General features: G+C 42.7%; 5 protein-coding genes across 6 annotated transcripts; 2 read left to right on the forward strand and 3 right to left on the reverse strand.

Moving 5' to 3' along the window:
- Window positions 1–2952: 2952 nt before the first annotated feature.
- fzd10 (frizzled class receptor 10) lies at window positions 2953–6049 on the reverse strand. The gene has a single exon (XM_071927809.2). It carries the CDS (start codon window positions 5401–5403, stop codon window positions 3652–3654), a length of 1752 nt encoding a protein of 583 aa, XP_071783910.1. The 5' UTR covers window positions 5404–6049; the 3' UTR covers window positions 2953–3651.
- Window positions 6050–36898: 30849 nt separating this feature from the next.
- Window positions 36899–64125, forward strand: LOC139933682 (transmembrane protein 132D). Its single transcript, XM_071927860.2, has 9 exons — window positions 36899–37001; window positions 41800–42679; window positions 50548–50685; window positions 55393–55585; window positions 57863–58006; window positions 61067–61272; window positions 61561–61825; window positions 62415–62606; window positions 62749–64125. The coding sequence occupies exons 1-9, from the start codon at window positions 36929–36931 to the stop codon at window positions 64123–64125; spliced, it is 3468 nt and encodes a 1155-aa protein (XP_071783961.2). The 5' UTR covers window positions 36899–36928.
- A 1749-nt stretch (window positions 64126–65874) lies between these two features.
- glt1d1 (glycosyltransferase 1 domain containing 1) lies at window positions 65875–84260 on the reverse strand. Of its 2 annotated transcripts, none has more exons than XM_071927853.2 (12): window positions 83805–84255; window positions 83158–83309; window positions 82868–82973; window positions 81580–81631; window positions 80618–80654; window positions 79839–79895; window positions 73240–73338; window positions 72317–72366; window positions 69754–69797; window positions 69145–69265; window positions 68406–68504; window positions 65875–66423 (listed from the first exon to the last, which is right to left on the reverse strand). In XM_071927853.2, exons 1-12 carry the CDS (start codon window positions 83870–83872, stop codon window positions 66277–66279), a joined length of 1032 nt encoding a protein of 343 aa, XP_071783954.1. In that variant the 5' UTR covers window positions 83873–84255; the 3' UTR covers window positions 65875–66276. The 2 variants fall into 2 exon arrangements, with proteins under 2 accessions (XP_071783954.1, XP_078141344.1); XM_078285218.1 differs by having other exon boundaries at window positions 66287–66423; window positions 69145–69260; window positions 83805–84260.
- Window positions 84261–84510: 250 nt separating this feature from the next.
- Window positions 84511–111113, forward strand: slc15a4 (solute carrier family 15 member 4). Its single transcript, XM_071927848.2, has 9 exons — window positions 84511–84644; window positions 84857–85489; window positions 88053–88348; window positions 89072–89213; window positions 89540–89620; window positions 91863–92043; window positions 95773–95931; window positions 101973–102131; window positions 108975–111113. Exons 2-9 carry the CDS (start codon window positions 84914–84916, stop codon window positions 109124–109126), a joined length of 1746 nt encoding a protein of 581 aa, XP_071783949.1. The 5' UTR covers window positions 84511–84644; window positions 84857–84913; the 3' UTR covers window positions 109127–111113.
- Window positions 111114–117240: 6127 nt separating this feature from the next.
- Window positions 117241–204541, reverse strand: LOC139933657 (transmembrane protein 132C). Its single transcript, XM_071927807.2, has 9 exons — window positions 204469–204541; window positions 201076–201985; window positions 171025–171168; window positions 149532–149718; window positions 134192–134335; window positions 127778–127986; window positions 122155–122428; window positions 120260–120451; window positions 117241–118554 (listed from the first exon to the last, which is right to left on the reverse strand). The coding sequence occupies exons 1-9, from the start codon at window positions 204539–204541 to the stop codon at window positions 117385–117387; spliced, it is 3303 nt and encodes a 1100-aa protein (XP_071783908.2). The 3' UTR covers window positions 117241–117384.
- Between the last annotated feature and the right edge of the window lie 29943 nt (window positions 204542–234484).

A 234484-nucleotide genomic window follows, 5' to 3' on the forward strand; every position in this document is an offset into this window, starting at 1 on the left:
AAACCAGTCAGATTAAATTAAATCAAGTAATTATCAAAGGTTTGAAGCCGTTTCAACAAAGCTGATCACAAGCAGAAGCTCCTTTTTTGTCAACACATCATAAGCCCCCTCCAATGAGGAACTGCTATCAAAAAAAAAAAAAATGATGTGCGGTGTGGAGCTGTTTTGAGAGGGGAGTGCCATGGTTAGGTGCTGAGAGAATGAGAGTTAGAAAGTGGCTGAGTGCATGAGCGGGGGGTGGGGGGTAGTTCATCCTGACAGGGGCCATAGTGCAGCTTGGAGATATGTGGACCTAAGATGCCTCAGCCTCAGTCACATGGTTGCTGTGGGATTCCCCACTCGGACAAACAAAACACGCCAAGGCCAGGACCATCTACAAGGCTCTCTGACACACACAGACATCATCTAATGACTCACTTGACTGATTCAACACAACTAAGACATTACACAGTACTACGGAACAATCTTGCGGGCATCTGCAGGTTTGATCATCTGCGATCTGATAAAAAAAAAAAAGATCTATACTTTTCAAAAATCTAAATCCACCTATACATACAGTTGAGTGTGATTTCCAAAAACCCCCCCCAAAAAAACCTTTCTTGCCAGCAGTACTTTGCCCTTGCTCTGAGCAGGATTTTTCCCTTTGAAGAGAAGAAGAGAAGTGAAGCCTGCTTGGCTGAAGAAGCCCTGAGGGGGGTGGTAACTGTCATTTATATTTACAGCCTTCCCAGACACCTTGGGGGCTGTTATCCAGGTGGCCTCTGTTGAAGCTCTCAGAAGCACTCACCTTTTTCGCAACACAGAGTATCAATAGACACTGCCTGACTTTGATTCAGCCACATAGAGGCTGTGAGTCATGTGCTTTTGACTGTTAAAACGGGTTGGGTTGACGCTGGAACTTGAATGCCCTCGGGGTTAGCGCATTACTACACTCCTGCAACTTTATTAGACCAGAGAGTACTGTCTGCCAATAGATAGAAACTCTCAAACATGATTTGAAAGTGCGGGCAGATAAAGGTGCAGAAAGTCTTGCGCTCGCAAAATGCAACTTTTTGCAAGGATTGGGAAAACCGTGAACTCACGCTACACTGGTTAACATTTGATGATGTGTCAATATTCCTGCATATGGATTTGTGTTTGTAAATGGTACCAAATGCCATACAAAATGACTGACACTATGTGTAATTTGTGCCTTTAAGTATCCACATCTTGTTGCTCTGGCAGCACAGTCAGGACAAAAGTCAGAGCGGAGCACAAATTGGTGTGGCTTACACTCAAGACTAGACTTGTGGTTCTGAGACGATGTACCTTCAAAATTGTTTACAGTGTGAGGATCATTTAACACCAAACAAGTCAGAGTACCAGACAATGCATTCAGTTTGTCCATGCTTTAGAAAACGGCTTCAGTCAATATGTAACTTACTTCAAATCCAGGCCAGATGTGTCTATAGAAATGTCACTATGCCTTGCTGATAAGAAGAGAGGAGATGACAGATATTCTGTATTTTGGTTCGCAGCTATCCTCTTCTCAAAGCCAGACCCTTCAAACAGTCTAATCCTGTCCTGAATGAGTGCTGGATTATTGTATAACCCCATCACTGATACGCACCGACACATGCAAGAGAGAGAGAGAGAGAGAGAGAGAGAGCTGGAGCATTTCATTATTCTACTGAAACTAGTACTGAAACTAAGTCTTATATTCACTCCTGTTCAGGTGAAGAGCTACATAAACACATGGTAGAACTGCAATGAAAAATTTAAATACATCATTAACAGGTTTCAAAAATCCACCGTAAAATAGAAGTCACATCAAACAGCTGAGTAAAGATTTGTCAACATGAACAACTCTCTCCTAAAACTACAGACAAAAGTCATGACTCTTACTTTCCAGCTCCAGGTTGTGTCTCTTTTTGATGACATCACCGATTACGGTCTTGGTTCACAAATTTGAACGATCGATTGAACTGACCTGTATCAGGAACGATCGTGAGCGCTGTTTTAGGGTGGATTTTCCAGCCAAACACTGATTATCTTCATTGCAGAATTAAAGCCACTGAGCCGAACTTGGTATGCGGTAATTATGACTTCTTAGAGGTGGTCTGTTTTTGTTTTTATGAATCAAAGCTACTAAAATCAAAGGCTTTACATCAAAACCGACCCGATTTGATGTTGTTAAAAATATACTGGAAAACCTTAAATCATGAACAAAAGTGACTTTGTTGCCTTATTGTTATAAATAGAACATAGAACTGAATAGATACATTTTAAAAGGCTCTTTTATGTCATCAAACCGTTTTGCTGTTAGTCATCTTTAATGCGGCTGCGGCAGGGCAGGCTACAGATTTCCCATTCTTGCCTTTTAACAATTAAAAACAAGAATAGAGATGCACTATTTATGCTTTCCATGCTCTATTCCATGTTCTATTACCATTCATCTTCTTTGAGATGAAAAGGTGCAGTTTTCCATAGTAAGAGATACAGTATGTGCCACGTGAACGCCCATATGCTCATATGAACCCAATTCAACTGCTCATAGTGCAAATGAATTATAACTACAATTGTATGTGACAGAAGTTAGTGGTGTAAATTGTTGAGTTCTCTGTGTCTGGTAAAATGTGTCACTTTTTCTCACCTTTTCTTCATGTAGAGGATATATTCTCGCTCAAATATTCTTCGGAATGCCAAACATATTCTTAAAACTCAGCACTGACATACCATCACATTAATGTGCACAAAGTAAGGTTCATGACGTGTTCCATTTTTATAATATATTCAAAAATACTAATACAAACTGTCAGGGAATAAGAGCAATTGTGAAAAGCACAAATGCTGCAATAGAAAACACAAGCTTTATGCTGTCGTATGAAGATGGGAACTCACTCACTCAGAGGGAATAAAAACACAGTTGCAGTACACAATTCCAGTTTTACAAACATTTAAAACTAGAACGTTTTATTAATTTTCTATAAAATATGAACTTTTAGAAATATATACAAATGTTCCCTTGTGCTATAAAACAGCAAGAAAAAAATGGAAAACTCAACTGTGTGTACAAATAACTTTTCAATAACGAGTGCTTGATTAATTTATGGCATGAATTTGCCTCACAATGGGCAGTTCATAAGGTCTTAAGCACTTTTCAACAGCTGCTCTCACTCCAGTTCAAACATACTGTATATGACACTGCCTCGATTTCCATTAAAAAGCTTCCAAACGCAACACTCATCTCTCAGACCATTTGCTTCCATTGTCTGTGGGGTCCTTTCATTGTCTGTAATCTGTCACTAACAGTACAAGTGTCTTTTTTGCCAGTCAGGAAAACATCTATTGCACATTATTCAAGAAACCCCATGCCACATCCAAATGGTTTATTCCACTCTTTTTGTCTTGGGAACAATGCGATTTTTTTCTCTACTAAGTTCCTCAATGGGATAAGTGATTCCAGGAGTAGCAGATTTTTTTTTCTCAAACAAAGGCAGCTCTTGTTGCATGAGATGGTTCAAGATACAAAAAACTCACGTTGCATTATCTTCAATGCAGTTTGCATAAATAAAACATGAACCTTGTTTCTTTTGATGGCACTCTGATTACAAAGTCTCGTTTAGGTAAGGGCTTTACAAGTATTTTTGGGTTTACGCAAAGAGAGCCAGCTCATACACATGTGGGAGGGGGCCGTGTGGGCTCATACTTAGTACTGTGCCCTTTGAGAGATGGGTGAGGTTTGATGTAAGGCCCGCTGCTGGTGAACACACTGGCAGCCTTCCTCCTTGTCCTCTTCTTCAGCTTCCGGCTGAACACGTTCTGCCATGACTGCAGGGTCTTTGAGGTCCAGATCCACATGCCGCTGGTGATGCCCACCACCAACAGCATGAAGATCTTCACCATGAAGATCTCAACGGCGGGGATAGAAGTCTTAATAACACACTCTTCTGACTCGGGCCCGCTGCTGTCGACACACTTCTGCTCCCCTGCCAGGATGTGCCAGTAGTCCATGTTGAGCCGCTCATAGAAATAGCAGGCAATGACGCAGGTGGCCGGGACAGTGTAGAGCACGGAGAAAACCCCGATGCGAACCATCAGCTTCTCCAGCTTGTCTGTGTTCTCCCCCTCTGTCTTCATGATCTTGCGGATGTGGAAGAGGGCCACGAAGCCGGACAGCAGGAAAGAAGTGCCGATAATAAGGTAGCAGGAGAGAGGAATGAGCACAAAGCCAGTGAGAGCTTTGACGTCCATGCTGCCCACATAGCAGACGCCCGTCAGCTCGTCCCCTGCCACCTTCCTCATGACCAGGATCATGATGGTCTTCACAGCGGGGATGGCCCAGGCCGCCAGGTGGAAGTAGCTGCTGTTGGCCTCAATGGCCTCGTGGCCCCACTTCTTGCCTGCAGCCAGGAACCATGTGAGGGTCAGGATGACCCACCAAAGGGAGCTGGCCATGCCAAAGTAGTAGAGGATGAGGAACACGATGGTGCAGCCCGTGCTCTCCAGACCCTCCTGGATAATATACTGGACCCCACTGTCCCTGTCACAGGCGATTCTGTCCGCTCCCACAAAAAGCCGGATGAGGTAGCCCACAGAGTAAACACAGTAGGACATTGAGAGGAAGATGATGGGCCTCTCGGGGTATTTGAAGCGTTGCGGATCTATGAGGAAGGTGAGTACGGTGAAAGAGCTGGAGACGAAGCAGAGGATGGACCAGATGGCCATCCACACCAGGGAGAACTGCTTGTCTCCCTGACTCCAGTATACATCCACTTTGGGGTAGCATTTGGGGGCGCAGGACTCGCTCTTCTCTACGTAGTGGAACTTGCCGGGGTTGCTGCACGTCTCCTTGCTGCTGCTGTCCTTCAGGTGCAGGTCCTGCCCGCTCAGAGGCCGCTGTGGCCTGAAGTCCGGAGGCTGGGTGTGGGAGACTTTGGGAGGCTCGTCCGAGCCGTTGTTGGGGGCCTCCATGCAGAGGTTGTTGGGGTCATTTTTGGTTGGCAGCCGGGAGCAGTCCAGAGAGTCGGGCCAGGGGAAGTTAAACTGCTCCAAGATGGGTGAGCACTTCAGCTTGACCTGCTCACACATCACTCTACAGGCTGGGATGGGGTTGGACACCTGCTCCGTGCACATGGGAGCATACAGTGAGCACAGAAAAAATTTAAGATGACTGTGGCATCCAAACTCTATCAGCGGAGCAAACTCATGCAGCTTAATGGCTGCCTCTTTTTGGTCCTCATGGCCCATCAGATTTGGCATGCGAGTCATGTTGTAGCCAATGTCTTTACACAGGGGGATGTTGATGTGTTGACATCCCCCCTCTCCGGACCGGTCGGGGTCTATAGAGCTAATGGCCAAACCCCCATCACTCCACAAGACTAGCAGCACATAGATGAGGCTCGGTTTAGCAGTTGAACACATTCTCGCCTCTTCAATCCGTCTCGTAATAAAGAAAGATTAAATGTTCACCACGCACAAGTTGCTTTCATTAAAAGGCAGGCTGCGATAAAACCTACTTGATGTTTGTGTGCCAGATCAGTGTGTGGAAAAACTTACAGAACTGCCTGCTGTAAGACCATCGCTCCCTCTTTTTTGTTTTAATGATTTAGTAAAAAGATAATTCCAGTGAAGGGTCCGAAAACGTTATCTCGTTGAAAACAGTGTGCGCTCAGGTCCATGCTTTCAAAGCTTTCAGTTTGTCGCTGAATTGTTGGAGCTACTAGTTCAGTCTCTTGCTCCGTCCATCTCAGTCTACTACTTGTAACTGGGAATGGTTATGTGTTCCGATCCGTTCCCAACTTGTTTCCAAAAGGCGCACTTGAGGACCGTCTTCAGTTTTCATGACACTTTCCGGGGTGTCTGACTATCTAGCAATACGATTTCAGACCGTGTGCCGCACAACTTGGAAAAACAACAAAAATAATTGTCCTCCAATGTTTTGCGCCGGAGCTGATTAAGTTCGCAAGGCACTCAGCTAATCAGTCAGCAAAATAACCCAAATAAATATCCACGATGATAAATGTGCCCCAGATATTCAGGATTATCCTCCTCCCGTAGACAGGCAGTTCATGCGTTTGGTGGCAGCGCTCGTCTGAGCTGGTCGGAGCCTCCGTCCCGGTCTAACCTGCCAAAAGATCCGCCTTCAAAGACAGCTACTTTGCATAAGAAAGATGACACTGACACGCTGATTATTTTCAAATCGTGCGGAACAGCTTGTTGGCCAATCATTACAGCATTTTTAAAGGTTTACAGCAAACTTCCCGTCCTCCGTTTGTTTGTGCTCGACCAAAAACTTCCAGCACAACAACATGACACATTTTAATACATTTTGCGCCGGTCCAAAATGTTGCGCAATGGCTCGAAGGCGCACACTGGTTTAGAGGCGCACCAAAACCAGTCCCTTGGTCACAACTGACAATTTTCACGGTCTATATATGTGAGAGAGCAGAATGAGTGCGGGCCGAGTTTTTTCTTCCCCCTCCCTTTTCCTTCGCTTTCTCTTGTGAATTAAGTTTTATACAGACCCCACGGAGACAATCCGACAAGTCGACCTTCATTTGCACCACTCCATTCAAATAGTGGTAAAATCAGTATAACCTTAAACAGTTTTTGTTACTAGAATTTCAGTAATGCTTGATGATTTTTTGTGCAACTGCTGCATATTTTGGACCAGTGTACCCTCTGATTTAGTAATAAAGGTTTAATATAGAAGTCCTCATCAATATTTTTACTGAAGAATGTGTCATAAATATTATGGGGAACATCCACGCAAAAGCTAATTTCACATTATCCCAATAACATTGCACAGTTCAGTTATGATTTCACATGGTCAAGATAAACAGAGCTGCTGTTGCTCTCCAGAGACAGTCCTGCTGCAGCTCCATTGACAGCTTATGGGAGGCGGACTGGATACAGTAACAGTGTCCAGGTCCAGTAATTTTACGGGGATACTGGCGCATTTTTTGGTTCATAACAGTTAGACTCTACAATAACATGAGGCTCATAGGGATGACGAAAACGCCAAACTCTCTTCTACTCTTCTACTTCTCTCTGCTACTGGTGGCTCTTCATATTTGTTCATGTTAACAAATATTGATCAATTTAAGATGAAAAGAATAACATAAATGAATTCTGTTTCAGGGTGGGTTTTTCCCTTTAGGTAATATATTTGTTTGTGTCTACACAACTATGTACGTGAAAGAGATGAACATACAGTATACTGCATTGTTAAAGAAGGTAATACAGTGGGGGTTTCCCTGCCTGTCCTAATACTCCTCACTCAGCTGCTGATTCACTTTAAATGGAAAAAACACCCTTAAATAGAATTCATATGATTTATTCTGATTATCCTGGACAGTTCAATAAATATTTGTCAACATGAACTACTCTCTCCCTAATCTTTGATGTCATTAAGGGCTGTTCCAAGAGGAATGTGAAGCTTTGGATATATTGCAAGGTTGTTTCAGCTTTTACATCCTAACGTGCTTCATTTAATTTTAGAGCTAATAGGAATAGTGGATTCTATTTTAGGTCTAAAAGTTTATGGGGTTGAACTGCAGAAACCCCGTCTGTGAAGATGTGAAGATTTGACACCTTGTCTGAGCTACACAGTTAAATATTCTCACATATCAGTAATAAAACAAACATTTCTACATAAGAGCTATGACAAAAACCATTTGTGTGTGACTACATTACAGTAAATCATTATAGCCAAGACAGTTGCTGCTGGTGGCATGCACAGGCAACAGGCAGCTCTGACCAGCTGCATTTATTGAAGAGAATGGGGTTGATAACGATTATTCTCTTCAAAGTAGAGTTTTTCTTCTTAAATATTTCTGTATAATTGTTTTATTACTCTCTGAAAGCGATGCAATTCCTTGAGACAAGGACGACATTAAACACAGCACTAACAAAGTAAGTAAGCAAGTAAAATTAAAGGAACAAAACCTATCAACACATAAGCAGCTATAATAAAAGATAAAAATGAACCCTGTTGAAGCCATTACAGTGAGTAAGTACTCCATCGTGGCTTTATGGCCTGAGACAAGAGCAGGTTATGAGGCCTTCTGCCCTGTGTGTGTGTGTGTGTGTGTGTGTGTGTGTGTGTGTGTGTGTGTGTGTGATACCAGATCCCCCAGCTAACTCACATTACCTTGTAAAAGTTTGTGGCTGTAAGATTTATACTCCGGCCCGGCCCTGGTCTTCATCAAGGGTGAAATCCCGATCACAAGTAAACAGGGGTGCTTTTAGTGCATTTTTACAAGAGTCACCAAAGTGCTTTTAGAAGTATTTCAGAAATGTGTTCGGGCAAGATGAGAAACCTGGCACCAGCGTGCCTAAATGGTTTAGCACAGCATATCTTGGTGGTGGCATTTCAGCTGTTGGTGCTCACTGTGTGGAGCAGGAGCATAAATATAGGGTATGAATGAATACGCTAATGAACATACGCCACTGCACAATACTCTCCCTCCTATGCTGCCCATATGCTGCTCAGATTTCACTTATGCAGCCGTTATGTTAAACTGAAACTTTAGGAAAAAATACCTGGTGTTCAATCTAAAAATCATTACTGTATATCTGCTAATGTGTTCCTGGTTTGTAAGCAATGCTTTTTTAGACAGCTAACAATGCAGAAATCCTTTTGTAAATAAGTATAACTAAGCATTCTGTAATTAAGTTGGTGTGAAATTTTTAACATGGTGGATATCGTTTTAGTGGGAAATGCTGAATGATATGGGCAAAGCATTTTCCTTTGTCAAACGCATTTCATTATATATTCTGACCCCTCACAAAGACAAGGACAACAGCTGACATGCCTGCTCTGTCCCGCCCTCTCCACCAGACTTTTATTGTGGAACTGATGTGTAGAAGAGGAACAAAAAAAAAAGATGACAGCTTTAATGTGGGGAAGACTAATGTAATATCAATGTGTTCCCCGGGCCGCGGCAGCTCTGCTCTCCATTTACTGATCATCTGGCTTTCAGGAAACCCTGTCTGGCATATTTTAAAGCAAATATCCGCCCTTATTATCTCTGTCTTTGGTGTAATGAAACCGACAAGATAATATTGTCACATAGTCTAATAAGAAGACACGGCCCACTGGTTTGTTGTAATTCATCGCCTTTGTTCCGGCTCTGTCCTGTCTTTCCTTCTCTTTCACTCTCTTTCATGATTGTTTTGCTGGTCATGATGATATCTCTTTGAAAATGAGAAGAAAAAGGGGAGGAATCGGGCCTGTTCAGTCTTCAGCATCTGTAGCCTCAGCAGCTACTACTATCTCTTTTATGATTTTTTTTTTCTGTCTACCACCCCCCCTTTTTCACATATGCAACCCCCCCTATAGCTCATTCCTACTGAACACACACACACACACACACACACACACACACACGCACACACGCACGCACACACACACACACACACACACACACACACACACACACACACACACGCACGCACACACAGCAACTTTATCTCATCTTTGCAACCACAACAGTGCGATGAAGCAAGCAATGCAGCTCCATCTCTGAGAAATCAGCAACTGTGAGATAATTCTGTAACTAATAAAGTGAAAGGGGGGCCCTTTGATGGCTGAAGCTGAAAAGATATTTTATTTTTTTGTGTGTGGGATTTGAGATGTGTGATTCTATGGAGCGAGCTCGCTCCCCTGCTGCTAGGCTCTGGCTGGAAGCTGGCCCCCCTCTGGCTAATGTTATGGAGAATCGGAGGAATTTTATGGCTGTCTTTTCCCTCAGCCCCCTTTTTTCTTTTGTTCCCCTTTGAAGAATGACTTTAGACATTTTATTTACATATTTAACCATGGATGAAAGAAATGAAGGGTGAGGAAGCAAAGCTCCTTGGGTTCTTTAGGGAATTTTGATCAGTTAAAATGAGTTGGAGCTAATACATTTCTGTTTGTGGAGTCTGAAATTAGACGAGCATCAAGAGTGCCGGCGTGATAGTGACATTTCTGAAACTGACACCATCATTCGTCTGAAGGGAAACAAAATCTACTCATACCGACTTGTATCAGACTAAGAGTAACCATAGTATTTCCCTTAATTACTGTGGTTAGATTACTCGCATGCTGTTCCAACATGTGAGGTATGCCATGGGAGAGATGGGGGACGTTTTAGACATGTTTGGCATTGTTGCCGGCGTTGAAAGGGCATGTTGATTAAACGTACGGGTGGGGTAGGGCTATAATCTTCTTAACCAAGGCCCTCCTCTTCTCTTTCAGAGGGCACAATGAGAAGAAACAACACACTCTGTTGGAGGTGAGACTATTTGTCCACATGCCCCGCACATTGTCCGAGGATCCTGTTCTCCCTCCTGATCGCATGCATTCAGCGTTTAGCTCAGGATGATCCTATTTATCGATATAATCTGTTACTTTTACTCTCATTGCCACTCAGCAATTTGTGAAGTGGCTGTTGCCAAAAAAATAAAAAAGTCATGATAGTTTTGCAGCTTTTGGAATCTAAAAATGGGGTGTAGACAAACTAGCCCGAGTCACATGAGATGTATGTTGAAAGAATGTAAAGAAACTGTGGAAGATGCTTGAGTTATAAAGCAGGAATCCAGACATATCCCAGTTGAGAAGATTTTTTTTTAAACTGCTGGCAAGGATAATCCTATTTTATATTATAGACGGTATTTTTCTGTCCCTTTTGAAATGCCGGCGCTTTAATAAGAGCATCAGTTTTCGTAAAGGGTCAGACGTTTTGAGGAAATGCATATGAATCAAGCAATTAATTATTGAGGAGCCCTGTCAACATCAAAGCCCCCAGTATTCTTTGCTCATATGGTTTAAATAGTTCAATAAACTAACTTATTAATGAGCGCTAATTTGTCCCACTCTTCTTTTTCTCGTGGTGCCATGAAAGTCTGCTTTATTTCCGTCGTGTAATGTTGCTGTTGTTATGGGTATAGTCCCATCAGTTGATGTTTAACCCTCTGACCTCATTCACTGTGTATTGTGGTTGATAAGAGGAAGTCATTGAGCTATTGTAACCTTTTAAGTGTTTATAGAGTAGATGAGTATGATTATAAGGATGGCGGACCTTTATAGGAGCGGGAAAAACCGTCCAGCCACGCCGCAATAAACGCTGTCGTAATGAATTTTGCTTGTTACGCACAAAATCCAATAACATCTGGGCTGAGGCTGCTTTGAAACAGCAATATTAGTCTAGTAGTGTGTTCTTACATCATACTCCTTTCATGTGGTGGTCGCTTAACGGCAAAGAGAAGAGGAGGGGAAGGAGGGTGGGAGGATGGGGGATGGGGTGGTGGTGGTGGGGGGGGGGGGTGTCCTCTCAGAGCGGGTTCACCAGCTCGAGACGAAGCAATGAACCACAACAGTTACAGTCAACTGCCTTGCAAAACGCATTTTTGTTTTGGAAAGTCACGTCAGACCCGGGTGGAAATGTTTGTTAAGACTCGGCCGGCGTTTCAACAAAGTTCCTGCGAACATGAGAGCGATTAACGGACGTTACAGTCGAGGCCGCGGGGCCGAAGGAGGAGGGAAGAAGTCAGAAAAAAGGGGGTAAACATTTTATTGCATGCGTCGGTGAAGTACATTGATGGCAATATTATTACCCGAGGTCCTTGTGGGGGCACTTGAGTGTGAATTGCTAATCAGGAAGGCCTTCTCTGGTCTAATCCCTCTTTGAGTGGCCGGCCTGGAATCAGCGCGTCTGGGGAGACTCCCCACTGCTTCTGGCTCTGGAGGCTCCATTCAACAGCACAACCCTCCTGTCCCATTCCCACAGTCCCCTCACACTGTGCAGCACAGCCATGCATGTACACACACACACACACACACACACACACACACTCACGCACGCACACACACACACACACACACACACACACACACACACACACACATCCTCCTCCAACCAAATTAGATTAGACCCTTCCCTTTCTCCACTGCAAGGCGCTGGTCTTTTCTCTGCCTGGACCTTTATCCTTCCCTTTTGTCTCTGCTTTAAAAAAGAGAAACAAATTCCCAAACAACTCCTCTCCTAAGAAGCACTGGTTTGGAAAAGGGTGAGGGAAGGGCAGACATCTTTAACAGACCTTAGGTGATTCTATAATATCACCACCCCTTTGGTGTGTCTGCTCTAATGATGTGTGGATGCGGGGGAGGAGGGCGGTGTGCTTGGCAGAGCGGTGAGAACAGCGCCAGCTGTGCTGCATGTCAACCTGTTACCCCACAACAACACTGAACCGTTTCTGTCAGCAACACTAAGGATCTCTTTATTCTGGCCCCTCGCTAACATTGTCCAACATTTGCTCTGCTTGGTCATAAATCCTCCCTGACTAGAATAGATAAAGTGCAGTTGGCCAACTGTCTGAGTGTGATGTGCACTAATGTGTCCAAATCCTGTTGTATTAGTTGTTTTGATTCCTTGATGTGTCTTTATTCCTTGTAAACCAGTAATGGACACTGACGCATATAGGCAAAATAAAGGCCTCAGTTGAAAGGGTCTTTTGTAGGAAAGCCCTGGTGGAAGCTTATTCCTCCTGGTTCAGTGTGCAGCCAAGCTATCCCAAAAGCAGCAAATTGAGATCAAAGCAAAATTAAAGCTGACTCGTTCAAAGCAAGATAAAAATGTGTGAGCCTGCAGCGATATTTTCTCTATTGATTTCCTCCTTTGCTTGCACTCCGTGGGACTGTGCTGGCTGTGCTGTGCTCAGCGCCAGCATCGGAGACTCCAAGGCTGCTGCGGGGAGAAAGGAAATGACTATCGATAGAGACAAAAAACACTGTCATAATGATCGGGGATAAACGGATTTCACAGAGTGGTTGAGATCTGAGCGATCGGGTAACTTCTCGTGGCGTGCTTCAGTCACCGCCGTGTAACACTGACGTCCAAATCTGTTTTCACTTTGCATTAAGATGCAGGACCGAATAATGAGAACGACGACCGGCGAGCACGAACGCTGAAACAGCTTTATCTTGTGCCGTTATTAGTTGTGATTCTCTGGATAGAAGTAGGCGTACAGAGCCATGTTCTGCCATTGTCTCCTCATCCGGTGCATGGCTCTCTCTTTTAAGGAACCACATGTGGAGCCTATCTCTCTGAACTTGATTTACATTTGCAAGAACACTGAAGAGTGCCTTTCACAGACATTTCTTTGGCAGTTTCTATTTGCCTATACTGTGCTGTGGTAGTACAAAGAATCGGGCTCAAATGAAGTTTTCCCAGCGCTGCACAGCAGATAACTTCACACTGGAAAGATGTCAGCTTTAATTAGAGCGAGTTAGCTTGAACGTGATGTTCCAATCATAACACAACAGCAAACAAAAATGTCTTTGTTATGTTGAGCTCAAATCTGGGTAATTATAGGTAATTTACTATTGCTCTGCTTGCTCTGCAGGTTGTCGGCGAGGTGTGAAGGGATGAGTGAAGGTGCAGGTGAAGGATTCAGGGCTGCGTTTGAAGTCTTGGGAGGGATTGACAAGCCTTGCAGTGAAACCTGCACAGGTATGAAGACAAGCTGGAACAATCAGTGTCTGGACTGTTATCATCATCAACAGAGAACACCGCAGACCAAGACTGACTGTTTCTCTTTCTGATGTAATTCTCAAGTTGGCTCTTTACACAGTCTTGCACATCAGCCTTTATCTACGGTGGAACAACGTATCAAAGATGTCGGAAAACTGATAAGAAATCTAAAATGTCTTTCAGTCGATACCGGAGGCTTGAACAACTGACAAGAATAAGCTCTCTTTGTTTCTGTGTCTCTCAAACACATGCAAGAATGCATTTGCACATCTCTCTCACTCCCTGCACCTCTCTGTTGTTAGGTGTAACACCTGGGCAAGCTGAAAGCAGCGTGAATCAAGCTGAGGAAAATGTCTTTTAATCTGTTTCAGATATTGTTTCATAGCTGTAAGCAGTCTTACCTCATCTGTGAAGCTTCCTCCTCAGACAGAGGGATTACTGTATCTGTAGGCATTCCTCAGGCTCAAATATCAAAACAGCACTAAATAACCTGTCATTCTCCCTCCCCAGAACACAAAAGTCGGTGCGTGATCAAGCTTGCGGTCCGTTTTTGAGGGAAAAATTACCCTGCGACGGTATATAACCTCAAGAGGCAAAAGCATTTAAACAATTTCCGAAAACTGAGCTGTAACACAACCTGGAAAAAGGAGTTTGTTATGAAGTAAACTTTATATCTGTGTTCTGAAGTGTAGTGTAATACTTCAGAAATGTATTGAATGATGGCAGCAGTGAAAAATATCGTGTTTTCACAAATTTTAACCCTTGTCAAAAAGACAGCTGTTGGTAACCCAGTTATGGAATGTGCCCCTGGGCTTTGTGTTTTTTTTTTTTTTTTCTACTACACTCTCTGAACAAGTGCCATGGCTGCTTGACTTTTATGCTGGTGGTGTTCAGGCGGTGTCTCAGACCCGGATCTAAAAGTTAATAGCAAGTGATTTATATTTCGCGACAGTGCCTCAGTGCCTCCTGACTGGTAGAAAGGAGAACCTGTGACATATAACAGTGTCAGAAGACTTGCTATATGACACTTAGTCAAAAGTCCTCCTGTTCTGAGCTGCTTGACATGCATGTTTCATACATCCTGTTTGATATGCCTCAGTTTTATCTCCACAGTATGGGGATGGTATCTTTGGGGAACGTCTGTTTTCCCTCTGATTAAACGACATATGAAACAATATGCATTCATCTTTCTGTCTCTCTCTCTCTCTCTCTCTCTCTCTCTCTCTCTCTCCATACTCTTGCTCAGACTCTCCTTGCTCTGCTTCAGGGACTGTTGCTGCCTCTTCTCATGAGAGTTAGAGGATGTTGATATAGAGGCTTTTGTTGAGGGATTTGAAAGCAATTTTAATCACGGTGGCTCTCATATGAAGTCAGTGACTAAAGCACAGAAAGTGTGTGTGCATTGAATGTTCAAAGATCGCTGTCTTTGTTGTCTTTGTGACTTACAATAGATTTGGCGCAGATTTGGTGTGACAGACCAAGCTAGGTTTGAGCTCTTGAGCTCCTTTACTAAAGCGTTCATATCTTATAGCTTAGAGTAGTTATTTGTCTGCCTTTTAAAATGATTATTGTTTCTTTAACAACTATGTGTCTCGTTAGTGCATATTACAAACGTTCTGGGAAACCAAGTCAAGAACATTTATCTGAGTTTTTTTTGCATGACCTGAATTGTTGCATTGTAATTGTTACCTGATAATCCTGTCAGGCGACTGATTGAAACTGAGCATATATTTGGTTTATGTATGTATTTGTTTATGTCTTAAATCTGTGTTTATGTTTTTAATTACTGGAGCATAGTTTGCAATCATCTATTTGTATCTGTGCATACAGCATCTTCACGTCTCCTCACTGTAACAAGACAACTTTATTCTAACTTCTAGATTTATTATCATTTTCCAGGCAGAACTACAATTCAGATTCAGGTCTGTGTGAACCTCACAAGAAGGACAGCAGACTTTTTGCATGATTGCATCCAATTATTATTCTGTTTCATCTCTGCTACAGATGTTGGGAAGATCTATGCCTTCATTCTCCAGAGAGAGAGAGATAGAGAGACACCAAAAAGAGGGTAAACAAAACTTCTGTGTCTTAAGTGCTGTCTTAAGTGTCAAGTGCTGTTGACGGTCCAGGAAGAGACGGCCTGAGCAGACTGTTAGCTGTCTAAACAGGGCCCACTGTAGTTCAAACAGGTCAGCAGGAGTGAAAGACGACACTGGCTTGGCTGGCCCCCTGTCCTCTGGGAGCTGACACAACCTTGTTACCCCCCCCCCCTCCCCCCCCCCCCCCACACACACACACACACACACACCTTGTGACGAGTGACACCCTGGTCCCCTATCCTGCAGCCATCACCGCAAAGGACAGGACATGTTTTCACCACCATGACCCTCTGTGTCTGGACAAACAACCGCAGCCCCTCTGCCTCTCTGTGTCTATTTCTTCCCCTCTCCCTCTCCCTCTCCCTTCGCCTCACCGTCTCTCACCTCCTCTCCCTCCTCCTCCCACCGTGGTTTTGACAGGGAGGCTGGTGTTTCAGGTTCAGGACGTTTCCATTAGCACCTTTTGGTGAAGGCCTTTCATCCGGCCCTTACAGCCCTTGTGATCTGGCCACGGCCGGGCTGTTAAAGTGCCACTGTGGCAACGTCAACGCAGACGGACCTGACAGCCCCGTGCAGGAGGAAGTCCTCGGGGGAGCAAAGTCTCTCTTTGCTCTAATTGTTTGCTCCGCTGTCTGGAGGTGTTTGTTTATCTGTGTTGACATTTGGCTCGGTGCTGACATCTGATATGCGTATATCTGTTTCATGCTCCGTACGAATGTTGCGTGCCATTCCTGAGCACATAGTGCAATAGTCCATTACGAGACGTAATGTTTGACACTGTATTGTTTTATCTCAGATGCTTGATGATAACATTTCCTGTTGGCACGCTTACACAAATTTTATAGTATCATCTTACACTGCTATCATAGGCACGCAACGTATGTAGTCCATCTAGTCACCATTGGTTGTGGTGGAGGTACAGTATAAATGGGTTAGCTGTCTATAGTTATGAATAAGCCTGGCCTCTGAGGACTAGTGTGGGTTTCAACCAGTGATTTGTTCAGCGCCAGACAATTCATCTCCCTTCACTGGCATCCAATGAGTCAAACCGTTAAAACGATTAATTGAGCTCTCATTGAATACCCAGGGACATACTTCAATTGATGGGGCAAACAATTAATGGCATCCTGTTTATTTGAAGTGATTATACTGGGTTTGTTCCCCATCCATCTCGCGGGAGGAAATGCCGTCCCTGGTGCAGATGCTGTTTGTCAGAAGTCAGGAACGGTGAAGCGGAGAGCCAACACACAACAGAGGAGATTCGCGCAAACTGAAATAGAACAATGACTCTCCCAAGCCTGCATCCTATTTCATAGGGAACAATGCTTAATTTGTGGCACTTTTCCATACACATGAAAGACATGGCATGCTTCTATAGAGTTACACACTTCACACATTTTTGTGATATTTTGGTTCCATTTCCTTTGAAGTGTGTTAGGGGAAACTCACAAGCCCCTAGCGCAAAGCATCAAATATTTCTCATACTAAAGAAATGGTGATGTGGACAAAAAGATGATATAATCATTTAGTTCCAGATGATGTTTTAGTGGGAAATACCCAGACTTATGATAAGCTGCTACATCTCAGGCTTCTATCCCATAGGCACAGGTCAGTTTGAGGAGCAGGTACAATAAATGCTGGGGTGTATGATTTTAGTTGTTATCCCACCGCTGAATGCTGTTTTGCAGTTTGCACCCAAAGCCAAAGCTATTTTTGTCTAAAATATGTGAATTATAAGTTATATGGGTTATGAATAAATTCAAGACACACAAAGGAACTAGCACCCGCAGCCAGATAGATTAGTGACTGCTTTTTCTGAGTTAATGCAAGGACCCCCCGGCCAAACTATAGCTGAGGGGGACTCCTCCTATTTATTGTCTAATGGCATGATTGTTTGTTTTCATTGTGGTATTGTTTTCACTGTCACGTTTTGATCTTGGTTGGTTTATGGCCCCAGATGTTGGCAGAGTGATGCTATCCCACAGAAAAGCCATCTCAGTGCCGTCTCTGATGTTCTCTGTGGTGCAGTGCTCCTAAAACAGCAAACATGGACCGCAAACATAGACCATTCCTCCCAAAACAATAAGCAATACAGGAGAGAGAAATGCGGCCTGAGCCTGTGGCAACTTGCTTTGTTGACTGCACGATTAGTTGAATAGAGCAAAACAACTTAATAGGTTTTATTGTTTTGCAATGGCAAACTGTCTACTCTGATTCTCTGATTCTGACTCCCAGGCATAGTAGATTAATATACAACAACAACAACAACAACAACAATACTATTACTACTACTACTTCTGCTACTACTATTATTACTACTACTAGTAATACTACTATTGCTACTATTACTACCATTACTATTACTACAACTACTATTATGCTGCTACTACTACTACTACTACTGCTACTACTACTGCTACTACTACTGCTACTAGTACTACTACTACCATTATTACTACTATTACTACTACTACTACTACTACTACTACTACTGCTACTACTACTACTACTACTACTACTACTACTACTGCTACTAGTACTACTACTACCATTATTACTACTATTACTACTACTACTACTACTACTACTACTACTGCTACTACTACTACTGCTACTACTACTACTACTACCATTATTACTACTATTACTACTACTACTAGTACTACTACTACCATTATTACTACTATTACTACTACTACTACTAGTACTACTACTACCATTATTACTACTATTACTACTACTACTACTAGTACTACTACTACCATTATTACTACTATTACTACTACTACTAGCCTACTACTACTACTAATACCTTTTCTGTACAGTACGTTTTGAGGACTGTTTTTTGACTGTTGTTTCCTCCATTGGGCCCTATGAATGCTGGGGATCCTGCACCCATTTCCTCTCTGTAAGTGCCGCCCACCTCCACTGCTCCGGTTGCTGTCTGATGGTGTGAGGAGGCCACCCTGGTCTTTTCTAGTCCTGTAAAGGTTAGAGGATGTGAATGAATCCGTTCTGTGTGTGCCCAGGGGAGGAGACAGCACAAAAGCCTGTTGTGGGGGGTGAGATGGCCCCAGCATAGCTTCTTACCACCAATCAGCAGTGATAAAAAAAAAAAAAGAGGAGAGGGAGCCAGAGGCAGCAAGGGGAGTAGAGCTCCTCTGTAATTACAACATGGTCTTAAAAAGCAAATACCAAGCCCTAGCAACCTCAGCCGGGAGACAGAGAGAAAAAGGGGGAAAGAGGGGAGGGGGGAAGAGGGGTAGAAAAAAACATAGGCGAGGGGAGTTAAGAAGCGCCACAGAGAGCGACCCCGCAATGACCTCGGCTCTCCAACAATCGTCCCCTGCCAGCTGGAGCCAGGGTTAGGGGGCGAGAGCGAGGGGCCGGGCAGGATCCCCTCCGATTTATGACTGACTATAAGGCCTCTGAAAGAAACCCAATCACCCAGGATTCCTGCGCAGCATGGCTCTGGCTGGAGAGAATAGATAGCCGAGGAGAGTGTGGGACCGGGTCTTTGGGCGGCAGCGCCAGCGGCTCATACACAGGCGCTGACACAGAGGGCCACTTTACCGAGGGGAGGGCCAGTGGGCACCGGCTCTATTATCTGCAGCTCTCCGCATTGTGCATGATATCATTACACTATGCCGACTCGAACCTCAGACGCGTTCAGCGACTGCCCGTGCTCTTCCTCTGCGCTCTCTTTGTCCGACATATTTCACAAGCTAGATTTACATGCACCCGGCTAATTGCTCTGTCTGTCTAATTAGTAGAAATTAAATGGTTATTAAATTTCAACCTGCTATCAATGTAGAGTGGGAACGGGAGAGGCAGGCTGAGAGTAGGGCATGAAAAGAAAGGGAGAAGGCAGCTGTCTTTTAAAGCGGGGTAAGCCGCGCTTGGAGCTACCCCGCTGATCCATTAGCATATCTGAATGATCCTGTTCCTGCGCAGCCACCACCACGCTGCAAGGTGGCACATCTGAAGAACGCGCCCTTTGAATGCGCTTGCAAGCTGGGGAAACTCTTATTTTTCAGCCCGTTTGAAAATCCGGAGACAACTTGATGTTTGAGAAGCCAACAAAAATAAAAGAGGGAGAGAAAAGGGGAGAGATAAAGAAAAAAGTTTCAGATTTTGAGGAGGACAGAGTTTTACAAGCTTTTTGAAGCTGGATACTTAATAATTCACTTGATGCTACAAGCAGTAGTCAGGCAGTATGGAAACACACTCATGCATGACAACAGTTTTCATGGCCTATACACTGTTAAAAGAAAGTGTGTCACAACCTCTGGTTCAGGTTGAGACAATGGAAATGTTGCCTTTTGTGGTTGAAAACTGGTGTTTCGAGGATTCTCAAAATCAAACCTGTGTTAGATTTAAAAAAAATAAAAAAACCAGAATAGATTTCATTAATTTTGTTTATAGATATATGACATATGTCTTAAAATTTAAAGCATTTTGAAAGTCAAAATTTTTTTCATTGCCTTTTCACATAGAGCTTTAGAAAACCAAATTACCAAAATGAGTCTCCGATTGGTGGTTGAAGCTACATGATCAAAGCACAATTATGGTGCACCGACACTGTGAACTGTGTAGTGCCTGCCTCACACTGCTATAGAATTTGCAACATATAAATAATCATTATCAAATTATTAAAAAGGCTTGACTGGATGCATCCCTTTTGTAAAACACACCCAATATCTGGTGCAGTAATAAAGCTACTACTAGCGATTCAGAATTTTTGAATATATTTGTAGATCCTGATCCTGATCTGATTTGGTAAATGTGTCAGAGCTTAGCATTTTTTTTTTTTTTTTTAGATCAGCCTTGAAGTTGGTCTCCCTTCAGCCACAAAGCGGGCTTCTATTGACTGGTTCCAGGGAGCGTATTGATGGTTCCATAATTTGGGCACAGGAACACAAAAAGGCTGACCCCCGCTGGGCTCAGCACGACAGCCCAGTCAGCAGGGAGGCTTGCATTTATTAGCCTGGGAGAGGAGCTCCTGCAGAATTAAAGCACATTCACCCACCCATTGATCTCTGTCATGAAAACAATACCCGCCTCCCTCTCTGGCAGCGAGCTAGGCACCGCGCACTCTGAGGTAATTCGGCCGCCATTGAAAACAGGATGGCTCGCACCCTCGGGCTCCGAGTAAACTATTTGAAAAGTGAGAGGAATAGGATAAAAAAAAAAACTAAGCCATATTAGATTATCAATCCACCTGTCCAATTGTATTATGCCATGAATCGGGATGAATGGAGGATGAATATGAATGCAGCTGTTGTGTGTGTGCTTCCAGGGAGCAGAAACCAGTCTTTGTTTTTTTGGCTGTGTTGTGACATGTTGAATGCTACTTTATGTGCCTCCGGAGGATTCGGAGCCCAGGTTTCCTCTCCATTTGTGTGAGAAGCTGTCTGCGGATTGGATCATGGCTAGGCCTCTTGCATCTTGCTGAACTTTCCTTTTGCTTTTGGCTCAGGCGTTACGGTCATATGAGAGGCACAGCGCGTGGTTGCATAGCTTCCGTCTCTCCGAGGGATCTTATCTGCTGGCCGGTGGACAAGGGCGATACATGGGATACAGGCGAGGGGGAATTAGGGCAGTATGTTCCAACGCTGTGGGCCCCCACCATCTTAGTTTCTGCTAATCCACTGATAATGGCCTTCATCACCTCCAAAAATACCAGAGAGTCAGTCACAAGGCAGGAGCATGCCTTCCAGTGTCTCCTATCTGAGAGAGGCGCAAGAAATATAGACCTAAAACCACTTCACAGGTAGCCTGCACAGCCTCCCCAGAAGGCCTCATGAAAAATGAATGAGTTATCAGCTGATGTTTTGGTCTGCAGGCCTTCCTCAAGACACGCAGAAAAACAAGCTTCTGACAAGACGAAACAATCTTTTTCGTCTTGAGGAAGGTCCGCGCCAAAACTACTCTCTTTTTCCATTCTGGCAGAGGCGTGTGTGTACACGGCCCCGACTGTTGACCTGAGGAAGTCGCTGGGCTTTGATGCTGCCCCGAGTGGCTAGTGTCCAAGGAGCGGGGGGCTGTCTGGATCGTCCGGTCAGCTCCAGACACAGGCCACAGAGTGTCAACACAAGACACAAGAAGAGAGAGAATGTCACACTCCACACACAGTTGAAAGGAGCAGTGCGTCTCATTATGCCACCTAGAGCTGCTTTTGTCAGCTGGGGTTTGATGTGCGGAGGGGAAGGGCTCAGGGAGACGCCATGGCCTGGTATGGGGGCTGCTGCTGCCACGTTTGAAGTCACTGTCGGGACAAGGCCTTTCATATTTACAGAAAAGAGAGGAAAACTCAGGGGATGGCCTTGATTGGCACACTGTTTTGTTAGCGCAGTAAATGGCGTGAGCTAATCACCATTTGCAACCGCCCTGTTCGTCAACCCAGTTGCTGCCCCAGGAGTTTTAAAAGCACTGCTTTGCAGGCACTTTTTTGGCTCCTCAAACATGAAACTTCCTTTAATCTATTCTTACTCAAAAAGCCATTCAAACATCTTACATAAATTATGCTCTTAGCATTAAAATCAAAGGGGTGCGCCATCTCTCCTTCTGCCGTCTATGAACTTTTTGATGGACAGATATAGTCAGGCTTGCTTTATGGGTAGCATATGCCATAAATGTTACTCATCGTATTGTAATTCAAAAAGTGACTTTGAAACTCAACCATGTCCCTCAGTTACCAGCGAGGACGAGCTCCTAAACCACCATAACAGCTTTACTTTATTTATCTGAGAATGCTGTTAAAAACATTACATGAGAAAAATTAGAGCAATGATGCCATGTTAGCTGCACCATCATTACTTCCTTTTTCAGTTATTATATATCTGTAGGTGATATTTGTATGTTATCTGAAACATTACTCAACTCCAAAAATTGAAAAAGTGTCATCCTCGCTAACTACTGGACTACTGGACATTATGCCACCCAGGACAAATTACTTCTAATACACACACACACACACACACACACACACACACACATGCAGACATGATTGCACACACTATGGTTTTCTAAGCCTGTGCTGAATGAACAACCAAACCTAGCATATGTTGAAATCCAAACCAAACTGGCCTTCCATTTATAATGAAGCCAGAAAACACCATGGCAGTTTCAGGCTCTGTTAGCAATGGTACGCAATGTGTATAGTCAAAAACACACACACTCACACACACACACACACACACACACACACAAGCAGACATGCACGTAGGCACACATATACATGTACAGTACACGCACACTCACACATGCACAGACCCAAAATCACACAAAAGCAACATGAACTACTGACTATCAATGCACCTTGCATTCACCTACAGCTACTTATCAGTTCAGTTGTAATCATTACAGATTACAGTTACTGTAATCATATTATATATTATTTATTATTACTACAAGACATACTGATACAGTAATATCTGTGAATAGGCTATCTACTGAACGCTTATCACAGTCTACTCTTATCACTCTCCGTTGTATGTTATATTGCACTGAAAACAATGTTTTTGTCTTGTTTATGTTTATGTTTATACATCTTATAATCTGTGAATTAATGTCCTAATTGTTCCTCCTGTTCCAATATTTCTTGTAGTGTAGATGTGACTCTGTCCAGTTAATTTATCTTATTTGAAGTCTGTGTATAATGTTTAATGTGAAGCGCATGTATATGCCCCACTAAATATGCTTTGTACCTGTCAAATAAAGTTCATTCTGATACTTAATGTCCTTCCTCTATGTTACAAATGAAAGAAGAGGAGACTTCAAAACCATCTTACTGGTGTTGACTAGCGCACCTCAAACCGCCGTGGAAGGTCATGGTTAGGGCCTTTCTTTGTAATATATACAAGGCTTCTTTCATAAACAAAGGGGAAACAGAGAGAGGGGGAGGGGTGGGGGGGTGGGGGGGTATAGATAGACCCTGTTCTTATCTCTGTTCAAATAGTGTGGAAAGGGAAAGCCAGGAAACACACAAAAGGTAGAAAGGAGTGTGGAAACAAAGCCAGGTACAAGATAATGACAAGGTCAAGTGTGTGCTCAATGCCTCAATTCAGTTGGAGGGAGATAAGGTCCTACCTGCTGACAAGGTGTGTGCAGCAGAGGGGAATGGGAGGTCAGGTAGAGCAGTTGGGATAGGCCTCCCCTCGACACACACACACACACACACACACACACACACACACACACACACACTCTCTCGGTCTCCCAACTTCATTTGACTGTCTGCCTGTGGGAGCACCAGCTCTCCAGCATCACCTGCTGGAGGAACAAGCGAACTGACAGTCTATCAGCACACATTCTGCTATCAATTTCAAACGCAGACAATAGCGAAGACGGAATTCCAGTCTCACAGTGTATTACAGTATATCATCAGGAAGATTAGTCTGTGGAATGGTTCATAAGGACGCTACAGAGAGAGAGAGAGAGATATGAGAAACTTTCATTTTCTTCATTACAACCTCACATATATCATGCCCTCCTCTCTGGGAGTCCAGTGTTGTATAATGACATGAGTGTGGGAAGCTTTAGGAATTACCCAACCAAAAACAATGCAGGCGTGAAGGGCACGTTGCCAATGCATTCATCAAGTTTTTCCTGGAGCAACTCCAACAAAAACCAACAGTTTGATTGGAAGCATTCTCAAATCGCTTTGATGTTTTAGTTCCTCCTGGTTCTGAGGGGCATAGCTCCGACGGACTCAAATTCAGAGAGTCACAGAGCTCCGATCTGACGCTGAGCACGACATTAAGCATGATTTAAAACGACAACAAATAAACTGTGGAAGGGCTACAGGCTCGCAACTTACTTTCACAGGGCATAAAGGAAAGGATTAGTTGAAGGCTATCTCTGATGTGTCACTCATCTCCAGGAGAGAGGAGAAGGAGAACACACGATAAAACTTCTTTTGGTGGACCAGAGAAAAGGAGATGGAGAGATATGCTTCAATAGATGTGTGATACAGCTGATCCTAATACTGACCCTAATCCTGATCTGGAATTCTGATCTCACGCCTGGATAAAGGGATAAAAACCCTTTTGGGAGGGGGGGGGGGTTGAGGCGAAAGGAAAGGCCTTGGACAGATACTTGGAGGTGGGCTGGGTCAGTGGGATATCAGGCAGCACTTTGACCGCACCGAGCCTTGAAGATGTGAAGGGCCGAGGGCCTGCTTGGCCTCATCCAGCACAGCCGGACTCAGGGTGAGCGCTGGGAGAAAGCACCGGGAGAAAGGGATTGAAGCAGACTGCAGGGAGCGGGCTGGCTTCACTGTTGTGACTGATAGTGGAGCGAGTCAACAGCGCTCGGCTCTCCTTCAGTCGCCTGCCTGCTCTCGAGACTGTGGGTGTGGTCTTGTGGCAGTGGGTTGCAAAGTGGATACAAAGGGCTGTTTTGCTTTTGTTTGACAAAGAACAAATGAGTCTCGACCGTTCCCTATTTCTGTTAGAGTGCAATTTCAATTTCTATCCCCAAAAAAGGACAGTGAGTGCATAAAATATTAGGGACACCTGCTCTTTTTGAGAAATAGACTGACCAGGTGAAGCCAGATGGAAGTTAAGCTCCCTCAGTGCTTCCACTTACTAAACCCACTTTAGTCATGAAGTTGAGATTGAGATGAAGGGAAGGAAAAAGATTAAAGATGGATTTTTAAGCCTTGAAAGAACTGAGACAGTTTTGCAGAAGCGAGTGCACCTCAATATTAGGGAGGTGTTCCATATATTTTGTACACGGTCTTTTGGTCTTGTACTCTTTCATGCCATCCCAATTTACTCAATTCCCCACAGGGATTATTAATATCATAAAGAAAGATCAATCTAATCTATTCTAATCTAACTGCCATCAATTCTTTTATATGATATTGCCATCTAGTGGTGATGTCAATGTATTTTAAGAGTAATTTCATTTTCCTGGAAACAGCAGCAGTTGATGAAGGGCTATAGATCTTTTCTTCAAGTTTTTTTTCTTTGAAATATTTATGTTTATCTTTACTGAAATTATGTTATATATATATGTTATATATATAGATATAAGATATAATTATCTTTAAGAAACCAAGAAGATGCATTCATGCCAAAAAGTGCAATCTTGTGACTGACTAGGCATGAGTGAGCACGGTTCCTCTCCAGCAGGAGACGCTCCTTTGGCAGAGATAGAGACTCCCATCCTGGGCTCACTGAGGAGGAGTCTGGAGTCTGCTCCTTGGCGAACACCACACACACACACACACACACACACACACACACACACACACACACAAACACAATCCCCGCCAGAGCCTCTGCTCTGTGTACTGAGAATTAATCGGCCATATCAGGGGCCCTGATGGAGGGGGAGCCAAGCGTAGAGAACATGGTTGGCCCCCAGACTCTATCAATCAGACGCCTCTTCTCCTACCAAACCAAATTGACCTGCCCATGCACCGTCCACGTCCAAGCTCTGTGTGGAAATAAATCACATTGAATCAGAAGTAGGTACCTGTCAGCTGCAGTGAATGCACCATCCCTCCTCCTCCTCTCCCTAGATGGAAAGATGTGTCTGTCTGTACGGCTCGCTACCTCACACACACACAGCAGATTCATCAGTTGATTGAACCGCTCAGCTTTTTTGTTGTTAAACTGATTTATACATGCAAACAATTATGGACAGAGCTTGTTTTCTTTGGGCGACGGGCTTGGCTGGATCATGCGACTCAGACTTAGGATAAAGGAGGTATTTCCATTTTGCAAAGAAATCACTCCACTATTTCGGATGATCATGCATTGGCTCAAGTATAGCTCTAATGACCTAGAAGAGGTTAAAGATAAGGGTAAAGTGGAAGTTTTGTAATAAAACTAGCTCTGAAACCTCTTCTCCTTGAATGAGAATAAATGTACAGAGATTTGTCTTAGTTGCATTGGTGCAGAGTTGTCGATATGTCCTTGCACCAGTGCTGACAAGACAAATTCCTTCACATTATTTGTACTTGGCGAATAAAGTGATTTGGAGTCTCATCCTTATTAGAAGTACAATCACAATGGTATGTTCCCGATAGCGTAGCTTCCCCACCCCCATCCTTCAACTGCTCCTTTATTCCATGGTTGTAAAGTCTGTTCCAGTGGCTCTTAGCTCCAGGAAGTTTCACAACATGAGCAATGGTGTGAGGGGAGATAATGTGAGGAGGGGGGCTTTAAATCTCTGTCCTGCTCATCTCCTCTTATCCTCTGGTTCACCTAGGCGGCTGGCTGACAGATGACACAGTGTGCGGCCCGGGCTGCATCTCTGTTCCTGGGTCATTCATTGCTCCCGGAGTGATAAGTGACTCTGTCCTGGCGTGGCTCATCCCGCTGCATACGCAGTCAATCACAGGACACAGCCACAGGACAACGGGAGCGTGTGGAGGACAGCGCAGCCATAACAAAACTTGAGGTGATGTCTGTATCGCTTGAAGTGAAAAAGGAATTTTCCACTGTAGGACCAATAAAGTGCTACTACTGCTACTTGTGCTACTGCTACCACTGACGACATAGCTGTTAAAGGAATAGACCAAGTTTTTGAGAGATTGGCCTGTTGGTCAACTTACCTATTAAGTGATGAGAACATACAGTAGACACCAATAGCATCCATATGGTAGATTATTTGCTCAGGTGCTCCATGCAAACTCTTCAGCATACACTATGTTGAGTGATAGTAGGCAGCTAGCTTTATCCAAAGTAAGAAGACTGCAGTAGGCTACCATTTAGTAATAAAAAGTTGTTGTTAACATATGTGTTTTTTAAGTGTTTTTAATATATTTATATATTTTCTTTAATTAATTATAATTAACTCACTGTACATCACTGCTGCTGTAACAGGCTTATTTTTGGAACTATTGATTTTTAGCTGTACACAGTTTTCCATCACCCACCACATGTAGTAGTCCCTATTGTTCAAAACAGAATGTTATTTTTGTATCATATTTTGTGTAAATTCTACCAATCTCTCACACAACACTGCCAGACTTGGCCACATATCACTTCCGATTACTTACCATTTAGCTTTAGAGCTGCTACAAATTCTCATTTTCCCAGTTTTGAGATAGTGCTAGTGACCTGCTATCACTCAACATAATCCTATGATAAAGAGTTAGCATGGAGCTATGGGGACACATGGATGATTTTGGTGTCTGTGTTCTTCATCACTTAACAGGTAATTTGACCAATGGGCCAAACCCTTGGTGTATTCCTTTCAGAGTCAAAACATCAGGGTCACACACAGTAGACACAGTCACAACACCATGCACACAGCCACACACTGTGAAGTTAAATGGATAGAGCATGGCAATAACACTGCTGGGGTTATGGCTTTGATTCCTACTGGGATTACCCATACTAGAAATGTATGCACTCCTGGCACTGTAAGGTGCTCTGAATAAAAATGTCTGCCAAATGACACATGCAACAGTGGCACACACACGCACACACACACACACACACACACACACACACACACACACACACACACACTCTCGCTTGCACACATAGACACAAATGCACGCTTCACTGGAAAAAAATGAAAAGAAAATGAATGCAGTCCCGAATTGAATTCATTTTTCTATCCCTCTGCAAGCTCAACAAGCAGTCAGACGCACTTCTATGGCACTAGATGGCAGCACAGCTGCATTGATGTAGCACTGATGGATTATTTAGACATTCAAATGTTTCAACTGATCATTTGTATGACATGATATGATTACATATGATGTTATATCTGTCCATTAACCAGTTGTTAGATTGACATGTTGCCTGTCCTAACTCCACTCATGTGCACACCAACATCACCCACAGCGAGGGAAAAAAATCTAATAACATGGCTGACTAACTGCTCAGCCTGCATGTCATGCTGTTGTGAGCTTGCATGAGAGAAATATACATAAATTAAGTTTGAGCTCTGACATCCACTCATTGGCCTTTGCTAAACCAGCCTCTGGAGATGGAAAAATGTCTGATTTTTGGAGGAGAACATTCCTGTTAATCCTTGGGACCTGATCATGGTTTGCCAGGTAATTCCAGGAACTTGGCTTTCTGTATCAGCGAAAGGGAAATTGGGCTTACGATGTGAAACCCCTCTGGTCCTGCAGAGTGTCTCTAAGAATGCTGCAGGGGAAGACTTGGAAGTTTGGTGTTTGCAATCTGTGCCACTCACTTGTATACAATACCACTTAGGCTGCTGGTTCTGGCACCTCATGTCAGCCTTTTAATCTGAACTAAGACACATCCATGTTTCAGTTTTAATCCCGAAATATTGCTCTGTTAATGATGACAGACAACAAGAGGGTATCCATATTATACATAGCCATGGCATGCATAGCCTGGCTTGATCTTCTCTTGAGGAATCCCCCGCGAATCCTGGATTCTAGGAATGCAGCGACCATGTCCAAATAGAGATCATGTGTCATCCATATTCTGGTTGTGGATGCGTGATGTAGTGTTGGTGTATACATACTAATCTGTCTCTGGAACGCCAGCCTGTCATGACTCATTCCATCATGGCTGACTGTGTTCCCCAGAGCGTGAGGGAAAAGCTTATCATCTGTCTCCTCGTTTCATGCCCTGTAGCAGGCAGTCTACAGCAATGTTGCAAACTCCGGCTGCAGCCATCACTTGCATACCTTCACTGCTACACAGGAGCCATTAGGGGAGCAGCAGGCACCTATCAAATCATCATATTCAAACGGGGTTTCACACGTAGTATTCTTACAAACAATCTAACCATTCCTCTGTACCTTTTTAGGATAAGGTGAGCTCCAACCATGTGCTGTAAGCCAAGATAACCTATCCAATATCAGTGGCTAATGAGGCAGAGAGAGAAGCGAGCTGGGGCAGGCAGACTCTATCATTTCAGCTCCATACGTTTTCTTGTACAAGATAAGCTTTGTCAGAGGTCAGATACTGTGTGATAGTTTGGCCAATTTCCAGCACTATTTCTGGCAACGGCTGTCGATTTGATGGCAGCCTGGATTGCCGGCCGTGGTGAATGAGCAGCTGCGATGCTCTTGGCTCACAGGGGAAATCTGTTTGGGCTGCCTGGAGTTGAACTGCCAAGCACTTTTACTCCTGGTGAGAAGATTGCTCTCATGTTTTATTGAACGTTGCCCCCAGCACCTCTCATCCTTGACAATCTGATTCTACCGAGGCCCACCCCATGACCTTAATGTTCAACCAATGGGGTGTTGCAATTCATTCATAGTGACCCCTCCATCACCTCATCACCTTCACAGGTCCTTTGGGTAGCATTTATGGGCCGCTCTCAAAGCAGTGGATTAATATCTTTGCCGCCTGCCTGCATTGTACTTAACTGTCCCTGCACTGAAATAACCTGTCATTTTTGCCCTTTAGTTCGTTCGTCAGATTACAGACAAGGCCAGACATCACTTTATCATCTATTGCTGGCTCCCTTTTACTGTTCAGGTGGAAAGCTGCACAGGCAACAACCTCCTCATGTTGGGTAGGCACATGTCCACTCAGCAAACATATTAAATTTGGGTCTAGGCCTATTAGCGTGCCAACATCCGAAATAACAGAGTGTGTTTAGTCTCCTTGTCTGACCTCGAGAAGCGTTCGCCCAAACTGTATTGTGGTGGAGATTTAATTCACTGTAGTTGTCATGGAGCCAATGATGCTTACATAAAAACAAACCCAGTCCTCAATCATCCATTTTACCACTTACCCACTGCAGTTTCCACAAAAGAATGAACACAGAGGACATATTTGTTATTCATGGAGATATTCTCTAAATCTCAGGAGAGATGGGAAATATCTCATTTACAGTTCATCGTTTGAGCAGAAAAAATGCTAAATACATGCTAAATAAATGAAATAAATGAGAAGATACTAATGAGTCTTCTGTGAGACAACTATGCTTTATTGGGGACCGCATACTGCATTACTGATGTTGTAATTGTTTCTTCTACAACCTCCTTAAGATTAATAAATGGAAATGAATGAGAGGATAAATAAAATATGAGGATTTTGTGAAACAAATGATCTTTGCTGGAAACAACTGTTTGATAATTGCCCTGAAATGTATTCTTTTCCTTTTATAGCACCTAAGGAGGTTTAAAAAGACACAAATCATTAGATGTTGAGATCTCATTATTGTATTATGTCACTATTGTTGTCGTATTTCTTAGATAATTGTGAGATGGTAGCCTCCAGCTAGAGCTATTTGTCTCACAGAAACATCAAAGCTTCCTCATTAGGCAAGACCAACATATGAAAAGTAAGACATGTTTGAGGTAGAGTGTCTACATCCTGGAGTTATAGGCTGCTTTTACCCAGGAACCACACATCTCACCTCCATCTCGTTTCTCCTGCTTTAGACAGCTGTGAGAAGACACAAAGAGCTGAAATCTGATTTTCTGATCTATCTCTGAGATCCTCCGTTAAACTCACCCACACATAACTGGAGATACAGAGGGGGAGAATTGAATGAGACCTATTTCAGAGAGTTTGGTGATCTCCCATTTTTGCTGTGAGTGAGAAAAACATGAGTGGTTATTTCCCCTGTGCAGAAGTTCAGAAGGAGAAAACAGATTTGAGTCTTGCCTTTGTGTTTAACAGATATGATTTATATGCTAAAATAAATAAATGTGATATACGTGAGATCTCAACTTGGACTTTGCGTTTCTCTGGGGAGGAGGCTAGGAGAGAATACGGTCATGTCATCCAGCTCAGAGGATGATACAGATGCAGCAAATCTCAATAACAGATGTCCCAGGTTGGATGCTCATATGTGAATTCTTTACCTGAGAAAACTACTCACTTTCACTCAAAATGCAAACCAATCCTTCTCAGTTTACTTCATGCATTTTTGCTATTTGTAGATAATGTAAACATCAACACTACCGTCAAGCATGAAAGCCAATTTTTATGTAAAGTTGCTGTTGTCACTCTGTTTCTGTGTGTGTGTGTGTGTGTGTGTGTGTGTGTGTGTGTGTTGGGTGTGCAGAGAGCCATGGCGCGCTGTCCTGCCTGCCTTGGTGTGGCTGATTTCTCTGTAGTGGCGGTGGGATTACTCTGGGGATTAGCAGGATACTGGCAGCACCCATCGATGGGACAGAGATGACAGTTCCCATCATGTAGTCCCCGCTTCAACCCCTCGCTACGCCCGGACTTAAAGCGGAGCAAACAGCAGATTACATGAGTATGACAGCAGGGGAAGAAGTCACACATCACACAGTGGAGATTAGGCTGAACAAACTCTTCTTCAGCTGCCTGGGGGTATTCAACCCAAACATGGAGAGCTGTCTCTCATGGCCCAGTTTGGGCTGGATTAGGAAGCTGCAGACAGCAATTCTCCCCGCAAGAGTATGAAAAAAACAAAAAACTTGTAGGCTCTTCAAATAAAGGAGTGAACTAATAAATAATTCCTCAGCTGTAAACATGACTGTTTCAGCTCTTGCTTGTGAAGAGTGCTCGCTGGACTTCTGGGGAATCTGATTCATTGAATGCTCAAAGCCTGAATGGTGAGCCTGTGGTTTCATTTGCCTGGTTATCAAAAAGACTAAAGACTAAAGACTAAAGACTGTATATGACAGCCTGTAATCAAAATCAGAGGCACTTAGGTCAATAAATGTATATATTGGGCTACGTTCACATTACAGGCCTTAATGCTCAATTCCAATTTTTTGCTCAGATCTGTTATTTATTTTATTTATTTTTTCTTAACTGTTCTCATTCATGTTTGATAAGTTTCCCATATCCAACATCAGTATGAACAGAGCTCTATGAAACGACCAACAAACAAATTACATCATATTTGCGAAGGAGTACATCATGGAAACTGGTGAAATTGCAGTCCAAGCTAAGTTAAATTTAAGGAATATTTGCCTTTTGACTTGGATGGCAAATGGATTTGGGCCACCTCCACCTGTAGTGTGAACGTAGTCTTGGTGACACTGGTGCAGATCCAACGGATATGCCTCTAGGACCCTGGAGAAGAAAGGCAGCTCATGCTCGTGGGGTGTCTGAGCTTGCGTTTGGTCAGGTTTATGCTTTGTAGCTTTCAAGTTTTACAGACTTGCCATTAATGTTTGGGGAGCAGCTTGCGTGGGAGTGCAGTGGATGCTGTGCAGGCGCGTAATAAGGACACACAAGCCATTTTCCCTGTCATCTAAAAAGAAGAAGCACCCTGTGTATCAAAGATTTGCCCATTACTGTTTTATCCACTGTAGAATAACATATGTGGCTTAGTGCTGTAAGTAGATGGCTTGATATTTACTGTAGTTTGAGCAATATGTGATATTTGTATGGTACCCCTAGAGTCCCCAACTGTAATTGTGTGAAGTTATTGATATGGTTTTGAAAACACTCAGTGTGAGATGCAGCTTTTACATTTGAATGGGTGTATTTTGACTCATCACATTGTTTTGATACAGCAGCCTCTGGCCCTGTTTATTCTGGACACTCACCTGTGGGGTAATATGGCCTTAAGTAGTTGATGGCCCGGAGTCTCTATACAGCAAAAGCATCAGTGTTAAGAATCAACACTGTGTTTATATGAGTCCACACCCATCAGAGTCAATTAAACACTTTTGATAGTTTTGAACAGCTGCCCAAGAGCCATATCAGCTCTATGAGTGGACAAACAACTCTCCAATCAACACTTGTCAACTCAAAATAACTGACACTGAAAAATCAACACTTGTAAACACTTGGAATTTAGCCGTGTACACGACTTTCAGGCTGATTTTCAGACTCATTGATTTTCAAGATCGGACTGAATCCATGCTACACAGCAAACACTGGCATAGTGTTGATTTTTAGCACTTAATTAACACTGACAATTTTGTTGTGCGAATGCAAGGGTGGCATGGCTGATGGTCTCCTCACAGTGATAATCCTATCAGGGGTGTCAAAGTCTCTGAGACATATAAGAGTTTTACAGCAGATACTGATACACATGGTAGGACGATAGGAACTCATATAGACTGCACAGAGCCAGTGCAAGACATAAACAAGAGTATGCAAATCACACATATACATGCATACATACTCTACATACTCAACAGCCAATATTCAGTAACTATGTTATTGTAAAGATATGCTAATTTTAGTGCACCTTCTTTCTGAGTTTGGAATGAAAATGAGGACGTGGACATTAGAGCGTCGTGTGCGGGTAAATACACCTCAACAGAAGCTACCTCTATCTGTCAAACAGAAGGATGATGTGCATTGAAAACACATTCCCTTCCTTGTGGCACTCACATCTATCACCAGTTTATGGCCACTCTTCCCACTCCGGCACATCTCCGCTGTGACATCCATCTATGTCAGCATCCTAACTTGCATATCCGGAGGCCTGTGTTGTTTTTCTGTCCTATAAGTGTTCATAACAGATTCCTGACAGGTTTCAGCATATGTTTTCTCTACCTCCACAGAATATTCTGGCTCTGCCTCATACGAGTCGCTTGAGAAAGATCACAAAATCCAGATTTGAACACAAGTTAATGTCAAGTCGTGTTAAATGAATCGTGGATGTGTGACACCTTTCTGAAGTGATTCGCCTTTTGTGTTACCTCGGGGCGAGTTAAAAGACTATCTCCTTACAAGAGCGTGCCTCAGCTGTTTTACTGAAAACTGTTGAGAGATTACTTAAAGGTTCAACTGTCAATTCCTCAGGTCAAAACTGTCCAATTTACATAGCGGAAAAATCTGCGGTTCTGTCTACTTTGAGTTATTAAGTCCTGCTGAATCTCGGAAAATGTTTGTGCTGGTATGACTACTATTTATGTCCTCTTTGTATTTTCTGCATGTCTCTTTGTGGTTGTGTGTGTGTGTGTGCAGGCATGCATGTGCGTGTTTGTGAGCACGTGTGAATGAGCATGCATATGTCTGTGTGTACAGTAACTGGTCTATGGGTGCATGTGTACTGATAGAACAACTTCAGCACAGTCTTCCCTAATGTTTAGTGTAGCTGGTGTTCTCCCTGTGTGAGAAGCAGGTAAATAGCAGAGGATCTAAATGATCCTACGGCAGCACTACAGCATACTGGAGCAGCCCCAACACACAGCTGCTGCTGCTGCTGCTTATCACAGTGCTGCAGTGCTAGGGAGGAGCTCAGACAAGCTCACAGCACTAGCTTGTGGCAACTTCCTCCTGTCTCCAGATACTGTGAACTTTGGTGGCACACTCTGTTGGTTGATCCTCTTTATTAGTCAATAAAGCGCCATTAAATTTACCACCCCGAGTCTTCAAATAACGACTAACTTTTGTTGGAATGAAGTAAGTCAACGTCTACCAGCGAGGTGTCAACATATCAGGTTCTGTTTCTGCTGAAGTGTTAATCTTGTGACAAAGGGATGATAGGCAGCGATAATTAGCTGTTTATCCTACCAAAAATATACTCCCAGTTTCCTAAATGTGCAAGAATAGAGATGCGATCCAAAGTGGAAAATGTCAGCATCACTTTGACAGATTGAATTTCATGCAGCACCTGTACAGAAAAGTGTCATGCAGTGCACGGATGCTCTTGTATGAATTTGAATTTAAATTCCACTCTTTACTCGTCAGATTTTCTATTAACAAAATGACCCAAAATGAGTTCAAAAACATATAATTTCTGATGTAACTGTCTGCAAGGGACTTTCACTCACCTTTCTGTTTTGCTTAAAAACCCCTCATAACCATCAGAGGGCACTAAAAATCAACCTGATGGTCTCCACCATTAAGACCATTAAAAACCAAACATCACTCTTATTAAATAGATGTATTGTTTTTAATGGGGAATGCATTAAACATTGAGTAACTTGTCCAGTTTGGTTCATTTGAGAAGGAAATTCCCCTAAAATCAATCTCTAAATGTTGGATGAGCAGGATTACTAAGTAAGTGTGATGAAATCATGTCCTAATTAACCAGATTTGCATTGGTTGAATTTAATTGAGCTTGAACTGCTTGAATAACTCAAAATCCAGAGGATCAGGGTGAATATTTCCTGCATTCTAGCAGTCAACGTCTGACACTGTTACCATATCCTGGCTCTCTGTGTAGAATATGATCCATAAATTCAGTGGGAGGATAATCGTATTTAGCAATGAAAGAACATGGAGTCAAATGGTGCTATGTAGAGATTAATGGAAATTCAGGTGAAGCTGAAAATATATGTATAAGTGACTTTCTAAATGGGTTTGACAATGCACTGCATGTAAAGTTACTAGGGAGAATTGCAGCTTCCTTCATCCACCTGACATCATTGATAATCCAACATAATTTTGCTGATACTGATTAGAAGGTACTATTACCATAAAATTATCCCCCAAATCAGTTGTTGTTTATGAGTTATACTTATACTATCAGTTATAAAGTATTAATTTCTATGTTTTCCCTTAAAAAAGACGCAATCCTCATACTATTTGCATCAGTTTGATGCTACTTTATTATCTACCCTCACAATTTCACACCATAAAAATGTGTCAGCCTAAAACAAAAAAAAAACAAAAAAAAAAAGTCGAAACAAAAAAAGAGGGGGTATAAACTCTATGTTCCCCAAATAAAAAGGTGGGTAAACGGAGTTGAGGTACATTTGCCCTCCACTACATTCTGATTGCAATTTACTTTAACAGATCTAGCTTAACATTTATCCATCACCAGATGTAGGTTGTAGACCAATGAGTTGGCCTCACTGTACGTTCACTCTAGTTCAGCAGTCCTACAGCAATAGGTGTGTTCAGAAACAAAGACGCCAATCTAATGGTGAAAACACCAAAACACTGATAATGTATCCTCACATCACGTTCAAAGCGACGCAGGGTTAAATCCTACCAGCAGCGCACTGGACGCGGCTTCATGAGCGGATGAACAGTGACAGATGATGAGTTTAGTGCCCTGGGGATTGCGCACAAGACAGTCAGTGATCTGCTAACAGCCGTTTAACATCGCAGTCCCAGCGCGGTGGGAGACTGGAGGACTGACTCAATCTGGAGCAACTTGGTGAGATAATGCGTTTAGGTAGGGGGGTAAAATAGATCGAGATTTTAAAATTCTTCCCAACGCCGTTTCACTTCAAGCTCCCCACATCCACTGACCGGACACGAAGTCTTCAGGCGAGCCATCTCCAGGCTCGTTACGCACAACTTTTACGCGCAACCGGGGACCTGCCGATGGATGGATAGGCGAGATCTCGATGCGCCGTTCATGTCACCTGCAGCACGGACTACACGACAAGTTATACTCCCACAGGTGTGATCTTTGTCAGGTGTGTGAGCCGCAGAAATGGAAGAAGCGATCAGCTCCGTACTCTGCTGAAACAAGACCAAACCGCGGAGACTGGGAACTTGCCTGGAACAGCGAGCCTCGCCGGGTGCCAAAATGAACCTTTACTGCCATAGCTGGAGGATCTTACACATATTCTTTGCAACAATTATAACAGTTCTCACGCAAGGTACGTGACCTGGAATTCATTAATTGGGTGTTTTGAATTATTTGAATCTAAAATGCCTGTCAGAGAGGAGTAAAACGACCAGCTGATTCAATAGTAACAATATTTAACCTGGTGCCCCTTGGAAGTGCCACTGTTAAAGCATGTAAACCATGTGTCTACGTTGTATTTGATGGCAGCAGTTGAAAACAAACGACCCATTAAAATTAATGGTCATGCATGGTCATTGTGGGTGGGGGTGGGGAACTGAGAGGGGGCTTCAAAAGGGCCTTCTCTCACACAGGATAAGGTCCATGCCAGCAATAAGACAGCTTTTCTCTAAAACTCTGAATAATGGATAAAAAAAAATCTTATTTTTGATCTGGTGATACAGTATTCCAATAAGCCTAACATGAGCTTATGTGTCTTGCTGCAAAGAGGTGTAACAGCAGTGAGTGGGTTATTAAACATTTAGGATGGAATCTCAGTGAGGAGTAAAAGACTTGATGGTTTTATGTTATGACTTGAGTCACGCCTTATTGCTTTGTGCTTCCCTTCTCTCTGGGATGGGATTACTTTCCCTCATGGATGTCTGCTGCTAGAAAACTGGGGTACAGCGTTTCCATGCACATTGGTCAGATGTGAGACAAACAAGGAGCAGATAATAATCTAAATGTCCAACTCTGATAATGAAAAAGAAAGAATAAAACTCATCACAAAGGCATTTACTGTAAAGCCTATAACTGCCTCAAAGAGGGCTATTTCCAGGGAATGCAGGCTGGCTGATTTATATGGATAAAGGGATGATAAAAATGGGGAAATCGTGATAAAACAGATTTTTAAAAGCAGCTTTAAGAGTCTCATTGGACATTGCAATCCCTACCAATCGCTGCACAGGCTTAAGCCTCTCTCTCTCTCTCTCTCTCTCTCTCTCTGTCATCTCCCTCCACCCTTTTTATTTATTCCTCTCAAAGTCCCTCAGAGCTATACATACTGTATGATCAGTGCTACATCTTGTTTGTATGTTTGTGTACAGCAAGTGCCTATAGCATCAAAGATGGCATAATGCTCTCAAGAGTACTTCAGCTACACTAACCAGAGAGATTTGTCTAAGAGGCACCTCAGTCATGTTACAGCCTAACTTTTATCTTGGAAAGAGCTTATACCCACTTCCCAGGCCTGTTAGCAGTTGTACTGTTGCCAACACTTGGTGAATTCACTGTCATGCCATACATGGCACAACCACAAACCAGAAACAACAGTCTGACTACACAGCATATGTGAATGTCCGTGGCCACGTGCAGGCAGCATGAAATGGCATTTAGAGATGTTTTGAGCCATAAACAGGTCGGTTCGTCTCTCAACTACAGTTTAAAAGGTAGACATCCGTTGTAAGCCTCTGTGATGCTATTTGAAGTCAACTCACTTCTGCAAGCTGTTTGGCACATATGGCAAAAGTCATTACTGCACATTAGAATTCACCGCGGTTGCTCTGGCTTTGTGCATCTTAATAGAATAATACAAAGATTAATTACATGTGCGATAATGGTAAAAGAAAAGCATACAAAAAGGAAGTTAGTTGACTTGCCTATGACAAAAATCCCGTAAAACAAATTGTAGGGCAGAATCTGCTCTGTAGCTCATCAGGCACACAATAATTTCTGTATTAAAACATGCCATGAGGAAGATTATATTGGTAATAAAATGAATGCTTTGCTCCCACCATCAACCAACCTATTACTGTAATCAGAAACATCACAACATCACAATTGTTTGCACATACCACAAAACAATGACTAACAAATCCTTGGTAGTATTAAACCTTTCAAGGTTAAGTACCATGATTATTTTCCATTTCCATTTCTAAAACATGTCAGCAAAATTGTTGTTGCATTATACTAGCTTAATACAAGTGGTCGCATATTCTCTCCACTACACAGCACCACTGAGAAAAGCTATTATACACACGAAAAGTTCAATTCCAAAATGCCGCATATCCATTTTAGAAAGAAAATCACCACATGAAGTTCATTTTGTGCTATCAGTCATGTGTTACTTCCAAATAGTGGATATCTTAAAAATGAAACCCTCTTAAATCTACCTTGATACAGAACGTATTTTCATTTGGAAACAGAAAGGGATAAACCATTTCAATCCATTTGAATAATAGATTTGATTAACAGCATATGATTTTAAGCCTGGCATATGGATTTAAGGGGGGATCTCTCTCCTGTTTGTGTTTTTTTTTCTCTTGGGGGGAAGCACTTAACCTACATAGTGTAGAGAAAACAAACAAAATAAATAAATAATTAAAGCAACAATGAAACCATACTTAAACTTGAAGTGTCGCAGTGTCTGCATGGCAGCACTGATGCTTTCTGACTTAGCCAAGGAGGAAGAGAAGTTCAGGGTCCCCAAGATGAGCGATTTGAGAGGCTGGGACAGCTGGTGCAGCGGATTTGCTTTCTTGTTTATCAGCTGAGGGCAAACTCTCATCATATTGGGAGGACAGTAGAAGTAGAGTTTTACTTGGGTTGCCTGCTTGTTAGATATTAGAAGTAACGGCACTGGATAAGGGTGCTTCTCTTAACATTGCCGGCATGTATCTGAAAAAGCAGTGCCGGCAAAGACTGCTACCCACGCACACTTTCAAACTTTGTGTGTTCTCTGCGCTCATTGCAAACGCTCTCCTTGTGGATTTCTTGTAATGACGAGACTTTTGAAATAACAAGTAGAGCGCAGATGACCCGTCAAACTCAACTGTAAAGGGATGAGCTTGTATGGAAACTTTGTTGCTACACTGGCGATGCATTCTCCCTCCTGGAGACGGCGAGCCAGTTTTTATTCACTGCAGTCGGAGCTGCTGCCAGCTCTGGTATTAAACAGCACATCTGTCACTGTGGCCACTGGTAGGCTAAGCTGGGACAGCACCATTCCCAGCTCCGGGCTCTGCCTCGGTCTCTCGCCTCAGCGAACATGATTGAGCCTCATGTCTGCGTTTGCGAGAGGAAAAAGATGCTGTCGTGTCCCCCCGAGGGCCGGTGTGTTGACATGATCGTGACACATATACACTCATTGCTGCGAGAACTGTGTGACCACACTACGGGCTCTTTACTACGGTGGATGCTTGAGGACAAAACCAGGAGAGGCTTGATAGAGAGACCTGTCACATGCCACCAGCCATGAGGGATATGAGGAGTGATGTTGACTTAGAAAAGCTCCTCATTGGAAAAATAACCATCAATGATTCAGTGACACGCCGCCTGGCATCTTTAATTTGACAAATGCATCTTAAACACGTGTCACACTGTGACTACAGATAGCTGAATACAAAGAAACCCAGTTTGCATGCATTATCCCATTTGAACAATATTATTGTTTGCTTCCATATACTTATTAAAACAGTCTAATCATGATGATGAGGTTGGTTTGTTGTTGTTTGCTTTTGAGCTGTTGCTAAAGCTGTTCTTTTTACCACCCAATACCAAGTTTTGTACAGCTTCATCCATTTTGAGATAATCTACAGTAAACACCAGTGTGTTTTTTTGTTGTCCCTAATTCACCAAGTAGGGCAATTAGCCACCAGATAAACAGTGCACACTCAGGTCAGCTGCCATAATCTGTGTAATCTATCAAAATGGATGCTTAATGAGGACGCATGATGGCCTGCTGACCCTCGCCTCTGCTCATTTCCATAGAGGCAGACACCCACCCCCAAGCTTTTAGACGGATCAGAGGATATTTATGCTGTTGGTGGGTTTTTGCTCACTTTGATCTCATAGAAAAAGATTATTCTATGTGCCGTGTGATCGGTATTTAACAGTCTGCCTCTAAACATTTGTAATAATATCACAGCACTGGTAAACTGGTGCATGAATGCACATGTTATTGCATAATTTCCGTTTTAATAGGTAGAATTCTATTTCAGTTATCTTGGAATTCTCATTATAATGTACAGTTTGTTTATCTTATACTTTAGTGCTCTTATTTTTCATGGAGGCAGGGACTCTGCCAGGTATTCACAGCCCCCTGACAATGTGAAAAGCCATTTTAATCCTGACTTTTGGTGGCTGATTTCAGCTTTGTGCCAACTGCATCGGTCCCACCTGTCCTCCCCATATGGAGGAAGCTGAGCTGAAGCAGAGAGTGGAGGGTCTGGGGTAGTGGAAGCAAGAAGTGTATCCGTGAATATAATCACACGAGAAACCTTTGCTAAATATATCATCTCTCTTTTAACACTCATGCTTCAACACTGCCAGGCATTGTTTTAAAAACTAATTTTAAAAACACTTAGTCTGCCATAATTTTTTCCCATTGGAAACGAGCTTAAAATTAAATAGTCTACAAGGATTGCTGTGGCAATTTAGCTGCATGATATCTCTCTGTGACATGATTAGCTGTGTGGATGATATTTAGTAAAGGCAGAGAGCTAAACTGCAGCTCCATCCCAGCAGTTGGTGCTGCTGCCTCAGAAACTATAATACTCCTAAGCTTCTCTTGTTGTAATTTGCAATATTTTCCCTACGTGCCCGGCTATGGGAATTTTAAGATTAACTTTTAAGGTCAGTAGCCTTTTAGTGTAATAATTTGATGCCCCACTCAGTTGATCAGTTGGCCTGAGCTGACTTGCATTTAAGTATTAGTTCCTGGGAAGTTGCTGGTATGTTTCATGTTATTTTATTCCCCAGTATACAGGAAAGCTGAATTCCTCAGTTCAGTTTTAAACAGATTCTAATTATTCAAACCTGTGGTACCATGACATTTGCCTATAATGTTGTGGCTGTAAACAAGCCTAGTGTAATCTCCTATTTTTACCCTACAGACTTGAGCAGTCAAGAGTTGACAGACAGCAGTAAGAGCCCAGTGCCTTTCCCTGTCTTCCTGCCAGTCAACTACGAGGTGCGGGATGCCGACTACTTCTTCCTGAAGGAGGCTGGGCAGGACTTCATGAGGAACTCCAGCATGCAGAGTCACACACAGCCCTTTGTCATCTTGAGAGCCAGCCGCCAGCCCGCCATCAATGCCAGCTACGGTCCTCTGTCCACAGAGCAGCCCGTGCCTCTAGACCTCGTCCAGACTGTGCGGCTCTTCAACGCTCCGGGGGTCTTTACCTACAACTGGAAAATCCAGTCCTTTGTGCTGACCCCTCGGGTGTTCTCCTCCAAGCCCAAAGTGCGGGTGCTCTTCTATGTGGCGGGGAGGGACTGGGGCCGGGGGGAAGGGGTTGCGGACGAGCTCCCGTGCGTGACAGTGTATGCCTTCTGGCAAACCCAGGAGGTGAGGGGATCCTGTGCCATGGGAGGCGAGCGGGGAACCTGCATGGCCGAGCTGGCTCCTGTGCCCGGCTGGTTCGCTCCGGGGGCAGAGAGCACCAGCAGGGAGAGGCAGGACCCGTCCGCCGGGAACCCCGTGGAGCTGTACTACCAGGCTCAGCCCAAAGTCAATGGGAAGTGCAATTCTGCGGACGGAGGGCGTTGGGGCAGCTCAGAGCAGCAGGCCGAGTACGTTCCCGTCACCCCCATGCAGAGGATCGGCAGCGTGCGTCTCCTGCAGGTGCCCAAAGGAATGGCAACCCTTTCTCGACTCAAGCTGGGCAACGCCATCGTGATACGGACCTCCTCCAAACCACTGAAGAAGACTGACATCGCCACCTTCTACATACTCATGGCCAGCTCTGCCCAGCTGGCCAACTTCACTCTCCGGTAAGCCTTTGCCTTCTGCTTGCAGTGCTCAACCTTGATGTGACTGGTTGCACATTGTTGTCCATTGTAAACATGAACGATTAGAAATGTCGACAATAATACATTGGACAAGATAAGATTACATTGCCATGAAATGAAATATTTTCAACACTTCAGAGGGCTCTGTCATTTCAATGGATTTTTAATTAATTGGTCAATCAGAATTCAATGAGTAATTGTTCACTAACAGTATTAGTCCTCTTCCCTAATGTGCTTCTGCTTCCACAAATCCTGTGCCGTCAAAGTAAGGGAATATTGGAGGAAATGGGATTTAGCATGGATTATGGCGTTTCTCTGAAAATATGATAGAGGTTAGGCCTAACTGTCTTTCTGAGAAGTGCGGTAGATTATTCATGTTACACGGGAAAAATACACGTTTGAGTGAGCACCATCTGATGACATTCACAGCCATTTCAACTTTTAGTCATCAAGCTTGATGTGGATCAAACGAAATCACGTGTAGCTTGTGAGTCATTATCTCTCTGCATTAAAAGGGTGTGCTCGGGCTCTGTGTTTATATCAATGCGGTGCAATTGAATGTATGAAGATCACAGGGATTAACGACAAAGCTCAATTTAATTTAAGGCTGTGTTCTCATTTTGCAATATTGAATGTTCCAGTTTGATTGGAGTTGAGAGCACTTGTAGTACAGTCATAAAGCAATACAATTATCCCCCAGAGGTCTCTGTGACATCCAGGATAATGGAGGCTAATTTTATACGAGCATTATTCCGTTCTATATTTTTCCCAAGAATTAATGACTCGACCATATCTGAAGTACACTCACCTTTAGGCTTGATCTTTGACTCCAGAGTGCGAATTATCTGTTGAGAACTATTATCCCCCGGAGGAAAGAGAGACGCATAAAAGAAAGAAAGACAAAAATAACAAAAAAAAAAAAGAAGCCCTTTTCAATCTGTTCTCACATCTTTCTCTCCAGTTGTCAGCTTGTTAGGGCTACAGCCCCTCTTCACAGCAAGGTGAAATGATGCAACATGAGAGATTGCCACCTGAACACCGGGTTTGAATTAGAATGCTTCCATCTTGCTCTCATCGTTTCATTGATAGTTTTTATGGTCATTCACAACATAAAACCGTATATTATCAGCCTCCAGACAGAGATCAAAGAGAACTGGATTTCAACACATCTAGATTTGTCAAGCCCAGCTGTCAAAGCAGACAAGTAGAGATTAATGCTAACTTGATTAGAGATAGATTTATTCTATTATTGCAGACACTATCTACTTTACTCAGCCAGTGAAAAATGGCCTGTCAGGAGGCCTGGAATGCATTTTCTTGATACGTCTCTATTTATTTGGTTTGAGTGTTCAGCATATGATATTTGGGATAAAGCGTGTCATAAATCCTCACTTCAAACTTGGCTTGGTTTCACATCATGTAATAAATGGTAAACTAAGGTCCAGAAATGAGTGTAGGTGTCCTTGAAGGCAACAATCCAAAAGTTTGTTGGTTCCTGGTCAAGAGAGGCCACAGTTTTCTATTTCCTTGGACTGAAAAAATGGAGAAACGGTGGAATATACAATCAATACCTTGAATAATTTCTTACTTGCTTCCACCTTGAATTGCTCATAGGTACTGAGCAGTTCGGAAGGGGACAGTCAGCAGAGATGTTCATATATTATTAATTCCTTTTCCACCTGGACCGACATTCATCCACTTATGCAGTCACTTACTCAGTCAAATAGTGGATGCTGAAATAGGTAAACTGAGCAGGCAGCTGTACATGGCTGCACTTGACCTCCTGTCCAGATTTCAGAGTAAAGCCTCCAGGTTAAGGCAGAAATTGAGAGTATATCTCCAGGCTGTAGTAGGTTCTCAAAATTTCCCTTGGGTGCACAGTGCTTTTCTGAGCTGCCCAAAAGTAATGAAGGAACATGAAACTCAATGTGCTTCATCCTACATTTTACAGGGAATCTGGATTACTACTACTACTCCTCACCAAGTTTATCTCAGAAACATTAAATTGTATCATAGTCGTCCTTTTCCATCAGTACAAGTGTAATTCATAGGGTTGGAGCATGTGTTTGAACGAGGCAGTACCCCTTCACTCCTTTCCCACTCTTGTAGACGCGAATTCTACTTTTGCTGAAGCAGTGAAGCCAAAAGAAATATTTTCTCTGGACTTTCCTCCTTTATACATAGTGCTTTTTAATCATTGCTGCTTTAATTCCATACTGTCACATTTTACTCAGTCGCAGATAGTGGAAATGTCTCCTCTCCTCTCCTCTCATCTCGTCTCCTCTCCTCTCCTCTCCTCTCCTCTCCTCTCCTCTCCTCTCCTCTCCCACAGCTCCTGTCACTTGGGTGGGAAATTGGAAAGTTGGTAAGGGAGGCTACTTAGTTGTGGAACACTTGCTGGTTCGATCGGCAGTGCTGACAGTGCCCAATTCTGCCAAAGAGCCCATCAGCAAAGGACATCTAAGTTCCATGTATATGTACTAACATGCTGTAAGGGCAGGTGTTGGAAACTAGGTCATGTTTTCTAAATACTATTCAACGCAATGGGCAGTTGCTTACAATATGTCATTGTGGTTAAATCTTAAAACACATCTTAAGACAGTCACATGCACTTTTTTTTGCCTGCCATAAACAAGAGATAATTCATTTACTGTTCTCCTATCTCACGTAACAAATAACACAGTGCTACCCTCCCCCAGCTTGTCAGGCCATTAACAAGCCCTCTGCGTCTGGTCCTTAACAGCTGTCTGTGTGCTTTATCACTGTCTGAATGTCCCATTAAGCTATGCTTAATACTCTCTCATCAGCATGATAAACCTGTTATTGATGTCTATAGTAGGAGTCAAGGGACATACAAATGTGAGGTCGATTGAGAAAACGTCAAGCCACACCTGTCCGTTCCACCAAAATGAACCTGCCATTCTCAATGACAGCTTGATAAAGGTCAAAGTGAGAATATTGTGCCACCATCATCACACCATTCAAGTGAAGGGCAATTAGATTGCCTAAAACCCATTTAGTGTGTGATCGGTAAGTTGGGTGGCATACAGGATGATCTGACAATCCTTGTTTTTTTAGCAACCATTAAAAGTCAGTAATATCTGATGGGACGCTATTAATAGTTTGTCTTGTTACATGAGTTTTATTTAAAGGCAGCATTATGGAAATAAATAAACATGAGGTTTTGTATTAACGGGACACTGTACAGTGAGCTCTTCAACCAGGGAGCCTAATCATTCATCTTTGTGACAAATAGGACTTTTACATCCGGTTTCAGTGCCGTGGACCCAGCCATCTGGCAGGAATGTTGGCATGAACATCTCCCCAACTCCCTAAACTGCTCCATAAGTACGATAAGCACGTTACTGATAGCTGGCCATCAGACTGGCTAAACGATGGACATTTGCTTGCATAATTAACGATTGCATCTGTTTCTGATTGCATTGGGGTTCACCAGTGGCACTATGGCCCAGCAGTGATGCATTCACAAAGCCAAAGATGGGAACACAAATTCTATCAGCGGGGTAATTACAAACCCTATGCAGCACCTCTATAGCAGTCTTGGTGATGGAGGGCATCTGGCCCACGCTGTCTGGCTTACACAGAACATACCTTCTATCTTGGCACAGAGCGTAGGGCATAGATCAGTCTCAAAACCTCCTGCATGTTGTTTGAATTGTCTCAGTGTTTTCCTTTCCTAACTAAAGTTTAAGGAAAACTGCACTCCACAAACAAATAAGGGAAGGGGAAAGACTGAAAAGGGCCAAGGGCTGCTTTGAGTGTGTTTGACAGAGGTGAGAGAGGCCATGTGTGTGTGTGTGCGCGTGTTTGTGCACCAGTGTGTGTGAATATGTGAGTAGCGCGCGTGTGTGTTTGTGTACAGCTGTGCATGCCCATATGTGTGTTTGAGTGAGCGAGTGAAGAGTATGTAAAAGGCGAAGCCATTGTGCCACTCATGCCTCGCCTGGTCAGAAGTGAGATGGATGGCAGGTGCAGCACCTGAGAGCTGCTTTTCTCACACACTGTCAGCTTCAGTCTCCACAGCCATCCATCTTCCCTGCCCCGGTGCCTCCCCCTGCCCACTGCCTCCTCAGCGCCTACTAACCCAAGCCACGGACATCGGGTTCCCTGCTCCCAACCGCTCACAAGAAAAACTCCTCTTCCTCCACAATCACAGGGGATTTTTTTTTTTTCCTCGGAGGGGGAGGGGGCGCTGAAGGAGAAAAGGCTCCAGATAAGTCCTCTTGTTACTGTCACTTTTTATTAGTTAAACCCTGCTCCACTCAGCTCAATACACAGAGGTGTTTCATCACGAGAGGGCGTGTTATTCAGAAGCCATTACTAGATTAACAGCGCTCCTAGGTTTTCCCATTAATACGCAGAGCATGCCATCATGCTTACGCCATTGATTACGCCGGATTAAAGTTTTTCCCCATAAAAGGAAAATGATCATAATGCACTTATAATTCCTGTGTTCACTGAGTCTCTACAGTCAGAATCAGTAGTGCAATTAAACACCAAAAATATGAAATGCAATGTTAGTTAAATTGAAGGTCCTGGGATAGGAAGCATGACATTGAAAAAAAATCATATTGCAATTTTTATTTATTTTTTTGCTGAATATTGCATTTGCAATATGAAATGCATTGCATGTGGATGATCTTTTCTGCTTAACTTCTTTTTTCAGCATTTAAATGTTCAAACAAACTGGAAGGGGAGGGGGAAGAAAATGAGATGCTACAGATTTGCTAAGATTGGATAAAATATATTCTCTCACACGCAACTTGGTTTGTAGGCTGGGGATTTTGCACAGCATCAAGACTAGGCCTTGTACGTTTTGGTAAAACATCTTTCCGTCTATTAAAGAATTGCAGCATCTTGCATTTTGGAAATTGCAGTGGGCAGGACCGTGAATTTAATATATTTTTTTTAATTAACTGTGCAACGCTGTCCTCGGCTATCTGTGTGAAGGAGCGTGTACATCGATCTTACATCTGAGCAGTCAAAGTGATTGTTGAAGCTGAAATAATGCATGTTTCTATTGCCTCCAGTGTATTGCCATTAACAGAGGTAACAGGGTGCAGTCGCCTCCCCTCTGGTTCCCACCTCATCTTTCATCCTGGTCACAGAGCGGTTGGCCCCTTAGATCAAAGACTCCCGGACTCCTCTCCACTCCTTCAGCCCAGTGTGTGCTTGTCCCCTGTGCTGTTGGTACCGCCGCCTCCTGGGAACACTCCGACCGCTAACAATAGACCGGCTACCCCTTTCTGTTCTCTACTGTCATTCACTCTAATGGACAGTACACAGAGAAGCTGGTCACCTTCATTTATTATACTAACACAGAGAACACACAACACCAACTTTCCCTTTGTGCTGATTTTAACGAGCGGCCCAGAGCCAAAGGTGATTTAACAGTCAGAGGGGATTGCAGAGCCAAATTTTCAGAGTGTGAATTCAGTGTGTTTTTCTTTGTAGCAGCCTTTGAGTTAAACGTGGCAGCGGGGGCTGGTGTTTAGAGAGACTGAGAGGGCACACGTGAGATTCCCACAACAAGCATTGGTAACACTTTACAATGGCCTTATTCCAGTGTATTAACCTGTGTGTTAACCTACGGAAAAGTGTTGTAAGTACACAATATTACTGTGTAGGTACTTGATGCTTCAATAAAACAGTTTTGTTACACCATTCTAAGTACATTATGTATTAGGGAGTATTAGGCACAGTAATGTTGTGTACTTACAATACTTTTCCATAGGTTAATACACAGGTTAATACACTGGAATAAGGCCATTGTAAAGTAAAGTGTTGTTACCCAAGCATTGTGTCCTTTTCCATGGAAGTGCCCTTGGGCAAGAGACTGAATCCCTACCTGCGTGTTTTATACCTCTGATGAAAGGCAACTGCCTAATTACACGGTGTGTAATATGGCGATTGAAGTTTCCGCTGACTCTAAAACACTGGTTTTCAATCATGTGCCATTGTGACCCGAGAGTCTGCAGGTTTTCATTCCAACCAATCACTACACCAACTGAATGAAAGCATGCAGACGCGTGGGTCTCGGTGGCACATGATTGAAATCCACTACTCTAAAAGAAACCCGTAATCTCTTTTTAATTGTGCCCTTTTTTGCCTGTGAGCTCTTTGTCTGATTGAACTTTTAACAGTGTGACACATGCCACAAGATGAGCCAAATCCATTGATTCTGAGAGAGAGAGAGAGAGAGAGAGAGAGAGAGAGAGAGAGAAACCCCTTTTTATCTTGCACTCTTTCACTGAAGGCATTGGGTCATGTCACACAGTGCCATGTGGCTCTACTGCAGAAACTTCCATGCCAAGATTAGTGGTCCCTTGAGCCCTCCCTTCCAGATTACATCTTGGAAAAGCTGAATGTGCAGATGTTCTCACAAACAAGGGTTCACACACACGCACACAAACACACATGCACGCATAAACTTACACATGCACACAACCCATCACAAGTCCATCAAGAGGTTATCTTAAATATTTCAATTAGGAGATAATGTGTTTTGGTGGAGTGTCTTTGTTTTGTTGTGCTGTAGTCTGAAATGGGAGCGACGTCTCCTCTCCTTTTGCTTGACTTTGAAAGTCCAACCCCCCCCACCCCTCCCCAACACACACACACACACACACACACACACACACACACACACATATACACTCGGGCAAGCAAGAGTGCTCAGCGTCAGATTGCTGTTGCTTCTATCATAGATTACACCTCCTCAGAGACTCATAATGCGCTCAACATTTTTACAGCCACAATGTTTATCTTAAAGATTCAGAGATAAACCACGCGGCTTTGCATGCAGATGAGATCCAAAGAATTACATTGGCGATGTTGTTCTGGACTATTAGAAACAACTTGACTGAGCTTTTTTTTTCAAATTATTTAGGATTAGTCTTATCAGAGCTTTGAGTACATACAAGGAGGGATAGTTTTTGACAGTAGCTGAGCATATGGATTAAAAGTACCTGTAGAGCTCTAGACTGATTTTTTTTTTTTTTTTACATGTGATTCCCCTGGCCTTACTTGATCGCAAGTCTTGTACTTATAGGAGGATATCTCATTAGCATTCGACCTCCTGCACGCTACTTATACTGGGAAAGTCCACTGGGAACGTTTACATGTTCAGCCGCATACTGCTTACCATTTACAAATGAGAGGCCAATAAGACTAATGAGCCATTAGTCCAGCATGAATAACTGGGAAATCGTACAGGGAAGGAAAGATGCTATTCTCTGGTCTTCAAATGCATGTTTTCCTTCCTGTAATGAAAGGAGTTGTGGGAGGGAGGGGTCAGACTGAGGGGTAGCACCGCAAGCAGATCTCTGAGTTTTACATAAAATTCGATTGACTGCTCCACTAAGTCTAATAAATATGCATAATTCCTATCCCTCTTTTTCTCTCAGGTTTCTTGAGATTGTCTATTTGACTTTTTTATTATTGTTCTGTGTGTAATTTAAAATGGAGCTGCTGTCTTGTTAAGGAGAACCTGGATCTAAATGGGGCTAACCTGGATAAGTAGAGCTTAAATAAATGAATAGATAAAAGACACACTGTATGAGGCAATTGGATTTTCCACATGGAAGGAATTTATCATACATCGGGGATTTGAACTCTTTGAACATTTATCTATAACAAGCACATTCAAAAAGGCATAAAGGGAGGCAAATCAGAAAAATGATATAAATATATTTGGTTAATCATTCACATTATGCACCACTTAAACTATGGAAACATAATTATTCATTGCTGTGAAATCCACTGGCTGTTAACATAGGACATTTTACATTTACCATATTCTTGACCTTTTCTTTTTTGACTTTTCCCAGAGCGACAGTAAAGAAAGGTGTGACCTTTCGCACAGCGACACCCAGTAACTCTTTACTATGGGACATCACCCTGGATATGGGGGCGGATGGGGCCATCGCTGTGATTTGTCAGAGGAAGGCTCCCATACCTGGAAAAAGGCAAGTCTGGTCTCTTCGCATCACTGTAGCCAATGTGTGCTATATGTATGTTTTGTCAGGGCTGGGAAATTCATCATATCTTTATAAGCTTAACCAACCAATGTTTGGATGGACAAATAGCATTCCAACATTCCTGAAGGGATTTTGTCATGTTGTTGGATGCCAAGGTATATTTAGTGCTTCCAGTTGTTAAAAGTGGCACTGTGGTAATGTATGTCCTGATAATACCAGTATCCGTATCTGTGCCTGTGAGACAAAAGACAAACCACCCGCATGGTGTAAGTCTGACAAGGGCTTACAGAGGAGGACATCTCGTGCTGCGTCCTGGGAGGAGATCTCTTATGCTCTCTAAGCACAGGTTGGCTTATTGGAAAAGCTCCTGTAAAGCTGCCCCTTGTAAAAGACTATTGCTTTTTCCCTTCATTGCCCACTCCTCCTTTGTACTTTATACATTTCTAAACATTTACCAGCGGTGCATGCCTGTACATTCCTAGCATGCAGTAAAACATAATTATTTATCCAGTGGCTTAAAAGCTGCAAACTCATTTGTCTGCAACACTTATGGAACAATGTATTATTAACCTATTTTAAGAACATTGCAAGTCAAGCTATACCGAAACTGTTGGATATAGACCAATATAAGAAGCGTTTTTGAAAATCTAACCCTAAAATCATATGCAAAACATAAATTGGACTGTTAAAACTCAGCCAATTTTACCAGTGCTTCTATTTATCCGGAAGAAGAGAGAGAACCTACAAAATAACCTTTAAAAGGGGCTAACAGCCCCTCCATGACTAGTAGCTTATCTGAAATGTCCTTTCAAGTTCAGTTGAGTCGGGCTGTATTTAATTGAGTTGAGTTCATTTATGTGTCAAATCACAAGCAAGGCCCATCCCCCATGAGATTACAGGACACCTTCATATAAAACGGCATAAATAACACAAAGTAGAACGGCTTGTGCTCTGTGTCCTTTCAAGCCTTCTGCTTCTTGCATAATTGCTTCCTGCATCGTGGGAGCAACAAGTAAGAGAAGCAGGCTTGTTACCAGATGGCAGGGGCGGTCCTACCATTAGGCAAAGGTAGGCGACTGCCTTGGGCCCCACAGCCAGAGGGCCCCACAAAAGACAAGAATAGAACTAATGTAAACTTATTTTTAATCAATTTACACCCCTTTTTTTGTTACAATATTATTTCAATCTTGAGTCTTGGTCACCCCCCTACTCAGTCAGGCTATAGTGGGCTTGTGAGATTTTGCCACTTGACTTTAAGCTCATTTTCCTTGCCACTGCATCAGTAGCTGAGAGAGAAGTCAAAAAAATAAAACAAGCAAAAGCTACTCAAGTTTATATACAGAAAGGACACATTAAAAAGCGAGAGAATTGGGATTCAGGGGGGATCCAGGGGGTCCTATGCTTGCCTTTGCCTAGGGCCCCCAAATCACTAAGTCCGTCCCTGCCAGATGGCCACTGGTTTGAATCCTCAGACAGGCTGGGAAAGTGTGGGTGGGGAAAGTAAATGAATAACGATCCCCTCTCCCTCAACAACTGTTGTTGAGGTGCTCTTGAGCAAGGTCCTTATCCCCAACTTCTCCAGTGGAGCCGCTCAGTGGCCAACAGTAGAAGACTGTGGTTGTGTTGTGCAGCTCCCTGGTGTGAATGGCAGACTGAAGTTTAACATAAACATTTCTCAGAGGCAGTAAGTAGGCCTAATGTTAGATTGTCGTCCAGTGAAAAAGGCAAGAGGTAAGAGAAGAGGTAGCAAATATTATGAAGCCTAGCAGTCTTGCTAGTACCTGAAAAAAATGCAGTCTAGCTGTACTAAATTTTCTAGGTTAGCTAGTTAGCCTAGCTTCCAAGTCAAACTAACCATACTAGCCTAAGCTAGTTAGCTATAGCCTGCTGACCCACCAAAATCATGAATATACAATGGTCATGAATGAATTAAGTAAAGAAGGCATTGCCATATTTGTATTGTGTATTCTTCTAAGTTATTTCCTAGCTATTCAAGCTTGCCAATTACACTAGCTAACTTGCGCTCATAGAAACTGTGGTTCTTTGGCTCTGCCCATTGAGGTTTAACTCAACCAGTAAGATTATTTCTGCTTCCAGAGCTGCTCTGACTGAAATATTTGTATAACTAAAACTCAAATCCGCTTGTCAATGTATGGAACTGTATGAATATTAAACATGGCGTTGATGGAAAAGAGTGTATGCAGTCAACTTCCCCCGAATGAATAAAGGTTAAAAAGTAAATATAATTTGTTCCATTATAGGGAGGAATTCAAACTCATGAACAGTTGGGTTTGTCTAACATTGACGCTTCAGAGGTCATACAACAATGGGAACAAGCAAAGAGACATTTAACTTGCTTCAAACAGCGGCAGAACACTGACCTTATCTGTGCTCGTCATTATTGGTTTGACCTCATTAAGTTGTTTTCCCCATTTGCCGTGGATTAGGACATTGTTTATCACAACTACTTTTTGGGTTAACATATTTTTTCACTCAGAGTCAGTTAGGCTAATCCGCTCTAAAATGTCATGGAACTTACAGAACCCCTGCAGAGGCCGTCTACTGTCACACCACTATAGGGATTTCATGGACTTTTTTGTCTCTCAGCTTCCTAGCTTTAGTAAGTACTGAGAGTGTTTGCTGTATCTGTACATTAAAGCTTTTTTATCCTCTGTCACAACGGCTTTGTTTGGATCTTCAGACTAAATACGGCCACTTACAGAGAGTGCTGCTGGCCATAAACAGGTTATTGAAGCCTCATTCCCCTGCTTGCATCACAAGAATGACATAGGGCTTAAATAGCATAGCAGCATGCCCCATCTTACAAATATCTGTGTTAATGCATACTTAAGGGCTAGACACAGGCATGCTTATGTGAATCAAGCATATCTTGTTTTGATACTTGACCAGAATACCGTTATCTTTTAATCTTAGTCTTTCTGAGCAATATGCTAAGATTATTCAATTACACTAAATCTCTGTCTTGCCCTTATGATGCTAGATGAGACACTGCACAGTAGGAACTTTGCATGCTTCGTTGTTATACTTAATGGAGGATTAACAAAATATGATACATTCTACAACTGTTAGTGCTTTAATGTGGAAAAAGGAAGCATATGCACCCCCGTAGGAACAATGGGTCATTCTCATGCAGTAGGAATGACCTATATCTGCACAGCTGTTATACAGATATTTACATAACATGCACACGGAGATGCAGTGGGTTGATTGTGCCTATTTGGGTTTGTGCATGCTTTTTGTTTCCTAAGATATCCTCGCTACGGTTCATGATACAGCCAAGAAACAAAGCCCAGAATGCTCAGTTGGGCCATGGGAGAAAATTGAATCCATAGCTAGGACACTCTGTTCTGGCAAGCATCACTGAGAGGCCATTATAAGTTACAAAGGCTTATACTTTGTTGTGAATGCAGGATGCTGCTATCCTCTGACTACCTTTTTTTCCCCCCTCTGTTCGCAATGTACAGTCCCAGCAACTACAGCGCAATTCAGCTCTATTCTTTTTTGATTTGGGGTTCAGTAGTGTGAAAATGCCTAGAGATGCAAAGTGTTCTACAAAGACACAAAGGGGGATTGGGTTCTTGCTGCAGCCACTAGGATCACATTCCTCTTCAACAAAATCTCTGCACTCTCCATCCGCAGGGCCAGCTGCATACCATCCCACTACAGAGGAATCTTTTTGGTTAGAAATCATAGTAGAAATGATATCTTACCACATTCCCCTCTTCAACTCAGCAATCTAGTCTCAGTCATTGCGACCCATCCACTTCTTTTTGACAGCCCTTACATTTTCTCAGCTCATGTTTAGTGCTCAGCTATTCCACTTTAAATGCTTTGGATGGATCCTTGAGATTAGTACAGATCTAAATTCTGATATTAGACATTAAGAGTTGTGTTGAATGTATATATTAACAGTGACATGTATAGCCTACTGTTCATATATTGCGCTGTGTCTGTGCACCGTACATTAGATCCTATTGATCTATTGTCAGTGTGTACAGTGAAACTCTTAGTTGTCAATATGCCTCTGCACCAAGGTCACCGCAGCAAATTACTATACCTCTATTTTACTCGGTGATTAACGTGATTCTGATACTGATTCTGACTGGACTCTCACTTTTAGGCTTATTAAAGTGCAGCTCTGGCTATGGCTGATACTGTGTCCATCGCATTAATCTCCTGTCTCACACATGGTCAAATACCTCCTGCTCATTTACTATTCTCAGCTAGTCATACCTTTCGTGTACATCAATTACACGATTATCTCTACAGGAATTCAATGTGTGGAATGAGAATTGGAAGACCCCTATGGGGAAATAATCATAGTACAGTGACTGTGCTGGAAAAGATTATTTTTTCCCCTGCTGTTAATTACACAACAAAGGTGTTAAAAGAATTAGATGCCTCCCAAAATAACAACAACATCAAGCTGAAAAAAACATTAGAGCACCGCCTGCGCTAAGTGATTATAACATAGTATGACACTGGACTGCTGCAGTAAGATTATTATTACGTCCTGGTTTGCCATCTTGCCTTGTTTACCATGGTTGTTTTTTGTTCTGATCCCTATGTTTTTTTGGTACATGGTTGATTATTTTCCACAAACCTTTCAGAAAACCAGGAGATTTTGTATCTGTATTTATATGCAAGTGACCCAGTTCTGTGCCTCTCATCCAGGCTTGAAAGCAGTCTCCTGGAGGTGCTTCAGATGGACTTTGAGGTGGAGGAGCTGAGCAGTCCTCTAGACAGTCAGGTGATCATATGGAAACTGGAACTACCGCCTGGCTCCAAGGATGCAGCCAAGACAGAAGGAGCCATGAGGATCTATACCACTCAGAGAGACTTTGTCGGCCTGGCCCCTCTTGTAATGGTGAGCAAACTGACAGCTTGCAGCCCACAGCGGTGTCACACCCAATTATTATTAAATTCCGCAGTGATGTTACTGACAACAGTGTTTCCAATAATGCCAACACTCGCATTGCATCCTTTGAGCTTTCGTGCATGAAAATATCATAAAATGCACTTTGTTGTGATCCATTCCTGTCTGGTTTGCATACGCAGAAGGCTGAATATGCCTTCGGTTTGTTTAGTAAATGGGTTCTATTTTGGGCAGAGAGTGACCTTGCGTTGTTGACTGTCAGCTAGCTGATGCCTCTCTTCTGTTTTGTTCTGCTCTGTTCTGGCGTGCAATATGTGGTCATCCTCTCCTCCTAACAGCTGCCTCATGTGTTTCTATTTCAGTGCTATCCTTCCTTATCATACAACCTCCATAATTAATCCATGATATAATCTGCGCTACTAAATACAGAACATTACACAAGCTATTACAGCACTTTGCATTACAATATCGAATGTGCTTTCTGTGGTATCCGGTATCTGGGCCAGTGACCTCTTAATACACCGTTGTCTGCGAGAATAACACATTGAACCTTTCACATTATCATATCCTGTTTGTGCATCTCTGAAAGTGACTTTTAAAAGATTTTACATGTTTCTTTCATTCTGGAGGAAGCACAAATTCATTGAACAATATCACAGCATTTGTTTGATCCCATATTATTGATGCAAATTGATGCAAATGCAAATTATTGATGTAAATTATACACTTTATAGTTTACAGTAAGCTATACTCTTGGCCAGTAGGTTACTGATGTTTTGCAGCGCTATCAGCAGCATTTCCATTATAATGCAGGTGGAATGTTTGAACTTATGAGGACATGCTATCCTGATTTGTGATGGAAATTTGACATGGTTCATCTCTCTTGTGGATTAGAAGCTGACCTCAGGCTGAAGGCCAAACATGAGGGGATTTGATGGTTGGCCAGGGGGGACATTAGCTCTGACGGATCACTCTTAGCCTTGCTGTATGAACTCCCGCTACAGCTGCTGCTCAATAGTCCTCTATAATGGTCAATGGCTGGTTTCAGAGGTCGCTTTTTACTATGCCATAAGCCTGGTTGTAATGACAATTAAAAACAATGATGATGTTCAGTTATTTCAGCTTTATTTAAAATAGTGTGTTTTTACAGAGGAGGGGAATGTACCCATCTGGTTAATTTTCATACCTTTGAGTCACTGCGATTTCAAGCCAAGTGTCTCCTTCAATTTTGTCTTAACTGATCACTCACAGAAATGTGCTCCACTGCTCTCCATGCACACACATATGCACACATAAACACATAAACACACACACACACACACACACACACATGCACTGAGCGAGATAGAGACAGACAGAAAGAGAGAGTACACTGTTTGTAACTCTACCTGATAAAAGCAAACATCTTAATCATCGAATATCGTGTTTCAAAAGTAGATATACGGTTTTTAATAATGATAATGAAAAACAAAGCTGTATATTTTTAATCATATTAACTTATTTAGTCATTTTAACAAAATAATTCAACATTCAATTAGGATAAGTGTACCTGGAAACTGGAAAAATACAGTGAGAATTAATAATGTACTGTATTAAAATGCATACCTACTTTTGAAACAGGCTGTATATGAGTAGGTATATTATTCTTTGTAAAAGACCATGGCTCTAATTATTTAACCAAGTTTAAAGTGATTGCTATTTGCCATTTGCTCTTGCCTGAGCAGAAAATTCAAGATTAGCTCTCCCTTCTAAGTGGTGACCTAGCCATCACCCGGCCTCGTCTCCTTTCCCTCCAGCTTCCCAAAGGGAGAATGACCTTCCTACCCCATCAGGACTGCTGAGTCACTCACACTTCATGGTCCCGCTCTCCGCTACCTTCCTGCGCCTCCTACTTGCACCTCATCTTTCTCCTGTCCCAAAAAACTCCTTTTTTCTGTCTAGCTGCTGTTACTACTCTATTATGCATGAATTTCCTCGCGAGGCAGGAATATTTGCTACATCTGTTGTCTGGCCACCATGGATGTGACCCTTGCACTTGTTATTATTGGTCGCTTGTAATGTTTGCGATCTAGGAATTTAAGCTTATTCTACTGTTGTACCCAGTGTAAGTCCCTCTGGATAAGAGCATCAGCTAAATGTGTATAATGGAAAATTGAAACATGTCAGATTACTGTAAGTGATTTTCATTGACGGTGGTTGCAAGTGATTTTCATTTCGTGGTTGTAAGTAATATTTATTGACCGTTGTTTTTTTTGGCCTCTCCTGCAGGACACAGAGATCCTGAACACAGCCGTGCTGACTGGTAAGAAGGTGGTGATGCCGGTGAGGACAGTGGCTGTGGAGGAAGACGGAGTAGTCACCGATGTGTCTGACTACACAGACTGTAGCTCCAGTGATGAAGATGTCCTCAAGGTAGGATTTAGTGTAGGTCCTCGGACCTTTACATACAGACTACGGGGAACGACATCCTTCTGATACTTCTTTCTTAGTTAATATACACACACATTCCAAGTGCAGTGGTTTTCACCGTGGCGATAATGGCACCTATTCCATAATGGGGACAGTCAAGAGGTGAGAGCGCATTGCTCTTAAACTTTGAATTTTCAAACACAGCTCCTTTTAACACCTATACAGTATCTGTAATTTAACCGTAACCGCTTTCGCTGCAAACTTCTTTGATGTCACAGTCAGCGTAGTTCACAGAACTGTGGTGTGAGCAAACGCAATCACTTAAACGTGGTAAGTGGTTACTTGAGGACAAAATGGGTTTAGCAGCAATAAACGGGGGAATGTTAGATGTTTGTGTCCTGCTGCCCTAAGGCAAAGGGACAGGAGGGCAATTTGGAGTGGCTGCAACAAAAGGCTCCGGAGGGGGAAGGTTGGTTTTATGTGTGATAGGGAGGACTGCTACGGGCATATAAGTTGTACCAAAGTCACCTCTGCTCTCCGTCTCTTTTCCACATGGTAAAACAAACTATGAGTTTGGCCCCAACAACATCACTCATCAACCGCGCCAACAATGAACAGCCGCTGAGCTAAATTGCTCACCAGAAATGACCTCGATATCAGCAGTCCGCCACTTCTCCCTGTTATCCTGTGAACCTGAGAACAGCTGACTGCCAAAAGCCGGCTTTGTTTACTGATGAAATTGAAAGTGCTGAAAAGTCAGGCCCCCGAGGTCAGAGGGTTTGAATGTATTTACTCAAGGTTAGAGTGGCGTTGTAAACAAAGGATAAAGACATGGCCTCAGTGGACCCCGGCCCTCTTGATACGTCACTATTCAATATTTATGATATGTGCAAAAATAGGTTTCGCAAACAACGCGCGATAAGTAAATGTAGTATTCTGTTCAGATTACTGATTCGTTGCTTCACAAACACATACTGTACATGTGTGAGTGTATTAAGCGAGGATGGGTGTCAGTTGCGGGAGAAGCAGGATTATGTCAAGAGGTAGAATGTCGACTAAATCGTTCGTTTTACCCTGTAATGTAGCAGCCTTTTCTGTTGTTCTAAGCTTAGCTCTTAGTGCGTTTGCTGACCAGATATCAGCTTCAGTCACAAATATTCCCTGTAATCTTCTTAGTCTAACAGCTTGACTCAGATATCTTTTCTCTTCTGGTGTGACTGGAGAGTATCAAATCTGCTAGTGATAGATTGGAAGGATTTATCTAGAATGGCCAATTTATGTGACAAAACATAGCAAAACAAAGTTTAATCTGCAATGATGGAAAGGCTTTTCAAATGTGCATAAATTATGGAAATGGATTTGCAAATGTGCATAGGCATTGTCTTTGTCAGTCCAGCTTGAAGGACAGACACTTGAACACTTGAACAAAGCACATATTGAACATAGAGAACTACTTGGTTGATTAATCAGGACTTTCTCTGGTGAAAAAGTGGTGGCATAGCAACTTAATTAACCGTCAACTTGTATCAGTCCTGAACTCATTGTAACCTTTGAACTTAATTTGTCTCTTTGCCATAGATATTACATCTTGCATACCCAGTAACACAGTGAACTTACCTTCTAAGCTCCTTTTATTTAACAGATTTTCACCTTCTCAGGAAACTAGTCGCACGTCTGTGAGTGTAGCTCAAATGTTGTTTACTTAGAAAAGTTTTTTAATTTCTACCTGTCTTTAATATTGTGCACAGTGATGAAAGTCAAATCCCTTTTTAAATAAAAGATAAAAACATTGAGGGACATCCCAGGCCACAGACTGAGATTATGAGCAGACTGAGCTAGACGGGTGGATGGCACATCAAAATGCCATGCCTTTTGAAGTGACTCTTCTCAGACTGCTATTTGATTATGGCTCTATGTAAGCTGGATAGGGCTCTTGGAGGAAAGTTCTCTGAACCAAGTGGAGATGAGCAGAGGGTCTCAGATTATGGATGACTGGTTGACTGCATCCACTCTGAGTCAAAATATGAGAATATGAGATGACTTCACTGGAAATAGATGAGCCTTTGTCTATTATTATTCCATGCTTGAATAAGCAATTTTCCTCTGCATAACAACCATTTTTGCATGGCTTCAATGCCACATATTGCAAATCTGCTCTGTTTGGATGTAAATCAAGGATGGGATTATTCACAGGGAAGAGGCCAGGGCAGTGCAGTTAGCAGCAGCGATGACACACAGTGATGTGGTCATCCAAAAGCTTAAGCTCTTGTCACAAGTGCAGGATGACTGACTCTCAAATGCTAGGATGACACAAGATCCTCTCACAAATAGCATGTTACTGAGGCAGCACATCCCAGCTAACTGCTGGGAGATGGGAACGAGAGTGGGAATCTATTTGCTATTTGCATTCCTCCTTGGGCTGTCTGTCAAAGTCACAGTTATTTTTCTCCACTCCCCCGTGCACTTTCAGGGGCTGGTGACTGAATTTCAATGCTGCGTAAATTATCCAATTTATTAAAGCAGTGGCTTTTGATAGGACCAAGGAAAACCTCTGGGCTCATGTCTTCCAGGGTCCCCAAAAGTCCATGAGATCTTTCAGCAGTCACTGAAACTCGCCAAGGTCACTTTTGAAATTATGGTGTAATGAATGCACTTGGTTGTGAAGGATTGATGTTCAACATTCCAGCGCATGATATTTCGATTAACATAAAATTGCAATGCTGCCTCTTCCTAAAGCTTCGGACTGGTGATCATCACAGTAGTTTATTACAGCCAGCTGACATTACTGTAGTAACACATGCAGTGCAAAACTGCTGCAAGGCAATTTGTTGTTCTAAGGATGGCCTATTTGTTAAAAATAGTGACTTTTATGAGAATATTTGATTATTTTTTGTCATTGGTGAGATGACTAACATCTCTTTCATTGACAACAATCTAATTTTGAGTTTGATATAGATTGTTTACACAAGCGTGCTTACAGAAAGATTAAGTTTGGTATTATCTGGGAAATCATGATGACAGGATATTCAAGTTCTGATGGACTGTTTTTCTCCTCCCATCCAGGTATCAGACAGGTGCGACTATGTTTTTGTGAATGGCAAGGAGATGAAGGGCAAGGTGAAGATGATGGTGAACTTCACTTACAGCTACCTGAGCGCTCAGCTGGAGCTCAACGTGTGGATCCCTCGACTCCCGCTCCAGATTGAGGTGTCAGACACCGAGCTGAGCCAGATCAAGAGCTGGAGGGTGCCCATACTAACCTCCAAGAGGTAGGACACACAAACAATCCATTTGTTTAACACAGAAACTCTTATTTGGATTCCAGATGAGATTTGTATTAGCGTCCCTTAGCCCATACAGGGAATAAACAATTTTCAATCCAAATCATATCTCTGCAAGGGTTTAGGGTTTTAATACCATTACAAAATGTATTACAATAACCAAATGTGATCCAATCAAGCAAAGAGACAGTGTTCAGTGATTGGAGTGTAGCAGGTCAAAGTGTGTGCTGAGTGACAGGTGTGACCTGTATGTGTGTTTTTGTGTTCACATCCCAGGCCTGGTTGGAACAGCGAGGAGGAGGACAGGAAGGGGAAGGGCTGCATGCTGCAGTTTCAGCACGCCCTGGTGCGGGTGCTCACACACTTCATGGCCGAGCAGGCGGACCCTCGGGATCCGAAGGCCTACTTCCTGGGCTCTGATTGGCAGGTGGATGTCACGAGGCTAGTGCGCTACTTCCTGAAGGTGGAGGACCCCCGCGTGGCCAGGCTGCAGGCAGGAAGGGTGCTGTCAGGACGAGACCTTGGGACCACCTCCATCCAGGTACTCAGACTGAACAACTGTCTGCATTAGCCTTAAACCCAACACCCTCAAGATGTTGCTGTCATTCACTTGCATTTACTTGCATCTTGATTTTGGACGTGGCCCATTCAAAACCTTTGGGGAGGAAATCTTCACGGGTGGTTGAAGACTGAATCTGATGGGATGGCTTCCTCTTAGAGTATATAAGGAACAGATATATCTGACACTAAATGGACACTCAAAAAGTTTGATTTTGAATAGAAAACTCCATGACCAACTCCACCATTTGCCGTAGTGTGCAAGTGTCATCTTCTGTGTCCATGTAGCCAAACCAAATTTAAAAATAAGCGTGATACGCAGATCAAAAAACCAAACAAACCCAATGAACAGCCTTGTATGGCACAGCATTGTGGCCTATTTGGATTTGCGTGTTTGATCTGCGCATCATTCTTACGTTGGCAGCGCTGGCATGGCAGCGTTGGCATGCACCACACGGACATGGAGAACAGCGATTGAGGTCCTTTGGGCTACATTACCCTGGGTCTGACGAAGAGATATGACATGCTCTAGCTAATGTATCTAATGCTGTTTCTATGGTGTTCTGTGATAGGTGTTTTCTCCGCTTTCTGACACAATATTGGCAAAGAAGACTATCAAGGTAGTGGATGACAAAGTGACCATCACAGAGTTGGGGGTCCAGCTGGTCACGGGCCTCTCCATGTCCCTGCAGCTCAGTCCAGGGAGCAACAGGGCCATCCTGGCTACCACAACCACACAGGAGGTCCTGCAGAGTCCCAAACAGGTAGCATTCCCAATCTATAAATGTATCACATTACTGCTACAAGTCAAAGATGAACTGTACATTAAAAGCACAATTACAAATACAAAAAAACATGGAAAAAAAAACACCTTTCTCTGAACACTGCTATTTTCTGTTCTTTCAGGAAGCTTTGGTCAGTGCTTGGGTGCAGTTCAGTGATGGTTCCCAGACGCCTCTCGACATTTATGATCCCGCCTTCTACCGTGTGGCGGTGACATCTCTAGATGAGGGGGTGGTGTCAGTGCAGGGCTCGCCTCCAGTTGTGGTGGCAGAGGGTGAGGGAGAGGGAGTCCTAGTCAGAGTGGAGATGTCCATCTGTGAGGCCTGCCAGAAGTCCAAACGCAAAAGCACTGTGGCTGTGGGCAATGGCAGCCTCAAGGTCAAGTTTCAGGTAAACAGCCGGCGCCCATACAGCAACACCAGCAGCATCGACAGCAGCACTGTCAGCAGCAACGGCAGCAGTGATGGTGGCGGAGGAGGGGGCAGCAGTGGAGGCAATAAGGACAGCAGCAGTGATTATGGGAATGACGGGGAAGAGGTGGACAGCGAGAAGAAGCAGCGGCAGGCTTCCAGGCATCCCCCACCCAGCAGCTCAGACTCAGAGAGAGAGGAGAGTGCCATGCAGAAGGTCACAACCACCACCATCAAATCTACAGAGCGCACCATCATAACCAGCGGCAGCCTGGGAGGAGTGGGTAAGACCAGCAATTCAGGAAACCCCAGCAGCCCTACCAGCGCGGTCATCAGAATGATGAGTAGCCCCAGTGACAGCAGTAGGGCATATGGCTCAGACAACATGATAGTGGAAGATATGGGCAGTGTTGGCTTTAGCAGCACTGTGAAGGCCCCTGGGAACCTGGTCAACTACAACAACTTCCCCACCAAGGTGGAGGTGCCTGGGCAGGAGCCAGTGGAGATAGACATTGGTGGTGAAGAAATGCTGCCCAACAGGCCTCTCACAGACTTGGAGATTGGCATGTACGCCCTGTTGGGAGTCTTCTGCCTGGCCATCCTGGTGTTTCTGGTTAACTGTATCTCATATGTGGTGAAGTTCAGGCACAAGAAGCCTCCCTCTCATGGGCAGGAGCCAACGGGGCACAGGCACGACTGGGTGTGGCTAGGCACAGATGCTGAGCTGGTGATGAGTGTACCGGGCAGTCCTCTCCAGCAGGACAACCAGACTGCCACCACGGTGATAGACATCGGGCCCGATAAGACTGCCTCTCTGTCCAGAAGGCCCAGTTGCCTGGCCTCCGTCACAGACTCTCCCCTTGGCTGTGTGGGCTCCCTCAGGAGCAAACCCATGCACACCGAGTCCGTCCACTCACCCACCAGCAAGAGAAAGAGGGTCCAGTTCACCACCTTCTCCACACTGGAACGCCAGCACTCACCACATCTCTCCCCCAGGGAGAATGGCCACGGCATCCACTGGGTTGGGAAAGAGGACAGTTGTGAGGAGGAACCCCAAGTGCCCATCACAGAGCCTGAGGACCAGTTATAATACAGAACTCGATCAGACCTCTCATGTGGATGTGGCTTTGATCACCTCAATGCCTTTGTTTAGTCCAACCTGTTGTAAGAAAAATCTGTGATTTTGCAATGAACCTCCTCCACATTTCATTACCTATCAAGGCCTTTTACTGTACTGTACATGTAAATTATTGTTAATATTGGAGAGTGGGTGTGTGTAGAGATGTTTCAGATGGTTGGCCAGGTGGACTCTCTTCTTTACACAATGCTTAAAGCCACCAAATGTTTATGCTGCATGTGGAAAAGCTACTTCTCTAAATTTTTGCACTCACATGCTGGTATTTCAGTATACACAGACACTTAAAAAGCAAAGTATCCACAATTATGAATATAATTATAATGTAGAGTACCAGTTATAATACAGAACTCAATCAGACCTCTCTTGTGGATATGGAATTGATCAAACAATATGGCTTTGATCAAATAAAAACCCAAATGGGTGTTTTTCTATTATGCAATATTTAAGTCTTTTCTTTGTATATTTTAGTTGATCTGATTTTTGACCTGATTTAATTTTTTTTCATTAAAAACAATATGATCTTGAATATTTCCTTGCACTTGTAACATATGTAACATATACCATAACATGTTTTTAGAGAAGACATATGATCTCTGCTAGTAGTTTGTAAAGGGGCTGCAAAATTAATTGAAAAAATATTGAAATCGCAACAATGATTACTGCAATTTCCAATGTCTAAGAGCTTACAGTATTTCTCACAGGGAAAAGTGTTTCCCGCAGCTTCTAATCGAGATATTCTGGTGCTGTGCACAAGCCCTGGCTGACAAATCACATTGCTTGTCATAAAAAATGTTTTATTTAAACTGCCCAAAACCTAAGCATAAACATCACATTTTTATCTCCCCCACACATTTTTGAACGGTTTATAGGTATATAAAAACAAGTTTTCTTGAAAAAGCTGTACTCAAATGTATCACAATTAATATCACAACACCAATACTCAAAAAAACCCCAACAAAAACAAATGCAGCATGATATTTTTGGTAATGTCATGCTGCCCTTGTTAGCACTAGTCTGTAATTCTTACCAATTCTCAAGTTATTCTAGAAAAGCTCGACATAAATGAGCTATTCAGTATTTAGTCCCCTCAAATTAGAGTCTCACATTTCTAAGAAACATTTTAGAAACCACCTTACAAAATATTAAACATGAGGCTGTAAATTCAGCAGCAGAGGTCACTGAGTGTCTTTATTTTGTGTTAAAAGTTCTATTTTGAAGTTGTCACACAAAATGTAGCATGGTGCAAACTTTTCAGACCACAACATGCTTTCACCTTTTCCCATGCCCTGGTGTGTTGCAAAAATCAACCTTTGTGACAACAAATTACATCAACCTTTTGTGACCCCGTACCCTTTAAACAAAATTGTGTTTTTGCTGGGCCTTTGAATGTGTGTGACTCAACTGTTGTACTTTATGAAAAATGAATGTGGTAGATATAGAGACTGAAGGAATGGAATGGAACATTTTTTTGGTAGCAAGATTGGATTATCTGAACCTGCATTGCATTTTTGGGGAGAGCAGGAGATAATGGCACATCCAGAACTTTACAAAATATGACAACCATAGTTGTCTCAATACTGATGAATTATTCAATATATGATCATTTTGAAATACAAACATCATAGAATTTCAAATCACATTTAAAAATAACCAGTGGAGTTATGTAACACAAAAACATTTTATTGTCAATCAACTCTTTTATTGAGCAGAATAAAGAAACAGCAAAAAACTATTTTTCTTAGATTTATGCTGAAACATAAATAACAGTACAAGATGTCTTCCTGAATTTTAAATAGGTAAAATATATAAACATCACAGCAATTGCACAACACAAAGGTTATCATTTTATTGCACCCTAATCACCTCTAGCTCTTTGGTTGAAAGTGCTCTGCAGCATAATTGAAATCTGGCAGCTCAGATAAGACTGTGTTGTGGATTGTTCTGCTCAGACATGGTTTATAGCCTGATATTTTGAAAGACTTGAAATAAAGACACCAGTGATATTTACACCCATGCTAGGCAAATGGGTGTAATGCCTTATTCTCAGCCCCTAAAGTTCCTGAGACAGTATACAGAGTGGGGTTGAGTGGCATTACTCTAGGCTCAGTAGAGAGTCTCCAGCAGCCTCTGGTAGGTCTCTTCCTCCTGTTTCAGGCCGTGGTTCTCCTCCACATAGAGTTTCCCATTCCTCACCACTCTCTCCCTCAGCTCGCGATCTGACAACAGCCTCTGAGATTGGTGCACAAATTCCTGGCATGGACAAAAGCACAGTGAGTCATATACTGCCAAATGCCACTTGAAGCTTGCCATTAAACTTGCTTGAATATATATCTTTTAAAGCGTATGAAAGATATTCTAAGGCGTAAGCACAGAACTAAAAAGCCAGTACACTGATTAGTTAATACTCTTTAAAAAACGTCTGTACATTGCTGATGAATGGAGACGTATTATGTGACTCCACTTCCAAACATGTCTGTCCAACAGCTCTTTTCAGTCTATCCTGATAGCTGCCACCTCTCATTTGCTTATGAAGGGAGGAGAACACAAACAAAGTGACTGCTACTATTAAACAACGCTGCCACACCAGCTGTCATGGGGACATGGGGAAGATGAGGAGAAATACGAAGCAATTAAAAAGTGAATGATGAGGGCGCCCCGGTGGCTCACTGAGTAGAGCGCGTAACATATAAGGCTCAGTCCTTCCCTCAGCGACCCGGGTTCCAGCCCACGGTCATTTGCTGCATGTCCTCCCCTCTCTCTCTCCTATACCTTCCTGCCTCTCTCTCTCACTATCTCTGTCAAATAAAGCATAAAATGCCTAAAATAAATCTTAAAAAAAAAAAAGTGAGTGATGATGCCATCCCTGTGCGCTGATAGAGATGTGGCCGGCCCACAAGGCCTTTTGAATTCTGGTGGCTCATTTGCAGGCCGAGCATGCCGAGAGAAGACTCCAACAGAACCAAGTGAAAGAGCCTTGTAGCGTACGCTGCAGTATGGCAGCCAACATCTTCTACACCAGAGAGCCAGTGGCCAGTGGGCACGCAGAGCTTTGGCCACTTAAAGACCAGCAGGCCACTTCAAGTGATGCGATCATGTTTTGAGAGGCTCTTGGTTGGAAATGGCTCCACTGTAGGGCCATATGAGAGCACCAACAGGATTAAAGCTCAACTTATGAGCAGCATGTCTATAATCACTTCACTCTCACAGCATATTGTAAAGCCAGACTGGAAATGCCATTTTCTCTTTAAAGCACTTCAAGTACTTCAGTGTTTGTTTCCTTTGACACATTTCTTAACACGTACACTCCTCATGTAATTATGTTGAGGACTTGAGGAGCCAGAAGCATTGTCAATTCAAGGAAAGGATTGCAGAGTGTGCAAGAGAGCATGTGTGTATGTGTGTGATCCCCTGGAAGAAAGTTCTGGCTGAGACACTAGCATTTGATGCCCATCAATACTTTCAGACAGAGGTCGTGTTTTATCCGACCCTGGTTGCTGCGGCCATCTGTGAGAGGTTCCTCCTGGCGGGGATTTCTCTAAAGCTCAGCTGATCACATGTGACCTCCCCTGGAGCGGACTTATCTCCTGTCATGACAGCGACATCATGCTAGAGCATGGCGCCTTCATGCCACCATGCTGTAGCCCTCTGCCAACTGGCCTTCACCTATAGTATCCTCTTTTCGCTTCAAACCTCGTTAAACATCAGGTGCAAGAGTTCTCATGGGAGCTCTCCATTTTGCACTTGCCTGCTTGCTGCTATGTGTTGCATCACTATGTGGTTCAGCGAATACCTTTAGTCTGTCCCTGAAGTCTGCGCTTTCTGATTCAAATCTAATCCCAGAAGAAACATCACTTTCTTTTGTTATATTTTAACTGCTCAGATTGGACTAATGATAAGAATTTAAAGTACAAAGTTCTGTAAAAAAAAAAAGGTGTAAAGTTGGGAGTTTTCCTAGTTTGAAAAGGTGCCACATTGTAAGACTCAACAAGAGAAATCTATGCCAAGGAGGGGACACACACATCTGAAGTAGTCCTGACACATGGTGGTGGTCCGTTCTCTCTTCCTCAAACACTTTATTAGCAGTAAGTAGTTTCCAGGTCGGCTAAGGTGAGATGAGTGTTTGGAGCTGGATACGGTGTACATCTCCTCTCTAGGCCATTAACATAGTCGGCGCTGAAGCTTAACAGGGCTTAACGCATGTGGCGACCTGGTCAGTGTTTGTCACTATATACCTGAGGAGATGAGTACAGCAGGCCGGTCACCTCATGCTGCACCACGGCTGCATTCCCTGGAATGTCCCTGGCCACCACAGGTACCCCAAGATCCATGGCCTGCCAAGAGGAGAGAGCACGAGAGCATGTGACTCACAAAGTCACAGATTCACAAAGTCACAGCAAGAATGAGTCACTCACTCACAGACTCACTCCAACTGTCCTTATTAGCACTAAGAGCACCTGATTACGGCTCAAAAAATCGTACAGTGACGCTCTTCAGCCCTTCAGTGCCTTAGCTCACTCTTAAGGAATTATTAGTCTGTATCAGTTAATACCTCTCCAGCAGGTTGTTGAAGGAAAATGTTAACATTCTAATCAGACTTTAAGCCTTGTGTGGATTGTCTTAATCGACAGTGTTTAAAAGAGATTAAGTGGATTATAGTTTTGCTCACTCAGGAACGGGGAAGATCGCAGTCAAGCAATTAATTTGGGTAATTGCCCCTGTAGTGGTCAGATACTGTAACAAAGTAGCTGAGCAAGACAGTGAGATAAAGACACCTGTAAATATTTGCATGCTTTAAAAATCTAAAGAGCTTTGGGTGGCACATTCCAGTGATAAACTTTGATAAATCAAATCTTCATATCAAAATATTATCTTGCTCTACAATCTGTGAGCTATAAAAAGATAAAATCAACTGCTTTGTCATAGTCAAGTCATGCTGTCATCCAATTACCCATGAGCCCTGAGGATGTTTACCTCCAAGATGGCTGCGGACATGCCCTCCGAGACGGAGCTGTTGACCACGGCGAAGCACCTCTTCATGGCAGCATGAAGCTCCTGCTGGCTCCTCTCCTGGGCCAGGAAGACCCCCGCTGTTCTGCAGAGGCAGTGACACAGCTCAGTACTGCGTGACTCAGGGCTCACAGAGGCGTGAATGACACTGAACAGCAGTGACAAGCTCGGGGCAGGAAACACGGCTGCACTATGTGTGACATGCGCCGAGAGTCCAGGTAAAGTCCTAACCAGAGAGGGCAGCTTCCTGCCTCAAACGCCGTAGTTGCGGTGAAGGCCCTTGGCGAGAGACCGAGAGATCAGCCAGGACTCCAGAGTAGGAAGAATAAAAGAGGATCTCGGCACTTTCCTCAGATTGGCATTCTGTTCGCATTACGCTATGGCAGATGTAAGCAAAGTTTGCTTACACACTTTCTTACGCCACATGGGATAAATAGAGGGATAAGCATATAAGTCTTTGAATTTCTCACAGGAGCTAAGGCTTGGCAATCAGTTTGCCAGATCTCAAGTTTCCTTTTATGAGCTGTGTGACTGATAAAGAGAAGAAAAACAAAACAAAACAGAAGACTTTACCTTTTAGCAACAGCTTCGACTTCCACAGTAAACACAGGATCAATCTGAGAAAAAGAGAGGACGCTTAAAAGACAAGTGAAATCCCTCTTCTCACTGTCAAAGCTCTATTTTTGTCAAGGATGCCAGCAATGACTTAATCAGGAGTATAAGATAAACAATGACACAATAATTTCTATCATGAGCAAATCATTCTCTGAAAATCTGTGTGTAATGTATTTTCAGAGATTGGGGTCAGGGTGGGGTGGGTGGCCAATCTGATTAATTGCGATGTGGGATTTGCGTGCATTAGCCTGCCCACAGAAAAGTCAAAGCATAGCAATTCAGGTCAAAGATGATGCCAAGCAAGCTGCTACTATTTTCTCTTTTATTTTATAGCTCATGGCATTTCTGAACTGAAATCTGCTATAAGGCACGTGTGCATTAAAATCAAAGAATCTAAACTGGCAACATTTTTTGTGTCCTGGTGTAATCTGGGATTAAAGAGACACTGTAAACTCAGCAGGAGATAGATCATGGCCCATGATATAGGCTATATTTACAAATATATAATCTATTATTTAAGCATAGATTCTGTACAGTCCCACGGTATATAGACAGAAATGGAGGGGAAGGATGTGACCAGTAAGAAGGGGAAGGCAGACGCCACATTAAGGAGACTCTGTATCAACACCAATGCTAAAATTCACATTTCTGTTTCTTCCCTCTGAAGCCATCCTTACCTTTTCCTGCATTATGACAATAAACAGTGGATCTCTGGCTTGTCCTCTGTCACACATTTTGTTGTTTTTGAACAACAAATACACAACCATTGAAATCCACTTGTCTTAAACCATATCTTAAAAATGCCCCTATCCTTCCCCTTGTTTCCGGGTTGTCATTCTGTGGCGATGACATAATAGTTCTTAGAATGTGGGAGGTGAAACATCTGTAGCCAAGCTGTCAAGATTCATATCTATCATTACATTTTCACAATAATGCAAGTTTTATTTCATTTTAATGATTACACAATAAAGAACGTGCTGTACATTGTGATGTTTGATAAAGCTCAGATATAGAGGAGTGAAGTGTCTCACCCCTGACTGACCTGAATTTTCCTCTTGATGACCGAGGCGCTGTAGCAAGAACACTGTGGTGCCTGAATCAAGTAGCCAGTGTTTTATAGGAGATCATAACAGCCTGAGCACTGCAGGCCTTATTCTAACATGTAAGTAAAGGGAATGGCACTGAGTTTGTATTATTTATAATATTTTACTTTTACTTCAATATGGCTGTATTAACATTTGTATCTCATGTTTGACTGACTGTTATTACTGCACCAAGTACACAATTCACAAAATTAATAGGGGGAAATTAGTAGTCTGGTGTTCAAATACTGTAAATATCATATGCTATGTGGTTTGTTCATTTCATTTCTCAGAAAAAACAAAAAAAACAAACATGCATTCATAGAACAACACAGTGATTCATGTGCGCCTACATGAATCACACGTCTCTGCTTCCACTGAACCCTCTTATCAAACAGAGACACAAAGCATAGCAGAGCAAGAAGCAGCAGTAAACCATCAGTGAAGACTGGCGTGCCTCTGGCCAACTCTAATCAAGGTGTTTTTGAACAAAGCAAAACCAGAACATACCTTTAGTCTGACACCGCTGTTTGAAAGAAAGAAAAGATGCTAAAATACATCGATGTCATATCAAAGCAAGTCAGGGGGAAGAGAGGATAGAGAGAAACGTATAAGAGAAATCAATGTAAGGGGGACTGGAAATGAAACAGGAGAAAAGAACAGAGCTACTGTAAGACCACTGAGGCCAGGGTATGACTTCTCACTGCAGCCCCCCTAAGCAGATGGAAATTCAAGCACCTAACATAAAAGTTCAATCAGTTCAGCTGGAAAAAAACAAAAAAGTTTTATTAAGCTTTAAGCGTGTGAAAAACCCCTCCTCCGATTTGACAGTCTGGATGGTTGGTTGATTTATTTATAGCGTTTCATAGTCTGGCTAGCTATATATAATTCCAATTTTATTATCCCAATTAATTCACTTGCTTGACATAAGGACACATAGCCTATGTGTGTAATTAATGACTTTTGGAGTGATCCCACTCAGGTTGTGCGTGGGACAGAAGCATGATGGTGTGTGACTTTCCCCTGATAGGACTACAGCTTCCTTGGCTGCAATCTACACCAGCAGATGTCCTGATGCGGGCCCACAGGACTGCACCAAACTGAGGCGGCTCAATACAGCTCGCTAGTCAGCCAAGTGATCAACTGAAGTAGGCAATCCGCCACTCTGTCAAGCAGTCAGCCAGGTATAGGCACAAAAGGAAACAGGGCCACTACTACTGCTGACCCTCTCCCTGTTTGCAGAAGATTGCCATTCCATCTCAATGCTGGCCATAATTCCAGCTAGCTAACAGCAGCTGGTAACTCTGCTACATCCAATTAGAGGCCCCCTGGATTCCCAGGGGAGGTTGCTAGGTAACTTCAATGGCACAGAGCGACACAGTATAGCAGGAGACAGACGACAGGTGTGCAGGAAGACCAACCCTATCATAACTACTTACCTTTGGACCAATAATGACCAACACATTCAGGGGATCCTCACAATGCCACTCTGAAAGACACCAAACATTGACAGCAATGCAATCAACACCACAAGAGTTTGTGAAAAACACATAAGAACAGCAGCAGCCTCTTTCAAGACCTGGGTCAAGCAGTATATGCATATAATTGTTAACATTTAACCTGCTTGGGGTATCATATGGTTGGATTTTACAGCATCAGGATAGTTCAGGCTAAACTGAATTTCAAATACTGTCCTGTGATTGTCTAAACTGGCTCTGACTGTATTGTTCAATGTGGCAAACTCCACTTAACTGGTACTCCCAGCAATTTTTTGAAAATACTATTTGACCCAGGTCTATCGCCCTCTAGTGCTATCATATTATCACAATTGTGTGTTGTGGCACTATTTAGGAAAGTCAAATGAAATGAAACAGGAATTAATAAAGACCCCACTGATGTTGCTAATCAGTGACACATAAAGCGTCTTCGTAGGGTGTTGGGGCAACATGAGTTGAGCTGAAACTCAACAGTGGAGATCCAACACCATTCTGTCATTTGATGTTTTTATGATGTTTCATGCACCACACTAGAATATCCTATTCATATTCAGCTGGATTGAGATCTAGTGACTGAGACAGCCATGGCATACGGTTTAAATTGTTTTGCTCATTAAACCAGTTAGCAATTGTGGCCAGTGGATGAAGGCAATGGCATTCACTTCCAAAGACTACTCCAGGACAGGAATACAGTCAGAATGGCTTTGTACTTTGGGGGTTTACCTCTTCCTCTTTGGGGTGTTTCCTTTCTATTGTTTGTTACCTATACATATAAGAAATGGATGGTATACCTGAAAAGACCATGAATACAAGATAGAGTCCGCACACTAGATATTGCTCCAGTGGTGTTTATTACCACCACATACCTGAAAAGACCTCCACCAGATAGAGGGGGTCCTTGACTCTTCTCAGGCCACAGATCAACAGGAAGACATGCAGCTCATCCACATCCTCGCTCCTCACACCTGGAGAGAGGCCAGACACACAGACAGACAGACAGCGCCACAGTATCAAAACACTGTATAATGAACATCCAAACTACACCGGCAGATAATGAAAGCAATACATCACCCAAGGTCATGAGGAAAATAAGACAGCAGTGACTAATGTGCTCACATAATTCTCTGATCAGAGTTGTAATATTCAGCAGGGAAATAGTCTGCCGAAAACACCGGAAGGTTGTAGCTTAATCAGTGTGTAATACCGGCATCATAACTACAGAGCCTGTGCAAAGGGATGACAATTTGCTCACCGAAGAAGCCCTAGATTAAAATTAGCCAACTCTACATCACACTAACAACATCAAATGTTGGGAAACCAGGCTTTAATTGAGAGGCAGACAAAAATAAATCGGCTCTTTTTGCAGATCATCCACCTTTCATGTTCAATCCTGAGATTAGTGGGGAACTGGCAGGCACACGGTGATGCACTATGCCAGCAACTACTGTAGCTGCACCTGACCTCCCAACACCATCAGATAAAAGTCCTGACCCTAATAACTCAGCCATGCACTAATACTACAGCAACACGCTCAACCAGCCTGTCAGGGGCAGATTTCTCTTCTGTATTTCTTATACGGCAGACATTGTACCTTGTACAGATAATACATTTTTACATTTCCATAGGATTGAATATATAAGGGAGGTGACATAGACCAGTCACACCTTTGCAACTGTGTTATGGCTCTTTGTTACTGAGAAACAGATGGGCAGTGGGTTGTGTAGGGAGGCTACCTAGAGGCTGAAGGGTTGCTAGTTGGGGACTGACAGTACCCAATACTTCCCAAGTGCCCCTGAGCAAGGACAGCTGACCCCGATGTAAATGTGCATCAATATACTCCAAAAATGATTTGAAAACTAGTGAATACTAGTTATGTGCTGAGATAACTTGGGTGCTGAGATCAAATGGGTGTTGCTTTGCCATTGTGACCGTCCCTGTAGAAATAAGCAATACATAAATCCTATATCCTATATACAAACACGCACACTAAGTCAAACTTACACACCTCAGCACCTGGATTTGAGTATAAGCCGACTTAACATTTTCTACCTCATGTTCCGTGTGAAGAGTACATTTGGGGATTTTAAAGTCATTATGCCCAGTTCCTCACAATGTCTGAGTAAAGAGTCTTGGTTCCATAGATTTACAGTAAGTTCAGTATGAAGACAACATTTAAGGGTCAAGGTCTGTTGGCTCAATATAAGAACACTACTTTAAAGCAACACAAGCAGATCTATAACAGCTTGAAACAACAGAGGGTTAACCCAAGTGTCAGCAAATCCATTTTTGATCCCTGACCTTCTCTGCTTGACACTGACCCGAATGGATGGATCATAAAATAGTTGAGAGAATGAAACTCAATGGTTATGTTGGCAAAGCAATGGTGCGCCAAAATGTATACCAAAAAAGCCCAGAATAAAATGTATTTTCTAAGTGTCTGTGACAAACTGAGGCACACAGCATTTGGAGAATAATAGCATAGACAGACACAAACACGTGCTTAAAGCACAGTGACAGTCTTAGTGTGCGTTGAGTGAAATCCCCTGCTGCCAGATAAGTCCAGATCAGGAGGCTGAGGCAGCTCTTTTAATGCTATTAAACAGCATCTTAAAATGACAGCGTGGAGTCTGGGTATTGACCCTGATCCTAGGAGCCGATTGTCAGAAAAGCTCCTGATCTGCGGGATGTATCGAATTTCCTTGCAGTGATTCGTAGGATGAGAAAGTGCATCAGCTAAGGTAAACACCCTTGTCACTACCTCAGAACAAGTTGCAGAAAAGAATGGAGGATGTCTGGAAAGCATACCAGAGCACAGACCTGTCAAAATGAGCAAGAAATTCAAGCTCAAAGAAATAAAAAAATCCTTTAGAACTAAGAAACAATTCATCTTTCCACAGGGGAAAAAAAAACAAATTGCACAAATCATCTGTTGTGCCAGCAGCAATCTTTTCTCTCTCTCTCTTTTTTTGCTCTTCTGTGCGTTGTATGCAAAACACATTTTTGTTCATCTGCCTCTGATTTTAGAAGGGCATTCTGCGTAGCCCCCTAACGCTTATCAGTAAGTGTGCGTGGGCACACACATCTGTTTGAATGCTTTTAGTGGTTCCTGCCAGTTTATCTGCCGGGTGCCACTGGGTGACACACACAGAGCAGAGGCTGCAGGGAGTGGACAAAATGATGGAATCACAGCATGAAAAAGGACTTAAGCTTTGAACTAAATAAATCACAATTACAAAGGCAGCTACACAGGTGAGTCATATCAAGTTGAATGCCAATTAGCAGCGAGTCAGTTTTAAAAGAGGTTTCATAATCAACACTTTTATATGTGAGTTTTCAAAGCAAAATGAGGCAGCTCACAAAGTTCCAAAGAGGACAAATAGCTGGTGCCTTAATTACAGGTGCATCGGTCACAAAAACTGAAAAATGATTTTATGTGGCAAGAGAAACAGTCTGAAATCTCAGGACACATCAGACAAACTGCAAAGAAGACTGTGGTCACAAATGCAAGCTCACCAACAGGGATAGACGGACACTACAGGATAGTTGCTAACTATTGCTGAACCCCTGAGCAACGGAGAAAGTAATAGTGTCTGATGAGTTGCCTTTCACCTTTTTCACCACATCCAGACAGGTTTACGTTTGGAAAGCCAAAGGATGCCTCCAAACCCCAATGTGTTTTGTCAACTGTTAAACATGGTGGCACAGCGTAATGCTATGGGCAGCCATCATGTGGGAGTCGTTACATCCGATAATTGCTCTGCATGGTCGTATAACAGCCAAGGAATATGAGGCCATTTTACAGGATCAGATGCCCCCTGTGGTGCCAGTACTGTTCCCTGATGATATTCCCATACTACAAGATGATAATGACCGCGCACACTGCAAAACAATTTCAAGAGTGTTTTTTTCATGAACACCAGGATAAAGTCAAACGCCTCCATGGCCTCCCCAATCACCACTAAACATGAACTGAACCTTTATGGAACTGAACCTTAGATTTCAACATCTTTCATCCCTAAAAGAACTGGAGGCTTTTCTTCTTGAAGAATGGTCCAATACCCCAGTACACACAGTTCAGGACTTGCATGGCAGCACTTCCAAGGAGGATTGAAGCTGTTCTGGAGGCAAAGCGTGGCCCTCCTCCTTATTAGGTACTTAATCTTCATAGATTGTTAGGCGTTTCCATATTTGATCCTCCCCTTGTGCAGAACAACATCTAAAACACATAAAAGGTTCCGAACACCTTAACAGAATTTAGGGACAAACTAAAGCCAGTTACACTTGGAACCCAAATCTCCAGTTAGATTATTCTTTAATGAAAGCAGTGGAATCTGATGCCTTTCATCGTGGCTTTCCTTCACTCATCCATAGAAAACAAAAGAAGATTCCTGCACACAAAATTCACCTCTGCTGCGTTCCCTGTGTAGTTTTATGAGTAATCATAGTGCTCCTTGAGGATGAAGTCACCTACAGTGCGACTGCTCTGTCTTAGCGGACCCCTGCTCTTTACCCCCTCACTCCTCAGTGATCCACAGCGCTGCACCTCACTCCACACTGCTGTTCTTCCCAGCCCAGTGCTCGTCTATCCCTTTAACCCCGCTCCACAAGACGCACAGCAGGGACCGCACACAACACACACTGCGCGTCTTTCATGGGCCGACAGCTTCTGGATCCCACCGCTGTCGCCTGTGCCTTTGGGGGTTACATGACACCCAAAGGATTGCACACACGCTCACACACACGCAGTCAAGTATCTTCAATCAGGCAGCAGGGTTGCTCTGCCTCTGTCATGTTCTGTGGTGGAGGTCTTTGGGGGCGCCACTGCACCGTCGGGCCACTTCAGAATAACTTGAGTCCCTACACTCAAAGCTGCACACACCTTCAATACGCCTGAGCTAGCCTACATACAATAGAGATTTCATTATTAGTAATGATACATGCCATACCGGATGGGGGAATGAAAGACTTTTACTAAATCAATATGCTCCAATTTAACGAGAAGGTAACATAAAAGAAAAACTAAAGGAAAACAAAAAAAAGCAGCTCAGATCTGAGGATGGAGAACACACACATGAGAAAGTGTCCCCTACTGTGCTGGGAGTGTGTGTGAAGACAAAAGGAGGATGAGAGTTGACAGGAAAGAATACAGGTTGGTGCAGGAGTCGACTCTGTCAGATTGTATTGTTGTGTCTGAAGAGAACTGAAACACGACTGAAGTTATGAAGACTGAATAAGAATAACAATTCTAGGAGGTGACAAAGGGTGTCATTATGGTTCAAAAGGAGGAACTGGAACACCTAATCTGGTAGGCAGCATGGAGCAAAGGCACCCACCAACAAAAAATAATAACACTGCTTGAAAATGAACTTGTTTTCTGACAAGTACAGGTTCTGTATAGTCCCACGGCACGTTTGTGGCGGACGTATAGAGCTAATTAATTATCGGTTTATTCAAATGTAATCTCAGCTCTCTGGGTCCCTAGTTGGGGCCTTAATCTCCTCATATTATATACAAACATAGAAGCACTGCTTATACAACAATGTGCTTATTATTATTAGAGAATATGTTGTCTCACAATCATAAAATAAAAATTTAGCTACATATATATATATATATATATTTGTGGGATTTGTATGACAATTGTCAGATAAGGTGTGAAGATTCATAGTTAATGGTAAAATTTCACAATAACACAAGTTTTAGTTCCTTTTATTGATTAGATATTGCTCAATAAATAACATATAATTACTAGGAAATATTTTTCTCAAGTGTTGTAAATCATATGAAGTTGGATGGCTCATAGAGGATCAAGTGTTCAATCTCTGACTGACTGACCTGAATTGTCCTCTTCATGAACATAGCGCTGAGATAACACTGTGGTAAAAACTATAAGAAGGAATACATGGGTGGAAATGTTCTTTACGTTATGAAACACATCTGACCCACATGTCCAAGGTTGCACAATTAGAATAATTGACTCATACAAATTAACACCATCAGACAGCACACACGCACAGACTCAACAATGTTTACAGTCCTAAAATAACTACAAGCCAGATTACAGTGGTTTCATCACATTTGGAGAAAAACGCAATAGTGGTGACTCCCATTCCAACTGTAACAAATGGGCAAGTGACTGTGGGCAATTAGTATTACTTGCACCAGTTGAGGATCGTGGTGACAAATGGCCCTGGTGTGGAGAGCTATTAATCAACTGGTGTGGCTCTCCCTGAGCGCTAATGTACCTGGGATGGACACCATCCTGCAATGTCCAATTTAAAGCCCAGGCCGTTTGTGGTGAAGGAGTAATGGCATATATTTACTGAGCTAGTCGAATAGGAGTTGGAAGACTGAAAATGGAAGAGAAAATGGCGGAGGAACAGGAGTGCTTCTAGAAATTCAGGCCCCCTAGACAAGATGCAACATCGGGACCCCCATCTCGATGCATCTAACTTTGTACAGCATCACCTGGCCTCTGATTGGCACCCTCCAGGTTGGGCCCCCCTGAAAGTGTTCCTTCTTATCCCCTAATAGTAGCTCCCCTGCTGAGTAGTAGAGGTTTTATATATTTTCATATTGTAAATGGTTACAGATATCTAACATATACAATTGAACATGGCTGGTCTGAACCCTTTGGCAAAGGAAGTTCAGTGTCTCCCATACAATGTATACGGGCGGTCCGCCCAGGTAAATGAACAGCCTGCCAAGAAAATTTTTGTTTTGTATTAAATTTGAGTGTGGTAATGCATGAAGCTGGCGATTGTCACTGGTGTAATTTTCAAATAATCAAGATTTAATGCTGTCAAGCGCTGAAAGTGATTTAGTTAACTACAATGACCATAATTCATTGCACCTATGATGCAGCACATTAGTGCTCCTTCGAGTTGTAGTGCGCCTCTGCCGGCACAAACTGAATGGAGAGACAGTTTGAAAAGTAGCCTAGATAATCAGATGGAAGTCTAATAGTCAGCTAATGTTGCAATGCCATAGCTTAGAGTAGATTGAGAGACTTGTGAGTTACTGTGAGTGTTAAATGTGAGTTACTGGGCTCACTAAATGAAATGTCAATAACAAGTCGTCAATAACTACCCCACCCCAACACACCCGCCCCCGCTGCAGCCGAAGTGAACCAACAGCCTATGGGAAACACTTACGTTGATGATCAAAACAGGCTAAAATCAGGCTAAAATACATTCAAATTATGAAACATGTACATTATATATGTACAATTATTTTTAAATTCCCTATACAGTCTTGTTTGCAGTTGAAATTCTTTTAAAGGCATAAGTTCTATCAATTGAGTGAAATCAAATTTGTATCCGTGTGTTTTTCTTTACGCCTGTTCAGTTAAGTGGTCAAAGCTGTAGTTTGGATACATGAGTTTCCATAATGTCTAGCCATCAATTCCCTTATTATTATCTAGGAAACAACCATTAAGGAAAAAAACAAAGCGCTGTAACAGTACCTGTGCTCTTCAAGAACTCAGTCCAGCAGAATTTCTCAGTCGCCTCCGTCTTGATGCCTTTATAACCAAGCAGCACAGATCATACAAGGCAAAGAACATGTAGCAAGTCATACTGCTCCTAGCAAAGTTCCTGTATCAGAGCTGACATCCAGCCCAGCTCATGTCTTTATGGATCATGTAATAAATCATCAAATGGCATTTTAGTTACTTAAGTAAATTAGTTATTTTAACAGATGCAGTTACAATTTTTCCAATACTGCACTTCTGTTAGTTATGTGACATCTAAAAATTGTGAAAATAAATCAAACTAGTTATGTTGAATAGATTAATATTCGATTCTTAGGTAAGTGTTTATATAATAAGTCAATATCAATTTAATATTTCCAAAAAGTATGCTCTCAGTGCAGTCTACATTAATCAACAACAATCAGCATGGCATTCTGCGAATCCCTGTGATGTCTGTGTAAAAAGCACCACATTGATTACTACCTGGTGACAGCCATACAAAAATAAGCATCCACTGGTCCAGGCTCAGCCATACAGCCGGCCGATGGCTCTCCTCTAATCTATGAAGGGACACTATTTGCCAAACAAGGCTACTGGTGGGACACAACACAGAAGGCAAGAGCAAGAGCCAATGGCAAGAGCAAATACAAACTGTGTACTGCAGAGAGTATGATAATGGGGAAAAAATGTCAAAGCTGATTAATGCAACACTGCAATGAGAGTCAAGGATGCACAGCAACAGACAAGGGGATATTTCATCCTGCAGAGCTTACCTTGGGGCTGGACATAGATTTTACTGCTCTGGGAGAGCTACGGAGATAAAGCAGTGGAAAACTCTAGTTAAAATAGTAATCAACACATAATAAATAAATTGAAATGTTATATATACTATATATATATACAAATACTTGTGGCTATTACTAGCTGGGTTTCTTTCTTGTTATGGCAGACAATGGATAAAGCCAATTAATGCTCTTGGTACTCTTCAAACTTGGCATATTTGAACAGAATCACAACCTCAAAAGCGAGTCAGGAAGGCAGTCATTCCTAAATGACGGGGATGAGCCCACAAAATAAATCAGAGTGGATGGAAAGGAAACTGATTGGATGTTATCACACTAGATCCATCCCCTATGTGTGTTTTCTGTCTCAATAAAAAGCGTGGCAATGCCTCTCAGTGTCTGTCCTCGCTGCCTGCTGTCAGCACTAAATGGCAGAGATAAAGCATGCCATTCGCCTCAATCTGCGGCCTACGGGTGGAATCTAATCTGAGAATAAAACACAGTAATATTGTTTTAATGCCACACTATTATGGGATAGGGCAGGATATTGTGTTTGCGTAGTAAAAACCATTCTGTTTTATTTATTGGAGCTGTCAGGCCCCTGCTGTCTGTTGATGTGCGGTAAAATGCAAACAAAAAAACATTTTACTCTCACTTGTTCAATGACCTAGATTTGTCTTGCTTTTTCGTGCTAGCTTTGTAATACGGGAAATAATCAGAGTGTACAAAAAGGTCAAAAGTCTGTCTACATTAAAATCCCATTTATAGTAGTTTTGTCAATCTGTTCGGGCCATCATAAACATGCTGGTGAACTAACTACTGTATTAGACTACAGAAAACCACAGACTCCACAGACTGGAATCAACATCATCCAATCTGCTGATGCTTGTTAGGGCTAAGCTACTACACTTGGTCTACATGATAGGCAAGAATAGAAAGTAGTTTAATCATACCAAAAATACCTCTGCCTCTTCTTTCAGTTTCTCAGTAAATGCAACAGCAAACCTGGTCCAAAAAAAACCCCAACATTTCATTATCACCCCTGTAAGGGTCACAAGTGTCATTGTGGTGAAACAACGGAATTCTCATGTCTGATGGTGAGTTTTACCCTTTTCCAAGCAATGACAACTTTGAAAACAACAGTAGATACAACAGTAGTAACAACAGTAAAACACATAAGTCTCCAGGCTGAGACCGAGTAGGTGAGAGTGGAAAAGCTGCCTGTGGTTTGAGGGCAAAGGATTTAAGGATGAATATACTATGAATACAAAGAAGAAAACAAAGGGAATGTTGAGCAAAAGACAGTGGGGTGATTTTTCCTGTGTGTGTGTGTGCGCGTGTGTGTGCATTATGAAATGGGCCAACGAGCTCTGGAGTGGTGAGTGAATTTCATGATCAAGGTTTGCGTGAAGAGGCATGAACAGCAGGAGGTGCGCTCATTCAGACTTCTGAAGTCATGGGACCTGGATCGCACAAGTTCTCCCTGAAGGCAATTATCCCCTTAGCTTTACTAGATGGATGTCCTAGTGTCTTTAAAATCAGAATGAATAAAGACACATGGGGTCTGACGATACAAAGCACAGGCCCTGATATTGATATGCCTGTGTGCATAACTTTTCAATATTAAGCTGGGGGAGGAGAGAACACACAACCTGCACAGCTGGGGTTGGCTTGCATAGTAGAACTGTTCAACCTCATTCTTTCATGCCAGTAATCCAGGCCGTGGAAGATCTCCTAGGAATCCAGTGCTCATTTTCCCACAGATACTGCTCTGTTTACTATAGGAAGATCTTTTGCTGGGACATGTTATACATACAAAAATCTAGGTGCAAAATAAACTGGACAGTATACACTCTAATGCAATGAAACAATTCAAGCATTAGTGGAAAATGTCTTATCTTTTTCATTTATTCTCTAAAAATGTTGTTATATTAGTGTTATAGTAATAGCTATAACAATATTATAAGGTTTAATGCTATTCCTGCGCTCGGGCCGTAATGGAGACAGCAGTCAGTCATGCAGCTCATTGTTAATATAACCTTGTTTTTTTTCTTTCATATTATACATTTATGTGTATATGCATGGATTTATTTATCATATAATTGATAAATATTTGATGCATAAGTGTTATCACCATCATCATCATCATTACTATCACTCTTTTGGCTTGTGGGTTAGTAGTGTGTGAATTTTTCCCTACCATCGCTGCTATCTTAAAATGGTAATTTGTATCAACGTCACCTGGCTTTCAGCAGCACCTGCTCCATAACCACACGCTTCTGCTCAACTTTCACATCTTCATTTATGTCTGTTCCTCCAAAGATAACGCCAAAGGGTACTTGGATGTCTGGTGTAAAGGTTAGACATAAAACAGAAAGGTCCTGACAATTGCGGGATACTTAGGTAGTATAGATGTAGGTCTACCATTTAAGTTGACAAACTAGGCTGGGCCAATATCAGTAAAAAAAAAAAAAATGACTGAAAGTATGGAGAGATGAGTATGCAGATCAGATCATAGGGAGGGGGTTCACCTAAGAGAAGCCTGCCTGCTTTGAACAGATGTATGGCCACTGCACCCTCAAATGGTGGATTTTGAGCGACTAGGTTTGCCACCTCAGCAGAAGACTGGAATTCTGAGGCATCCCTGAGCTCACAAGTGTGACCTGCAGATTCAATGTGGGACCTAAAATAAAATTAGAATTAGTTGATTCAGCATGGTGAAATACAAATACGCAATCCATTCTATAATAGAATACAGGAACATATGACTAGGCCTACTGTGTATGACTGGAAGCACAGGCAGTAAGACTAAGCTATAGTTAAACAAATTGAGAGTTGCAATAACATTATCACAAATATGAAGACAACCTTTAAACATTTAAGCTTCTATTTCACTCATGAGCTACTATCCCCAAATGTTTGGGGTTGTTATCTTGATGTCATGTTGTCGGAGTTGCTGCCAGTTAGTTTTGCCGTCCTGCCTCTGGATTTTACAGTTGATTCACTGTATCCACTGTGCTGTCAGGCAGTCAGTTTCACTTTCAACATTATTCTTAGGTAGCCATAGGTTAACCGTTAACGTTAACTACACTGACGCAAACACACAATTTCGCATAGGCTAACTAATGGCTGGCAACAGCTGCTGTAGCTAGCTACACTTCGCTATAAAACAAATTACCTTATTCTCTCAGCTGTAGTACAGTTCCCACTTTTTGGACTGAGACAGGCAAGAAAAAGTAATTTCATATCTTCACTAATGGCTAACTAGTCTACCGAGCTGACGTGTAATGCATTCGTGGACACCAAATGGATCCATACAGCTGTCACAGCCTCTGTATGCTGTTTTTGTAACTCTGGCCAACTCGCTAAACTGCGCTATCACATTTCCTGGACCCATAGCTATCAGTAACACGCTGAGCTAAGCTAGCAGCGAGCAACATCAACGTTAGCTCATTGCTTAGCACCATAGCACGCTTGTGAAATGTTTACATGTCCGTCTCCTATGTGATCCCCTGGAAACAGGTGATGGTAGCTACAGAACACATACACATATCGTTGGCCCATTTTGGGTATTATGTTTTGAGGTTACCATCAAGTAAATTAGACCGAGTTAAGACTGAACTGACTCAGGACATAAGCCCGTCTTGCCAACGTCAGTACCACCAGCAACAACAATAAAAAAAGAAAACACACCATCCCACTTCCTTCTCGAGAGTGCAGCGTCTGCGTAAACGGAACAAACCTCTAAAGTAAAGGGATTGGCTGTTAACCTCGATCTGCAGGGCTGTGTCGGACATTTTGTGTTTTATAGATCGTCTCCGGGGGAACGCGCAAACGTGATAACTTGTTGACTGAGCTATCTGTCACGCGGTAGTACTGTGACTGACTGTTTTTAGTTGACTTCCACTTATTTTCTTGTGAGCAGAGTATTGATTTGAGGCACACCAAAGTAAACATTTCAGCGATAAACATTATTTAGGTTAATGGGGAACTTTGGGACGTGTTTCAATAATTAAAGGTATTGTATCACAAACTATTGCCAAGCTATCGTGCTGATATTGTGAATCATCATGCTAAAGCTAGCTTACTTGAGGTTTTGTACAAGTGCCACAGCTGAAGAAGGAAGCTCTCATGCGCAGTTTAGTCAATAGGCATGTCTTTTTTCTCTGTGTAAACAACGATAACAACGTTTCACTAACCCGTTTAATCTCCTCCATATTTTCTGTGCAGGTTTGAAGTTTTCCAGTAACCCAGAGGAAAGTATCCCAAGCCATTAATAGGTTGAGAATGGCTAACAACAGGGATGCCAGTGAGAGCACCCCTCTTTTGGACTCAGGGTCTGTCAGCAGACCTGCACCATCAGTTTTCCAGGGAAGAAGACTGGCATGTGCAGCCATCCTGCTGGCTGAATCTTTAGAAAGGATTGCATTCTATGGCATCACATCCAATTTGGTTCTTTTCCTCAATAGTAGCCCCTTTTATTGGGAGGGCACTGAGGCAAGCCAGGCACCTCTGATGTTCATGGGAATTACTTACCTGATTTCACCATTTGGCGGTTGGTTGGCAGATGCGTACCTTGGGAAATTCTGGACAATTGCTGCTAGTTTGATCCTGTATTTCATTGGAATGCTATTTTTCCCTTTCATTTCTAATGAAGACACCAGGATTGGCCTATGTGGTGAAGAGTTGGCATTCCCAGTGCAACCTGCTGAGTGTCTGAGCACAAACAGTACCCCTCCAAGCAATATAACTTGCCCCACTCGCACAGCGTATTGTGGGGCAGCAGTGTACAGTGGACTTTTCTTAGTTGCATTAGGTGTGGGTACCGTGAAGTCCAACATCACTCCATTTGGGGCAGATCAGGTAGAGTATGAAAAGTCTCAAATTCAAATCTCAAAATCTGTCTCAAATAAAGAGCCCTAACATTGAGTTAATTGTGGGCTGAAAGGTCTTAGAATGACATTCTTTTCCTGGGATGGGCCTGTGTAAGATTAGGCATGCAGTGTTACATCTTTGAGATCAGTCATACAGTGTGATTACTGTTGTACCATGACAGTTCAATTAGACATGTGTACCCCTGCTGATCGTAACCATTGGAAATTAATTTGCCTCATGAAGTTCACATTTTGAAAGATGCTGCTGACTGAACAACAACCTCTCTCTGCCTCTCTGTCACTGTCACTCACACATGTACACACACACACCAACACCAAGCCTTGAAGAATATTTTGTTGGTAGCAAGAAGTGAAAAAGATCACATCTGTCTGTTTCGTGACAGAACAACGTTAGACCGTAGGATTACCCAGAAGACCCACCACAAGAACCAATTACAGAAAAGAAAGAAGTTTATCAATGGGGTCTTTGTTTTTCAAAATAATCTAACCAGGAGTGATTAAAACCTTTCAAAAAGGGGGTGAGGGGTGACTTTTATTAGCATTGAGCCCATTGCTGTCATCATATGATTTTCACATGCTTCTGTCAATGCTTCATTGGCCACATATTTTGATCATGTTCAAACACACAAGATACACAGCAGCATACACTGGAGCTAAATTGTTTTTAAAAAGGAGACTGAGAAGCAGGTAGCAGTGCACAGCAATAGAAATACAGCAATAGATGGAATACAGCAGCTACATTTTTGCAATGTGCCAGTGATTGTTAAGGGCAAAGACATCATATTACATTTTTTTTCTTTTCCTGAATATTGCAATTGAAATATGAATTTCAATATGGACACAGTTTTTCCAATAATTCTCCTCCAGTGCTTAGTAAATTGGCAGTGGAGGCTGTTAATACTTAAACTTTGCACATTTTGAATAAAATGAAACATTTTCTACCACATACAGCTTTATTTGTGGCCAGGAATTCAATTCTGCACCGCACAAGATTATTTTGTTTAGGAAGCTGTCTGAAACACATTTCTGTCTAAAAAATAATTGCACCCTCTTGCGATTTGGAAATTGCAGTAGTCAGTGTTGTGGGTTTTTTGATTAATTGTGCAATCTGAGCATAATAGTGATCAAGTTACAGTTTTACTCAGGCTGCACACCGCACCAGAATGGATGCTTCTGTGTAGCAGCTGGTGGAAGCCCTGATAGATGTTAAAGTAGGAATGAAATCAAAGCAAGATTCAGGAGGGAGGAAACAGTTTTGTTATAATGGATGCTCACCAAATTTTAAGTGTGATGTTTGAGGGAAAACAAAGTATACCCTCTGTATTTTGTGAGTTACTGCAGGTGTAATGTCTGCCTGCCTATGTGATATGTGTAATATTTTTCAAACAGTCCTTACGCACATCCCACTTCTTTGGTGCTGAGCCAATCTGTGTGTATCACAGGCATCTGGTTTGTAGAGTAATGGCTCGCAACTCTTGTTGAATGCTCCCAACAAATTTATTTAGTTACATAGACAACGTTTCGATCCCAATGGGACCTTCGTCAGGTAAAAAGGTAAAAAAAAAATGTGTAATATTTGACATGACTTAATTTAGTCTGATTGAAGGTCAACAATGAAACTGCATAGTAAATTAAATCATGTTTGTCTATTATGTCTTCTTGACATGAATAATTTATGTCTGAATGGAACAGACACACTAACACTGAGGTAAAAACAAAATGTAAGAACGACAAAGTAAAAGTACCCTGCTATACAGTACATAATATTATTTAAAAACAATTTTTTAGAATGCAGGTGTTGGTAACACATGGCAACCAGGTGGTGAGTTTGAGTGCGGTGATGGATTTTGCAAGCTCCAGATTTATGCACAGCTTCAGCCTGTTAATGTGTCAAACCTACTTGACATTTATCTCCCAAATAGTTACTTGTGCTTGTACCTCAGCAGTTTTGCTGCACATAAAAAACATATATCGTCTTCTTGCATTGATCAAATCTTTTTCTCCAAGGGGATAACTGCATGTAGAACGACAAAGTACCATTATGAAAATAATATCATGAGCTTGCCTACATGACATTTGACTAAATTGATCACAGTCTTGGTGAGTGGTGTGGTTGTAAGCTGATGGTGTAGGCTATCATAATGTAACAGTAGTCCTGTGACAATGCTCAAAGGCCACAGTAGGCAGATACAGAATTAGAAACAAGAAGTTGCTGCTGTTTATTTCAGTAATTCCTCCCCTCCGTGCAAAAATCCCACCTCCCCTCTGTGTATTTTACACAATGAACGCCACAAGCATAACGCTAAGCAACTTTCCGTTCCAGTCTGTCCGTAGGCTTATACATGTAGATCTTCAACGCAATGATAGGACTTTGACAAGATTTCACTACCAATTACATTCTCATCACACTAACTACAGTGTTTTTCACTATCTTCTATTAAGTCTTGAATGAACTGTGGTAGCCAAGATAAATTTGACCAACTAACCCTGACATCATCTGTTGTTTCCATCCTTTACTATGCGACTCTTAGGTTAAAGACAGAGGACCAGAGGCCACACGCCGATTCTTCAATTGGTTCTACTGGTGCATCAACTTGGGAGCCATCCTGTCACTGGGAGGTGTGGCCTACATCCAGCAGAACATCAGCTTTGAGGTGGGCTATATCATTCCAGCAGTGTGCCTCGGGATCTCCTTCATTGTCTTCCTACTGGGCCGCACTGTCTTCATCAGCAAGCCTGCTGATGGCAGCGCCTTCACAGACATGTTCAAGATCCTGGGCTTCGCCTGCTGCTCCTCCCAGAGACCCAAGGAACCTAACCTGCTCCGGTGAGAAGGACAGGTCACCACTGTGTGTCAGTCAGTTTATTAGTGTGTATGTTGTAGTGATGTGAAAAAAAATAGGCTAGATGAAGCTTGATTGTCAAGGAATGCTATGTGGAGAAACAGAACAACATGACAAACAGCATGCACAGAATAATTATAGTGTAACAAGGCCTTCATCAGTCTCAATGGGAAGGCTCTTTACAATTGTGTAGCAAGTTTTTTGTGTTCTGTGGGATGGTGACTCCGATCCAGCAGAATAGCACAGCTAGGTGTTGCTCTATGTTAAAGCCCCCTTTGATCCCCCTGTTCAACTCTTTTTTTTTCCACCGGTCCAGGCATTCATCATCATTCCCTGTGGTGGAAAGTTATTCCGAAGTGCTGTTACTTGACTTTGAACCAAAGTAGCACAATCGGTTCAAAAAACTTGACATTGAATATTTTAAGTTGGCCAATCCCGCAGCCTTTCAAGAATTCCTTATTAAGGCGTTTTCTCCAGAGATGGGGATTATAGGCTTTAGAATAAAGTTTCTGTCCTATCTCTAGAAGTGCTGTTATTTAAGGGGAAGGCGTTCATAAAAAAAGGCTGATTAAGTCTCCCATCTGAAGAGTTTAGTTTAATTCTAGCCCATGTTTATTGGATATTTACTGGCTATTTCTTATTTTTTATTTTTTCCTCCCATCAATCACGGCGTAGCTTTGAACGCGGCTTTCTTTTCCTTTTTGAAGGCCCAAACCGATGCTGCTGGATGGTGCCAAAGTGACCTATGGAGGACGGTTCCCAGAGGAGAAAGTAGAGGAGGTGAAAGCCCTGCTGAAAATCCTCCCAGTGTTCTTTGCCCTGATCCCGTACTGGACTGTGTACTTCCAGGTAAGAACAGCACACGTAAAGTCAAATCAAATCAATTTCTGAGGCACATTTCACGTAAACTGTGCTTTATAAATTGATGCGTCATACCACATAAATCCAGAAAAAATCAAGAGATGACAAACACATCACGGATTTTAAGATGAGACCAGAAGTTTTGTGCGTGTGTGTGCATGCAGATATACACATGCATGTGTATGTGTTCATACGAGAGGACGTTATTTGTGGTTTAAATGGTGGATAAGAATGATTTTGCACCAGACATCCTGGTGAGTATAAAGTGGAGAGTTACCCCCTGCTACGACACTAATCTCCTCATTGTGCTGCAGATGCAGACAACGTACATCCTGCAGAGCCTCCATCTGAGGATTCCTAATACTGCCTCCAACATCACTGATGACTCCCACCAGGTAACCCAACGTGGAGAAACTCTCAGTCCAATTACTTTGTTGTTTACTAAAAACAATAATGTAGTGACAACATCTGTGGTTTGAGGAAGTGATTTGTTGTTCACCGCAACTGTGTTAGACACTTATTCTTACAGCACAACACAGTAGATTTTGACATACTACTTTGGAGATCCACCTTCCTGTCTCTCTGTGAATAGGGTTGAACTAGATTTTTTTTTGCTGCTGAAACTAAAGGAGTCAGTAGGTCACTGACACACAATTGTAGGCAACAGCTGGAGGCAGCAAAGGTTGGTAATGCCTTGGGGATTAAATCAGAACTTAACGCCGCAGACTAATACCTCACAGATTAGCAACCTGGCAGTGATTGTATCTCTCCACAGCAATGCCTCCATCTAGACCTGATTCCCCCTGACTAGTGTTGTAGGCGTACCTGTGTCTCACTCTGGCAGGTTGTTCATTGAGTTCAGGGGGGCTTTGAAGGCTGCTGTACCCTCAGTCACACAAGATACACGACTCCTCAAGAATCAAAGCTTTAAGAGTGATGAAGTTGGGATAGGTTGCGAAGTACAGCACTGGTGTTCTGCTTTTAGAACAGGCACTCTTGAGGTAATGGGTGAAGTGTATAGACTTCATGGAAATGCGAAGTGAAACACTCGCCCTTAAACCACACAATCTAACCGGCGTTATGTATAAGGCATAGACATATTCCTATTATTTTTAACAATAATATGCCATACAGCAGCGAAGACTTGTGACGCTGAAAGTATCTGACACAGTTTTGTACATTTTGTTTACGTATTTCCCACTGTGTCCAACTGAACAAGGAACGGGAATGGAGGTTGAATTTTTTTTCTTCACGTGCTATATATATCTATTATCAAAAAAGGAACTAAGCCTTTTCTGCCACCAGCCTCTGCACTTCTCAAGATCAAAAGGGAAGTGAGATTAGATGCCTCTGCCTCTGTGATTTGCTCTCTCACCTCACCTGATATTTCATTGGTAAAACTGAGCAAACACTGTTTCTTCAAGGAAACAGAGCCCATACTAATATTAATAAATGGAATAGAAAACAGGAGTGAATGAGTATCGCAATGATTCATGTTGAGATTTGGTCCTAAGAACACTGGCCAGGTGCAGTGGGACATAATCTGATATTTAAAGTGTCCTTTAATTTAGATGCAAGCTAGAGTTCTACATACGGTTCAAACTACTGGTAGGAATCACATTCTGTAATGGAATCTGAACTTATAGAGTATGCATTGTGTGAGTCGTATGAGTTGTAGTCTGTTGTGGGAAGTGGGAAATGCAGAGCCTCTTCCATTACAGACTTTGTCTCCTTAACAGTATGCCCGCCATGGAGACCCGTGCCTGCCGGGACACCTCTGTCACTCATGCCAGGCTTTCCTTGGCAAAAGAAAGTCTCACTTAGCACTTTCTATCGTTTTGAATATGATAATGAGCAAACAAGGGAGGAAAACACTCTCTAAGGCACTATGTATACATTGCCAGCGGTTACTCTAAGAAATGGAAATTCAATTTGAGAATAAATGGCGCTATCAAAAGTGTAAAACTAGAGATGCATCGGGAGCTCAGATGGCACTTAAAATTTGAATTGCAAAATAGATCTCAAGCAGTTTGCAGTTCTATCTTTGTTCACTCAACGAGATATAGCCTGCATTTGTAGATACTTTGTATGCTCACAATGGATTTTCCTATCTGATTGATATGTCATCCAATTTATTTGCAAGGAGTAATTATTCATTTCAGAGATTTCACTGTATGGTAATAGATTTAGCTCATTGTGCTGAAAACTGATTTCATTTTTAATCCTGTCAAGGACAATTTGTCTCTCAAACCACTTGCACATTTAGTGGATAAGCATGTTTTAAGAAATCTACCATATACTTACTAATAAATGATAATTGTTTGATTGATTATTTCTGTAAATAGCAGGTGCATTTGACTTTGTGAATTGCATTAATATTATTCATCTCATCATGTTTAGTATGGTTTTGACCACCTGGGGGTGCCAAAGCAATATCAAGCTCAGGATACACACACACACACACACACACGCACATACGCACACACACACACACACATGCACATACACACACACACACACACACACTCACTCATGAGGAACTGGACTGGAATACACTGACATTCTCAGTATTGTTTTTCATGCCTTGTGCTTTTTGCACAGCTTTTCCTCATGTTTTTCCTCTGGATTCCCCATCAGATGACGTTCCGCTTTCCTGCAGCCTGGCTGACAATGTTTGACGCAGTGCTCATCCTCATGCTGATCCCCCTTAAGGACAAAGTGGTGGACCCTATCCTTAAACGCCGTGGCCTGCTGCCCTCCTCCCTGAAGAGGATTGCAGTCGGGATGTTCTTTGTCATGTGGTCGGCCGTGGCAGCGGGTGAGTGCACTAACAGACATGCCCTCTTTGCTGTCAATTGGATAAGTAGGCCAGCCAAACACCCGGGTATCTACAACAACAAAGTTAGCCTTTGTTTACTATGCTAAATGTCACATGCAGTCAGTACTTACAAGGCAAGCAGCACCACAGATACAGTGTCACGTCTGAATCATTTGGCATTCTTAGTTTGAATTCTCATCATTGTAGTTTGGATGAGTTTAGAAACATACTGTTAAAAGCGGGCGTATGTGACACTCATGCCCATATGTGTAATATCATTGGTGAGGAATCTTTTGATATGATTTAAGTGCAACTTACAGGTATTTTTCTCCAGCCTTGATTTGACTTCATAGTGTTGTTTATTCTGCGGGACTCAGCAGATTAATACATCTGTCAGAGATGTATTCATTTTCTCTCTATCAAAACACCACTTTCCGGTAAGCAGTTATCATACAGACCTGGCAAAGGAAAAAAAAAAAAAGCCTCAAAGGTGTGCCTTTTTTCCTCGCCCCTGTAGAGCGCAGGGGGAGCTGTGGCATCTCACTTTTCGGTTCTGTTTGACTGCACCCGCATCCGACAGCGCTGCTCAGTCCAATTCGGTTCCAGCCTGTGGATTATCTTTGAAATAAAGTCTCAGCCTAGCCTGTCAGTGGGTGCTGCTGCATTGATATATTCAGGCTAAAACGTTTTGAGTGAGACAAGCCTTGAGGCAGGAAGAAAGCAAATCAGTAACACTCTTCAGAATCAATGCACATTGTATTTTCCACAACCACTGCCCCCCCACTCAGATGTACTTCCGCCACCCAGAATATGAACACATTCTGTGTTAGTGACCTTTCGAGTGTTGGCTGGTATGCTACTAACAGATTGCTAATTGATACTTGAACAAGCATTAAATCCCAGTTAACAATAATGAATAATTAATTTTTAGAGAGGTTATTAATATTTTGTTCACAATAACAAAAGTCTAGGGCTTCAATTAGGCCCTAAAGAATGTACAGTTTTTCTTCAGATTGATTTCGAACAAAGCAAACATCATTATCACTACATTACTAAATTTTCCTCTGGGATAAAGTATCTATCTGTCTATTTATCTGTTTAAAAAGTCAAATATCATCACATTTGATGTGTCATCATGTTTGATTCACAAGTTCTCTTGTTGGCAGATATTCCACACACGTTGAAAGGCCAGTCATACATCACACAAAGTCAGTTATAGATTCCACCAGAGTACCGCTACCTCACCCGTGACACGACTAGTCGCTGCTAAGCCCCATCAGCATAAAGTTATTAATTCTTGCCACAGTAACTCGACAGCAGAATCAGCCAAATATGTAAGTCGACATGGCCAACAGCAAAAATACAAAACACATGTTCGCACGTGGTTTAATGTAGATCAAAAAAGAAGCTTTCAATTTAAATTTCTAATTTGGCAATATGCTCAGCTTAGCACACAGAGCATCATTAATCAGCGCATCCACATCACATAATGCTAGTGATTGCTTTGTTCTCTGAGGTATTGCCCACATGGTCTCCTGTTCAAGGTGAGGAGTTATGCAAGTGGTGAGTATGAGCTAGACTGTGTGATGCCCTGTGTAAGGATGTGATCAGAGCCTAGTGAGTGCCTCTGAGATTCCCCCTACTGCAAACACACAAACACACACACACATGCACCCCCCCCTTCACATGGACTTGGTGAAGTGCAGGTGAGAAAGTTTGTTGAGAGAGTGTTCTTGTGTAGTCTAGTCTGAGATATATTAAAGCCTGATGTAGCCCGTCAAATAGATCCTTTTCAATCAGCGTGCTATTGTAAAAGGTCGGTTTACCAAATCTAATGAGGCTAGTTTGAGGGAATGCTGTCTTTTAGAGGACACAAGCATTGCCAAAAGGGAAAGTGAGTGAACATATATACTGTATTTATATTTCAGATATTCAAAAGCTTTTCAGGTCTTTACTTTTCCATTTGGCTTCTGGAAAGAACATGCAATCCTTGCACTTGAATTCAGGCAAAATAAAATTCTGAATATTGCAGAAAGCAATTCTAAGTCCTGGGAGTGGAGAGAAAGGGTTTATGATGGTGCAGTGGTGTGGACATTGGTCACAGAATAGAAATAGGTGAATACACTTCTAGTGTGCAACATACTTCTTCCTTAACTCGGACCTGGATCAGTGGAGTGGATGACTGGATAAACTGTGTACAATTATGAGATACAGTATTAATGATATTAGGACCGATTTTATGGCATATCTTAGATATTTTCACCTTTATTCATCCAGGAACGATTGGCTGTGCATGTCTGTCTATTTTTCAGCATCACATTCAGCATTCACATTCAATCAGTTCCGCACATTCACACCTGCCTAGTACAATCTTCTACTTATGAAGTTATGAACTGTATTCCCTCAGCTGGCCTTTCGTGTTTCCTTGGTGCTTATCTGTCCACAAGCTGAAATCGTGGTGTTCAGAGACCACAGACTGGCAGATGGATAGTTCAGTGTGAGCGAGTGGCATCTTTTGCCTGGGGAAGAGCTAGGGAATACCATTGTAAACCAGACACTCTGTGTCCACAGAATTGGCAACACTACTGCTGTTCAGAATTAGAATCACTTTCATCACCAAGTGCAAAAATTGTACAGGAATTTGTCATGAAGAGACTGGTGCATTTTACAGGGTTTGACAACACATGCTGACACACGGTACAAGGACAACCAGACCGCCCATGCAGTGCAAAGGGACAGTTCAAGACATACTGTGGACACTAGACTATTTCTGATCCCTTTTTATTTGTGTACAGCAAACCCTGACTTCAGCCATGTGCTGGGGGAAACTTTGCAAAGCTGCACTGACATTGCTTTTGAAGTGATTCTTTATCACTTTTTATCACATTCTTTTAACTTTATGTACTAATCTGCTTTGGTTAGAGCTCACTGGCTTTTAGATGTCCAAAAGTAGCTCCTTTTTTTTTTTTTATAAAAGCTGGAGCAAAGTTGCCAGGGATCACACTGGGTTGTCTGATGTGTGATGTTTAGTGAGAAAAAAGCAGGAATGTGTGTTTATGGTGAGTGCTAGACTTGCTCTGGGCAGCCCAGTGGCCACCCTGCCTGAGATGGACGGCTGGTATTATAGGATAGCTGGATTACAAGGCTACAACTCCTCTCAAATACAGCATTAAGTGTAGTTATGATAGGAGGCTGTCTCTGGGAGTTATCTGGAAATAGCTGCCGGTTACATGATAATGGTTATCGAATAAAGCTTTTAGGAGGCGGCAGCGGTTGATGACAACTGCTTGGCTCTTATTGTTGAGCCGTCTGCACTGTTCCATTACTAGCTGCCATAATCTGGGAGCGTGCAGATGTGATCTTAATGAAGTCGTAGGCTAGCCTTGACACTGGCTAAATCCTTAATGGACTGTCACTGAATCCTCTAACTCCTGCAATGTTTGGCTGTTTGTTGGTGTCATGGACTTAAGGGTGCTAAATACTTTTACAAGTGTTCCCTCATCCTGACTGTATTATATAGGCTAGCCTATATTACACCCCATGCCCTGTCTGTATTTTCTTTTGCTTTAGCGTTCATGTTGCTGAATTGAGTAAAATGTAGCCATGTTTTTTTAGGATAAAGCTTGCATGTTTTCTTTATGCTATATTGCTTAACACTTAATGAACACTTAATATTTACATTTGGCTAACTGTGATTGTGTACACTTTTTTCTGTGTCTACCCCTTCAGGTATATTGGAGACCAAACGACTGGAGATCGTCAAATCGAATGGCACCATTGACCAGGTGCTTGGCAATGTTATCTACTACGCTGCAGATTTACCCATATGGTGGCAAGTGCCTCAGTATGTGCTGATAGGAATCAGCGAAATCTTTGCCAGCATTGCAGGTACAGTGGGTTGACTTATTCTGTGGAATTTGTAGTTAAGCTATCATTTCATACTGTAGTCAGATAGGCATGATGTCACTAGCAGAGACTACTAATAGTACCATATACTCCAATGATAAGCATAATGTTAGCTAATGTGTAAACAAATTTGGATTGTATGATTGTAATTGGTCTGATTCACCTTCAGACTGAACCATCCTGATTGGGTTGTGAGCTAATAACTGTAGTGTACATACTTCAAAGAAGAATGCAATGAAGACTAATGTGTTAACCCTTTTTGAATCTGTAATTAGTTTGATTAATTGTCAGACTGCACCAGCCTAATGTGTTTGTAGTTTGATGACTGTGGTCATATAGTGAGCACAAATAACCCTAGACATCGATTGATAGTTGATTATCCTGATTGTCTTACACCCTTGCAATCCATTGTTCAGTAATGGGACATTTTATAAATAAGGTGTGGATAATGTAACCTTTAGAGTTGAAATGATAAAAGGTATGCCCTCATCCCAGCCAATGATCAACCTGACATTGATGCTCTTCTTCGGCTCATTGTTCGAATAGATAGATAATTAGATTGATGAATAGATAGATAGGTGCTTTATTTATCCCAGAGGGAAATTCAATTGTCACAGCAGCAACAAACTTGAGACACAATAAACAACTTAACAAAACTTTTCACCCCCCTGTATAATCACCCAGCATGTTGACATGTACTAATACTAGCTGAAATATTTACCAGTATTTACCAATGTATGACACAGTAGTCACAATGTATTCGGTGTCCCTCCGCACCCTCCATATAGAGATATACTGTACCAGTATCTGAATCAATTACACACTTATATACCACCTATAGTGCAAGTCCCCCACTTAATTGTCCTTATCCAGTTAGCATGTTAACCCAGTTGACATGCTCCTCATACTAACGTGTTGCACATAATGACATAGTGACATATTGCACCCAAATGCACAGGGAAAGACGTCATGTCGACGTATCAGTCAGCACCTCGAGGGTGCTGACTGCTAGAAACAGTGGCAGAGAACGGTTCTTTAATATCCTCCCAGCTGGCATAAGCTCTCCCCCTATGGATGCATTATATAGTTTAATGGCGACGGGAACAAGGGAACACCTGGAACGCTTCTTGGCACACTGTGATGATGTGAGCATGTTCACTGAGGATGCTCCTCATTGTGGAGAGTTTGTTATGGAGTGGGTGGGAGTTTTACAACCCAAAATCATTGTATCATCTGAGACCTTGGGTGGGTGGCATGACTTTGTTGTGTGTGTATCTGAAGTCAGAGATCTAGAGGGTGAACAGGAAAACCCATGTTTCTCACCGCCTTACACATTTCTGGAGGCACACAAACTGTGACCTACTGGTGAGATAGTCCATGATCCAGAGCACCATCAGGGCCTCCACCTGCATCTCTCTGAGCTTGTCTCCCAGCTGGAGCGGCGGGATGATGTTAAAGGCACTGGAGAAGTCAAGTACCTGATTGCATCATCCACTCCAGTGTGTGCCAGGTAGGCGAACTGCAGCGGGTCAAGTGCGTTTCTCACTAGGGGTCTAAGAGGATTCAGTACCAACATCTTGGAAGGTCTTTGTGGGTTATATAGGCTATATTGTAGGTCTGTAGTCTGTTAGTACCATGGGTTCATAGGGTGGAGGATGCAGGAGCACCCCTTCTTAGGCACCGAGACTATAGAGGATGTTTTACACAATAGGCATCCTTTGCCTATTGCCTCAGTGACAAGTTGAATAGGTGATAATGGTTCATCCAATCAATATTTTCCTTTCCTGCAACATAAAAAAACTCCCTTCCCTCCACACACTTGAAATTGCAATATAAGGAATCCAGCGAGACGCCAATCAGCAGGATTGATTTAGCCTACGGGAGACATTGTCTCTGCAGGTTACTATTCCTTATCGATAAACCTCAGTGTTGTACTGCCTGTTTTACCACCCAATGCCAGAGCAATTTGTTGTGGTATTGTGGTTGGTTGGCCCTAGCACAGCACCTTCATACCTCAGTAATTCCATTGATATTGAGTATCACAGCACAACATGAAAGGAATGGTAACTTTATCAACAGTCATATTTTCTTTCTTTTCACAGTGATATGAATTCAGATGAGAATAGAAAACAGTCCCTGTTATCCCAACAATTTAGGAAAAAAAGTGTTTTTAGCAAAAGTTTGCAATACTATATGTCAGGAGGTCATACAGATTAATTCTTTACTCACAATAAATTGCACCCTGAGCGAATACCGCCTTTTTTTCCTAATTCATGGTCATGACCTGACATCATGCTAATATTCTTTTTCCTTCAGGTTCATGAAGGTTGATTTTCCTGTAATTCCTTAAATCCAAAGCTGAGGCTAAAATTGATTGATTATAAATGCATAATAGGGATGCTGTGCAGGCTAAGGCACATACCGTTTATTGGATTTGAATAAAACTCACAACCTCTGTTGCTTTTTCCAAGGTTTTGTGAAGCAGAAATGGCAAGAAAATCTTAAAGAAAGAAACAAGACAACAGCAAACATGTTGTCTTCCACGAATGGTGCTGTACCCCTATGGGCCAATTAGTAACAAATATGTAACCTCTTTTGACCTTTAATTCTAGTGCCCCCCTTGGCTCAATCAGTTTAATTTTGAAAATGCTAAAATGCAGCAATGAGATGTATCATTACCCAGGTTTTGCAAAATCTCAAAATCAATGGTGTCAAAATCAGTGGTGTTTGAGATAATGGCCCATATTCATAAAACTCTTATGAACTTTTATCCTCGTTTATGAATCGGGAAAATGCGTACTGCCACGGTCTTACCTGCTACTGCGTTAACTGTGCCGGTGAGTTTTATGAATATGTGCCACTGTGTGACACATGAACGAACACACAAACTAGTGCCCCGCTTGTGCCAATCAGTGTAATTTTTTAAATCCCGGAGCACGGTGGTGAGTTGCATCATTCTTGCAAGTTTAATCAAAATCCGATCAGCGGAGTCTGAGATGTCGCGTGCGATGGATAAATGAACAGACAAATGTACAGATGTACAGATGTACAGGTGTACAGATGGAGATCAATCCACACATAGCTCTATGGCTCTTTATCACTCCACTTATAATCTCCTGTTTATGGAAATGAAACAATTTCACTCAGTACAAACGGAACAAAAAACGTTCAGACTTTGAACCATTTCTATATTCAGGTTTTTTCTTACCTGATATATTTCATTGCTACCTCAGATCCACCTAGACCATTGTTTAATGCATGGGGTGTGTTGGTGGTTTTGTAATTCAAAGTCGCATTACTGTTCCTGATAGGATTTCATTCAATTTGAAACATTAAAGGCCACCCATAATCCATCATTGAAAATTTCTCCAGGGAAATAGTTTCCTTGTTCTTTTCAGGCAATATGTTTGATAACTGCCAGAAATTTCTTAGACAAAAATAATAAAGAAAAAGAATCAAAGCAGGTCAAAGTAGTTCACGCTGGAATTGACAGCTGCAGACTTATGTTTGATACTCACTGGGTATCAACTAAACACTGCTTAGTAAGCCAGCTCTCATTTTTTTTAGGACCACTGACCTGAAGAGGAAATGCCTATTCATAAAAGGCTATGAGAAGTAAAGGGATGTTGCTCCAGTATGACAACAAAGCAATGCAGTGAGAAATTGCCTATACATAATGTAATATCGAGTTGTGGTGAAAAATAATGAGACAAAAATGGAAAGGCAAAACAAAACAGTATTTTCCTTTTCCTAAAAGAGATGATTTTATATCTGTGAGAAATGCACTGATTGTGATATAGAACATTGCAATGTGGCAGCTGTGTACCATTTTGATCCTACTGTACAAGTGAAATCAATAGAAATCTGACTTGTAGTTTATTTATGTATTTATTATTTTATTATGCATTTCCTCTACAGTCATGATCATTCCTGGCTTCAGGCCTCAATTACCTTAGCGATTTAACACATATTACTATGTGTTATGTTGTTGTAGACACTGCCATATAGCACTCTCTTTATTTCTTTATCAGGAGTGAAGATTAAGCCATTAATATTTAAGACTGTTGGTTTTTTCTTCATCATAGTGGAAGAATTATCTAGCCCATCGAGTCACTCCAGGGTTTTTCTGGGAATGAACATTTGTCATCCTTAAGTTTAATCTCCATTGATATTGAAGTATGGTTAATGAGCACAGTGTAAAGCTCTAGAACTACATATCGCTCCTAAAAAAAAACACTGATATTCACACATAACTATTAGGGTCCCTCTGAAAGTCAAATACAGACATAACAAAGCTATAGGGATACTTAAAATAAACTTCCTCCACTCCCTCCCTCTGTACCATCCCACAGGGGTTTACCTCAAGGAAAATTGGCTGACAGAATTGTGACATATGTCTGGTAAAAAGGAACATTTCCCCCTAGTCGTCTTCTGTTTGAATAAATCTGTTTAAAACCTCAGGTGCCTACAAACTTCCTCTCTGCAATCCCCAGCCTTGTAGGGCCAAGGGTAATTCTTTGCTTATACGCCATCCATGGCATGTCTGCTTTTGGGTAATACGGATATGCAAAAACTTCGCACAATGATTCCCTGCAGGATTTTTAATTATGTATTGCTCTTTTGAAAATGTTAAAGGCTAATGTTATTTTCTAAGAAAGAAAAATCACCCCTCCAACAATGCCCTCAGGAGAAAGAAAAATAAAATATTTTCAATTCCTTGCTTCTTTTTTTTTTTCTTCTTTTACTTTTTTTGAATAACTGCCTCTTGGTCGAGAAAGGTCAGGCTGTTTGTTTTGTGTGTGGTGGAGCTGTGGACATCATTTTAATTCCATCTTGAATCATTGTATTCACAGACAGACAAAGACTGGATTTAACATAATGTTACGGTCCCGGTCTCTACTATTCCCTTAGCTGTGTGGGGCTATATCTTAGAAACCTCACCAATCTTTTCAATCCACTGTGATATGCATAGCAATTGACCAGTGTTTGTTGGTATCAAAAGGTTAGCGTAGGATATAAATAAATGTATCTTTGCGAACTTCTGTAAAGGTCATTCATGTTTTCCACCGAGTAATAGCCTTATGTTGTCACGCTCTTATCCCTTTTCTTTACTTATAATATTACTTATATGTTTCACAGTACTAGTGCAGGTATCTGTAAGGAAACTGTGCGTCACATTAATTTGTGCAATGTCCCCCTCCGAGGAAGGTCTTAAAAGGCAAACTTATTTAACCGCAGCTCCCTAATCTCTCCTGACAGATGTAGCTATAGGGCCTCATTTGAAAAATCACATGTTTGAGGTGCCATGAAATTATCAATGTCAGCTTGCAGGCAGACAGATCTCTAGGCAAAAAGAGAACGAATTGATGTTTTTTTTTTTTTTCTGCACATCTCTCTTTCTCTTCACTCCCTCACTCTTTTTTTTAAATCCCCTTCTTTCTTTCGTGACACAGTAAATATTGAGTTATGGTTTTCCAGAAATAACTCCATCGTCTGTTGTTTGAGACCAGTGCCATGCAGACCAGATGCAATGGCACCAAAGAACAATGCCACCATGGAAAATTAGCTGCCACACACCTGCTGACCAAGCCTTTTGGTCCCACGTATATTAAAGCGAAAATAGTCATTGTAGATGAAAAGCCTGTATTGTGAATCTAGTCTCTAGATTCTGTTGTATTTTAATCTCCTATATAGTAAGTGGAACTCTACAGTGTAAGTTTTCTGTAACCAGTGGCCCTGTGTGTCTGGCTGGTGGTATTGGACCAGACCTGTGATGTTGATTCATCTACAGTGGTTGTATTGAATCGTGAACCCTGTAGACAAGCATATCGTCCCATCCCTAATGATTATCTACATTACACACTACATTACACTCTATTACTGGCTGTAGCATGTGAAGCCTTCTCTTTTATCTGCTGTTTGCTGTTGTTTATAGCATGCATACAGCATTTACATCTTTTTAATACCCTACAAATTTCAGTACAATACAACACAGATTCATCTATGTATTCTCTTTGTTGCAGGTCTGGAGTTTGCCTACTCAGCGGCCCCCAAGTCCATGCAGAGTGCCATCATGGGGTTGTTCTTTTTCTTCTCCGGGATTGGCTCCTTTGTCGGCTCTGGCTTGCTGGCTATTGTCTCCCTCAAGGCGATTGGCTGGATGTCATCCCACAAAGACTTCGGTAAGAGACAGCATGACACTCATAATACATGCTCTTTATCCTAAAGCTTAAACTTTTTTGGTCAATCCTTTGAGAGGCGATGATATACCCATACCAGTCCCATAATAATAATTGACATTATGCTGAATAAGGAGCTATGAATGTAATTTTCAACCAGATATTAAGGGAGTTAAAGGACAGCAGCCTTTGTAGAATGTGAGTCCTGAAGTTGCTCAGAAAGAAGCAATTTGATCTAATTGGTGTGAGATTACTGTGTGAGGTATTGACCCACAGTCTTTCTACAAGCACGTAGACTCATGGGAGGCCTGCATTGGAGATGCACTTTGCTGAATTTGAAGTATGACCCTGATCTCCTTAAACTGCCTTCAACATGACGGTCATTGATCTTTACCTATACAGTTTTCCAGAGAAGAAAAATACTGCCTCCAATCTCTTCGGGCCATCCATACACCACCTGAACGTCTGGAGTGTTAGAGTTGTCAGGCCTGCTGGTTGATGCCCAGTGCATGTCGAGCGCCCTATTGACCGTGCACATCGACTGTATATATGAACTCTCAATAGAATTCTTAGTATAGATTCAGAATATAGGCATTCATTTTCCAGGGACATGGCACAAGAATTTTCATGGCTTGTGTTGATTTAAAATCCACTTAAAGAGTTTGTAAATTAGTCGCAGAGAGGGGGGGACAACACCCTGCGCAATTCTCTTGTTTTAAGAGTGTTTCCCGTAATAAATAGACATGTCAGACTAACGACAAAAGGTTTGTGTAAATCTGTCCAAGTGATAGAATAAATAGCATGGCGGTGGCAGCAGATGGATGGGCTCCCTGGCGAGCGGAGGCTCCCAGCCCAGATGCACTTTCCTGTGAGTATGCGGTAAATACGCCAGCACTGTAAATTGTTTACCCACAAACACCTAATAGCTCATTAATACAGCGCGCCGACAGGTAGGGAGGTATTTTTGATGATGTTAGCACTCGAAGATGCTTGGCACGGCTTCATAAATCCATCCGTTGCCCAGCATTGCTTCGCTTGAGGGGCCGTTTATTTAGTAAGCATCATTTGATTGTTAAACTAGAGCGGTTTGCCTGTAAGACTTCTTTTCCTCGCTGCTTTCCAAAACAAGTCATTTAACGGGTGAACTGAAGAAATGGAATAAAACATTCTGGTGGCCATTGATAAAAGACAGATGGCATAAAGCTTACGCATCAAATGCAGTCAGGAATCATGTAGTTTGTTTTTGCGGCTGTGGTGTTTTTCCAACCATACTTTGTTGGGTTTTACCTGTTGGCTTCTAGTAGATGCTCCAGGCTCTCTAGGATGGTTGCAAGTGGATTCTACTTATTTCCATGGCTGAGGGCAATCGGGTGTGCTGTAAACAGCAGCCTGGGTGAGCTGTGCTGTGTTGTACTGAGCTGTGCAGGCCTGGAGACAGATGAGCAACATTAATCACAGGCTGGGGGTTTGATTACATAGCCCCTCTCCTCTTAAGTAAAGCTGGCCCTGGGGTGTTACATAGACATGGCACCGCTACCGTGGCACCACACTTGTGGATGCTCAACTCTCCTGTCGTGCTCTACCTCCATCTCCTACTCTCTATACTAATATCAATCAACATAGATGAAAGAGTTCCTAATGATACATGACAATACATAGATGATGCTAATGATGGTTAAAAAGTTATATTTCAGGTATGGTGGTTCTCAAATCTTAAACATAGTGGTTATGTGTTGGAATTATTGATCCTTTAAATCCCAGTGCACAGGGCTGTTCCTTTTGGTTACATCTGGCAGACCAGTCATTCATCACATTCTTTTATTTGGTATTTAAGTGGGAAGGGCAGAAAACCGTCTCATCCCCCCTGACAAAGACTCCATGGTGCTCTTTTAACCTCATAGGCCAAGTCAATGAAAGGTCAACTCCCTGCCTCTTCACACGCATATCCTTTAAACAGGAGGAGCTTTTTGTTTTGCCAAAATGTCTTTTATTTTGCTCAATTTGTTTCTGAGGGAGTAAGCTTCAGTAGAAGGAAATGGTGTTTGTGAGCAGCTGCGGTCACATGACAGGAAATGGCCTTTTCTTTGACCAGTGTTCAAGTACCGACTGATCCTAGATCAGATGTCTGGGACGTGTTCAGACACTCAAAGTGAGTTGACATTCGCATATCCTGCTCATGAAGTGTTGGATCATACTTAGTGAAATGTCAATGTTTTAATGGGGGCCTTTAATGTCAGATCAGGCACATTGTAACATTAACTCTTATTCTATCTCAAAGAGCTCTATTTGAAAATATATTTCTTTGTGTTTTTTATACAGTACATTAGAATTGTCAGAGAGACGACACCCTGGGTTTCATCACAGGTTAGAGGGCTGGATGCACATAGATGAATAGCTGGCATGTTGCAGTGGCATACAAAACTCCAGCATCAATCAAAAAGTTTTATGAACAAGAGGAGAGCTGCAGAAAATAGCTATAAAAACAAACATGCATTGATTCCCTTTCTGAATTTATTCTGAGCCAGAAGATGGCATTGAATGCATTGAAGCATTAAAATGTTGGGTCATTGCACTGAAGGCCTACATCAATTGATCCATTTTCAAACCTTAAATTGATATTGACCCGTTTCATCTCGACTCACACGATATGCTCAAACCACCCCACTAGCAGGTAAATTGGCCCACAAGTTAAAGCACTCAAGTTTTCGATAGGTGACCCCTTATTTGGGAGGAGTTCAGGGTAATCACAAATCTTGTTATTAACTAAGTCCTTACTGTGAGTACAAATTTTAGAGTCTCAGAGAAATCTTCAAATTATCTCTCAAATAAGGCTTGTACCATAATCTTCCATATTGAGTGGTTTGCACTTTTCCCTTCCCTGCTCAGCATTTGCCTCTTAAATAAGTGTCAAATATTTATGGGCTTCATTAATGTTTTTTACAGCAAGTCCTTGTTTTGTCTTTTGGTGCTGTAATTAGCCTTCCATATTTTTGAAAGTGCTTAGCAGCCAAGTGGACCCTGGGGGGCATGGGCTGAAAAGAGGAGGTAGAGCCTGACTTAATGTATAATGAAATTAGAGCAGAACCATTACAAAATTGAAACCTTGCACAATTTTTCGGGCCTATTCCATAAATGGGAATGTTCCTTTTTGCCAATCCCTCTTACTTTGCTCAGGTGCTCGTTAAGGGGGAAGTGTTTCACATCTAAAACATGTCCTTGCTTAAAGGTAACATCCAGTCTTCCTGTTTCTTTGGACAATGTAGTGTTATCGTTGCAATAGCATCAACCAAACATTTTTTTTTCATCAGAATAGTCAAAATATTGTAAAATCAGGGTTTGTTACTTATGTCAGTGGTTGATTTAAGAAAAGAACATGGTCATATGTGTGGTGTTGACAATAGTTCATACTCCTCAGAGGCTAAGTGGGATGTTGAGTGGGTTAGTAAATTTAATCTGATATAGATCCAGCTATTGAGTACTCATTTTTCCATATTGTCCATACCCTATTTTCAACTGTCATTAATCATATTTTATGAAATACCCTGGAAATGACTATTTAGTATCAGTATAATATGTCTTTCCTCCCTTTTCATGCTGAATAATTTGAATGTACGTTCTACCTTGCTCTCTGTGAGCCTTACTGCTCTGTTAATTAAGACTTCAGTGATAGACTGTTGGTTTACTATCTGTTAAAGTGAATTATCGATTGGAAATACAAGCGCACTTGCTGCAAATGCACTTCCCTTTCCCCCCGCGCTCTCCTGTCAAGCACATTGCTTTGCACTCCATGAATTATTCAAAAGGTGTTTTAGTTTTTGGATCCATTTCTTAAATTTTAAACCTTTGACCAGATTGAGACGACCAATAGAATCATTTGAAATTGTGATGGCGTCAAAGTGTTTGTCAGGATTTTCAGTCGCAACGTATTTCATTAATGCTCTGGCAGAACTTTACACTCATCAGCCAGCTTCCTGGTCCTTTGAATGCTAGATCAAAGGTTTCAAGATAGATTGGCCCAGTGCACAGCGCATTGACAAAGAATCACTCCCGCATGTGATGCGTTCTACCATCATGGTGTCTGTTCATTCTCCTCGATTTCTAATTATCCACAAGAGCGTGCTCACAACAGAGAGGCTGGGAGAGAATCATCTGTGTGCATGGTGACATTGCGGATTGTGATCTGCTCTGCTGACTGTATAAAGGAACATGTAAAGCATTGAGATCACTTCATTTCAAATTGGTTAATCCTGTCCTTTGATCAGTACCAAAGGACACCGTGTTAAATCATGTACATGAACATGGAGTTCTCTATGTTGGCGTAACGCCACTGCCTCGATCCAGTGAGGAGAATCTTCCACAGGCCCTTGGTAAAACACCAGCATATTTCCGTCATGGCTGTTGACATGATATAGCCTACTTTCAATCTGTGGCTTTGAGTGATGATAGTTTATAGGTTATGTCTCTGTCCTGTAGTATCTCTTGTATTTGATTCCTGCGAATCTATTGTATAAGAAATGTTAATATAATGGTAAAACAAACAAAAATCAGTATAACCCCTAACATGAAAGTGCAATAATTTACCATGTGACTATTTGTAGAATGTTTTTCATGACTTGGGACGTCTCACCTAACCCTAACCCTAACCCTTGTGTGTAGGCACACCATAACTACAACCAGTAGTTTGAGCCAAGCATTATTGCTGTAAGCATGTTGACCAGTTATTTGGTCAAGCCCTTGTTTGGTTAGGGTCATAGTGATGACCTCAACAGTATTGTGTGTATTTGACCCTTTCTGCCTTAATGTGTTGCCTCCTCTGCAAAAGTACAGAAAATAAAGTTAATAATTTCCAGGTCTTTAAAAGTTTTGGGAACTGCAAAAACAGTGTGGGAAAATATTGTTCAGTCCTGATGTGCATATGACTACACATGCTATGCAATTGTAGACTGATTGGCATTTCATATATTGTAAACTTTATTGTTGAATATAGAATTATCTTCAGCTATAGAGTGCCATGGTCTTGTTTATCAACATCATATTGAACACATTCCAAAATCATCAAATATAATAAAGAAAATAAGGTAAGAAACCTGTTAATCCACAAGCATCATGTGGAACCAGAGGGCTGCTGACTTTAAAGGGACGTGTGCAATTAGACTGTACACACACACACACACACGCACACACACACACACACACACACACACACACACACACACACATCACCGTGGGAACTGGCAGAACTTCTGGAGAATTGCCCCCTTATCCAATTAAAATCAAGCCTGCTTCTCCTTCTCTGGCTCTTTATTCAGTGTGACAGCCCCACATGGAGAACCTAATAAGAGCTTTCTCTGACAGACAGCAGCTTGCTCCAGGGCTTCAGATTTTCTCATTTGAAGATAATTTAGGATGTAGACTATAGGTATCTCTGTCTACTATTAAAACTATGCCTTACGGTGGGTTTTTACATAAACCAAAGCCATTTTTCTTCAACTAGGCTGTAGGAGAAACAAAACAAAAACAAAAGTCTGTCACCCAACATTTAAAAAAGGCACCCTTCAATGACCAGCTCATCCCAGAATGCCTCCTTGCCATCTCATGGAGTTGGCTACAAAGTCAATAAGGCTGCTTTACACGGTCAAGGGGTTGAAAGCTGCTCTAATGCCAATACAATTGTCTCCATTGTTCACGTACAAAAATTGATGATTTAGTATGGTTGTCGGCTTCGTAAAACCCCAGCAGGGGAAAATTGGATTTGTTTAGAGCTTCCCTCCAGTGTTTCTTAGTTGAATGAGGACAGCCACACCAATCAACAGTGCAGCAGTAGTTTGGACAGCGATAGCCCGAGGTTTAGAGATGCAACCTTGTGACTGGGAGGCTGCTGATTAGATTCCCCAAACCCAGCAGAAAACCTCAACATCTTTGATTAGGTATAGATTAGGCATAGAGCTTTTTTGTAAGTGGAAAATGGACCAATTATGCCCTACTGTGGCCTCATCATTCTCGTGACTCACTGCTCCTGTTGTGTAAGTCGTACAGTAGTTTTACCACGTGTCACACATGTAAAAGTTTCTCTACCTCTTCCCCCCGATCCACTTCATTTCTTAGTTCCCTCTGTCTCAGTATGTCTGTGTATCTGTTGGTTTGGCTGTCTGTTTTTCTTCCCCTCCCTCCTGCACACAAGTCATATTTCAGTCCCGGCAAATCACAGTGGAAGCATCAGTTTATTTTTTGCTCCTTTTTATTGCATCCCATTCCCATGAGGAAACAAACCGTCCTTTAATACCGATGAAAGACTCCCTGGCTCGCATCACAGCTGAGGGCCCATATTGCTCTGCTATTTCTCATACTTCAGTCCCACATCATCAATACTGCCTTCCATATCAGCGCTGAAGCGTGGGGTCAACCATCTTCGCATTTAGAACGTTTCATAGTGGTGAGATGAGAAGAAAAGGGCCCCCTGCTGAATCTTAATTCCTGACAGAGCTGTGTTTTCCTGCCATTAACAGCTCACTTCAAGCTCGCCTTTAATGTCTAGCAAACAGGAGAGCAAAACCATGGCAACCTGGCACAGGTAGTTGCCAGGTTGTGCCCATTTACCTTCACAGTGATATTCTTTTAATGTGGAACGGCACTTTGTGATGAAAGAGCGACGCTGCTGTCCCCCTCTGAGCATGTCGAGGCTCACTCTTTTGTTGTCAGCATTTCTGCATTTGTCTTTTTGCTGCGACTCACATTTTTTTTGTGTCATTTGAATGCCACCCTTGCTTCTCAGCTGTTTGGTGACTCGGCTCAGGTGCTACATCTCTTATAACAATGTCCCTGTTTTCTCTCTCTGCCTCTCTCCAGGTAATATCAATGACTGCTCTCTGCACTACTACTTCTTCCTCCTGGCGGGGATCCAGGGCGTCACCCTGCTGGTCTTCCTCATTGTCTCTGTCAAGTATGACAAGCAGAAGGGCAGAGCAGGGAGCCTTAGGCAGAGTCTTTCCTCCTCTTGACCCCAGGACTGACGCCCACACAAGTCCCTGTATCCCTCGCACCATGTCTGCCTTTTCCATCGATATCGCTCAGTGTCAAAAGGACCTGCCCAATAGGTACTTAATAGTCAAAATGTACGAAATTTGGGGTTCCTGAGATTATTCTCTCAAAGTCCCACACGATCCTGTCATGAATTAAGAAAAGTTCTTTTAAATGTGTACTTCTTATTTAAATTATTTAAACTTTTAAGCAGGGATTGTTTACCCTACTTGGTAACAATAATGGTTTTACACAGGTACCACTGAAAGCTTCAAAGATTAATAGCAGTCACGAGGCAATTATCTAGGTTTTGATCCTTTTATATAACTACAGTACTTTCTTACCCCTGTGTGTTTACTCTTGTTGCCTTTCTTTGATCATTTGCACTTGACTTGAGGAGTGGTGCCATGTGAAGACAATATTCAGATATTTTCTAATCATGAAAAATGCTTAACTGCTTTTATGATTAGATTTTTATTTTTTGTTTTCTGGCACAGCCTTATGTTTGCAGGAATGACAGAAACCACTTTACTAACCATTTTACTGACTTTGGTGTGATGATGTCTGTGGTTGGACGTACACCCACAGTATGTTGTTTTTTTTTTTAATTAAATGTACTTGAATGTTAGAATTATTTTATCTTGATTCTGATTGGCCCTCTTGGTTTGCAAGAGCGTTCTTATCATCAGGATATCATCGTTTATGTACAGTACCATTGCAAAAACATCCAACTAGTGATCACAGTGAATGGAAAATTCTTCACACGCATTGGTCAACTGTGTGTTTCGCCAGTCACCAAAGTGTGGTTGGAGATTCCAAAATGTGAATATACAGTGAATGAAGCAATGATGGGACATATTCACTGCATCGCCGTGACTTGTTGGAAATTATTGTTGTGAATATTTAGAGGAAGTAGCTCTTTTGTTTTGGGCAATGAAAAATTCCAGATGAACGCACTGTAGATAGATTTGTATTGTCCTCAGAAAGGAAATGTGTTTCCACAGCCTGTTAATTACATACTGTATATCCACATAACTCCACCCTACAAACCCATTATGCACAGAAAGCATCATACATGAATACACTCACATGTCCTCATGTCACAAGACTCCATGACTCCTCTAAAGCTGCAAAGCGGTTGTTAATTTCTGGCCAAGCTGCAAAACCACAAGTCATAAGTTTCACATAAACAATTGGTTAGAAATCTAACCAGGCAACCTTGATTATTGTTTATAAAATAGCTATGGCATTCATGCTTGCATAATGACAGAAATGAGTTTTGTCTTTTGAAATGTAACAGAAAATTGGTGAAAAAATGTAACCCCAGTTATCAATCTCTTTTTAAAATCTCCTAGATAAATAACACATAGACACAGTTAAACCATAATAAAACCAGGAACTTTTTTACAAATGAGGCCCCTTATGCCTAACCTTAAATTACTTTTTTTTTGTTTTGTTTTTTTGTGATGGCTTTCAGCTTGGCCAGGGAGTGAAAACCTTGAAAATCTGTGATTCATTTGATTCATTTGTTTTAGCTTTATACTGTTGTGTGTGTTTCTTATCCTCAGAATAAACAAAAGGTACAGAATTTTATTAATAAAAGAAACCTCTCAGGGCTCTAGGGGAGTAGTGTCAAGTGATATTGCACACCAGGAAATGTAAAACTGCCTTTGAGAGCTCAAAACGTATTGTTTACACACTCCTGTGCTGTAAATGATGTTACATTTGTAACAGAAACCAGAAGCTATCTCAATAGAAACCAGAAGCTATCTCAATGACAGTATGCCTGTTTTAGCGATTTTAGTTTGTGTTGTGTTTGTTGGAGAAGTGGATGTTCCCTGTTTTGTTGCATATTTTATATATACTTGCTTTGTCATCTCGATCATCTGAAAAAAGAGTTTTTATTTTGGAAATATATTCAGTTTTAATAATGCTGCAGTACTGGAATGTTGTTTTGTGGTTATAATCGTGGCCATTAAAGGATATTAAATTCTAAGTGGTGTTTGCCATTTTTTTGCATTATATCAAAACAGTCATTGTCTGTCATAAATAACAGCCAGTTCAGATAGACAGCATGACTGATGGAGCATCACCTGCTGATGTCACGCGCCTACTGTAATACAGAGGTTTTAGGACTAAAAGGCTACTTAAAGCCGGTTTCCTCGCTCACTGTGCTGCTTGTAATGCCTGGTATGCACTTTTCTTTTTCTCGCCACCAATAGCGCTCTGTTATGCCCCATGGCTGAGTCTTGCAATTTATCACCTGCTCTTCAATTGGCGTGAATTGTCTGGCTGAACAAAGAGTAAACAGGTGCAGAGTGTTAAAGCCTGCCAGGGCGCTCTCATGATTAGGGTTATGGTTTGTGGGTCCTAAGGCAAGTCACTTTAAGTACAGTGTCTATATTATTTATAATAGAAACAACACGCCCTGTGGCAGGCTGCTGTGAAAAAGGTTGAGGTGCAAAGCCTCGTTTTGATGAGCTTTTGCGTTCCCTACCGAGGCGGCGGCGTATTTCTTGGTAGCTTCATCCGACAGATTGGAATCAGCGCATCATCACAGATCATTTTTTAATGCGAAGGCCTTGCAGCCACGACACCCAGAGAGGGCCATTTCCTGTTGAAGTCGGTCAGACAGCCCACACAGGCATGACTGAGTAGACGGCTTGATGTTCGAAACCAACACAATGCCTCGGGTCATAATTCTAGTGTGGCGGCTTGTTTCTCATGTTGAGAGGAATTTCTGACAGATCTGAGTGGTTATGCAGGCGCTACTGCAAGGCAATAAAACTGAGAAATATAGTTTAGGCACTGGCTTCCCAATGTTTTAAGTTGATTTATGGGCCAGGATTTAAGAAAACAACAGTGCCTCGGAGAGAGCAGCCCCTGCATACATTTATATGTGCTAGTGGGGCTTTATTTGAGCATGGCCCGTGAGCCGAGATAAGGCATAACCCAGGTATCAAGTTTATAGAGTCTGCTGAATCTCACTTTGATAGTATTTAAAACTTGTAAGCTGTTTTTCTTTCTACCATTCACTCAGAAGTCCATTCAATAAAGCTCTAACTTTTAAGTAGTTTGGGCAAGCTTGACAAGTTGAGCATTAAGGTATTTAAACCAAGATTGTGGAGTAAAGATCCAGAAAGTTATAAATACAAATGGATTTCAGTGGGTGGGTTTTATTTACTCCAAATGTCTCTATTTCAAAAAGTGCTATCAACAAAAAAAAGTTTTAAGATATATGACATTTCGAGGTCTCCAGGTAGAAATTTTATGTTCAGAGCATTAACAGCTCTGTAAATGGGGTTTACATTTCTTTTATGAATGCAGTTGCTGTGTGTATTTCCTGCCATTATATTTATTGCTTGACTAAGCACATTTTCCATTTGTGTGCTGTAAATCAAGCAATTTTATCTCCTCCCTGTCTGCTCTAAACGACTTTCAGGGGGTATGTGGCAGTCTAACATAATCTAGAGAATGTTAACTTGCTTTTAATTAACTCTTACCTGTGTAATGAGAGACTGGCAGATGCTCCCGAAGATGTTCCTCCTGTAATTGGTGGATTAGGAAGTATCATCACATGTTAATTAAGATAAGCTAATGCAGACACAACGTTTAAAAAAAACGGTCAAGCTGACAAATCACCCATCCCTAAGTATTAATCATCACCATTTACACAGGCCTAATTATCTTATCTGCCCTTTCTGTGCGATTCAAGATTGGACAGCAGCCTATTGTAATGGACAAGAGACTATATTACTTAGTTGAGTAATATTATGTTTGATTCATGGTTTATCTGTTTCAGACACGCTATACCAATGGAGTAATCATGCTGAGGGGGATATGATATATTGAAAAGAAAACATATGTAGAGCCTCTCCTAATCTCCTGTTCCAGCCTACTGATTTGAATCGCTATTACGGGTTAAGAAATGTGCTTTCCTTGTTGCTTGGATGGCTGTTTTCTGTGGAGCTGAGCACAGCGGTGGGTTAAGGATGTTCATTCAGACAGATGATCTGTGAAATAAGCAACCGTAAAATGCTTTAACAGCGTACATCTATCTGGATTTGCGGCATCAGCCTTGGCTATTATGTGGAGGCTCTGTGGTGTAGAGCATCTTATTTGTACAGAATGGGGCTTGACTCCCATAAAAGAGTACAGGTATCAAGATAAATCTCTCTCAGCCGTGATGAGGAATACCACTCTTGCCAGGTGTATCTCGGTGGCCCTCTGACCTTCTCTTGTTTTCCAGCAGGCAGAAAAATGTCCCGGCCCGTCTCGGAGCGCTGGTTGATACAGTATTTCGCCGCCTGCGCCAGGCTCCCCCACCGGCCCTCCTAGGCCTATATATCTAAATGACATGGTTGGGTACTCGCCTCTTGCTGCTGAAGGGCTTTGCCAGCCTGTTGTTCATTGCCTTTGGGTTTTTGAGTCATCGCTGATATTTTTTTTTGCAGTGGATGTGTTTGTACGGGTGCGTGTGTGTGTGTGTGTGTGTGTGTGTGTGTGTGTGTGCGTGTGTACGTGCGTCTTTGTGTGCTCTGTTTTTTGTCGTCCCACTATGGAGCACCGGTCAGGTGGGAGAGAGTGTTTACAAGGCACAGATTTGGCACGAGGGTTGTGTTTATGAACAATGTTGTCTTTGGTTCCCTGCGGCTCCATCTGTAAAATTCGGTCGGACCAGAATGTCAAGCTGACCTTGACAGCTGCTCCTTCCCTCCTCTGTAACAGTGTGAGGGTGCATTTAGGTGCTGTAAAACTACGGTGAACTATTAAAAAAAAAAATGAATTCAAAAGAAACAACATAAATCAAACAGCGAATAATCATTTGGAAATTGCAAATACAGGCCCTGCACATTAGGACCACAGGGAGCACAGCCAACCATTAGTGAGAGTTTGTTGGTCTCACATCATCAATTTAATTAAAAATCCATTTAAGACGGAGGCCTGGGGAAGATTTTTTTTTTTTTCTCTGGGCAAGTCAGGACTTCAAGGCCAACAAAAACAACTCTTGAGTTTCCTTGTTCCAAGACTGGAGCTGAATACAATCATCATATCTCCTATGCCATATCCCAGCAGGAGTGAACACACATCTAAAAGCAGAGGGGGGAGGGCCTGGGGGGCCTCGGTTCCTACGTGAAAAGTCCAAAGCCACCGACGATGGTCACGGAAAGCGAGTCGCAGTGGTGTGTTAATTACACAGGGCCCTCCATCAATCATGCCCCTTGTGGCTGACAGTTAAATTCCTCCCAGGCCTACAGCGGCTCTCCTCGCCCTTCACAGTCCACAGGCTGAGCGCGGCAGCCACAGTCCCAGCACACCGCGCGCCGCACATGGACCCCGCATCAGTCCCCCTACCGCCGCTGATAGAGCCACAGCACCAGCCCAATCACACAGGGGAGAGAAGATAGCAGCGCAGGAAAAAAACTGAGGAGAAACAGAGACAGAGACAAAGGAGTGAGGAAGGAGAGTTTTCTCTGTCTCTTTCTCTCTCTCTCTGTTGTATGTGTGTTTGTGTTGGTCAAGATTGATTAGAATCTTGTCTATCTGTGAATGTTTTCAATGAAATTACTATACTAACATTTGTGACTCCATAGTGTAGATTGAATGTCTTAAATATCATGTTGGATATGTATCAAAACAGGTGTGATCAATCAATAAAATCAATAAAATCAATACTCCAATACCTTCAATCGGGTCTATCAATATATTGAGGGAATGCATTTACCCCCTGATGAAGGCTTCTTGCTGCTGAGTTGAGTGTGCGATTTTACGATTTGATTACTTTTTCCCATTGGGGGGAAAAGAAAGTGATTTGCTACATTTCCCAGAATGCCTTTCAACAACCTCCCTAAGAATGGGCGTGAAGTTGTTGTATTCAGCTCCTGGTTACACAGTATGTGTAGGTGGAGAGAGTGATAGTGATAGTGATAGCATAGTAAGAGCAACAGAGCTATTTTTTCCAGTTGAGAAGAAATGAGTCCCGCCCCTTACTCAAAGTGTGACATGTCTTGTGGCTGCATTGCATTCTGGTAGACAGAGGCTGTCGTTTCTGACATTTTCTCCGTCACAGCTGCCCTGAAAATATCTTGACATGACGCCATGTCATCTACATTTGGCCATTTATCTGTTTGAATAAGAAAAAAACACCAAAAAAACAAAACCCAGAAATGCAAGGTACATTGCCAATAGCTGATTGTAACACTGTTAAAGTGTTTTAGGGGGGATTTTTCCTTCAACAGTAGAAAGGCCAAGCCGTGGTCGATTGATGGCTGTTTTGAAATTTGGAATTTAAATATCTCACCTTTCAAAATGTCTGTGTATGACTTTTAATAGAGCCTCTACAATTTTCTCTAAAAATCAGTGCTATAATATTTTCAAAATCACACAAGAAAATAGTAGTTACAACTATGTTTATCTCCTTCAATTGATGGCTTGTTGGCATTCTATTAGAGCCCAATCCACGGCCTTTCTAGTGTTAATTCAGTAGCACAGAGCGGATCAATAGCAACGCAGTTGGAGTAGGGAGGGGAATCAGTCAACAAGCTGCTTGAACTAACTAAATAAAAGTATGAACAGAGCCACTAAACATGCATGAAGGTGTCAGGAGGAGCTGCGTTCAGCGCAGCCTTGTTGACACAACAGAGCTAGTGTTGATCTAAATGGTGTGCCTAATTACACTCTAGCTAGTGCTACCACTTGCTAAAGTAGCTCAGCCCCCCCTCTTCCTGCTGATGGTAATGTTGTGACGGCGACTGATTAACAATCTGATCCACACTGCAAGCAATTGCACAGCAGCAGTTAACATAATGTGAACATTTCTCTGCTTGATGGAAAATAATAATAATACAAAAAAAAATGCAATCAGCCCACACCACTGTGACAATAATAAAGTTCATCGAGCAAAATGCAATTTTTCAGCTGACTGGCTTTGTTTAGGAAGTTTTCAAAGATGATTATTGTTTGCGCAATTATCTGAATCATAAGAGATCCATTTCCTAAAAGAAACATTTCCCACCTTGCCTCGATTATTGCCCCACATTGAATCCACACACACCCTGTTTGAGGAGATCCAGAGCAATTTACATTCCATTTTGTCATCGGTAAGCTTTTCGAGAGGCCTCCAGAGACGGAGGTTAATGAGACCATCATTGGCAAAACTTTAAACTCGGGGCTGCAGAGGAAATGTCACAGTACCATGTTGTCCAGTCATTATTCAATTTAAAAGCCCTTCCATACAGGGGTTGTCATGTTAGTGTACTGTGCTCTAATAGATGTGATGAGAGTATTAATGGACACTGCCTTTCTCCCCTGGCCAGCGCTAAAGAGGAACAGATTGCATTGTGGCTTGTGGGTAAATTGTCATCTCATAAAATACTCCCGCTACCAAGATGAATGTGTAATTCATTTACCGTTCCCCAGCCACATTCCCTCAGCTAACCCCAGCAAATTGGCAAATTGTCCCTCAGGATGTGAGAAAAGAGTGGCCTTAAGATGTTGCGGTCAATAAAAGCTGATACACACTCTTGACATTGTTGTATATTCCTTAAATGATATGAAAATACAATATACAGAGCAACAATACAATGCCTTGTAGGAGACTGGTCAGTATATACATAGCAGGTCTTCTACTGTGTTAAGGAGGATGAGGATGATCTGGAAAGTTGTGCCTTTTTTCTCCAACCACATGCAGGACTTTCTGTTGGCTTGCTTTGGCCTTTCCCAGAACTCCTCCAAAGAGTAAGGATCTGGCATAGGAAATTAATATCCGAAATGTTACAAAACTTCCAAAACCATTTAATGTGTACACACACCCTGAACATCTATCTAGTCATATTACTGTACGTTTTTAAATCTACATGTCATCTGTATCACGGGTCATAGTTAATGCAGATCTGTCCTGGGAACATTGTTTGATTCTATCTAAACTCATAATAATAAAACCATGATAAAAAAAGGTAATTATGAGATAAACAAATGGTCAAAAAAAAAAACAGCAACAACAAAAAAACAACCTGACATCCTCATTCATTGACATATTTTTCAAGTTAGTGATTTGCCATCAGTCATATGTGGTATCATGACTATTTTTGTCCTCTTGAATTCAATGACCCTTTGGCAGTTTTGGGTGATTCAGAAGAAAATTAGCTCCTCTTCACCTACCTAGGGGTCCATTTTCTGTCCAGACCCACTTTCCTATGAAAGGCATAAGGGTGAGTTTGTTACAAGTGCACAGAGTGCACTACGCCACCTCTTTTAAAGCACTGTCATTTAACCTTTCCATGTAGTTGCGCAGCTCCTTGGAGTCTCCCAGCTCCACGTCTTGGCACACCCACTTAATGTCCTGGCTGTGGCTTATGCTGAGCGTGTTGACTGTGGGGTAGCTATTGTCTGGCGGGATGGTGGTGAACGTGGTGAACTTGACTCGCTTCCTCTTGGTGGTGGGTGAGTCTCCTTTGCTGTCCTTGGCCGAGCAGCCCGTGTCCGCCGCCCGGTGCACTTGGCCCTGCACGTTCTTCTGGGCCGAGCCCCCGTTAAGCAAGTGGCTGCCCTCCTCGAGCCCGCTGCTGGAGTCCATCATGGAGGTCTGCTCCTCCTGCTGGGGCGACAAGCTGACCTGGCTCTCCAGCAGCTCCGCCTCGTTCCCCAGCCACACCCAGTCGTGGGCGTGGTTCATGCTCTCCTGGCCCTCGATGGACAGCTCCTTGTGGCGGTATTTGAGGGTGTAGGAGATGCAGTTGATGAGAAACACCAGGATGGCCAGGCAGAAGACCCCCAGCAGGGCGTACATGCCGATCTCCAGGTCCGTGAGCCCGCGTGCCGTCTGGACCAGGTCGTCGTCCATGTTGCGGCCGCGGGGGAGGTCCACCTGGGCGGGGAAGTCGGCGAAGTCGATCGGCACGTTCTGGCTGCTGTCGTCGGACAGTTTATCCCCGTTGGGTCTGCGCATAATGGCACTTCTAGTGGTGGTGGCCCTCCTTAAGACGCCGTCCTCCATGTCGGAGATGGAGCTGCCGTAGTAGTGGGTGTCAAGGCCGGTCCTGTCCTGGGAGGGGGACAGCCTGCCTCTGTTCTCCATGTCTTCTCCGTCTGGGCTGTAGTCGCTGCCCCCTCCCCTGGAGCTGTCACTCTGGCCGAACTTGACTCTGACGTTACAGTTCCCCGCTGCCAGGATGCTGCGGCGCTTGAACTTCTGGCAGAGCTCGCAGACAGTCATCTCCACCCTGACCAGCAGGCCCTGGCCCTCCGCCTCCGTCACGATGACAGGCCATTTCCAGGAGGGGTCCTGCTGCACGGTCACTACCTCCTCGTCCAGAGAGGTGGCTGTCAGGACAAAAAAGTCAGGGTTGTACAGGTCTAGAGGAGCCATGGAGCCGTCACTGAACTGTAGCCAGGCGCTGATCAGGGCCTCCTGTGGAAACACACAGACAGCATTCACATACACAAAGACAAAGAGTTAGAGAGATCACTAAACCATACAGAGAGAGAGAGAGAGAGAGAGAGAGGGAGGGAGAGAATAGAAAAAGTTTGTGGAAGAGACACAAGGAGAAACTTGCTGGCTTTAGTATTAAAAAGAAAAGGAAATTGTACCGTAATCAGTGCTGCAAAAGTAACAAAACTAGCCTCATTTCATAAAAACAGACTGGAACAAATTATTTTGCTTTCAATTTATTGCAAGGCCTTGTTGCTGGGTAGTCAGATATATTTCAGCATCAACCAGATTGTTTTAAAGCACTGGCCACATTATTCCATCGTCTTAACTGGGACTTGCCTCCCCTACTTTTTAGGCGCTTGTTCCTGTACAGCAGGTGGGCAAAAAAAAGAAAAGAAAAACGTGAACGCTACTCTGCCAAGAATAATGTTCTTCTCACAAGAATAATGGAATGGTAAAAATAAGACACACAAAGATTGTCTGTGTTTAATGTCCCTTTTGTAGATGCACCACAGAGATTTATGTGTGGAGCTTTCTAATGGTGTAAGTCGAACACTAGCTCAGTAAGTCCCGTGGTTTCGCTAACTCAGCGGCTATTCCCTCTAAGCTGAGGGGGATACAGATGAAAAGATAGGGGGAAAAGATCAGACACTAACATTAAAGATTGTTCATGCGAATGAGGATTTGCCATATACAAGCATCTTAAGACCTTTTCCTACTGCAATTTCGCAATTTGCCTTTTAATATTGCCAGAGGACAAATCCCCGGAGGCACAAGAGGAGATCCCCACTGTGGTCCGTCAGTGCTCTCTAATTACTGACACCAGAGGACTTACAGTACCGCCTGCTTATCTCCGTGCAGACATTTTGCGTTTGGAGATAGGGCAGATAAAGTAGCCTTCCTATCCTCCCTCACTCGGGGGAAAGGGATGAGGAGGAATGAAAAGGAGCAGCAAGAGAGTGTTTGAGGGGGCCTGATGGGCAGATCAAAGGGGCCACAATGAGGGAGCTGGGGCAAATGAGAAGGGGAAGCAAAATATGATAGGACAGCTCAAGTTTGGGCTGTAAGTCATATTTTGGTACAGAAGCTGTGGTGTTGCTTTTGCACGCTCCCAGATTAAGTTTCCCGTTTCTATTAGATGCCCAAGGAAACACATTCTGTCACACTCTGGCTTTCAAGCCTTGGAGTTAAGAGGGTTAGGAATGCAGTGGAACAAACAAATGCACATGTGTGTTTGAGCACATGCGCGCTCATGGCTTTCTTTGATCGTTAAATTTCTCATTCAAGGACTCTGATAGTGTGAAATGGAATCTGAAAGTATGCCTTTTGTTTTGGAAAGTACAGTAATCAAGGCTGCAGAACGCACATCTTTGGCCTCAGCAGATACATAAACCACTCTCTTTTATCAAAGGGCCGTCAAACCAAGGAAAAATACATGAATAGATGAAAGATTATCTCCAGGGGATAATAATTAAGGTGGTAAAATAATTTTACATTATTCTATGTGTCAATCAAACCTGGCCAAACTATTTGCAAATGATTCTTGGGGTTTGTTTTAACACCATTACATCAGATGGCTAGGTTTGCAGCTTCAGATAGCATCATGTAAGATTCAGTTACGGAAAAGTATACAAAATCCACTTTCAAATACTACAGTATGTTATGTGTATTATGGTGTCCTGACCTGTTTGGGACTCTGCAGGACCTCCTGTGTGGTTGTGGTAGCCAGGATGGCCCTGTTGCTCCCTGGACTAAGCTGCAGGGACATGGAGAGGCCCGTGACCAGCTGGACCCCCAACTCTGTGATGGTCACTTTGTCATCCACTACGGTGATGGTCTTCTCTGCCAAGATGGAGTCTGACAAGGGAGACAACACCTGGGAAGAGAGAGAGAGAGAGAGGGAGAGGGAGAGAGATTGCAGATTACATTTGTGACATTAAAGGCATTTTAAATGAAACGCATGAATTGAGATTTTTTCTGCAAAACAAGTGCAAGTTTTGCAGTGCAAAAACTCCACAGGAATGACCGCTTAGCACCAAAGACGTCACCAGAATAAAAACAATAATCTCTCGGATTACCACTTTAACTTCTGATCATTGAGGTGATTTAAGAAAATGTCTTTCCAGGCATTTCATCTGACATAAAAGGCTCACGAGCACCTGTGCAATATGCAAAAAACGACACACAAAAACTACTTTTTATTTTATCTCTTTACTCAGGTTGAGTAGATCAAACAACGGCTCCACTTGGCTGCCACCCAACCTCCCTACCTCTGGTAGGTAAGAATCCATTCCCTTTGATTATTACTGGTAATCCACAGGAAAGGCACCCTTTAGCCTAAATAGAGAGAGGGGGAGTCTAATTTCTGTTTGTGATGACTGCATGCTGTTTGAGGCACATGTGATGTTTCTCTGCATGCATCCATACATCCAAGTCCTCCACATGTACCGGTCTGCGGGGGGCTGTCAGACTTTGGGCTCGTTTTAACACCGAATAAGTGTTTTCTGATCTATGTTTGTTTTCGTGAAAGTGTTCAGCTGCATCTGTCCAAACAGGCGGGGACGGGGGACAGGGGAGGCAGGTGTGGATGCTTGTGGAGGTGAGGACACGTCTGCACATAGACAGATGGATGAGTCCTCCATGCCGGGCAGCGCATCCCTCTCACACACATGTCATTAGGGGACTGATATTCATCCAGTTCGCCTGAGGAGCCTGACAAACCAAAGGGCCTAGGGGGAGGGCCCGTTCGCTGTCACCACAGCCCAAAGCAGCCTCCCAGAGCCTGCAGCACATACTATGACGCACTGATAGCTACCTGTCTGCAGCAGACAAAAGGAGGTAGCAGTCAAACCACAGCACAGACAAAAGCATCTGTTGTTGTCCCTGAAATAAACAATATGTTCAAGTTCCTCCAGTATATTATTCACCTTTCATGAGTTTGTTTTCAAATGCATTTGTCGAGATAGAATAGTGTAGGATAGTGAAAAGAAGAATAGTGTGTTTTACTGTTATTAACTGCAATTCAAATGATGCAAACCTGCCTGAATGGAAGGCATGGAAGGTGGTATGTGTAAAGTTTTATCATTACCACATTCTTTTTCAGACGTTTGTATAGTTACTGTAAAGAAATTAGATTAGTGCAAAAGATTGGCAGCCTCGACACTGCGCTTAACATTGTGTTGGATTGCTTTACAACACAAAGGGATACGAAACAGGAAGACGGCATTTCTCAGAGTTTCTTGCAAGGGCAGACTGAACAAGTGAATGCATCAAAGTTATCAAGGGCTGTTATTGGATCGTATCCTTCCCCTTGCTCTCCACAGGGAGGGGGGAGGAGGACAGGTAGTGACATCCTGTTTGAGATGGGAAGCAATGGGAAATGAGGTCTTAATTTTGACAAACACTGGCATGAGATAGAGGGTACCAATCGTCTTGACCATGGTTTTGTTTCTTTGCGGTAATTACACCAACGTACCCAAATTAATTTGACAATGATATATTGATTGTTTGATTGTTTAAAAATGCTGCCCGTACCACCTTTAAGCAGTTGTTTAGGGAAAGCGCTGACACATGGCCTACCTGGATAGTGGTCATTCCCATGTCAAGTCCCACCAGTATTCTCCCGTCCAGCAGCTGTGCGATCTGCGGGTCCTCTACCTTCAGGAAGTCCCACACCAGCTCTGTGATGTCCACCTGCCAATCAGTGCCCAGCATGAAGCTCATCTGCCCCCGAGGATCAGCTGACTCAGCCACAAAGTGGGTCAGCACTCTGACCATGGCGTGCTGGTACTGCAGAGTGCAGCTTCGTCCTCGTCTGTCTTCATCGTCCTCATCCTCGCTGTCCCGTGTGGACCTGCCATTTAGAAAAAAAAACAGTCAAATAACACTATACAACAAAGCAGTCGGATGGGTCAAAGACACATTCCATGTAAATTGAAGACGCAGGCTCGAAATGTTGCTTGTATGAATTAAATTAAGTATTTGGGAGCTATTGTGTGCGGATTCTTGTCTTTAATTTACATTCATTTGTTTTTCAGACTCAGCACCTGGAAAGCAGATGTGCATGTGTTTACTTCACAATTATTCAAAGACACATTCCAACAAGATTCTTATGTACCCTACTTTGAATAAAACAGTTCAGACAGTTCACATGTGCTTTAAACCATTTTATCAAAGCCGTAATACCCCAGAGGACGCTCTTATGGCTACTTCAGTGCTGATGGCGGCACTCAGCTGCTGCTCAAACCTATTGCATCACTGTCATACCCATAATCACAGCAAAGAATGGCCTGTCGGGTATCATTGCTATATTAGAGCATAAAGACAGACAGTGTCTAAAATGATTGTGGTTTATGGAATAGAAAAAAAAGATAGCCTCACTCTGCATTGATGCTTGCTTTGTGTGTATTTTCAGCAAGGTTTAAACTTCAACTGATCTTTGTCAGGCATAGATTCATACTACAGTGTAAGCCATACACACATATTTACAGAGATGAAGATCAGATGAAGATGAAATGTTGCTGATTAAACAACTAACAGAGCATCAATCCAGTGTACAGATATTGTTTTTTCTATCTCAGTGTCGCATCTGTAGTATGGAGCACCCAGTCAGGATTTTGAATGTGCATACACCTCCTTACTGCTTTACTTAATAGCTTCCCTGATAGCTCTGTTGGTAGCAAATCTAATTTGATTACTGTACGCAACAAATCAACCTCCAGAGGCTGAGCTATGTCTCAGTGGGAACATTACTTTGAGCGTGACAAACTAGGTTTAAATGGTTACAATATAGCAACAATAATAGATTTTGCCCATAACTGTTTTTATTTTGCTTCAACAAACAACTTTATAAAAAAAATACAGATAAAGCACCCTGAGATGGTGAGAAAGCAATGTTTGATCGGTTGATCTGGGAGAATAAATGCTGCTACAGCTCTTCAGTCTTACAGTGGGACGCAGTTGGGACTCTTGCAAACAGCAAAGTGCTTTGTCAACAAAGCTAGTAATCATATACTATAGGCCCACACCCGCCTTGCAGTGTCTAATCATCGCCATCTTTCCCTCTTTCTCCCTCCTTCCCTCCCTCTTTCCCTCCCTCTTTCTCTCTCTCTCTCTCTCTCTCACACACACACAAGTTGAGATCATGATAGAGGGGAGAAGAAAAGAAATTAATCTCTTAAACTGTTCTTTCTTCAGATTATCCGCTCTGCTTGTCTCTTTCTGTCTGAATCCCCTGAGAAATCTGCCTGCATGCGGAGCTGTGGGAATAAAGATGTTAGCTGCACGCAGTAGAGAAAAGCCTAGAGTACAGTGAGATGTGGAGTTAAGGGCTCAGGACCTTCACTGACAAGATAGGACAGATTTCTAGACATGGGTTATTTCACAAGCTACTGAATGACAGGCATTCACAGAGGGAATCATTTCACTGTGGAAAATGGAGGCTCTCGGAAAGAAACCTTTTGGCTTCGTCATACTGCAATATCGCGATCACAACACCAGTGAAAGGTTCAAGATCAACAAGTGATCCAGCCAAGTGATAGATGACAAGATCACCGACAGTGAAGGTTATTGGACTTGATAGCTTTCTCGCCCAGCGGCAAGTCTCTGGACATGAGAAGAGCACGATGTCACATTTTGGTTACAGAATGTGCCTTTGAACGTAGCTTAAGAACAGAGTAGAGAGAGGGGAAGAGAGTGAAGATGAACATGCAGTGGCCACAGCACCAGACTGGGATGGGGGCCTATTGATCGGGCCACAAAGGGTTTGTAGAGCAGCTGTTTTCCCTTTACGTTACCCTGCTAATATGCCTCTGGCTTGTAGTTTAACAGTTACTCTTTATTTGAAACCTAGTGAATAACAGCAGATTGGTTATGCCTGACTAGGCCCTACATGACAGATTTATTGCTGCTAATTAATCCATCATGTCAGCTTTTATTTGCTATTCATGTGGCTTCTATGTAATTTGCAACACACATAAGCGGAATAGTGTGCCAGCTTACCAGGCAAGGATGTTTTTGAGTCAATACTGTTTCTAATTGAATCAAATACATGCTGCTTTTTCACTGGGTTAGCCAGTCATGGTTACATCAAAGGCCCTGAACCAAATTCACATATAACCTAAAAAAAAAACAAAAACACATTTTTATACCTATTCTAAAATTGACTGACAAGGCTTGTGATTCAAGGATCGTTGAATAAACATTCATTTTCCTTTTACAGTTCCTTACAAATTAATGTTAGTAAACATTTGGATGTTCAAACAGCATTTGAAATTTGTCCATTCTTGCTCAATGAACTCACACTGGTACTCCTCAATTTTACAAACGGCACAGAACACCTTCTGTACTTTGACATATTGATTGAATCAGCATTTATACATACAAATACAAACACTTATACCTTAGTCAGGTGTAATGGCTGAGTAGGATTCAGGTGTAAACGGGCTGTTCGTATAGTAGAACCATTTTAGCTGTGGTATAAATCTAATGTGCTGGTGGCTAGGCAGCGATCTCAAAATCTAATCTAAGGTTAATCTAATAGACAAATCAGACTCAGCTCAGAGAACAACCTGCTTCAGAAAGCAATTTTTCTTTCCGCTCCATTCACTCCCATGCCCAGTTCTGGCTTAAGAGGAGATGCTGCATATTAATGTTTGAGTCATGCTGATTTTTGTTGTGCCCCGTGGATCCTGTGCTGTATTTGTTTTGGCATTTTGCTGCATGTTATTTTCTACTGCAAAAACATAATGAAGGTCATTTGGACAGCAATAGGCAGTGCTGTCTCTATATACAGTAGCTCTATCCAGCAACAGTAAACGTTGTTCAAATCTTCCTTGGAATTCAAGAGCAGCTGCTTATTTTACAGTAGATAGAGAACAGTCAGTACAGTTTTACAAGTCGGCACTAAGGACAAGATGAACAATTGAGTAATGAAAACGGATGCTAATTTATAAACACTATAAAATAGGGAAAAAAATATATCTTTGAAGAAGTATTAAAGGAGTTGTGCATGCTGAGTGCTACGCCTACACTTAGGCCTGCTGTCTGTGAAGGCTTATCTTGTCCATGTTCTGACAGAGCTTAGAGAGGGGAAAGGTGGGGTATACAGGCAGTGACAATCAAACAGTGCTAACATGTCTGATGTCTCTCTCTCTCTCTCCCTCTTTTCTCTTTCTCCCCTACATTACCATGACTGTATCTTTCCCTCTGCTTGCATTATCTGACTCTCTCTCTCTCTCTCTCTCTCTCTCTCTCTCTCTCTCTCTCTTTTCTCTTTCTCCCCTACATTACCATGACTGTCTCTTTCCCTCTGCTTGCATTATCTGACTCTCTCTCTCTCTCTCTCTCTCTCTCTCTCTCTCTCTCTCTCTCTCTCTCTCTTTTCTCTTTCTCCCCTACATTACCATGACTGTATCTTTCCCTCTGCTTGCATTATCTGACTCTCTCTCTCCTCTCTCTCTCTCTCTCTCTCTCTCTTTTCTCTTTCTCCCCTACATTACCATGACTGTCTCTTTCCCTCTGCTTGCATTATCTGACTCTCTCTCTTTCTCTCTCTCTCTCTCTCTCTCTCTCTCTCTCTCTGCTTTTTTTCTCTCTCTCTCTCTCTCTCTCTCTCTCTCTCTCACACTCTCTCTCTCTCTCTCTCCCTCTCTCTCGGTGTGGCCATGACTTGCCAGCCTGGCAGAGGGAGGAAGGTCCCAACACTGACTATTGTAGCTGATTGGCTCAGCTCCTTGTGGGCTTATGGACAGTGGACCAAATGCCCATTCCCGCCAGCATGCGTGCTGCTACTTTGCAAGGTCAAGCCTGTTATTCCCAGATAAACAAAGACGGGTGGAAGACAGGGAAAAACAAAGCTCTCGGCGGTCCATCGGCAGTGGTCTGGCGTCCACAATGACAACACGACTCGGCTGTCCCCGCTGATAAAGGCATACCGACACACAGCTAGGGGAGCGACATCCTTGACAAGCCACGGCATTAGTGGAATGCTGCACCTCTGTCAGTCAAAACAAGAGGGAAGCGAGGATAATTAGAGGAGCCACACTGGCGCGTAGGTCGACTCCAAGTCCAAGTCCAACCTCAACGCTTTTCCTCGAGTAATTACAGCAGGTAGGCTGATAGCTGCTCCGTCAATTGATGGATGTCAACAGCTGCAAAGTAGCAGTGCACAACAGCGTTTGGCACAGGTACTGCTAGTGATGAGGCCCCAGGGGAGAGGTCTGACCTCAAGACAGCTCTAATAATGTTCCGTCCTACTCAGGACCAGCAGGCGCCACGGCAAGCCACCTTAAGCCAGTCACAATGACAAGCTGTATTGCACAGGTCAGCCATTCCGTTATCAGCCTGGAGCTGTCAGTAGACTGGAGCTGGAAGAATACAGGCAGAGTTGAGTCGAGTCACAAGTCTCCTCATTATCTTATCTAAGGCCGCCATGATTGAAATCGAATACATGGGCTAGAATAACAGCTATACATTACCCACTTCAGCCAAGTTATTATTTATGCAATAGTAGACAAAGGTCTCTGATTATTATCATTTATGTGAAACCATAAAAGGGAAAATGTGATAGCATGGCACTTTTGATAAAGAATAAAAGCAAGAGTTCATTACATGCCCTTATGATAATTTTTTTCGGTATCAAATGCAAATAAAAAGTTGTGGCATGACAGCCTGATTCTATTTCGTTGGATAATGTAGGCTGGTCGAATTATGCTTGAATTGCATTTTACATGGTAGATGAAATGAAAAATATGAAGCGGGAAAATAAGCCGTTGGCAGAATCTGGCACATTTACAAAAAAAGCACATTGTCCATAATAATTAAATGTGATTAAGTATAGAGTGAGTACATAAAGTTCTCTGGTGTAAGCTCATCCTGACTCATTCTGTTGTCTTGCAAACACTGAGCAAGGAAAGTGGGCAGGGAATCTGTTAATTAGCTGCAAGATAGATCGTCGAATCCGCTAAAGGGGGAGACTGCGGATGAAACACTAAAACCTAATGTGATGCAAAGTATTTAGTATGAGTAAGCAGGACGAGCTTTGCTCATTTTTGACCTCCAGCTTTAGAGGAGAACCCGTCCTGCTGTCCAGCATCCAGTCTGTCTTGGAGAACATAATGACCAGTACCCAACGTGCCACATGAATATATTCACAAACACACACACAAAGCACCGTATCAAACAGACACATGGAGCACTGTACCTCTGGCTGCTGGCTATGATGGGCACCCTCCACCCTTTGATCTGGCTCAGCTCGGTGTCTGACACCTCAATCTGGAGCGGGAGGCGAGGGATCCACACGTTGAGCTCCAGCTGAGCACTCAGGTAGCTGTAAGTGAAGTTCACCATCATCTTCACCTTGCCCTTCATCTCCTTGCCATTGACGAAAACATAGTCGCACCTGTCTGACACCTGGACGGGAGGAGAGGGAGGGATTAAGAGAGACAGGATTGAAGTTAAGCACTTGAGACAGCCACATTGAGCGACTACACAGTGAATTACACCGTGCAGTACAGTACACACACTGTAGGTTAGGGCTTCAAAGTTGCCCACCAGGCTTTACATTACAGAGCTCCCTACTGATACAGTATTTCTGTAACTACTTTGAACAAGATGAAAGGTCCTCTATCTGCTCCACACTCCAGAAAAGGAGGAGGAGGACAGCGAGGACATGTTTGAACCCGGGGGAATGCAGGTCGTGGTCAGCTCTTCTATAATCGTTCTGCCTACGGCTAAAAGCAGGACCGACAGATGGAAACTAGGAAGAGGAGAGCAGCTCTCTGTTGATAACATGACAAACTCAAAAACCATCTGTTTCATAAAATGCTTTACAAAAGAAATGACCTGGCCAATTTTGTGCTATGGAAAGGCAGAACTCCTTGTTGCTTTGACTAACTCTTTTTTTTAAGCCACCCACCCCCACGCCTCAATTTCTCTTTTACTTGTATCAGCCTCTGATCAATGTCCAGATTCTCTCTCCTTTTCTCTTTAAAAGCCTTATGAAATGGCCATGCTGGCAATACAAACGCATAACATACACAAACCCCCGTAAAGCCAAAAAGGATCTCTAGAGGGGTAGCCAGCAGCTACAGGACTGTATCAAACAAATGCAAACACACATATGCACACACACACACACACACACACACACACACACACAGTGGCAATTAATCAGTATATCTTAAAAACAGATACTCTGTTTTTTTCTGGGCATTTTGTCAATCCTATTGATCCCATCATACAGCCAGACTACCTTGGCTGGAATTGGATGGAAGTAGATGGTCTGGGGAAATATCTTTTTTTTCTGGTTCCAAGTTATTTCTCCGCAGCCAGATAAAACCATAAACAGCCATTCATCATGAAGACGCAGTATGTCCTCTGTGACCAGGAAGAAAGCTTTGTGTGTGACAGATTCCGCCGCTCTGTGAGCTTCCTCCACCTCACATCACCTCTGGAGTGAAGCTGGCAGTATATTCGAAAACAAAAATCGTCTGGTTCGTGAAAAGCAAAAGCACACGTTTGCAGAGGAACCGCAGCGCTTCACCGGCCCACACTGTGTGCACAGGCTTGCTGGCTGAACCCGTGGAATCTTTCGCACACCAGCCCCCAGCGCTTGATCGCCTGCAATTGATTTGAAATATCACATGATTGACTGTGTTGCCTTGTGGGAAAGCCTTGCTTTTCCAGTTGGTTTCCTCTGTAAACATCTCCACACTAACATCTCGTGCACCCCCGCTGGTGCGGAGCGTCAGTAAACGAACAATATGAAGCGAGTATGCAGACACTCGAATGCGGCGCCGCGTTCGGCTGTGGTTCTATTTTGGGGAAATTTGCCTTCGTTGTAAGTATACTGACACCTTGAGGCAACTTAAATGTGACAGTTGCTGCTCAGGGAAAAATCATTGCCTGAAGTCATTCATTCAGTCAGTCAATCATTCGCTATCTGAAACGTAAAGGATCTGTATGTGTGTCACCATTTTTTCAACCAAGGACTTGAGTTGCCTGCTATTATTTAAAAGGTACCCTAATTTGTTTTCATTTTTTAGAGTAGGTTACATTCTTTATATGGTGGATATCTAATTTTGGAAAAACAACTATTTGAAACTCTTTGGAACAGAAATACAGCCTATAGGTCCTTCACCGAGCTTCTACCTAACAAAAGCATGCAAAAAGCAAACAAATTCATGCCTGTCCTCCGGCCTGAACCCCAGATGAGAATCTCTTGGAATCCTTGTGCGGAGAGCTGGAAAGCGCGCCGCAGGGCATCCTTCAAGGCTACAGCCAACCATCAGAGAACTAATGTTGAGGGCCGCACAAGGCTTGCATTTTCAAGTGGATACATGCAGGAACATTGGCTATTTCCTCTGCGCTGAGGCAACTTGATGAGTTCTTAAGCCAATAAAGCCCGTTAGAGGGCGAAGCCTGTGTGATATAGAACATGCTTAGGCACTAGTGCTGGCACTGGCACTAGGAACACACTGCAATATTTTAGAAAATGACATTTGAAGGTTTGGACATAACAGAAACTGGCAGCCTTGCTTAATGAAGCTTTTGAACATTTCTAAAAGGGCGTCGTCGCTCCCCTGGCTACAGTCAGCTGTGGAGCAGACTGGGCTCCATCAGTTCTCCCAGTGTGAGAGTGTGTTTGAACTGATAAAGATGTCACACGAGTCCCCGCTCCTTATCAGCCCTCATTGTTCTGCTCTTCCCCTCTCACTATGCTCAGTCTGCTGAGACTGAAGTGCCTTTGACAGTCTCTTCGTCTCCGCCTTTCCTCTCAAGTTGGAGCTCAGCAACCTGTCCGCACAGGCAGTAGGTTGTAGGCTAGATAACTCCTGACTGGGCTAGAAGTGAAGATCATTGACCACGTCTAATGCTGACATGAATGATCAATACAATAGAAGACGATGACAGATGTGTTTACCCTATCAATCAAATTTTTATCGCCACGTATATCGCACACTTCAGAGGAGCGCATTGTTGGCTTTCACAATAAAACTTCCATAGACTTTTGCTTTACATCCAAAAAGGTGAAGGCACCACCACACTCTCATCTGTCAGACGAGAACAAGGTAAGAATGGTGACTGCCAGCATCAATGTGAGACTGATTAACTTGCTAAAATATGTCTCTTGACAGGGAAATGAACTGCCTGCTGGCATTTCTTTGATCCATTCCCAAACAATCTGAGCAGAAACAATTATGGAGAACATGGCAGCTGACATCCCAACGCATTACACTGACGGGCTAACGCCGGCCTCCTGTGGCGCATTATTGGCCGGCGTAACTCAAAATCAATATTTTAACATACAAAGACATACCCCCCCACCCACCCCCCCGCCTCCCTTGACCGCTCCCCCAGCAGGACACGTGTTGTGGCAGATTGAGGGTGGGACCCTCTATGTGAGTTATACACTCTCTGTCACTCTCATCCCGCAAGGTATCATAAACGTCCAGGAGGATCCACTGGCACATTAATCAGACACATTAGGCAGCTAACGGGAGAATACTTACAGAGGACATTAAGGCTGTCTCTGGATCTAGCCCAGGAAATTAACAACTCACCAGACAGATACAATCCATGGCAGATATGAGCGATGGGAGTAGGGAGCATGAAGGTGGGGTGAGCCTGTCTCTGGCTTGTACATAGAGTTGGCTTGACAGAAGCAATTAAGCCGCCCATACTCCTTTGCATAAGCCACACCACTCACTGCAATGCAAGGGGGGGAGGCCTGCTCATATTCTCATAACCCTCCTCCATGTAGCAGCAGTTATGAGAGCCCACCCATAGCATGATCCTGCGTAACTACAGGTGATGGTTAACATGGAGAAAAATGATGTTCTAGAAACTCTTGCATAAACATCTGCAGTATTTGTGCTATTATACTTGAACTATTATATTTCAAGATTTTGGACTGAAAGAGTGAAGGGTGATTTGTGACTACTGCATATTGAATCTGCAGTGAAAATGACAATTGGTGACATTATCTTCATACTGTGTAGACTTTGAGTTCCCAAATCACGACCCCACTCCTCTCCCAACATGTGACTGCATGTAGGGCAATTTGAAGCACAATGATGTATTTGCCTGGATAAATCCAATTTTTGTTTTTATTTGCTATGAAAATCTTTGAGTCAATAGTAAATCCAGAAAGAGCATTGGCTTTATGCCAGAATAAGCAAGAATAAAGTATGAAGGGAAAGTCACTGGCAGGGACCTCTCCATTCAAACATTCTGAGTAAACCATTTAGAGCTTCATGATACATTTAAAACTCATGTTTGGCTGTCACATACGTACATATGTCAATTTAAAAGTGAGAAAATGTCCATTGTCCAATGTACATTGATTCTAGATGAGGCATTTAATAACCTCTGCTATGTAACCAGTAGGAGGTAGACTTACACAGACACAGACACACACACACAGACACACACACACACACACACACAGCGAGCCAGGTTGCATGCAGTGGCTCTAAACTGGACTGTCAAAACTAAACCTCACTATGAACCCAAAAAAAGCAACATGTGCATGCAACGTAACAAAGCCAGAGCCTTATTTCTGCCTACACACGTCACACAAGATTTGTTCAAGCGACACGATGCTCCAAAGAGATTTAAAGGAAAAGCATGTGACCTGGAGAATCCTTTTTAAATTCAGTGTAATCATGAGGCTGAATAAAAGCAGAATTTAATGTGCAGCGTGATTCATTATTCAGGTTTAATGTCACTTGAGTGTATTTGTCACTAATTCCCCAGGTCAAAATGAGATAAATTAGTCATGTTTACATGATCGCAGGCTATGATTAGGAAAAGAACTGAGTTGCCTTCACTGAGTGGAGCTTACAAGATGAACACTCTGACCTAGAGATTTCAGAAGCAGAGATGTCACTTTTTTTAACATCCCTGACTGCAATTTAACCTTTCTCTGGAGGTATCAAAGTAGTGAATATAGAGAGTAAGAGTAAACCATCTCTTAAAAAGGAATGAGTGTGTTTGTGTCCAGCAAGACAGCCTGAACGATACGGGGAACTCTCAAACATGCCAATGCATAGAAACCAGAGAGACAGAAGAACACATAAATCCTTCAGGATGATGTCTCAGCAGAAGAAGGGTAACCAGAGACAGTCTGGCTCTATCGGCTCCCTAAAAACCTCTCCTTAGCGGGACAAAGCCTGACATGGATGCTATTTTGGAAAACCCTCCAAGAGGTATAAGAAGAGAAGAAGAAGAGAAGAAGAGACGAGAGGAAGACCCAAGAGAGACAGACTGTGTAGGAAAAATCCTACACAGTCTACAAATGAGAGAGCCACTGGACTAGGTTTTGGCTTTAGTTTTTAGCTTTTTCCATTATAGCTCTTTAGTGGACAATATTTCAACTTGATTTGGTTTATGCTACTATCCATTCTGGTCTTGATGACAGGTTCAAAGACAGGGAAAAGGCATTATTGGATGGAGCACTTGGCACCGCAGGGCCCTGTTTCTAGATGCTGTACAACGTCTCAGCCAGTTAGGATAGGAAACAGACCGCAGGCATTTTGAGAGACTTTTTTTTTCTCTTCAGTTTTTTGTTGAGGCTTGGCCTTTCTATAGATAATTAAGGAGTCATTGGGAGTCTGGTGGAGAGTGAGTTCTCGCTGTGCAGTGCTGAGCCACTGATGCAAAGGCTCAACTTTATAACACTTTAAGGGACTTGCTGTTCTGTTGTGCCTGGTGCCCCAGGTTTGAAAAGGGCTCTAAAAATAAAGGAAAACTCGAGCGACCTGTCACCACTCGCTGCATATCAAATAAACACTTTCATGTGCTTTCTTGGTGTTTGTTTATCCTTTCTGGAGGATTTATATAGATGTGCTAAACATAGAAAGTCTTCTAATCTGTCGCATTTCTAATACTTATTGATTGAATACAAGCTTTAATGCAATGCCTGTAATACTTTGCAGTGCCTGTATATTGTCAGTCATCACAGATTCACATATTTACTGTTAATCCTTTTTCAGTTTGATATGATAATTACACTTGTGTTTGAGTTGCTCTCATAATCAGGAGGGGCCATGAGCCCCTGCTGTCACTTTGTTTAGAGGAAAACAGCGTGTTCACATTGTCAAGTGCTGACAAAAAATTACTCTGAATGGAATTTTGAATAAATAATAAAGGGACATCTTCAAATGTGTTACACTTCTGGGGACTTGTAGGAAGTTACCCTTGCAGACACCAGCGCGCACTCACACACGCGCATAAACATACAAGTGCTGGCATTCTTTACTTTTAATTGTATTGAGCCTAGATCTGATGTGAAAATCCCTTTAAATATTGAACAATTGAGAAAAGATGTTCCAGGTGTAGACAAGCAGGAACATTTCTTCACCCTACAAATAACAATGTGCATATCCATATTTACATAATCACATTGGCCCGTGGCTTTGCCTTGATGGCACCCAGTATTCTTGCTGTTAATGTAAAAACCTCGTCATCTACTGCCAGGTCTTAGAGAAATACAATGCTTTGGTTTACAAAGTACCTGCAAAAATCAATTTGAAGCCAGACAATGGCAAAGTATGTTTTCCTGTGAGTAGAGAAACAGAAACTCATTTTCCTTTCATCAGTCCTGCTCACTGACCTTGACCACATCTTCGTCTGTGGAGCGACACTTGACTGCTTCGGAGATGTCAGTGACGGCGGTGTCTGTTCCAATGGCCACCACCTTCACTGGGACAGCCACCGTCTTACCGGTCAGCACCGCAGTGTTCAAGATCTCTGAATCCTAACAGGGACGGAACAAGGGAGAGAGAGAGAGAGAGAGAGAGAGAGAGAGAGAGAGAGAGATCAGCACAGCACTGGTCACATGGTCACACCGGCGTGAAAGCTCTATAATCCACAACATAACCACAGTCCATCAGTAATTACTGAACAGGAAATGTACAAGAGTTAAGTGGTCTTTGAGAATGAGCTAGAGAAGCTTGGTACAATCACTGCATCATTAGTAATTATTAGGTGAACAGCTCTGGAATCAGCTCCCCTGCTGGGTGGGCAGCTCTTGACTGATTGCTGTTGGTGAGCAAAATGGTCCTGGCTTGAGTCACAGCAGCTATGTGTCAATTTGTGTCTAATTTAAATTCCATTGCAACAGCTAGTGTGAGTACCTACTGTGGAGTTTGTAAGTTGTGTGTTGCTACATTTGGCTAAACCACAAGTATTTTGAGGATATTCTAATTATTTTGGATGTAATTATTAGTACAAAAGTTTCCATTGTTACTTCCATGCTGTTCAGCTGATGAACTGATGCAAGCAATAAGCATAGCACTGTGGTTGGCTCCTCATCAAAATAACAAGCTGGCAGATACATTTTACACTTTACTTGATTCTTGATAGGAAAAATGGTACAGAAATGCTGAAAGAATTATATTTCACGCAGGAAAAAATATTTATGTTCTACTGTATGTGAATGCTTTTTGTTCCTTTACGTCTGTGATCAGAGCGTGAGGCACTTGGACACATCATCAGTGATGTAACATGGGGTCATTGGGTGTTTCCGGTCGTTCAGACTCCCTTGCCAGAGGACACAGAAGTAAGACTTCAGATCCACATTCACAGCCATTTTAAAGCCCTCTCCGCAGCCTCTGTGGTGGTTCTGACGGAACTTCCTCTTGTTCATATCTAAAATGCTGAGCAGAGTGCGAGCCGTGCCAAGAGATACTGCCAGATAAACCCTCTGCAGCCCACCTTGTTGGGCACACACTGTGCATGCCACCCCTGCCTTCAGTCTCCATACTTGGCCCCTTCTCTCACTGGCATCCTCCATCTCATCCTCCCAGAGGGAAAGTCAGTTCCAGCATGATCATCCACTCAGATGTTTCAGAAAGCAGCACCATGTCCTGCCCTCCAGCATTCCTCTCCTGCAGCACAGGGGGCACGATAGCGACTCTGTCTCGCCCCAGCAGGGGGGGCGGGGGGGTGGATGGACGAGGGGGAGGACTTCATAGATGGACTCATACACTTGATATGCTAAAACGTAGCCTGCCAGGGCTCGGTCCAAGAGATCTCACATAAATTATGACTTACTGGCCACTCATCTTAAACTAGGCTATGTGTGAAAAGCACTGATGCTGCAATTGGCTCCTGGACTGTAGTAGGAGGACAATTAGTGAGTGAGTGCCAGTAGATGACCTCAGTGGTGTGAGTAAGTAGACAGCCCTAGTTGAGAGCTCATTGGCACAGCTTCATTACTCTGAACAGAGTTCTTAACCTTTCATTACACACACATCATTGTCATAGAATATAATTGGGGCCAATTAAGATGAGTAAGAGATAACTCTCCAAAGTCAGCCATGCACATGGAATTGTCTCTTCTACCCATTCAGTTAGAAATTCAACTTCAATTACATAAATTGGTATGGAAGCTGAGGTACCATAATAAATAGCTCACCTTGAAGACAAAGTGTACTGTTCATTACTTGTACTTTACATTGCCTCCTTGCTATTGAAGAACTTAGATGACACTCACTAACTGTACAGAATGAAAAATGTCTCTCCATGCAAGCTGTTTTTGCTAAAAGTGCTATTGGGATGATCTTATATAAAAGACGATTACGGTGATTCCTTTCATTTCAATGGACAGAAACTCCAAGAGTCGCTCTATTTTCCTTCTCTGTATTGAAGCTATGCCAGCATTGAAGACATGGCTCTAGAATCCCATTGAGGTAGTTCCTAATTATTTTGAAGCTGTTTTTCTCTCTTTTTTTTTTTTTTTTTTTTTACAGAGAAATCTAACACCACAGCGAAGCCTGTTGAATAAAATGCCACATTCTTTTATATTCCTAATACTGACAAGCTCAGACAGGCCCTATCTGCAGTGTTTGACTTCCTGTCACCATACTCCATATTCACCAGGGAAGTACACTGCTCTGTTCACTAGGCTTCTGAAGACTTCCACTTGTGTTTGTGAGCTTGCGAATAAGAGTCATTCAAAAACAGAGAAAAGGAGGATTAAGTTTGGTTGAAAGGAGCCTGGTCGTTTGTAAGCATCAATTACTGAGTCCATTCAGCTTTGGAGTGAAATGATTATTAGTTGAGCCAAGAAGATACCAATGAATCACAAAAAACACTTAATCTTCAAATGGCTTTTCATTACAATTTTATAGACTGTGACAGTGTTATATAGCAATATAAACCCCGCTCTCTCTGTGCCACTGACTTTGATTCAATTCCCCTTAAAATCGAGAGTTGCTGTAAATTAATTCGATGTCTGCTGGGATTCCTCCATTTCCAGAGGGTCGTCTATAATACATGATAGGGTAAATGGTTGGGACCTGGTGAAAGCGCAGGCTAATGTTAGATTACAGCAGTTGGAGATGACCCAGCAGGCTGGGAGCAGCAGAGAGCAGGGCCTGGCAGTAATAAGCCACAGTGGGATCCTACAGTGATGCATCAATGGTCCACACAGTCAGACATAGACAGCGCAATTAAACGCAAAATGGAGACCACTGGTGCACAACAGGAGCGTTATTCACTCAGCTGAGTCTGAATGAAGTCGCAATGAAATATGAGCCTGTAAAACCCGAATAATTATTCTATTACCTGATGAGGGTTTTTATTAGGGTCAGAGATTTATGGGATTCTTGTCTGAGACATTGAGACATCTTAAAGGGGAATTTCACATACAATGCTGTACATCTGAAATCTATTTTGAACTCAGCTTTGGTGTAATTGGTCTTCCAGGAAGATTTTGTTTATGGTCATTAGTTTTTGAATATTTAAAAGTGCTACGTGTAGCATTTTGTGTTTCCCATACACCCTGCTGTTTTCTGTTTTCTGAGAGGATATTGCTTCTTCTTCCCCTCCCTGGCGCCGCTCCATGTGAATTTGTTTTGAAGAGCCAAATGAAGGATAAGAGCTGATAACAGCCCTTGATAAAAGGCAATATGCGTTCTGACAAGGTATGCAGTTCAAATAGTTGAACTGGAATAAAGTTGTGTAATATTTGCAAAGTAAAAACGGTTCCTGTTTCATGGCCTAAAGCAATGTCCCTCTGTGCAGTAAAGTAATCCAGCAGATTTCCCAGGAAATCCGACCCGGTGGCACACAGGCGGGTAGAGGCTGCCAATCCTCTCGTTTGTTCACACTAATTGTTCAAATGTCTCAAGATTCATGTGGTAATGATTCACTGATGTTAAAATACTACACATAGCATCTTTAAAAACCCTGGCAGGCAGGGGTGAGACTGGGCATTGGTCTGAAGAAAGATATAATGGCGTTAATGGGAATCAGGTTCCACTTGTAAGACCAGTTCCCCTTGACTGAGGCTTTGGGTATCCATACTGTTTCATCTACAGTATGTAGTCATCAGTAGTCATCATGTTCGCTGAGCTTCCATTAACTCAACACATGGATTCAGTGTTCTCCAATGATATGACTGGAAGACAAATTCAAGTCTCTAATTAAATGTGCAAGACTGTTTACAGATTTGAACTAGGAATAAGAAGAGGTGCATAAAAAGCCAGCCGTTTTGTGAAATGCCCTCATTAATATTTTATTTCAGAGAATATTCAGTCCATGCAGCATGCGTGGCAGTTCTTCTGAGACCCAACTGTTGATTCTAGTGTTTGTGCTTGACTTACTGGCCACTCTGCCCTCTCCGGTCTCACAGATAGGAGTCTTTTTGTTCTATAATCTGTGGGAGAACCGCCTGCCTGCTTTATCAAGGATCTCTCCGTTAGCATTCAGCACGCTGCTGTGGCTGGTAATGTGGTCTGGGCCGTAATTTCTGCCTGTGTCTGGGTTGGATCTGAAAATAAGTGAGATTTATGGTGTCAGCCAGAGTGACACAGGCAGCATGAGAAGTAGCGAAGCTGCCTGTCCTGGTCTAGCGATCAGCCCTCTGCTTCTACCTGGCACTAAAACATCCATATTCTAACCCAACCACTGGCCACTGCTACCAGAAGAACGGGTCAAGCACTGCGTTGAGTTGGGGATTTGAAGGATCTGCATTATTCATGGTGCAGCAGAAAAGGTGAGAGGGTGGTAAACATAATGTGTATGCTTATACTTATTCATGTCAGCAGCACATTGTTGTGGCTGTCCTAAACCCAATATACTGTGCACGGAAACCTAAACGCATATATAAGGGCAGTAAAACAAGCCCATATATAAGCCAAAACACTAATCTGGTGCTTTCACAACCATGATTGATGACTTGTCGCTGGACGTGAGTCTTTTATGATCTTTAATGTCATCTCAAGAGCGAAAAACTCCTAAAAAATGGCCGTGAAGTATGCCAATAGTCAACCAACCTACAGTAAATGAAATATTCATAGTTCTGATAAACATTTTCATCCCATGGTGATATAGTATGCGTACGTGTGAGGAAAGTGAAATGGGAGTAGAAGATAATGAATAATATGCTGCAGACATAAAACGCCACTCAGACAGTGTCCTGGAGCTATTAAGCAGACTAAAAGAGACATGTCCTTTCATCAGCTCCTCTCTCCACATTGTGTAGTGCTCAATGTGGCACTTCCTCCCTCTATTCCAGTGGGCTTTTAATTGGCTGGAAGTGAGAAACGTGGAGGAGAGTGGGAATAAAGGCCTTGGTAGCGCCACGCAGAGCGATACATCACTGCATGACAGCGCATTGAAGTGGTGGGACGGTTGTGAAGCCAACACACTGCCTTTTAATGAGGGTCTCTTCTCTTGTTCCCTTCCTCTTCCCTTCCCATTCTTCCTCCTCCACCTAGGAAGAGCCGGTTCCTTTTCCTCTCCTGTCCTCCCCTCTCCTTTGCTCTCCTCTTCCAAGCTGACGGGATGAGTTGGGGGGTGGCTGCAGCGCGCGGCAGCGGAGACCTATCTCCACAAGGCGGTCATCCCTCACTGCCTCCTAAAACACCTCTAACCGCTTTTCAATAGCAGTCCCCTGTCTGAGGCGCACGCTGGTCAGAGATCTGATCTGCTCATTATAGTCAGTCATGGCTGGTTGGGAGGAGATGAACTCAATGACTGCTTTGATAGTGGAGCCACTCCAGAAAGTGTCAGTTAACAAGGGGAGGTAATGAGCGATCATGCTGAGGATCCCATGGACAGGCTGAATTGGTGCCTGGGAATTAGCGGTCGTGTTGGAGGCCTAATTTAGCAGGTAGCTCTGCAGATTCCTCATTCCGTAATTGAGAGACATAGAAGAGAAAGGCTATTTCTTGTCAAGGAAAGCACGGGAAAGTCACACGCACAGGTAATTTACACACACAGTAAAGGCAATGTGTGCAGATTTGAAACGGAGGCTCCTGTTATAGAGGCTGATATAGACAAGTAGCCTACAGATTCTGTACAGTCCAACAGCAAATTTGGGGTGATGACCTACAGTTGCAGAGGATTGTGGTTAGTGAAAATTTTGACAATACATTTTGACAATAGTACACTTACAAGAACGTACAAGAACTCCTTCATCCCAACCGCCATCAGCATTTTAAACAAACAATGCATACATATTTGCACCTTGCCACATGCATTTTTTACTATTTTGCCTCTAATCTTATGTATGTTTTTAACCCTTATGTCTGTTTACTTGGTTTTTATGTGGTATGTCTTTTTTTTTTTGTCTTTTACGAGGCACGTTAAAGACAATTTTCTGTCATGCTTGTGATCGACAACAAAGCGTTTCTGAATCTGAATCTGAACCAACTCTGATAGTGCCGAGGAGTGAAGCGTCTCACTCCTGAATGACTGACCTGAATCTGCCTGTTGACGACCAAGGCGGTAAGATGGTAAGAAAGAGAGCGCCAAGAGACAACAAGACTTGCGCTGAGCCTTGCTGCAACTTCTCGCACTGACAGCACCTGATGGAGAAAGTGCTGCACAGCCTTGAATAGGAGTTCCTTGAGTAAATAGAGTCAGCGGTGGGATGATTTATGTTGCATCGTTGCCCTCGCAGACCCCAAAATAAGGGCAACCAATGATGTATCAAGAACTCCCTCTTTTTTCATCAGAACTTGTTTTGTGAGTGATGGGTTAGGCAAGAGGATTCACACGACAGTTCATGGATGGTATTGATGTTTTAGTCACATTCAATTGCTCCCAGCTGTAAATTATTTATGAGTACATATGATTTATGGGTAAACCTCGCCTGCAGCAACCAAAGTGTCACAACGACATGCTGCTGACGGGACAAATCCTTCCACAAATATTAATTACATTATGAAATGTGCCTGATTCCTTAATTGAGATGGCTTGTTGACAAGATAATTAATTTTGTGCTGTGCCAAGGGTCTATCGACGAAATCTTATTGAACCTCAACATTTTGTTTCTGGAAGTGACATAAAGGAAAGACATCCGCTATTCGTGACAGGAAATACTGTAGGTTTATGAACTGCAGTCAGGGTATATGTGCTGCATCCATTCATCACACATGCTCGTCATGTAAAGTACAGTTATCAAGTACTTATTACCGCCTGGACTTTCAAAATAAAGTTTAAAGGAATTATTGCGGGTTGGTGCTGGAAACAGGGTCTGGTGAATAGGAACCAAGCCACCCTCTGGAGCCCAGTGGCCATGAATTGCATCTCATGCTGGGTAAAGGGGCTCCTGAATAAAACATGGCTGGCTGGTGGAAGCACTATATTTTAACTTTATAGGACAAATCCCCTGCAACGCTCATGAATACCACACCTGCAATAGATCTAGATCAATGGGTCAGGAGGGAGGAGCGGAGGTCCCTAGTGAATTTCAACAACAGTCAGACTCAGGCTCCAGGAGATAGCAAGGTCAGGCACCAGGGACACAACCAGCTCTCCGCTCACCTAGACACCGGGGGGGGGGCAGGAGGAGGGGGGGAGCCGCAGGGTGCCTCGCACGTCTCGTCCAACCGCGGGGGGGTTGACTGATGCCGGCGCCGGTACAGCTGATGCCCCGCTGAGGGGGGGCCAGCAGGCAGGGAAACAGCCCAGCCTGCAGCGGCCTGCTCCATTTCAGCCCGATATCTATCACGCTCGGCCGATCGATGGAGAGTTCTTCACCAACGGCCGACGGCGCCTGCCGGGGATGACCTCCTGATCTCTCTGACTGATTTCTTCACCCGGCTCTGATCGAGATCCATACCGCCAGCTTAGCTTGGCTTAGCTGCCCTCTGGACACGGACCTCTCTCAGCAGGCACAAAGGTCAGCTCCACTGCAGAGTCCATTACCTCGCAAAAATACACACATTCCTCTCAAGCCTCACTGGGCCAGGATTACAGCCAGAGCCAGCGCTGGGCCAGAATGTGAAGTAGGATGTTAACAATAATGGGGAGATATGAGATATGGACATGTGCATGGCCTGTCACTGTCAGATTGATCTGTTAAACTGGATCCTGCCCTTCATTTCATCCCTGCTCTCTTTGGCTTGCTACACAAACTTTTTTTTTTTCTCCTCGTAACAGAGCGTTATGTTGACTAAGCGCTACAGCGCTTAGGAAACACAGGAATGAAGATTCATAGGATTCAATTTGAAAAACTGGGATATAAGTGGTTCCAGGGGGCAGGAGTCTTAAGCACCACACCGTCTCTGGGCAAAGCAATATAAACATTTATTCAAATACAGCATATTATGCATGAATCAGAAATTGCATTGTCTGTCAGCTTCATCCTCCATATTCTCAGCATCCAAATTACTCAAAGCCTATCAGCTCTGCCAACTACCACTGTAAAAAAGCCTCATGTGATACTTTGAATTCTACTCTGAGTGTTGCAACAGCACAGTAAACAGGTAATTTGACCACACTGCTGGACTTTTCAAAAGCACTGCTGAAAGGATGGTTTTCTTAATGGCGACTGATTGTTTGTTGACATCTTAGTGGCGAGGAATCTTTGCTGAAATAGGCGCTGCAGCAGTGGGGTGTATTCATCTTGGGCTGATGCTCGAGAGAGCTCTAATCATGGCTTTGACTCAAACACCGTAGACATAAATAGAGGGTTTGTGCCTGTTTTTAAAGGTACCAAAGCCATCCCACTCACTTTTAGCCTTTCAATTACACAGGGATTGCAGAGTACAAAGTCAGTTTGTTCCCGAGTGACAGCAAAAGAATTTGCCATTAAACTACATCCGTTGTTTTCCGAAATAACTCCCAATCTGCAATTGTCTCACGCAAATGTAGTTCACCCCCACACTTCTACCACCTTGTTACTTGCAGTCACACTGAAAGTAAGTGGCAGTCCCTCTGAATACCTCTTGCACCCTATGATGGCGGAGAATTTATGGAACATGGAAAACGTTAAAGCATGCAACTTCGAGGAGTCCGATCACGTTCTGGATCAGGAGACCATTCGTCACGTTGTTTTGTACTGATTAGCATTACATGTAGTATGGCATAGGTGCATACTGCAGTAGGCTCAATTAGTGCTGCCACTTCATCATCAGCCTCCATGCTATGCTAGCTGTTAATGGATTGCTCACTTGGGATTCATCCATCAGCCCCCCTACTGTAAACTGTATGAGTCAAGAGGCCAGACACAAGGACTTCCAGTGGAACGGAGTGGCTGACTGGACATTGGTCGAGGTTATTAGACCGCTGAAATCAGTGGTGTGTATCAGTGGCATGCATTCAGCCCATGTGTTCTGATAAAGGGCTTGCATGCTGTTACCTGCACTGTATTTCTGATTAGGCCAAGTATAAGTGCTCATGTCTGTTTGTCTAACTATGTGTTTGATAAATGGTTCTCCCGATTTCACTTGCCCGGCAGAGAAGATGTGCATTGCGACAGCGGGAATGAAATAGAAAGGAGTAAAATGAAACATTCAATGGGGGATGTTGATAGATGACTTTATCATGTGGGAGCGGAAGTGGCCAGAGAAGGCCGGGGTGATGATGTATTGTTTAACGATACATTGGAGCTGCGCGTGAATGCAAACGGCTGCTTTCATTTCTCCTCATCTCTATGCCTCTGGATGCTCATGTGAGTGAGCACAGTTTGGTGCCTCGGCTGGAGCAGGAAGACTGATGAGTCCAGATATGATGTATGCCCTGTCCTCCTGCTCCCTCTCCATCACCGGGCTGCTGCAGCATGGGTAATGATGATGAGGGCAGCCTGGACAGGAGCGTATTACTTCACGATGGTAAAAGATAATGGACCAGCCTCCTACCGTGCTGAAGAATCTGCTCAGACATCCAATTACTGCCTTTAAGATCCATCTCAAGATGACCCAAAAAAACACACAGTTCGTTCGCACTATAAGGGAAACGGGAGATGCCAACGCGAGGAGGCGGAGGGTGACAAGGGAAGCAATTAATCTACATTGTTAATATATGAATCTATGTTTGTCTGGAGCAAGCGGCAGAGGTAGGGGAGAGATGAGAGGAGGAGAAAAAAAAAGTAGGAGGAAGAGATCTGAAAAAGCAGGTGAGGAGAAGACAAGCCAAGACAGGCAAGCAGTATTACAGCGGTGAGAGATAGTTCTGAGGCATTTCCTCGCTCTAAACTCACTAAAACTTTCGAATACTCTTTTCATTTTACGCTTTTGAAATAATTGCTGCATTTGCAGAACTGCTGCTTCACGGTTTGAAATTGGTGACAAAGTGGTGAGCGGTGCTCTGAGCCCTCCCAGTGCAGGTGGGTCTGTGACAACACACAGGAGGAGCCCTCTTCAAAGGGAGCGGAAAAAAGAGAGCTCATCCTTCAAAACGGTGTCGCTGCTTTCCCAGAGGTGTCACCCATGGCAGAGCCCATCACTTGGCGCGGGAAATGCAATAAAAAGACCTTTTTTATAATAATCAATTCCAGCAAGGGCACGGTAATTTAGAACATGCCATAAATGGGCTGGGAACGGGTCTGAGGAGCCATTGAAGTAATAAGCCATAAATGTGATCAAACCCAAAATAAGCTTCCCATTACTAATAGTCATTAGCTTTATTACATTACAACCTTTGGAGACATGGTCACTTATGGATCCCCATTCAGTTTAAGAGATTATTTCTGGTCTAAACACAATTACTGCAGCTTCTCCATTATGACAAAAGACAGTCTAGCTTATTAGACTAATTAGTGCTAATTACAGATGAAAGGCTCTTCTTGAGCAAAGCCACGAAGCTGTTGTGTCAACAGATGCCTTCAGCACGTTCTCTGAAGTCTCCCCTCTCAACTTGATTAAAAAAGATTGGAGAAATTCCCTCTTTTTGTTTCTCTTTCTCTTCGCCCTCTCTCTATATATATATCCCCCCTTTTTTCTCCTCTCTGTTTCTCTCCTTCTCTCCGTCCCTCTTCACCTCTCTTCTCTGCCTCTGTAACCTTGATGTACTGTCAACATCACTGATGATAACAATGTTCCGCTCTGGCTCCTTATTGAAGCCTATAGGAGCTGGGCAAAACATTGACAACTCAATAATGATAACAATATAAGAATAATAACAATAACACCACATGGAAAAGGTCTTTACAGTAACTTTGACAGGACTAAATCACAATTACAAAGGCAGCAACAGAGGTGAGTCATAGTAAGCTGAAAGCAAATTAGCAGTATGAGTCAGTTTTTTAAGTGGTCTGACAATCACCACTTTAAAGTGATGCTGAACTTTGGTAGTGTAGCTTCCTGGCCATGATAAACCCCAGAATCAGTGACTCTGTTATCTGTTGCTCTGGTAGAGGCGATTGGAGAATTGTGTTTTTTTCTCTCTCCATTCACTGCCATTGTATGGAGGAACAGATCTGAAAATCACACTTCTAGCACATAAACGAACGCGAACGAAGCAGATTCTGACATTATATAAAAAAAGTAGTCATGCTGCTGAATTGTGTTTCAGTGAATCACTTTCTTTATGTTTATTAAACCTTTCAGTTTGAACAACTGTAACACCGAAATCCAGTTGGAGGAAACTTATACTGATGGAACAAAGAAAATAATATGTTTATCAATAATTGTAAATGGGTGAAAAAAAAGACTCATTTTTTATATTGGCAGAATCTGAAAGTAATGTTTCCCACCTTTTTTCGCTATTTACAATTATTGATAAACATATTATTTTCTTTGTTCCATTGGCATAAGTTTCCTCCGACCGGATTTCGGTGTTACAGTTGTTCAAACTGAAAGGTTTAATAAACATAAAGAAAGTGATTCACTGAAACACAATTCAGCAGCATGACTACTTTTTTTAAATAATGTCAGAACCTGCTTTGTTCGCGTTTGTTTGTGCTAGAAGTGTGATTTGGAGACCTGTTTCGACATACAATGGCAGTGAATGGAGAGAGGGAAAAACACAATTCTCAGAACAGAGAGAACAAGTCGGTGCTCAACATGCAGGTGCACTGGTCACAAAAACTGCAAAATTATTTAATGTGGCAAGAGGAAGGGATCTCGAAAATCATGAAAAGAAATATCAAACATGAACAAACTGCAAGGAGCAACAGCGGTCGCAAGTCAAAGCTCACCGACAGGGACGGACAAACAGTTACAGCTGCTAAACACAACAAAACTGCAGCCTTGGAAATGACCACAGAATTGAATCAACACCACTGTGACCACTGTGTCTGTGCATCATGAACTTCACGAAGCAGGTTTTTATGGTAGGCCTGCCATTCAGAAACCACTTGTATCCAAGGCCAACACACAAAGACTAGTGTAAGGAGAACAAAACCTGAACCTAAGCTGTGGAACCACTTGTATCCAAGGCCAACACACAAAGACTAGTGTAAGGAGAACAAAACCTGAACCTAAGCTGTGGAACCACTTGTATCCAAGGCCAACACACAAAGACTAGTGTAAGGAGAACAAAACCTGAACCCCTAAGCTGTGGAACCACTTGTATCCAAGGCCAACACACAAAGACTAGTGTAAGGAGAACAAAACCTGAACCCCTAAGCTGTGGAAAAAAGGAATATGGCCCGATGAGTCATCTTTACCCTTTTTCCTACATCTGGACAGGTTTACGTTTGAAGTAAGCCAAAGGATGCTTTCGACCCATTATATCTGCGGTCAACTGTTAAACATGGTGGTGGATCTGTAATGACATGGGCAGCCATCTAGGAGCCATCTGGGAGTCTGTAGGTGTGATGATGTGCTCTGGATGGTCATATAGCGGCCAAGGAATGTGAGGCCATTTTACAGCACCAGATTCCCCCTATGGTGCCGGTACTGCCCCCTCATGATGTTTAGATTTTCTAAGATGATGAAAATTCAATAGTGGGAGTGGTCCAGTACCCCACTACACACAGTTCAGCACTTGTGTGACAGCATTCCAAGGAGGACTGAAGCTGTTCTGAAGGCAAAAATCCTTATTAGGTAATTAATATTCATATATCGGTATCAATATTTTGGGATTACTCAATCCCAAATACAGTCAAGTACTGAGTCTCTGCTACAGGTTTCTGTCTTCACTACTCTATTACGGTGGCTTCTGTTCCGTGCACAGAAACTTGTTTTCTACTGGAGTCACTGAGCATGTTTTCCCTCTGGCCGAGGGAAGGTGGGTGGTGGTGGTGGTGGAGGGGGGTGAAGCACTGCTCTTACATTACCTTACTTCCTCTTTTCTATCAGCGAGGAGGATAGGCCAGGGGAGGAGAGGAACTTATCTGTGGGGCTTTTCATGCCACAGTGATCCCAAGTAATCTAATTCAGCCTTCCTCTTCCTCGCTTGTGTGCTTCTCTCATATTGGGGCATGCAGATTGCAAAAGCCGCGTGCGTGTGCTCGAGTGTGTTTGTGTGTGTGTGTGTGTGTGTAAGAGAGGGAGGCAGAGAGAGGGAGAGAGAGAGACAGACAGAGTTAATGAGTTCTGCATGTGTCTGCATGTATAAGTATTTGTGTTGTGTGTTAAGTGGCATGGGACGGCTGGAGATGCGGTGCACCTTAGTGAGCTGTCTGTGAGGGAGAGGCACTTGGAAGTGAAGGAGAAAGCCCAGGAGAATAGTGTGCAGCCTTGCGGAGTGGGAAAAACTCTGACCCAAATCTGCACGTAACAACACTCAAAGCATTCATTCATCATATTATAGGTGAACTCTGACCAACCTCTGTTCAATAAATGTCCTAGGATGTGGATGTTTGAAATGTTAGGATCAGATATATATATAAGACTGTCAAACACTGATCTGTGAACTTTTCAATATATCTACACACTCACTGGCATATTGATAACAGCGGCTTCACTGACTCATTGATGGGCCTCTTGAACAGAATAGTAAATCAAGGCAGGATAAGGTAATATCAGGCCTTACATGTGGCACACACGCACACACACGCATGCAATACATCATCTGTTTTAAAGCACACGAAAACACCATTCATCTTTATCTCCTGTGAGGCTCCTGCCTTAATTATTCCGGCCCTAATTGATTTAGCCAAGTTTAGCAAATGATTTTAATATCAGGTTAATTAAGATGGATTTTTGTCGCTTTGGAAAAAGCTACATGATTTATAGCGTCCCATAAATCCTTATTCCATGTAAAATAAGCATAATGATTTCAGTGAAAAAGCTGACACTTTTAGGATTGATTGATTAGTGCATGTGTGAGGTTTTGGGTGTGTAGCACGCATACAGAGAATTCATCTGACGAACAGAATGGTGGGAGCATTGCCTCTGATACAGGCTTGCACAACAACAGCTGATCAGGCAGTAGCGGCCAAATGAAATCAACTCAAATCAAATCAAGGTTTATTTAAAGTGCATTTTAGAGAGCCACAATTGAGCAGGAAAAAAAAGAGCAAATTACGCCATCAATTCCTTTCTTTCCTTTCTTTTTTTTTCCAGAGCCTTTGCGAAATAATCATGCAACTCATCTCAACAATTTTTGTCAGTGGCAAGCGTGGGAGTGTACAGTACTGTTTATTCCTGGTCTACAGCAGGCAGGCTGCTGATACATCAGTGACATGAAAAGGATGCGAGAGAAGGAACTCTAACAATACTGCAGCACTAAACACATTGCTTCAATTATCCTGAGAATGGATCAGTGGGTGAGGATGCGCCGCATTCCTCTCAATCCAGGAACAGCCACCCACAGGCATCTATCATCCACATAGCTTCAGGCAATACTTAGAGAATAACATTGACACAACAGTCAAGTCTCTGTATCATGCAGATCAGAAGCACAGAAATAGAAATCAATGCAACCTTTGTTTTTAGTAATCAGCGCTGATGTGGCAGCATGTCTTTCTCTTCAGTCAACCCAATTGATGTCGCTCATTTTTCACCTGAGTGCTCTTCATCTAAATCAGAAGCAGCGCTCTCCGGGTTTGCCAACAAAGCTGCAGAGGTGAGTGAAAGTTCTCTTTGTGAAGTTCTATAGGGGAGCTTTGGTTAATCTACAGCTGAGCCTCGCTGAGGGAGACACACAGCTCCGGGTCTACCCTCAGGCCATCGCCAGCCTCTAGACCCCACCTAGGGCCTGCTGGGAGCTGGAGAGGCTCTCCCCTGCCCCGCACCAAAACACACTCTGCAGGCACAGCTCTGCCTTCCCCATCTGAGCAGCAACCCTTGTAATTGGTAGACTGTGGGTGGCAGAGGATTGAGGATGAGGATTGTCTGTGGCAGTGTTGGTATTTTCACTGTATTATGTACTATACATGCACTTTGTGAGTGTTTATATCTTTGGGATCTTTTACTCCACAACATTTCACAGCAAATATCCTTCTTGCTATCCCAATGTTTATAAAAAGAACGTTCAGTTACTAGATGCTTCAATGAAAAAGCTTTAGCATACAAAACATGCGATCAGATCATGAATACATTCATTCCTCTCCCTCAGGCTGCCACTAGTCAAGATTAAACGTGCAGCGGTTCTCAGCCTTTGCCAGTTCAACTCGAGTATTTCATTCATGTGGCGAAAGAAAACATATGCAAATGCTCGGTTCAAATATGTTGTTTTTCAAAGATTTACAGTGGATTTAAAGCTAAGTGGATTTGGTGTTAATTATACATCATCAGCGCAGGCTCTTTCTCTTTCTGAACCAGGGGGGAAGCTGTGTGCGTTCATCTATTCAGGTGATGCGTTGGGCTGTGAGTGACACCGCTCACCATGGCCAGGGGCACGATGCCCGCCAGGTCCTCTCGAGCCAGTCGGATCTCCGTCTCGGCCTCCTGCGTGGCGGCGCGGCTGCCCGGGTACTCCACCTGCCAGGCCATCCAGCGGCTGCCCAGCGGCTCCGGGAAGCTTTCCATTTTCAGATCCACCTGCAGCACCCTCTGAACACCCACCTCGGTCCTGTCACAGGAGAGAAAAACAGAGTGTCAGCTGAGCAGGCGGCCGGGCGAGCGCGCGAGCGAGTGTTTGAACAAGCCAGCGAATAAGCGCGCGTGTGTGTGCGTGCACGTGTGTGTGTCCATGGGCTCGTCTGCTCTAATGACCAAAAAGAGTAAAGGCTGATGAATGTGTCTGCGGCTGAAATCTATGACATTTTACCAGCTGAGGTTCTTCAAAATGTCAAGTCCCTCTGTGTTTGACTCGCTGGTCAACACCCCGCTTCATGGAATAATATCATCCCTTTACTCTTTATTCTTCTCACACTTTACCACAGGTGGTGTGCACTGTAAATAGAACCTATAATCTCGCGGCGGCTCCTGCAAACGGTTCAAAGGAATGCTTCACCAGGCGTCACCCCTGCTAAGGCGATGACGGCCGGGTTTGTCACCGGTGCCCTTGTTTGCGGTAGCAGAGTGTAAATATATGGCATGCTACGGCACGATCTACGGCAGGCCTGAATTAAGTCAGACAAATGGAGAGCGTTGATAATAAAATTTCCCATGGCACCATAAGTCTCTGGTGCTCAGGGTTTAAATATAGCCGGGAGGCAGGAAAGGTCAGCTTTACACGGGAGCCGGAGGAGATGGGAAATGGCACAAGATCTGTTAGCCACGTCTTGCGTGTCAAATGGCAGGACTCGGGGCCAATAAATTTCACGCACGGTCTCTGTGGCGCACCGGCACCAAACAGCATCTTCTAATTTGAGGCGAGAGAGGGAGAGAGAGAGAGAGGGAGAGAGAGAGAGAGAGAGAGAGAGAGAGAGAGAGAGAGAGAGAGAGAGAGAGAGAGAGAGAGATGAACTCCCTGAATAACTCCACATGGTGCTTTGTTCTCAGACTATAGGATGCCAGTACACATGTAACATATGGGACATACATACACAAGGCAGGAAACGTACTTTAAAAGCTCTCCTCCATATCAGGAGAACTGCTATGAAGACAGATAACACATATGTGGAACAGTATGTCTTGGAAAGACATCTGAGCAAACGTATAACATCCTAAATTATGAATAGGAGTCAGAAACAGGAAAACAATGAATAATACACAAGACGTTTTATCCACTGGTCTGGTACTCACATAAGTCTGACACTATTTTCCCCATCATTCTCATATTCTTCATTTTTATTCTGAGAGAATGGAAGATTTGTTGCACAGTAGAGCACAACAACCCAATTTTTGCATCGAACAGAGGTGTGTATAAATAATTAAGATGACAACCAAATAACTTGTGTCGCATTCCATAGCAGCGTACCAATCAGGGTAGAGAGCTGCGCTGAGCCGTTGAAGGCGTAGTAGCATAGCGTGGACTTACATAACTGTTCCACAATGCTCTGAAAAAGACAGATGCTAATCTGTGTTTGAAGACCAATAAAGCCAGGAGGCTCATCAAGCAAACAAAGATGACAGATGATGCCCTGGATGACCAGAAATAACCCTCTGAGAGGTCCACAGCCACAGAGCAGCACACTGGGCCTGTGGCAGCCATCATCTGAAATGGCCTACTTTCTAAAGCACAGGCAGGGTTGCACTGCAGAAAGGTTCCTCTGGCAAACATCACACACACTGTAGGAGGTAGACAGGCAGGCAGGCAGGCAGACCGGCAAAAGAATGAAAGTGAATATACAGCACACTACCAAATACAGGAATCAAACTCCCATACACCTCCGCCAATTGTCTCCTTATGCACATTCTTCCAGCTCTTTACAAAAGCAGAAAGTTGACTGTTATTAGCTTTTTTTTCCCCCTTTTGAGATGTCAATTATTGCCCTCCTTCCTTGATCCAGTTGGCAGAGTTTAATAGCAGCAGTGAATACTAGTACGGATTTTATGAGGTTTCATATTTCCGCCTATGAAAGTGCCAACAAAATATTGAGGTGATATGGTAAAAATAGTCTTTGCGCTTCATTTTAACATGCAGACATTCTGCTCATTTAGCATTTTTGTGACAGAAATATCCAACTTCAAAAGAAGCACTGCACAGATGACAGCAATACATAAATGAGGAGCGGTGGAAGGAGGGGAGGAGGAGAGATCTTGAGGAAGTGCAAAGACAGTATCAAGGACAAGAGCGAAGAAATGCAAGCTATGACTTCGGTCATTCTTTGACTTTAATTGACATCGCCTTGGAAGGGAAAAATGGAAGCCGTGACAGAGAATGTGTAGGTGTATGTGTGTGTGTGTGTGTGTGTATGTGAGTGTGTGTGTGTGTGTGTGTGATTTAAGTACGGGATCATGAAGATTTTTCATGCACAGACCTGTGACTGTGACAAATACAGTAGTCGTGTGTGAAGACAAAAATAACATGAACTGGAATGCAGCATGATGAAAATGATTTGTCTGGCCTTTTTTATGATGACTCATTAAAAACAAAAAGCTGCTGCTGGCTGTATATCTAGCTATCAACCAACAAGTTGCATAGCAGATGGCGGAAAGACGGAGCAATAACCGGAGACATTTTGTGGCTCTTTGTCTCGCATAGGAAGCCTGGCAGCAGTCAGTTCGTGACTGGCCGCTGCACTTGACCCCCATTGACACGTCATAAGACCAAACCTGACAGACACATCCATGCCAGGGTGAATGTGACTCAGGCGCTCAGACACAGACATCAACCATATCCACCAGCACGCCATCTCTAGCCAGTCCTCTCCCTCTCCAAGTCTGTTAATCACATGGCTCACTGGGGGAAACTGTTCATTTCTCTCTCACTTCCAGCATGGGGTCTAATTCAATTAGCTACAAAGGGCCTGTGGATGTGTGCCACACAGCTGGCCCCGGCCTGATAATTATCTGTAAACTGGCCGCGGTGTGACTGAATCTGAGGCCAGGCGGGCGACCGGAGGGGCAGCCAAAGGCACTAAAGAAGGGCTCAGTAGATAAGAGGCCCTAAAGTTGCAAGCAGCTGGCCCCCTGGCTTTAGAAAGGGGACTGGAGAGGAAATCGGACTTGACAAGGTGCTGCTTGAGTCGCTTGACAACTGACTCACTGAGGATAACAGGGAGATGGCTGAGAGGGTGCTGTTGAGGCACAGTCGAAGTAAGCTCATTAATCATAACGCTGCCAGCAGATCAGTAGGACCAGCGACAAACAACAATGAAACGTTAAAAGGGAATAGCACTCGGCATAAGGATTCACATATATGTTTATGTGGCTTAGAACAATGCTGTTTTGTTGAGGATGCTGCATTTATCATTTTTATACATCAATAAGTCAATATCAAATTAATTGTGATATCTTGGTATAATTAAAATAAACAAATTAAACCATGGTGGAGATGATTGGTAGTCTCTCTCACACCAGTGGTATTGTTAGTGCTAGAGTTTCTCAAAATTAAGACCACATTCCCCATAGACCCTGTGGGAAGTGACTTTTTTCACTGACCTTTTGCTTGTTCCACCATCTGCCAGTGTGAGAAGCTCTGAAAGCTTTAGCACTGGAAGAACAGCACCCTCTACCTGTTTTGTGCCGTAAAGCAATTTCCCTTTGTGCCATAAAGTAATCCAGCAGATTTGAACATGCAGCGTAGAGACCGGTAGAGGCTGCCAATCCTCTATGCAATGGACTTGTTTACTGTATAATGTCTCAAAATTAGTGTAGCAATGATTTACTGATGTTAAAAAAGCTACATGCAGCACCTTCAATTTGTTGTTAATTTGTGAACAATTCTCTCTTCAAGCAAGAAAGTAAAGAACCAAGACTTAAATCGGTGCTGTCATACCGGTGTTCAGGAATTGGACATTGAAAATGAATGGCAGACTGGCATGCTAGACCACCCCCACTAAATATTCAAATATACTTTATATTATAGTTCTAAATCAATTCAAACAGACTGCTGTCATCTCCATTGTCTGCAATTTATTATCTGACCCAAGGGATAGGTATTAAATTCTTTAAAGCTGAAATTCAGTCTTGAAATTATTTAATGCAAGGCTGCTGTAATATATCAAACTTAGACTTTGCATGTAGAAAAAAGATTGATTATTATTGAAGTCAGGTGGCTTTCAGGCTTTTATCTGTTGCTAACATGGAACTTAAATCAAACACAGACTGATTTTTAATGCCTGTGTTACTGTAATGCTCTCAACATCTGAAACCTGTAAGAGTTATTAAATCCAAGCAGCAACTTCTGTTGTTCGACCTCTGTCTTCATTAATAACACAGTCTAAAAACTGAGGTGGTTCGACTCCACCTAAGAATAGCTTATCTTGATAGGAGCATGTTAGAGCGCTATTGAAGTTAGGTCCCAAGGAGGTTAAAGAAAGGCAGATTCAAATGTCAAAATGAATAAACAGACATGGGGAAAAGTTACTGGTGGCAAATCCTGTCTAGCAGTCGTCTCTGGAGAAAGAGCTATAATTGAAAGAAGCTCTATTGTCCCATTATCAAGCCCACTGTGTCGCTGTGACACCCTCGTTTAATCTCCCTCTGATGTGATAGGGTCTGCACGTCCACTCCCCCAGAGAGAGAGAGAGAGAGGGAGAGAGAGAGAGAGAGAGAGATAGATAGATAGAGAGAGAGAGAGAGAGAGAGAGAGAGAGAGAGCGAGAGAGAGAGAGCCTGTGTAGGATGCATGGAGAAGCTCGGCTGACATTTTCAGGTCCAATATTTTCATTTCTCTAACTTGTAGCTCAAGTATTCCCAGACTTCCCCCTGGTACCAATATTAGAACAACAGAATGATTTGGCCTTATGTCTGGCAAAATATTTTAAGCTCAAGCCTGACTCTCAGGCTCACCCCTTTTTATGTGTAAGATGCAGAGTACATAACAAGCAGGGCCATAAAAAAAAAGCAAAAAAAAAAAGCGGCAGAGTGGCATGTAACAGTACTCATTCAAAAAGAGATGGTGAGATGTGGTGAATGGAAAGAGAATGAGAGATGAAGATGCATAATGCAGGCCGGTGGAATGAGGAGAGATGCTGTCCACGACATTCTGAGGCTGTGCGGTGTGTGTGTGTGTGTGTGTGTGTTGGGGGGTGGCCGCATGCAAACTCTAAAAAAAAAAAAAAATAATCAAATTTGTGGCTCCAGTGGTGCTTGAAAACAGCACCCTGAAACTCTGCTGTTCTCATGCTCCTTCACCTGGAACAGCAATACAGCAGCACACTGAAGCCAGGACACACACTCACACACACACACACACACACACACACACCTACACACACACACACACACACACACACACACACAGCCATGCAGACACAGCCATGCAGACACACATAGGCATGCACGCACGCATACAGTAGGCTATACACACAAACGCATGCATGCATGAACCAATCCCTGCAGGACACTAACACACACATGAGAACTGACACATACACACAAACACGCACACACACACACACACACTGAAACAAGGTAGACACCTTATTCGTTTATGCAAGGAATCAAAATGCAAATTTAGGAATCAAATGCAAACATCAAGACATGACAAACACTTTATTGTCCCTGCTCTACTATACGCTACAATGGCCTATATGTCAAATCATGTTATCATATGATTAAATGCGTTTGAATTCCTTGAAAACAAATATGCAGCATGTGCCTCAACAAAACGTTGTACTTTCAATGAGCAGAAGAGAGCAGACTATGCCAGTGGCCCGCTGTACCTCATCAGTTTGCAGCCTCAACATTCTCACATCAGTTTACGCTCAATGCAATTCTGTCTGCCACCAAGCTATCAGAAGTCATGAATATACAACAACTCTCTACTAGAATAAGCAGTGGCACAACAATGAGTACCCCGCCTCTATTCCAGCAAATAAAACAAATTAAATCTACTTCCATGGAGGATGTATGGGCTCCATTCCAAAATGCTTTCGAATCCATATTCAAACGTTGAGTCTTGAAATACATCACTCACTTGCTCCCTACACAAAAGTGTGTCAGTATTTGGCAGGTAAAGGTTTTAAAATAGCTATGACTTGTTTTCTTTTTTCCAAATGAGTCTTACTGTCATGTCAGCAGTCACTCTGGAAGAGTAGGTACCACTTTTCAAATGATGGATGTCATAATGGTGAGTATTTCTTTTTGTAACACAGCGCCTCATTCTATATAATCTGTCAAGGCGTTTGTGGAGTGCTGAAAAGGAGCCGGTAAAGCACTTGTTCCGCTCTTAATTGATGATAACGCTAGCATGGGTCAAATACAAATCTTCACCAGATTAGAGAAGCCCGACTTTGTGCTCAAGAGGTCCACAGCGCAAATAAGTCACTGACTTTTCTGCTTTCTCATGCGGCATTGTTATTAATGTATGCACTGTGGCTCTAATTAATAACATCCTGCAAAAGCATGGTGCTGCATGTGAATGTATTTTCATAACTTCTTGCTGCTACTGCTAATGCTGGTACTGTTACTAGTACTGACCCAACCCAGTGATGTTTTGTTTATTTTATCTACAGCTACAGAACAGCACTCATAGATAGATAGATAAATAGAAAAAAGGCAGCTTTAATTCTACAGCAGATGTTGCTCATTTCAAGTGTGGCTGCAAGTTGGTTATCTACGATAATAATAGCACATGAAAGGGACAGAATCAATGCCAGTTAGGAAGGCTTTGTAGTCCGAGGCCATCTAGCACAAGAGGAGACAGAAGAGGCCGGGGCTGCAGAAGAAATAGCGAGCGAAACCCAGCTGAAAATTTCACCAAGCTGTGGGGGGAATTTCATCTCTCAGCCTGAGGGAAGCCCGTCAGCAGCGAATTATCCCGGGCCACTTGTGCCGAGCGTCCGCCCCAGAGGTGAGAGCCTCTTTTTAGCTTTGCGAGACAGGACCCAACCGGTCGGAGCATGAAACCCAATCTACTTGCTAGCATGGGAGCCCTGACCAGAGCCCAGAGCACTTTGCTAGCATTTATATGGACCTCTGATTCTCCTCAAACAAACCAAATCACTCAGTAGTCATGGACACACTTACAAAAACCCTGAAGTAGAACAGAAAGGTGAAAATTAAAAAAAGGTATCAGTTTGAAAAGCAAAGAAAAGCAAAAAAAAAAAAGTGCATACAGCCCACCGTTTCCATGGATACTTCATTATGAAATTTGGAGTAGTAGGTAGACAGCTGTTGTGAAGACAAATCAAACCTGTGTAAAGTAAAGCAGAGGAAACTGGAGCACAAAAGCAGGTATGGTAAGTCCATTAGTGCCTTTATATTCTAAAGAGGCCTTCCCAGTCCGATGTGTTCCTATGAAACTGCACGCGAGGAGAGAGACGGGGGAGCGAGAAAGAGCAAAGGCAAAGGGGGTGCGGGGGAGTGGGGAGTGGAGCGGTGGAAGCAAAAGCCCCCTCAGAGGTTTATACCCAACGGGCTTTTTCAATTCAGCCTGTCCGGAATAGAAAAGAGAGATAGCGACAGAGGAGAGCGGAGAGGAGAAAAAAAAAAAAAAAAAGGTGTAAACTCCCCCTGAAACACTGTCAAATAAAGGGAAGACAGGAATGAGAATAATAGTGATAAATGTCAGCGAGGTGCAGCTGCCTCTATGGCTTTGGAGGTTCATGGTTATGCAGTGAGATATATTGTATATAGTGGCCACAGGGGAGATAGAGCCTGTGTAAAGAGAGAGAAATTCCTCAAACACAGGCCGTTTAAGATAAAGCTAGAGTAGAGGAGGCTGGATTCACAGGCTATGTACTAGACGAGAACACAAACAACATATAAACAACGACAACAATGAAGATAACACTTCAATGAATTTATTTTTGGAGTGTGCACATATACCATTGTGGCAGATGAGAGTGTACAGTACAATAGTGTGTTGTGCTCTGTTGGGAATGCTGCATGTGCTGACGATCATCATAGTGGTGTTGGCGGACAAAAAACATGTATCACCATTAAAGTGAATTTGTCAGTAATTAAGAAAAATGTAGTTATTTTCTCCCAAACACCCATGTATTTGCAGCATGTGATTATAGAGCAGGTTTCATTTGTGCAACAGTCATGAAGCCGGCTCAACGGAAAAATGTCACTTTATGTAAGAAAGAAAGTAAGAAAAACATCAAAATTGGAGGATTTTTTTTTTTTTTTTTTTTTTTTTTTACCTGACAGCAACAATAGATTCCAGCAGTCTGTGAAAGCTGCTTCCATCCTCTCCAGGATGTGTAAGGATCCTTCTCTACAAAGTGCCACTCGACGGCAGCCCACAGCCACCAGCACCCAACATTAACTTGTCAATGTGACATTCAGAACAGCACCAATTTTACATTTGATTAAACTTTAATGCAAGTTGGCTGCAGATATATGTGTTTGTGTTGGGCATGTGGGCTGATATGCATGCATGCACGTGTTTGTTTGAGTGTGTTAGTGTGTTTGTGCCTACGTGCGAACAGGAACCCTGCATTTCTAACGTGTTGAAGTATTTCCTACATGAAGGCTGCAATGAAAGGCTGGTGATACGATCAAGCGGGCCAGAGCATCCCTCATGTTGCTATCATTTCCTGCAAGATACTAAACCAATACCTTTGATTTATGGTGTGTCAACCGCCGTTCATTTAGATCACTCTAACCTAGCCGAATAACAATAGAAGAAATACTAACCTGGGCCGTTACAAGAAGCTCTCTGTTTTAAAGGTTGTCTTGGTGATGAAGTGTGACGGATACAAAGCTTCTGCTACAATGCATTTTTCATTTAACAGTGAGTTAATCCTTAAACACATCTCACATTTTGGCATGCACAAATTGTTCTCAGGTGCATTCCAAAACTGTAAGGCCATCAAATACTTTACTGAGCATGTCCAGTACACTTTGTAGCCTCTGACATTAAACAGGGATACAAAAACGCCCCAAAGTCTCTAAGTACTGTAATATTCTGTTGGAGAAATCTGAACTTTGAAATTACCCCTGAAGCAAGTACAGAGTTAAGCTTTAGTTCTTTTTGCTGCTTCACAATGGAAATGAAATGGCTCAAATTACTTATATTGTGCAACCATAAACAACTAAACGCAGCCTTTAAAATCAAGTGTGTGTGTGTTTTGCAGGAGTGTCTGGAGTTCATTATTGTCTACCTTCACGATATAATTACAGTTAAGACATGTTTACTAAAGAAACAGGTGTTCTGCACCGCAATATCAAACCGCCGTGTTCTTTCCACTGAACAAGAAATGTAGTCTGAAAAACACATTTTCATTCATCTTATTCTCCTGGAACATGTAAAAAAAGATTTGCCAATTAGATTTCGAATAACGTACAGTGCCTGAATTAAAACCCACTTTTAATATGCATCAGATTCTTTTTTTAAATGAATCATTTATTCTTCATCTTTTTCTAACGCGGCACACAAAGAAAGGGCTGAGTACTATTAATTATACGATTATAATGAACCGTGGGCACAAACCAAAGGCTTGTGGCTTGTGTGTATCAAACCCAAGAAGGGGATCAAATTTCCGATTAGCCTAACAGTGTTCTGCGGCATTCATCAGCCAAAATATGCAACTTCCACACACTCTCATTGCTTGCTCTCCTAGGCTGGTCTCGCTCGCTCCCCAAGTCATGCGACCTGTCACACACATGACTAAATACACACGGGGAAAGAGAGAATAAAATAGTCTATCTAGCTGTTTTCATCTAAACATTGCCATCTATGCCTTGAATTTGGACACAGGGACACGCAAGAAGAGTTTTTGTAGTTTCTTTACTTACACCCATGCTTATACAAAGCACTTACTGTCACTTCCACGGAAATGTTTTAGCTGGTGGGGTATAGTCCGAAGCTTCTAGTGAGGGAGCACAAATCCACTGACTCATTATTCAGCATGCTGCCTCTTGACATTGTTCTCTCTCCCTTCTTGGTAAAAAAAACACTAAGTAAAAAAAAAACAGTAAAATACAGTTTAAGCAGCACTACTGCATTCAGGATTCATCCGCATTCATAAAAATGGAATATTTGGAGAGAGCTACTATAGACTTTGTAAGGAGTCAGACTTGCATGAGCTAAGAGACTTTCTGTACAGCGGACAGATTGTATTGTTTAATCATATGCTGCGGCGGGACAGTAGAAACACCAACACAGTCAGGCTAGTTAAAAGTCAATTTGTCCGGGGGGATACTGGCGAATATAAAGGAAAGAGAGGGGAAGCGTGGTGGATTTAAAGGGTAGAGGAGTGTCAGGAGGGGGAATCCCATTATTATATCGGTTCCCTAACTTACTCCACACGCTTTGCGGGGGAACGCGGTATGATCGGTGTGTAGGCCTCGGCTCAAACGGCAGCATATCAATTCCCAGACAACAAAATCTCATCTCGGAGTTAATGAAATGCTCCATGCCAACAATTGTCTAATCAAAACTAAATGCTTTTCTACAGCGCAACATCGTTAGAGTCCATCAGCTCAAGTGGGCTCCATGGTGTAATGGATCCCTAATGATGGTAGTTATCATCACCGGTGACCTCAGACCTCTTTGCATCAGACATCACTTCCCCAGTCAGCTGCACTATATATCTGTCTCATTCATAGTGAATCTGTCTAAAAAGCTAATTGCAATATAGTAAATTGCTCCTTTTCCCAACAGCTACACTCAAAATTTCCCTCACATTGAAGCAGGAGGGGGGATAAGAGACGTAAACCACCAGATGCCCTGCAGACAGATAACTCATCCACACACTAGGGGGCAGCAGACACTGAGCCCTGGGGCAGTGCTGCTGATGCCTGTGCAGATAAACTGATCCTTCCCCCGGCGGACTCTGTCGGTGATGTGCGGGTGACATCATGCGAGCGTGCGGGCCTGCCCTTGCACCTGGAAGTGCTGTGACACTGGGAGCGCCTGTCCTCCTCCAAACTCCTTAAAGACCCACAAAAACCGGGGTCCTTTTCAGCTCCGCCGCCGTCGGCATGGCAACGGAACCTGGAGAACACACAAGAGCCATTGACCAGAGGGGCCCGGGATGTCAGATCAGCGGTACTCTATCACAACCTGGGCTTCAGCTGCCCCCCGCCCCGCCCGTAGGATGCAAAAAGGTTAAGTTCTGGCTCCCCGAGACGCAAAAGGTGAAAGAACCAGGGATGGAATCTGTTTTGGAGCTCAGTATTAGAGCATGCGTTGTCCCAATCAGGTCAGTGGCAAATAAGGACAACGCAGCCAGATGTCTAATTTGCCGTAACAGCAGAGCCTGATCTGTGCCAGGCAGCATCTGATGAGAAGCAGTGCAAAGAACCAAGTGGAGGGCATTTAACCTCAAGTGTCGACAGCAGACGAAGACAAGCCAGCATTAAGCCAGTTAAAATGAGCTGCAAACACTGATGCTCTTATACTAGTAACGCAAGCAATTAGGCCAGCACACGCACTATGCACGCTCACATGAATACTAGTGCACACACATGCACACACACATGCACATATGCACTCCGGCACCTACACGTGCACACACTTAAATGTATATAAATCACGCTCTCTCTCTTAGTAACATACCTATACACCTCTCCATTTATGATAATTACAGTGGAATTACAGTGGTGAGGAAGTGCGGAGGCTGAGTGAGAGCATGATTGCCTTGTGCCTCGCAGCCTTAATGCAGTGTCCCACAGCTCCGAGGTGTGAGAGGTATAGTGACGGAAAGTCGTCTGCAAAAGAGTCAACTCCGCAACTCCCACCTTCTTAGGAGTCCTGGAGAGATCCTGGCTGTTGATTCAGAGACTCACAATAAATGCAAAACACACCCACACGCCGGCTTCTCTTGCACGTTGACAATCCTCCTTTAGCCTCCCTCGCTTCTCGCATGCACCTGTTACTAAGACTGCTTACCAGGTGTGTTGAGGATTACTATTTTCAGCGAGTCAAAACCAAAACGCTATAGAAACAACTCTTTGGTCCCACAATTCTTACACTCCCCTGCAAATTCAAGGCTGATTATACAAATGATTGTTTCTAGATGCGAGTTATCGCAATAAAACAATAAGAGGCTCATGCATCAGCAGTCAGTTCAGTGGCTGCGCTGTCATCAAAATGGTCAATTTGCATCCACTTTGAATGATGCGGTGAGGATTTAACTGCCCAATTATTGTGAAAACACAGTAATTTGATTACAGACTCGCTGATTACTTATTGGATTAATTTTGAAGAGAAACAAATGTTATTGTAAATTTATGGACTGGATGATAATAATAGCTCATATTACAGTCTGTAGATTGGGGAAAAAAATCCATTTAACTTCATATGCTCTATATTTTGAATGCCTTCTAAAACCCAATGCACACAAGTACTGTTGTGCACATGTTGACAAGTCGATTAACAGCAGCCACCAGATAGGCACAGTTTCTGAACTAGTCAAACCCCCAGAGTCTCTTTAGTAAGATTAGTAAACATTTTGCATTCACAAACCCTTAACACCTTTCATGGGCACTAGGAACTGCACCCATGGACCCAAATGGCCATTTTCAAACACACTGGAGTGGCATTTTACAGTCTCTAAGCACTGTATCAGCACCTCCTCCCCAGCACATCCCGCTCCCAGTCAGGAGTGCATTTAAGTATTAAGCAGAATTTAGCCCCCCTCTCATGCACCAGTTAATGAGCTCAGTGCTAAATTACTACCACAGCAATTACACTCACATCAGCCCCATTCCCCGCCACACACATACACATACACACACAGAGTAGGCAAATTCAGACAGGCAATTCCATAAATCAACTTGTATATTTGTAGAAATCTGATCATGTTTTTAAAAAATTCTGACCAGCGCACATAATACACACATATATCAGTAGCCCTACAGCAGCAGAAATTCTCATTGATCAGCAGTAAGGGAGTGTGATGCGAGCAGTCTTCTTGGCAGCGGAGAAATTATAAAGCATTTTGTAACGGAAAAACTGCCTGCACACACCCAGGGGCCCACGTGCAGAAATGAGACATTGATCCATAATTGGAAGCACTCAGTCATGAAATCTGAAGACTAATTAAAGAAAGAGAGCTTTAATGGCATGCATTTACATATTCAACACAGCGTTCCAATGTTGCTCACTGACTGACTGTGGCTTGAGAGAGACGGGGGATTGATGTGGAAGCTGAGAGGAGTTAGATCACATAATGACAGAACGAGAGGTGACTGAAAAGGCTGCATCAGTGTGAGTGGCTCTCAGAACATGAAGAAGCCGTGGAGATGTCTTCGCCGACACTGACAGAAACCATCGGCGTCTTCTAATGGCAGTGAATCATGAAAATACGGTCTTGGTACTCAACCATCGCTTAATTATGGAGCTGCTTTTCAGTGTGACCTCCACCAACCGCTGACGGCTCTTGATGCTTCAGTATCGCCTCGGCTTACCAAACGTCTGTTTATACTACGTGTGTGGGAATGCATTACTTCCCTTCTTTGTGTACAGTAGGCGTGTATGTGAGTGAGCGTGCACACCCCTGCTCTCTGTTTGTGTGTGTATGTGTGTGTTGCAGGCTCTAGGTGGAGGGGGTGACATGTACAAGCTGTGGCATCTCATCTGGAGGTGTGAACATGTCTGCTGGCTGTGCCGTGGTGAGGTGCTCAGGGTGCAGCTGCTGATACCCCTGTGGCCCACTGAGCTGCATGCCGCCTGATTACATGTCAGGGCTGGTAAAGGGCTGCTAAACAGGCGCTGGGCTGCAGTAGAGCAGTGCCTACTGGAGCTCCCAGCATCTCTGTTTTTACTGCTTTTCACGGGCTGGACAGTGCTACCTTCAACCTGTTAACCTAGGCATGATAATAGAAGAGCGCCAACGATTGCTTGTCACTGTTAGCGTTGCAGCATTGTACCGTAGACAAGAGGATCTGACTGGTGCCTGTGTGCTTCCTTTCATCGAAAACCACTTGCCACTCATTCCATTATTCTCTCTCTAGTTCTCCTCTGGTTGATTGATTCTGCAAGCTTTTGACTCAAAGGAGAGCTGCCGCTCTGCGTTCGATGTGCTGTGTTCTTCAATGTCCCAACTCGCAGCAGGAGAATATGCCTCTTTCCTCTCTGCACACGCACCCCTTCTTGTATTTTTTTTCTCCCGATACTGTGCTTCTATACCATCCCCAAGAGCCCAGAGCCCTCTCTTAATAGGCTCACTTAAATATCTCTGCTGCCCAGGTTACAGAAATGAAACAGCTCTGGTGCCAGGCCGGCGTCTCTTTAAGTGAAATAGGCTACGGTATAAAAGCCAATCATCTCGAAGGCCAGGCTGAATTGAGGTTAATTGGAACCAACTGAAGGCCAAGGTTCCTTTTGCCTTTTCCATTAGATAAATCTACAGAAAAAAGCCCAGTGTGGAGGATTTGAGTGAAATTTGAATGGCGATATAGAAGACAGGTGGAGGCCATTCACAGTGCTCTGTTGTCTCTTCTCGTTCATCAAAGGGAAAAGTGAATGAGAGAAACTCAAAACACAATGCAATGCACACTGAGTACTCCTTCAATAGATACTACAAAGATGCAATTAGAGGAGAAATGACCAGTATGTTTGTCAGAATGCCTCTAGACCATCGCGTGTTTACATCTCAGCCCTCTTTGGCTCTCCAACTGAGTGCTACCTGTGGCGAACGCAGCACATTTTAATCACTTTATTCCAAAACAACAATCTTGCTCTCACCACAGGTCTAATTTAAACAAAATTGTGTTTGTCTTTTCGGAAAACATAAGGAAGCACCCGCTAAGGGATGTGGCCATAAATCTGTTTATGGGAGGAATGCATGAGTAATAAATCCATGCAGGCTTATGCCGACCATGCTGTGCTTATTTGTGCCCTTTTGTTTCATACTGCAGCATTTTGAAAACAAAAATGAAAAGCTCCTGATCCTTCACAGAGGGAGGATCTAGAGGCAGGGAGGAGCTGGTCTCTCCCATCCCTTTGTCTAGTTAGATAAAACAATGCATGCCTACTACTGAGCAGAGTGGAGAAGCAACAGATTACATGTAACATGTTACAGTAATCTGATTACAAAAATAGTTACTGTAATCAGTTACATTTACTAGAAAAACATCAGATTTCAGATATAGTGGATAAAATAGGTGATTATTTGTTGGATTACTTGATGTGTTTGAAGGGGGAAAAAAATCAATTTTGATAGAGAATTTATAGGCAAATAAATATTTACATAACTTGAAAGAATGGCAAATCATAGCTGTAGATGATGGCTAAAAAATTTTCATATCAGCCTGCAGATTTAATTAGCTCCATATTTCACACATTTTGAGGGCAAAATAATCCAAAAGTAATTGAAAATCAGATTAATTTATTCAACTGGAATTATCTATTTGGATTACGTTACTGATTTATGTTATGTAGGTAATCAGTAATCTGTAAACGCTGCTCATGTGTGGCCACCAGTATTGGGGAATGCTACTTTTAAAATGTTACCTCTATTCAAAGTAACTCATTACAGTACATTTGCATTGATGAAATGATGAGTCTGACAAGAAAGGAGAAAGAAAAGAAAAAATAAATTATATTATAAATGTATATTGACCTATGTAGTAGCACCTTAACTACTATCTGGTTCTATCAAGTGAAAAACGGATGTGTTACTTGTTACTACAAAAAACTCTTAGTGACGCAACACACTCCCAACACTGGTGGCCACATTCTAATCCTCTGGGGGATTAACCTCTAAGAGCAGGATATTCACTCATAAACCTTTATAAATCTGAAACACATGAACTCGCTGGGCCACATGCAAACCTCAATCTGTCTCTCCTCTGGTGCACAGAGCTGCCTGGCACATATTTACCACATGGTGCTGGCCACAAATGAATTCTGATGAACAGCCTCCGCCATGCCGTGATTTGACCGAACCGGAGCGACCGTGCAATCCAACCGGTCTCTATATCACTTACAGAGCTATTCAGAATGCTGTGCGATGTGATAGCCTGTGCGATATATTTTTTTTTCTTTGACCAGGGTTACCTTGATGAATTCACTCCTCTGTCACTTGATATCTGCCCTAGTGAGTGTTATTACCTTCTGATTGGTGGATTGGGAAAAGTACAATGAGCCACGCTGGGACATTACTTCCCCGTATTGTTTCCTTGGCAGTGGAACAGAGGAGCAGCCTGACCAGTCAGATGTAATCGGGGCCGACTGCCGTAATCAGCTGGCTGTCCCGGGGAGACACTGAATATGCCACATCTCTGCTCCGCTCCTGATAAAGGAAACCAAGCTACATCCCATTCTATTAAATCCCATTTGAATGTTCCTTTCTCATCATCCTTACATTATAGAACCTAATAACACTCTGTGTCCCAGTGTTCGCTCCATCTTGATAAAAAAGAAAAAAGAAAGAGCGGCAGTAAAGAGCTGTGACATGTCTGGGCCGTCACGCACAAGCATTGATCGCACGTCATCATTTCTATTAAGAGACGAGCACAGAAACTGAGCAGCGTGGACACAGTTGGTTATTGGTAAATGCCGCCAATGAGGCTCCGGCGACAGTGTTTACGGTAAACGCAGGCCATCGGGAATAGGGCTGATTCATTATTAAGGGTGTTAGCATTAAGAATGTCAAGTTAACATTCCTGTTTGCCCCTAATGTAATTGGGCCATTTCATTTCAGCCTTGATTTATGCAGCATTATACAGCATTAAAGCCTACAGCGTGTGGCTCCTTTTCAGGGCTGCTGCACTGCAAAGTAAGGTTGGAGGGAAAAAAAACACTTGATTCATGCAAAAATCAAGATTGTTTAGCACCCAATTTTAAATCAAGCTTTCAATCAAAGCAGTAGTATTGATGTCTATGTATATTCAATGTCTATGTACTTGGGGTGATGGTAAAGGTGAAACTATCCTGAAAATTGCATGCTCACTTCTGGAATACAATGCACTGCCAAAAAGATTCCAACTCTGAGACCCCAAGGTATCAGGTAAAGAATAATACAACCACTTCCAAATACAGTTAAGAATTTTGGGGGGCCTTGAGGACTGTACAAATGATTTCAGGCCCTTTTTTTCCCCAAGAAAACATTGCAGTAAATGTCACAAACCGAAAACAATTATGTTTTTAGAGGTTCTCAAGAGTTGAAAATTGAGACAAATTGTGAGCTCCCTGCCAAATCTCACCCCTTATTACATAGCTGTATGATTTCTGTCCCACTGGGGTCCTAACCGCTCCCTGACCAGAGATTTACAACCCCGCTTTAGAGGAGAAGTCATGCATCTTTAAAACCAAATGAATGTACTTTAAATTTAATGACATTTTTCCTAAGTCTAGGCAGATTTAAGTCGCACAGTGTGAGGACCGGCAATGATGAGGCTGTTTGAATTGAAGTGTGAAAAAAATAAAAAAAATAAAATAAATCACATGCTCACCCCCCCACCTGCCCTGCTACTCTGTACTCAACTCAACCCCTGCGTGCCTGCGTCTGTGAGTGTGTGTGTGTGTGTGTTGGGGGTGGGGTGGGGTGTATATGTGTGTCAGTGTGGCTTGCTGTCCCTCTGCTGGGTGTGGTGTGGTGCGGTGCGGTGCGGTGCGGTGCACTGTGGTGTGGGGGATTAATGAAGTGGCGGCACACAGGGGAGATCCATCTGCAGCCAGACAGTCTTAATGAACTACCAAGGCCCAGACATGGCACTTTTACTGAAGCCGCCACTTATGGCTTATGACAATGCTGAGGAAGCAGGATCGCTTTTGTTTTGAATGGGCTCGCCTTTAATGGTGACAAAGTGAACTTTTCAATCTACCAGAGTGCACTTCAGCCAATATCAGGTGTACTCTGCGTAACAGTTTTGTGCTTTTCTATAGGGGCTCAATCTGATTTCTTTGACGTACTGTAGTACCTTCACTGAAAAGCACAATCTGTCAAAGAAAGGGTGCCATTTTCTAGGTATCATGGTAGGCAGTTGGGTCTTTGCCAGTAACATTAAAAAACCTTGCTTAAAATCAGGAACAATGTTCATAATGCACTGTGCTAACTCATTCAAAATCTGCAATAAAAAGCTACCTATTTTAAATAACAGCAGCTGTAAGACATAGTGTGGAACCCAGCATACAGTACAACTGGACCAGGTCTAGGGCTTCTCATTAAAGATGCCTCATGGCAAAATCACTGACAATTATCAACTCATTACCTCACATTCAATAAATCTCTTTCATTGGAATGAAATAGAATTGACACCAGCTGTTTGGTGGAGATTCCTTCAGGGCGAATTCAGCTCTGTCTTTTTCAGTTTAAGGCCCGACCTGTAATTACAGTGTTGCACCCCCTGTTGAAAAACTGTCACCTCAGTACTGCCTTTGTTTACATTATGATTTATGATTTACACATCGTGAGCCCGGGGTTACGGGTGTCAGCACATAGGCAACAACACGGGTAATCAAGTTTACCCTGCTGGTAAAAAGAAGAAACAGAAAAGCAAATAGGATCCATAATCATTTGACCTACAGCATTCACCCACCTACTCATCCTCCCATCCTCGAAGAACGAGCAGAAAGGAAAAAGGGGGAGAGGAGGTGGAGCAGAGAGTGGAAACATTAGGGTGAGACTGAAAAACAGGATGACAGCTCAACAGATGAGATGGCTATGTCTAATCCCCTTCCAGAGGAGCTTCATTGAAATTGAACTTGGAGCGCGGAGGACAAGACGGGAGAAAAATTGGAGCATTGTATATTGTATAGGCATCGTGGGGCGTCTTTGGTTTTCTCTCTGAAGTGACTTTGACAGCTGGGGGGATTAAGGAGCAGTCCATCGTACATGGCCCAAACAGCAGGGATTAGACTAAATATGCTCCCTCTTGTCTCTGGCTCCCTCATTTAAATCAATAAAAACTGATCTTCACCACAGCTCTTATACATGTGTATGTGATAGAGAAGGTTAGGTCGTGAGCCAGAGCAGAGGGAATAATACCCGCATAAGGAGGGAGAATGGCTCCAGAGGGGAGGAGGAGCCAGCTGCAAAGTGTTGCTGCTTGCTGCTGCAGTTTGCTGAAAGCTCCTTTTTATGTTGTTCATGATGCCGCAGCTCTGCTTAGAGCCGCGCATCGGCATAGTACATTAGATCCTGGGGAACATTATTTCTAAAGGCCAAGAATTAAACTTGGACAGCTCGAAATTGGCCAGCCTCCTCGCACATCCGGGTTGACAAGTCGCTTATTGGGATCTTAAAGCAAAATTCCATTCCAGGAGAAAATCTTCACTTTTTAACATGCACTTATTTCCATAGGAGTTCAGTAAACTGCTGACATCAGCTGCCACAGAGATCCAGAGTCACTATCGGCACTCAGGCTTATTTTCTAAAGTTACATTCAACTGCACACATTTTGAGAACCTACTCTAAAATCATACCTCCAAAGTTCTGTACTGCAACAAGGAACCTGAGAACAGAGATGATTTCCAGCTGAGGGTTGTAGTTCATAAATTCATAAATAACTTGTTGTTGTGTATTCGGTGTGCTCATAGAGCTCGCTAAGTAACGAGTGACTCCCCTGGACAAACCCATTCTGGTGCATGAGATGTAAAATCATGATTACAAGGTATTGTGGTTAGAAATCACAACCCTGGATACAGATACAAATGAAATGATTATCAATAGTTTCCTGCAGGCTATAAACAGAATGATTTTAAGACTAGGCTCTCAAAACATGTGCAAGTGAATGGAGGGTCAGAAAAGAAGTCTCAGTCCAAAGACGACAAAAAAAAGTGAAAATATGCGACCATCAAACCTGACATTAAGATCTGAGTATAACAATCAGCAACCAGCATGCAACAATTGAGCTACTAGTCTACCTCATCCAAAATGTAATATTGCGGTATTGCACCATGAATTATGAGAGGTCTATTAAACAATAGCTTTAGTATCCCCAATCAATGCAGCAGCATTATCCATGGGCTCCTTCTCATTTTACAACCATTGCAATCCAATGGCAATCACAGTTATCTTTGTTTTATGTGCTGCATGTACATTTATAGTTACACTACCATTATGCCTGCTATTGGATACGCTAATGACAGCATGTACAACAAATTACTGAACTGACAGATTCAAATTACATAAGTTTTATAGACTCCTCTACACTTAAATAACCCCACAGCACTTTGATTACAAAGTTGCAGTTACAACCTCAAGTATGCAGCTTTCTTAGGGAGTGTTTTAGAATTGACTAAGTGGAATGAAGGCTAAGGAGCAAATAAGTAGAGCTTCCCAAACCCCAAATCTGTCTCTAATCCATAAAATTACACCTGTCACTAGAAAGTTAGATTTATTAAAACTACTTCCTGATCCGCGGAGGAAAAACCATTAAAACACACAAAGGCCTTCAATCTGTGCTTAATTAACACAGCAACCTTTTTCCAATCCTGGCAATCACTTCCCTATCTGCCAGATTAGTTTAAGGACGTGAATACAGATAGGAAATGACCAAAACAACTTTAAGGCTATGGCAGAGGAGGAAATAAATATGCTAATCAAGGAGAGAGAGGCAGAGGGGGAGAGGGAGAGAGAGTGAAGAGGGGATATTGCAATGGTCTATTAACCTTTTCCTCCCCACAGCAGTCTCCAGAGACATATCCCACGGTGCTTATTTCAAGTCAAGTGTGTCATTTCAACAGAGGGAACATCAGTTAGCCATCCCCAAAGTGTGTTTCAACCGCTGTGTATCTCCTGTGAAACGCGAGTTCCACATTTAGCGACGGCACTTATATGAAATGATGGTAATGTTAAAGGAATACACCGAGGGAGATTGGCCCTTTGGTCAATGGATCATTCGCTCCAGTGCTCCATGGTAACTCTTTAGTTCAGTGGTTCTCCATTGTGGTCCTGGACCCAAAGTGCTGCTGGTGTTCTATCCTACCAGCTAGTTAATTGCATTCACCATCCCAGGCTCTAGCATACACTATGCTGAGTGACAGTGGGTGACGCGCATTTTCTCAGAATTAAAAAAAGGAACTGAGCCCTTGCAGCAGCTCTAAAGCTCAATGGTAGGTAATCTTAAATGATATGCTGCCAAGTCTGGCAGTTTTATGTAGGAGAAAATTTACACAAAATATGATAATAAAATATCATGGTGGGTGATGGGAGACTGTGTACAACTAAAAATAAGCAGCAGATGAATACGCGGCTGCTCACCTGAAGTCACAAATAAACTCTGATATATGAGCTATATTGAGTTAATGATATTTCATTTTTAAAATGTATGAATCCACAGGCAACACAACTGTACTTACTTTGGATAATGCTTGTCACCTACCATCATTCAACATAGTGTCGAAGTGTTTGCATGGAGCGCCAGATCTACCACGGACACATGGATGATTTTGGTGTCTGTGTTTTCATCAGTTAACTGGTAAGGTCTCCCAAAAACCTGGTGTATTCCTTTGAAGAGAAGTAAGTTGTGTGCTAACCTTTGATCGTAGCCGGACTCTTTCCTGCGGCAGTGGAGGGTCACCACTCGGTGGCCCTCGCTCCTCACGTCCTGGCTGACTATCCACTGGGTGGGGTTGCTGGGCCGAGCCCCCAGAAACGTCACCCCTTCTTTCAACTTCACCCTGCGGAGGAACAGACACAGACATGTTTAAGAGCGTTAATAAGGCAGCATGGTTCCCTCTTTACGCATGTGGTGCTACCAAAAAGATCTTTAATTCAGCGAGTCATTGAATGCGTCCAGCTGATCCTCGCGTGACAGCTGGAGCCAGAAAGACAATGATAGATATTTTTTTTGTCATTCTTGCTGGAGATGCACCATCCAGATGGCTCCCTGCACCGTCTCCACTTTTCTTCAAAAGATGTCCCAGCTGTATTCTACATTTTGATCGCAATGTTTTTGTTTCCTCAGAGGAGCATCGGCTGTTTTATACATGTGTGTTATACTGTTGCACCAATCAATCACATAATCAAATACACACACAAAACACCTGCTACTTTATTGTGTAATTTGGCTACAGCATGACAAATGCACATCCTAAACAGTCACGGCAAGCTTTAATTTTAAACAGTATGTCCTTGAAGTGCTGATGTACTGTAGTATGCATAAGGAACATGAGATTTTGTCATTTTTGCTTTGATGGCAATTACTTTTCATTCCGAGAGTAAACATTTCAAATTAGAAATAATTTTTTTTTTTTTATCTCAGACACATTGGGATTCATCATTCATGGTGACTGTGCTTTGCTACAAAATGAGTGCATAAGTGGGATGTGACCATCCCATCATGGCACTCCTCTCTCTCCTTTACCTCCATCAGTAATAGATTCACTCTCTCTGAAAAGGACATTATGAAAGGGTTTCTTAGACTGCGGCAAAATTACAGTGTCAATGTCCTTGGCTCAGTGGACTACAAAGGGGGAAAATGTTTGCAGGAATAAGTACAAACTGGAAATGAAAATTTCACTCAAAAGTAACCCATATTTTACAGTATATTCACTGCACAGAGAGTGATCGTGTGTTGACATAAAATAGATTTAGACTCATGTTCAAAGGCCTGTGTGATTTTGTCTGAGGATGACAGAAAAGTTCCAGTATTGAAGGGGCAACTAAATTATAACAGAAGGCCAAATCACTCTCCCTATTAAATCTGTACCAGGTTGGCGGATGAAAGCAAAGATAGGAGTGTGAACTGGTTGTCACACTTTGACATGCACTATGTGATTGCCTCTATGTATGCCGATGAATATATCTGCCCTCTTCAGTCAAGCCTACTGCTTTAATGTGATGTCTTATTATGATGTGACAGAGGGGTATAGCCCGACTGAAAGGCAACATGGGTAATATGACAGATGGTGTGCTTCCCCTCTCTATAGGAATGGAGAGAAACACTACAGCAAAGGGTCATTCTGAATTTGTGTGTGTGTGTGTGTGTGTAATTGCATTTGTGTGTTCGTAAGGTACTTCTAAGATGATTTGATGTCTCTTTGCCAGCTGCTTCCCTCTCTATTATGTGTGTGCGGACGGGCGAAGGCCTATAGCCGTTTATAGCTGGTAGAGCTCTGTCCCACCGTCACATGTCTCAGACCTACAGGGGGAAAGGAAGATGAATAGGGGAATGCTACAGTAATGTAAATAAATGATAACAGATCTGTTCCCTTTCTCAAGAAAGAGAGTATGCTAAAATAGGAGGGTACGCTACTGTAATGTAAATATATGATAACAAGCTGTTCTTTCCCTCAAGAAATCATTATGGAGATCCACACTTGGGGTTAGTCAACAGTAGGATGACAGCAACTGCAACATCATTGATCCTGCATAACATAACCTCTCTGTGTACACTCACTCCTGAGTTGACATAGGCCTACTTCGCCATTTGAATTGGAATCTCTTTAATGTAAAAATTCACCCTAAAACACTTAAAAAAACACAGCTATTGGCAATGTACGTTGCATTTCTGGGCCCACTTTGTTGTTTGGTGGTGCGTTTTTCACGCTGATAACATAAAACCACGATGAGATATTTCCAGCTCAGCTGCACTGCGGTTCTATTCTATTGTAAAATCTATCTAAAACATCAGTGGTAAACATCAGGGTTTGGTATCAGTCAGAATCAAAGAGCGAGGCTTCTTTCTAGACTCACCATTTAGCACCAACATTCAACAATCACGCAGGGAGAAATCCATCATAGAAGAGGCAGAAACACCAATTTCTGCACTGACAGTAGCCTCAATAAACCATGCAATGCAGCCACAAGACGTTTTGAGTAAGGGGCGCGGCTGCAATCTTAGAAAAGCCCCAGTGCTCACAAGCTAGTTAGCAGCCAGCTATATTTACATGTCCATATGCCCACCTTCGATTGAATGCAACAAGTTCACGCCTGTTTTCTGGGGATTGACGAAAGCCATTCTGGGAAATATAGGAAATCACTAACTTAGGTAGAAGTAGATGAGGCAGGTTGAGGGAAGGTGGGTACACCACAAAAGTACATTACAAAACTTCACACAATAACTCCTGGAATGCACCGAACATCACAAATTGATGACATCTAACAGTGTAAGAGCATGCAAGGGTGGGTTTTTCCTTTAAGTGGCAGATCAGACAAGACAGCACATATTCAACTTTACTGATCAGGCAGCAGTGAGCCGAAGGTCCACGGCTCAAGTCAGAGCGAAATTAAGTGCTGAAGACGAGCTTCCTGGCAGCGACCAGTTACCATAACTTATACAACTGTAACACAAAAACATGAAAAAGCTCGTGGACAGCCTTCCTCTCTCCAAATGTGAGCAGCAGGATCTTGCTTCCGGTTTCTTTACACTTCAATGATCAGGATGTCTTACCAGCGGTTCCCAATGAGGCTTTAGAATGTTCTAGACGCAGCCGAGTCTCACAGGAGTACAGGTCATTACCCTGTCGACCACAGCCATGCTCAGAGAGCAGTTATTGGAGTATGCTTGAAGTGCCTTTTATTGACTTAATGGTCAATATGGCCTTGTAACCAGCCACCCAAAGAGTCTCCTGCAGGTTAACCACCAGTCGAGCACTGCTGGCTATTAGATTCCTGCTGTAACCTTCCCCCTGGAAATATATGTTTTCAAATGGTGTAGCTCTTTGAAAAGCCTACTAAACTACCCCCATACTTTACATGCCAACTAATGTTGAGCAAGGTCCATTGTCAGTCAAACTCATAACATAATATAAAAATAGTCTCATGACAATAACACAAGCCCTGTGGTCCCAAAATGGTCCCAATGTATGATTTAAGCATTGGACAACGGTACTACCTTTATAAGCTTCTCATAATCTCTCAGTGTTGTGTGTACATTTCCCGCAGCGAAAATGTATCACACTGTTGTATGGGGATCCGGGACCCAAATAAAGAGTGAAGTCAAGGGCGCGTCAGACACTCCCAGACAACAATTGGGTAGAACTCCCCATCAAAGTTAGACAGGCTGACGCTCCCCTGAAAATGAAGGAGGCGGGAACACTTTATATAAATGCACCTGGGCTCTCCACCGTCTCTGAATAGGTCTCCTGTGAACTCATTGAGCTACAATCGAGACTGAATGTTCTGAATACCAAGTATTACACAACTAGAGGGGAAGTAAAGAGACAGCGGTCCACAGAGGGAAGGAAGGCGCACTGTGAAAAGGCAGTGCCGTTTAGCTGACAGTATAAAGGTACACAAGATGCAACTCTTCAAAAGTGTCAGCAGACACAAGAGAAACTGACAGGCCTTCATTGGCACAGTAGTAAGTCTGAGCCAAACAGAGCTGAACAAAGAGAGGTGCATGTAGGTAGTCCAGAGGCAATCAGAGAGCACAGAGTGATTCATTCCCAATTCTAATACCAATTCATGTCACCATGCCCCTTTCTCAGATACAGAGGGAAGAACGCCGCCCTGCAACTATATCCTAGCTTCTCTTTCTTTCTCTCTCTACTCTCTCTTTCTCTCTCTCTCTCTGCCACCCTTCCTCCCTCAGACCTGATTGTATGCTTGGACTCCTCGAGGGCTCCCTCAATAAATAATGATGAGATAAGTAGGGGAGCTGCTTCTCAGTGGGGCACTGAAAGAAATAAACATTTTCAGGGGAAATCCAATAAGGTGGAAAGCTGAACGATGACGGGAGTCCCCAGCCGGTGGTCCGTGTCCTTCGGCCCCGGCCTGCCTTCTGGTTCTCCTCCCCCGGCCTCCTTCCATCTGGCTCCGTCCGGCCGCTCCCCGCTCCCCACACGCCTCACGGGGGCGGTGACCTACTCCGACCATTTTCTCTCCGCCCGACTCCTCCGAGGACACATGTGCGTCTTCAATCAAGCGGCTCCCGGAAGGCGGCGGTTCCTGTTTTTACTGGGCCATCCCCCGCCTACATAAACAGTGTGCGGGGAACGCGACGCCTCAGCAGGGAACAGAGGGGAAAAGAGAGGCTGCAGCGTGAGGGAAATGGCGGAGAGACAGCGGGGGAGTGTGTGTGTGTGTGTGGGGGGGGGGGGGGGGGCAGCACTCTGTGATGGTTTGTGGTCGGTGGCTAATGGAAGCAGTGCCAGATAGTCTTGTAAAGCACCGCGCTCATCTACGAATCTGCTGCCTTGTGGACCGTAACCGCTGCAACATCAGACATCAACAACACACACACACACACACACACACACACACACACACACACACAGTTTCCCAAGACTTGCACACACACAAAAATAATAAATCAGGCGAAACACCCACACTCCAATCCCAAAGTGACAAATCAAAACAATATCTCAGACTTATTTTATTTCAGCAACATACAGCAAGACATGGAAAGTTTTGCAAACTCTCTAAAAAAAAAAACGAAACATAAAGTTCATTCCCCTAACAGAGTATTTTTACAGTAACCGTATGTCTTGTGTGTGTGTGTGTGTGTGTGTGTGTGTGGGGTCATCTCTCCTCAGAACACTGTGGTATTACTGATGGCTTCACCCCACCACCCCTCCCTCCCAGCTCTTAGACGCCATCGAGCAGCAGAGCCTGTGCCTGCGTGCTTATGTGTGTATGTGAGTGCGTTTGCAATGAGAGATAGAGGTCCCTCGGTTTTTTTTGTGTGCCTTTTCCGATAGAGAAAGGAAGAAAGCAAGAAAGAAAGCAAGAACGACGGAAAAGAAGAGAGATAGAGGAAGAGCACGAGAGAAGGTCGGGGGAAGAGGCTGAGTGACTGAATCAGTGTGTTTGCAGGCACAGAGCGTGACTGTGCACTCGGCAGCTACTTAAATCAATCTGTCGTGCTGCTCATCCCGACCATTCAACAGGAAAGGAAAACAGATGCTTCGATACTATAGGCTGCGAGAGACCAAAATAACCACCGTTTGTAGGAACGCTGGGCTGGATGTTTTTGTTTTTCTTTCGTAAACAGTTTAAAGTCATCATAAAATGTTAATAGGACGACAGCAGCTCAAGCATTTCACGGGGGGGGGGGGGGTGGGGTGGGGGGGGGGGGGAGTAATGCACTGAAACAGCACTTTGAATCCCTTTATGAAAGTCCTAATACAAGAGCATGAGGCGGGACAGACTCGGCTGTCTGCTGGCTGTCAGCAACACCTCAGCATGGTCATGTAAACACAATATCCTCCAGGACGGGCCGCTCCATCAGCCCCGCATCAGCCTTTTTCCCCTCTGCGCATGAATTATTCATTTGTTCCGTCTTTTAACCATCACAATGTCAACACGAATGATAAGAAAGCATTTAGGATTCCCGACCTGTGCCCATGTCAATATTTGCATTTATTATATAGGCGGGCGTTTTTTTTTTAGCATTTTACCTGGAGTGACACGAAGTGCCACGGTCAACAAAAAAGCGACTTGGTAAAAAACGAGAGAGCCTCAAAACGAATGTGACAGTGACACGGCGGGGGAACTTCTTGCGGCCCTTTGCTCATGCGTCGGTGTCAATGGAGTCACTAAGTGCCGGCAGCATCCTCTATACCTAGCAGTCATTTTCCCTGCATGCCAGGGGAGACGTTTCATTGGCTTTTCATTTCTGAATCACGCGGCGGAGATTACAGGAGCCGCGCCTGTTGTTCTGCTGAGTGGCCATAAAAGAGAAGGGGGGGAAACTGTTTTGTATGGATATCTGTTTGCCAATTACACCATCTTTTGTGTAGACACGGTGTGAGCAAAGAGAGGGAGCGTCGCAAATCCCATATGAAGAATTCATATGATTGCTATCGTGGCGTGAGCTTTTCGCGCGGGGTTCCCGGAGAATGTGTCCACCTAATTGGATTTCCGCGACATTCAGGAGCGCAGCGAGCGAGCGAAAACACGGCGAGATGGGAGCAGCAGCGAGAAATATGAACGCAGTCAATAATACTCGGATGTGACTTTTCTAAGATATTGGAAGATATTTATAACATATTTGCACAGCCTTTCCTCTGTTGTTCCATGAGACAGATGGGGTTTCAATCAGACGGGACTCAAACAAACAAACTCAACAAGAATCCCTCGTCCTTATTAATGGGAAATGACTGACTGCTGTTAGCGAGTGATTTGCAGTGTTTCTGATTTCCATAGAGGATTAATCCAACAGCTCCTCTATCCTGTAAATTGCAGTATCATCCCTGGTTGGAGGATATTAAAGTGTCACTGTATTTGAGAGGAGCTGATTTAGAGTGAGCAGGTAGTAGGGCTCAGCAAAGGCTGCTGGGACGCGTGGATTTCCACTGATTCCTGGGGGCAGGCAGGCAGCCGGAGGCTAATCTGTAGACGAACGTGTGTGTGTGGGTAAACATGCCTATCATTTATAGCACAACAGCAGCCCCTCTCAAAACGCACGCGCGCACGCAGGCACATACATAGGTGCACACACGCACACTCACACACACACAAACACGCACACACACGCGCGCGCTCACAGGAGCAGGCCTCCGTTAAGCTGTGACGAGGAGATAATGCCACAACGTTGCCTGTAGCAAGAGAGATTTAACCGCGCACTTGTTTTCCTTTTTTTTTTTGCCTCTCTTTCGTTTCATTTCCACTTTTGAGAAAATGGGGGGAATAAATAGTTGTGCGCCCAGAGGAAATGGTTAGTAAATGGAAAGCTATATTGAAGGCTCCAGCTCTGCTGCTCTCATGTTGATGTCTCATCTCGGGTTTCATGTAGTTTGCTGGTCAGAGTCAAAGGGCTGCATGCTTATCAGGTGATTTTAATCAGGTTTAGCCCTCATCAAACCATCACAGACAAATAAGGCGACCGGGGTGAGAGTCCTTTGTGTCCTCAGAGGATTTCCAGGAGAGCCACATTGTTTTAAATGAGCTTGCAATGGCAAGTTGAGTGTTATTCAGCCTGTTGTCTAGTGTTGCTGCATTCACATACTGGCTGAAAAAAAGCTTGGCATCGTGGGATGTCAGTCAACTACAACGATAAACTGGCTTCTCATTGCCGAGATGATTTCTACAAACAAGAGGCACGAACATTCCATGTACTTTGATACAATAAACACTTACAAATGTTCAATATTTCATTTCAAAATTTCTAATAGCGTATATTTGCGGAAATTGTGAAACATTATTCCCACTGCCATTGAATAGCTCAGCCAAACCACAATTTGGCGGAACGTCTTTTTCTCCCGGACTCCAAAACAGTCAGAAGCAGAAAGCTCTCGCATATTCACCACTCTATCATCATTGGAAGAGGAGACGAGAAGAAGGAGCAGGAGGAACGGAAGCATGTGCATCCATTATGAAAGACCTTTCAACATGTGGTTTGTCTTTAAGTTGGGGAAAATTCAACTTCTGTCACCAAGTTCCAGCTGAAGTTGCGTTACAGGCGGCACTTAACACCAGCATTGGTGGAGTTTACCATTGTTCTGTTATGGAAATCAACGAGCATCGGCTTTTCTGCCTATGGTAAATCGCCACAATATGAATGCAGCATGTGTCCATCAAGAGGATGGATGGTCAGTCATAGAGCCGGTCATGGTTGCTGACAAATAGAGATCCGTATCCGCAGATGATGTGAGGATTGGCATAGTGGCGTCGCGCCCTGCAGGGTGGGGAGGACTGGGTGGGCGCTGGGGCTCTGGGTCCTTCCGGGCTGACGCTTGGTATTCAGCGCGGCGTCTGAGTCTTAACCCTCCGTCAGAGCCCAGGGTTATTTACACCAGCCAGTAGCTTCCCTTTCCCAAGAGGGTATGGGAGTTGGTAAAAGATAAGCATTGTGTGGCAGCAGAGGCGACTGACACCGCTTCAACAACATGAGGATTTAGCCTGAGAACAGAAAACTAATGCCCCGCACGTGCCGGGAATCTCTGATACACACTAGCACCCATCTGCTCATATACACATGGGCACGAATAGAAATGCACAAGCACACACGTACACACACACACACACACACACACACACATGGGTGCTCCTGCTTGTGTACGCAAACAGAGGGATATAGGCATCATAGAGGCATCCAGGAGTTCATACAGACAGACAAGTGGCTACTCTCTCTCTCTCTCTCTCTCTCACACACACACACACACACACACGCACACGCACACGCACACACACACTCAATGAGGTAATGAACAGCCTGCCGCGGTAAACGGCCCCCGGCATGGCTTACTCTAATGCTCACAAAATTGCTTTTAATTGGTGGAAGAGAATAAATCAATGCAAACCATGTTTAGAAAACTAGCAGAGGGGAGGAGGAGGAGGAGAGGAAAGAGGGCAGAAAACGAATAGAGGGGAACAAAGCGTAGCGTGGGCCAATCAGCCGCCACAGTCGTCAGAGGAGGCTGCTCTAGCAATGACAAACTACAGTGGCGTTTGTTAATTTCTCCTGTTTCTCCTCTCTCCATAGCCTTATGAATGGGAAGTCACAATATAGAGAGAGTGCACTGACACTTTCCGCAGGTCTAGCAGACTCTAGCAGACTCTAGCAGACTCTAGCAGACTCCAGACTGAAGCAGACTGCAGGGCCGTATCTCCACACGGTGAGTCAGTAAGCCTGATAAGTAGCGGACATTCCACAGAGAGACAAGAGGCCCCCGGGCGCTCCGCAACCCAGCCTCCTCGCCCACAACCGCTTTGATGTCAATTAGCTGTCGGTCTGCGGCTCTCGCCTGATCGACACATCTTCATCCAGACTCACTGACCTTTGCAGAGGAAGCAGAGGAAGGAGAGCCGCCTACCTCGCGCGGAGAGCAACACACTGAGCGCGGGGGGGGGGGTAATAAATAACAGCGTCAGAAGAAGCGCGATGAGATGACACAGCAAGAAGTTCGACATCCTAGAGAAAGACAAGACAGGAGCCGGGAAGAGCTAAGGTGTGTAAAAGGGTAAGGCGTGTGTGTGTGTGTGTGCGTGTGCGTGTGTTCGTACAGAGCAGCTGTGGTAAGGTACATCAAATGGCGTGGGGGAGATAAAAGCCCAAACCACAGGCAAGAGGAACAGGGCTTTGCCAAAGCCGAATCAAATCGCGACTCCCGCAGCTCAAGAAATAGATTATAATCTCCCGTATGTCACCATCCCGTTACCAAATGCTCACACGATGAAAATTCCACTTTCTTTTTCTTCAATTACTCCGAAGCGGGTAATATGCCCTAAAATATTCAATTTGCAGGCTCACCAGGTAAAATCCATTAAAGCCAGCCAGTGATGCCAATTGAATTAGGGTTGCTTCTTATAAAGCATGGATTCCCTATTCTTTCAGCTGAGTGGCTCGGCTGGCACCCCGTCTCTAACCACAAGGCAAAAAGGATTAGGAGGAGACACCAGCCACTAATGCAACGCCAGAACTTTTCAAATCATGCAGAACCACAGAGAGCCACTAAGAGCCGAACATGGCGGCGAGACCGCGAGAGGAAGGGATGCGGCCTGTTAAAGGCTCAATTCGTAAATTGCAGCGCGGCACCTGCCTTGTTGAAACGCTGTCATCCAACTGCTGGCTGCGTTTGTGTCGTGATTTTGTTGGTTTGAAGACACTTTCTTCACTCAAAGACACAAGGCGTATGTGCCGCCATATGGGTTTTTACATATATTTTGAGGCTGTAAAAGATCTATCACACCTCTCATTTCTCTTCATTCTTCACAAAAGGAAAAAAGATGAGTAAGTGTTTAATAATCACTGCCAGCAGCCCTACAGTGTGTCATTTCCCATCACACCGTCTCCCTATGGCAGCCAATTCTCTCCTGATGCCCAGATTGCCGCTGGGTGTCCTGACCCCTATTATCAGCCTCAGAGGTCTTCTGCAGAGTTAATTATCGCCGGAACTGGCGGTGCCCTTGGCCTGCGCACCGGACAATACATTAGTCAACTGTGATCGACAGGTGACAGAGCCTATGACAGGCCAGGTGACATGGGATTGAGGAGGGCAGGGAAAGTTTGTGTGTATGTGTGTGTGTGTGTGTGGAGGAGGGGTGGGGGGGTTGGGGGGGTTGTACAGTGTGTCCTTGTCCTGTTTATGTGGTCAGAGGGCTGAGGACTGCTGATAGACAGACCTGTCAGACCAGAAGCCCCGCGGCTCTTAAGGAGTATACACAAAGGCTCTCCTCTATCCCTCCTGGAGACCCATGTCTTTCAGGTTCCTCACTTTAACGTCCCCACACACATACACACACACACACACACACACACACACAGACACTGCAGTGCTAGGTGCAGGAGCTGTTTGACGGTGTCATCGTGAAAGGAGAGGAGAACTCCGTATGGACTCAGATGTGTCTGCGTGTGCACGTTGCGTCTGCACGTGCATGAACATCTGACTTTTAAGGCGAAGTCAGTCACATGCGTCGACGCTTCTGCTTTGTTTGAACTGACAACCACAACTCAGCTCTTAAAATACACAGCTGACACAAACTTAATCAACTTTACCAAGAAAAAAAAAATCCACAATACCTGTACCTTGCATTTGTTGTTTGGTGGTGTATTGTTCTTCTTCCCGTGGATAACTGGCCAAATGGAGACACATGTCACAGCGAGATACTTCCAGCACAGCAACAATGGAGTTTGACAGCAGAATTTTTTTCAACTATCTAAAACATCAACGGTAAACGTCAAGTTTCGGTGTCAGTCCCTCAGAATCAAACAGGGAGGGCGTCTTTCTAGACTCACCATTTTTGCACCGACATTCAACAAGCATACAAGGAGAAATCCATCACAGAAGAGGCAGAAACACCAATTTCTCCACCGACAGCAGCCCCGATAGACCAGAATGCAATGCAGCCACAAGAAGTGTTGCGTTTTTCTTGACTGGAAATCTCACTCTCTTGCTTATATGCTATTGCTATTTCTCTCTCCACCTACACATACAACCAAACAGAAATGTGGGAAATCACTAACTGAAGTAGACAAAGTAGTTTGAGAGAAAGTGAGTACAGTAAGAAAAATAAAGTACATTTCAGCACAAAATAACTCCTGGAATGCATTGAACGTGACAGATTGATGACATGCAACAGTCTAAGAGTATCCAAGGGTGGACGTTCCCTTTAAGCGTAAACAGCCGATGCAACACATGAAATTCGATATTTTATGGACAGGTCAACTTTTCCTGGCAGTGTACCTATACTTTCAGGGCTTCTACAGCGCTGCACTGTTTATCTACTTTTGAGTACAATCATCAGAGGCAGGTATTTTCCCTTGGCATGACCACAATGTAGCATATACCATATGCCTCATGAATTATTCAGCACATTTACTGAGCCAACGACGAAGACACGGGTCTACACATCATGTCTGACATGGCAGAGGACATGGAAAGGTGGAGCAAAACAACAACACAAGGTACCCCACCCCCACCCCACCACCACCCCATCAACACACACAGAAGGACCACACACACCTGCCTGTGCATATTGCATGAGAGAACCAGCTATAAAGACACCAAACCAGGCTACACTGCCAACACTTCCTGACATTATCATTACAGACAACTACACGCTGAACTCAACCAGGCATCTCTTCTGCTGCTCATGCATTTCCCCTAGCCTACATCTCAGGGAGTTGCTCTTCCCTCATCATCAGTCTCCTGCCATATGCGGCGGAAACGGTTAACGCGTGTGACAGTCGTCAGCGCTGGGCGTTAGTAAGTGGATGTCGTGTTCTATGTGAATTGAGGACGCGCATTAATTGATACTTATTTCATGGCTAGTTCTTTCATTGACAGCGCCGTGTTAATAAAGAGGCTGATTTACGAGCGGCTCGGTCGCTCCCTATGGCTGTGATGACTCAGTGTCAGGGCGATGCTGAGGAGAAGGATGGAAGAAAGGAAAGGAAAGGAAAGGGAAGGAAAGGGAAGGAAAGGAAAGGAACAGAAATGAAAGGAAATGAAAGGAAAGGAAAGGAAAGGAAAGGAACAGAAATAAAAGGAAAGGAAAGGAAAGGAGAGAAACGGAAAGGAGAGGAATGGAAAGGAAAGGAAATGAAAGGAAAGGAAATGAAAGGAAAGGAAAGGAAAGGAGGAAAAGTGGTAAGATCGGGAGAGGTCCCACTCTCCCTTTTCCATCTCTTCCTTCTCCTCCTGCTTTTTAATTTCCTGCCTCTTTCCTCCCTCTCCTTATTTACTCCCTACAGTCTCGTCTCCTTCTTTCTTCATCCTCATCCTCTCTCTCCAACTTTCACCTGTCATCCTCAGCTGTTGTCTGTAAGCAACCTTGAGCCAATCCATTGTAAACACGCGAGTGCACGCACAAACGCACACTGTCCCCACTCACTGCTAAGTGCACATTATTTGCAGTACGCTTCATTTCACCTTAGCTAAGGCTGTTTACTTGGCGTACACTGTGTGAGTTAATGAGATTGTGACAATTAATGACACTTGTTTACAAAGCGCCTGTGATGTAGATGCTGAAATGTCTGTGATGAAATTCTTTGCAGTGGCAGCAGCCTACTTCAAAAGATAGAGACCATTAGGTAACCGCATAATCAGAGCTGTGCTCGACCGTGTACATGTGTGTTTGCGTGTGTTGGATTTTAACATGTGTGTGCGTGTGCATTGCATTTTAACATGTGTGCATGTCCCTGTTTGTGTGCATCCTGGGTGTGACTACAGTGGCAAAGATAAGATGCTACTTCATAGAGCAAAAGGAAAGATCAAAGAATAGACTCTTCTCTTTAGGAACAGATGGGAGAATATCAGAAAATTAACGATGAACAATCACGCCCCTGATAGCCTTTAGCCTTTTTCCATAGTGATAACCCATCAACAACAACATGTCTAAACAATGCAGAGCATCCAGAATACTCAATAATAAGTAAGACTTCATGGTTGCATGATAGTCACGGCTTTTCCTCTACCTTTCCTGTATGAAAACACCAAAACTCTAAAGGCGGCACAGCGCACTGCATGATGCTCAAGCGGCATTACAAAATATTGTGAAATGAATGCACTATCAACCCCCTGCACTTCAGAGACTCACTTTGTTTGAATTTTAATCTTGCTGCACATCGGTGTAGAGGGGCTTGAAATCGCCTCCCCAATGTTTACTCAAGATATCTTAAGCTATCTCTGTCTGCGGTAAGGAAGCAGCACGGCTCAGGGTTTTCCCCGGGCTGCCATCGGCTTTAAACACATACAAAAGACGCGCAAACACTGTCAGGGCATCAAACATTAGAGACCCGAGAGCAGGCTGCTCGCAACCGTATTGGTCTCCATGCTGTGCAGGAGGCGGTAGTGCGGCAGTTTGTGAAAAAGATATTGTGGCTTTTTACCAAGGCTCAGGAGGATGGATATAGCTGACACTCACGTCCTCCGCTCAGCAGCAAGGAGATGGGGACGTCACACAGTAAATTGCCGACTGAACAGGAAAGCTGGATCCTATGAAATTTGCATTTTAAAAGCTACAGTACACAAAAGTGTCAAGAGCCACTGCCATACAAGATGACACTGAGAACCAGGAAGAAGTGAGGGAGGGAATATGTGAAGGGAAAGAGTTAGGCTCCAGTGAAAACCGGTGGGCGGCGGATGAGGAAACACATGAGGCACATGAGGAAACACCACAGCACAAGTTTTTATTGTAGATGTTGGCAATTTTACACCTACACCGGCAAACTGCCCCCTCTTTAATTCCTTTAACATCCATCTAGGTCAGTTTGTCCAGGTGTGTGTGTGTGTGTGTGTGCGTGTAGGTACGTGTGCTTGTGTACATCTGCATTACAGGCCACCTATGCTGATGGCCATGTTACTGATCTCTTCAATTTCCATACATCATGTGAGCTTTACCTTCCCATCCATCCAATCCACAAAACTGCATTTTGCGCTCAACTCATTTTCTTCTCTGCTGGGTTTTTGATGACTTGTTCCTCTCTCCTATTCACAATGGTACAGTAAACACTAATCTTTGTGGGATGGCATTTCAGGACCATTTTGCCTGATTTTGCCTTGCCTTGGCAAAAGGACTCCTGGTAGAGAGGTGATCAAAAAAAATCCATAATCTCTTTTCTTTGCCCTCAAGGTGACATCTGTTTTAAAAGAACTCTAATCTGAGCTGATATAAAAGGACTTTTGAAAAGCCATTCCACTGGACAGCTTGGTGTGTGTGTGTGTGTCTGTGTGATGTGTGTGTATGAACCTCCCTTTGCTGCCTCTCTCTGTCCCACAGAGGAAAAGTAATGGTGTAAGAGCCAATCATTTTGTGAAAAGGTTCCTCCAAAAGCCCTCACGCTGGAAGAAAAAGAGCTGAATCTCCACTCTGTATTATGAATAGCATTATGTCTTTAATATGGAGAATGAGACAAAACCCTCTGATTGAGAGAGGCTACTTAGGCTGAAATGGTAATCAAGACGGTCACTAAGCTTTCTCCTTTGCTTTATCTGATACTATCAGTGATTTTAGTCTCTTTCATCCCTCTGGTGTTGCATACTAAATACAGCCACTTCATGAATATTTTGAAACTTGTAATTAGCTGAGAGATGACGTGGGCTGAATGCTATAGGGGTTGCACAGAATGTCAACTTGGCCTAGGTAACTTGGAAGGCTGAGCACAGCTGAAGGTATCACCCTGACCCAAACAGACAGGCTCCTCTCTGGCTCAATCTGCGGAGGAGAATGGCTGGTTGCTCCTAATGGCATGCTGTAGCTGCATCCCTGTCCCTGTCCCCGGCCAGCTGGTGGCTCCCCTGCCCGCTCCCTTGGCCCCCCTCCCCCCGGTGTGGGGACAGCTATCTCCCAGTATCAGCTGGAAATGTGATGGATGACAGGTGGAGGGAGAGAGAACAGGGCTCCTCAGAGCCCGTCAGGCCTGCTCCCACTACCCATTAGTCTTCCATTTAGCCCAGCGCTGGGCCAGCCACCCTGATCACACACACACACTTGAATTTTCTGGTCAATGATGAATCCCTAACCTTCCTGGGTGCAGGATGCGCCCAGAGCCTCCTTTAACAGGATAGAAAGAGGCCACCGTGGTTCATCTCTCTCAGTCTTCAGCCACTCTGACCAACCAGTTCGCTCCACTCCTCCTTCCTTACTGCCAGATAGTGATTCATGCTAAAGGAAAGGCTGTCATATTCTCACTGTCTGTCTAGGCTTGATACACACTGTGAAGGACAGGATTGCTCTCTGCTGGAAAGGCACATAAACAGTAGAGTGCACTGTAAAGGGCTCCGTCACAGTCAAACAACAGAGAGGTTTTGAATTCTTAACTTGACAGTTAGGAACATTGGGTCAGCTGTTTTAGGATGCTGTTTTTCATTCACTCTGGTGCCAATGGGCTTGTTGTCGGGTCTTTGTCGAGCACCAGCACTTCTCTCCACAGATCTGCTGGAATTGTAATTCCGCAGCTGGGTATATAGGTGCATCGATTAGGCTTGGGAGATCAAGTATGGAGTGACAGGCAGAAAAGATCACAGGGTGCCTGCTAAGAATCAATTGGCAGTGCTGATCAGCCCCCTCTGCAGCCCTAACAAGGCCCAGGCCTCTGACATCTGCCCCGGAAAAACTCATGTTGAACACAGAAACATTGACATCGGAGGCACCAAATGAACAAGTAAAGGTTGTGACCTTTGGAAATGCCAGCCAGTTGAATAACATAACCAAATTTGGAAGTGCATGTAAAATGCCACAGTTCAGCATCTGAGTGGTCAAATCCCAAGGTGTTGTGGTGAGAGTGAGACAAGCTGGAAATACTGAGCAGAATGTACCTCCAGTAGACTGAGGAATTAGAGGAATAATACCGCTTGATATGTAGTCATACCACATGCTAGCATTATCGAGATGTGATTCAATCAAGTTGAGGTACAACATCTCCATCAAATCGGTCATTGAAACAAGAACCCCAAGCGCCGTGCTGTAAGGGTAAGCCAAATATTGCATTATCCCGCTGCAACTTCCTGGCATAAAATCTAATCTTTAAGTCATTTCACGTTCCGGCTCCATATTCTTTTACGAGAACAGGGTCTCTTCGGGTTAATAACAGTTTCTTCCAAAGATTATTACAGGAAGAAAAGGATGAAATGTAAAGATGGGAGCTGCATTTTGATTATGCAGAGCACTCTGCACAGTCCCATTTCCATCCAGGCATTGACAAAATGTAAAAATGCTTTATCAAAACAGTATACTTGACAAAAGAGAGACTGATTTGTTTCACTTTATATATGATTAAGAAAAGGTGTTTGCCGATGCATAACTTAAAGAGTTTTGCACTTTGCGCAGCACATTTCCTAACTTAGTGTGATGAGTGTATTTTCATATAAAATCCATAAGGACACTGTGTATTGCTGGTGGCAACAAGCAAGGTGCCATCTAATTTAACAAGTACCATATCACATTAAGTGACACTTTGACACTGACTGATAAATGTTGCAATTATAGGCAGGGGGGGTTTGTTGAGTTTGAAATGGAGGATTATTGTTTTCCCACACACATTTGCAAAAAACTAGAGATAACATGGTGAATGCCTTTGCTAATCTGTGCTAACAAGGGGGATGCCATCCCCTAACACACCCATTAAATCTCCCTGATAAAAGATACAGCTGTTGCAATCAAATTACAATGTTGAGGTGCCCATGAGCAAGGCACTCTGCTTCAGTGGACCTACTCAGTTGCCAACAGTAGAAAACTGTGGTTGTACTGGACAGATCCAAGGTGTGTATGTGTGTAAGAATGTGAAGCAGGGTGTTTCTGAAAAAGAGCATGTGTGCTGAGCAAACTTTCCCTTCATAAATAAAGGTTGGAAGAATATAAGACATAATGCAAAATGGGGGAAAACAGTCATCTTTCAGTCACGTTTAAAACAATCTACAGCTTCTTTTGTTCATCATAGAAGTCTTTTTTAGAGACAAAGATTAACTACCGGGTATGAAAATAGATGGTCATGTTGTCATGACCTATGATACAATGGATTATGCTTACTGAATAAAAGTAAACCCACGAACATCATGGCAAGCTGCATACAGGCAACCCTACACCTATTTTTCCTGAAAGGCAAAACAGCTGCTGGGAACAGAATATAATCTGGATCAGAGAAGCCTCACAACAAGCAGAACTCAAAGCTGCCCATAGCGATTAGAGCATGTAGGGCATGACTTGGAAATGTGACACCGAAAACCAAGGTTAAGACTGAAATGGTGACTTGGTTGTCACTCCTTCGCCGGGGGCGCTTAACATTTTATAATCTGCTGAGACAATTTAAGAAGAGAAGATTAAGAGAGACTGAGCAGAAGCTCCTGTAATAACACTTGTCAAGATTGATGGTCAGCAGCGGGAGAAAGCAAACCTCTGAGAACAAAGAGCCATTTCACCTGTGACAGAGAGATGCGTTGGTAGCCATGGAAACATTAGCAAAGAACAGTGAAAAAATATGCATGTGAGAGGATAATAAAAATGTGTTTGGATTTGCAGGCTATTTGGCATTCGTTTGTAATTACATGCCTTGAATACAATTTTAACACAAACAGGTTTCCTGCTTTCTAATTAACATATGAATGAGGATTAGGCCACAATGCTCTCATGCTCTTGTGTCATGCTCTCTGCACAGTGATATACATTCATAAATCCAGGATCTGATGTTTGCTATTTCTACATTACGGCATGATAATATCTCGGTGTCATGGTTTCACGATATGCATGTCACCGCTACCGCATAGCAATGAGGCAGCGCCGGGAAAGAGGGAAAAATCTATCTATAGTGTGGAGGCGTGATGGGGCTCTGCCTGAAAGCGCGGGTTCGATGCGGGTCGGAGGGGAGCGGGGCGGCACCGGTGGCCCACGAACGCAGTGGGCCGCACCTCTGCCTGTGTCTCACTGTCCTGATCCCTGGATGCAGCCGGCCAGATACACACGAGTTGACACACAAGGTAGGGATGAACAGAGCAAATCCCACATTTGGAGTGGTTTCCAACAGGGTTTGGCACAGAGGTCATCAGAAACAGGACAAAGATTACGTGCAAAGTGTGGGATTGGCAAGGCGACCTGTAGACCAAAGAAATCCACCCTGAGGATCATAACAGGTTAAGAGAAGCACATCGGCTCTAAATACCACACTAGTAGATAAAACTGGATGGCTCATGCAAACCTGCATGTGAAAATGTAATGGTGAGCATAATCGTACGATATGCCTCTCTTGCAAAATGGAGTTATCAGCACAGTGAGGTTAAAGAGGGCAAAATAAATGGAATGCATCCCTCTTTGCCTTTGGCTGGACAGTGCATTTCTTTTGGAATCAATAGAGAAATAGAGCAGACACTGATTATGTGGGCTCCCAGTAGAGCTCGTGTCCTTGGGCTTTTCACACATTGCACACCATTATGCCTCTTAAAAGGCCAATTCTAAATTAAATTTAAACAAGACAGCCCTGGTCAGGAACATTAAAACATCCGATTGGAGGCATTTTGCTTTTGAAGCTGACCCATAGAGCTTTTTTACAGACAGTGGGAATATACCGTAGCTCGAAAAGTATTTAGTTGAGTGTTTATTTACAATTGCATTGTTTGGAAATATTGGAATAAGATGCCACCCTATTGTGGTTGAAATGGGTTGGAAAGTTGAAAAGTAACATAGGCATCAACTTCACTATTTATATTTGTCTAAGAAACAAATTCCAAGCATTTAAGCATAAGCCTTTAGATCAAAATGGCTTTAAGATCATGAAAAACATAGTACATTCAATCAGGTGTGTCCAAACATTTGACTGGTAGTATATGCAGAAGCTGTTTAGATACACAAAAAAATCAGAAATGCAGCTTGAACACTCTAAAATATGGATTAGAGTAAATAAATCTTGTTTTGTAGTGTCATGGAAATGTTTCTAAATCTATTCACAGATAAAGACTGTGGTGACAGAATGCACAAACGGACAGCTTAGGCATTCTCACATGCATCTAATTAGAGGTAACATCATGTCCTCCGTCAAACTTCAGACTCACAGTGTAAACTTGAGAGACTGAACCCGAGGTCATCCGCAGTATTTTCCTTCCCAGACACGACTCGAGGGCGGCGCTATTTAAAATGTAGTTTGTCTTCCTGAGGAACAGATGGCTAATAAACATGTCTACTACATTTTTAGAGTTTTGATCAGAATTGTTTGAACAGACTCCATTTACAAGCAGCTGTTCTTCAACTATTAAATCCCTGTCTTTTTGTTTGCAGTGTTGTTGATGTCAGTGTGACTTGAGAAAAGGAGTGCTTTCTCCAGCACCACTGAACAGGCTTCTCTATTGCTTCACTGACTGCACATTCTGTTTACTGTACTTGTGTTTACTTGGATGAGCAATTTACTCTGTTCCACTTTGTATATGAAGCTAAAAGTACCAATTTCAAACGGTTTTGCACAGAGCTGCCCCTGAGGGTCGGCCATGTCTGGTGCCGTCATGGGCGCCATCCGACCATAAAGGCACCTAGGGAAGTGGGGGAAAACATTCAGTGAGAAAGTGTGGCTCTGTGTCTCCCAAATTGGAATCCATTCATGGTGTAATACATTTGATTGCACTTTTATGTCATTAGCATTGTTGGAAAGATAATCATCCCTTTTATCATGACCTTTCATGACTATCAGAAGAAAATGACCATCATCTAATTGCCTTGCCTGTTTTTGCTTATCCTCATTTGCTTACTGTAACCACTAAGAATGCAACACTAACTGCGAGATAATTACCCACTCTAAAGTGACAGTCAAGAAATAATACAGCCAGGTACAGTGACCATGAAAACGAATATACAAATAATTATGTTTATTCTTACACTCCCCCACTCCACCCCCTTAAGAAACAGCATTAAATCAAATTCCTTGGCTCCTAATAAGCTGAACATCATTCAAGGTCTCCTGGAGGGCCTTGAAGTCTCTCGGAAAAAGAAAAAGTTAAACTGTTATTATTATGATTATTATGATACAATCCAGCTGTGACCCAAAGAATCAAGGTTGAAGTGAATCTTGGCTGAGACTTTAGCAGACTTGAGAAGGGCTATATAAGACATATTTCTAGGGGCATCAACTCTAACATGAAAGGACAGAATTGGTTTTGTGTATGTACAAAAGCTCTGCTTCACCAACTAATGGGAGACAGCCGCTTTTGGCTTAGCTTGTGCGTCATATAATGGATGTGAATAGGGATAAGTGTATGAAACTATATGGGCGAATCAACCTATCACTCATTTATGGAAAGAACTGTCATCTGAAAATCATAGGAGGCCATTTACCTGAAATGGAACATTTTATATCAACACTTGAATCAGTTATGTGGGATGAACATCTACTTATTAGCCTCGCAGAATCCATAAAATAATTAGCTTAAATTAAATGTGAACAGCAAGCACACAGGGTCTAGCTTAGAGACTGTAATTAATTATAAGCAAAATGCTTTGATCATGTTTATGCTTAGCAGAGAATAAAAGTGTGAGGGGCAAAAGATAAGTAAAAGACTAGGGACTGAATAAGCTGACCCATTAATTAGCACTCTATAATGGATAGAATGAATTATTATGATTTAATTTAGTCATTCTACAAAGAAATAATTGCCGCTGCATGTATAATACGGAGAAGGAAAATGTATTGTGATCTTTGGGACTCTATTCTTGTCAGTATATTCATCAGTAGAGAGAGCTTGGCCTCTATTAACTTCAAGCAGGGCATGATGATTGTGACGAGAGAGTTATCTAATATTCCTCAACATTCAATTAGCATGCTAATCTTACCTGTAACAGTGGGTCAAGGCGGTTTCCAATGTGATCAGTAGCTCAAACAGAAAGCTAAATATCTACGAGTAAATACTGAACAACAATGCTGGTTCAAATGCGAGGAAAGGAGTGAGATTGCACCAACAGAATTATTATTCACCTTCCTCTCTGAAAGCCCTTTACTGTGAAGTCTATAAGCAGAGGCAACAGCACACTGCAGCCGGTCCTGTGCTCCCCTCTGATATGCTGCACTCTACGTTGGATGTGGACATAAAGAGTAGAGAAGAAGGAACAAAAACACCTGCTATACAACCAGTGAGCATACTGTATAGTAGCTGTGTTGCACTCTGATTATATATGAATGGCGTTTCTGGGCCTACAATACTGTATTTTTACCAAGGGAGTGCCAACTAGCAGGAGGAGCCCAGGCAGGTGATACGACCCCCCATGGAGCCGTGTGGGAGAGATACGGGGGTGCGAGATGTGGGAGCCATGCACCACTCTGTTCTGCTCTGTTACACTACTGCCATTTCTCTGTGTATCCAGCTTTTGGCAGGAGTGTTTGTTAACAGGACCTCAGTCACCCGCTGGCGAGGCCACAGATGCGCCTGTGATCCAATCTGCCAGCTAATAAAAATGTAAGAACTTAATGGGATACATTTGAATCGGCAAGCTCAGCATAAGAGGCGGCGAGGTTTGACACCTCGTAGTGCCCGACGCGCTGCCTTATTGAAAACGTGAGGAGAATCCTTACCGCACAGGGGGGAAAAAAAAAATGACTCCGCAATGTTCACATGCGCTGTGCTTTGGTGTCCATTTTCGTAGGCGCATTCATCATTGCGTCCAAGAGCCTAAACGGAAGAGAAGCATGTCTGCGAAAACCAGACTGATTCAAACGGCTCCAAGAGTCTACTGTTGACACCGATAGCCACTTTAACGGAAAGAAGCGACAGTTTGTTTTGGAAATGCACAAGCACTCCGCTGCTGCTTGCCAAATCATATTCAAACCTCTCCCAGTCTAAATATAAACAAACAAAAAACGAATTATTCATGACTACTAGGAGACATCTGACAAGATTCATTTAATGCATGTTTGACCCCCTCTCAGATACACTTAGTCTTAATCGTCTATATCTGGTCTCTGGAGTGATTCTGTCCCCCACTTTCAAATGGAGCAACTGCTTCAGGAAAATGGCTTACGGCTTCAATGCCCACCAATAAATGACAAGGCATTTTCTTAAGTCTTTCATCACATTATTCTCCCCTGCAGAACCGGCCCAGTGGCTGCTGATTCAGTGCCTGTTTATAGCCAGCGATGATGGCTCTCAAAAGCGATTGCACCATAATGAATCGCATATGAGTATCTGACCGCCAGGGAGATCTGTGCGTTGTGGTCTCATATATGTGATAAGAGGGGGGGTCTCCCACTTGGCACAAGCCAGCTACTACATTGTATAAGTAAAGGCATTGTTGTCCATTACTCAGCCTGAGCATTTATGCAGAATTAAAGTTAATTCTGTTAATTATTAGCTTTACGGGGGCTTTTTGCCACAGTTGACTGGCTCAGGCCATTAGTAGTCAGCAGCTAGAAGCCTGGTGTTGAGACGTGATGCCTTCAGTTCCCCTCACCTCCCTTTCTGTCTGCCTGTGAGTGAAAGACCAGTAGGTTAAGACGATGTACTTACTTGCCATTTTTGGATGATTTTAATGCATACTATGCAGGGTCAGAGATTAACGGGAGTTTGGGGCAAAAATCACTTTGAAAGTTCCCAAAAATGCCAAAAGGGCAAAAAGTACCCTGTTTTGCATTTCAGTCTGTTCACTGTTTTTTTGTGTTGAGTTGTCATATATTCATGCGTGACTGCGACTACTGTCCCCTGTGGGCCACCGTAGGTGATTCATAGGAGCCTAGGACTGGAGAAGTCTTTCCATTGCGTTCTGGGCAAGAAAAACGGGGCGGTTTTCGATCAGAAAACAACCAAGCAAGCAGCCTGAAGCAGTAGAAGATGTCTAAAATTGTTACTCTTTTTATGTGATGGCATATTATGATTCAAAATAAAACAAATATTTGTGGTACAAACTGAGTGCTTATTTCCCAATATGCAATGCAAATGTATTATTTGAAAGTAAAATTGCCTCCAAAAATGCCTGTAAAAATCAGATCAAGGGGGCAAAAAATGTTAATTTCTTAACCCTCGTACCATGTTTTTATGTATCCCAGGTGAGAACAAACACGGTTTTCCACCTTCTGTGGACAATTAATTTGTCATTAATCTAACTCTATTAATTCTATTTTATTCTATTCTATTCTGCTGATATTTTAGGCCATCGCTGCGTGCATACATTAGTTAAGTGTTGTCCATCAGCACACATAATGAAGCGTAATGGTAGATAATTTGTTCACTGACGCAGTGCCTTTTAAAGATGAGGCAAATTGATTCTCCCACAGTAGCTCATACTTTTGGTATTCACAGTGTGCACTGTGTTCACAGACCTGTCAGCACACATACACAAACACACTCACATACACACACACACGCGTGCACACACACACAATATGATTACACAAGCCTGACAGTTTTATTTAAATCTGTTTGCAGACAAATGTTTGGTAGAATGTTCTCCATGGGGGGCAAATGATTAAACAAATTGCATGCAGAAAACCAACAGTGTTTATCTGCAAGCGCACTGAAACACACAAACAGTCCTGTAGGTGTACAAGACACACGTGCATGCACACATATAGCACAAGCACAAACACACAATCACACAAAGTAAACATGCTAACATACTACCCCCCCACCACACACACACACACACACATATCTATATATATGTAAGGCCAATTTGTGAAAACTACATGAAAGTATAACCATAGCAATCACATCTTTGCACTGATGATGACACAGAATTTTGTGTCATTACAGTCAATTTTATTCCAATCTGTCCTCATCTCAGTGCCATTTCAGGGGAAGGCAAATGACATCCAAGGGAGCAAGATCACACAAAGAAGTCTTCAGAGACATTTCTAAGACCTAAATGTAAGGTCACTCTCAAGTTGGATGCTATCGAGTGTCATAACACACTTGACTGTGTTATTGAGCTAGATATTGATTTGGACAAAAGTCAAAAAGTTGGTCGCACACACATAATACCCTAATGAAGACAGCTCAGGAATTGACGGTGCGAGCATTTCACTCGCATTTGGTCCTAAAAATAGATGTTTGCGAATGGGAATTTCACAGCTTTTTATGGCTACACTGTGATTTTTAACTAAATGCTGTCGTTGTGATCAATGTGTTGGCCATTGTTTTCAAAATTACAATTCCCAATTTGGTGGTGAGTGAATGGGCAACAATCAGGATCCTCAGTAGACTGGGCTGTGAGTTCTGGAAGAATTCAGTATGTGAGCTACTTTGAAGAGATACAGACCCTGTAAAGAAAATGTACTGTACGTTAATAACGAGAATGAGGAAAATGAGTAGGATGGAGCTGAGGTGACAAATCAAAGTGACAACAACGCCAAAAAACGGTGAGGAGATGGAGCCGCCGCCAACTCTACTGCTGCTGCCACAGGTAGGATATACACGTACAAAAAAACAGTGGCAAACAATGTTCCACTGGTTAGAGTTCACCAACAACTTGATGTGTTGCAAGTACTACAAGGCTAACTTGAAGGTGGCAGGCAACTCTTCTTTTGTGAAGGGGAGCCCCCATTTGACAAGACGCTGTTCTTAAACACATCTCAAGGAAACACATACAGTGCTGCGGCTTGTACCTGGCCAAACAAAAGCAACCGCTGGTGGCAGTTGTAAGGAGGCAAGTGGTGTTATCTGTCACTCACATACACACACACACACACACACACACACACACACACACACACAAACGCAAAGAGTAATACTGGCAGATGAAACGTGAAATGTCTGCCCACTGCTTATTAATAAAACCTGACACTTTAAATTTGTAAATGTGTCCCTAAATTTCTTTCCGTACTTCTACATTTTTTAAAGCTGAAATCCGGGATTCTAATTTGAGGGTTTGATTCTAAGTGTTCTAAGTTGTTCAGACTACAACCAAACAACGAAACAACTAGTGGAAGTATTATATTATCAAAGAAGGTGTAGCAGCCAGTGCCGCTTGTGTGACATCAGCTCACCAGTAAACAGTTCCTACCCTAGTAAAAATGGCATCCCAGGACCAGGTAATTTGATTTTGTAATGAAATTAGGTAATAACATGGCTTATAATGGTGTAAATATTGCGACTTGACAGTAACAGCAGCCTATATATGCTAGCATAAAGGCCAGGTTGGCCAAAAATTATTTTCAGTATAAGCTCTAGGCTTACAATGGTGGGATAGCATGCTAACTAGCTAGCGGCACTCGGCTACCCGGTGCAGGTAACCTGTGTTGGCTAATAGCTGGATAGTTAGCTGACTACCTGGTCAAAAATTTCAATAGCAGTCTATGGAGAGCGTCTCCAATCATGGTAATACTGCTAATTGGTATTCTGCAACCTGACTCCACGGTCAGATGGATAAAATAAACTATTTATTACTGGAAAAAAGTCCCAAATTCTAGCTTTAAATTAGGAGCACGTGCTCCTATGAAAATATGTTACTGTCGAGCCCTGCTTTGCTGTTGAAACATTGGTCACTTTATCAGTAAATTTCATATTTTTGTATCGAAGCTACTGGTGTGCAACCACATTTTTGACTTTTATTCAGTGTTTTTCTCCACTGGGCTGCATCCCATCACTGTGGTGGTGTGTGCTCCGTTCTAACTTCTGATTATTGATCCAACACAGAGTTCTCTACAGCAGAAAGTGAACATTTTTTCTGGAGAGTAAGTTACATATACAAAAGAACTGAGAAATAAGCTATAAGGAATTTCTGTTCTCATTAAATGCTGTGTTACTTTAATCGACTTGTACTTTAATCGACTACTTTAATCTATTGTTAAAATGATGGCTCAGCATGGTCAGGGAGGACAATGCACATGTAATGACACTCACTGTACAATGAGGCATGCTGTAGTAGCATTGCACCAAGATAGGAAATAGGGCAATTTTCTTTTTGTGTGCTTGGTTTCTTTATACCACTAGAGATTGTGCAAGAGGAAAATATCCTTTAAAGTCACTTCCATGCATTGCATTTCATTTGCATATAAACCATCTAATACTGAGAGATAATAATGAATTATCAATGACATGTAACAATCCTAATTGCTGGCACAATGATACCGGAAAACAAATTATGCTAACGACTTCAGCTTATACATATTAAATGTAACAGTCTTTTCCTTCATTTGAATCCTTTGCAATGGGGAGGGATTTGATGGTGTGCAGAAATCTCTCTATTCTTTGAAGACATTATAAGGAGTAATTGCACTTGATAAAGCAAACAGCTCTGGAGTATGAACATGTTACTGTTACCCATCTAACACAGCACAGCAGGAAAATATCAAATTAGAATCCAAACACAGGAATACACCATGATTAAAGAGCTAATCCTGCCTAATCCTGTTTAGTTCACAATCATTTAGTCTATGATAATGTCCTTTGACATTGATAAGCCATTTTAAAATCATCTTAAGACACGTTATAATTGCCAGTATATCTAGCAAATCTCTACACACTTTGCAGCACCTGATAATATAATGATTGCCACATAATGTGATAACTTGTCAGAAATATAATAAATTGCTGGATATTGCAATGACATTAACCCTAAACCCATTAACTGGCATTTATTTAACACATTTTTAACAGATGATACAATAAGAATATGTAAGAATAAGAATAAGAATATTACTAATAATAATTGTACTTGTTACATGATTAGTCAATACTATTACATCATCAGTTAAAAATATGATACATCCCTTTTGAAGTAATTGCCAGCTATTCAACCCATTTTCAACCCATTTAGAGTGACATTTTTAGTAGATTTGGTTATTACATAATCCATCAGTTGCTACACACTTGCATTGTATCATGAAAACAAGATGAAAGATAGATAACGGTGCATGTGAATACCGTAGTACTCTGAGAATACTCTCACTACAGGGAGCTGTAGAAAACAGGAGAACTGATCTCAGGAGAATGTAATTAAATAGGTTTAAAATATGTTATTCCTATACCCTGATATAGTTCATTCTGACTTTGTGAATATTAACTGTTGTCTCCCCTAACCAGAAACAAGAGATGTCACCTGATACACAGCTCAGCATACAGTAGAATTAATTAGAAACAGAGTAGATGAGGTGACAGTGACAGGATCCTGGATTGTTGGATGAAAGCGTACATGTTGTTCAGAGCTCATAGCACAAAACTCACATGCTTGTAACAACCATGTTCACAAACACTGATGAGACTCTCCAAGGCCATGTGACCTCTTGAAATGATTTTAATTTAGTGGGCAATCATAGCCCCAAGGCAATAGCAGAGACGGATAAGTGTTTTGAGAGATTACGGCTACATTCAGCGCAGTCCACAAACCAAGTATAATGAGTGATTGAAATTTCCTCAAATTAAAGTAAGATCACATTGTGAACATTTGGAGAACACTCTTATTCCATTGTGCCCTATAGTACCATGACTATATGCACTTTTTTCAGCATGGGTGAACTGGATCCCTGTGCCTCCTTGGCAGTGTTAGTGCCATGCTCTACTCTTTCAGCTATTTGTAGGATGCTGTCTTTAGTATATCACAGTCAAACCATTGGCGATGATGGATTTGAAAAATGTCAACATCACCATTATTAACAATAACCAAAATAATCAGCTTCATATGATCTTTCAGGGAAACATTTCTGGTTCAATTTACAACAAAGTCATTTAAGTTATTTCTGGTGGACGACATATCAAAGGAAGGAGAGAGAGGAAATGGAGAAATCTGCTGATAGTGTGTCACGGTGATTCATAACTTATGATATTCACGAAATGCACCAACTGTTTGACAGTCCACACCAAAATCCCTCTGAATTTGAAAGACGTAAACTGAACTTTCCTGTCTCTGAGTGACACAGCCTAATAACACAGAGGAGGCCAAATCAAATCAAAGCCCATCAAATTAAAAGTAGCATGTCAAGACGGAAATATTCCAGCAAGGCATAACATGCTGGGCAGCCACAAAGTAATAAATTGGCTGGATGATTGGCTATTAAAAAACATGTGAAATTAGCTTTCACTGCATAAAATCTATCACAGCATGAGCCTTTGAGTAGATTTGAGGAAGGTTAAAACTGAGTTGGAGAAGAGGAAAGAATTATTGAGGGTCTCACTGGCCATTTTCATTTTCTTTGGAATTTAGCCTTTTTCATCCAGTGTATCAGGGAAGAGGCCATGAATACAATACAGATATGTTGTTGCCCATGTTCATGTTGAATAAGGCACACAATTCAGAACAGGAATAGGAAGGATTTGGCCTTGAATTTTGCCATTACGTGTACCAAACCAGGTATCTAATAAACATTTTAAACTAAAATAAGGAAAAGCCAGCAGTGATATTTGACAAATTTCACAGGATCAGAGGTGCATCCTGCATTCAGAGGTAGACAGCCAATAATGTCTGACACAGAGGTGTGTAGTACACAGATGATAATGATGTTGTGAATATAGAGATCAAAGTCTCCTCGCTCTGGTGATTAAGCGTCCAAACAAATGCATGTATGAGGACAGCCTTATCACCTAGGACCACACAGAGGCCTTTCCATATCTGTAGCTCTCAGATGGCCAGCCTGGGCCTGCCATGTGCGCCGCTGCCAAATAAAAACACCACAGGCATTGCCTCTGTGGCCAGCCTGGCCTGTTCATTTCACTGATGAAAGAGATCATTCTGAGTTTCTCAATTTAGAAAAAAACTTGTCATTGCCTTATCACTCCAGGACACATAGCCGGTAATTAAATGTTGCACGGGAAGGAAATAAGTCTGGCAAAATTTGTTTGGCTTGTTAAGACTTCACAGCTATTTTATTATTACCTTGACTCCAATTTCAGGGCTAAAAAACATTCTGTATCTTTTTTGTGAGCTGGTATGATCTGATCTTCATTAGCAAACCGCTGGCAAAAAGACAATAAGAGTATTAACCTCTGCTTGAAGTTTTTTCTTTGTGTAAACATTACGTTATACTGCAAAACTACACTTGCATGCTTTGCACCTTGCCTAAGCAGAAAACACTCCTATTCAGCATATGGCTTGTTTTCCTTTACGCAGGTTGATAAATTGGCTTGACCCCTCGTTACAGCATCTCCTATGGTTTATAAATGTTCTAAACCAGCGTGATTAAGATCGGCCTCAGTCATTACACTAATGGACATGCATTTTAATTAATGACATCCTCATTTGCATTGTGTGTTAATTATCTAAATCACTTTGTCACGTCTGCACAGTGTAATTAGTACCTATCTACAGCTTCAATGAATGTAGTAATTTTCATAAGATAACCATGTTCTCTGCCTATTTTGCTGAGGAACAAATTAATGCTTGGATAACCTGACTTAGGTTACTTTCTTTATGGAGGCCAGACAAAAGCAACAAAATAACGTCATAATCCAGTTACTATGAAGTTAGCTCTAAATTTTACAAAGGATCCCACCGGCTAAACTCAGAAAAACTGAACTTCTAAATATGTCCATCATTACATACAAAACATGATTATCTTCATTTTACAGCCTGATTTAAGCTGGGACTACACCGTCACAACAATTTTAATAGACACTAGTTCCACTAAAACAAATAATTACATTAAGGCTTTTACTGTTACTATTGCATAACTCAACGGTACTTATGATTTATCCAAGTTCAATGTATATTCTTTAGGGAACTGTGAAACAAATGGTTAGAAAATATACAAAAGTCAATAGATGCTGGCTGCAGAATTCCACTGCCTGGCATCCCTGCTTTGCCCGACAGAAGAAGTCTGCAGCCAGACACTTTTCATGGAAGTAGAAGAAGAAACATGTTCTTACCTGAGAGTAAAGATCTCCACAGGAGAGTAGGCTGACACAGTGATGAAGGCGGAGAATGTGTCCCTCTGTCTCATGGGTGTGGCCGGCACCATGACCATGAAGTTATTATCCAGCCTGTGCTCAGCGAGGGGCGGAGGAGCGGGGTTCTGGTAGAGCCTCACGCTGCCGATCCTCCTCAGAGGGGTGGAGGTGTAGGAGCCGAACAGCCCTTCCTGGGCCGAGCGGATGTAGTTGTCCTTCCTCGTCTCCTCTGTGTGGCACTCCCCTGCTTCCGTGGACTGCAGCATGTAGTAGAGCTCCACCGCGGTGCCCTCAGACACCTCGAGGTTCCTCTGGCGCCCCGGCACCACGCTGGGGGGGCTGAACCAGCCGGCCAGGGGCTCCAGCTCCGCCACGCACAGCCCCAGCTCCCCCTTCAGCTGGCACGTGCCACGCACCTCCTGGGTCTCGTGGAAAGCGAACATGCGGACGCAGGGCAGCTTGTCAATGGCACTGTAGTCGTCCCAGTCCCTGCCCGCCACATAGAACAGGACCTGGACCTTGGGCTTGGCCAGGTGAATCTTGTTGTTCATGATGAAGGTCTTCACCTTCCAGTTGACGGTAAACATGGAAGAGGCAGGAAAAGTCCCCGGGCTCTGGAGGAGCTCCAGAGGGACAGGCTGCTCCACAGACAGAGGCCCGTAGCTGGCATTGACTGAGGGCAAACTGCGGGCCTGGTAGATGAAGAAGGGTTCAGTCCGTGACAGCAGGCTAGAGTTCCTCATGAAGTCCTGGTTGGCCTCTTTCAGGAAGAATACCGAGTCAGCGCTGAGCACCTGGTAGTTGACAGGCAGGTACGTGGGGATGGAGGAATATCTCTGCAATCCCTCTAAGACTCGACAGTCAGCTACTATAAGACAGAGGAGAAGAGCTGAGTCAGGACAAGCTCACCACAAGATCACTTGTTGTAGCCTACTCTGCCAATAAGCCTTTACTGTATATGAAGAGTCTTTCAGCAAAACTAGAAAGGCAGCAGTGAGTGACAGTCATTTGGATCAGTAGAAGAGTGGTGGCACTACACATTTTCCCTTTAAGTTCAGTGACAAAAGACAGCAGCTGTGTTATATTGACGACGCAAATATGCTTCTGTTCATTGTGTTGTGTTGTAGTTAAATTATCATGGCGTGTCACAAAGGCATTACAATGTTTTAACGCCTTTATAATCTTTCTGGCTCACTCCATGAGCTATATATTGAAGCTGGCACATATATGTCCCAGTAGACTTGAAATTGTGAGAATGCTGTGAAGTGATGTGAGTAGGGTAGGGTGTGTGCTTATATCATCATGAAAAATACAAAACATGACATTAAAAGATTAGGCCCATGCATCTTGAGAGGTTATTTTTTTTGTCATTTTCTAGCTGGTACAGATTGCAAAACATCACATCCTAATGTTTAGTTTTCACTCTTTATTTCACCAGCACCTGGAAACGCGGTAATGCTGCAGTATAAATTAGCTCCATAGTGTAATATCAACCAGTCGGAGTGAACCTCCAGCTCTGCCAAATGCATTCCGCAACTCCGTCACCCAATTCTTAGGAAATTGCACAGTCAGTAAAGGTTCCAACACAACTTAAGAGGCACTTCAAAGAGGATAAATACCTAATATATACTGTGGACTAAGTGGAGATAAATTAACTAGGCTAAGAAAATAAATATCCACAGCAAACAGGGGCCTGTCTCCCACAGCCAGTTCATCATAGTCAGGGTATCTTTGTGATAGCTGGCTTCACAAAACCTAACAATGGCAATGTTGTGTAACTGGTCTCATGAAGGTGGTGATCACCTGGCTCTGTCAACCCAGGATTTGCTATGGGCACGCTCACATAAAAGAGTAACAAATAGCCAATCACATGCAACATAGACAGATCAAGAGAAGCGTATGTAAAATGAGATAAGATGACGCTATTGATCTCCGTGGGGAAATTAGGCCGTTGCAGCGGTAAAAGTAACATGATTCAGTGGGGAAAAGGAAATAAGCACACAACTAGAATATAAAAAGAAGCAATAAAATAGTAGAAAATATTCACACAATAACACTAATAGACGATGAATAACTGTGGGATTATGTAAACATATGCTGCCGACAATTCCAACACGTTAGTAGACTGTAAAAGTGGGTAAGAGAAAGAAATGGATTACCAACATTTGCGTTCTTTTCTCAAGAAGAACAAACTTGAATGAATAAATATGAGCAATACAAAAACATTGTAACTGCAAACATAATGCTGCTGCCAAGCCTAGAGAGGATTGCTGGAGTAAAATTGTAGATAGTATAAATGCGTAAATAAATAGTCTTACCACTGCCTGTCATTAAGGGACAGTGGTCATACTTTTCATTGATACAATACTATGTCGTCATGTACTCCAGGGCTGCATTGCATCAATCAGTCTCAGGAATCATATGAAAGAATTTCAGCACTTAATATGCATTTATCTTATCTCATGCCCATGCGGGTTATTAGACCTGTGAAAACACGGATTATAGAACATGAAAGAGCCATATGCAGGAACGATGTCAAATCTCCCATAGCCAAACGTTTCCTCCTACTGTGTCATAGAGCAGATCAGCAAGACACGCAGGGGTGGGAATGTAGAACAGAGGTTACTTAGGGCAGAGTGCAAATGGATTTCCTATATGAAAACTCAATACCCAGATGGTCTGAATGAAGAATTATCTCTTGCCTGTTTTTTCTAGCCTTTTTGTAACTCGTGTCCTTTCTTGTACAGCCCTGACTGGATATGCAACAATTAATTTCTGTAGTCTGTCTTGTACTTAGTGCATGCTTTTCATGCCAAGCTATACCTAGTAATTGTCTGTATTCATGCAATTGTATAGACCTCCTATAGCCTCATTTCCTTATTGTCTGATTAACTAATTGTTATTTTAAAAAAGGCTCCAGGATCCTCTGGGAATGGTGATGCCATTTTTCCAGAGAGTTGATTGGTGAGGAGATGGTTTTTTTATAAGAAGGTTAGGTGCCTGAGTTACTATGGTGATGTACCCCGCTATAAAGTGAGCCACCATCCGAAACCGAGAAAAAGTCTGGGTTAAGCCCAGAGTTAACTCTCTACTCGCTTTGTGAGACTGGGCTCTGGAGGAGATATTGTGCAATTACTGTATATTTAGGTGTAAGGAAAAGGTCTGGCTTCCAATTAAATCATCAAAAGATGTTAATCATAATCACAATTAAGCCACAGTGCAGGTTAACTTCTAATGTTCAATAACAAGTGCAACATTTTCTCTAATGGTACATGCTCTTGGGAGGGGACAGGTTGACAGTCCCTTTTGTATCCCCTGTGGCCCTATTGGTCGAGGAACCGCACTACACACATATAAAAAGGTTTTAATCACATTGAGAGTGGGCTTTGACCTTCTTCTCAAGAGCAATCTGCTGTGTGATTACACTCCCACCGCACACTCCCATCTTCACGCTGGCTGCCAGAGGATTTCATTCCTTAGCCCACCCTTGTAAATCAATGTCCTGACAATTTACAAACCAGCCGGGGATTTGTGATTCATGATGCCCCTCATGACCTCAGTGCTGCCCCGCTGAGGGAGGCAGGGGCGCAGGCAGGCTCCACCTCTGAAGGGCATCACCACTATGTTTAGGGACTCTCAAACCGGGCGCAGCACCGGTCCCACATAAAGCATCGGTTAACTGCGTCAAAGTAAACACTCCGAAGCAGACCCCCGTCTTTGCGACAGGGAACACGGACTACCGAGCAACAGAGCGCCGCAGAGCAATTTGTATTTTTCCTGAACAAGCAGGAGTTTTGTGTTGTTTGTACACGGGAGGCACTGTCGTATATGTAGCTTTACGACACTGACAAATGAAAAGCTTGATAGTCCAGCAAGAGCAAAGCAAGACAGAACAGTCAGGAACAAAGTCATCCTCTGGTCCCTGGGTGGTAATGTTTCCACTCCCAAGTCAGGGCCCTGATGTCTCCACTGAAGTGGCAAGCCAGGATAAAGTGCTCTCTCCACAGGCCCGGGACCTCTCTCTCAACGCTGTAATGAGATTTATTGTCTTCACAGATGACATAACAATGGATTTAAATCTGCCTACATGCCATAAGCGCGCACTCGCGTGCACACGCCCACACACCCACGCACACCCACACACACACTTTAGTGAGACTGCAGACACAGGCCACTGCCCACACCTCGTTAGTCAATCATGAAAAATTGTATGTTAGGTCACTGATTTCTTTTTCTTTTGTTACCAGCTGTCTGGGGCAAATCCTTAAGCGGCAGGCCCATTTGTTTAATGGAATTGACTTACAGATTTTACAGATTATATAGCAACAAGAGGCTATTTTAAGAAAGAAAAGAAACTAAAACGATAACACTTTGAGAGAAAAAAAAATGTGTGTGCTCCAGAGAAAACTGTTCCAAACTTAATGTAATTCTGTAAGGTTGGTTGATTTAGTTTAATTTCTGCAAGGCAACTCTGATAACATTTAATACAAGGGAACTAAAAAACAATCCCAGACAAAATGAATGAGTCTGATCTTAATTACAATTACAAGTGTGGGTAGGGCTTTTGAATAAGAACACACTTATTCACACACACTTACTCAAAGCATTTTAATCTGTTTGTGAGCAGTTTAGGAATTCTCAAATGAAAAGACCTTGTTTAAGAGAGGAGAGGAGTTTGGAGAAAACTACTGAGTGGACCTATCAAAGGGGCTGTTTGAATTCTATTTAAAGCAAAGCAATGATGCACATCTTGTATACAAATGCAATCTAAAAACGCAGTCATCTCTTAATGATATGAGTAGCTATTCTAGTGGAAAGGAGGAAATGGAACAGAAAATGAAAAACCCAATACAAATTAAGATCTTGGGATTCCTGTTCCAAAATATTAGCGTGTCAAGTAGTTGGACATATAGCAATTTCTCATGGACAGTCAGAATCACTGATAAACAAGGTTCAAAGTGGTTGGCTTGGCTGCTGAAGCATGACTCAGTCTAGCAGGTGGACTGGATAAATTAGTTGGGCTATACCTAAGTTCATTGGACGCAACTTTCCTAATGGTTTTGGTTATCTTCAGACTTTCTTTAATGAATGCTTTGTTTTTAATGAACACTAATAGTCAAATCAGGGAGCTTAAAGCATGCGGCAATGCAGGTAGTCTTTGCTGCAGTGGCTGCAGCACATTTTAGTGCACATGCTGTATGCCCCCAAACAGTTGAGAGATGCCATTTCATCCAGCAGCAGCATGTGCATGCAAATCTTGTATAGAACTGGTCCCTGAAAATTGACTGTGAATTTATAATCTTGGAAACATGAGCCCATCTCAAGCAAATCTCTAAACCCAAATCCATGATAACCAGAATCAGCAAGCCAGTGTTGTGAATTAATAAACCATACATAAAGGTGTTTCAAGAGGAATAGGTGCTCCTTTGTTCTTGCAGCAAAAAGTGAAAAACACAGTACTTTCAAACTCAGTATGCTCTTTGTATTTCTCTGCAGCAGAAATAGGACATAATGCAACTAGATATTTTGGTGACATTGTCCCAACTTTAGATGCAGTGAGGCATACATGTGTCAGGGCCAGATTTAAAAACACTACAGTGTTTACACTGGACCTAGTGTCCCTTACTGAAGTCATTTAACCTATGGATTGTATATTTGTAGTATTAGAACTAGTAGTTGTAGTAATGGTAGTGCACAGTAAAATCATCAGTGTTAATATAACTTTGAGAAATCAACACTATGCCAGTTTCCATAAGTGTGCCTCAATCAAGAGTTGATTGAACACTTTTAGATAGTTTCAAACAGCTGCTCCAGAGACATATCAGCTCTATGAGAACAAACAACTCCAATCAACACTTAGCAACTCCAAATAATTATCACTGAAAAATCAACACTTATTAACACCGGGAAATTTACTGTGTGGTAGTAGTAGTAGTAGTTGTTTCTGTTGTTGTTGTAGTAGTAGTATTAGTAGTCGTAGTAGTAATAGTGGTAGTAGAAGTAATAATAGCAGTAGTACTAGTAGTTGTAGTAGAGAAAGTAATATTTGTACAGCACTTTTCTTAACAAAGTTACAAAGTGCTGTGAAGAAAAAAAAACCCATTCAGCTACTAAATAATAAAAGGAGGACTTGCACTGTTGGCTCTACTGAGGTCCACTCAGCAGAAGTAGAACCAGAATATGTGATGGTAATATCATACCAATAGAAATATAGATAAGAATAATAACACTATTGAAAATCCAGTCAATAGTTCAGAGACCACTAAGGACATTATCAAGTCGAAGCCAAAAGGATAACTGATATTGTTGGCTCATTAAGGCCCACTCAGCATTATCAGTTGAATGCAATGATTTCTTTTTTTTTTCATGGAATCTTAAAATATCATGTTTCCTCAAAAATATGTATGGGATGCACTTAAGCAGCCTCCAACTGGCTCAGATACGCAGATACAAAAGAAACATAATGATAATTCAACTGAGAAAAAATGTCTATTTCAGCATATACTTTATGATCCACATCATGTATAATTAAATTTCCCTATTGTGTTGCATTAAATCATAAAAATATAGCCAGCATTATGCTGAGCCAGATAAATTCAAATGTTTGAATTCTCTTTCTTCATTTCCACTTTATAATAAAAAAGGAGATTTGTTTTTTTTTTTTTTTTTTTTTAATGGAAATGCTGTTGAGGCTGCGTATTTCACTCAGAAACACTCTGAACCCTGATGAGGCTGGAGTGATTCTCCATTTTGTTTTTAAGATTTAAGATTTTTTTAGGGGGGATTTTTGCCTTTATTGGATAGTAGAAACTGGAGACAGACAGGAGTGATGAGGAGGGTGATGTGCAACAAAGGTCCTGGGCTGGATTCAAACCCAGAGCATTGCTTTTACATTGTATGCACCTTAGACCACTGATTCATCAGAACGCAAAAAAATACAAAAATGCAGACACTGTGGAGAGGTTGTTGTAAGCCGTCAGGACAGGTAGATGGTACAGAAATGAAAGAGAGGTGAAGGGTGAGTTCTAACTAACCACTCTCTTCAAATATGGTTTGTTATGTTGTTGTGTTTTAATTTTGTGGTGAAAAACACAAATCTGGGCTTTATCTGAGTACTGTATGTCTGCACATATCAAGTAGTTATTGTCATTTTGCATATAGTGGATATTGCAAACAATTACATACTGAGACATTTCTTCATTTCCTCTTTATAATAAAAAAGCCTTTTCTTTCCTGAGTCAGTATCATCTTTTAAATCTCTTCTTAAAACGTACTTTTATCATAAGACCTTTTTGTAATCTTTATTATTATATTCGGCCTAGCCTATTATATACTCCATTTGTTGTATCCTTGGGGCCGGAACCATTTATTCATTCTATTTTATTTTATTAAAATATTTATTATTCTAACTGCTAAATATTTATATCATAACTGCTTTATCTCATTGTCCTTCTGTTGTATTGATCTGTCAGCTGCTTTCAGTCTTTTATTTCTCTTGTTAGTGATTTATATAGCACTTTTCTATACAAATGAATACAAATGACTTTGTTTTCAGTCTTTTCTTTCACCTGCCACTTTTAGGATGTAGGTTATAGTATAGATATGCTACAGTATAGATTAGCTAAGATAAGGTGTATTTGGATGGGGAGGAAGGATTCCACACATGCATACACTCAAATTCACACTGGGACCTAAAACCACAGTCTTTACCGTTGGCCAAGACGCAGCTCCATTGAAGCAGTTACAGGTTAAGGACCTTGCTCAAGAGCATCGTGGGAGTGCAAGAAATGTACTTCCCTTGCCCAGACTTTCCCAGCAAGGTTTCAAACTGGTCGTCCATTAACAAGCCTCTCTGAAAAGCTCCAGTCAGAATGAACCTTAAACTTTGCTAGATCTGCAATTTCTGTCAGTCAGTTGTTTACTGGTCTATTTTCAGCATAATCTAGTTACAAAGGCAATATACAGAGTCAATGAGGTTCCAAAGGCAGTAGGCAATTACAAAGGGAATACATCTAATATAACATGAATCAAGATGTGCTAAATATATATAGATATAGGATTGCAAAATGTTTGCAGCAAGCATGAGAAGTTCACATGCGATCACTTTTTAGTTGTAATAAAAATGCATTCGTTGCGTTGCCAATTCAAAAATAATGGTTGTCACTCTCACTCATAGTTAGGCAATTTGTGGTTTCCTGGTTCTGAGCTGACATGCTGATGTGTCTGGGGAGAGCCATACACCTAAAGCCTTCAACAGAGACAGGCCTCAGACAAGGCTGTGCAGAGGTGTGCAGGGGAAAAAGGTAGGTCCTGGCTGAGTGCTAACTAGCCAAGCAGCACCCCTCCTATACCCAGGCTCACTCATCCTATCACTGGTGCTCCACACCAGGGTGTGTAGAGCTGGAGCAGGACTGGCGGAGCGAAGAGCAGCCTTCACACTCGCGGAGGCTGAGTAAATGACTAGCCACAATAGAGGACACCGGGGATGGAGAGGCCACGTTCCTGCTGCCCACTCCTAGCTCTAATAATATGGGCGGACACAGGAGTGAATGGCTGCCTGGCTGGCTGGTTGCCTGTCTTTCTGCTTCATCACACACATGTCAAGAGGGACAAGAAATCAGGAACATGGGCAGAAAGCTCAATAAGAGGCAGCAGAAGTAGATGGAAAGCAACAGTGGGCAAAGTAATGGAGAAACGGTGGAGTGATGTGACCGTGTGATTCCTGGATCTCTTGGAGCTTCAGTTTTTAATACTCCGTAAGAGTCACCTTGAGTGACTGTATTGTCCAATACAGTCACTTAAGGATCCCATTCAAAGGGTTTTACCATGCTTGTGACATAAACCTGGTTATCTTAGAGCACACAACAGCAAATCATGTTCCAAAACTAACAGAGAAACCCTCTTTGTCGAGGTTTACAATTATACTCCTTTTGACCCTCATTCTGACCCTTAATCACTCTAGAGCTTTGCCATGAATGCCAAACAGGACACTCTTAAATATGAGGGATGAGAGAAAGCTTTCTAGTCCCATTGAATTACCCACATCATATCTCTCACCATGTTCAATTAATAAGGGCTATTGAATTTGTGCCCAAGCGTCAAGAATAATAAATACAATATTTCCTTCAAGGATCATTTGGGAATGATTTATGCTTTTGAGTCACCAAGAAATTCAAGAAAGAGGGAAAGGGAAAAGAATCAATACATGACACAGTATGGTATTACTTTATGCCAGCTTCTATAGAAAAGGAATCATTCAGGCAGATATAGGTCTGTGGAGACCGCCTAGCTGATGAGTGTAAGTAAGAGTCATGGAGGAAGGAGATATTGTTGCCATAAAAAGAAAACGCACCGCCATAAAAAGTTCTGGAATGTTCAAAGGGAACATGCTGCCCAGGTGACGTTACCCCTCTCTATCTCTGAGATGAGTTGAATTCAATGTACATTAACTGCTCTTGATTAGGGGTCAGTTCAAATTAGGGTGTGTGTGTGTGTGTGTCTGTGTGTCTGTGTGTCTGTGTGTGTCCGTGTGTGTGCTGGCCGGCTACTGTGGGACCTGCTGGGGATGTTTGTTGCCTTGCCTCTAATGGATGACCACATTTAAGACGCTAAGAGCTAATAAAGAGTAATGGGCCTGTGGCCTCACTGAGGAGGAGGAAGAGCTATTTTGAGTTCATGAGAGAAAGCATCATCTTGGGGATTAAAGAGTATCGACCGATGAAGAGTAAACACCGCAGTGCAGCGCTGCCGGCCTGTTTGGTAAAGCTATGGATGGAGAGATGAACCCAAATAGGTAGTGCTGTCCATGGCTGGGAGGGACAGCGGGGATGTCATTAAGGGATGCTGGAGAAGGGCCTCCAGGTGCCGCGAGGAGGCCCGGTACGTCTGGAACAGTGTTATCACAGCGGGGGACTGCAGGCTGAGTGGCAACAACCCTAGGCATCCTGGGCATCCTGAGGGCAGAGAACAACATCTCCTTTGTGCCATCCAGCGCACATGGCTGGAGGGGAAAGGGGCTGGCAGCTTTTGGCTTGGGTCGGGAGGATGAGACAAGCACATATCTGTGTGCCAATCAGTATTCCCACGGCCCCTCCGGACTTCTCTAAAACATAAACTGGCCTCCTTAATGAATCTCTTCCCCTCACACTAGCCTTTACTGCAAAACGATATCGTAAATCAGGCTAAATACAGAGGCTTTCGCAGGGCAGAGTCAGTTGGCCTCTTTGTGAGCGCAGAGGGACATTTAACTGTGAGAGTAAGCTCTGTTAGGACAGAGGAGCAAGTGGACACAAACCCAGCAGGGGCCTATTGGCCACCTACAGAAGAGAGCTCAGTTAAGAGATAAGTTGTAAAAAAAACTATGTGAATATGCTATGAAAAATGCTCTCTTGCAAATATTCAGCAAATATATTATGAGCATTAGAAATATATATAATCAAGCGAGCATTCTGCCATTTCCTTTTACCATGACAGATTATGGACTATCCTCTTCAACCTTAACCTATCACATAGAAATCATATTGACCAAGGACAAAGTAAGAGAACCAAAATAATAGAATATTCAACACAGGCAAAGAACATCTCTCACTTTCTGCAAGTGTCATCCTGTCAGAAAGCCAAACACTGATTATGGATGGTGACCCCTGCGTGTGATTTAGCAGCTGAAGAATGAAATACTCTTCCTCTCTGATGACTGTGAGGAATGAAAGGCAGCATGTTCTGCTCCTTCACAGTTCAAAACACGTCAACAAGATTCTTTACGCACGCAATCTAACTTCAGGCATGAAGTTCGACTATATGGTCAACTCAGAAAGGCAAAGTCTCATGATAATTTGTTCTTATCTAGGGTGTGTTAATGCCAGAACCAGAGGCTTTGGAAGGTAGCTGAGGAACCAGGGGATGATACGAGCGAAACCGGTAACTTAATTAAATCAGTTTCTGCAGTCTGTATGGTGGGGGGAGATTTTCCCCCAAATCCCTTTATTCACAGCAAGGTCTGAAAACCAGAGCTAGTAAATGAAAAGGTTGTGTAGCACAGTGTCTCTGTATTATTCCGTGCTCCCTTAGCCAACCCGGCTCCCTCTCCAAATCTATTGGTAAACCTCCCCCCAAGGTCACCCACACATAGGATGATAAATTCTGCTCTGAGCTCTCCTGACAAGGCTGAATTCCTATAAAGGCAGCCACACTGCAGTGAGCCTTAGCTGCACAGTGCTTTTCAAACTATTGACGGTTCTTTTCTGAGTTCACATTCTAATGCGCCGCACTTTAGGTTCATTGCTAATGAATAGAAGATCATTACAAAGTCTGTTGAGAAATGACCTTGGTTGGATGGTCATACAGTAGCACCTTACAGTACTATGAGAGTATAAATGCCTAGTATGGATGGCTTTATTGGGGAATTGAACTATGATGGTCGTTGAGGGTGTTTTTTCTTCCGTGGATTTTGGTCCCATTAGTTCATATAGGGCAAGGTCAGTGCCAGTCACTATTAAAATAATGATTTTCATTGATAATCTGCCTCTGTCTTTATCGTGGAGGAAGATAATGCCGTCTCAGAAGCTGTTTTGGAACCTCTCCTAAAAGCTCAGTTGGGATCATATCATGTTATTGAGAGGGCCTTGGCACATGAAAGAAACCTTTCTACCCTTTTCTCTTTAGCTCTTATCTAGCACTTTTAATACATTATTCTAGGGACACAGGAATTCTTGTTCCATCTATTGTCAGGTCTCTGTTGCTCTCATCTTCTACTCCTGCACTCATTGTAAGTCACTCTTGAAAGGGTGTCAACTAATGCCTAAAATGTAAATATGACTAACCATTCATATCTTGTTGAAGCATTGTCACTGTTGAAGATACATCAGCCATCAGAAAGAAATGAGAATTCAGAGAATGAAATTGATTACTCAGAATTGTGGTCACTATAATTTGTCTAGTCCAAGCCAGGAAATACACCCCACACTAGTGCAGCACCACTAGCATGAAACTCAAAGCTGCAATGGGACTTCATGTCGGTGTTCTCTTTATTTTCACTATAATCTGTACAGCTATTGCGAAAAACAAAAAAAAAATATTTTGAAATCCCTAGTAAGTTGGACCCATAATAGAATGTGATGTTCTCTCTCTAGAGGAAGTGTCCATTCACCCCACAGTGCCCCTTTCCCTTTTAAAAAGAGCTTTTTTGTGGCTCCAGATGGACTGGCTTTAAATCTGCGGTTTAACCTAAAACCTGTCAGAGTGGGAACTAACAAACGAACAAGTAGCTCTATTTTGGTCCAGGGAAAGAAAGCTATTAAAGCAACAACAAGGGGAGAGGGATGTTTCTATTTCAGACTAGGTCAGAAGGAAAAGCAGTGTGCTGTCGCACCACTGACAAAATCTGTTAGCTAAAAAGAAATATTTGCGCAACTAGCATTGCAGGGCACATTTTGTTTTCAAAGCCTTGCTGTCCAGCTGCCAAGATGGATGGTCAAGCAAACTAGTCTGGAGGAATAGCACTAGTAGACACTTATTCCACTGCCTGTTGAGCCATCTATTCAGACATGGGCTTTCCAATGTGCAGCAAAGTAGGCGAGGAAGCAGAAGATTGGAGTTTTAGTGCTACAAACATTTCTCCGAGTCACAGAGCAGAGCCTCTCCGGAGGCAGAAATAATCTCAGTAGTTGAGTTAAACCTTAATGGTAAAGAACTAAGTAATGTCAAACTGAAGCCCAGCGAAGAAGGCAAGGTGTAAGAGATGAGGTAGTTAATATTATGAAGCCTAGCACTATTAACTAGTTAGCCTATCCAAGTTCAAACTAGCCATACTAGCCAATAGCTATGCAGGTAAGACAGTTAGCTAGCCAGTTGATCTTCCAAGATAGTGAATGCTATGGTATTTTTTTATTTATATTCTGCCCAGAGTTCCTTCTTTGCCTTTCAAGTTTGCCAATTAGCTAACTTGCATTCTGAAAAAAATGTTTCTTTGGCTCCGCCCATTGAAGTTTACCTCAACCAATCAGATTATTTCTGCCTCCAGAGCTCCTCTGCCTCCAAGAAATGTTTGCTGAGCTAAAACTCCAATCTGGGAAACAGAAACTTGTGAAGTGTACCAGTATTACTTCTGATAATGAGGACCTCTGGCCTTCTGGGATACAACCACAGTCACTGCACATCTTCCACAAGCTCTCTCATTACTCTGGGAAGCAGGAAATACTCAAGTGGGAGAGCATGTTATCGCCTATTGCTTATCAACATTATATTGCTCCAGTGCAGCTGCACAGTGGCTACCAGAGGACAACTGTGGTTATACTGCTTCCAGGTGTAAAATGTGTATAAATGTATATAAGTGTATAAATGTGAAGGAGGGCAGCGTTTCCTTACATTGCATGCCAGAAATAAAATGTAGAGTACAGATGATTTACTGCAAATTGTTAGCTATAAGAACATGAAAATGAAGTCAGCAGCATTGCCAAAAATCTGTAGGCCTATTATGCGCAACAGAAAAGACACTGAAATCTTGTTAAAACCATCTCTGAGGCAACTGTCAATGAATATGAAAGTTGAGAAGTGGGAGATACAGCGACTTAAGCTGGACCTCCAAGAACATTTTCTGGTTGTATGAAAGACTTCAACATGACAGCTCCCTTCTCTGGCAATTTTCCAAACGACTATGCCATTTCTCTTTTCCATTTGTGCCGCTTTCATTCAGGATGTCTCTTAACTGGGTATCAGGGGTTGAGGAGAGGCAGAGAGGAGACAGAAGAGCGAGTTATGTAGAGGAGTAAAGCCCGGGCTGCACCGGTTCATTCATCCCGCTGCCTTTAATATCACAGTCTCCACCTTGACCCCGGCTTCCTGATTCTCTCTCTCTATCGCCACTGCCCAGTCCTTACAGCATCCTTCCATTTCTTCTGAAAGCCCTCTCTACAACTTGTGGAGATATACACCGAAAATAAATCACAAGTTCACCGCTCAATTTCCCTCTCTGAAATTGTGTGCGACTGTAGATCTGTTATCAAATAATTGATAGAATTCTCCTGTACACTATGTTTTCCGAGTTTTTATGTACTTTGTATGCTCGTGTGTGTGAGAGGATCTGTGCTTATGTTCTTACTTTCTCGGCGTTTGTCTCGGAGGTATTTTCATGTTTACCGTGCAATATCACAACAGAGAGTGCCTATTCACCTCTCATCTATCTTCATTCACTGGGGGCCACTGTCTCGGAAAGCCGCCCGCCTCTTTCTCCTGGTCAACCCAGACTTTATTTCCAGACAAATTACTCACTCGGCCAAAAGTTGCCTTCTTGACATGCAGGTCAGAGTGCTGCATATATCTTGGTAAAAACCACACTGGTTACAAACTCTGACAAGAGTAGATTATTTCTACGTCCACTTTTTACACCTGCCCGTTCACTACACAGTGAGCCATGTTCAGCTGTCACTTTTATAGCTGCTGTCTCTTATCATTACTTGTTTTTTCTCACTGCCTTTTCCTGTACTCTGACATGGACACGGTAGAAATGGCCATGCATTCTTGAAGTATGTGATCAGATTCACATAAACTCTGTCAAAAGCAATCTACACGTGTGTTAGTTCCAGACAGACTGTAAAAAATGCAACACGACAGAGAAATGCCATATATGGACCGATTTTGGAAAGTATCAACCGGCAAAAAGCTTGAGGTTTCTTCACCCTCATGGGCCAAATTAGCCATCCTACACATGGCATGTGCAACTAAGGCTGGCGTATAGATTACTTCACTCCGAATTTCAGTGGCTGCCACAGTCCCAGAACATCTAATTACAGGGCCTTCACACAACAACCTTCAAGGTTCTCTGAGAATGCATAAAAAAGTCAGCATGAAACAACAAGACAGCGGTAGTAATCAAATGTTCCCCAGCAGGGCAAAGAACCACTTGCCAAGTGCTTGTTTGCTTCCTCTTAGCCTTACATATAGACAAGGGAATAGTTAGCATACCCTCTGAGCAAATCATATCAAGGCCTCTATCATTGTCTGTGGATCTCTGCCAGGAGTGGAGGAGGTTGGAGAGAAATGTGAGAGGGCAGCTGCTTTCTATTGTTTCAATACAAAAATAAATCCAAAACACGAGATGGAGGCAAGGTAGCAAAATTACACTAATGGGAAGTACTTATATGTATCACTGTGCCAATAATGAATTCAGACCCAAGCCCTGAAAATCTATCAAATGTTAATACTGTCCTTTTGTACTTAGCCATTACTGGAGGATGCAAGGGAGCATGTGATTTCTGTGCAGACAAAATGCACCTGTCAGTATTCAAATCGCCTCCTATATAACATTAACAGTATTCAATACCGCAACAGAACTCCTGTAGATTCACATTCATGATGGCCAGACAACCGAGGCAGCTGGGAAAGACAGCCTTCAGTGACGCATTAGCACCTCCATACAGTTTTATTCCCAATTTGAATTAAATTGTACTATTTTTTGAGGCTAATCCTTCGTTATCATTGGGGTCATTCCTTGTCGGCTGGCTGCGGAGGCCCCATCCAATTTGTGTGAAATAGAGGGCCCCGGGGTTAAGAGGAGTGTGCAGTAGCAGATAGCGGTTTACAGAGAGCCATGGCGGGATATGTTCATTGCCAGCACTGCCTCCCCCTGGCCTGGGTGACACCACTGAGCTCCATGGTGAGTCAGACGCTGCCAGAGGGCCGATGACTCACTATCGCCACACTGTCCGTGCTATGACTGGACAGTCTGCACCCCCATCATCGGCTCACTGTCCCCTAGCGTGAGAAAAACAGAGCAGCATGAAGGCTCCATGCAGTCCAACACTGGAGGCTGTTGGACAGCAGGGGCGAGGTGGCCACATCAAAACATGTCAGCACTATACATGCGGATGGAAGATAAGCTGTGCAACAGAAACCAAATAAATAGTAGGGCAGTACATTGTTTCGAGATCCGGAAAGCTTATGTGCCTTTTGCGTTCTTTGTGGACGTAAGAATGCAGTCACGCTGACTCAGTGAGTTCACCCGAGGGAGTTCATTAAGTTTGAGCCATTCCTGCAAGGCTAAGTTGTACACTGATTGTGCTCCGAGGTGGCCATTACTTTCACACTGATTAGGAGCCTGTGATTGTGTCGGGACTGAGTGGGGACGCACACATACACCGGCATTCCAATTAGGCCAAGTACCACCTAGTCAATGGTCACAGAGTACTTCAGGCCATTTACTTTTAACTGAGTTGTAATGAACGGACAAATAATTAGTCAGTCGAGGTATTTCTGTTTCTGCAATAAAAACAAAGCAGTGAAGAAAACATCACATCCCATATTCACTACCACAACAAACAAGTTCAGATTCTGTACAGCATTTGTGGCAATGACATACACACCTCATTGATTATCAGTTTATTTGAATGTGACCTCAGCTCTTTGGCTGTCTAGCTGATCAGCTGTCTTCATCCCCTCTATGGAGAAAACAGTAGTAGGCTACTTGGCTTGCTAGTTAACATTAGCAACTGAAACGTTAGCAAACATAGCTTAGATAGATACATATTACATACATACATATACAAGCACTAGTAGTGCAGCAATGTGCGTTATTATAAAATGCTGCAGTTTCTCTTACAATCATAAAAAGTTCTGCAATGTCATCAAAACGTGTTAAAATATGAAGAGGATCAAGAGGAGATTAAGCAGCTAAGGTGTGAATATTTATAAGTTCACATTTTAGGATTAAAGTTCAAATTTCACAATAATACAACTTTGATTTTGTTTTACTAATTACATCCTGCTCCTGTGAGGTGTCTCATTTTCACTTTCCCCGGTTGAATTTGGCCCTTCCACAATTATTTCAAAGGTGAAAATGTCTATAATATTCACTAGAATACTGATATGTAGTACAATACCATCTTTTCTCTAAAACATCTACTCAAGTCTATTTGAAGTTGTCTGCTTTACATGGCTGCTCAAACTTACTAAATGCCGATGTACAAACCACATTGTGACTGCCAATGCTCTGATTTGAATATCATCTCCTCTCTTGTCTTTCCAGTGACTCCGGACTGGCCAATAAAGCATAATTGATATAAATAATAAAGTCACTGCAAGTCACTGTTGCTGTTAAGGGAAACAAAACCTCTATATGCCTCTATCTAATAATCCCCATGTTATTCTTGTGGCAGAGAACAGCACCATCAGTATTTGTGAACATGAACAAATCTCTTGTCAAGGTGAGCCACCAGAAAGCTGAATCTTTAATCGGTGATGTCATGCTGATGTACAGCCCAGACCTGCTCCATTGACAATAAAAGGGAGACTGACTGTGTTGACTCATATAGTGGTTGTCGCTCGTTTTCCATCCAAATGAGTTTTATATTAAGGCGGTGCTCTTACTTCCAAACCAGAAAATGTGCTGTGTCAGTAGGCACTTTTTCAATCTTCAACATTTCATTCTCTATGGAGCTGTACATTAGTTTGACAACACAGATGAGAGGGCAGGACAAACTCTTCTGTCTTGTTTCTGGCAACGGGAGACAATAGTGATTATTCACGAACACACCAAACTGCCCAAGGAATAGAAATAATATATTTGAAAGCTGAAATTCAATGGTAGTTTTAAGGCTGCTGTTCAGCATTCTACCGCATCTGTACACCACTCTGAATCAAAAGGAGGCGCAGGACTCCCGTTTTAACATAATCTCAACAATCAATCAGCCACAGCACAAAGAAGTCAATGGGCCTTGACAATATGTACCTGTCAGATCATTGCCTCTAATGCATTAAGCTCTGATGCCTCTGATAGACGCTGACAGCTCCATACAGAGCCAGGCGCTCCACTCATTCAGATGTACTGACAGCCTTTTGTCCAGCCACCTGTGTGTGATTATTCAAATCAAAAATGCATAACGAGTTGGTAAGAGTTGGAGATGCATCTCGACTGACAGAGAAGAAGCGCGCGCCGGCCAAGGAAGCAGCAAGCAGAAAAGGCTACACTTCAGCTGGCCAGAAAAATAGAGACATTAACAATTGAAGAAGATACAAGCAACACAAAATGATCCTTTATGCATTTTATGATTTTATTGTCTTGAATTTTTGATGTGTGGTTGTTGTTTTGTGTTGTTTATTGCGTAACTGTGTTTCTGTTGTCTTTTTGGCCAGGGCTTACTTAAAAAAACAATTACCACGGTTAAATAAAGATTTAACCAAAACAAAGCTTTATTTTTGATTCCTATTCACGTCTGTGCATGTGATGAATGAAAAATATTTCTTGAGTGTATTCATACTGGTTAACTTAGAAGCCTCAATGCAGGATATATTACATAAATATCCAATATTGTGGGATGCTGGCTTAGCAGTTTTTGTTTCCAGCGAGGGCTCCCGTGCTAATACAATTTTTATTAATGTATTGTAGTAATGAAAACATAATACTCCAACCACTTCTTAGTCCGTAGTGTTTGAATGCCACATGATTCAAGTACTACAAATGTATTTTTCTCCTTTCTTCTCTTTATTGGATGTTGATATTACAGGTTATTTCTCTGTAATGTAGAACAGAAATATTCAAATGTTATAAAAAAAACAAAAAGAAAACACTTGAGCACAAGAATGCACAGTATCAGGTAATGGAGTGGGTTAGAATACTTGGGACAGAGTAATGTGAGAGTTGTTAGGGGGGTTATTATTATTATTTGCAGAAAATATTGCATCATATCTCAACACTGTTAAGATGTCTGAGCAGTGTGCATATGAGAACGTATGAGAACATGCATGAGTTTCTTCAACTCAAACACATAAGTTTCCTTGCTGTCTTAAAAGCAAGTTGACTGAAATAGCACTGAATACTTCAGTACTAACTGAACTTCAGTAAGTTCAATCAGAAAATGTCCAGTCATGTCAACAATTGTCTATGAGCTGAATCCACTAATTGATTAACTGCTTTCCAGCGTTATTTATTCTTTCACTCGTGAGCAGGATTTTAGTGTCAGTTGTTCATGTGTCACAAAATTATAACACCATTTGGCAAAAGGTATGTAGCTGATTGAGCATAAGAGGTGGATACTCTTACACTCAAAAACTTACACTCATAAACTGGAATCTTTTGAGTATTGGGGTTTAGAATTGAACTAGATAGAATGATACTAATTTTCATCATGATTTTCATTTTTTATCAGAAAGACCTATGATGAGTACATAACAAGTCTCCATCCTGTAACTTTATTCAAATTGGAAGAAGAAGGGTTTCTGGAGAGTTAACTCACATACAATACAATGCAGGCTAAGAAGTCTGCTGATAAGCTTAATGAAGATCAGTTTAGTGAATACTTGGTAAGATGCTCTTTTAACTCGTAATTTTAAGGCATGAACTCACTGATTATGAGTTCTCAATCTGATAACTAGCAATTGTACTGGTTATATATCTACACACTGAGCTCATGATTAAAGGTGTGTTGATTTCACTAAATTGCACTGTGAGTTTTTTTTTTACAGTGGACAGCCTGACATGAGTTGGTGGTCTCCTGTGTTTTCCCTCTGCTGCAGCGCACTAGTCGATGCTGCGCACCGGGAGCAGACTGTAGCTGTGAACTCCTAGACAGATTCATGAGGAGGAGGTCCTCTGTTCTGACACAACTATCCACTGATGAGAGAGCGCACAAACACTGCATCAGCACATTTGTCAATTATTACAATGAACCGCCCCCTCCCTACCTCCGCCCACACACACACACACACACACACACACACACACTCACACGCATAAACACACTCACACGCATACACAACCCCTCCTCCCGTGAAAGCTTTTACATAGATCCCATCCCATCAGCCTCCTTAATCATGAAATTTGATTAAATTGAATGTGAGATCAAGGCCGTTATAAAGAGCCAATTAACACTGGGCAGATGTGCTTTGCGGAAACATTATAGGACATTATACTGATGATATATAACATTATGGGGGAAACTACCTTCTTTTGACTCAGAGATTGGAGAACTACGCCTGTATGCCTCCCACCCACACTGAGTATAATGAGTATGAAAGAGCAGTACAAGGGATTTGAATTGGAGAGTCCACCTACTCGTTGTTTTCATAAAATTATCATTATACAAACAAAAGGTGCCAACTTTGACATACAAACTGATAGCTTAGAACATCTGTGATTGTTTGTAATTAGATACCAGAGGGGTTCCAAACCTGCCATGCTGCTACTGCGCTTCTCTTTTCCTCTCCCCTTCTGCTAGGAGCTACTATGGAAAATACCCAAACCACACCAAATTGGATTTGATAGAATGGAAGAACCAGCCTCTTTTTATCAGTGTCCTGTGTCACAAACCTCAGAAGTGCACCACAGCGTGCTCAAAGCACAGCTGTAAGATAGCCTTGATAAAAATGCCACCAAGCCAGGGCATTCTTCTGTTCTTTTCATGTTCTCTGATCCTTCAATAAACACCATAACTGAATAAACCCCGACACACGGGCAACTGATGCTGCAGCTCTTGGTCCAATGCGAGCACACGTAGAACAGGCAGATCCATTTAACTCTAATGATCATATCACCTCCTGACGAGGAGATCAAGTGTAAAGTGATGGCCTATCAATGGTTTGAAATAGAATTTAGGATTAGTAGTGCTCAACTAGATTTCTTGGACTTCATTTAAAATGTTCTAATACAATGAAAAACTGCGAGGGGTTGCCAACAAGCAAACTCCAAACACCCAATTTATATGGCAAAGCATGAAGGCAAACATGATCAGCCTATCAATATCCCTTGCTCTCTTAGCTGGAGATTACTATGTTTTTGCACTACTGAGATTATAAACTGAGGGCACACAGCCTGCAGCCGGGACTCACAAATGAACAAATGCAGTCGTACAATTGTCTTCTAATCCATCGACTTTAGTCGCATCTCCTCGTTCCAGAAAGCTTGCAAAACAACCATTTGGCTGTTTATATTTCAGCTCTCTTTCTCATTGCTCGGCTCTTGCTTGCTCAAGGACATGAGTTCCAACTCTTAACAGGACTGCTGGGGGCAAGGAGGAGGAACTGGATCGGTGCCACAGCACGAGGGCACAGGACCACAGGAGTGGATCTTTCTGAAGACAATTACAGTTAATAACTCGCAACTGAGAAAGAGCCTGAGAATCTCTGCGGGGTTAATGAAATGTCGGTGTTCCGAAAAATCCTGCAGGACCAGCCGAATTCCTCGACAGGGATTTAGGCGCATGAGGATAGACACATGGCGGAGACAAAACACAGCATGGTCTGTGTGCTTAGTGCTTAAAGATGTAGACTGAAGGCTATCCTTGCCTGATCCCCTTTTGGATCTTGTTAAGCTCGTGGATAAGGAGAAGGGAGGGAAGATCGGCTACTCCTCCCATGGAATCCCAGCCAGACATCTCGCTGGAATACACCTCGCGGCTTCAATTAATAGAAGGGAGGACAGTATGTTTTCAAATATAAGGAAGGAGGTCACTTCTGGGAAAATCGGCAGAAGTGGAGGGAGAAAAGAGAGCATTTCTTTGGTTTTAATGGATTTTCAGGCACCAGCTAATATTTTAGATGTCTGGTAGCTCTCATGGGATCAAGGTGATCACTCACAATAGTTAGTTGTGATTAGAAATTTTTCATCCAGTTTTGGAAAGACTGCCGGGAAATGCAACTCCCACCAGTTTAGACCCAGCAAAACCTTTCACTATGATGAGAATTGATGTAGATGTTTCTTGTATTTTGACCTTGTATTATGCTACTGGGATGAGTAAAATCAGATGTTTCTGGGTCTGCACTTAAGGCCAAATAAGGCAAATACAGCCACTGAATAAGAATAATCTTGCTTCAATACAATTTGTTTCATTGCAGTTGAAATTAAATTGACCATCTGAAGCTGTAAAGTTGATCTGACTTTAAAAAAACAAAAAACTTCTTGACAGAAAATGAAAGGAGTTTCCCTCTGCTCAGGAAGAAGTGTTACCTGCTGAAAGCAAGGTAAGATCCGGGGAAAATATTGATAACGGCGGACAAGACAAATCTCCCTGAGAACAACTATGGGATCAACCCTATACCATCAAAGAGAAGGGATTCACAAGCTGCTCTCAGATCTCTGCACTCACCTGGCTGCATGTCAGCCCGACTAAATGCTGCCTTCCTCCCTGTGGCTCCCAAAAGATTGATGCTAATGTGTCACGCACAGAGACTGAAATTGACTTAGCTCCACTGTTGTAGCAAGAACTGAGAGAGGTATAGGGGGTGGGTGGGGGGGGGGGGGGGGGGGGGGAGTGCTGCAAAGAACAGATGCAGGTTTGTCCTTAACATGCAGTGATGCTGCTGTCATGTTGAAGCCATGGAGAGAATCGCTCACTATTGCAGGTGTCAGTAACTTTTTTTATAGCCTACAGAACATTCACCTGTGCTGGGATACACTTAGATGTCAGGAATGCGACAAACCAAAAAGTAATAAAGGCACACATAGCTTCCATTGTAGAAGAGAACCCAGTCAGATTCAAATATTCACGACAAAAATGCTGTTTCAGGTCAGAGCTGTTCTGGATACAGGTGCAACGCCACTGAGCACTGGCTGCACTGGGTTCTTCATATATACATAATCGACCAGACTTGACACATGACCAAAGATAAGTGAACCCTGATTTAGGATGTCGTTTATATATGTGAATTATAGCGTGTCTTTTCCTGAAAAATGAGAAAGGGTGACATTCACAAATATCCACATCCCACAGGACGCTGCTGTCCTGCAAACCCTTATTTCCCAGGTACGTCCCTTCATCTTATTGACCATTAACTGTAAAGAAACCCTATCCGTGACAAAGCCATAGTTGAAGAAGACAGGTGCGAGTAGGATACAAATCTGTACATTTTCCAATGCAACTTCTGTGTGCCTAGTTCTACATTCCCTTATAAGCAAACCACAGAACCCCTAGTTGAAGAGTGGACCACACACAAGACACATAGCCTAATAGTCTGGAAAAAAAATTGCTTACCTCCGAAAAGTAACACGACCGATTGAAGCGCAAGGATATGCAACATGTTTCTTTTCTCCTTTTGAAAAAAAAGAATCCAAAAAAAAATTGTCTTATTTCAAAAAGCAAATCGTACTTGCTGCATCATTAGTAAATACAAATTGAAAAGGCATCTTTCCGTGTGAAAAAAAAATAAAGAAAAAAGGTCATGCCGAGCTTCATCCAATAACTCACAATGTGCAACTGCTAAAAAATCATAGTGAGTTTGTGTGTAGAAATTGTATAATAGTTGCTCAAGCCTTTTCACTAATTTGGCGTATCAGTGACACTTGCTTGATGCTTTTTGTGCGAAAAATTGAAGAATTGAAGAGAGCGAACTTGCAGCACTCTTTCAAGCATTTTGAAAGACAAAACGCTCAGACGGCTTGAAATATGCTTAACCCCACGGTGAAGGGTCTTTGGTGATATTTTTCCTTAAGATTCTCACCGAGTGCTGAAACACTTTTGTCCAAGAGGTATCAAATGGAAAATGTTTTCAATCCGCTTTCCTCTGGCGGTCAGTTTGTCGTCTCCGTATCCTCCGCATTACTCGTCAGTTGGTTCCCCGGCTCCTGAAGTTGGCTGCTGCACAGTGTGTAAAGTCCGACAGTTTTGAACGAATGTGAGCAACTCCCGCTCGGCATCATGTAAATAAGTAAAAGAAGGCAAGTTCAAGTCACAACGGAGGGTCAACATACATCCACACAAGCACCAGTCTTAATGTTTCATGAAGTCCTGCGCGCAACTCCAGCATCCAGAGCGCACAGGTCTGAGCACGCAGCCAAACCAAAATGTTGAGTTCCTTCTACTTAGACTTTGGCACCAAGTGGTTTTGATGTTCTGCTACAGTCCGGCATCCATCCCTCATCTTTTTTATGTTTTGCGGCAGTTGGCACCAATTTGAAGGTACAGGCTGCGGTTACAGTGCAGCTTACGCATTGTCACCCCGTCCAATGCGCGTCGAGAGAAGGGAGAGGATAGCCTGCCGTGGAAGTGACAAGACCTGGCACATTTGGTCAGGGGGCGTGCGGCGCGCCACAAACACATGATGCTTCACAGGTGCTGATAAGGTAGGTCACGTGCAACTTTGAATAACATATGATCAAATGCTGCTGACCCATTTAATTCACATGCGCCCCAAAGGCCATCTCTTTTTCCCACCGCGTACTGGTCACGTTCAACTTGGACTCTCTGACATCCCCAAAGTAATAGCTTTGCCTATTAATGAATTGCCTTATTGTTACACACCGACCCTGTTACCCTCTCTGGACAAACGACTGATTTTAAAAGTTGTTATCGGAGCTTTCCAATTGCTTGCATGATTGCGCCACTTGGCAGGCACGAGCGACCCCGTGTGGGATGGGAAGTGAAGAGGGCTGCAGCCGAGGTGTTTCATTGGAGGATAAAAGGCAATAGTCAATTAAAATGTGGACACCATGGGGATGAAATTAGATTACAAGCCAAACAGCAGGTTCCCTTATTTTACCCATGAGTAACTGCTCGGCTTTTTAGAAGAAAAAGCAGGAGTCAATTCAGTCACCATGGATGATTCATTTATAAATTCACCCATTTGTTTCAAGGCACGTTAAAGAATATGGTGCTGTCTGAATGAAAGCACTACAAAGGCATCTGTCACCTGACCCTGATGTAAAATCACTGCAATATTTCTCATAATATTCCTCTGGGGACTTGTAGTGTGTCTGTGGTGCTCAACAGTAAGTTTATAGTGACCTTATGTATCTATAACATTGCTATAAAATTCCTGTAAGGACTTTTAGGATTACCTTTGATCACTATAGCTCTTTTCTAGAAGGGAATGTAGTCCAGCAAATCTCTGTTATGGTTAATAATGTTAATAACACACATCAGCAAACTATTAAACTGGCTTTGTGGCCATGTGAACTCCCACAAAGGCAGATGAAGCAACATGCTTTGTATAAAGCTTCTGTTAAACATGCTTCATACCTGATGACTAAGTGAAAAGGTTGGTTTTATTCTTGCTTGAGTCTGTACTTTGGTCATGTTCACAATTCGTTTAATCTACATAATCAGTAGGGACTCCAAAATGTAATCATTCTTACTGATAAATTCATCAAAACTGAAACACTTTCAGCAAAGAAACTGAAATGAAATATGGTTCCTTACTGTAATCTGCTAATTGATTAAGCCATGAGCCACACAGCTGATTTTTTTTCTGTGCAGGCCAGATGGTGTTTTGAAGGAAAGATAAAGAAAGATCCATGAACGCTAAATACAGAAATATCAGATGAGTCACCCACAGTATAATCATTCTTTTCTTGAGGATCTGTTTCATCGCTCCGCTTGTCTCTCTGATGTCTTTTTAAGCTCAGTGTGAGGTAAGGATTACAGCCACCAGTAGTTCAGGTTTGTATTGTGATTATGTGGAAGAGATAGTCTTCAGTTATATCGGTCGCACAGTTAGCAAACTGGTCATGCCAGCTTGAGATCTAAACAGCTGCAGTTACAGTTTTTCACAATTGCTTACACACTAAAACTGGAACTTCGGACACTGAAACCTGAAACTCATGTATCAAATCCCTAAACCAAGTCTGCAAACCTACAAGCACATTTTCTGCTTTTCACTCAGTTTACAATTCTCTATCACACTTTTTGCAAAACACACAATAATGTGTAGTTTTCTCTCATTATCTAGGCACAACATTCAAAAACTAAAATCACATGTGTTCATTTGGAAGCACTGCCATCCCAAATGCTTAACTTAATTTACCAATTGGCTACATCCACTCATCACACATATAAACACTAATATCTGAATTGTTCACTCAGAAATCAGAGCTTTAGCTCTATAAAAAAAAGGCCACAGGTGAGCTCTCTTGCTTTTGAGAACAATGGAAACCAATGTTGCAGTGAGAGCTAGAGGAAGAGGAGTGACAGTAAGAGGAGGAAGAGGAGGACGAGGACAAAGAAGAGCAAGGAGAACAGTTACTGTATCTCAGATGAGATCCGGGCCACTTTGGTTCACCATGTGGTCCACATGGACTGAGCATGAGGGAGGCTGGGCAGAGAGTCCAGCCCAACCTGAGCTTCACTGCTGCTTCCATCATCCAGACATTCAGACATGAGAACAGGCAAGTACCGTTCTTTATACTGTAGTATTCTGTAGTAGTAGTAGTAGTAGTAGTAGTAGTAGTAGTAGTAGTAGTAGTCCTACACATCACTAGGCCTGTGCTACTCAGTGATGGTTGGCCAATGTTACAGTAATGTGTCATTTCATATTGAAAAATAGAAATATTCTTGTACTCTAACCAATCACATCATGTTTTTAGATCTTGTGCAGAACTGAGAGACGACCAGTCTGTGAACATGGCTTGTGATGTAGATGAGGTGCTGTCCGACCCAAATAGGAGGCAGGATGCAGCCTCATTTTTTATCCCTTTTTGTTTTTTACAGAAAACCTTTTTTTTCTGTTTTTCTCCTACTGCATTGTGTTTTGTATGTAGAGCACTTCACATATCACATATTCAAGTGTTGAAATAAAGTATTTGTGATTGAAATAAAGTATTTGGGCATAACAATATTTGTGTATATATACATTACTGTAACAGCCTTTTACAACATGCTGCTGTGCATAAGTCTAACTCTGAAAATGCAAAAGGCATAAGTCTACTGATGAGATATTCATAATAGTGTTTTCCGTTAAGCACATCAGTGTGTAGTCAGTTGTTAGAAAGGTGTATTCATTTGATGGTTGTGTGTGTCATTTTATTGCAAAACAGCATTTTGAAAAGAGATGAAATGGTTTTGAATGCAGTGTTTCATTTTGCCAGTAATTTGTGGGGTTTTGCATTTTGTGTTAGTGGTTTTGTGTTTTGTGTTTAGTTTTGAGAAAATGAGCCCTAGTTTCAGAAAATGTGTGTAAGCAATTGTGAAAAACTGTAATACTTGGAAAGGTATTACTAAAGAGGATTTCAAAATTCTCAGAAGGCAATGTTTACTAATCCAAAAAGGTTCACACAGTAAATATACTGTATAAAGGCTATGTGTGACAAAACACTGATCTTGGATCATTTTAATTTATCTGAACTGAATTTGCCCAAATATTTATAGTATGTTCAGTTGAAAATGGGTTCTGCTGTTGTGTTCTGATCACAACAACAGACATTTTTGACATTTAAAGTAATTTAGAGTTTTTTTATATACTTCTTCCCATATATACATATATATATCTATATATACATATAGATATATACATATGGACTTTTGCTATTGGAATATAATTTCTTTGCAACTTTCAGGTTTTCCTACGTAAAAGTCATGTATATCTGTCCCATGCTGTCAGTCAATTTGTCACATATATCGTCAGAACGGAGTCTGTCAATTTGAGAATGAAAAACTGTCAAACTAAATAACCATCACCAAAACAAGTTATGGCATAAAAGTAGCACTACAACCTACTGTATACTTTGATTCTGAATTGGGTCTACAGCAATTATGTCAAAAAACGTATAGCAAAGTGAAAGAAAATCACCCGGCAAACTGCCTAGCTTCATACAGACACATTATATGAGTGGTTTTGTGAAGATGTTCGCATATGTAGGAGTGAGTGTGAAATCTCATTGACCGCTAAATCATAGTTGCCACCGCTGCATCACCGTATGTCCTAATTTTAAGGCATGCTTTCAGGTTGACTCCAAATTCCATCCTCCCCTCGAGGAGCCGAGCTTTTGCTTCCTCCTAAATGTGTGCAATTTGATCCTTTAAGGAAACAAATTCACTCCTGAACAGCTGCAAAAAGCATTAGAGCTGGGGGACGAAAGTGTTGATGTAGAGCAGTCACTTTCCGAGCTGTAATGGTGGACTGGAACATCATTCACACAAAGGCTGGTAGCAGTCCAAAAGCAGCCCTCCTAGAGCCAGACACTCAGACAAATCCCTTGAAGCCCACGCTACACTGAGGTCCATTCAGCTGCTGAAAATCAGAGAGAACCAGACGGGACCCAAATGTCTTAGGTTACATCGCCTGTAGCTGCAAGTCATCTAACAAGAAAAAAAAAAAACAACCCAAAAGTTGAACTTGCACATATGGTAAGTCCATTACCCAGGCCAAATTACTGAGACAGTGGCTGCAGTGAAACACGCACACCATCCATCTTACTCCTAATGATGAGAAGAGGTTTTAGGTTCAGAACTATGGCTGAAAGATTTACACAGTATTTAAAGAGATATTCTGGCGGCCAAAATACAGTTGACTGTATCTTTATGGACGTGACGTTTAGCTCCACAGACCTTTCTGAGGACGCCTCTTAAGACTTTGATGTCCCGAGAAAGGTCTCAAGACTTTGATGTCTCGAAAAAGGTCTCAGAACTTTCATGCCTTGAAACTGGTCCGCAGACTGAAATGTCAAACGCATAAAGATACAACGAAGTGCATCTCCACTTTCAGACATTTTGGATTTTGGAATAGTATGCAGGTTGGCGATTTATACTTTTGTCTAGAATCTCAGGTATGGAATATATACAGTATCTGCTTTTATATTCAGACATTAATAAACCCAAATGGATAAGTAGAAGCATACCAGAGGCTGACTTTTTCAAGTGTCACTTTGTTACCCTATGACCTTCAGTGGGTCCCTGGGGCAAGTTATATACTTGGGCCTATCCTCTACATTATACATAATGCATAGTCCCTTGTGTCTTCTTTTGGGTGGTATCCTTCATCCATGACCTTACCCAGCTTCAATAGCTTGTCCTCCAGTCAGTTGGTAGACAGGAGGCCCAAATTCATCACCACCTTTCATTCTCCTCCCCAGCCTATCTGATCTATGATAGCATTAATAATAACCGCTGCAGACTGCCCTGTCGCCCTCTGTGCCTTGCCCACTCCCAGCCTGCGCAGATTACCACCAGCCATTCACAGCCCATTAAAACTGTATTTACTTATCGGCCTCTCTGGGGCCATCACTCTGTTTTCAAGACTGATGCCCACAGGGAAGGCAAAGAGTCACCTTCCTATAGCCTACAATACAGTAAGTCACTGGAGGCTACACTCCTGCTTCCCCAATGATTTGCCCCTTTATTCTTTCTTGGTGCCTAACCTCTACAAATAAAAGCAATGTTAGTCACATACAGTAATAAAAAATAAATGCTGTCTGTGTAAAATAGAATATAATAGATAGGATGTCACCTTAACGTGAATAAGTACTTTGATGACTGTTATTAGAGCCCCCATCTCCAAACTCCTCAACCACCACTGCAATTTACCCTCAAGTTTTTACCAAATTATGGTGCTGAAATACATACTGTATCTGTATCAATAATGTTACAGTGCTGCCAAGCTGCAGAGCGAACACACTGTTAGCACTTCAATGCATTACGGTGCTTCGCCCAAAAGCGGAGCACAATCTGAGCGAAGAGCTTCTAATAGGTGAGGTTGCCCGCATATGTGCCATTATTTTTGACTGACAGTTCAGCAATCGCGATAGCATAAATGGGACAAGGTGAACTCTCCTCATTCTTTCTCACATAGACAGTTATTCCTTATCAGCTAGAATGTGTCATGGCCTACTTTGGGTGTGCTTAACTTCCCCTGACCTTTAAAAGGGCTGATTATTTCCACCCACAATCTTCTCTCGGCAATACGCTGCCAGCACAAAAGGATATTAGGCGCAGACCCACTGGTCTGATAATTCCAGTTCTCGGTGTGGAACTCGGGGAAAACCGCACCACAGCCCTCTGCCGCCCCATTATCATTTCTCTGCCACCACCTTCACCTCGCCAATGGCACTTTATCACCTTTCACCTCGCCGTTTGCAGCCTTTACGTGAGCTGAAGTGTTCAGTGTGTGTTGTGCTGCTATTTTATTACGTCTTACAAGTACTTTGAATCCACGGTAATTAACTTCCCCTTAATGCATTACCCTCCAGGGACAAATTACACAGCTTTACATAGCCCAGAATACTTTGTAGTTGTGCGAGTCTCCTTGGTGTTGGCAGACTCTCCCATGCCTCCAGCTCCCCTGACAGGCCTATTTGATAGAAGAAAAAAAAAAGAGAGAATCCAAAGGGGACCAACAGGGCTAAATGTTTAATAGATTCCTGTTTTACTTGTGGTAATCTCGTAATCAGAAGTTAGGGGGTCGGGGGGGAAAGTCACATCTATCACCCAGGGAACAAATAAAAGTCTTATTGTGTCCTGCTTCCTTTCACCTCAGGAGGAAATGTGAACCAGATAAATGACGGCCTTGCTTCAAGAGAGGCTCAATCTATTGCCAAACGATTTGTGGCCAACAAAGTAATTTCGATACCAGCCTTTGTATTGATAGATGGGGCCTAAATTTAATAAAGAGACAATTTACTCGTAAGGGCTATAGGAATGGGACTGCAGTTATCTTCCCTCTTTTCCCCTCTTTGCCTCCCTCCTCCAATCCAGCTGAAAATTAGAGGGCAGGAAAGGGACACGCAGCACAAGGGGATGATATTCTTGACAAAGATTTGCACTTGATCATCATCGTTCTGTTTTGGGAGAGATCTACTGTATAACTCCAGGGAAATTTTCCATCGCATATCGAAAGGGGTTAAACTACCGCATTAGTGAGAAAAGTAATGAACTTTTAAATGTCGGTGTCTTTGCGCGTTCATTTGTTATTGCTGTTGTGAAATTAAGTACACACTGAAACTCAAGCTTAGCAGAGAATTAAAAGAACAGTAAACAAGTTCAGTATCTCATGTCATATTATTTTGTGCGTTTCCACTGTGGCTGAGAGGATTTTAGCAAAGCACTTTCAAACCTTGTGACTGTAAGTTATGTTGACCCCATGCACTTGCAGTGCTTTGTGAACGACACTGACACACGCTTTCCCAACTTCCCCCAGCACCTGAGTTAATGCTGAGCCTGAGACTCAGGAGGGGGCCGCACAGCCGGAATAAGCTCTTTTCTCGTGGTCAAACGCCGGATGTGTCGCACCACCCGCTGTTACTGTTGTCTGATGAGAAAGCGCGCGCTCCTGTGACCACACGGTGGCAAAGGCACAAATTAACTTGAAAGTGGAAAACGAGATCATCTGCTTCAACAGAGGACCCAGACAGGTGTGTGCACAAAGAGCCTAAGAACAAATCAGTGGCAGATTTGTAAAAAGGAGAGGCAAAGTAGATTATTCATGAGCACATGGCTTGAAAGTAGAGGGTAAATTGAGTGCGGTTGGAAAATAGCAAGAGACTTCAGCCACATTAGAGGGATTCTGAGCAAGCTGCCGCCCCTTCAGGGAACAGTGCTTTACTGACTGGCTGGCTGGGATGTGAAAATAATAATTCGCCTGCAAGTGATGAAATTAGAATTATTAATCAATCCTTGATTAAACCACTGCATTCTGTTTTCTGCCTCAGAGAGAAAGAGCTCTCAGGCCCCCTGGCTGGGTGTTTGCAGGACGATAAATGGATATACAAAAACCATAAGAAATGTGGGCCAGAACTCCTTGTTTGCCAACATTCGCGGTGAGTGCTTATGTGCGCTGCTGTGCATGTGTAAAAATGTGTACTCATGCATGTGCTGCATGAGAACAGATGTCTGCCAGAGATTCCACACTGAAGGAATTGTTCTGTATTGCCTGTGCTGCACTGCTGCCACCTAAAGACAGAGTTTATCCTTACATTAACACGTCAAGAACAGTGGAATGAATAGACTTTGATAATCAGTAATTATTCACGGAGTAGATAAGGCAGAATAACACAAGCCCACATACACACAACAGCAGCCAAACTATGAAGCCATCGTACCTTATTTATGTAAAGCTGGTGAAATCACTGAGCTGTTTGCCTTCATTTTAATGCACCTCACTGAGATGAATACCTGTTTTGTATGCCTTATGTTTTTTGTATGAATCTTGTAGAGAGATGTATCATTTAGGGTTTTCAGAACGACTATGTGCAGCAGCAGCTCTCTAATACATCCAAATATAATCTAACTCCCCTTAAATATTACTGTTTTTTTCCCAGAGAACCAGTAGTACACTCATGCAAATGTTATGTTACATATTTCTGAAAGAATTAAAACATTCAACACTCACTCATCATATCTTTATCAAAGCAATAGTTTGTGAAACAGTTGGTAAAAATGTTGAGGTCAATGGAAGTTTCTAGTATTGTTTCTTTGGGTAGGGATGCTTGTCAAAAAGTCTCAGTTACATAAAGAAAAATCTCATTCAGAGGTCAATGGCAGGTCAATGGAAGTGTTTCTATGATGTTTGTTCAAGACACCAAAACAGGTTTCAATTTACATATTCAGATGGTCATGGACTTGTTTTTATTAAACCTCAGTTGTGTAGAGTCAGTTAAAAAGAGTCCACTTGGGTTGCTTTACTCTCAAAACACATTGTCGTAAAGAATGGAGACCCACATCCCATTCCCATGGTCATCACATCCTCTCTGTTTCCTCTAAAATTTCACAATTTCAATTAGAACAGATATAACGCATATAATTCATTTTATTTTAATGTTGATCCCACTCAACTGTTCTCATTGCGAGCCATCTGTTACCAAACCCAGACTCTGCAGGGGCTTGTTTGCTTTAACAGGACATAGCCGACTGTTAGGAACCAGATGCAGTTATGGGCATAATAGAGTAGATGTCAAAAAATTCTGAAAGCTGCTGTTTCAGGCTAATGTACCATATGGACTTTTTCCAGGAAAGAGAGATGCCCTCATAGGTGTTTAGAACAGCAAATATAAAAGCTGTCATGAGCTGGCTATAGCTTTAATCACTACTGTATGGTATCAATCAGCGGTAGAGAGTAGTAAAACAGGCATTTATTTATATGAAAAAGTTGCAGATCACTTTAAACTCACTGTTACTTACAAAAAAAATCAGAATCCAAGTGAAATGCTAAGGGATTATTAAATTTTGCCTGCGATATTTATGTTCCCAGTATACATTTAGGATCTATTCAGGAGGGAATGTTCGCTTCAGGATTAAACTACTGTTTCATAATCAAAGATTGTCGCTCAGTAACATTCCCCATGTAAGAAAACTGTACGCCACAATTTTAATGATGTAGCTGACAATATGCCACAGTATCTATACAGCATTCTGAGTGATGAGCTGAACTGTTACTAGATGCTGTTGAATATTTCATGTGTCATTTTGATGCAAGCCCCATCACACAGGTTAGCACCACTCACGGCTCCACTTGAGTCTAGCAAGATTGTGAATTTTTCTGGTGACCTTTGCATCAGTTCTCCTTGTAGAAGCACCCTGCAGAGAGACACACAGCCAACTTAGAAAATGTCTTCTTTTCTTTGGTAAATTATCTTTCCCCTGACAGAGGGTTCCTTTCATCAGAAAACAAAGGAAACTTTTCCTCTCCAACCCTCTATGTAAAATTGAGGCTTATGTCTCACTTAATGTTGACTTATATACAAGTAACAATTGTGATGGAATTG

This window comes from Centroberyx gerrardi, chromosome 8, assembly GCF_048128805.1.
Source record: "Centroberyx gerrardi isolate f3 chromosome 8, fCenGer3.hap1.cur.20231027, whole genome shotgun sequence".
Classification (NCBI taxonomy): Eukaryota; Metazoa; Chordata; class Actinopteri; order Beryciformes; family Berycidae; genus Centroberyx; species Centroberyx gerrardi.

Bases quoted from the DNA above. Each gene is read 5' to 3' on its own strand.
- LOC139933657 (XM_071927807.2), bottom strand. From the start codon at position 204,541: ATGGGAGTGTGCGGTGGGAGTGTAATCACACAGCAGATTGCTCTTGAG. The intron at 134,336-149,531 runs GTGAGCGGTGTC...CGTCCCTGTTAG, and splicing joins GCATCGTGCCCCTGGCCATG to GATTCAGAGATCTTGAACAC. The intron at 120,452-122,154 runs GTAGGCCATGTG...CTCTCTTCCCAG, and splicing joins TGGGAATGACCACTATCCAG to GTGTTGTCTCCCTTGTCAGA.
- slc15a4 (XM_071927848.2), top strand. From the start codon at position 84,914: ATGGCTAACAACAGGGATGCCAGTGAGAGCACCCCTCTTTTGGACTCA. The intron at 89,214-89,539 runs GTAAGAACAGCA...ATTGTGCTGCAG, and splicing joins ACTGGACTGTGTACTTCCAG to ATGCAGACAACGTACATCCT. The intron at 102,132-108,974 runs GTAAGAGACAGC...GCCTCTCTCCAG, and splicing joins GTCATCCCACAAAGACTTCG to GTAATATCAATGACTGCTCT.
- fzd10 (XM_071927809.2), bottom strand. From the start codon at position 5,403: ATGTGTTCAACTGCTAAACCGAGCCTCATCTATGTGCTGCTAGTCTTG.
- glt1d1 (XM_071927853.2), bottom strand. From the start codon at position 83,872: ATGAAATTACTTTTTCTTGCCTGTCTCAGTCCAAAAAGTGGGAACTGT. The intron at 79,896-80,617 runs GTAAGCTCTGCA...TTGGTTATAAAG, and splicing joins AATCTATGTCCAGCCCCAAG to GCATCAAGACGGAGGCGACT. The intron at 69,798-72,316 runs GTAAGTAGTTAT...TCTTTTTCTCAG, and splicing joins TGGTCATTATTGGTCCAAAG to ATTGATCCTGTGTTTACTGT.
- LOC139933682 (XM_071927860.2), top strand. From the start codon at position 36,929: ATGAACCTTTACTGCCATAGCTGGAGGATCTTACACATATTCTTTGCA. The intron at 42,680-50,547 runs GTAAGCCTTTGC...GACTTTTCCCAG, and splicing joins CTGGCCAACTTCACTCTCCG to AGCGACAGTAAAGAAAGGTG. The intron at 50,686-55,392 runs GCAAGTCTGGTC...CCTCTCATCCAG, and splicing joins GCTCCCATACCTGGAAAAAG to GCTTGAAAGCAGTCTCCTGG.